A 268,203-nucleotide genomic window follows, 5' to 3' on the forward strand; every position below is an offset into this window, starting at 1 on the left:
AGCCCTCCCCTGGCAGGGAACGGGAGTGCAGGAAGTAGCCTGGGCCCTGCCTGCTCAGCCTCCCAGGCAGGGGGTGGTGTTGGGGGAGGACGAGGCTTTTGTACACAAAGCAGATGCGCCAGAAACTCATACTCCTCGGGCACAGACACTCCGGGGGAAATGCTGCCGATTTTACCCACTCATTCCTCTGAAAATAACTGCACTCACTACCTGCCAAGTTTCCGGAACAGAACAAGTGCTGAGGAATGGAGACCTGATGGAGAGATGGAGTTTGGGGCAATAGGAAGTCAACCACACTGCTCTGCCCAACTGCAGGTCCCTGACACAGAAGAAGGATTTGCGATGGACTCTATTATGTCAAATGTTTTTAACAGCAGTGATACTAATTGCTACTGTTTTTAAAAGCAGCTACTCTGTCCTGGCTCTATACTTTACAGACACGGTTCCGTTTAACTCTGCTGATACTGGTAGTGTCCCCATTTCTACAGATGAGTAAAGTGAGGCTCAGACAGGTTAAGTAACTGGTCCAAGGTCACACAGAATAAAATAGCAGAATCATGATTCAAAGCTAGACCTCTCTGACTTCTGAACTTGTCCCTTCTAAAGCTGCCTCTCAAACCATTCATTCACCTGTGTTTCTCAATAATGGATGGATGGATGGATGGATGGATGGATGGAAGAAGGAAGAAGAAAGGATAGAGATAGATAAGATAGAGATAGGTAAGTAGGTAGGTAGATAGGCAGGCTAGAGAAGGATGGATACACAGATAAATGATAGAGATGATAGACAGATAGATGGATAGATAGATAGATTCATACATACACAGATGGATGGGGGAAAGGAGAAAACTGAAAATAAATGTAAGACATATCTCTACCACTCTCCTAAATGAGGCAGCTGAAGTGCCTAGGGGTTGAATAAAACTTGCTCTAAGTCACATAGTCCGCTGAAATCAGAATTCATTGGTCTTGTATTCAAGGACTATGTGTTGAGGATTTACTATGTGTCAGGTACAACACTAGGCACTAGTGACAAGGCCTGCTCCCAAGGAGCCTAAAGTCTGGCAGAGTGGACAGAGTTAAACAAGCAATAACAGCAAAAGTGGGTCTCTGCTGCAATAGGGAGAATGTCTCTGGTGGTCCAGGAAGGCATTCTTGATGAGGAAGAGCTTAGCCTGATAGTTTCTGGAAGAACAAGTGATGGGGAAAGAGAGAGGGGCTAGAGACGGGGGTCAGCTGGAGCATCTACTAGTAGGACCAGTGGCAGCAGGGAAGACTCAGCAGCCAGACCACACAGGACTATAGGGGCCAGGCTTATGCCTTCGAACATGATCCTGACAGCATTGAATCCTTACTGGAGACTGCCAGTAGGGGGCTAACATGACCAGTTTGTGCTTAAGAAAGATTCCTCTGGGCATCTGGGTGGCTGCAGAGACCAGTTAGGAGGCTGCTGGAGTCGTCCAGGTGAGGCACAAAAGAGGCTTGGACAGGTTGGCAGCCCCAGAGATGGAAGGAAGTGGGCAACCTGGAAAATGTCTAGAGGAGAAGAATTGAAAGATTTGGTTGGATATGGGGTCAACGGTGACCTGATGTCCTAGACATCTGAGGACCTTCCTACTTTGAATGCAGTGTTCTGTTATTTGACCTTTTGGCCCTGATTTTTGGTTCAAAATCTATGATCCCCTTAAACAGTTATACGCACGTATCCCAACCCCTAGTTTGGTATTTATTTCTGTCCTATTGCCCACTTTTGTATGAGGGGACACCCTCCCTAGAGAGAGATTTTTTGAGCATGTGTGAAAGCAGTTCATCATGGGTATGGCCCCTCCATGATGACAGAAGACTGCCCCTTGCCCAAGATGTTCACATCCCAGTCCCCAGGACATGTACTTATGTTACCTTACCTGGCCAAGAGATTTAGCAAAAGTAGTTAAGTAAAGATCTTGAGATGTAGAGATTATCCTGGATTATCCAGGTGGACCCAGTGTAATGCAAGGGTCCTTATAAGAGGAAGGTGGGAAGGTTAGAAAAAAGAGAAATGATGGGGGAAGCAGAGGTCGGGCTGATGGACTGTGAAGGTGGAGAAGGGGGCAGGAGCCAGGGGGATGCAAGCAGGAAGCCTCCAGAAGCTGGGAAAGACCAGGAGACAGATTCTTCCCTGGAGCCTCCAGAAAGAATACAGCCCTGCTGACCCCCTGACTTTAACCTCCCTAAGACTCACGTTAGACTTCTGACAAGAACCGTGAAGTAATAAATTTGCGTTGTTTTAAGCCACTAAGTTTGTGCTAATTTGTTACAGCAGCCCTAGAAAAATAATACAATGGGTTTCCTGGCTTAAAATAAAACTTCATTTCACAAAATAGCAAATAAAAAGCTATTTCAGGTCTGCATTACATTCATGCAAGGGAGATGTAAAGAAGCAGCAGTGTGGGAGGAGATTCAGAAAGAAACAGAGATGCCATCACAAATAGAAACGAGAACAGTATACAATAGATACCTACTGTTGCGGGGGATTGAATTGTGTTCCCCCAAAAGAAGTATATTGAAGTCCTAACACCAGTACCTCAGAATGTGACCTTATTAGGAAATAGGGTCAATGACCCTAAGTCTCACTGGAGTAGGATGGGCCTCCAATCCAATAGGACTAGTGTCCCTATTGGAAGAGGGAAATTTGGACACAGGCCCACGTACTGGGAGAAGGCCATGTGATGACAAAGGCAGAGACTGGAGGTATACCGTTGCAAACCAAGGAAGGCCAAAGACCACCAGCCACCACCAGAAGCTAGGGAGAGTCAAGAAAAGATTGCTACAGGTTTCAGAGGGAGTGTGGCTCTGCAGACACCTTGATCTCAGACCTCCAGTCTCCAAAAACACATGGGAGATAACACATTTCGGTTGTTTTAAGCCACCCAGTTCATGGTCCTTTGTTAGGGCAGCCCTAGTAAACTGAAACACCCACTTTCATGAAGCCTTATCTACTGGATTTTTGGAATATTGTTACTAAATATGTTGCATTTCTATAGCTATAGGCATATATTTTTCAGGCCCCCCCAAAATCAAAGTTTACCATACTTTCAGGTTTCTGAAACTTCTTACTCTACTTACATTTAATATAGACCTTCTTTCTTTCTTTCTTTCTTTCTTTCTTTCTTTCTTTCCTTTCTTTCTCTTTCTTTCTTTCTTTCTTTTCTTTCTTCCTTCCTTTCCTTCCTTCCTTCACTTTCTCCTTTCCTTTTTCCTCTCTCTCTCTCTCCCCTTTCCTTTTACTACCAAAAGGCCACCCTTCAATTAGTGATGCATCTTATAATCAAGAGCATTTTAGAATCAAGAATATAAAATAAGTGGATATCCAGTAGACCTTAAGCAACATGAATGTAAGGATGCCTCTGGATCCCAGTACTTAGAGCAAACACTGGCAGGTGGCAATCTTGTTGGATAAATAACTGTGCATTGGAAGAGAGGCATGGAGGGAGGTCAGGGGGAATGGGGAGAGAGGGAGTCCGGACAGTTTCCAAAGGATTAAAAGGAATTGACATAAAGGCTGGATGAGGCCTCAAGCAGAAATATCTCCCACCTGTATGAAATACTGGTTTCTTCCCTGGGTCTCATTAAACTCTATGACTCTATAATTCTAAAAGACAATTTCCTATTGAGAATTCCATGTGTTTACATAAACTCCCTTTAAAGTTGGAGAAATCCTCTAGAGCCACATCAGTTTCTGAAGAACACTACCTGGAAGTTGGGGGAAATGACAAATCCCCCGGAGTTGGGAGAGGGGCTTGGGGCTGGGAACATAGCAGCTGGAACAGTCTCAGAGGTGCACAAATCCTGGGGAATATCCCTTGCGACGTGCCCAGCACAGGAGGCCATATGTGCAGATCAGTGGTCAGCTGAGTACCAGTAAGAGGCTTGGCTCTGTCCCTAGCCTAGCAGATTATGACACCCGTTGGGAGCTCAGGGTCTTCATGTGTACAAGAAGCGTTCAAGACCAAGTTCAAGAGTGACAACTGGGGCCATGCTGGGAAACTGGTCAAATGTGAGGCTGGTAGTCAGGGGTGGCAGTGGAAGAGTTAATGGCCCATGGCAGTTCTCAGTTGTGGGACACTTATGCCTCCCAGGGGACACTTAGAAATGTATGGAAACATTTTTTGGTTGCCACAGGTTGGGGAAGAGGTGTTACCAGCATCTAGTGGGTAGAGGCCAGGAGTGGTGTTGCTCAATATCCTACAATGCACAGAACAGCCCCTTTAGATGACAAGGAATCTGAACCAAGACGTCAAACGTGCCAAATTTGAATAACGCTGGTTTGCAGTCTACTAGCATTCAGATTTGTTTTATTAAAAAAAACAATAGTAGGTGGAGGGCGTAGGTAGAAAGATAAAACAGGTAGATGGATAGATGGATGGATGGATGGGTGGGTGGGTGGGTGGGTGGATGGATGGATGGATGGATGGATGGATAGACAGACAGACAGACAGACAGACAGACAGACAGACAGACAGACAGATAGATAGATAGATAGATAGATAGATAGATGGATAGAGAGAAAAACACAGATAACACCTGTGCCATCAGTCATCTGTTTGTAACTGGGACAGAGAAACTATCTCACATTCTACTTTGAGAACAAGCACATCCCAAGTAAGGTTACGAGACCTTGCACAGGGAAGTGGCGCTCACTTCCCAGGTTAACCCACAGCAAGGAGCTGCTGAGGATCAGGTCGGCCTGGTTAGATCATCAGCGCTGCCTCCACTTTGTGGGCTCATATCCATTTGCCCTGGTTCAATGTGGAAAGGACACAGGGTCAGGGAGCTGCCCAGAACAGTCCACAGCTGGGCAGTGAGTTGAGAAGGAGACACACTCCCTGACAGCTGCCCAACTTGAGTCAGGTCCCCCTTTTATGTGCCCCCACTCTTCTGCATAGCACTTTCCACAGTGTGATTCAGTAACAACTGGTATTATGATTTAAGGATTATCTTCCTCCTGCCACGCCATGCCATACCTTAAGTACCATGACACTGACACCTTGTGTGTCTTGCCCAGTGCAGCATCTCCACCGAACAGGTTGCTCATTAATTGTTTGTTGAGTGAATAAGTGACCATAGGTGATGACTGCATTATGGGAACCAGATCCCCATGAATATAGCTCTGACAAATGAGATGCCCAGAGGAGGGCTATAATCAAGGTTGCCTACCGGAATCTGGGTGGTCACATCACCACCCATGGGGGTCACCTTATCTTCTGTTTGCTTAGCTTCATCATCTGGTGCCTCAAAGCCAAGGGGCCCACTTGGGGTCTCTCCCGTTCCCAGCCATATCTAACCCAGGGAGGATTATGGAGAATGGTGCTTGAGAAAGCAAGTCGGAACACTCTGGGCCATGTGAAACTATGGTCTGAAAAAACACAGACGTTACTAAGACATGTGTGGACATGTTTGGCATCTTTATTCTTCTAAGTACCAATTACTCATCCTGGACCCAAATGGTGGCAAGTTTCCTTCCCAGGGGGACAGACACCAGAGGAGAGAGGTGGGGGGTGGTGAGGAGGGCACAGGATGGGAAGATTGGACGCCACCTTTGTGGGGAGAGGGAGAGTGGGGGGAGTGGCTACCCTGCAGGGCAGCCTCCTGCAAGGTTATCTGTAGCACAGGCTTGAAAGCGATGGGGCAATAAAAGCGAGTCATCGTCACCCAGCGAGAGCCAACTCAGCCGCCCGGGGGTCCGTGAAGCATGCCCCCGGATGCAAAGTTCCTCAAATGCTGGAATGAGTTTTGCCTGAATAAAGGGCATAAAAATGTCCGTGCCCATAAAGACTGGCTGCTGTGTATAGCCAGTGTGGCTGTCCCCGGCAGGGTGATTAGCTGACGGCCCCACCTGAAATGAGCCTCAGGCTGGAGACAGGCAGAGTCGTACCCTTTAGAGACATCTGTCCTCAGGCTCCTAACCCAGCTCCCTGGCTGCCTAGCTATATGACCTTGGGCAGGGATATCTCCTCTCTGATATTCATGTTCCACAGCCCTAAATGATCACTAAAGTGCTCTTCATACTCTGAGACTCACGCAACAGCTATGAATAGCTCTGGGTATTATTCTTCCCAGGGTTGATGTTTGCATTTTAACCAGTGTCTGCTCTCTCCAGTAGCCTACTGGTGAACGCTACAGATCCCAGAATCCATTTGTCCAGGTTCAAAGCCTGGCCTCATCAGCAATTAGCTCTGTGACTTCAGGTGGATCACTCAACCTCTCTGAGCCTTCATTTCTTCATGCAAAGGATAATATAACCAATGGAAGGGCAGGGAGTCTTCTCCCAAATCCCCATCTTTTGATTGGATTCTTCATGATCTAACATCTTTGGGCTGAGGCTTCTGGGCCCTAGTGTTTGGGGCAGAAGCCAGAGCATCATGATAACCAGGCCATTTGCTCTACAGATAACAGCTTGCAAAGGCCCTCAGCCAACATGCTTTCACTCTCTCATTACTCTGTGTTATTTTTCTTTGTATGCCTATTACCACCCAGAATTAACTACTTAGTTTATATTTATTTTTTTTATTCTTATGTTAATCCCCATACATTACATCATTAGTTCTAGATGAAGTGTTCCATGATTCATTGTTTGTGCATAACACCCAGTGCTCCATGCAGAATGTGCCCTCCTCAATACCCACCACCAGGCTAACCCATCCTCCCACCCCCCTTCCCTCTAGAACCCTCAGTTTGTTTTTCAGAGTCCATCGTCTCTCATGGTTCGTCCACCCCTCCGATTTCCCCCGCTTCATTCTTCCCCTCCCGCTACCTTCTTCTTCTTCTTTTTTTTTTCTTAACATATATTGCATTATTTTTAACTACTTAGTTTATTACTCATTTGCTATCCACCTTCCTGCACTGGATTTCAGCTCTATGAGATCATGGACTTACTGTAGTTCATGACTGTACTCCCAGCAACTAACATAACACCTGGCACATAGCAGGTGCTCAGTAAGCACCTGTCAGTGCATGAATGAAGGAATGAAGAATGAAAGAACGAATGAATTGCCATTCATCAGTTCCTTCTCACATCAACCTTCCGAAATTAAGTTTCTCTGTATCCCCACTTTGCAGATGAAGGAATGGAGCCTTGTGGGGTGGGAAGGACCCAAGGTCACCTGGCAGTGACTGACACCCAGATCTGCCTGACTCCAAATCCCACATGTCAGCCCCTCCCAGGAGGGTGTTTACACTCTAACAAGGAAGTTTTGGTGAAGGCAACAGCACAAAGAGGTTAAGGGCATGAGCTTTGAGGCTGCCAATCCCAGGTTCCATCTCAGCGCCATGGTAGACTCACTCGGTCAAGGGACTTAACCTGGGCCTCAGTCTCCCCATGTGCAACATGAGGGTAATACTGTTAATACGTTCTTCTTAAGGCTGAGATTATCAGGAAGATTCGGCCCATTGTGCACAGTGCACACAGTAGGTCCTCAATAAATGTTAGCTCTTTTCCGTTACTATTTATACTCTGACCTTGTGGAAAAGGCCCCGGGCTTTTCCACACCCCCCCTACACAAGCACATGTGATCCTGTTACAGCCCACACCACTCTGCTGTCCACATCCGGCTGTGCACTCCCGAGGCCAGGCCCCGGCCTCCGGCCTCCCCAGCCACCTCCTGCACCCACCCACATGCGTGTGGCATGCAAAGGCACCTGTGTTCCCATCAGGCCCACAGCCCGACTGCCAAAGCTGAATCAGGAGAGCAAGCCTCACTGCCCCTCGCTCCTTAATCCTTTGCAATCTGGCTTCCTCCCTGGGCCGCCCAGACATGCTCAAGCCAGAGCCATAATGCCTCCTGCTTGCCACATCCGGCATCTTTTCCAGGGTCCTTGTGTCTCCTGGGAACACTTAATTTTGATGATCACCACCTCACCACCACCTTATTCTAACTTCCTCCTCTCTCAGTTGCTCTGACCTTGCACACTCCACCACTTCTGTCCCTTCCTGTCTAGATTCACTCACTCCCACACTCTTCCACTCAATATATAATGAGGTCCTACCCTAAGCTGAACACTGCTGGGACATGGTAAGGAACAGGGCAGACCCTTAGAATAACATGCTCCTATGGTAGGAAACTGCATCAACATCACCTGGGATCAAATCTCAGCTCTGCCAACCTGCAAACTATGTGCCTTTGGGCAGCCTGCTTACCCTCTCTGGGCCTGTACTACACAGATGGAGGTTTCTGTGATTTTCCCTGCATAAACGACCACCCAGACCTGCACGTACACAGGCAGGCTAAGAATGTTGTTCATGAGACTCATGCTGCATGAATGACCTCAGGAGCCTGGTTGTTTGAAATATATTAGCTGGCATCCAGGTCAGAACTGGCCCTTCTGTTCTGGATGCCAAGAGCTATAAATCTTGCCTGGTTTTTATGCTTAGAGCCACAGGAAGCCTTTGGATGGGGGCTACAGGTCCTGGGCTGGCCCCCCAAATGGAATCCGGGAGGAGAGGCAGACACTCATAGCTCATATTCCTTGAAAATGTAGAAACATAATGTAGAAATACACCTCACTCCAAACTGCATGTAGGAAAACAAATGTTTAAGCTCAGTCCCCATCATTTGCCCTATAAATACGGCCCTTATGGGGATGGTCGGATGGAAGGCTCAGCGAGGGGAGGACGCTCTGCCCAGGCCTCTCACCTGGGACTCCAGCCCGGCTGTCTCCACAGGACTTCGCCCAGCTGATGAGGCTGGATGCTGTAAGTACCTGATTTGATGTAACTTTGCCTTATTCTCATTTATTGCCTACTATTACCTTCATCTATGTGAAGATTCCTTTCCTCTCTTGTCTCTATTAGATTTTTATAATATCAATAAAGTGTTTTTCCCTTTCGAAACAGAAAGTACAGCTGTTGTGAATCTTTTCTTTAGAACAGGGCCTCAATTACCTCCTCTGTAAAATGGGGATCAATTGTGGGATTTGCACGAATGCCTACAAAGTATTTAGCCTCGTGAGTTTCCATTGTTGTCTCACCTTAATCTGTTTTCTGTACAGCAGCCAGTGTGATTTTGAAACATAAATTAGGCTTTGGCAATTGCTCACCTAACCCCCCACCCCCACCCAAAGGCTTCCTGTGGCTCTAAGCATAAAACCCAGACTCCTCGCTACGGCTTTCATGGCCCTGGCGATCCTCTCAGCTCATGTTGGGCCACTCTTGCCTTGGTTCAGAAAATTCCAGCCACACAAACTCACTCCTCCATCAGGACTAATGCAGTGCCGTTCCCTCTGCTTGGAATGCTGAGCCCCGCCTTCCTGCCCCTCCACCCCCTGGGTCTCAGCTTCCATGCCACCTCCTCGGGGGCCTTCCCTGAGCACTAGGGGGCAGGCGCTGTTGTGTCCCATCCAGACCCCTGTCACCAGGCCCTGCAGGTACTGGCCACTCCTGGCTCACACCCATGCCCTCCTCCAGAGGCCTAGCCTTGGCCTCAGGGAGCTGCCTCACTTGGAAATGCTGCCAGGTAAGGCCCTCCCCATGCCAGTGACTGATGGGACATGTGGGACAGCAACCTCTTTGCCTCTGGGCAGGACCCCAGAGCTCTCATGAGAGCAGGTCAAAGCCAGATTTCTCCTGAAGCCGCATCTTCACGCAGCTCCTCCCCTGCCGTCCCTGGCTTCCCTCACTGTCCTTTCTCCTGAGAGCATCCCTCAATAAACCCCTTACATGGGGATCCCCATCTCAGTGTTTGCTTTTGGGGAGTCCAACTTAAGACAAGCTGGGTCTTGTTCTTTACTTTGGTTTCTTTCAGAGCACTTGCCTTCATTATTAACTGTACGAAAGGTTTGGTACATGTTTTCTGTCTGTCTGCCCCACTACAAGGCAAGAATCGCATCTGTTCAATCCATCACCTCATGCCCAAGGCCCGGCATGGGGCTTGCATGCAGTGGGTGCTGACAACTATTTCCTGGATTCAGGAAGTGGTGTGTCATGGGCCCCCGATAAATGTGTTTCTGAGGAAGGCTTCTCTGCTTTCTCCTCTCTCAGATGTCTTCTTGGTCCACTGCGTTTCCCCTTAGGTGCCCTGCCAGGATCTGAGCTCGGGGGGTCCATGGGAGGGTTCGCCAGCCACCCTTGGGAGAGGAGCTCTACCCCTGACTTCCCCAGCTCGGGCAGGAGCACCAGCTCTCCAGGACCAACACTGGAAGCCTGGCGGTCATTTCTGACTCACTCAGCCCACCCTCCCTGCAGCCAGTTGGTGGCCCGGACGTGTCCAAGCCAGCACGTCCTCACGGTCCTCTCCTCCACACTCCGTGCTCACAGCCTTCAGGCCAGCTCAAGCCCACTCACAAAAGCCCTGACAGTTCACAGAGCCACGGTCCAGTGCTTTGCCTTAGCCTAGCATTCGAAGCCCCCAGTGATAAATCCCCAAACCCACTCTTCCAGCCTTGTCTGTAATACTACTAGAGGTGAGAGTAATAGTGATAGTGATAGAAAAGGTTGACGGAGCTCTACCCTGCGGCAGGTGGGACCGCTCGCCCCCTGGAGCCCTGACAGCTCCTGCATCCCCCACAACCACTATTCCACAGATACGCGACGAGGAAATGACTGCAACGTGCTGGGCATGTTCTTTAGATGGTATGTAATCTGGAGGACAAGCCTATGGGCTGAGGACACGGAGGCTCAGATGCATGATCACTTCCTTCCAGCCGCTCAGCCAGAGCTGAGAGCCAGGGCCGACCACGCAGGGGGCTGGCCACCGAACCACTATGCTCCCAGCTGCAGCTTCCCTGCCCCTTGACTGCCGCAGAACTAGACTGCCCATTCCCTAGCTCACACTCTACCCCACATTCATTCCCATGCCTTCTAACCTTTGCTCAACCTGGACCTTTGCTTGGATGTCCTAAAGTTCCTGCATACTCAGACTCTTCATGGCCTCTCTTGAAAACATCACATCCATCAAGAATTCTTTCAGATCCATCCCCAGCCATTGTGTCTTCCATCAAATCCCCAATGGACTTCTACCCAATCCTTGTTCACAGATTCACACAGTCATTCAACAAACACTACCTGAGCACCATGCCAGGTGCTGGGCATAAAGAGATGCATCAGTCACAGTCCCCTGCATTCACGGGCCTCACAGTCAAGTTCAGAAGTCCATCCGACCATCCATCCAACCAGCCACCTATCTATCCTTTCGGTAAATACTGACTGAGCTCCTACTGTATGCTAGGCATTGTTCAGGTTGGGTGGACAGCAGTGACAAAAACAGTCACAGTGTTGGCTCTCACAGAGCTTACATTTTAGTGGGAGACACAGATGATAAATAATTACCCCTAATGTGTGCGGAGGGCTGACTAGCTTCCAGGCGCTCTTCTAAACACAGCACGCCCCACGCTGACTTAACCCTTACGACTATCTTATGCCATAGGTGTGATTATCTCCACTTCATAGACAAGGACTGAGGCTTGGCGCAATTCAGTACTGTGACCAAATCACGTCGCTTGTAAGTGCCAAGCAGACCAAGATCCTAATCCAGACCATCCAATCTATGCTCTCAACCAAGCTATCCTGTCTTCCTAGTAATTATCCAAATAAACAAGTAACATGTCAAATGGTGGGAAGTGCTCTGCATAGAAATAACATAAAGTAACATGAAGGAGACTGGTGAGGCCATGAGGGGCAGTCAGGGAAGGCCTCTCTGAGGAGGTGACATCTGAGCCAAGCTCTGACTCACAAGAAAGAGCAGACCTATGAACTGGTTTTTCAAACTTTGGGGTGCCTCAGAACCCCCTGGGAATATAAAAATACATAAATTTCTGAGCTTCACCCTGGATCTACTGTGTCAAAATCCAGTGGTGAAGGCTCTATTTTTTTTTTAACGAACCCTCAAGGACATTCCATAGTGACCCTTAGAAGCCATAGGTCAAGGAACAGATAGACAAATGGATGGACAGGAAGTCTTATAAATCAGTAAGTTGTGGGGCGCCTGGATGGCTCAGTTGGTTAAATGCCTGACTCTTGATTTCGGCTCAGGTCATGATCTCAGAGTCATGAGACTGAGCCCCGTGTTGAGCTCCACTCAGGGGGTAGTCTGCTTGAGATTCTCTCTCCCTCTCCCTCTGCCCCTCCCCCCGACCATGAGTTATCTCTAAAATAAATAAATTTATTTTAAAAAATAAATAAGTTGTAACGATGAATTCCAGAGTTATGTCCAAGGTGCTGAAAGCACAAAAGCCCTGCAATTCTCTCTTTCTGGGAAACCCAGGAAGGCATTAAGGAGGAGGGGACCTTTGAGCAACATCTTAAAGGGTGAGCAGTTAGCAAAGCGAAGAGAGGAAGGAAGAGGGCTCCAGACAGACAGTGCAGCCTGCACCAGAGGCCCTGGGCTGTGCCAAGAGAGGATCGCCAACAGGGAGCCATGACCACATTAGGAGCCAGCGAGGGGCACAGGGGGCAGACGGTGCAGGGAAAGTAACTGAGGCTGGAGTTGGGGTAGTGAGGGCCAGATGGGAAAGGGGGGTGGGGTCTCTGAGGAGGCTGGAGTTTGTCCTCAGGTCACCAGGAGGCACCACAGGCCAAGCTGGGGACCGGCTGGAGCTGCCCTTGGCTGGGAACTGGCCCTGAGTGGGGTTGGTAGTGAGGTGGCTGTAGCAGGAAAGAGTTTATAAAGAAATAAAAAGGCCTGAATGAGGGCCGTAAAGGTGATTTACAGCTCCCACACCATGTCTTTTGGCCTGCATTAGGATTAGTGTGTACATCTGTCACATCTCTGCACTAAACTGAGAGACTCAAGAACTAAAACCTCTATCATGTATTGGCTAAAGCAGGGGTCTCGACATTGGCACTAATGACACGTGAGGCTGCTGATTCTCCGTTGTGAGGGCTGTCCTGTGCCTTGTAAGATGTTCAGTAGCATCCCTGACATACCCACTAGATGCCAGCAGTAATCCCATCTCAACTAGTGACCAGCAAAAACGTCTCCAGACATGGCCGCCTGTCCCCCTGGGGACAAAGTTGCCGTCGGTTGAGAAGCTCTGGATTCAAGGGAAGGGCTGAGTGGTTCTACCCAATCTTGGCTCTGCCATTTCCCGGCTAGGCGTCTTGAGCGGACTGATGTCCCCATTTGACAGATGAGGAAACTGAAAGTCACCTCTCTGCGCCTCTGTTTCCTCCTCTATCAAGTAGGGACAATAAAGGATCAACATCAAAGTCACTGTAAGAATGAAATCCAGTGATTCACGGGAAGTGTGCACGTGGGGACCAGTGGCTGTCCCCAGCATTCTATCTTAAGGAAACGAGCACTTCGCCTCAGGCTGGACATACAGGAAACCCTTGACAAACGTGAGTCACTACACTCCCAACCCAAGAATTTCCTAAAGGTACATTCCAAGAAATACTAACCTTGAAAGGTATTTCTCCTAAAAAAGGTTTTCAGGCCAGAAAATGTGAGAGACCCCATTCCTTTTTGAGCCAACTAAGCGTGTTCGGTGAATAAAGGCTCTGAGAGGCCGATTTTAAGCTCTGGGAAGCCAGGGGCCAAGCCTAGCTCACTATAGTATCCCCGCCCCTTGAACAGTGCTGAACAAAAGGAGCACTCGAGGAGTGTGAGGTCAGTGAATATGTGAAATGAATTATCTACATGAATGAGCTTGTTCATTAAAGAAGCCAGCTTGGCTGTGCCTAAAGCAGTGTTCCCAAACTTTTTGGGTCAATCCACCATGGATATCCCCTACAACCAGGGCCCCTCAGACACACTTTGGAAAATGTGGCCCCTCCCCAGGATGGCGAGGCAAAGGTGAGAGACTACAAAGGCAGGGTGCCCGCAGTGCCGACTCCCGGCTTCTACGGTTCCCAAGAACTTCATGCCACCTAAAAGAAACTGAAAACATTTTTTTTTTTTTTAATTCATGAGAGACAGAGTGAGAGAGAAAGGCAGAGGGAGAAGCAGGCTCCCACGGAGCAGGGAGGCTGATGCGGGACTCGATCCCAGGACCCTGAGATCATGACCTGAGCCAAAGGCAGACGCTTAACCATCTGAGCCACCTAGGCGCCCAGAAACTGAAAACATTTTATTTTAGTTCCAAAATGAGCCCAGAGAGATTGAAAAGAAAATGCACTCTTAGGGACTCTTGACAAAAGGACTCCCTATTTTAAGAGACACGTGGCACTCCGTGCGCCATTTTGTGTGCAGTCAAGTGGCGAAGCAAGTGATATCACCCTCACTCCTCACATCCACGGAAGCATCTGTCACGGCAAAGGCCATAACTCCTACACCCCAGGAGACTGTTTTTTCCTCGTTGCATTCAATAGCAATTCTGTCCAATGGCACTTAGGACAAAGGTCAAGACAACTGCCAATTGCAAACTCAGTTCCAGGTTCTGATTTCTCAAGTGTATGCGTTTAGACAAATGCTCACCTTGTCTGTGGCCAAAATTTCCACCTGGATGAACAGTAAGCAAAATAAACCACTGTGGTAAATGTGCTCCAGAGGCACAAAGACTGTGCAATGGAAAAGGGGGAGAATCTTAGTTGAATTGAGAGCTGACATCTGCCCTGTGCTCACTGTATGTCAGACGGGGTTCAAGGTGCTTTATGGGCACAAGCTCAGCCAGTCCGCCCAGGAGCCCTACAAGGGTCGGGTCCTGGGCTCATTCCCATTTTACAGAAGAACCCACTGCAGCTCTGAGAATAAAGTGGGCCGAGTACACACAGTCAATGAGGCAGGACCTGGCACGTGGACCATAGTCAACACGACACTCTGCAGCCTCAGGAACTTGCAGGAACCGCAGATGCTATTTTTGTTTTAGTTTTAACATGCACTTATACCACTAATGCCTGGGTTAATTATCTGCTAGGAGTATGAAACGTGTGGGGAGAAAGTCCCCGTCTATCCCCAAGACATACTAGATGAAGTCCTTCAAGTAGCTCCACTCCCCTCCGACCTGGATGACCTTACAAGGGAAGGTGTGGTTACCATCCAGCAATAAGAGGTAGTTACCTAATCTATCCCTTACTGCCTTCTTTCTTGCTCCCAGTATGGTCCAAAAAGGTTTAAAACAAACAGAAAACGTCTGGGATGCCAGCTCAACTTGCACAATTTTAATGAATCAATTCCCAAAGACATTCAGAACAGTAACATCCCCACCTCACCCCCTGGCCTTCCCCCTACCCACCTAAAAAATTACTCGATCCCTTTATAAACATTGGCGTAGTAACACTACCCATAGGATCTCATTTAATCCCTGGCTTAATTGAAAGAGCAGAGCATAGTCCCCATTTTACAGATGAAGAGACTAAGGTTCAGAATGGTTGAATGCCTTGCCCAAAGTCACAACACCTACTAAAGGACGCAGGGAGGGTCCTAAACCAGGTCTCTGTTTTCAAAAACTCCAGGTCCTGTGGCCTTATGTAGTCTAAGGTAAATTCACCCCAAAAGCCCCGGGGAAGAAAACACTTTTTCTGGTCAAATGTCCTCACGAGGGCTGGAGAAGTTATAAATGTTATTGAACTTGAGGTTCTGCTTGCTGAGCACTGTGACCAATTACATAGTTTTGTCTCTGTTCTGAGCTACATCAGGCTTGGTGATGAGACTGGGAGGTCAGCAGAGAGAAGGTGATAGTAACTCTGCAGTGTAACTCCAGGAATCTTATCGGGGAAGACAGAGGCCAGATCATCGAACTTAATATGGGTGGGGCCCAGTGCTGAGGCCAACACCTGTAAAAATACATTAATAGTAACACTTCTGATATCTTTCCCATCAATGAGAATGCGGTTATGGGATGTGTAAAAAAATGTGATGTGTACCAAAAAAAAGTATTATCTTTCCCACATTAATACAGATCAAGTGGAGGGGCGCCTGGGTGGCTCAGTCGTTAAGCGTCTGCCTTCAGCTCAGGTCATGATCCCAGGGTCCTGGGATTGAGCCCCGCATCGGGCTCCCTGCTCCGCCGGGAAGCCTGCTTCTCCCTCTCCCACTCCTCCTGCTTGTGTTCCCTCTCTCACTGTGTCTCTCTCTGTCAAATAAATAAAATCTTTAAAAAAAAAAAATACAGATCAAGTGGAGACATTAAACCTCTCTGTGGGTTTCATTTCTTTTGGGTACAAACACATTTTGTCATATTCAAACACAAAATCTCTGAGGCTATTGCTTGCTTTTGAAAAACTAATAATGCATCAACTGCTACAAGCTGTTCCTTGCTCTGGTTGAAAATTTTCAAAAATCTCTAGGTGGACCATTTTTTCCAGGGCTTTTCCAAGGTTGTTGCTGTTTCCAGGGCACACATCCTAAACTGTAGGAGGGAGAGTGAGGTTGGGGAGGTGTCAGTGCCAGGACTTTCATCTGAATATCTGAACCTGAATCTAAAACTTATTTATTAATTCAACAAACTGTTTCTGAGCAACTGTTTTACGTAGAGAGCACTGCTCCTGACCCCAAGACTTGAGGCAGGGGAAGAAGAAGACCAGGTCTGCGTCCATGGAAGCTTATATCCTGGGGCAGTGGGGGGAGAGGGGACCGCAGGGTAAAAAATAAACAAACTCGCATCTGTAATGGGTAGAATTGTGTCCCCCTAAAAGATAAGCTCAAGTCCCAACACCCAGTACCTGTGAATATGACCTTCTTTGGAAATAAGGTCTTTGTTTATGTAAAGTTCAGATGAGGTCCTGCCGGTTTAGTGTGGGTGATAAACCCCATGGCTGGTGTCCTTATAAGAGGTGGGAAGTTGGGGCGCAGGTGCACAGGGGAGAAGGCCATGTGAAGACAGAGGCAGAGGATGGAGGGATGCATCTGGAAACCAAGGAATGCCGGCACTGCTGGCTGCCACCAGGGGCCAGGGAGGAGAGAAGCCAGGAAGGATGGTCCCCTGGAGCCTCCAGAGGGAGCATGGCCCAGCTGACACCTGATTTCACCCTCTGGCCTCTGGAACCATGAGAGAATAAACTTTCATTGTTTCAAGCCGCTCTGTTTGCCGTACTTTGTGACGTCAGCCCCAGGAAAGGAATACAACACCTAATGCGGTATGAAACAGTGACAAACGGTATGAAGAAAAATAAGCAGGAGAAGGGGATGAAGAGTAACCGGAGAGGAGACTAGCTCCAACACTGGAGCCAAGGGAGGCGAGAGTGCACAAAGATGGGATTGTCAGATCAGGGCCACGGGATGTAGACATTATCCGAGCTCTGGCTGCCATGACAAAATACCATAGACCCGATGGCTTAAAGACAGGCAGACATTCCTCACTCTCCTGGAAGCTGGAAGTACTAGATCAAAGGTGTCGGCGAGGTAAGTTTCATTCCAAGGCCTCTCCTCCTGACTTGGAGTAGGCCACCATCCCCTGGGCACTCACATGACCTCCCCTTTGTGCAGGTAGGTAACCTTAACTACTTCCTTACCCTAAATGCCGCCACACTGGGTGTTAGGGCGGGGCGTCAGCCACACATACATTCAGCCCATAACAGAGATATTACCCAAAAGCTGGCTCCACTAATAATGCAAAAGATACAGGTGCCCCAAGACCAGGTAAAGCCAACAGGAGTCTGGGGTTGCCAGCACAATTCCTCAGGCCCTTCCTTGGGCATTAAGACATGCCCAGCCCGGGATTTACATCCGTGGCCTCTAAGTGATGTGGGCAGGACTACAACTTCTCCATTTTATACTCCAATCACTATATGGTTGACACGGACATTTTCCACAAGTCCATTAATTCCAAGTTTGTTTATCATTCATAAATTCAACCAGCAAGGTGTAGCCTGCTAAAAGCATTCTATACCAAGAACAAGGACCAGGACAGGCGACACAGTGCCAGATGCAGTACAACAGGAAAATGAGGGACGTTCTGTCCAAAAATTATGGAAGAATTTCACAATGGTGACTACGGAACATTAAACCAAGTGCGGGGGTTCTAACCACAGAGCCTTGTGTGACTGATGAGGACCTGCCCTTATCTTTCCGTGGTGAATACCAGCAAGAGGAGCAAGGAGCTTGTTCACTAGGAGATCATCTGGCTTCCCCAGGTGAATGAGGGCAGAGGACAGACCAGCTGGAACCATTCTTTCCCAGGAGGCTCGCTGGGTGAGCCGGGATTGGACCACAGCCTTCTGAGGAGGAGAAGGGCAGAGATAGGACCCTGGGGCCTGTCAAACCAGGGGAAGGGCTACAGCTCTCTTTCTGTGGTATGGTGATGAGACCTCATTGGCAGGCTCCCAGCAAGGGAGTCACATGATCTGACATTTCTGAATGCCACTGTTGTTGTGAAGAATGAACAAAAAAGACACTCCTTGTGATCCTGAAAGTTTTAATCCGCGGAGCAATGGCCAGAACTGCCATTCCAATGTAACGGCCGGGAACAGAAAGGTTCTGTGTTAATGACCTGACTTTTGGATTATGCTTTTCCTCTCAGGGCTATCTGTGTAATGTCTGCCTCCCCTAGCCAACCGTCAGCTCCATGAAGAAAGACGTGTCTTGCACGTAACTGTCTCTAGTGCCCACCACTGTGTCTCATGCACACTAATGCTCAATAAATACTTGTTGAATGAATCAGTCCTTTTTTTTAATTTTTATTTTTTAAAGATTTATTTATTTATTGAGAAGGAGAGAGAATGATAGAGAGAGAGCATGAGAGGGAGGAGGGAGAAGCAGACTCCCTGCTGAGCAGGGAGCCCGATGTGGAACTCGATCCTGGGACTCCAGGATCATGACCTGAGCCGAAGGCAGTTGCTTAACCAACCAAGCCACCCAGGCACCCTGAATCAGTCCTTTTGAAGCCAAATGTGTTTGCTGTTGTCTTTTATTATTATTATTATTAATTGTGGTAAAATATACATAACATAAAATTTACTTTTTTAACCATTGTCTAGTGGCATGAAAGTACATTTACATTGTTGTCACTAGAAATTTTCAACAGCCTAAACTGAAAACTCTGTCTTCATTAAAAATAACTCCCATTATTCCTTCCCCTCTTGCCCCTGGTAATTACTGTCCTACATTCGTCTTTATGAATTTGGTTACTCTGAGTACCCCATATAAGTGGAAGCATACAATACTTGTCCTCTTGTGTCTGGCTTATTTGATCGGGCATAGTGTCTTCAAAGTTCATCCATGCTGTAACACATACCAGAATTTCCTTCCTTTTTAAGGCTAAATATTCATTGTATGCAAAGACCCCACCGTGATTCTTTTCTGTGTTTTTTTTTAATTAAGCTTTTTATTTTGAAAAAATTGAAAACCTCAGAAAATCGCAAAATATCAAAATGAAACCCATGTACCCTGCACTTCATGTTAGATTGGAAACAAATCTTTTTTTTTTAAGATTTTATTTATTTGTCAGAGAGAGAGAGAGCACAAGCAGGGGGAGCAGCAAAGGGAGAGGGAGAAGCAGTCTTCCCGCTGAGCAGGGAGCCTGATGCGGGACTCAGTCTTAGGACCCTGGGATCATGACTCAAGCCAAAGGCAGATGCTTAATTGACTGAGACACCCAGGCACCCCAGATTGGAAACAAATCTTAATAGCTTTTCTCAGTTACCCCGGATTCTACTGGGGGTGAAGAGCAGGTTGGTAAGAGGGAGGGGACTGAATGGTTATTTGAAAGCAAGAAAAAGTTTATGTTCTTGTATGGAATGAGGAATGGTAGGCTAATGGAGGCAGCATGGGGGGATGATACAATTTCTCTGAGCCTCACTTTCCTGGACTGTAGAATGAGAATAACTCGTAGAACCTAATTCACAGGATCACTGAGTGAACCAAGACGATGTGGGTGCTGGTCTTATCAGTGTCTAAGTACCCATAAGTGTTAGCCAAACTTATCACTAATTATGATTAGAGAAATCTTTCTATCTTCCACTCGGTTTCATTTGAGGGCTCAGAGGAATTGTAACTTTCCAAAGTCACAAGAGGCAGTCTGGGATTGGAGCACAGCTTCAGATGGTAGAAGGAGGCTGAGACATGAATGGTCTGCTTTGGGTCTTTCGACATACTCTCGGCATTTAACCAAGAAGGAGCTTTATTCTTTCCTAAACTCTGTGTCCTTAAATCATGTCTTGATGGGATTTGGACTGTCAAGCAGGACAAAAATGATACATTTATAAGACAGTGGTGCTAAATATGACATATTTTCTCTTCACAACAAGAGAATAGTCAAAATCAGTAAGTACTAATTCCCTCCTTCATATGAGCATGCATCCTGGAATTCTGAGCTTGTTTTTACCTAATCAACAACTCAGGAGATTCAAAAAGTCATCTGAGGCCACCAAGAGTGTAAAACATCTCTTGATATCCACATTAATTAATCAGACTCACCAAGAGTGGTTGACCAAATTAGATAGGATAAACAATTAAGCAAACTGAGTTTTCATACTGAGAAACCACAAAGCCAAAATTGCTTCCTCTGAAGACAATGATCCATACCCACCATTGGTACTCCTGATTAGTCCAAAACCAACTCAGAGCAATTAGCAAGCTGCAGCTGACATATTTGGGCTCTTCCATAAAGGAATGTAACATTTGCACGTACACCTTGCTTATAATTTTTAATCACTCGTTAGGATTATGTTAGATTAGCTGTATGATTCACAAGAGTCTGACTTGACACATCAAGTCTTTGTGCTAACTCAATTTTCTTAAGGAAATTTCCCCAAAGTGAAAATTACATAAAATTCTGAAACTGAAAGAAACTTCTTAAGATTAAAATTGACTTTTTGGAAACTGAAATTTTGGAAGTGAGAAAAAAGGTTTGCACCCTTAAAATTCTGATCCATATTGTCAAGTTGTCCTTCCTTCAGAGAGTCTTAGCCACTTTCAGTGACACCCACAGAGCATGAGCTTGTCCCCTTCACACAGACCCACACACCAGCTCTGGGCTCAGTACCACCTTTGCCACTGTGATCAGTAGAAAACAAAGGTATCTCATTTCTGAATGATGGGATAGTCTGGAGAAGAGAAATCAACCAAGTCTTCCCAAATTAGGATGTCACTTCTTGGAGGGACCAGAAGAACCTATCAACTGTCCATCAGCCATGTTCCTGTATCTGCCTTCCCAAAGGACCTAACCACTGACACCTGCCAACCACCCATCTCAGTTATACCTGGCAACAACCCTTGGAAACACCAGACCTTTCAAAAGGAGTGGAAGGCTTTGGGCCAAATGAGAGTCCCGTGTGTATAGGAGCCTGAGGACTGAACTACGTACAGGAGCCTTGGTTTTTGCTCTCTTGGGCATGCCATTTCACTTCTCTGGGATATATAATTCCAGGGACCATAGGTCATATGGTCCAATGAAATGGTTCAAATGAAATGAATTTCAGGGACGCCTTCGGCTCAGGTCATGATCCCAGGGTCCTGGGATGGAGTTCCACATCGGGCTCCTTGCTCAGTGAGGAGCCTGCTTCTCCCTCTCCCTCTGCTGCTCCCCCTGCTTGTGCTCTCTCTCTCTCTCTCTCTCTGATAGATAAATAAAAATCTTTTTAAAAAATGAAATGAATTTCAGAGACAACTCTGCAAATTTCCAGTTTTATAAAGGAAGAAACCAAAGCTCAGAGCACTTAAAGTTCATCTTTTCTTCACTCAACAGGTATTTGTTGAGTGACTAACATACTAAGTGGCAGGCATTGTGCTAGGAGGTTGGGACAGAGAGAGAAACTGACTTCACAAAGCTCACAGTCCAGCATTGCAAAAGGGGTGGGCCTTTACATAATTTGGGGTCAGGGACCACTTGGAAAATCTAATGAACCCTCTTCTCAACAAAAAATTAAATTAAGTAGTTGTACATGCACATACCCTCACATAAGCACAATTCAGCCTATGAATTCTGGTAGATGCACTGACTCCTGGGAGCCTATTCATGGATCCCCAATTTAAAAATCGCTCATTAACACGAAACACACTGTCATTGCACTAAGCTATTTTATTTTGAATCTTTACACCAACCCATCAAGTAGGGATTCATAGTCTCACTTTACAGAGGAAGAAACCAATACACAACAGAGTCAAAGAACATGCTCAGGTCACGATGCAAGCTGCTGTTACATTAGTTAGGTTCTTTGGGTGCAAGGAATAGAAAATTTGCTCTGGCAAGCTCCTGAAGAAAAGGAAAGAATGGAGAAGATATCAGGTAACTTGAAGAATCAAAAAGAAGGATGTGGAATTGGGCTCAAAACAACAGGAATCAGGGCAGCTCTACATTTTTCCCCCAATCTTTGAGAGAGAGCATGACGACATGCAAGTGAGGGGAGGGGCAGAGGGAGAGAGAATCTCAAGCAGACTGCGCTAAGTGCAGAACCTGATGGGGGTTTAATCCCATGACCCTGAGATCGTGACCTGAGCTGAAATCAGGAGTTGGACACTTAACTGACTGAGCCACCCAGGCGCCCCTGAAATTCCACCATTATTAATCGATTCCATTGGATGATCCATTGCTCTTTTTTAAAAGTGCCTCTTAAAATGCAAACCATCACAGTGAAAAAAATACATTCAAATCTTAAAATGTTTAATTTGCTTCAGTTTATCTTTTTTTTTTAAGATTATTTATTTATTTATTTATTTATTTATTTATTTATGGGAGAGAGAGACAGAGAGCACATGCAGGGAGGAGCAGAGGGAGAGGGACAAGCAGGCTCTGCACTCAAGGACGTGGGGCTCAATCCCAGGACCCTGAGATCATGACCTGAGCTGAAACCAAGAGTCAGATGCTTAACCCGAGTGGGATGCTCACCCAGGCACCCCATTATGCTTCAGTTTATCTTTTTTTTTTAATTTCATTTATTTATTTGAGATAGAAAGTGAAAGACAGAGAGAGAGAGAGCATGAGCAGGGGCAGAGGGAAAGGGAGAAGCAGGCTGCTCCCTGAGCAAGGAACCCAACATGGGGCTCAATCCCAGGACCCCAGGATCATGACCTGAGCCAAAGGCAGACACTTAATTGACTACACCACCTAGGCACCCCACTTCAGTTTATCTTTTAACACTGTCCTCAAAATTTAGAGCCCTGTGCCACCGACTAAGGCTCTGTCCTTAACCAAACTGTAGCCAGGTTCTTCTGAAACCTCCTCTCAACTGGGCCGCAACCTCTGGGTGTCCTTGCTCATCACTGCGTTGCCTGATCTGAGCAAAATCCTGTCAAATCAGTTTAGCCTGAATCCACATCTTCCACATTTGATCAAATTCCTCACCCACCACCTTCCCCAGGGGAGCTACATGCTCACCTTGGGCTGCCTTCAGCAAGAATCCCCTTAGGTCAGTTTAGCAAGAATTACCCTTTCTTCCACCCACTCCTTGCTTTAAATCCCCACATTTCATGCTGCCTTTTGAGTAGGGCCTAATCTCTCTCCCCTACTGCCAAGTCCCACTGCAGTGGTCCCTTGAATAAAGTCCTTGGGACTGTTCTTCAACAAGTGTCAGAATCATTGTTTTTTGCACCACGGAGCAGATTCCCCTGGGGTGGGTCCTGTGTGCATCTGTGGCCAGGGAATGGTCCTCACAAGGCTGTGTATTATGGGGAGGCAGATCTCTGAAAGGAAAGTGGAATGCATTGACTAAAAACAAAGTAGGGAGGCCAAAATTACCAACAAACTTACAGTAAAAAAGGCATGTGTAGAACCAGGATTTGGGAGTAAATCCAATGAGGGTATCTCTATCTTCCTTTCAAGATTCTCTAATTTGAATAGAAGTCAGGCTCATTGGTAATTAGTCTTTGTATCTAATTGATTCTTCTCTCCACCCTGAATTCGTAATTCAATTATCCTAATGATAGTCCAGAAATTTTGAGCCATCCCTGACCTATGAGCGCTCAGAAAGTAAATCTAAAGCCAAATGGATAGTTAGGCTGTGTCCCAGGCCTTGGATGAGTCATGAATGCGCAGATGTCATGGTAGGATGTAGTTCCGCCTTCCCAGCATCTATCCCTCTTTCTTCTGATAACAGCATCCTGACCTTCCCTGCTCTGAACTCAAGAGGGAATATAGGAACTAGGCAGAAATAATCAGCATTAGTCCCAGGACTGAGAATATTTGGCAAATTATTGGGAAGTGATTATTTTTTTTCCTGGGTTTGCTAGCCTGGAAGGCTGACTCAAGCTAATGGGTCTTTATTTCATCATTTAAGCACCTAGATCCAGCCATGCCTGAAGCTTTATGAACTTTTTAATTAGGTCATTTGATGTTGTGTGTATTCAGTGTGTGTGTGTATTCAGAGACAGCCCTGAATTAGTCATTTTAATATTAGGTTTATCACCTGGAAGCCTACATATTTATCTATTTATTTATTTTATATGAGCTTATGCATATATATGCATATATATACATATATATATACACACACACACATGTATATATACATATATATGTGTAGATAGGTGAAAATAAAGGTGTTTTACCATGTCTAATCATGTAGTGATACCAATGATTTTAGCATGTTAGTACAGGTATTTTGTTTTTTAAATTAGTCACATAATATAATATAGACACAGAATAGAAGGAGAAACACAAATCAGCAAACAGAAGGCCAGATCATTCTTCCTGTTCCATCCCTATTTCCAGGCTCCCTTTTCATAGGCACCCAGTATTATCAAAATACTGGGTTATCAAACATTCACAACGTTGAACCATGGAATAGACCACTGATTTTAAATAAACTAACAAAATTAAGTAACTAAGGACCTAAGATTTGAATGTATTTTTGTCACTGCGGTGGTTTGTATTTTAAGAGGCACCTTTAAAAAAGAGCAATGGATCATCCAATGGAATTGATTAATAATGGTGGAATTTCAGGGGCGCCTGGGTGGCTCAGTCAGTTAGGTGTCCAACTCCTGATTTCAGCTCAGGTCACGATCTCAGGGTCATGGGATTAAACCCCCATCAGGTTCTGCACTTAGCGCAGTCTGCTTGAGATTCTCTCTCCCTCTGCCCCTCCCCTCACTTGCATGTCGTCATGCTCTCTCTCAAATAAATAATTAAATAATGGTGGCATTTCAGGTATTTATCTAATGCAATGGACTGAATGTTTATGTCCCCCCGTCAAATTCGTATGTTGAGATCCTAACCCTCAATGTGACGGTGTTAGGAGGTGGGGCCTTTGGGAGGTGATTAGATCATGTGGGTGGAGCCCCCATGAATGGGATTAGCACCCTCATAAAAGAGACCCCAGAGGGCTCCCTTGCCCCTTCCACCATGGGAGGACATAGTGAGAAGATGCTGTCTGTGAACCAGCAAGGGGTTCTCACCAGACACTGCATCTGCCAGCACCTTGACCTCAAGCCTCCAGATCTGGGAGAAAGATGTTTGTTGTTTACATCACCCAGTCTGTGGCATCTTTGTTATAGAAGCCCCAACAGACAAAGATAGCTAATAAGGCTTTATTGAGCATCTACCATGTGCCAGACAAGATGCCATGATACAAGAATATGCCAGTGGTCTCTTCTCACAGGGAATTTGCAGACAACTTCAGGGAGCAGCTCAGTGTTCAGATGATGCTGTGAAAACATTCCCTGGACACCTAACTTCTGTGGGAGGGAGGCGCCACCAGGAGAAGCTTCCTCTAACCCCACATGTTATTTCTAGTCCTAGCACAGCATCTAGCACAGTGTTTGCTTGGTAAATATTAACTATGCAATGGAACGAGCCGATGCGAGCCTGAGTGTTGGGGGTGGTAGATCTGCCTCCTTTGGGGCTGCTCCTCCAGCTCCCCCTAAAGGGCACTCCATCAGGCCAGCCAGTGTTTTCTTCAGCCTCGGAGGGGCTGCCAATCTGCTCGCTTTGTTTACTCCGCTGTGGTCTCTCCCCCCGTCATTACTGTCTTATTGTCAGGGTTGTAGGCTTTGGACTACAAACAATTAGTCAGAGAGTTCTGCCCAGGATAAACAAACAGGGGATTGCTTTAGGGCCAAACTCTGGCCTGGAAGTGACAGTGTATGATTTTAAAGGCTTGAAGAGAGAAGGGTAGGTGAATTGGGTTGAGCTGGCTGCAGCTAACCCTAGAACAACTACAAAGGAAGGTGAGAAGGTAGAAACATGGGCCAGCAACCCCCTAATGATGTTGATCAAAGTTAATGAATTATGGTGAAAAGGCACCTCCATGGGCCAGGAGGACCCCGTGTGGATCCAACTGGCAGTACTCATAATGTCTGAGAACAAATCCCACACATTAAAAACGGCATCCTTGAGTATTGTCCGGCAGAGGGAATAGAGTTGTAGGCAGATCAGCCAAGACTCAAAGAGATGAAAAGGAGGGAACACTCATGGAATTGGACAGAAGCTTCAGGTGTGTAACTGTGTGTGTGTGTGTGTGTTCACTCACTGTGCCCTAAACAGGGCAGAATTCCCCATTAGGCACAGTGGTCACCATACCTAGGGCCTGTGATACTTTTAAGTATCATGTTTTCATTTTATTTTAAAATCAGAATAAAGAAATGAATGTGCCAATAATTATTCCAGCTTGGATTTCATCCACCTTTATACCAGCAGAGCTGCAAAATATGATCTTATATTTTTTTATGGAGGAAAGGGCCCATGACAGCAAAAGTGCCTGGAGCCCATAAAGTCCATAAAATGGCCATGGCCCGCCCTTCTAGAACAGCCTCACTCAATCACTCCATACTAATCATGATCGTCTGTTACCCTAATATTTGTTTCCTTCCCTGGCATCATCAGCTCCACCTCACAGATGAGGACATTGCTGCCCTGAAACAGACAGACCTGAGGTGACAGGGCAAGCTGGTGACAGAAGGAGTGGGAGAACCCAGGTCCCCACCTCCCGCTTCAAGCTCTAACACACTATGCAATCTGTCAGAGCTACAATACCTGTCAGAGACAGCCCTGAATACAAATCACTGGCGGGAGAAAGCGTGTCTACAAATCAAGAGTAACGGCTTATAGGGGATGCACCACCACCATTTCATCTCCCTAGTGATCAATGCAGCAACACTCCTGGGTCCTGCTCAGCCCCACAGTGGCTTCAAAACCCAGTGCTTATGAACCTCAGGATTCACTAGCACCCAGGAAACAATCTATCTTCCGGGAGATCTTAGAATCATAAACTATCATCAGGGAGCTGAATACCATGGCTCCACCAAGCTTGGAACCACCTTGCTGCCACCACGAGACAGCCTGAACCCAGGGGAGGAAGCACAATCAGCACTTAAGACCGTCATATGTGAATGGAATTACCCTTGCAGGCTCCACGATCCTGCACTGTCTCTCTTAGGGCCAGTCCAGCCAGCGTTGCTTGCTTCCAGTAAAGGGAGACATCACTAGTTCCTTCATTATGGGTTAGATGGTATGGTTGAGCTACATTTAGGGGCCAGGGTGTAGCTTAACAATAAACCGTCCCTTAATATATGGCAATCTGCTTATCCACTCAAGCTCTGCCTCTACATAAGAGCCGTGCTGGCCCTCACTGCCCAAGGGACCCATGACCACATCTCCCCATTGCACAATCACCGCAGAGCATGGATCACAGATTGGAAGGTGAGATGCCCCACACTATTTTAAACTCTCTCCTTCTTTTTCCCTCTCCCTCTCCTCCTTGAGTGAATATTGCTGAATTTACATATGTTCTTTGCATCGAGGATGTGACTTCATATTACTCAACAGAGCATGGTCTTTGGAGCAGTCACCTCTGGAGTCAAATCCCAACACTTCCACCTCCTAGGTGGGAAGCCTCAGAAAGGTGACTTTGCTCTGCCCTAAGCCTTAACTTCCTCATCTTTTAAGTGGGAATAATACTCTGGGTCCACAGGTTGCTATGAAGGTTAAAAATAACTTATGCTTTATTGTGTCCTTAGCAACAAAAGGGTATTGTGTCATAGCAAACTCCATCCCCCAGGCCAAATCCAGCTTGCAGCCTGTTTTTGTGAATAACATTTCAGTGGGACACAGCACATCTATTTATTTATATATTGTCTATGGCTACTTTCCTGCCACAATGGCAGAACTGAGTGTTTGCAACAGGAACTGCATGGCCCACAAAGACTAAAAGATTTACTAACCGGCTCTCTAAAGAAAATGTTTGCTGACCCCAGGCATAGTTCATTGCAATAATAATAATATTAAATAAATTAAACAAGGAGGTGGATCTAATACCTTAGCAGCCTATATAAGCAAACCAAAATCTAAGCCAGGCGATCAGAACCTGTCTGCTCAGCTGGGTACCTAACCCAAACTAAAGGTTCCTTGTTATTCCAAATAAGGAAGGTCACCCTACATTAACCAATCAGGGTTTGCCCAGGCTAACTTCCTTCTTCCTGTTTACCTCAGGCTATCAAAACCTGTTGCTTTGTCCCCTCTTCAGAGCTCCTTTCTGTTTTCTAGACTGGATGCTTTCCAATTCATGAATTCCTAAATAAAAATCAACTAGATTTGCGGCAACTGGGTGGCTCAGTCAGTTGGGCATCTGCCTTCAGCTCAGGTCATGATCTCTGGGACGGAGTCCCACATCAGGCTCCCCGATCAGCGGGGAATCTGTTTCTCCCTCTCCCCTTCCTCCCCCGCCCCACTTGTGTATGCTCTCTCTCTCTCAAATAAATAAAATCTTTAAATAAAAGTCAACTAGATCCAAAAATTAAGTGTCTATGGGATTTTATTTTAATGATAATAATTTTTAAATGTTTTCAGGTCCAAAAGAATGTAAAGATCTTTTCTAGAGGATCTAGTTGCTTTTGTAGAGGTTCAGAATGTCACCCCAAAATACACCACTTTGGCATACTGATTATTTTGAACTAAAGGTGTTTCAGAAACAGCCAGTACAAGAAAAATGCTCTGACCCTCCTATGTCCCCTGGAAAGCAGGAGCTAAATCACCCAAGTGATTTGGCTTTCTCCTATTAATCTGTATTACAGGGGACAGTGGGCAGAGAGGTGGGGGTGGGGGGGTTGTCTCAGCTAAGAACCTAGAAGGATAGAGGGAAAATATTTTTCTCCCCTACACTTTCTGCCAGAAAGTGGGGAAAGCAAGTGGAACCCCTCCTCTGCCTTTTTCAGCTCTCTCAGTGATTGGGTTCAAATCCTACCTCAGTCACTCATTTGGAAATATGGACCAGGATGCTCAGTCTCTGGCATGGCCTCCTTGTCTTGGGAGTTAACTCAAATTAGTCCCCTAAACCCCCAACCCACCTGGCAGAGTCCTCCCAATGAGCACTCAACTCCCCAAACCCCTGTGATGGCCTTCCCTGCCTTGGGCCAGTTTTCAGTGTTTATATTGCATCTGGCTCCCTAGAACAGACTTGGAGGGGACTTGGGAACCCTGGGGGAAGAGGCTGGGGGATGAAGAAAAGACGCCTCTTACCCAGTTTAAGGCAGAGCATCTATACAACAGTCAGACCTCCCAGGAGGCCAGGAGTGGTCTCCTCCCAGCACCTGGGCTTTATCATACTATAAGTGCATCTTTCTTTTTTCCTCCTTAAGTTGCATTATAAAAGACCTCCTGCTGTCATGGCTGGATAGAGGCTGACTCAAGGAACAGAGAGAGGGCTGGAGATGGAAATGAGGGGTGGAGCTTTCTGCCTCATTCTGTGTCACACAAATCCTGGCACATACAGTAGTGGCTGCCTTAACAGATTTGTACTTTGAACTAGTCATGGCGCTAAGAACCTTCATATAGTAGTCATCCCAGCTCTACTTTGAGATTAGCTCTATTCTTATTCTTTTTCTTATGAATGAGGCCAAAGTGGTTAAATGACATGTTTCTGATCACGGAGCTAAAGTGTAGACCCAGGATGGCTGAGGCCAAACCTTATACTCCAGTAAAGCATAAGTCTCCAAAAAACATTTTTTTTTAATAATTCTCATTCAAATAGATATTATGCATGTGTCCAAGTCTTATTTAACTTATTTATGAGGGAAGCAAAATAATGACAAGACTAATTCACTGTGAGAAATTGAAATGTTGTAAACACTTAAAAAAAAAGCTGAGATAGCATTTTTATTATCAAATTATACATAAAATTGGTTACTATCCTACAGGGCAATAAAACCATAACCTTTGGATGAATCATCTCTGTTAGAAAGAAAAGAAAAATAATCATACCTTATTAGCTCTATAAAATGATAAGATATCTGGGTACTAATCAGTTGTGCAAATAGAGTTGCATTCCCCAGGGCATCAGCTAAGCTTTAGGTAGGCTCTTTCAATGTTCTTGCAGGTTGTGATAATCTTTTTGCCTTACTTCCAAGTTTTAGATAGTTCTCCTTGGCAAATCTTAACCTCCATATTATTACTGTTGTTGTTGTTGTAGATGATAACGGGGCCCCGCTCCTTGATCCTCTCAATGAATCCCCAACTATCCCTGTGCCGGGGCTTTCCTGTGGTCCCATTTCTCTACTGATCCCAAGTCTGGTCAGGACCAAGATGTGGAACTTGTCCCCAGGCAATTATCAAGTCTGACACTTGGTCAGGAGCTGGGGACATGAACTTCCTTCCAGCTTTCAAGGATGTGACTCATAATGCAAGCAGACAACAGGGAAACATACGTACCAGAATCTTCATCTTCACCCTTTCTGCTTTGGCCACTCTTGTATTTTAAATGTCTTCTTCTCCCTGCCTGTCTCTATTAACCTCAGCTTCTATAGGAAAGTCAAATGCCTCCAAGGAAAGTCATTGCGTTCATAGGCAAATGAGCAGAAAATCTGCTACTGGCTAATTGGGAAATGTACCGTGAGCAAAAAGTCTTCTGTTCAAAGAGGCCCCTCTGTTCCTGCCCTTGTTTTCTGAGGAGGAAACTAAAGATGAAGTTGGGGAAGAAATTGCTTTTTTTCTCCCCTTGTTAAAGTTCACATTTTTTCCCTTGGAATTAACCTCCCCAGAATAATTTTAACTATCATTCATGTGATATGAATTTAAAACATTCATAACTTAATCATGATGTTGTGGGGTTGCCAAGCACAATGGCCAAGAATGAATTCTTGAGATGTTGAATGGTATACCTTAGTAAGTTTATTTAAGTAGCATCGGGGCAGGACCCGTGGGCAGAAAGGGCTGCACCTTTGCTGGTGGTTATATACTTTGTGCTTAAGAGGGAAGGGACGTGCAGGGAATATTAGATCATAAATGTCTTCTTCGAATTTCTACTCATAAAACTACCTTCACAAGATTTCTCTGGTGCTTATCATTCAGTTTGATATTAACTATCGGTGAGATCTACAAGCAGTTGTGAGACCTTTTAAGAGTGTAACACCCAGCATGTATTTGATCCTCACCAAAACTGCAGACTACTGGTCAGCCTTCTGGGCTAAAGGTGAACATTGTCTGCTTCTATTCCTCATCACTGGTGTTTCCTTTCATTCAGAAAATGGGCCTATGGACAGGGAAATAATATCTCATTATAATGCTCACAGTAAGGACAGATACTCGCCTGTGAATAAAAGAAACTCTAAACTACAATGGCTTATAAAAGCAAACATGAAAGTATATTTTTTCTTTCCCCCAAAAATACAAGCAGCTTTGGCAGTTCTGCTTTGAAAAGCTGTCGGGACCCCTGGAGCCTTTTTATGGTGTTTTCATCTCTAAGGTGTTATCCTTGTTCTCCTGGCCCAAAGTCCATATTCCAATCAGTAGAAAGGAGAAACAAATGACAAAAGGAAGAAACACAGCTTACTTTATAAGGCAAAACCTAGAAGCTATCCACCAGCACTTCCTCTCACAACCCACTGGACAAAATGTAGTCACATGGACACATCTTATCACAAGGGAGCCTGGGAAATGTAGTTTTTATTCTGGGAAGCCTGTCCAGCAATAACCTAGCAGACCTCTTAACAGAGAAGAGGCAAATGCCTTTTAGAGAAAAGCAGGCAGTTGGTGCCATGGCTAGGTAGCTGAGTATTTGACCATTTCCAGACCTGACTGATGATTCTGTTGCTTTGCCAGGGGCTTCTTTAAGAGAAATTTACCCAAGACAAAGTTGTTAAAATACTTGGAATTCTTTCCAGTGAATTATATAACAAGTGAAAAAAGTGAGTTCTTTTTATGGATGTGTGTGTGTGCATGTGTGTGTGTGTGTGTGTACATATATATTTATCTGCCCTGGAAATTTCTGAAAGGATACTCTGGAGACTGTTAAAAATGGTTAACTTTGGAGAGTGGAACAGGCTGTGAAGAGGAGGGAGGCTTTACATTTCATTTTATTCCCTCCCAGGCTGTTAAAGACACTTGCCATGTATATGGATTTCCTTTATAATAATGAGAACTAGTTAATAAAAATAAGTGAGCCTCTGGCTTTGATTCAGAAGCATACAATTTAAAGTTGGAAAAAGGGATTTAGAGGAAACTCAAGTCAAGATATACTATCAAATGGGGGGGAAAGCAGTTGAAGATTCGTTTGACTACTATGATCCTGTTTGGGTTTTTAAATTATATGTAGGATATAAATATACATATGTAGGTGTGAATATAGATAGACATAGCTACATAAAAAAAAGAGTAATGAATTGGAGGAGTACACATCAAATCATGAACTGTACTTATCTCTGAAGGTTAACGATGTAGAGGAATTTACTTCCTCTTTTATTTATGTTTGTAATAACTTTATTATTATATTGGCTCATATCTTAATAAGCAGAAATAAAACACCATAGATAAAAATGGAAAGATTCCAATGAGGTTTTTTTTTTTTTTTAATTCCTTCTACAACAGCTCTAGCATTCAGGCTCTCATTAAATAATTTCAATAAAAGAGAATTCATTCATTTATTACAGAGAAATGTATGAAATATGGGCCACCATGCTGGGCCCTCGGAATACAAAGATGAAATAAATCCAGAGGGGTCTTTGTTTTGGAGCCCCAAGGAGTCAAACAAGGGTAAGGATGAAAGAGGAGGTGGGCAAGGAGGAGGCAAGTCAAGAAAAGAACACCATTAGGGTGGGTCACGCCTATCTTTTCATGGTTGTATCCCACTTCCTAGACTAGGGGCTGGCCCCTGATAGGTGCTCAGTAAATATTTTCTGAACAAGTAAATATTTTTTTAATTTTTTGAACAGAGGAGGAAGAGATAGCAATTAATCTGATTTGTCAGATGGAAGGGTCATTCTGTCCTCAGTGTAAGGAAGAACCAGGGATAGGATAAAGGCAGGAGCAGTGATGGTCACTTGGTGGTGGGGGCCAGGGAATGCAGATCTGGATCTCTGAGAAAACGAATGGAAAAAAATAGAAGGGGTAACCTCTAATTCTCAGGCTGTCCTTTCTTTTGTGGCATCTTCCTTCTTGTGCCTTCCACTCATCGGTATTTTGCTACATAAATAAAGGTGTTATGCTGGTATGGTGATTAGAAAGTTAATGATAATTACAACTGCTTCCTTTGGTTCTCTTGCAATTAGACTAGATATTTCATTTGGTATATACATTTTATTCAATTATATTGAGCTAGCTTTGATGATGGAAAAATACAAAAGAGTTCACTGTTAATTATAACAGGATATTTACATAATTTCCAAGCAGTCCCAGATTTAGTTCATCCTTTTAGAGTGAACCTCAAAGGATGATTTTAAGTTTCCCTATAATTTTTTTTACTTCAGCAATCTCTTTACAGTGAAATTGTGTTGCCTTTATAATAATACTTTGTGGAAAAAAACTGATAAAAATAAAGCCACCATAGATTTCATTTCTTCTGTTCTAAGCACTCCAAAAGTTCTGGGGGCATTGGGTATCACCTGCAAAGGGGAAAAAAATAATTTTCCAGGCTGCTAAAATGAAAATGAGCACTTCCCCCTTCCTCTTGCCAGAACGTTTCCATGAAAAACCTAGCGGTTGTAAATCCTTTCTCTAACCTTTCATATGTCTGTAAATCTCTTTAAGGTAAATAAGCCTCTTGCCCGTTTTACAACCCAGAAATGTTCTTGCAAAGTTCTGGAATTCATCCCTTTTGAAATGTGAACTTCTGAGAAGGTAACAGCCCAGTCTCCCTGTCACTGTGGGTACCTTGTTCTGAGCTAGCACAGGAAGGAAGACAGGTTTTACTGCAAATTTTCAGCCCACTCAGGCAAGGACTCCCAGTGTCTTCATCTATCTGAATAAGAGAAAAACTCTTCAATCCCTCAACACACTGTCAAACTTGCACATACTCAGTGCCACTGGATATGGATGGGATTCTCTAGTCATCATCTAGGGGTTGGATCTTTCTGGCAAACCAGGCAAGATTTCCTACATCTGAACCGGGAACCAGCAGTCTTAAATTGTAGTCTCAGCTCCACCACTGATGAGAAGAGGGATCACCTCTCATCCCTCTTCTTCAATTTTATCCCCCATACGGGGAAGTGCTAAATCCTTTCCACTTAAATTACCATGAGATTCATTCAGCCTTAGCTGGGCAGTGCATCTGGTATCTTTTCCTCCCACTTAAAGGAGACTGTGGATTGATTCCTCAACCCAACATTAATATCCTACAAACCTTTGTCAAGAATTTGATTAATGTCTGCCCCAAAGTGCTACAGACAACCAGTACAAAAAGTACATGTTGGAATGCCCGGTCAGCTTGAACGAATGCTCCCCCTCTGGGTAATGAATGTCTTTTTGAGTACTCTGGGCAAAGAAGGGATTTATGACAAGTAAGATGATGGTTTTCCTTTCTTGTCCAAAACCCTAGATGGTAATTATTGGCCAAATGACTCAAAAAGAAAGACTGAATGGGTAGCATCACCCAGGTGATGCCTACAAAGCTAGTGTTGAGTGGGCTGGTTAATGCTGTAATAAATATTCATCATGTTTCTGGGAAATTCAATCTAGGAGAAATACAAATACAAAAAAAAAAAAAAAAAAAAAAAAACCAAACCCCACAGTTTTTTCATTTATCTCTTATCTCAGTTCAATGGTCTTTGTAAATAAAGAGCACAATTTGGTGAAATGAATAAATCTAATACAAAGAATGAGGTAAGATGTATCTTAACCAAACAGGTGCTCTGGAACAGGGACCAGATCAGGCCTTAGACGTCACTGCATGGTGATATTTGGAATGATATAAAAGAAACAGCAGGTCTATAAGATTCAGAGTTAATTAGCTTTGGTCAACATTTATACAGTCAACAAATATTTAATGAGCATGTATTATGTGCCAGACATGATGCTTGGTGCTGGAGCAAAACCAGACACGACTCCTATCCTCAAGGAGCTTACTGTCACAGAAGGGAGACAGACATTTATCAGACACCCAGACAAATGTTTCATCTCATATGTACTGAATGAAAGGGTCTCAGATAGGTGGTTTTAACCCAAACAGAGCAAGCAGAGGAGGCTTTCCTAATGAAATGATGCTTACCAAGGATGAGAGTTAGCCAAAAGCAGAGAGGAAGCAAGAGTGATTAAGTAGAGGACTGGCAGTGCCAAAGTCCCGGCCAGAGGGAGAGGGGCAAGTACACAGGACAGAAGGAGCTCATGCATGAGCAGGAAGGAGGACAAGGACAGCTGATTTGCATTTTAAAAGAACTCTCAAATGAGCTACCCAGCCCTGAAAAGACAGAGAGGAACCTTAAATGCATATTACCAAGGAAAGAAGTCAGACTGAAAAGGCTGAGGGGAAGGAAGGGATGAGTAGATGGAGCACAGAGGATTTTCAGGGCAGTGAAAGATACTGTGATGGTGGACACATGTCATTATGTATTTGTCCAAACCGAGAGAACATACAGCACTAAGAGTGAACCCAAATGCAAACTATGGACTCTGGGTGATAATGATGTGTCCATGTTGGTGTCAAAGGACATGAATTCCTGGCCTCTCAAGGGTCCTTCTAGCTAGACTAAGAATCAAATTGACATGAGATAGATTAACAGGAGAAAATAAAATTTAATAGCATAGGTACAGGGAATTCACACAGACATGGAAATTCCAAAGACAGTCAGCCAACATGAAGTATATATGTCATCCTGAACTAAGGGCAAAGGGTCAGGGGTCTGGGATTTCAGAAGAAGGGAATGTGTTTCACAGGGCGATGAGAGTATATGTTTAGTAGTGAGATGTTTGCCCTGTCATACAGATGAGCCAGATAAAATTTATTTCTGGTAATAACCCTTATTCTGAGAAGACCCCCAATTTAGATTCTTCTAGGTAGTTAAGGGAGAGGCAAAAGTTTCTCTTGAGGGGCACCTGGGTGGCGCAGTCAGATGGACATCCGACTCTTGGTTTCGGCTTGGGTCAGGATCTCAGGGTTGTGAGATCAAATCCCGGGTCGGGCTCTGTGCTCAGTGGGGAGTTGGCTTGAGATTCCCTCTCCTTCTGCCCCTCCTCACCGTGCTCACACACAATCTCTCTCTAAAAATAAATAGATAAATCCTAAAAAGAAAAAAAAGTTTCTCTTAAGCCCATAAGAACCCAATTGCCTTCAGCTCAAAATAATCCGTATGCCAGGGTGCCTGGATGGCTCAGTTGGTTAAGCGACTGCCTTCGGCTCAGGTCATGATCCTGGAGTCCAGGGATCAAGTCCCACATCGGGCTCCCTGCTCGGCGGGGAGCCTGCTTCTCCCTCTGACCCTCCCTTCTCTCATGCTCTCTCTCTCTCTCTCTCATTCTCTCTCTCAAATAAATAAATAAAATCTTAAAAAAAAAAAATAATCCGTATGCCAAAGTAGAACCCTGGGGGGAGGGGGGGACTGTCCTGAACTCCATAGGTTCATCAATTATAACAAATGTGCCATTCTGATTGGAGTGTTGATAATGTGGGAGGCTGTGCACGTGTGGGGGACAGGGAGCATATAGGAAATCTCTGTGTCTTCTGCTCCATTTTTCTGTGAAAATGTGGGAGGCTGTGCATGTGTGGGGGACAGGGAGCATATAGGAAATCTCTGTGTCTTCTGCTCCATTTTTCTGTGAACCTAAAACAGCTCTAAAAAAATAAGGTCTATTGGGGCGCCTGGGTGGCTCAGTCATTAAGCGTCTGCCTTCGGCTCAGGTCATGGTCCCAGGGTCCTGGGATCGAGCCCCGCATCGGGCTCCCTGCTCCACGGGAAGCCTGCTTCTCCCTTTCCCACTCCCCCGCTTGTGTTCCCTCTCTCACTGTGTCTCTCTCTGTCAAATAAATAAAATCTTAAAAAAAAAAAAAATAAGGTCTATTAAAAAAGAGAAAGACACCTCTAGCTTCACAATCAAGAATTGGACAGGTGAGAAATATATGCAAAATGAAAGTTAGAAGGGCGTCTACAACAATCCAGGCAATAAATGGTCATGTCTTAGACCAGGAAGGTGGAAATGAAGATGGAGAGAAGAGTACTGACTAAAGGAGATATATAGGAGATGAAATCAATAGGCCTGAGTGACGGACTGGATATGGAGGTTGGGTGGGGGGGGCAGGTGACATCAGCAATGGTGTGCAGGAGCCAATTCAGATGGTCTCACGAGAGCTGATGGTTACATTTCCAGAAATTCTGCAAGCTGATTGCTAAACAGCCACTATTAGAAGTTATTAAATTACAAAAATTACATCTCATGTGAGAAAACAAAAGTAATACTCAAAATTTATAACTTTCTAGTTATTTCACTACATTTTACTATTATCTACACTCCTGAGATTTGTTATGCCCACAGTAACTACAGCAGCAATGTGGTGGGAACATTGCATCATGGGTAGCTACTGCACATTTCTTCCCAATTCCAACTTCTGTGATACCACATCAGTAGCCTGAAACTAGCCAGATAAAACTAGCTACAGTGAAACTAGCTACAGTGGAGATATTTATGCCACAAAAGTTGGCAAAGGACACAAACCAAGGCTTTATTTTCCCTAAAGAGCAAGTTGTTGAACATTTACTAGCAAACCACTGGTGAGGGAATAAAACAGCAGTGAGGGTTTCTGCAAATCCTCAAGACAAAAGATCATGATAAAGTCTCTGTACCAGAAACAAGTTATTACTGTGAATTATGATTATTCTACCACCAAACATTTACCAAGCTCTTGCCATGTGTCAGTGTTGTGTTCACTGCTAAACATGGAGTCTCTGTTTGAGTCCTCATGGCAATCCTAGGAGAGCAGTGCTCTCAGTGTTCTCCACAGATGAGGAAACCCAGGCTCAGAAAGGTTAGGTGACTTGCCAGGGGCAACATGGCAAATAGGTAGCAGAGCTAGGACCAGAGCCCAAGTCTGTCCACCTGGAGTCCTGTTCTTCCTCTGAAGGGGATTAGAACCAAACTCGATTCTGAGACATCTTGAAAACAGATCTAGGGCTCCTTAATTCAAAGACAAGATGTGTTCTAGAGTCTTCTACTCCCCTCCCCATCTCTTTCTTTGTTCTATGTCTTTCTCTCTCCCTTCCTCCCTCCACTCCTTCTCCAACTCCCCCCATTTCTGTCTTTATGCCTCCATACCTTACAAAACAGCTTACAATTTCCTCATGGAGTAACTAAGAAATAAATGCAGACTATCATTCTTTTATTCAATTAATAACAAGTATTACAGCTATAAATTATCAATGCAAATAACACTGAAAACAACTACACATCACAGAGGGTCAAACTTACTTCTGCTTAAAAATTGACAAATGAATCACATTTTTCTCCACAAAATGTGCATCTCTGTGAAATTTATCCCAGGAAAATAGAACTTGGCAGAAATAATGGTCTCAAAATGAAATCAATAGTAAGTTGTAATCAGTATATGCAATGTGGGGGAAATAGTAGATTAAATAAAATTTGTTGTAAAACTTAAGTGGAAAACAATTCCCAAGCCACTAATTTCAGCAAAATAAAAAAATAAAAAGATTCAGGGAAAATTAAGAATAGCTTATTTGACCCATGTAGGTCACTGATAACAGAATTAAATTGGCTTAATAGAATTCACTTTAGATCATGCTTTCTCATTGACAATTCACCCATGTTGATACCCTTCTAATACAAACATTTGTATTCAAAATACCTTTGCATCACATTGGTGTGTGAGAGAGGGTAAAAACAGCTTCCAGCCCCTGAGGCCAGTTCTATGTTGACCATCCTTGCTTGTTTCTTAGTCTCTTTCATCCCTAAGTGTCCTGACTAACCCAGAAGACAATGGAGATCTTTGGGCTTCCTGTAGAGGTATGTTTCCACAGTCAATACTAAGTAGGAGTGGCAAACCATCCTAGAGTCTTGAGAATCAACTCTGGCCCATTACACTTCTGAAAGTTGAAGAAGAATAAAGATTCTGCCCTTATTTACAGTACCTGGCATATAGTAGCTGTTCAAAAATGTTAGAAGGATGGATGGTTGGATGGGCACATATATAGATTTACTGGGGGGAACAACAGGTCCTTAAAAATCCATTTTTTTTCTTCTCTCCTTGGCTTAACATATAGTTGTTTTTTGTTTTTTTTTTAAGATTTTTATTTATTTGACAGAGAGGGAGACAGCGAGAGAGGGAACACAAGCAGGGGGAACAAGAGAGGGAGAAGCAGGCTTTCCGCTGAGCAGGAAGCCTGATGTGGGGCTCGATCCCAGGAGCCTGGGATCAGGACCCGAGCTGAGGGCAGACGCTTAACAACTGAGCCACCCAGGTGCCCCTTGGCTTACCATATAGTTATAAAAGTTAAATATGGAGGTACCAAGACCATCCAATCTAACCAATAAAGTAGAGCTCCTAGAGATACTAATGATTAGGTTAGCTAAAATGTCTAGGCTGCTGACGCTTCACACACCAAGAGTATTTAAGGAAAAGTTTATTACTCATACAAGGGACTTCTGGGAAGAACAGGCTAGGCATAGGCAGCTCCAGACTGGCTAGAGGGAGGCAGAGAGAGCAAGTGGGACATCTGTAGTGGCTAAGGAGTGAGGCTGGGGGAAAAGTTCCTATGCACAGACTAGAGATTTGTGAAGTCTGAATTTCCTACCAGCATCAAAACAGGAAGGACACATGGGCTTTAATGGCCTGTCCAGATGTGGGCCAAAGGAGAAAGGGAGGGTGAGGTCAAAAGAAGAACATCAAGGCACCTGGATGGCTCAGTCAGTTGAGTGTCCAACTCTTGGTTTTGGCTCACATCACAATCTCAGGGTTGTGAGAGCAAGCCCCATGTCAGGCTCCATGCTCAGCTCAGAGTCTGCTTGAGATTCTCTCTCCCTCTCCCTCTGCCCCTCCCCCCACTCATACTCTTTTTCTAAAATAAATAAATAAATAAGTAAAATCTTTTTTGAAAATGCATATGCTATTTAAAAAAAGGAGAAGAACATCAAGAACTGGACTCTATATTGTAACCAAGGTCCAAGGGTGCAAAGAGCACCTGGAGTCCCAAACAGACCAGGTTCAGGCCCCCACTGCAGACAAAATCCAAAGGCAGAGAAACAAGTGGTGGTGAAACAAGGAATTTATTTCAGGGAGACCAACACCAGGATGACAAGTGTCTCCAAAGTGCTGAAAATACTTATAGGTTTATATAAGGAAAATGGGGGACAAAGGTCAGCGGGTACATGCGGGTGGGCAGTAAAGATCAGGTACCATTGTCTTTGGGTCAAACAGGGTCTTGCCAGCATCAGGGCAGTTGTTATTGCTAGAGGGGTAGTTTTAGTGCCCATCACGGATGCTTTGCCCACCAGTGTCTTGCATCTTGCCTGCGTTAAGAGAGAACCCATAAAGAAGAACTTAATCAATTAGAAAGTGCAGACTGATATCAAAGTGGAGGCAGCTTAAGTCCTTTTTCTTGTAACAATAACATATGCCCTAACCTATCACACCAGATATCATGAAGATAAAATGAGAAAATACAGGTAGCTTTGATCTTTTTATGAATTTTTTTTATTTCATATTTGTGTGTGACTTCATCATTACTAATAAAGCAACAGATTAAGGGTAACCAGATTTTTCTGTAAATGGTCAGATGGAAAATTTGTTAGGCTTTGTGAGCCATTCAGTCCCTGTTACAACTAGTCAGCTCTGCCCTTGTAGTCCAAAAGCCACCATGGATAATACCCAGCAAATGGGCATGGCTGTGTTCCTGTAGCTTGGAGGCAAAAGGAAGTTCTCAAATAGAGGGCTGAATGCTATGGCAGAAGGGAGGAGAGGAAGGGACAAAAGCAGGGAAGGAATGTGTTTTGGTTTGCAAAACCAATAGTTCCAGCCAAGGAGACGCCCAAGTAGGTATCACCTGATAGCACCTCATGTGAGCCAGTTTGAGCCAGCCTGGAGCTAACGGTCTGCACAGAAACCCCCTTGAGCTGAAAGTTACAGTTAGTTAGCTCATTACAATACTAAGATCTCTGGGTAGAGTTTTCTGCCATTTTTTGAACATGCGATATAGGCCCTAGCATGCTGACATGCTAAGCATGTGCCATTGAACCAAATATGTCTCTGCAAGCCCCCTTTACCCTGCCCCGTGATGCACTGAATAAGTTTCCTGTACTAATCCCAGGGGGAGACAGTACCTTGAGAGCTCTCTCCCTGTCTCCTGCCTTGTAACAAGTAATGTAAGTTCTTAGCTTTCATCACTTCCTTAGGTTTTGCTCAATTTGATATATGTGAAGTAGGGAACCTCTTGAGTTTTGTTACATTCCTGTAAAACTGAAGGGGTTCAGAACAAGTATCCCCAAAATGTGCCATTGTGGCAATGTGGACTATTTTGAGCTGAAGATGACCAAGACCCAGCAGTTTCAAGAAAAACTTTTACCTCTCCCTGCCTAAAAGAATTTACATAGAGGGCTGGTCCAGAAAGAGAACTGTCACCAGAGATAACTACAAAAAATATAGACTAGGTGTAGGTAAGTTGGGGGGAGCTCAGCAGGGGCCTGGAAATCAAAGTACTCTCCATACCCCACTGCTTCTATATAGCCTAGCAAACATATGTTTATCAAACATTTACTTTTTTTATCTTTCTGTGAATTATCTCTCTCTTCTTTGAACTCCCAGGCCCCAACCCCTTCGCCTCAACTCCAGATGGCATATAACCCTCAATTGCCTGACCATCTGTCTAGTCTTAAGGGACCCTAGAACTAAATTTTTCTCCTGTTAATTTGTACTATGTTAATTTAATTATTAGACCAGCCAAAGAACCAAGAAGGGCAGAAAAAAAAATGATTCCTTCCCAACAAAACTTGATTCAAAGACACCAAAATTTGAATGTCACATAATTTTCACATATCATGAAATATTCTTCTTCTTTTTATTTTTTCAACCCTAAAAAAATGTAAAAACTATTCATAGCTCATAGACCATACAAAAACAGATAACAGGGGGAGGAGCAAGATGGTGGAGGAGTAGGAGACCTAAATTTCGTCTGGTCCCAGGAATTCAGCTAGATAGGGATCAAACCATTCTGAACACCTACAAACTCAACAGGAGATCAAAGAAAAAAATAGCAACAACTCTCTGCACAGAAAAGCGACCACTTTCTGGAAGGTAGGACGTGCAGAGAAGTGAATCCGAGGCGAAATTCGGAAGATACACGGTGGGAGAGGGAGCCTCCGTCAGCTGCTACTGGCAAGTGATAGAGCTGTGGAGCACAAAATCGGAACTTTTAGAAGCTGCTCTGCTGAGGGACATCGCTCCAGTGGCTAAGCGGGGTGTGGAACCCTTGTGGGACAGTGTGGTCTCAGGACCCTCGGGGTCACAGAAAGACCAGGGGTGCCTGAGTGCGGCAGAGCTACCAGATACCTGAGCAGGGAAGCTGGCTGCAGAGACAGAGCCAAGGCGCAGGCTCTCAGCTCGGGGTTGCCATAAACCGTGATCCGCGGCACAGTCGGGCCACTGCTCCAGCAGGGACCCAAAAAGCAGCAGATCCGGGGAGACTCCCCTTACTCCCCCGGGAGGAGCGGCGCAGGAGTGCACCGCAGGGATCTGCTGGGTTTGGAGACTCCACACGGGGTCAGGTGCCAGAGATAGAGATGCTCGGTCACAGGTCGGGTGAGCAGGGAGTACGGCCGGAGACCAGGGAGACGGGAGTGATTGACTGCTTTTCTCTGGGGGCTCACTGAGGAGCGGGGCCCCGAGTTCTCGGCTCCTCTGGGGCAGAGATTGGGAGGCCGCCATTTGCACTCTCAGCCTCCAAAGCTGTAAGGAAAGCTTGCAGGGAACAAAAGCTCCCAAGAGCAAACCTGAGCAGATTACTTAGCCCAGACCGGCAAGGGTGGGGCAATTCCGCCTCCGGCAAAGACATTTGGGAACCACGGCAACAGGCCCCTCCCCCAGAAGATCAACGAGAACAGCCAGCCAGACCAAGTTTACTGACCAATGAGAACGAAAGAACTCCAGCGCTAGGGGAATAATGCACATAGAATTCATGGCTTTTTTACCATGATTCTTTAGTATTTCAAAGTTAATTTTTTTTTAAGATTTTATTTATTTATTTGAGACAGAGAGAATGAGAGAGAGAGAGCACATGAGAGGGGGGAGGGTCAGAGGGAGAAGCAGGCTCCCTGCCGAGCAGGGAGCCCGATGCAGGACTTGATCCAGGGACTCCAGGATCATGACCTGAGCCGAAAGCAGTCGCTTAACCAACTGAGCCACCCAGGTGCCCTCAAAGTTAATTTTTTTTTAACTTTGTTTTCTTTCTTTTTCTTTTTTTTGAATTTTTCTTTTTCCCTTTTTCAACCAACATCTTATAAATCCTTTTAAAAAATCTTTTTTATTTTTCATTTTTAGAGTCATTTCTATCCCTTCATAGTAGTTAACCTTATTTTTGGTATATATATATGTGTTGTTCTCTCTTAAAAATTTTGGGATATAGTTTCTTCTAACAGACCAAAATATACCCTAAATCTCTAGTGTATGGCTTTGTTCTAGTTTCCTGCCTGATCACATTCTCTCCCTTTTTTTAAATCCTCTTCTTTCTTTTTGCAACCAACTTCTTATCTTATCAGTTCCTTTTATAAAATCTTTTATAATTTTCATCTTTACAGTCATATTCCATCCCTTCATCATGTTAATCCTTATTTTTGTACATATATAAGTTTTTCTTTCTTTAAAATTTTGGGAGGCACTTTCTTCTAACAGACCAAAATACACCCAAAATCTAGTGTGTGGCACTGATCTATGCACCAGCCTGATCATATTTGATCATATTCTGTTTTTTTGTGTTTGTTTTTATCTTTTTCTTTTTTCTTTCCTTCCTTTTCTTTTCCCCACTTCAGGTCTCTTCTGATTTGTTTAGTGTATATTTTTCTGGGGACGTTGTTACCCTGTTAGCATTTTGTTCTCTCATTCATCTATTCTCCTTTGGACAAAATGACAAGTTGGAAAAAATCACCTCAAAAAAAGAACAAGAGGCAGTACCGACTGCCAGGGACCTGATCAATATGGACATTAGTAAGATGTCGGAACTAGAGTTCAGAATGATGATTTTAAAGATACTAGCTGGGCTTGAAAAAAGCATGGAAGATATTAGAGAAACCCTTTCTGGAGAAATAAAAGAACTAAAATCTAACCAAGTCGAAATCAAAAAGGCTATTAACAATCAAAGGCTATTACAATCAAAATGGAGGCTCTAACTGCTAGGATAAATAAGGCAGAAGAGAGAATTAGTGATATAGAAGACAAAATGATGGAAAATAAAGAAGCTGAGAAAAAGAGAGATAAGCAACTATCTCAGAATTCGAAGTGACACCATAAGACAAAATTATATTAGAATTGGGATCTCAGAAGAAGAAGAAAGAGAGAGAGGGGCAGAAAGTATATTGGAGCAAATTATGCAGAGAACTTCCCTAATTTGGGGAAGGAAACAGGCATCAAAATCCAGGAGGCACAGAGAATCCCCCTCAAAATTAGTAAAAATAGGTCAACACCCCAACACCTAATAGTAAAACTTACGAGTCTCAGAAACAAAGAGAAAATTCTGAAAGCAGCTCAGGAGAAGAGATATGTAGCCTACAATGGTAGAAACATTAGATTGGCAACAGACCTATCCACAGAGACCTGGCAGGCCAGAAAGGACTGGCAGGATATATTCAGAGCACTAAATGAGAAAAATATGCAGCCAAGAATACTATATCCAGCTAGGATGTCATTGAAAATAGAAGGAGAGGTAAAAAGCTTCCAGGATAAACAAAAACTAAAGGAATTTACAAACACGAAACCAGCCCTACAAGAAATATTGAAAGGGGTCCTCCAAGCAAAGAGAAAGCCTAAAAATAACATAGACCAGAAAGGAACACAGACAATATACAGTAATAGTCACCTTACAGGCAATACAATGGCACTAAATCCATATCTTTCAATAGTCACCCTGAATGTAAATGGGCTAAATGCCCCAATCAAAAGATACAGGCTATCAGATTGGATTAAAAAACAAGACCCATCGATATGCTGTCTGCAAGAGACTCATTTTAGACCCAAAGACACCCGCAGATTGAAAGTGAGGGGGTGGAAAACCATTTACCATGCTAATGGACACCAAAAGAAAGCTGGGTGGCAATCCTTATATCAGACAAATTAGATTTTAAACCAAAGACTATAATAAGAGATGAGGAAGGACACTATATCATACTAAAAGGGTCTATCCAACAAGAAGATCTAACAATTGTAAATATCTATGCCCCTAACATGGGAGCAGCCAATTATATAAGCCAATTAATAATAAAAGCCAAGAAACACATCAACAACAATACAATAATAGTGGGGGACTTTAATACCCCCCTCACTGAAATGGACAGATCATCTAAGCAAAAGATCAACAAGGAAATAAAGACCTTAAATGACACACTGGACCAAATGGACTTCACAGATATATTCAGAACATTCCATCCCAAAGCAACAGAATACACATTCTTCTCTAGTGCCCATGGAACATTCTCCAGAAGAGATCACATCCTAGGTCACAAATCAGGTCTCAACCAGTACCAAAAGATTGGGATCATCCCCTGCCTATTTTCAGACCACATGCTTTGAAACTAGAACTCAATCACAAGAGGAAAGTCGGAAAGAACTCAAATACATGGAGGCTAAAGAGCATCCTACTAAAGAATGAATGGGTCAACCAGGAAGTTAAAGAAGAATTTAAAAAATTCATGGAAACAAATGAAAATGAAAACACAACTGTTGAAAATCTTTGGGAGGCAGCAAAGGCAGTCCTAAGAGGAAAGTATATAGCAATACAAGCCTTTCTCAAGAAACAAGAAAGGTCTCAAATACACAAGCTAACCCTACACCGAAAGGAGCTGGAGAAAGAACAGCAAATAAAGCCTAAACCCAGCAGGAGAAGAGAAATAATAAAGATCAGAGCAGAAATCAATGAAATAGAAACCAAAAGAACAGTAGAACAGAACAACAAAACTAGGAGCTGGTTCTTTGAAAGAATTAACAAGATTGATAAACCCCTGGCCAGACTTATCAAAAAGAAAAGAGAAAGGACCCAAATAAGTGAAATCATAAATGAAAGAGGAGAGATCACAACCGACACCAAAGAAACACAAACAATTATTAGAACATATTATGAGCAACTATATGCCAGCAAATTAGATAACCTGGAAGAAACAGATGCATTCCTAGAGATGTATAAACTACCAAAACTGAACCAGGAAGAAATAGAAAACCTGAACAGACCTATAGCCACTAAGGAAATTGAAACAGTAATCAAAAATCTCCCAATAAACAAAAGCCCAGGGCCAGATAACTTCCCAGGGGAATTCTACCAAACATTTAAAAAAAATTAATACCTATTCTTCTGAAACTGTTCCAAAAAATAGAAATGGAAGCAAAACTTCCAAACTCGTTTTATGACGCCACCATTACCTTGATCCTAAAACCACACAAAGACCCGATCAAAAAGGAGAATTACAGACCAATATCCTTGATGAACATGGATGCAAAAATTCTCACCAAAATACTAGCCAATAGGATCCAACAGTACATTAAAAGGATTATTCACCAAGACCAAGTGGGATTTATCCCTGGGCTGCAAGTTTGGTTCAACATCCGCAAATCAATCAATGTGATACAATACATTAATAAAAGAAAGAGCAAGAACCATATGATCCTCTCAATAGATGCAGAAAAAGCATTTGACAAAGTACAGCATCCTTTCTTGATCAAAACTCTTCAGAGTACAGGGATAGAGGGTACATACCTCAATATCATAAAAGCCATCTATGAAAAGCCCACAGTGAATATCATTCTCAATAGGGAAAAACTGAGAGCTTTCCCTTAAGGTCAGGGACATGGCAGGGATGTCCACTGTCTTTCAACTGCTATTCAACATAGTATTAGAAGTCCTAGCCACAGCAATCAGACAACAAAAGAAATCAAAGGCATCTGAATTGGCAAAGAAGTCAAACTTTCACTCTCTGCAGATGATATGATACTTTATGTGGAAAACCCAAAAGACTCCACCCCAAAACTGCTAGAACTCACACACAAATTCAGTAAAGTAGCAGGATATAAAATCAATGCACAGAAATCAGTGGCCTTCCTATACACCAACAACAAGACAGAAGAAAGAGAAATTAAGGAGTCGATCCCATTTACAATTGCACCCAAAACCATAAGATACCTAGGAATAAATCTAACCAAAGAGGCAAAGAATCTGTACTCAGAAAACTAAAATACTCATGAAAGAAATGGAGGAAGACACAAAGAAATGGAAAAACGTTCCATGCTCATGGATTGGAAGAACAAATATTGTGAAGATATCAATGCTACCTAGAGCAATCTACACATTCAATGCAATCCCTGTCAAAATACCATCAATTTTTTTCAAAGAAATGGAACAAATAATCCAAAAATTTGTATGGAACCAGAAAAGACCCCAAATAGCCACAGGAATGTTGAAAAAGAAAAGCAAAGCTGGTGGCATCACAATTCTGGACTTCAAGCTCTATTACAAAGCTGTCATCATCAAGACAGTATGGTACTGGCACAAAAACAGACACATAGATCAATGGAACAGAATAGAGAGCCCAGAAATGGACCCTCAACTCTGTGGTCAACTAATCTTCGACAAAGCAGGAAAGAATGTCCAATGGAAAAAAGACAGTCTCGGGTGCTTGGGTGGCTCAGTTGGTTAAGCGACTGCCTTCGGCTCAGGTCATGATCCTGGAGTCCCGGGATCGAGTCCCGCATCGGGCTCCCTGCTTGGCAGGGAGTCTGCTTCTCCCTCTGACCCTCCTCCCTCTCATGCTCTCTGTCTCTCATTCTCTCTCTCTCAAATAAATAAATAAAATCTTAAAAAAAAAAAAAAAGAAAGAAAAAAGACAGTCTCTTCAACAAATGCTGTTGGGAAAATTGGACAGCCACATGCAGAAGAATGAAACTGGACCACTTCCTTACACCGCACACAAAAATAGATTCAAAGTGGTTGAAAGACCTAAATGTGAGACAGGAGTCCATCAAAATCCTAAAGGAGACACAGGCAGCAACCTCTTCGACCTCAGCCACAGCAACTTCTTCCTAGAAACATCACCAAAGGCAAGGGAAACAAGGGCCAAAATGAACTATTGGGACTTCATCAAGATAAGAAGCCTTTGCACAGCAAAAGAAACAGTCAAAAAAACCAAAAGACAACCGACAGAATGGGAGAAGATATTTGCAAATGACATATCAGATAAAGGGCTAGTATCCAAAATCTATAAAGAACTTCTTAAACTCAACACCCAAAGAACAAATGATCCAATCAAGAAATGGGCAGAAGACATGAACAGATATTTTCCCAAGGAAGATATCCAAATGGCCAACGGACACATGAAAAAGTGCTCAACATCGCTCGGCATCAGGGAAATCCAAGTCAAAACCTCAATGAGATACCACCTCACACCAGTCAGAATGGCTAAAATTAACAAGTCAGGAAATGACAGATGTTGGCGGGGATGCAGAGAAAGGGGAACCCTCCTACACTGTTGGTGGGAATGCAAGCTGGTGCACCCACTCTGGAAAACAGTATGGAGGTTCCTCAAAAAGTTGAAAATAGAGCTACCATACGATCCAGCAATTGCACTACTGGGTATTTACCCCAAAGATACAAATGTAGGGACCCGAAGGGGTACATGCACCCCAATGTTTATAGCAGCAATGTCCACAACAGCCAAACTATGGAAAGAGCCAAGATGTCCATCAACAGAGGAATGGATAAAGAAGATGTGGTATATATACACAATGTAATATTATGCAGCCATCAAAAGGAATGAAATCTTGCCATTTGCAATGACATGGATGGAAACGGAGAGTGTTATGCTGAGCGAAATAAGTCAATCAGAGAAAGACATGTACCATATGACCTCACTGATATGAGGAATTCTTAATCTCAGGAAACAAACTGAGGGTTGCTGGAGTGGTGGGGTTGGGAGGGATGGGGTGGCTGGGTGATAGACATTGGGGAGGGTATGTGCTATGGTGAGCACTGTGAATTGTGTAAGACTGTTGAATCACAGACCTGTACCTCTGAAACAAATAATACATTATATGTTAAAAAAAAAAAAGATAGCAGGAAGGGAAGAATGAAGGGGGGAAATCAGAGGGAGAGTCAAACCAGGAGAGCCTATGGACTCTGAGAAACAAACTGAGGGTTCTAGAGGGGAGGAGGGTGGGGGGATGGGTTAGCCTGGTGATGGGTATTAAAGAGGGCACATACTGCATGGAGCACTGGGTGTTATACGCAAACAATGAGTCATGGAACACTACATCAAAAACTAATGATGTAATGTATGATGATTAACATAATACAAAAAAGGTCAGCAAAAACACATAGCATTGTTGAAATCAACAACACAAGAAACAACAGGTGTTGGTGAGGATGTGGAGAAAAAGGAACCTTCTTGTACTGTTGGTGGGAATGCAAGCTGGTGCAGCCACTGTGGGAAATGATACAGAGGTTCCTCAAAAAGTTAAAAATAGAACTACCATACAATCCAACAATTGCACTACTAAGTATTCACCCAAGGAATACAAAAACACTCATTCAAAGGGATACATGCACCCCTATGTTTATAGTAGCATTATTTACAATAGCCAAGATATGGAAGCAGCCCAATTGTCCATCGATAAATGAGTGGATAAAGAAGGTGTGATAGATAGATAGATTATATATACACACACACACACAGTGGCATATTATTCAGCCATGAAAAAGAATGAAATCTTGCCATTTGCAACAACATGGATGGATCTAATGCTAAGTGAAATAAGTCAGTCAGAGAAAGACAAATACCACATGATTTCCCTCATATGTGGAATTTAAGAAACAAAATCAATGAGCAAAGGGAGGAGAAAGAGAGAGAGAGAGAGAGACAAATCAATAAACAGACTCTTAACTATAGAGAACTGATGGTTACCAGAGGGGAAGGGGTTGGGGGATGGGTGAAACAGGTGATGGGGATTAAGGAGCACACTAGTTGTGATGACCACAGGGTGATTTTTGAAAGTGTTAATCACTATATTGTACACCTGAAACTAACATAACACTGTATGTTAACTACCTGGAATTAAAATTAAAACTTTAGAAAAAGAAAGAAATGGATGGATGGATTATGAGAGCAAAGTATACAGCTGGTTTCAAATAAAAAAGAAGCTTTGTAATTAAAAATATATATATTCTCTCCTCCTCCACCATTTCCATTGAGGGAGTATATTTCCCAACTCCATTGATGCTAGACTTGGCTATATGACTTGCTTTGGACAACGAGATGTCAGCAAATATGATGGATGTAAATAAAGATACAAAACTGTGATTAATAATAAGAAATATGTATTTGTCCCCATTTCTGGCACAGAGCCCCTAAAACCCTTAGAATTTCCTAAGTGATAAAAGAAATAAAACTTTCTTTTTTTATTCATAACAAGCCCCTTCAACCACACCTGAGTTTATGTTAATAAGGTGAATTTCAGAAAGCCAAAAAGATGGGGGCTGGTTGCCAGAGGGATCAACCAGATCATAAAGTTAGAACTTTCACCCCCAACACCCTTAACCTCAAAGGAGGGGGAGGTTGAACCAATCACCAATGGTCAATGATTTAATCAATCATGCCTACAAAAGTAAGCCTCCATAAAAATCCTTGAAATATGGGGTTTGCAGAGCTTCTGAACTGGTGAACATGTGGAGATGTGACACGCCCATAGAAGGCATGGAAGCCACACCCCTCCCACATACCTTGCCCTATGCACCTCTTCCATCTGGTTATTCCTCAGTTATGTCCTTTTATGACAACCCGGTACTCTAGTAAGTAAATTCTTTTCCTGAGTTCTGTGAGCTGCTTTGGCAAACTAACTGAAGCCAAAGAGGAGTTAATGGGAACCTCTGATTTACGGCTGGTAAGTCAGACTAGCCAGTCAGCATAAGTAACAACTTGGACGTGTGACTGGTGTTTGTGGGGGCATGGGATGCGGGGGTGGGTTCCTTGTAGAACTGAAACTGTAGGGGCCAAGAGCAGGTCACACCAAGATGGGCCACTTTGGCATGCAGACTCTTTTGAGCTGAAGGCAATCAAGGCCCTAAGGACTCAAGAGAAATTTTTGCCCCTCACTTAACTACATAGAAGAATCTAAATTGGGGGTCTTTCCCAGAATAAAAGTTATTAACAGAGAAAATTTTATCTGAGTGATCCATCTGTATGGCAGAGCAAAGATCTCTCCTTATTGCCTTGGGAACTGCATTCCTTCCCACTGAAATCCCAGACCTCAACACCCTCTCTTTAGTTCAGGATGACATATATACCTCATTTTGCCTGTCTTTGGAATCTCCATGTCTGTGGATTCTCCACATGTAGGCTATTATATTTTATTTTCTCCTGTTATTCTATCTCATGTCACTTTGATTCTTAGTCTAGCTAGAAGGACCTAGAAGGGGACAGGAAATTCTTGTTCCCCACAAATCCTGAACCTGTGGGATTTAATGCTATCTCCAGGCAGATAGTGTCAGAATTGAGTTAAATTGTTGGACATCCCATCAAGGTGTGCTGAGAATTGGAGAACGGCTTGGTGGTACTGAGAAAACACCTCAGAAAAGGTCTGTAAGGCACTGGCACAGTTACACCATCACCTAAGAGTGCTTCTCATGGGTAGCTTTTGCCACTTGGCCTGGGCCCCAGAATGAACACACGTGAAGCAGACCTAAAAGTGTTAGCAAGAAGCCAGGTCCACCTAGACCAGCTCCACAGCCTGAAGCAGAACCACCCAATCAAGCTCACCAACCCCCAGCCAGACCTGCAGATGCCTGAGAAATAAATGCTTACTGTTGTATGCCACTGAGACTCTGAAACTGTTACTTGGCAGTTGCTGACTGATACAAGCAACACCATCATTTTACAAATATTATCTCTGCCATGCATTCATTTTATTATTAGGCATCACATAGATTGCTTTATCCTATTTAATCTTCACTTCAGGAGATGAGCGTTATTATTTCCCCATCTTATAAATCAGAAAACTGAGACTCAGAAGTTTCCAAGAGGCTTGAAGAACCAGGAAACAAACCCAGGTTTGTTTGGCTCCCAAGCTACTGTCTTTTCCATTATGGTTTCAAGTAACAGTAGTGCCACTCACTTGCTATCTAACATATTAACCTTTTTGAGGCTTTTTGCATCTGAAAAACCCAGGTAACAAAGATAATAAACTTCAAAGAGTTCCTTTGAGGACTAGTTAGAAAATGCCTATAAATCATTAATGTCATCACCTGGCACACAGTAAGTGATAAATGGAGCTGCTGTTGTTATGTTGAAATTATTATTAATAGTAACAGCGTTGTCTACAAGTGTTGTCTACACTGCTTCCTTTCCCCGCAATACCCTTCCTCCACATTCCTGAGTGGAATAACTCATTTCCTTTCAAGTTTCAACTCCCCTGAGCTCTCCTGGCCTCCTGGACTGACAACCTCACAACTCTTTATCACCACTGCCCTTGTTCGAGATTCTTTCTGACACCAACCAACTCTGACACCAACTGAGTGTCCAGCAACTCAACCCAATTCTGACACTAACTCCAGATCCCACGAGTTCAAAGGGCTCCACAAGACTACCTCCATTTCAGATGTTAGTCAGGAGCCCTAGGCTACCTGTACTTCAGACCCACTAGCTATCAGTCAGAGGTTCCCATGACTCCCTCCTCAGATTTGATAATTTGATAGATAGGCTCTGAGAACTCAGGAAAATACCTTACTTATGTTTACTAGTTTATTATAAAGGATACAACTCAGGAACAACCAAACGGAACAGATGCATAGGGCCAGGTATGGGAGAGGGGTGCACAGAGCGTCCATGCCTTCTCTGGGTGTGTCACCTTCCTGGCACCTGAAAGTGTTCACCAACCCAGAAGCTTCCTCAACCTCATTCTTCAAGAGATTTTATAGAGCTCACTCTCAGCTCTGCCTCCCCTTCCCAGAGTTTGGTGGGTGGGGTTGAAAGTTCCCATCTCTAACTGCTTGCTCTTTCGCAACCAGCCCCATCCTGAGGCTATCTAGGGACCCCATCCTAAGTCCCCTCATTAGCATAAACTCAGGTATGATGGTGAAGAGCTCCTTATCAATAAGAAGACATCCCTGTCATTCAGGAAATTCCAAGGGCTTTAGAAGCTCTGTGTCAGCAAGCAGGGACAAAAACCAAATATATTTCGTATTCTTCCACACCATGGGCTATTTGTTTCTCTTCCCCCTAGATTCTGAATGCCCACAGGATGAGTCTAGTTACTTTGAATGCCCACTGCTTGGCACATAGTTAGAATCAATACACAATTGCTGGTTTTATTAATCCTGCCATTATGGTTGTTCTTTTATTAGTAGTATAACGTCTACCTCATAGTTGCTTAGTTCTTTCAGTGACATGAGCTCTGTGAAGTTATTTAGTGGAGGATTTAATGAATATTTTTCAGTATCCTTTTCACAGAAGTCCAGAGAAGGCTACCTACTGTCTTGGCCAAGGTACCCTAACTCTTTAGAACAGAACTCAGATTTCTTGACTCTGGAGTACTGATTTCATCTCATCCTCAAAGGTACCCAAAAAATCTTTTAGCATATTGGCCACTGAGACAAAAGAATTTCCAACCCCAGAGACAGATCCCAACCCTGGCTTCCTGATTCTCTTTTTCTTTTTTTCTTTTTTAAGATTTTATTTATTTACTTTTTGCACGCATGTGCACACACACACGCACGCGAGAGAGAGAGAGAGAGAGTATAGGCAGGGGGGAGGTGCAGAGGGAGAAGCAGACTCCCTGCTGAGCAGGGAGCCTGATGCGGGACTTGATCCCAGGACCCGGGGATCATGACCTGAGCCGAAGGCACACGCTTCACCAACTGAGCCACCCAGGCACCCTCCCTCTTTCACATTATCTTCCCAGGTCATCCTTTCCCCAAGGCTGTATAAAATAGAATCAAATGGATGCCACCATACCCACTGCTTCGCTCCACCAGGGCCAGGAGCAGCCCAGCTGTCCGGCATCCACTGAAGACAGACAGTGGTCAGAATGCTATGCTTCTCCTTCCTCAAAAAAAAAAAAAAAAAAAAAAAGGAAAGAAAGACACCCAAGGTTGCAGAGAGACTTTACAGTGACTTTAAAGTTGCAAGAGTAACTTCACAGTGAAAAACCTGACAAACAGGGTCAGCATCAACAGTGATGAGTCACAATGGAATAAAAAATGGCACTGGGGCACCTGGCTGGCTCAGTCAGTAGAGCATAGGACTCCTGATCTCAGGGTTGTAAGTTCAAGCCCCATGTTGGAGGTGGAGATTACTTAAAAATAAAATCTTAAAGAAAAAAAATGAGGCTTTACCTCTATGGTCTTTCCCCCAAGAACCCATAACCCGTGTCTAATCATGAGAAAAGCATGAGACAAATCCCAATGGAGAGACATTCCACAAAATACCTGACCAGTACTTCTCAAAACTGTCACCAAAAACAAAGAGTCTGAGAAACTGTCACAGCCCAGAGGAGTCTAAAGAGATGTGAAAACTAAATATAATGTGGTATCTTGGATGGGTCCTGGAACAGAAAAGGGACACTAGGCAAAAACTAAGGAAATCTGCATAAAGTATGGACTCTAATTAATAATGATGCATCAATACTGGTTCATTAACTGAAACAAATGTGTTGCACTAATACAAGATAATGATGGGGAAAACTGAGTGCAGGGTATAGAGGCTGCTTTTAGACAACAGGCTTGAGCAATGGTCCACAGCAACTACCTGGCTAAATACACACAGGCTCATCAGGCGACCCACCTCAAAATATCCAGAAGCCCTAGCTGACCAGTGGGCTACTTACAACCAAGCACAGTTACCAAAACAGGGAGGATTCCATATATCGCCATACCTCCTCATCTTCCCCCTTTAAAAACAGTGCCTCCTTGCAGACAGCCTCCCCTCTGCACTCCTGCCCCCCACCTCCCCTGCAGTGTATTCAGTAAACTTCTCTCTCCTTCGATCTGCCTCAGGTGAGTCCTTTCACTGCCCACACCATGGCTTCCACCCCATTGTCACCCCACATTTGGGGATCCCCATCTGACTGAGAGACAGAAACCACACAGGGTATATGGGAACTGACTGTACTATCTTCACAATCTTTCTTTAAAGCTAAAACTATTCTTAAAATATTGTTTATTTTTTAAAAATGACCATTTTTAAAAATCTCTCCAAAGTATGATATCAATGTAAAATATTTCTTAAAATATTTACATCCGAGAAGGAACTTCAGAATAGACCACATGAATAAAATATAATAAAAGCTGCAGAGAAACTGATTTCTCTAGAGAGTAAGAAAATAATAGCCAGTCCCTATTCAACAATATGAGGAATCAAAGAACATGCCAAAGGAAGGGAAATTATTCCAATTGGTCTCCTCCTGCAGAAACCATAAATATAAAGATGAAATTGTGCTATGAATCTCTCTTTGCAAAAGGGAAGTGATCAATAGCTTACATGTAGTTTCACTGCCCTGCTGAGATGACATTGTTTCTAAACCGGGAAAAATGAGCTGCCAATGAGAAATCGTTCCAGTGACTAAGAAAGACATCGTCTTGGGAACTTCTAAATGGAGTCTGTTAGTCCCTGCGCAGAACAGTTGTTACATGTCAGTTCTTCTCCAGAAGATGGAGCTTTAGTCTAAAATATGGATGCAAGACAAGTTGGCAAACAGAGCCCAGAATGATAAAGTTCAAAGAAAATGCATAAAAATGCAGTCTATATCAAGAAGGGTTTCAAAAAGATTTTAAATCTCCTTGGAGATGAGTTCATTTGACCTGATTCTCCTACCCATTATAAACATCCATTGCTTCAACTGTTTTATCCAGGCGAAAATGAAAATTGCAGTGGGAGTCATAAAAATAATTATGTATCATCTTTTCCTACAGCATTTCTCTTCCCTGAAGTCTAAAGGCCCAATATTAACTTGTTGTGCACTTTGTATGTTGAAGGAGGGGACATTTCAGTTCACTGTCGTAGTAAATTTATGACACAGTTATGAATTTTCTCCAAAATATTCAGATGTAAAATTCATTTCTCATGCTTTATTCTAAAACAGATCAATCTGACCTGGCCTGCATCTCAGTCATATTTTTCTCATTTCTAGCCTCTACATACAACACCCTAGGGAAGAATTCTGATTGGCATATGTTATGGACTGAATGTTTATGTCCCCACAAAATTCATATGTTGAGATCCAACCCTAACAGATGGTATTAGGAGGTGGGGCATTTGGGAAATGATTGAGTCATAAGGGTGGAGACCTCGTAAATGAGATTAGTGCCCTTATCACAGAACCACAGGGGGCTCCCTTCTCTCTTCTGCCAAGTGAAGACACAACCATTTATGAATGAGGAAGCAGGCTCTCACCAGACCTAATATGCCAGCGTCTTAATCTTGGACTTCCCAGCCTCCAGAAGGATGAGAAATACTTTGTTTTCAAGCCACTCAGTCTTTGGTATTCCATTATAGCAACCTGAATGAAGTAAGACACGTATCTTGTTTCACTCACTCATTTCGACTCATCACAGTGGCCAGGGGGATGGTCCCAGGAGGAGCCAGGATGGCTCATGTGCCCAATCCTATGTGTAGCCAGCAATGTGGGATGATGTGACTGGCTACTGCCTACCTTCTTTGAGGCCAGGGAATCTGAACAAAATTATATTCTGTTAGTTGGGAAGAAGAGAGGGAAATAGATGTTTTTAGGCAATAAATAGTCCCCGCCATGCTCTATGTATTGGTTAGCAACTGCTGCACAACAAACTGCCCCAAAACTCACTGACTTAAAATAATAGGCATTAGAGTCTATATAGGTCAGCTGGGTGGTTCTGCTCATCTCAGCTGGGCTCACACATACATCCATGTTAGGTGCGCGTTAGGAAGGTGGCTCTGCTGATCTAGGCTGGGCTCTCACATGATGGGAGGTGGGCTGGCAACAGGCTGAGATGCCTTGACTCATTTCCCAACATGGCCTCCTTCTCTAGCAAGCTAACTTGGGCTTGTTCACATGACAGTCGGGGTTCCAAAAGAAAGAGTAATAGCTAAAAAGGCTCTCTTGAGACCTTGGTCCAAAACTGGCACACTCTCAAATCTGCTGCATTCCATTGGCCAAAGCAAGTCATCAGGCCAGCCCACACTGAAGGGCCAGGGATATGGGGATCCTGGGTGGCTCAGTCAGTTAAGCATCTGACTCTTGATTTCAGCTCAGGTCATGATCTCAGGGTCGTGAGACTGAGCCCCACATTGGGCTCCCTGCTCAGCAGGGAATCTGCTTCTCTCTCTCTCTCTCTCTCCCCCTCTGCCCCCCCACTCATGCTCTCACTCTCTCTCTCTCTCAAATAAATAAATAAATCTTTGTAGGGCCAGGGGCAGTACTCTGTCTCTTGATGGGAAGAGCAGCAAAGTTTCGTTGTAAGGCGGAGCTAGAGAATGAGATAAAGAATTATCGTTGTGCAATCAAGCCACATCATGTTTTCTTTCACATAATGTTTTTTATATAGAGTAAACTTTGAGCATGCTTGATCATATTTATAAGTGTAGATGGATCACAACTGAGTTAAAAGACTGATCACGCAAAAGGGAATTTCATTATCCTCACAACCACCCCCCCACCCCCCCCACACACATTTTATGTAATCATATCATTTGGAGGGGGTTTTACTGCATTTTCACACTGTATACACACAGTATATAAAGGTTGGCCATCAACTCTCCAAGGATCTAAGATAAAACCTGTTGATCAAGCAAAGCTAAGTTTATTGTGTCCACTGCAGTAAGGAAGAACATCATCTTGACAGGGTCTTGGTAGTATCTCAAAATGGAGAAATTAGTATCAGGGAGGAAAAACTTTTTCTCTATCCTCTTAAGTTTTGGGTTTTTTTCTAAGATTTTATTTATTTATTTGACAGAAAGCAAGAGAGCACAAGCAGGGAGAGTGGGAAAGGTAAAAACAGGCTCCATGCTGAGTAGGGGGCCCAATGCAGGGCTTGATCCCAGGACCTCGGGAGCATGACCCAAGCAGAAGGCAGACACTCAACCGACTGAGCCACCCAGGCACTCCTACCCTCTTAAGTTTTTTATATGGGGCCTGTGAATTAAACTAGCAAAACACAGCTTAACAGGGGAAAAATCACACATTTTATCAATATTTGCATGCATGAGAGTTCACAGAAAGAAGTGAAAACTCAAAAAAAGCTGTTAGACTCAGGAGCTTGTATACCCTTTTAACAAAGGAAAGAGGGTTTGGGCTCCAAGGGACAATAAAATATGGGGAAAGGACTAGGAAATATATGGAGAGAACTAATGCAGAAAAGAGTTATTTTAGTAGGATCTGTTCCTACAAATTCATCTTGCTGTAGACTTCCCATCTATAAAGATAAGGATTGCTTTACTCTCCCTGGTACTGGGTACTGAAGGGTACCTTCCTTAAAGAAACACTCATGCCCTGCTCTCAGTCAGCTTAGGAGAGGGTGGGAACTTTTCCTGCATTTGTTGATTCTTTTTTTTTTTTTTTTTTTTTTAAGTAATCTCTTGTGGGCTCAAACTCACAATCCCCAGATCAAGAGTTGCACACTCTACTGGCTGAGGCAGCCAGGTGCCCCCATTTGTTGATTCTTAATTGACTTGAGTGCAAAATAATCCTAACACCAAAGTGGCATATTTTGGGATGGCATATTCTTATACCCTTCATTAGCAAAGGGCATTCATAGGATTTTAGGGCCCAGGGTTGGGTGATTTTCATGTGGGTTTCATGAGGTAGGGAACCATAAAGGATTGGACACAGTTTATGATGGAACTGCTCTGGGTAGGTAGACCCAGTGATTCAAAAGATTTAAAGCAAATCTTGATGAGCCACCTATTTTCTCTGGTTCACAGTCTTATCTTCCAAGAGCAAGTATTTCCTGGAATCAACAACTGAATGTTTTATGTTTGGTCTCTGTATTATTTAATATAAGCATGGCAGAGTATTCCTGGTCCTAGTATGGTTTAATTCAAGGACAGGAAATTATGTCAGTTTCCGTTCTCATATACATTCAACCTGTTTCACTGAGCCTCTACTTTTCTTTAACTCCGGCTGTCTCTGGGTAAAATATCCCATGACCTTACTTCTTAAAAGCATGAAATGATTTTGAACTGCAAACAAAGTTTAAATTCAGGCAAAACAGTCAACAAAATACTGAAAAAGCTAGCTCAGTTCCAAGTAGGGAATTAGTTGAAAGGCCTGATTTCACTATTTTTGCAAACAGGACACAGACTCCCACACAACTTCTTTAAAAATCACTTCATCTTCAGAAAAGCCAATTTTCTCAACCAAGGTTCAGTACATTTTTACAGTAACACTGTAAAAAGCTCTGACACTGACAGATTCCAAAGAAAATGAGGCAAGATATAAAACTTAGAATACTACTCATTGAACATATGGCTAGACACTTTATTTAAAGGAAAAGACAAGGCATTCAGAAAGGCTATAATTAGAAGATGACTTCACGTACTGCTCACAAGAATAAGGAGCTTTCCTAGGACCCTGAACATTTGAGATAATGGCCTCTGACATTTTAAAAAATGGCCATATTTTACCAAGTCAATAAACATGAAAAGACACACTCTGTGAGCAGAAAACTGTAATATGACATACATTTTGTTGTCTATTGGCAGAGTAAGATGATGGACTGTATTTTCTTTGTTGCTATGACGATCATCTCCCTTTGTAGGATGGACAACTGCACCATGATTTGGTGAGGTCAGCCAATGCCAAGACAAGCTAAGCATGGTGGGAATCAGCCGTCTTTTGCTGATACAATCAAGAAGGCCTTCTATTCCCACCCAGCTCCACCATTCTGTTCTTCATGCAGCAATAAACCCAATCTTCAACATGATAAATCATCATCTACATAAGTCACACCCCTGTTTACCAAACCCATAAATGCTGTCTCCCTGGATTAGCCTAACTCCATAACCTGGCCCCTGGCTCTCTCACTAATTTTTACTTTGTGCCAGTCTCCCTTGAACCAGTTTCTCATCATTGGAAGGTTTTGTCTACCCCTGCACAGCTGTTCCTTCTGCTTGGAATGCTCTCCCCTCAGATCCCTGCATGGCTGACTTCTACTACGCACTCCAGTGCAGGAAATCTTGCCTTTACAGAAAGGCCTTCCCTGCCACCCTAGATACTATAAGTCTTCCCCCAGCCCTTGCCCCTTTCAAATCTCAGTTTTCCATTTGTTTTCATCATAATTACCCCAAATTATATTATGTATGTGTCCGTTCACTAATTTATTGTCCTTCTCTCCTAATAAAGCATGACTCCCATGAGAATGGGGATGCTGTCTATCCCCAGTGGCAGCCACATCTAAACTCAACAGATATTTGTTGAATAAAATGAGTGATAAAGGTCAAGCCAGCAGAGAAATTAATGGAGAAGGGAGAGATGAAGGAGAAAGGGTTATCTGATCACGTGATTTGAGCTGTGCCCGAACACAGTGCCTATAGGCTTTTCAATTACGTGAATCAAAAATTCTGTACTTATTGCTTCAGCCAGTCTGGCTTGTATTCCTGTCCTTTACCATTGAAAAATCACTCTAAACACATATTTTTGTTGTTGGTAGCAGTGGTATATCCTTCAATTTTAATATCTTTCTATAGATTTTGCTTTTGAAATGGCCGCTATTGAATTCCTATGTGCAAGCAAGTTTTTTGTCTGGTTATAAGGTCTTTTCACATTCTCCAGAACTGGCTATGGAGGAGGTCATAGCTATAGATTTTTATTAATTCTGATTTTCTCCACAGAGAAATACCTGTAGTCAGACACAGGTTGGGGTGGAGGGAGGAGGGCACTGTGGGGAGGGGAGAGAAATATGTGACCCTGTCAGCCATGAAAACTCATAAAGTAATACAGAATTGTTATAAAGTCCTTGGCTTTCCACATGACTCCAGACTTCAAAAACTTATTAGAAGGGGTCCCCAGTTTATGCCTTCTCAGTCCCCACTTCTCTCAAGTCCCTTTCCTTAAAGCTGCACGAGAATTCAGTTATTCTATTTAGGGGTAGATGCTCTGCACAGGGAAAATGGATAATGAACAGTCTTTGAGGATAAGAAATGTGGTTGGCCTTGGGTAGAAGGGAGTGGGACAATAAAAGTCCTTGAAAGAGGAACAAGGAGCCAAAAGGTATCACGTGTCTGTGGGAAAGAGAGAGATTATAGAAAAAGATAAGCAAAGCCTCTGAGCCTGGGTTGGGATAGAAAACAGGATCCCACCTCTTGGGCAGGGAAAGGAGGAGGTGGTGGGGTGGGTCTGCATGCCTGGGGAAGACCAACTTAAGAGAGAAGGGAAGAGGGGGATCAGGGGTCTGTAAACCATGTCTGCAGCTGCTTTTTGGACCTCAGGAGCAGGGATGTGTCCTTACTCCATCAGTTGGGAAACTGATGTAAAAGGCTTCAAAATTAACAACAAAACTAATCCATATAGGGCTTACTGTGTGCCAGGTACGATTCTCAGTGCTTTTCATACATTTATCCATTTAGCCCCATCAAAGACAACCCAGAGCTGGACAGTAAAGTGGCAAAAAACGATTTTACTCAGGAACTATTGCAACAGGGTGGAGAAGGCCTCAGTGGAAAACCTGGCTTGACTGCAAGGACAGGAAGTGGGAATTTGTAGCTCAGGAGCAGGGTGGAGGTTGGTGGGTGGAAATTTTCTAAGGGGGGACATTCTGGCTAAACTGACCTAACAGGATTCTTGCTGAAGGCAGGCCAGGGTGTCAAACACCAGCTGGGGGAGGGCAGGGATGAGGAATGTGGTTGGGTATCCAGGATGATCAGATATTGAGGGCAGGGATTCTGGGTCAACTGATTTACTTGACAGGCTTCTTGCTAAAATTAGAGGATGTGAAGAACACCAAAGTCCAAAATCGAGGCCTAGTTGCCAAGAGTCCAGATGAGCTTGGCTGAGGTTTGGTCAAGGAGAGAGTCTCTGTCAACCCTTCAAACAACTCTCTGAGATAGACAGTATTGTTCCTTCTACAAATGGGAACACTGGGGCATAGACAGGCCTGCTAGCCATGGATTCAGCATTCCGTGCTCAGCAGGGTACTTTACAGCAGGCATGGAGGGGGGCTGTTGATCTGCAGTGCGCAGGGCTAGTTTTGGCCAATCAGCAGTCCATGATCCTCCCCTTGTACCTCAGTGTCAGTGGTTTGGAAGATGACTACCTCCTTGAAGTATCACCCCAAGGCCTTCCGAAGTAAAATCCATATATTCCTCATTGCCTATTTTTCAAGTGAAGGGGATCTAGATATGTCACCCCAAGATACGTCACTTTGGCAAAAGAATTGAGCTGAAGGCATTTGTCTTCCTGAAATCCCTTATCTACCTAAAAGCAGATGCTTCCAAAAGAACTTCCTTGTCCTAAAAACCCTCTCAACCACACCCAGACTGACTATCCCATCTCCCATCTAATCTCTTTAGGGCCCCTTTATCTTCCAAGAGTCATTTGCTTTTCCATAAAAGCCCTTTCTCGCCCTTCCCTTTGCCCTACTGAGTTGGGCCTACAGACCCCAAATTCTAACTACCTCTTTGAACTATTCATCCGTGGGTACTCCCATGTGTCTGTGCCATGCATGTGCTAACAAACTTGCTAGCTTTTTCTCTTGGTTTTTGTTTGTTATTTTAGATTTTTCTCTTGTTAATCTGTCTTTTGTCAGTCTAATTCACAGGGCCCCAGCTGGATAATCTAAGATAGAGAGAGGGAAAAGGTTTTTTTCCTCCCTTATACAACTCAGACCATCTTAAACACACCCTCCATGTTTGGTGGAAATCACTCAGTTTTTACGCACAGTGAAGCAACAAGTATTTTTGGAAACTGGTTTTATCTACACAGATGAACACTCTCATGGCATGGCTACATTCCCTGATGTCTCACCTCTGGGGTTTGGAGCCTAGAGGTTTGAGAGAATAGATTATACTGGGTAATACAGATTATTTGAACCCCACGTGGTACCCAAATTTTATGATGCCTTTGCATTTTAAATTGTCTTAGCAGAACTGATCTGGAGAATCGACTCAGTTATTTACTGATGTCTAACAAGACACCCCCAAACTTAGTGGCTTAAAACAGCAATGAGTTATGATTTTTCACTTGATCTTAGCCAAGAGGCCGAGAAACAATGAGTTATGATTTTTCATGACTCCGTGAGATGACTGGGCATTTCTTTCGGCTGGCCTCACCCGGGGTCACTCGAGTGGCTGCGTTCAGCTGGAGGGTCAGCTGGGCTAGATGGCCATCATGGCCCCACTCATGTGTCTGCAGTCAGTGCTACTGTTACCCAAGGCACCTTCGTCTCCTCCCCCCCGGCCTCCGTCACCAGCAAGTCCCTAACAAGCTCCAAACAAGCCACAATAACCCACTTTTCTAGCCCTGCTTACAGGTGCTGCTTGTCACCAGAAACCAAGGCCAGATGCCAGAAACCACAGCTCCAAAGAAGCCCCCATGACTCCATTTTTGACCAGTTTGATCCAGTTCTGATGCTGCTAACCCTCCAGATGACCTTGCAATCCTTACTATCTAACTGTAATAACAAAAAAAACCACACCCCCACCAGCACCATGACAGATCCGATTGCACCCATTTGAGGGAAGAAAAGAGGTGGCACTCTGAAGCCCAGAAGCCTCCTCCCCTTTCCCTAGAAACCCCCCAAATCAGCTTACTTACCAAATCCTTCATTACCCTAACCCCATAAAACCCTGACCATGAGACTGAATTGCAGAGAAGGTACCTTTAAAGCACAACTCCCTTCTCCATTCTCGGCCCATTGAATAAATTACCTCCTTGCCATCAAATACTGTTTGGTTTCTTGGTGAACAGTATGAAGTGGGAGAAGAACACTCCACTTTGGTAACATAACCCCACCTTAGGCTCGGTGGGCTTCCTTACACGGTAGCCTCAGGGTAGCACTCCAAGAGAGCAAGGGCAGACCACAAGACCTCCTGAGGGCTGGGCTCCAAAGTGAACACAACATCCCTTCCATCACATTCTATTGTGATGGCCCATCACGGGCCAGTCCCCATTTGGGGGCAAGAGAAACAGACTCCACCTTTAGATGCAAAAAAGGTCCTGTTGTGCCGGAGTCCAGCTCCAGCCGGGGTGGGTCTCTCGTAGGAAAGGACGGCGTCGGCGAATGAGGAGACACAGACACAGGATCAGGTTGCAAGCATCTCCTCCTGACAGCCTCGGAGGAACTTTATTTATATGTTAGGATATTTTTGTTTTTCCATACTTTCGTCACATGTGATTATGTTTTTTTTTTACAATTGATTGAGATAATCTTAGATCATTTTTTGGATCACAGATATAGCCTTCTTTCATTTTTCCTTTGTAATGATTAACATGACCTTTATTGATTTCCGCTTACTGGCTTTTGCTAAAACTAAAAAACAGTACGCAAAGAGAAAGGTGCTAGACAGAGCGTGACCGTCTTGTTATTTTGTTCTATAGAAACTAATTCTTCATGGAATTAGTTTCTTTATGATTGCTTAGATAGGTGTAACTAAGATGAGTAGTCACTTTATCATGAAACCCCAGAAATATTCCCACAATTATAAAGATTGCCATAAACAAAATGAAAGAGAATAGCAGGAGCCAGCTGTGGAGCCTCCTGTTTTCAGGATCGTCCCCCATACTTGGACCTTGTCAAACAGCATGAGTAGCTTGGCTCGCGCCACTGTTGCAAATGTGCATATACACAGCAAGGGGAGGAACTATGGCAACCATTCTCATAAACCACTGCAAACCACTGCAAACCACACGTACACTTACATCATAGTGGACTTACTAACAGCAGGAACCAACAAAAGCAAAAGGGCTTTTCGGTCATAAAAAAGGATAAAATCTTGCCATTTGCAATAACATAGACGAACCTTGAGGGCATTATGCTAAGGAAAATAAGAAAGAGAAGACCAATTTCATAAGATCTCACTTATATGTGGAACCTACATGCAAAACCCCCCAAAACCAAGGACAGAGATACAGGGAACATCAGATTGGTGGTTGCCAGAGGTGGACAAGGGGGGTAAGTTGAGAAATGGGTGAAGCGGGTCAAAAGATGCAAACTTCCAGTTATAAAGTAAATAACTCCTCGGGGTGTGACGGGCAGCATGGTGACTACAGTTAACAGTGATGTGGGAAACAGAGGCAGAAGAAATATGATTAAATTTCCTTACTACCTACAGCCCATTGACAAGTCCTTGAAACAAGGCAGAGAGACATTCCTCTAGGAACTCAGCTGTCTCAATGTTAATTTAATACTTTGCTAAGGGCAAAAGGCAACATTAGCCCAACCCCCAGGATCCTGTAAGTCTACTTTAACACATAAAAATTCCTTTAGAAATTTCCTTTATCTCTAAACCCTCAAGATACATGTTGGCAATCATCCCCCAAGCATTTGACCCACCAATATTCATCTTAAGGGTCTCATGACTCAGGTTTTATTAGACGGTAATATATGACCTTTTCCCAAAAATAGCTAGCCCCCTCAAGGTCCTAGAAACCTTGCTTCCAAAATTCCTTAGAGACTTAGGCTATCCCTAACCCCCTCCCAACTTGAAGGTATATACTGGGCCACTCCTCATGACCCCAGGGCAGCTCTTTCGGCCCACCGGTCCCTGTGCTTTAATAAAACCACCTTTTTGACCAAAGACGTCTCAAGAATTCTTTCTTGGCTGTCGGCTTCGAACCCTAACGTCTTTCCTACATCAATAGCACTGCATTGCATGTTTGAAAATCACTAAAAAAGTAGATGTTAAAAGTTCTCATTGTAAGAAAAAATGATGTCAGGTGACTGGATGTTATCTACATTTATTGTGGTGGTCATTTCACAATGTATACAAATATCAAATTGTTATGTTACACACCTGAAATTAAGATAATGTTGTGTGTCAATTATATACAATTAAAAAAAACAAAACGGTGCTTTAATTTTTTGGACAATTTTAATCTTCTCAGCATTGTCCTCTTTCCATTCCCAGCCACTTCCCACATCCTGGCTTCCCGGATAAATGTACCATTGTGAAAATTAAAACCTGTTGAACACAGAACATATAAAATCTTTCCCCCTAAGAAACTCTATTTGCAGCATTTTTCAACTCCTAACAGTAAACAGATGTAACCACACACATCTGAATTTGAATCATAATTCCCTTGCCTCTCTGGCTTTCTTCTTGGCTTGTTTTTAGTGGTTTTCTTGTCATTACATCAATGTAATGACGGCATGTGTTAGGATCCTCTGAGTGGCAAGCAACAGAGATCCTTAAAAATAAGCAGAATGGGGACACCTGCCTGGCTTAGTTGGTAGAGCATGTGATTCTTGATCTCAGGGTCATGAGTTTGAGCCCCATGTCAGGGGCAGAGTTTACTTTAAAAAATAATAATAAAAAATAAGAAGAATGTATTGCCCCAAAAATTAGTAAACCCAGTGACAGAGCAAACTTTAGATGAGACCTGATAGAGTAGCTCAGCAAAGGTACCAATGATCTGGGTTTTTTTCAACTATCTTTTTTTAAAAAAAAATCATTTATTAAGTTGAGTTTTGCACCAAATAGCATTATGCTACAAAATTTATATGTATTTTCTTTTGAAACCTGTGTTGCATAATTTCTTTTTTTTTCCTGTTTATTTATTTATTTTTTTAGTAATCTCTATACCCAACATGGGGCTTGAACTCACAACCCTGAAATCAAGGGTCACGCTTTTCTGACTGAGCCAGCCAGGCGCCCCTCTTTTAAAGTATCTTTGTCTTCTCTAAAACTGGCTTCAAACTAAAGCTGTAGAGGCGTTCAGAACATGATACCCCAAAACATACAGCTGTAGGGATGGAATATTTTTCATTTTACCCTTCTAGATTCTTTGGATAGTCTAACAATAAAATGACATAAGGAAGATTAACAGAAGAAAAACAAATTTAAATTTGTATGCACAGGAGTCCCATTAAAAATATGAGATCCCGGGCGCCTGGGTGGCTCAGTTGGTTAAGCGACTGCCTTCGGCTCAGGTCATGATCCTGGAGTCCTGGGATCGAGTCCCACATTGGGCTCCCTGCTCGGCGGGGAGCCTGCTTCTCCCTCTGACCCTCCCCCATCTCGTGCTCTCTCTCTCTGTCTCATTCTCTCTCTCAAATAAATAAATAAAATCTTAAAAAAAAAAAAAATGAGACCCCAGGGGCACCTAGGTGGTGCAGTCAGTTAAGAGTCTGGCTCCTGGTTTTGGCTCAGGTTGTGGTCTCAGGGTCCTGAGATTAAGCCCCACTTCGGAGTCTGTTTGGGATTCTCTCTCTCTCCCTCTGCCCCTCCCCCTGTGCTCTCTCTCTAAGTAAATAAATAAATCTTTTTTAAAAAGTGAGACCCCAAAGCAGTCGGGCAGTTGAGGCTTATATGCCATCCTGAGCTAAGGAATGCAATAGGTGCCCGGGGCTTCAAAAGGGAGGAGAATGATTCACAGGAAGATAAGAAGAGCAGATGTTTGGTAATCAGGTAAGTTGGATAAAAATTTATCTCTGATAACAGCTCTCTTTCCGGGCCAGCCCCGCCCCCCCCAATCTAAATTCTTGTAGGCAACTAAGAAAGAGGTAAAAGTTTTTCTTGAGTCTGCTAGGTCTTGATTGCCTTCAGCTCAAGTAATCCACATGCCAAAGTGGCTCATTTGGAGGTGGCATATTTTACTTTCCTTCACCACTCTGTCATATTGATTGCCTTGAGCTGAAGGCAGTTGAGAAGCAGCAGATGCAGGAAGGGCTCTTTGACCTCTCCTTCTACCTAAAAGCAAGTCATAAAATTTTGCATAGGAAAGGTACCCTCTCTGCACCAGGAAGAGGAGAACATCCTTACCTCAAAGACAAGAAGTCAACACCAATGTGGATCTGTACAAACCAACCTGCTAACATCACCATTGTGTCTTCCATTAGTTTCCCCTAGTCATTTCCTAGTCATTGTCCCACACTTTACTGCCCCTAGCCCCAGCCCCTTTGTCTCTTGTTACATCTCCATAACTTACTGCTTCTTGTGAACTTTTGGGTCTAATGGCTTCTTGGGGTCTTTGTCTCTTGAAGACTCCCATGTACACATGAAAATATTACATAAAATGTGTATGCTTTTCTCTTATTAATCTTCCTTATGTGAATTTAATTCTTAGGTCCAGCTACAGAACCTAAGAGGGTAGAGGGAAGTTTTCCCTCCCCTACATCTGCCTCCCAGTGTGGTAACAAGATGGCTGCCAGGAGATCCAGGGCTACAAACTTCATCTCAATTCAAAGAAGCCTCTTTCCTTGCATTTTCTGGGAAAAAGGAAGAAAACTCTTTCCCAGAATTTGCCAGCAGCTAATTGCCTCTTGTAGGTCAATTCTGGTCACATGTACATATATTCTTAAGATAACCAAAAGTCCTGGGAAATGAAATGGTTTTTGATGATTGTGTTAAACTGGATGGGTACAACCCCCAAATTTGTAGGTGGGATCCATCTCACCTAATAAATTGGCTAATTTTGATCAAGGAAATCCAGTGGACTGATGCCAATGGGAAGGAATGGGTGCTGGGCAGCAAGCAACAAGGTTCAGTTATAATAGCTTAACTTTTATAATTGTGAAATTCTTTAGACTGAATCTCTGCCTTCTTAAACATATTGGGACAAAAAAATATTGGTAGAAAGCTTTGTAAAAGTACTCCTGTTCCTATCACATGTAAATGAGGGAGTAATGCTGTCCTTGTTTTACCATATATTGCCCCTCACTTCCTCGTAGAATATGCAAGTAATGAAACAAGTCTTTTTTTTTTTTCTTTTAAGTCATCAAATGACCCAGCTGGTCCTGTGTCCTTTTCCTCTGTTAAATCTGTTTTGATGCCATGTGGACACGCTCTTTTCACTGGTTTTCTTCTTAATTTATTTGGGGTAAACATCTCAGATCATCTCTCATTCGTAAGAAAGGTTAGATGGTATCTTCACTAGTCCTAGGATGCCAAGAATTCACGATGAAGGGGAGAAATGAGTGTATGGGCATTACTGAGAAAATAGGGGTAGGTGGCTGAACGCAGAGGCACCAGGACAGCCTGGAACAGTGTTTACTGGGGGAGATCATAGATTTGGGGCAGTGGCGGGTATGTGGCTCTTCTCCCCTCCAGTGCTCATTGACTTCTCAGAGCCAGATAGGAGTGCAGGAAATGAACCCTAGCCTCTGGACTTACCAGTTCTATGGCTGAGGATGCATTAGGCTCCCCTTGATATGTGACCTTGGGCTATGGTTTAAGTCTTGTGGATACAGCCCTTTGATAGGACATACCACCTCAGCCCAGTTTTACCACATCAGCATTCTGCCAGAATGTTTATTCTTTTCACTCTCAGCTTTAACCAGTTTCTGTAACCCAAACAGACTCTTTCCACAGGAAGCCAACTTCCTCCCTAGGAGGCTAGTCTATGAGGGAAGCAGTCTCCAGACAAGTTTATCCTTGCCTCTCAGTCCACCTGATTTCAAAGGATAGCTGCTATGTGTCATATTCCACTCCACCAGTGGACTTGTACCCGTACCCGTTGAACACATAAGGATTGCAAAGCTAGCATCTGGCTTTGCTGTAGAAGACACTGAAAAATGATTAGAAAGGCAAGTAGGAAAAGGAAGATCCTAACATCTGAGGTCCCCCCCAAAACCAGATCAAGGGATCCCAGAGTAGACAAGAGAAGAGGTTCTAGGCTGCTGATCAGCCATTCTACCTGTTTCTAGATATAGGAATCCAACTGCTCTACCTTGCTACCAGTGTTGAACTAAACATAATACAGTTTGGTCAGGATCCAGTCCACCCCTTGGCTGGCCAAGAACAGACAGTAAGAAACAATTCTGTCGTCAGATCCAGACGGGCTTGCTTGGACCTTAAGACTTGAGCCACTTCACTGGCTACTTGGTCTAGTGAGTGAGAGTTCCCATAGGGATCTCACCAGTTAATTAACACCCCCCCACCCCCACCAAACCCAGAAATGAAGCCCCACATGAAGTTGTAGTATCATGTACAAAAACCAGTTCCAGGCCTGAGGATGCTTGCAGATCCCAGGAGGGAATCCTAGAAAACTTGGGACTGGTCACCTCAGAGTGATGGAATGGTTGCCTCAGAGTGATGATCAGATGCACTAAAGGCAGCCTGGAGATGACTATCTGTCCAGATAGTTAGAACGGTCCTCAGATACATGTTCCATTCCAGGAAGTCAAACCATTCATGGTCACTGTCAGAGGTGTTTCTGCTGGTGGGTAAAAGCTCTGAGTGTAGTCCAATAAGACCGAATCTATAGCTGTGAGTGGGGAGTGTGCAGGCCTGGAAAGAAGACAAGGTGCTCTGAAGAACCCATTAGACCCTGGGACCGGGGTCCATTCTTGGTGTTTTCACTGGTAGGCACCGGGCAGGGTGGCTCAATGAAGTATGCCAAGGGGCCAGGACAGCTGGGAGCAGACCCCTGCCCAGTGGCCAACTCTCTCCCTCCATGTGTGGGTCCAGATTGATGTCCCACCTTGGAGACCAACATCCCTTCTCTCAAATAATCAATACAGTGAGTCTTCTCTCCAAGTGTGGATTAGGCTGTACACTCAGGTACACCAGACCAAGTGCTGAGCTTGTGTGTGGAGGCATGCCAAACAGAAATGGCTGCTTTTCACATACGAGAGCCCCAGTCTGGGCAACAAGATATACATTCTGTGACAAGTGAGGCCTGGGAGAACAGCAGATTCCTATCTCCCATTCAAGCTCAGGCTGGACAGGACACAGGTCACCGAGTGGAAACCGGCGTAGAACTGATGAGGGGAAAAAAACATTCTAAAGCCCTGGTATATAAAGGAAGCCATTTTAGATTTAGATTTCTTTCTAAGTCAGCATGACCGTGAACTTTGTTAAAAACAAAAGCCTGACTTACGCTTGGTCAAGCATGCATTATACATCTGCTTTACAAATGAGTAACCTAAGGGAAACATCTTGTCCTTCAGATATTGATCAATGCCCCTACTCCTTACATCCCATGACATTAAAACTGGTGATTCCTGCCTATATGTTAATCTATAATTTTTTGAACTTTTGTAAGAATGTACTCCTGACATACTGACTTATGGCTCTTTCTGTAAAAAGTATATATAGCCCCATAAAAAGTGTTCATTCTCTGGAGCACTTTCTTCTCTCTGAAGATCGTGTTTCGTGGGCAGCTATCCTATCTGGGCTCGAATAAAACTCTGTATTTTCTTTTCATATTAGAGTTCTTTCTGGTCAGTTAATGTCAACATTTCTTGGCGTACTCAGGAGGATATCACAGAAACCCACCTGAGGCCACCTGAGGTCCTCTGAAATCCGGCACGTGGTACCAGCATGGTTCCTATGTGCCCCTCCAGCTTCTCAGCAACCTTAGGGTAGATCAGTAAGTTCTCCTGATATCCAGACATCCTTATTTTAACTTGATGGTCTTGAGCTGTTTTTAGACTGATTTTGTTTGTACTGTTTTAGACTGATTTAGTTTGCATGATTTTCTAGCTAGGAAATTTAGGGGGGAGTAAAACTTGGGTTGGCTAATTCATATTTGGCTTTGATTTGGCAATAAAACTTCAAAGACTGGACAGTGCTGACTGGTCAGAAAATGAGAGACTGAATTATTCAGCTCCGAAGATAAAGGACACTTGCTCCTTCCAGCCAAAAGGTGTCTTCAGGTGACTGAGAACCTAGTGGAAGGGTCTGGGGTTATTCCTCAAGACAAGCAGTCCCATAGGGAATTCCATCTTCTTCACATAGTAAAGTTTGGCTCATCCAGAGATGCACACATAGGGATTCATCATTGGGTGCTCAGAGCCCCCATGGTGATTTTAGACTACCGGTGGGAGAAACCAAGATACCTAAGAGAGTGTTTCACACTCATAAACAGCATACTTGGATCCACTACATTTTTCTCCTCTCCCAAGAGAACCGTCCAGACTTTATACTAAAACTAAAACCAAAAGAAGACAGGGAATCATGCTTCCAAAGCCAAACATCTCCCAAACACACAACATCCACCCACAGAAGCCCCAGCAGATTTTACATATAACACATATGGAATTTCTACTTGCAAGTGTTTGACTGAATGGGAAAATTCAACAAAAGATAAACTAAGTGTTAGATGGCCAAAATGGCCAAAATTTGATTTACCAAAAATAGTTTTCTCGAAAGCACAAATGGAAACAAAGCCAGCTATAAAATTAAACAAATGGAATGGGAAGCTTATTTTAATTGGTATTTAAAACATAGCAATGATGTCTTCCTTACAGGAAACTAATTTTAAAACTTTCAGAATCCATTACTAAATTGAAGAAAACTTTGGAAACACCTGCCAGTAGCTCTTTCCCACCTTCACTCCACTCTGCTCCTTTATATCCCCTTCCTTTTTTTTTTTTTTTTAAGATTTTATTTATGTATTTGACAGAGAGAGAGCGAGCACAAGCAGAAAGAGCGGCAGGCAGGGGGAGAAGCAGGTTCTCAGCTGAGCAGGAAGCCTGACGTGGGACTTGATCCCAGGACCCTGAGATCATGACATGAGCTGAAGGCTGATGCTTAACAGACTGAGCCACCCAGGCACCCCCTTTATGTCCCCTTCTTTCTGAACTCTTCTATCCTGATGTACCTGCTTTACTTCCACCTCCTTTTCCAAAGGAAGAAGCCCCCAAACTCAAGGGATTAATATGGAGAGAGAGAGTGAGCACACAGGGGGAAGGGGCAGAGGGAGAGGGAGAGAGAGAACCCCAAGCAGACTGCCCACTGAACGTGGAGCTCTACACAGGGCTCGATCCCACAACTCAGGACCTGGAGATCACAACCTGAGCGGAAACTAGGAGTTGGACACTTAACCATCTAAGCCTTTACAAGACTTTACAAAAGAAAGAAAAGAGAAAAGCAGTTGAAAGTTACGAATTTACAATTACAAAAGCTTAATGGTCCCACTAAGATGCCTTTCCAAAATCCCAATCAAAGGCTTAAGAAGACCCTCTCTGCTACTATTGTAAAAAAAAAAAAAAAAAAAAAACCTGGGCATTTCAAGCAAGACTATTACACATTTAAATGGGACATCGAGAATAATAAAATAAAAAAGAATAGGTATGCTTCCAGGGAAACAAGAGGGCATTTCTCTTCCCCCTCACTAATACCTTAGGAGAAGTCAACATCACTACTGGAGGGGAAACCTCAAGGACCCTAACAGACACTGGGGCTACCTTATCTGTTCTCAGCCTTACCTCCCCTCATATTGCCCTCTTCCTGGAGTAAAACTTCAGTTCAATGGTAGGGGTTTCAAATCTGACAATTCGAGCATTTGAATCAGAACAAGTAATTTTCCAATTATGAAATATGATGAAATCATGTCTTTTTGTGGGCCAATTTTGTGCCAAATTGTCTTACAGGGTGAGATCTTTTAGAAACACATAATGCTCAAACATTTCTCAAAAAGGTGAAATGATTTCAGATTCAGAAGACACTGATGAAGACCACAATCTGGTTTCTGAAAACTTAATTATTACAAAACAAGTAGACCAAACCACCCAACAGGAAGATACCACTGATTATTACAAATCCACCCAAAATGATGGTCTTCTTCTCCTTCTGATAGTGGAAAAATTAAATCAGCAACTCCAATTAAGGTGACTTTTGATAACCCTAAACCATTACCTAATATTTGACAATATCCACTCAAATCAGAACAAAGTATCTCTGTAATACTCCTTGATTCATTTTGTAACAAGAGTACTTTTTATCATAATGCTACTACTATATGGTGTAATACTGGCTTTGCAATTCGAATTGCCTGATGCTAACAAAAATTATACTAATATTGATATTGATGACCAAATATTTTGGGAGATAGAAATACAACCACTACAAGATGTACTATCTATAGAAACTAACTGGCCAGAGAAATCATTACAGATAGTAACAGAAAATTTATTTACCATTTTAGCCAATCAGCTCAAACAGATCACAAAGCACAAATAACTAGATAAAGGAGACAAACAGATACTCAAACTAATTCAGAATCATCAAAATATCTGTAATGGATTTTTTGGATTCTTCTATTGTCTTTCTAATTCTGTACCTACTCCCCATTGGTTGCTTCAAATATTATTAGTTGGATTTTTATTACTATTTCTATATTTATGCTAGAAATGTGTTGCCAGGTAAACTGGGGAGATGTGACCAAAGGCTCTTGGTCCTGTCACAAGAAAGAATTCAAGGACAGTCACAACAAGGCAGAGGAGAGACACAGCAGGAAGGTATACTCTTGAGTTGTGAGAGCAGGCGAGCTCCAGAGTAAGGGAGAGAAAGCTATATGCCCTGGGGGTTGGGTTTCTATCTTTTACAGATAGTTGTTAAGTAGGGGGTGGGATATTCATTACTTAGGGTGAGGATTTCTTGGAAGCAGAGTTTAGTGCTTTTGCATTCCATATTTGGTTAGGGGTTTCCGGCCTCCTTTGTCAACCATCTTGGACCTGTCTGGTCTGATCCGGTTACTTGTGGTTTTGTTTTGGAGTGCTACCAGGACAGGCCTCTGACTTTCCCTGATAGCTGACCCTGACTTCTTTTTAGGCCTCCAGGCATCACTTGGGACCCTAATTGCCTCTACATATATTACAAAAAATGCAAAGGCAAGAAGTCACCACAAAGCATACATATAATGTTTGCATGACAATTCAATCTCACTGAAAAAATATACATCAATTGTAATATGCTATGAAAGACCACACTGTTGACCCCCCGACATAGACTCCTGGGCAACCTACATCGGGCCTAGCAGAGAAAGCAAGATAGAGTCACTCATGTCGAGTAGTGACTTAAGTCAAGCAATGATGCAAGTAACCAAGGGCATTGCAACTAAGACCAGATATTGTTGAAACCAAGGACACACTCAGAACTGATAAACCAAAAGAACCAAAGGAGGTCTGCAAAGCCCAGGACTGATTAAATTCCTTTAAAAAGGGATGATTTATGCAGCAAACTGTCAAACATTCTAGACACTGACCCTTTCACGTCTGACCACATCAGAAAGGCAACTGAAGGTTGTGCCCAGTTATCCCTATACATAATAGAGATCCTCTATTGCGGGACCATAATAAGCAGCAAGTGCCAACAGCCCACCCAGACCAACTGAGGCTTCATCTCAACCGCGTGCTCACAGACGGACTTGGAGTTTGGTTCGGTTAACTTCTTATCCCCCACCCCCCCACACACCCACCCCACCTCGTTCTATCTTATCTTCTTTGTTATGTGACTTGTCTTGCGCTTTGATTTGTACGATGTGTAAGAGGCCAAGTGAAAACACGCGGCGAAATGTCACTGAGTTTGGAATCCTGAACCTGCTTTATAATCATGTTAACCTTTCTGTATGACTGAATAAAGCGGATGTTGTGGAAAGATACATGTGTGTGCCTTCATAGATAGCATGCTCATGATACCTAGCATCAAGAGACATGATGCGACCAGGGCAGAAAAGCCATCATCCTGGCATCCAGGGACAAAATAATGATCATCAATGCTTTCTATCGAAAGATTTTTTGGGGATGTTATTTTTAAGTAATCTCTGCACCCAACATGGGGCTTGAACTTACAACCCTGAGATCACGAGTTGCATGCTCTACTGACTAAAGCCAGCCAGGTGCCCTCTATCAAAAGATTATTGATCAGAAAGGGGGAAATGATGAGAAAAAAACTTTCTAAAGGCCTCATATATAAGGGAAGCCATTTTAGATTTGTTTCTAAGTTGAGGGCATGACTGTATATAAACTTTGTTTAACAAAAAAACCTGATTTATGGCTGGTCAAGCAGGCATTGTGTATCTGCTTTGCAAATGAGTAGCCTAAGGGGAACATCCTGTCCTTCAGATATTGATCAATGCTCCTACTCCTTGCATTCCATGACGTTAAAACTGGTGATTCCTGCCTACATGTTAATCTATAATCTTTTTGAACTTTTACAAGAATGCACCTCTGACATATTGATTTATGGCTCTTTATGTAAAAAAAAAAACATATAACCCATAAAAAGTGTTCATTCTCTGGAGCACTTTCTTCCCTCTGAAGATCATATTTCGCAGGCAGCTGTCCTATCTGGGCTCAAATAAAACTGTATTTTCTTCTTATACTAGAGTTCTTTCCAGTCAATTTGCATCGATACATCCTAATGTGGATGGGGTGAGGAGGTTTAAGAGAGGAAAGAGTTTTCCTAGACCTTCTTAGAGCCTGTCTCTGGCTGGATCTAAAAATTTACTCAACACAGTGACAGCATACAAATTGATGTAAAGTCTGTTTTACATGACACGGGAGCCTTCATAGGGAAATGAGGACCCAAAGAAACAGACCTGAGCACCATTATCCTACATTTGGTAAAGAGTGGGCATCACGGAGAACCAGGACAGGTTAGGGAACAGGAGGAGAGTATAATAAACTGAGGGAAGATAAGGATGCTCTTTTCCTCCAGGTAGAAGGATGGCATCTCTCACAGGAAAATGTTATGGCCTGTTTCAGGGAAAAAGGGCAGGAGACAGAAGATCAGAGTGACTTTCCTGTTTCTGCCATTTTCTCAAACTCTTCCACCTTAAAATATTCAATACACAAAGGGGCCATATTTTGGGGGTAGCACGTCCTGAACTCCATCAGAGGCAATCACTTTCCTGGTCTTTATTAAGCAGAGAAAGTCTGATCACCTTACCCCGCTGTCCCTGCTCAGTTCTCGCCTTGGCCTCTACTTTCCCAAACCCTAATCAAGAAACTCACCTGAGGGGCGCCTGGGTGGCTCAGTTGGTTAAGCGACTGCCTTCAGCTCGGGTCATGATCCTGGAGTCCCTGGATCGAGTCTGCATCGGGCTCCCTGCTCAGCAGGGAGTCTGCTTCTCCCTCTGACCCTCCTCCCTCTCATGCTCTCTGTCTCTCATTCTCTCTGTCTCAAATAAATAAATAAAATCTTTAAAAAAAAAAAAAAAGAAAAGAAACTCACCTGAGGCAATTATTTGTGCAGAAAATTTGCTGAAGGGAGAACTGAGGAGGAAATCCTACATTTCCTCAGTGGGCCAGGAATCAACAATTATTGTCACAGTGACTGCTATTAATCCTGTTGTAAGACAAATCATAAGAAAATTGCCAGAACCTTTAAAAAAAAGGGGGGGAGGGGGCGCCTGGGTGGCTCAGTCGTTAAGAAAATTGCCAGAACCTATTTTATATGGTATATGGTTTTTTTTATATATATTTACAGAATACATGCATACAGAATACATTCCTGTAAAGTTTTTCTGAAAATACATAAATACATAGAATTAAAAGATAAAGTGTCTTTTCTTTTCCCCCCTCCTCCACCCGCAGTTCCTAACCCTCACCTCTACTTCCCCCTTCAGAAGAGACTCGGGACCCTTTTTATGTAGAGCAAGAAACAAAGGCCAAGGGCACCTGGGTGGCTCAGTCATTAAGCATCTGCCTTCGGCTCAGGTCATGATTTCAGGGTCCTGGGATCCAGCCCTGCATCAGGCTCCCTGCTCTGCGGGAAGCCTGCTTCTCCCTCTCCCGCTCCCCCTGCTTGTGTTCCCTCTCTCGCTATATCTGTGTCAAATAAATAAATAAAATCTTAAAAAAAAAAAAGAAAAGAAAAGAAACAAAGGCCAAAGTGGTCTGACAGGTTGCGAAGAATCATTTGGATTCCTGGGTCTTTTGCACCTCAAAGATGGTCTTTGCCCTCAAATCAAAGCCCTCAGGGCACTGAAGGCTGTGTCTGGTGTGAGGATTTTTATTTATTTATAAGGAACTTGACCTGAAAGTCAGACCGTGCTAGACACAAACCTCAACACCTTGACCAATGACTCGCAATCTGTGGTGGTGGGATGGGGAGGGGGTCTGGTTAGGATTTTAAGTTTGTACAGATGAATTGGGATGAATTTAAAGACAGTAAGGATGCCTCTTCCCTTCCCTTCTTTATTCTCTAACCCCGCTTCCCTCCCTTCTTTCTGGAAACCTTCTTCCTGGCCAATCTCTCATATTCCAGAGACTTCAATTACCACCTTCATGATGATGACCCCGAAGCTCTGCCCTGTAATCCGACCTTATAGCCAACAGTGATCCTGATCTGTTTTAGCAAGAGTGGCGCCACCATCTATCCTACCGTCCAAACAGAAGCCTGAGCGTCACTCCCATCACCCTCTTCCATGTCTCCCAATCAAATCAGCTGCCAAGCCCAGAGGCTTTTTCCTCCCTGATAGCTCTTACATCTGGAGCTTCCCATCCAGTGGGCCTGCACACTGGTATCCCCTGGACTGGGTGAGGGTTACTGATGGGGCAGTGGAGGTGACAGGCAGATTCCCAGGGCCAGTGGGGAAGGTGGCATCCATCTTGTTAGTTCAGATGGAAGAATGAACACTAGAGGTTGATGTGGGAAACAAAGGCAGAAGAAAAATGATTTAAATTTCCTTACTACCTTCAGCCCATTGACAAGTCCTTGAAATAGGCAGAGACATTCCACTAGGGACTCAATTGCCTCAATTTTAATACTTTGCTAAGTGCAAAGGCAACATTAGCCCAACCCCCAGGATCCTGTAAGTCTACTTTAACACATAAAAATTCCTTTAGAAATTTCCTTTATCTCTAAACCCTCAAGATACATGTTGGCAATCATCCCCCAAGCATTTGACCCACCAATATTCATCTTAAGGGTCTCATGACTCAGGTTTTATTAGACGGTAATATATGACCTTTTCCCAAAAATAGCTAGCCCCCTCAAGGTCCTAGAAACCTTGCTTCCAAAATTCCTTAGAGACTTAGGCTATCCCTAACCCCCTCCCAACTTGAAGGTATATACTGGGCCACTCCTCATGACCCCAGGGCAGCTCTTTCGGCCCACCGGTCCCTGTGCTTTAATAAAACCACCTTTTTGACCAAAGACGTCTCAAGAATTCTTTCTTGGCTGTCGGCTTCGAACCCTAACGTCTTTCCTACATCAAGGTCACATGTCCCCAGGCCCAACCAGACATGCCGAGAAACACATAGGCCTAGGCTCAAGTGAGGGGGTTGCTTGCTTATCGTTCAAAGGAACACATAGGAGGCATGCAACCCCACTAGCTTACAAGTGGTAAAGATATGATCACCAGATATACCTAATGAAATCTCTAAAATATGAAACAAAGATATTTTTCAGATTCCAAGTCTCTTGAGATGGAACAGAGCTCGTGGTCAGAGTTGAAGCCGTACTAGAAGTTACTGAGTAACATCCGAGAGCATGACCTCCTGGGCCTCCAATCAACAAGCGTCCACCTTCTCAGGAGACCCCTGCCCCAAATTTTGCCTTTAAAAACCTTCACTTGTGGGGCACCTGGCTGCCTTAGTCAGTAGAGCATGCAACTCTTGATCCCGGGGGTTGTAAGTTGGAGCCCCACGCTGGGTGGAGAGATTACTTAAAAATAAAATCTTAAAAAAAAAATTAAATAAATGAACGAATGAATAAATTAAAAACCCTCGCTTGCAGGTCATCAGGGAGTTTGGGACTTTTGAGCATTAGCTCCCTCTTCTCCTGGGTGGCACCACACCAATAAACAACCTACCTTTCTTCGCTGCAAAAGCTCGGTGTCTGTTCTCTACTGGCTTACTGTGCAATGGGTGGAGGAACCTTCCTTCACTTTCATTACAGTGACCTCAATCTGTGAGCTCTATCCCCCAAGTACCCCAAACATATGGGATAAATATTGTCATTTTTCTATGTGCTCTGCCACTTAAAAAGACGTGTCCTCTCTTCTCTCTCCACCGCTATCGTGACTGTGGTCCCCACCATGTGAGGGGACCACACCAGAGCCAGAGACCTTCCCCAGACCCTGATGGCCACAGGATTAAACTTCAAAGTCACAGGCCAGTAAATTTACCCACTAACCTTTCCTGCTCATCCCCTTTCTCTCCCTACACACTCTCTTTCCCTGCTTTCTAGGTGGGCCAAACTACAGGTCCATCAATCATCCCATAAGTGCAATTTCAAACTCCAAATCCAAAATAGTCGTAACAACTAAAAATTTTCTTTTCTTTTGCAGCAAATTCATTTGGTAGCAAAGCCTGACTTGAGGCTATTTATGGTCTTAATTGTCATATACAGTGTGCATATTTATGCGTTTTTCTACAGGTAAGTTGGTATTTTACAATCCCTCTGTTAAAAAGAACACCACAGGATGGAAATGCAGTCATTTATACTAGGGCATGTAACCAAAGTGGGGCTTAAGAACTAAACACTTGCTACCTCCCCTAGAAACGTAGTCATGACCAGTCAGTAAGGAATTTCCTGGTCAGAAACAATAAGGTAAATTTAAAAAGAAGAAGAAGAAGAAAGAAACAATAAAGTAATCTGTCACATGGGCACTCTCTATCTCCCAAAGAAAACTGAGGTAATCAACCTAAGACCCTTTTGTCCCTAAAAAAAAAAGTGACCTCCCCTGAAATAATCTTTTTTTTTTTTTCTGTTTATGACTTCCTTATCCTGCCTTTTAAAATCCTTCCTCTTCTGTAGCCCTTTGGAGCTCCCCTCTACTTGCAAGATGGGATCTGCTTGATTCAGGAACTGATTAATAAAGCCAATCAGATCCTTAAAATTTCAGTTGAATTTTTGTTAATACACACTAGGGATGTTATGAAAATATGGTGTAAGTACCATATCAAAAATTCCAAATCCTAAAATCAAAAATCCAGAATTCTGAAACACAGTTCACCTTAAGGATTTTGAGTACATGGGTGTGGGCCTGTACCAGATATTAGAACTGGTTGGGGCCCAGAATCCCCTTTTTATCTGGTTAACTGATCAGCTGCTATTGCTGCAGAACAAACCACCCTAAAGCTTAGTGGGTTGAAACAACAATCATTTCTTTAGCTCACACATCTGCAGTTTGGTCAGGTTTCAGCAGAGAGCTTGCCTCTGCTCTAGACAGCATCAGCTCGGGTGGCGGGCATGGGGACTGGGAGACCCATTTCCAGGATGGCAAGTGGGGCTGGTGGCTGGCTGGGAACTCAGCTGAGACTGAGGGGTGGGGGGGCCCTCAGCACCTTTCCACAGGAGCCTCTCCACCCAGCCTTCTCCACGGACTGCACTGCACAGGCTTCCTCACAGCATGGCAGTTGGGTTTTAAGAGAGAGTGTCTGAGGGACAGGAAGTAGAAGCTACTCATTTCCAAAGCTGTGCCCAGAAACTGGCCCAGCATCACTTCCACCATATTCTAGTGATCAAGGAATATACGGTATGTGCTGGCTGGCTGGTTTGCATACCCTGAGTGCCCCTGTTAATCACTGTCTTGCAAATGTGTGGATCCCGTCCTTCCTCTATATCCCCATGAAGCAGGATATATAGAAAAACATGTTGTTCAGCGTTCAAGGTCAGGGACTCCAGGGGTGGCCAACCTGGAGCGTCTTCTTTACAACAAAGAATGTCTGCATGGCAGGGCCTTGATCTCCTTGGAGCGCTGGTCATGCAAGGAGGAAGCGGCCACAGGTAGTTGCTGGGCCAGTTGCTGCACTATAAAATTTGCTGCGTGTAGACCCAGCAACGGATGTTGGGTCCAGTTTGCTGCTTCCGGACCCCCTTGTCCATAAGTACCCCCAATAAACCTCTGTCTCGATCACCATCTCCAGGACATTTCTTCGGTCTTGCTGAGTCCTCACCCACCCTTGGTTTAGTGTCTACAGGGGGTGCTTCAGAGGAGGAGGGTCACAGAATTTTGAAACCTTGCTTGAAATGGCCACACTACGCCTCCTCATTCTTCAATGAGCAGCTCCAATATCATCATGTCTGAGACATCGAACAGAGCACCCCTCCTTTGTATTTGCCTATAGTGTTCAGAGAATTTTCTTTTTTACATCAACTTTAATGAGGTATAACTTACATACAATAAAATTCCCCTATTGTAAGTCTACAGTTTGACGGGTTTGACAAATTGTATACAGCTGAGTAATCACTACCACAATCAAAATATAGAATATTTCCATTACCCTAAAAAGTCCTCTAGAGCCCTACAGATTTCTTAAAGAGCTCTCTTGAGGTTCTCCTTGCTGTTTGTTTGCTTGCTTGTTTGTTTCCGGTTAGGAAAGGGGGAAGTGAGTGTTAAAGAAAAACTGATTAGAAACGACTCTTCTGAATCACAGAAGTAGATGTAACCACGTATTTGTCAGCTACGGCTAACCACAAAGGTTTGGTAGTTCTGAACGTTGCTATACTTGGCCTCAATAAGGAAGTTGGGTAAAGTGAGCAAAGACAAATGAGCCCCACCTCTGCGGGCACAGCGCAAGTCAGATCTAATCTCTGCTTAAGGTACTCCGATGGTTTCCCATTGCCTTTAAAATAAAATCTACTCACCTTGTCCCCAATTATACCACTGTGATCTGGCCTGTAGGTCACATGGCCTTCTTCCGGGTCCTCTAAATGCACCACATTCCTACCCCTGGGCCTTTGCATTAGTTATTACCCCTTCTTGCCAATCAGATACCTCTTTGAATGTTACTTCCTCAGAAAGGCTGTCCCCAAATTCCTGATCTAAATACATTCCCTTGCATATCAAGATATAATATTGGGCGCCTGGGTGGCTCAGTTGGTTAAGTGACTGCCTTCGGCTCAGGTCATGATCCTGGAGTCCCTGGATCGAGTCCCGCATCGGGCTCCCTGCTCAGCAGGGAGTCTGCTTTGCCCTCTGACCCTATCCCCTCTCATGTGTTCTCTCTCTCTCATTCTCTCTCTCTCAAATAAATAAATAAAATCTTTTAAAAAATTTTTTTTAAAAATTAAAAAAAAAGATATAATATTAAACCAAAGACTCCATATTTGAACAGGGAATATAGAAAGATCTAGATTTCATATCTTCTATCTAAAGTGTTCCTCTACTGTGTGTTTTGGCTGTGAGCTCGTTATCTTAGGGATAAGGACCCCTGGTGGCACTCTATTAGTGAAACTGAACTTGTGACAGATCCTGTGATCATAGCATCGATCAGACTATGTTAAAATTATTGAGGGGCGCCTGGGTAGCTCAGATGGTTAAGCGTCTGCCATCGGCTCAGGTCATGACCTCAGGGTCCTGGGATCGAGCCCTGCCTCAGGCTCCCTGCTCAGAGGGAAGCCTGCTTCTCCCTCTGCCTCTGCCCCTCCCCCTGCTTGTGCTCTGTCTCTCTCTCTCTCTCAGATGAATAAATGAAATCTTTAAAAAAAATTACTGATTTACTTGTCCACCTTAACTTCAGAAATAACCTCGAGGACATGGACTGGGTCCTGCTCACTGCTACCAGGCATACCATAGATTGCTCATTAAATATGTGTTGAGTGACTGAAGGAATAAATGAATAAAAAACCTGTAATTCCAGATCTGTCCAGTACAGTGTGAGAAGCCACTGTCACTGGTTGAGACTTTGAGTTATGTCCTAACAAGAATATTTACAGTTCTCCTGGCCTCCTACTCTAGTTGCTACATGGTTATTTTATGCATCAGTTTGACTGGGCTGAGGATGCCCAGATAGCTGGTAAGATATTATATATATATTTTTTGTCTCCTAATAACCAATCTGTGGCCCCTTGTTCAGATATCTACACATACACAATACCACCAAGCTCCTTTGCAAAGTGGTTGTACCATTTTTGCATTCCCACTAGCAGTGTATAAGAATCCAGTTGCCGTATATCCTCACTAACACTTGGTATGGTGAGTCTTTCAAATTTTTGCCATTCTATAGGCAAAGTACAATGTACATCTGATCATGGTTTTATGTGGCATTTCCAATTGTGTTGAATGCTTTTACATGTTTTCATAGGTCATCCCTATGTATAGATGAAGTATAACAAGTTAATTTCAATCCAAAGACAAAAAACCCACAAAAGAACACAAACTTTTGAGAGAATAGGGAACTCTCATGCACTCTGAGTAGGAATGTAAAATAGTGCATCCACTATGGAAAACAGTACCGAGGTTCCTCAAAAAAACTAAAAACCAGAACTACCAGTTCTGGCCTCCTGAACTGTGAGAGAATAAATTTGTTGGTTAGCCACCCAGTTTGTGGTACTCATTAGGGCAGCTCTGGGAAACTAATCTACCAGCCAATGCAAACATGAGCAAGTGAGTGATTAGCTTTTGTTGCTGACATCACTGAGATGTTGGTGTCATGTTTTAAGTTCTTAAAAGTTAACGTGTACATTATAGGAAACTGAAAAACACAGGAAAGAAAGTGCACAAACCCCATCCACAATCGTAAGCACTTGAGACTCTGATGTGTCCTGTAGGTCCTACGTGTGTATACACAGAACTAAGCAAATGTTTTTATGTGGTTAAGATTATACAGTATATATCATGCATTTTCACACATCATGATCATGAATATTTACCAATACCAAGTCCAAAAGCCATGAGTATTTTGATAGCCAAGGGTATACTACACCAACTGAATCAGAAAAAAAAAGAAAGAGGGGAGACTGGGTGGCTCAGTTGGTTAAGCCTCCAACTCTTGATCTCAACTCAGGTCTTGATCTCAGGGTCATGAGTTCAAGCCCTGAATTGGGCTCCACTCTGGGCATGGAGCCTACTTTAAAAAGAAGTAAAAAGGGGGCGCCTGAGTGGCTCAGTTGGTTAAGCGACTGCCTTCGGCTCAGGTCATGATCCTGGAGTCCCAGGATCCAGTCCCGCATCGGGCTCCCTGCTCGGCAGGGAGTCTGTTTCTCCCTCTGACCCTCCCCCCTCTCATGCTCTCTCTCTGTCTCTCTCTCTCAAATAAATAAATAAATAAAAATCTTTAAAAAAAAAAAAAAGGAAGTAAAAAAGAAAGAATTACTGATTTTCTTGGTGTAATGGCTAATTTTACGTGTTAACTTGACCGGTAATAGGCTGCCCAGATTAAACATTATTTCTAGGTGTTTACAGAACCAATTCCAATCATTCAAACAATCAATCAGTCCTGGTTCTGTTCCTCTGGAGTAATACTACTACTAATAGTAGTAATTAGTAATTTCCTAATACACTTGGGAACAAAAATGTCATTTAAAAAAAAAAAGTCAACAGGCCTCTATTCTCCAAAAAAGACATACAGATGGCTAACAGACACATGTAAAGATGCTCATCATCATTTATCATCAGGGAAATGCAAATAAAAACTACAATTCGATATCACCTCACACCTGTCAGAATGGCTAAAATCAACAACACAAGAAACAACAGGTGTCGGGCGCCTGGGTGGCTCAGTTGGTTGAGCGACTGCCTTCGGCTCAGGTCATGATCCTGGAGTCCCAGGATCGAGTCCCGCATCGGGCTCCCTGCTTGGCGAGGAGCCTGCTTCTCCCTCTAACCCTCCTCCCTCTCATGTACTCTCTCTCTCTCGCTCTCTCAAATAAAGAAATAAATCTTAAAAAAAAAAAAAAAGAAAGAAACAACAGGTGTCGGTGAGGATGTGGAGAAAAAGGAACCTTCTTGCACTATTGGTGGGAGTGCAAACTGGTGCAGCTACTGTGGAAAACAGTATGGAGGGTCCTCAAAAAGTTAAAAATAGAGCTACCCTATGATCCAGCAATCGCACTCCTGGGTATTTAGCCAAAGAATACAAGGACACTCATTTAAAGGGATCCATGCACCCCTATGTTTATAGCAGCATTATTTACAATAGTCAAGATATAGAAGCATCCCAAGTGTCCATCGACTAATGAATAAAGAACATGTGGTATAAATATACAATGGAATATTATTCGGCCATAAAAAAGAATGAGATCTTGCCATTTGCAACAACATGGATGGAACTAGAAAGTATAATGCTAAGTGAAATAAGTCAGTCAGAAAAAGACAAATACCACATGATTTCACTCATATGTGGAATTTAAGAAACAAAACAAATGAGCAAAGGGGAAAAAGAGAGAGACAAAACAAGAAACAGACTCAACTATAGAGAACAAACTGAGGGTCACCAGAGGAGAGGTGGGTGGGGGTATGAGTGAAATAGGTGATGGGGATGAAGGAGCGCACTTGTTGTGATGAGCACTGAGAAATGTATGGAACCGTTGAATCACTATATTGTATTAAAATAAAAACTTTAAAAAATGGGAACAGGTCCCTAGGTAAGGATATTAACAGAATTACAATGAAAATACTGCATTCCCTATGCTCAATATTAAGTGAGATGTAAAGCAATAAAGTACAATGATTTTAAGGGAATTAATTATCAGATATTTTATTAAAGTATTATCAAGAAGGTATTTTTCTGTTGAATTAATTAACAGTATAGTCCTACATATAGCCAAAAGAGTTATACACATGTACTAATGTTATCATCAAAGTGTAAACATGATGAATCTATACGCCTACATCCCTCCCCGCCACTGACCTAATGTACAAGTCCTGGTAGTCACTGCCTAGAGGTGGCTCCACGATACCATGCCCAAGATGCTTCTTTTCTCTAATTATTTTTTAAAGATATTTACAAGTCTATTAATTCACTAGCTTTACTTTTTATCATACATTGTCACCTTGCGACATCCAAAAAGCTTCCAAGTTGCAAAATTAAGACTGAGCTTTGTCCCCAATAAATGCTGACACTTCATAAAAAATACACACACAGAATGATGGACATAATCCAGAACTGTCCTCCAGATGTGGAGACAGTAGCAAAGCGCCCCTCTATGCACCTTTCCTCTTCGCCCTCTTCCACCACTGCAATGACTCAAGTACAGAAACTCATCTAGCGCCAAGGGGTGGATTAACCCAAAATCCAACTTACTAATTCCATTTTTGTCACACACTTTCTTTGACATCTAGAAAGACGAGACACTGTAAAATTTGAACATGTTGATCCTTTACATACACTATGTACATGGCAAATTAAAATAGAATGCACAGAACACAAGAGGATGATGGTTCCTCTGGTCTAACTATAAGCAGACTAGCATCGAGCTCTTGGCACTTTCTTCTCTTCCCTCTTCCCTGAACCAGCACGAACACAATGTGTTCTGCTCAGAGAGGTAGTCTGACCGTTCCATTTCCAAAATACACCATTTCATGTGAATTTTAACAAAAGGATATTTATAAAATGTGTTATTTCACTACCTCTGCTTTTAACATACTTTATGTACTTTTAACCACCTAGAAAAGCTACTTGTTTCAAATAAGGACTTAAATTTGTCCACTGTGTACACAGTAGTATTGGATAAACTACACTCCTGTGGAGGGGCGCCTGGGTGGCTCAGTTGGTTAAGAGACTGCCTTCGGCTCAGGTCATGATCCTGGAGTCCCGGGATCGAGTCCCGCATCGGGCTCCCTGCTCGGCAGGGAGTCTGCTTCTCCCTCTCCCGCTCCCCCCTCTTGTGCTCTTTCTCTCTCTCACTCTCTCTCTCAAATAAATAAATAAAATCTTTAAAAAAAAAAAAACTACACTCCTGTGACAATGGTTATATCTGAAGGTGACTTCTGATTAGGAATGTTATGGTCTGGAACCTTTGATTCCTTTTCTCCAAAAACAACCCACCGAATGAGATGTGGTTTTACAATTTCACTCCCAAAATCATTTCAGAAGACAGTCTTTCTATGGACTCCTAACAACACAAAGTGAATAAAATGTGTTAGGTTACTAACTCTACTGTTGTCACTGTTGGGGAAACAGAATTACAAAATCTCCTCCCAACCCAGAAATCCTCTCCACAAAAGTTTTAGAGAAAGAAAAGAGCTTTTTTTTTTTTTCTGATTTTTTTTAAAGATTTTATTTATTTATTTGACAGAGAGAGACACAGCAAGAGAGGGAACACAAGCAGGGGGAGTGGGAGAGGGAGAAGCAGGCTTCCTGCCGAGCAGGGAGCCCGATGCGGGGACTGATGTGGGGCTCGATCCCAGGACCCTGGGATCATGACCTGAGCCAAAGGCAGACGCTTAACTGACTGAGCCACCCAGGCGCCCCAGAAAAGAGCTTTATGACTGAATAAGGATTAACCCTGACTGAATAAGAATTAACCCAGGATGTGATGCCCGTCACAGACAATCCACAGAGAGCCTGAAAAGACAGGAAGAAATCCTACTCTATCTTCCTGGCATTCCTTCTCACACGGAGCAAATACAACTCATGACTTATATGTTCTAAAGATAAAAGATAAGTAAGAGGACCTGACAGCACCATTTGTCACACATAGTCCATCCTAGATTCACCTGGTAATTGAGGTGGCCATCTGTGTGTGCTAATTGCTTTATCCAGAGGAAAAATAAACTTATTTTGAGCATTTATGACAGAAGGTAGCTTTGCAACTTGGTAGGCGCCCACTGAAGCTAGGCTCCTACCCTCCCACAGAAACTGGGAGATATGGTGTGAGATCATAGAAAATATATATATATACTGGTTTCTGCTCCCAGTTCCTGGTACAGAGCTCCTAAAACCTTTTTGTTTCTTAAGTGATAAGGACACTAGGAACATCTCTTGTTCTAAGATTTGTCTTTAACCCTGTCCTTGACCCAGAGCTCCTAAAACCCTTGTAAATTCCTAAATGACTCTGGGTGACCTCCTGGATGGCTCCTGCATGGGGTTTGGTCACCAGAAAGATGAAGCCAAGATCAGATGCTTGGAAGTCTCAGCCCTATCCCCTATCCTCAGAGAGGGAAGGGGGGTAGAAATGGAGTTAATTCTTGATCATGCCTATGTGAGGCAGCCTCCATGAGATCCCACTAGTGTAGAATTCGGGGAACTTCCAGTTTGGTGAACATATCCACTTACTGGGGGGATAAATGCAACCCAATTCCATGGAGGCAGAAGCCCCTGCTCTTGGGACCCTCCCAGATCTGGCCCTATGTGTTTCTTCACCTAGCTATTCATCTTTATCCTTTATTATATCCTTCAATAAACGGGTAAACAGAAGTACAGTAATCTCCCCTTATCTGCAGGATATATGGGTGCTTGAAACCCAGAGAGTACCGAACCTTAAATATACTATGCTTTTTCCTATACATACATACTTACTATAAAGTTTAATTTCTATATTGGGCACAGGAACAGATTAACAACAGTAACTAGTAATATCATAGGACAGTTTTACCAATAACAGTAATAAGTTATGTGAATGTGGTCTCTCTCTCACAATATCTTAATGCACTATACTCAGCCTTTTTCTAGTGATGATGTGAAAGGATAAAATGCCTACGTGAGGAAATGAGGTGAGGGGAATGGCTGTGGACACTGTGATGTCACCTTTGGCTATGACTGAGCTTCTGATGAACCCTCAGAAGAAGGATCATCTGCTTCCCTACAGGGGTTGACCATGGGTCACTGAAACTGCTGAAGACGAGGGGAGGATTACTGAAAATGCTTCCCTGAATTCTGTGAGCTATTCTGGCAAGTATTGGAACCCGAGGCGGAGGAGGTCACGGGAACCTCCAACTTGTGGCCAACTCACACAGAAGTCGTGAGTCACCTGGGGACCTAGCACTTGCAATTGGCATCTTAACTCCGGGGCGTCTCAGAGGACTGAACCCTTCACCATGGGATCTGATGCTAACTCCAGGTAGACAGTGTCAGAACAGAGTTGAATTGTAGGACACTCAACTGGTGTTGCAGAATTGCTTGGTGTGTGTGTGAGGGGGGGGACCCACAATTTGGTGACCAGAAGTGTCATAAATGAAGAGTTCTGTGTGAAAGTAAAGGAAAAGGATGTAGCGGGAGAGCTGGAAGGTTTTTTGATACATTGGGGCTACCGCTCTTGAAGGTTACATTTCAGAGATGGTTCCCAGGCCCTTGAGGAAGATATTCCTGGATGTACACACAGTACAGCAAACTTAAATGGAACATACACAACACACTGGGCAACGTGTAACATGAAATCTTCTAGTACATGCCAGCTAAACACCTCATGCAATTTCTTCTCTCCCACGACCTTCAACCCAATAAACAAGTACAAAGAGTCTACTGTTCACAGAGGTAGTTTAACAATCCCATTTGCGAAGATGATATTTCCCATCAATTTTTAAAAACTGTTTATTGTGGTAAAATATACATGACATAAAATTTACCACGTCTTAAAAAAAAGGCTGGGGGTGCCCAGATGACTCAGTCAGTGGAGCATGCAACTCTTGATCTCAGGGTCGTAAGTTTGAGCCCCACACTGGGTATATAGATTACTTAAAAATAAAATCTTTTAAAAAAAATTTACTGTGTAAACATTTTTAATTCTCCAGTCCAGTAGCCTAAGGTGAATTCACATTCTTGTGCAACCATCACCACCATCCATTTCCAGAACTTTTTACCATCCCAAACTGAAATGCTGTACCCACTAAGCAAGAATTCCCAGTAGCACACTCCCCTCAGCCCGATAACCTCCATTCTACCTTCTGTCTCTATGAATCTGATTATTTGAAGTACCTCATACAAGTAGAATCATCTAATATTCCCATCAATTTTTTTTTTAAAGATTTTATTTATTTATTCATTAGAGACCAAGAGAGAGAGGCAGAGGGAGAAGCAGGCTCCCAAGGAGCAGGGAGCCCAATGCGGGACTCGATCCCAGGACCCTGAGATCATGACCTGAGCCAAAGGCAGACGCTTAACCATCTGAGCCACCCAGGCGCCCCCCATCAATTTTTAAAAGCTACTTATGGGGGGGAAGCTATTTATAGGGGCCCCTGGGTGGCTCAGTTGGTGAAGCATCTGACTCTTGATTTTGGCTCAGGTCTTGATCTCAGGGCTGTGAGTTCAAGCCCTGAGTTGGGTCCCACACTGGGCATGGAGCCTACTTAAAAAATAAAATAGGGCGCCTGGGTGGCTCAGTTTTGGTTAAGCGACTGCCTTCGGCTCAGGTCATGATCCTGGAGTCCCAGGATCGAGTCCCGCATCGGGCTCCCTGCTCAGTGGGAAGCCTGCTTCTCCCTCTGACCCTCCCCCCTCTCATGTGCTCTCTCTCATTCTCTCTGTCTCAAATAAATAAACAAAATCTTTAAAATAAATAAATAAATAAATAAATAAAATAAATTTTGGGGTGCCTGGGTGGCTCAGTCGGTTAAGCATCTGCCTTTGGCTCAGGTCATGATTTCAGGGTCCTGGGATCAAGCCCTGCATTGAGATCCCTGCTCAGTGGGAAGCCTGCTTCTCCCTGTTCCTATGCAGCTCCCCCTGCTTGTGCACATTCTCTCTCTCTCAAATAAATAAATAAATCTTAAAAATAAAATAAATTTTTAAAAAATCTATTTATAAAATATTATTCTACTACTTCTAATTTTAGATAAAGCACTTCTAAACATCAGAAAGACTAGATACTTCAAATAAGAACTTAATTATACATGATATATACATAGTACTATTAAATAAAAGTGCACCCACATAGAAATGGTTACAACTGAGGTATCTTCTAAATACGACCATTTGGGCCTTGAACCTCCTGACTTCCTTCTCTCCACTTCAATCCAGTGGACAAGTACAAGGTTAGAGGTGGTTGAACGTATTCATATCCAAAAGTTATTTACAGAAGGTAGGCTTTCCTATAAATTTCAACACAAACTGTACAAAATGTGCTAATTTTACTAAGTCTACTTTGTCATACATTGGTAACCTCTTTACATCTGAAGACTAGATGGCACAAAATTAGGACACATTTGTCTATTATACATACTATGTAGACAGCAAAACAAGATGCATATGACATATAAAAAAAAGTTTTGTCTGAAACTATCCAAATATGGACACATTAGCATATTACTTTTCATATTTCTTTCCCTCCTCAAAACTATTAAACAAGTATAGACAGTAATATACTATTCACAGAGGTAGCTGGGCAATTAAATTTCTAAAAGACAATATTTCCTATGAATTTTAGCACAAAGATATTTACAGAGTGATATTTCACTACTTCTACTTTAAGCATATGGCATTGGACACTGCAAAACATCTACACAGACTAGCTGTTTCAAATAAGGATGACATTTGGCTACTATCTAGAGCAGTTCTGAGTAAAGCGCACACATATAACTACCTTTATAATCTGAAAGTATCTTCTAGGTTCTGACCTAGAGCCCTTTCTTTTTCTCCCTCTCCCCACCCACCCAGTTTATGGTAAATGCTAGATGGCTGGTTTGTGCAAGCACACCCTGGACGCCCCTGTCAATCACTGTCTTGAGAATGTAAGGATCCTGTGCTCTGTCTATATTCCCATCAAGCAGAATATGTAGAAGAACGTGTCATTCAGGGTTCAAGGTCAGGGGCTCTGGGGGTAGCCAACCCAGAGCATCTCCTTTGTAACAAAGAATGCCCAGATGGCAGGCCTTGATCTCACTGGAACGCTGGCCCTGGCCGTGCAGAGCGAAGAGGTTACAGATAACTTACGAGGCTAGTTGCTACACTATAAAATTTGCTGCAGGTAGATCCCAGCAGCATATGTTTTTTTCAGTCTGCCACCCTTAATTCCCTGTATGTAAGTTCCCCCTATAAACCTATGTCTTCATTGCTGTCTCCAGGTCACTTCTTAGGTCTTGCTGGGCCATCACCCACCCTTGACTTAGAGTCCACTGGAGTGTGGCTTTAAGTGGGCTATAATGCTCAAATTCTCAGCAGACAATCTTTCCTAGGAATTTTAACACAAAGCATACAAAATGCATTCGTCTAACATCTATACTCTTGTCATAAACTGCCAACCTCTTTAACATCCACAAAGACTAGATGCTGTAAATGAGGACTCGTTTGTCCATTATATGCACTGTTACATACACAGCAATGCAGAACATAATGTATGAACCAGAGGCATGATGGTTAATCTTGCCTGAGTATAAACAGACTTGCATGGAGGCTTTTACATTTGCTTCTCCTCTCTCCTCCACCAAACCAGTGCCACAAACACAATGTGTACTCAAGGAAGTGGTTTGGCCATTCCAAAATAAACAAGCAATATATCTTATTGTTAACCCTAACAAAAAAAGCCAGCCAGTTTTTCTTTGTTTGTTTGTTTTTTTACCAGCAAAACGGGTTTATTCAGGAATAGCAAAAAATTGCAATCCAGGACATGCAAGCTACAGCAAAACCATAGGCAAGTCTGACAAAACAGAGAGAGGAACTTTATTCTCTGGAGAAGAAAGGGCATTTGGGAGGGGTTGTTTTAAAAAAAGTCCATTGGAGAAGCAAGAGCTCAGGGTGAGGACACTTTCTCATTGGTTGAGTGGCTGTGGTAGTCTATTTCCTATAGGAGAAGCAATTATGTCTTTTCCTGTTGGGGCCTCTAACTGATGATTCTTTCCCGTTGACAATTCTTCCTGTAATCGACCTGGAGTGATACTGAAGCCAACATCCATCTTGTTAGTTCAGATGAAAGAATGAACACCAGAGGTTATATTGTCCCCAGGCATAGCTAGACTAGCCAAGGAATATGTAGGCCTAGCTTAATGAGGCAGGAATGCTTACTTAGGATTCAAAGGAACACGAAGGAATGCAACCCCCTAGCTTATGCATGTATCAGTAGTTAATCAGCACTACCCTAAAGATATGACCACATATAGCTAACGAAATCTCTAATCTAAAGAGCAAAGATATTTTTCAGATTCCAAGCCTCTTTTTCTAAAAACTTTTTTGTAATTTTGAGAGAGAAAGTGCAGGAGGGGTGGGAAGGGGCAGAGGGAGAGGGAGAGAATCTTAAGCAGGCTCTGCACTGAGTGTAGAGCACAACTCGGGGCTTCATCTCAAGATCCTGAGATCACGACCTGAGCTGAAATCAAGTGTCAGACGTTTGACTGAGCCACCCAAGTGCCCCCAAATTCCAAGCTTCTTGAGATGGAACAGACCTCTCCGTGACGAGATGAAGTGGCACCAGGAGTTACTAAGCAACATCTATTTACATGACTTCATGAGCTTCCAGTCAACGTGGGCCTCAAACTATGCCTTTAAAATCCTCACTTACAAACCATTAGGGAGTTCAGGGCTTTGAGCACTAAATCCCCATTCTTCTGGGTGGCGCCACACCAATAAATAGCTTTCCTTCACTGCCAAAACTCAGTGCGGTTTGGTTTTTTTATTGGCTTGTGGTGCATCAGGTGGATGAACCCTCCTTTTGTTCAGTTAGGGTATGAGCTCCCCTGTCTAGCTTCTTGCCTCCCTTTTAGTGAGGTTTCATTTTATCTTCATATTATAAATTTGAACCAAAAAATTTTACATAATGTATTACTGCACAAACTTTAGTCTTAACATGTATGAGGCACTTCTGGACATCTAGAAAGAAATTCCCAAAAAAAAAGTACTTAGCACTGGGCGCCTGGGTGGCTCAGTTGGTTAAGCGACTGCCTTCGGCTCAGGTCATGATCCTGGAGTCCCGGGATCGAGTCCCGCATCGGGCTCCCTGCTCGGCGGGGAGCCTGCTTCTCCCTCTCCCACTCCCCGTTTGTGTTCCCTCTCTCGCTGTGTCTTTCTCTGTCAAATAAATAAATAAAATCTTTAAAAAAAAAAAAGTACTTAGCACTGTCAACTGTATACAGCGAGGAATACACACAGAACAACAGCTTTTAGTGTGACATTGTTTCCTGAACACAGCCCGCCTGACATTAAAGTTTCTTCTCTTTCTCCTCGCGGCCTTTGGCTCCATGTCCTCTAACCAGGGAGTGAACACGGAGGCGTGTCCCACCTGCTGCCACTTCTAGAGGTGCTCTAACAAGGCCTAGAGCTATAAAGCGGGGGGAACGTGGAGAGCCGCTTTTTCCTATTTCAGGCCCGGGCCTTCTGTAAGCGGCCAGTAGACCCTCCCGAGGGCGGCGGCCTCCCCGTGGGCCCAGGGTGCTGCCTTCGTCTGCCACCTGACGCCACCACGGTTCCGACTGCTGTCGCCAGGCGCCCCTTCGCCTCCGGCCCGAAGCCTCTGCCCACGCTGGCCAGGAAGGGGTTCGTTTCGTGTGACTAGGACCAAGCCATCAGCCCAGGCCCGCTGGCCTGACCGAGGTGGCCGAGCTCGCGGCCCAGGCCCGCCCGCTCCAACCGTGCTGCGTTCCGTGTCTGCGTTCCCCTCCCCGCCACGCACCGCATCCCAAGGCGCCGCGGCCCGCGCGGCCCCCTCCGGACCAGCGGCCTGTGGGGCTGGGAGACGCTGCTGCGGCCCCGGGCCGAGGGGTGGAGGGTGGGCCGCCGCAGGCCCCGCGTCCCACCGCGCCGCGCGCCCAAAATGGCATCCTTACTGTTCCTTTTTTAACTGCAGCAGAGCAAACAACACTCGGCTGAAGTTGTTAGCATTAAATGACCTCGTCTTTCCACCGCACATTTTGGAGTTACTCTGAATCCGCAGGATCTGAGTCACTGCACTGGGGAAGTGAAGGGAAGTGAAACTGGCATCCACGTGGTCAGACCAGATGAAGGAATGAACACTAAAGGTCACTGTCCTCAGGCTCAGCAGGACCTGCCAAGGAACATGTAGGCCCTGAGTTCACCAGATGGGAATGCTTGCTTATTCAAAGGAACGTGCAGCAACGCAACCCCACTAGCTTAGGCTTGTATAAGTAGTTAGCTCACCCACTTTAATCAGTACTACCCTAAGATATAACCAGCCCATGCACCTAATGAAACCTTCTAAAGAACACAGATATTTTTCAGATTCCAAGTCTCTTGTGATGGAACAGATCTCCTTGTGACCAGATGAAATGGCACCAGAAGTTATTAAGTAATAGACTAACACGACTTCAGAAGCCTCCAATCAATAGCGTCTACCTTCTCAGGAGACCCCTGCCCCATATTATGCCCTTAAAAACTCTCACTTGCAAACCATGGGGGAGTTTGCGACTTCTGAGCATTCGCTTACATTCTCTTGGGTGGTACCACGCCAATAAATAACCTACCTTTCTTCACTGCAAGAGCTCAGTTGTCAATTTTTATTGGTGTACTGAGCAACATGGGGCCGTGGGGGGGCAGGGGGGGGTCTCATTTGGTTCAGTTACAGGAATGCTATTTGGCATTTGCTAACTTTTTCTAGATTTTGGATACTTTGGGTTTTTTTCTGTTACTTGCAAAACATCCCAACTGATAAAAATCTTTCTTCCTGGAACAACTTCCCTTTTAGAACAACTTCCCTTTTAGAGCAACTTCCCATGAACCCATCATTTGGCAATTACTGTCAAAATTGAATGTACAGATAGCATTTAACTGAACAATTTTTTCACTCCTAGGTCCTTAATTTCTAGAACTAAGAGGACAAGACTGAAAAGATATTTATTATAATAGAAAAAAAAGAGAGGGCACCATTTCATGTCCTCCAGTTAGTAATTGGTTAAGTAAATTATGTCAACACAATAGAACACAGTGCAGTTTTTAAGAAGAATGAGCTAGCTCTACACTGACATGGAAAGAGCTTCAAAACATATTCTGTCTTGATTGATAAATAAATGGTAAGATGAGCCCATTCATGCAATAATAAAAACTCTAAATTTGTATGTGTCTATGTATAGAAGTGCATGTAAATAGGAAAAAGTCTGGAAAGTCATGTTAGGAAGGTTAAAGTAGGGGTGTGGGTAAGTTCAGTTGTGAAGAAGGGATTTCAATGTTTTACTGTATAGAATGCTATATGGTTTGCATTTCATAAGGATGCATATGAATAATAACTGGGTACTTTTAAAAAATGAAAATCATATAATAGACTTGTGGTGGTTTTAAAATATGCCTAAAGGGTGCCTGGGTAGCACAGTTGGTTAAGCGTTCAACTCTTGATTTCAGCTCAGGTCATGATCTCACAGCTGTGAGATCAAGCCCTGTGTGGCTCCATGCTGGGTGTGGAGCTTGCTTGGGATTCTCTCTCTCCCTGTCCCTCAGCCCCTCCCCACACTCACTCACTCTCTCTCTCCCTAAAAGAAAAGAAGAAAAAAAAGGAGAGAGAAGGAAAGGAAAGGAAATATGCCTACAAATTCTAGAATATTCCATTTAAGAGGTAAAATTTAATTCCCCTCATGAATATCGGATGACCCAGGTTAACTTGTACTCTCCTGCATAGACCTGGAATCAACTACTTCTCCAAGAAGCTCTGGTTTCTTGCAGTGGGAAATTATAGAATGAACACTGGATTGACGTTCATTCTAGAATGCCACTAGACTGGTCATTGTTTCTTGGCTTTTCTGTGGGGAAATTTAGAAATACATTATTTCTTTTGTTTTCAAAAGAAAACATTATAAATTCACAGTGTCAAAAAAGCTATTTCGATGAAGGTGCTTTCATGATGTAGATGAATAGGCAGTTCCCCATTCTTTTTTCAATGGTATTTTTAAAGTTTAGTTGCTAAGGACACACCAACAATAATTTTTTCTTGTGGTAATGAATCTTCTATTTTAGTTGGAAAAACAGAAACAATTATCCTCTCTTTTTCTAATATAGTTACTTGTCTCTGAATCATTCAAATTAAATTGAGCTGTTGCATAACCAAAATTACTATCTTTTTTTGGTCTAGCTAAATATTTTTTTTTTAAGATTTTATTTATTTATTTGAGAGAGAGGATGAGAGGAGAGAGAGAGCACATGAGAGGGGGGAGGGTCAGAGGGAGAAGCAGACTCCCTGCTGAGCAGGGAGCCCAATGCGGGACTCGATCGCGGGACTCCAGGATCATGACCTGACCTGAAGGCAGTCGCTTAACCAACTGAGCCACCCAGGCGCCCTAGCTAAATATTTTTAAAATAATATTTTTGAGACAGAAAAGTAAAAAGAACAAAAGTATTCTATAATCCTGGCACTCTGAGGACTACTATTACTATTCTTAATAAAAATTATACATATACATAATAAACAGTACTTGTCAGAGTATTAACTACTTATGGATTGAAAGACTCAATACTGTTAAGATGTCAATTCCCCCATATTTGTCTATGTATTCAATACAATCAAAATCAAAATCACTGCAGTTTTGTTTTGTTTTGTTTTTACATAAAGTAACAGGTGGATTCTATAATGTTTATGGAAATGAGAAGGACCCAGAATAGGCAAAGGATTTTGTTTTGTTTTGTTTTTAAACGGAGGTAGCCTTTTTTTTTTTTTTAAGATTTTTATTTATTTATTTGACAGAGAGAGGCCCAGCGAGAGAGGAACACAAGCAGGGGGAGTGGGAGAAGCAGGCTTCCCGCGGAGGAGGGAGCCCAATGCGGGGCTCGATCCCAGGACCCTAGGATCATGACCTGAGTCGAAGGCAGATGCTTAACAACTGAGCCACCCAGGCGTCCCTAGGCAAACGATTTTGAATAAGAAGAACAAATTTGGAGGAGTTATACCCTCTAAATCTGAGGCCTATTATAAAGCCATAGTAATCAAAACCATGGAATATTTGCATAAGGATAAATATATAAATCAATAGAAACACATAGGGAATCCAGAAGTAGATCCATATACATATGCTCAATTGCATTTGATAAAGGTGCAGAGCAATTCAAAGAGGCAAAGAATAGTGTTTTCAACAAATGTTATTGAAACAAGAAAAAACAGTATGAACAAAAAAAATGACCCTTGATCCTAACCTCACACCATCTACAAAAATTAACAGAAAATTGATCTAAATCTAAATATAAAAGCTATAGCTATAAAATGTCTAAAGGAAAACATAGGAGTGTATCTTTGCAACCTTGATTGCCAGGGTTCAGCAAACTATGGACCACACACCAAATCTGACCCACTACCCATTTTTGTAAATAAAGTTTTATTGGGACCCAGTCAGGCTCATTCAATCATATACTGTCTATAGCTGCTTTCACATTACAATAGCCAACTTGAGCAGTTGTAACAGAGACCATATGACCCACAAAGCCTAAAATATTTGCTTTCTGGCCCTTAGAAAAAACTTTCGCTGACCTTTGAAGTTAAGCATATATTTATTATATGACCTAGCAGTTCCACTCCCAGGTAGGAAAAAAAAAAAACATATTCCCTGAAAGACTTGTACACAAATGTTCAGAGCAACTTTATTCATAATAGATAAAACTGGAAACAACCCAAATGCCCATCAGCAGGTAAATGGATAAACAACGTGCAGTTCTTCCATACAATAAATGCTATTCCCCATTAAAAGAGAAAAAAAAAAAAAACTACTAAATACACAGCAACACGGATGAATCTCAAAAACATTATGCTGAAAGATATAAAAGACTATATACCGTGTAATTCCATTTATATGAGGTTCTAGAATAGGAGCAACTAATAAATTTTTATTGAAAGCAAATCAGGGGTTTCTTGGGACTGGGGATCAGAGTTTGGGTGTGACTGCAAAGGGTACAAGGGAATTCTGGGGAGGAGAGTATTCTTGACCATGGTTAAGTTCCACATACATGTGCGTTTTTCTGGTTACATTTCTCAGAACTCACTGTAACTTAAAATGTATGTGTTTCATTTTATGCTATTTTTATATCCATAAAGTTGATTTTAAAAGTAAAAAAAAATTGTAAATGAATCAAACTTGAACTAATAGAAACAAATATTAAAGCAAAGTCTCACTTTAGTACAACACTTACAATCATCTGTGCAGAAATGGATTTCAGTTCTGAAGCCTACTTGTGATATAAGCACCTTGGAGATTAACCTTTGATCCCATTAAGTAAATGGTCAGGAATGTGCTGAGTTGGTTTGTGCTAGTTACCAACTGACAAGCGGAAAATAACATAAATGTTGTGGGGTTTGCTGTATAGATTTCTCATGAAACACACTGGAGATCAGAGACAGGAGAAGCAAATGGTAAACAGGCAAACATATAAGTCTTCTTTCTAGGGAGGGCCATAAAGGTATAAAGATTCTCCCAGATCAGGAGAGGGGAAAAGAAAAACCTGGCACAATCCTCATTCTAGTGGGGCCTTATCATCAATAGCCATACAACCAGGAGGAAGTCCAAGGAACCAACACTTGGTATCTTTGCCTGTTTGCATAGTTACCACCCTGTGGATGTTTCCATAAACTTTGTCATCAAAGACACCTTACATTCACGGGCGCCTGGGTGGCTCAGTTGCTTAAGCGACTGCCTTCAGCTCAGGTCATGATCCTGGAGTCCCGGGATCGAGTCCCGCATTGGGCTCCCTGCTTGGCAGGGAGTCTGCTTCTCTCTCTGACCCTCCTCCCTCTCATGCTCTCTGTCTCTCATTCTCTCGGTCTCAAATAAATAAATAAAATCTGTAAAAAAAAAAAAAAGACACCTTATATTCTGTAACACTATCTGTGGGCACCTTTTAATCCCATCACTCTCCCCAACTTTGATAGCCATATGTGGTGAATCCCCAAAAAACAAGAACTTTGACAGGAATGGAGTAATTTCAGAATTGGTAAGCTGAATGCATCCTAAACATATCTAAGCTAGTTCCATTTTAGTTGCTAAATGGATCAGCCTTTATCAAGATTAGACTCGAAATATGTATGCTTTGTTGTCTGTGAAGTCAGTAGGAAAGCATAAGAGTAGGACAATTCTAGGGCGCCTGGGTGGCTCAGTTGGTTAAGCGACTGCCTTCGGCTCAGGTCATGATCCTGGAGTCCCGGGATCGAGTCCCGCATCGGGCTCCTTGCTCGGCGGGGAGTCTGCTTCTCCCTCTGACTCTCCCCCCCCCTCTCATGTGCTCTCTCTCTCTCTCTCAAAAAAATAAATAAAATCTTAAAAAAAAAAAAAAAAAAAAGAGTAGGACAATTCTATAGTCCTAATACCCTTGCATTAATTCTATTTTCCATTCTCTATTTCATCGATTTCTGCTCCAATTGTTATTATTTCCTTCCTTCTGCTGCCTTTTGGTTTTAGTTTAGGAACTTCCTCTAGTTCCTTAAGGTGTAAAGTTTGGTTATTTATTTGAGATCTTTCTTCTCTTTTCATGTAGGCATTTAGATCTCTAGATTTTTCTCAGAGCCCTGTTTTTGCTGCATCCCATAAGTTTTGGTATATTGTGTTTTCATTTTTACTCATCTCAAAATATTTTTTGATTTCCTTTATGATTTCTTCTTTGGCCCACTGGTTGTTTAAGAAGATGTTGGTTAAGTTCCACATACATGTGCATTTTTCTGGTTTTCCTTCTGTTACAGATTTCTAGTTTTATTTCACTGTGGCCAGAGAAGATACTTTCGTGATTTCAATCTTTTCAAATGTTTCTGAGGCTTGTATTGTGGCCTAAAATCTGGTCTGTTCTGGAGAACTGTTCCACGTGCACTTGAGAATGTTTATTTTGCTGTTTTGGAATGGGATATCCTTCATAGGTCTGGATTAGGTCTGGTTGGTTCATACTGTTGCTCAAGCCCTCTGTTTCCTTACTGACCTTCTTTCAGTTGTTCTATCCATTGTTGAAAGTGGTATATTAAAGTCACCGATGATTGTTGCAGAATTGTCTATTTCTCCCTTCTATACTGCCCATTTTTGCTTCGTATATTTTTTAGCTCTGTTGTGAGGTGTGAGTATGTTTATGAGTGTTCTATCTTCTGGATGGATTGACCTTTTTATCAGTACATAATGTCCTTCTCTGTCTCTTGCAACAGTTTTTGACTACCAATCTATTTTGTCTGATATTATTATAGCCATCCCACTTCTTTTTCGGTTGCTGTTTGCCTGGAATATCCATTTTTATCTTTCTATTTTCAATCTACCTGTGTCTTTAGATCTCAGCTGAGTCCCTTAGATAGCATACAGTGGGATCATGGTTGTTGTTTTTTAATCTATTCTGTCAAACTAGCTCTGCTTTTTTTTTTAAGATTTTATTTATTTATTTAGAGAGAAAGCGGGGAGGGGCAAAGGGAGAGGAAAAGGGAGAGAGTCCCAAGCAGACTTCCTGCTGAGCACGGAGCCCAACTTGGGGCTCGATCCCATGACCTTGTGATCATGACCTGAGCTGAAACCAAGAGTCAGACGCTAGACTGACTGAGCCACCCAGGCACCCCAATCTGTCTCTACTTTTAAAGAGAGTTTAATCCATTTACATTTAAAGTAGTTACTGACAAGGAAAATCTTATTGCTCTCAATTTGCTATTTTTTTCTCTTTTCAATTTGCTATTTTTTCTTTTTTTTCTTGTTGTTCTTCAATATCTGTTTCCTTCTTCTGTGTTTACATGATTTTTTTATGGTGTGCCATTTTTATTCCTTTCTCATTTCCTTTTCTCTGAAAATGTTAAAAGTTATTTTCTTACTGGTTACCCTGGGGGGGATTATAATTAGACTCAAACCTATTATAATCTATTTTGTACTAATATCACCTTAACTTCAAGAGCATACAGAAACCTTGCTCTTGGGGCGCCTAGGTGGCTCAGTCAGTTGGGCATCTGCCTTCAGCTCAGGTCATGATCCCCTGGTGCTGGGATCGAGTCCTGCGTCGGGCTCCCTGCTCAGAGGCGAGTCTGCTTCTCCCCTGCTCATGCTCACTCTCTCTCTTCTCTCTCTCAAATAAATAAATAAAATATTTTTTTAAAAAAAAAAGGAACCTTGCTTTTATACAGCTCCTACCCTCCCCCTGTATGTTAACACAAATTTCATCTTTACACGTTGACTTTACCTAAAGTCAATTGATTCGTAGCTGTCATTAAATCTAACAATATATTCATAGCAACATCTAGAATAGTATTTGACCAAACAACTGGGCACACAGCCTTGCCAAGTTGACACATGAAATTTAACCATCACAATAATCGTACTAAAAAAAAAACTTCAAGATAATAAGAAATTGTCTAACTCCAGAGATGTTTTTCACAGTTGACAGTGCTGAGAATTATATATAATTCTGACTTCTTTTTTTTTTTTAAAGATTTACTTATTTATTTTAGAGAGAGAGTGACAGAGCAAGAGCATGCAAGAGTGGGGGCGGGCAGAGGGAAAAGAGAATCTCAAGCAGACTCCCCACTGAGTGTGGACCCTGACGTAGGGCTTGATCTCATAACCCTGAGATCATGATCTGACCTAAAATCACCAGTTGGACATTTAACCAACTGAGCCACCCAGGCGCCCCTATAATCTTGGCTTCTTATGTTGTACTTTGTGGCTGCTCAAACTCCCCAACAGACAAAGTAGCGACAACGTGCATGTCTTTTTTTAATCTTTTTTTTTTTTTTAATTAAGTAGGCTCTACACCCAACGTGGGGCTCAAACCCACAACCCAGAAACCAAGAGTTGCACGCTCCACCAATTGAAACAGCTAGGAGCCCCAGTGTGTATACGTTTTTAAGGTAGTAAAGTTGATGATAGGTTAGGAAAAAGGCAGAATAAACTGGTTTTTGGTAGTGCCCATTTGGTAATCATATGAATAGCCCTTTACAAAAAATAGTAATAAACATTTATTGAGCACCTACTGTGTGTTAAATGCTTTATTAAACACTTTACATGGATTTAATCCATGTAACTTAATCCATGCAATAATTCTAAGAGGTTACTTTTTTTTCTTTTTCTAAGAGGTTACTTTTTACTATGTTGTGTTATTGGTAATTTCCACTTTACAGATAAGGAAACTGAGGTATCGGTTAGGGTACAATCGTGAAAAGAGAAACCACTGCAGATATTTCAAGCATAATGTTATTTGGTACAGAGAACTAGGTGCTTAAAAGCCTTTGCAGGGGGGCGGGGAAGCCTTTGGAAGGGCGGAGGAGCTACTGTCACAATGGTTTTCATTTGTGCCATGGCTTCTGCAGTCCAAAAAGTAGGGAAGTTGCTGCTGCTGTCAGAAAAGTTCAGAAAAAACACTGTTGATTGTCACAGCTGCCTTATATCACTGGAGCAGGGACTGGCAGGGAAGAGAGCCAAAGCCCAAACAAAATACACAGAACAATAATTTATGTCTTTCTTCTACTTTCAATCTCAGGAAGTGCATCCTACTTGGCAAAATGTCAATGAATCCAGAACACTGGCCATAGGGCATCTGGGAAACATAGCTCCCAGGATTCCAGCCCTGCCTCTGGGATTGCTGAGAGGGGTATGAGAAAGAATGCTAGTATTCATTTTCTACTTTTTCCATAACCAATTACTACAAAGTTAGCAGCTTAAAACAACACGCAATTGTTGTGTCAGTTTTTTATAAGTCCCAAGCTCAGTGGACTCAGCCCGCAGAGCATGCAACTCTTGATCTCAGGGTCATGAGTTCAAGTCCCACGTTGGGCATAGAGCTTACTTTAAAAAAAAAAAAGGGGGGGGGGGGCGCCTGGGTGGCTCAGATGGTTAAGTGTCTGCCTTCAGCTCCGGTCATGGTCCCAGGGTCCTGGGATCGAGCCCCACATCGGGCTCCTGGCTTGGCCGGGAGTCTGCTTCTCCCTCTCCCTCTGCCTCTCCCACTGCTCATGCTCTCTCTCTCTCTCTGTATCTCTGTGTCTCAAATGAATAAATAAAATCTTTAAAAAAAAAAAAAAAAGCAGGCAAGATACACTATTACCCTAAATGGACATGACATTTCTGAAGTCTACTCACTGGAATTAAGTCCAAATTCTTATCTGACTCCAAATCACTTGCCTCCTACACCCTCTCTTTCTCTCAGCAACCCTATGTACACCCTTCAACCATATTAAAAATTATTTTCTGAAACAAAAAAACTTGTGCAAAGATTGGCATTGTTTTACATTTTTTGCCAATTTCCTTAGTGTTTGACTTCAGACCATTGGATTCGCTTATCTGTTTCTGCGTTTGACATGTTGCAATATCACAATGACACTTTTCCAGAAGTTTCTGGAAAATTCCAGTGGACACACCTGAGACCAACAGAATGAAAAAGGCAAATAATGTCTATTATAAAAATAGTATTGACTTCGCGGACACCCCCCTCCCCCTGCCAAAAAAAATCCCTGGACCAGATTTTGGGAACCCACTGGGTACCTTATTTTTCTTTTTTTTTAAGATTTATTTATTTATTTGAGAGAGCGAGAATGAGAGAGAGAGAGAGTACATGAGGGGGGCGGTCAGAGGGAGAAGCAGACTCCCCGCCGAGCAGGGAGCCCAAGGCGGGACTCGATCCCGGGACTCCAGGATCATGACGTGAGCCGAAGGCAGTTGCTTAACCAACTGAGCCACCCAGGCGCCCAGAAAACTATTCTTTTATCTTTGTACATACCATTTAGAAATGGGCCCCATGACTATCTTAATTACAGCTGGCATACACACTACAAAGTTAGGGATCAGTTAACTATATGATTCATTTTTCAGGTAGATTTATCATAGGTCTCCATTGTCATTGTTTAGACAACTATTATCTACAAAACAACAACTTGTCAACAGATGTTTTAAGGAGGATAAAATAAGGCCCAGCTGTATCATTCCACTTACCCATGCCATACATCTCTGTTTAATCATAATGAATTAATCAAAATGAAGTGCACATTCATTTTTGTGCAAGTAAATGGAACCTCTGAACCCTTCTTTTTTTTTTTTTTTAAAGATTTTATTTATTTATTTGAGAGAGAGAATGAGAGACAGAGAGCATGAGAGGGAGGAGGGTCAGAGGGAGAAGCAGACTCCCTGCCGAGCAGGGAGCCCGATGCGGGACTCGATCCAGGGACTCCAGGATCATGACCTGAGCTGAAGGCAGTCGCCCAACCAACTGAGCCACCCAGGCGCCCCCCATTGGGTACGGTATTGTGTTCATGACCCAGCTTTCTGGAATGTCTGGCCTTGTCTCGTTTCTCTTGCAGCCAGTAGCTATTATAAGACCGGTAGCTCTCCCCTCCGCGACTAGAAGAGCTTTACCACACAAATGACAGTTAAGTTCGTTCCCTGCCGTGAGCACAGAGAGGGCACTCGGAACTGACTGAACACACAGCAATCACATGAAGGGCCATTATGTGCCTCACGAAATCTGACGCAGCCTAAGGTGGCAGGATCCCAGGACAATTTAGAAGACTCAAGAAAACACAACTGGGCTCGGCCCACTCGCCTGGGTCGCAAAATTTAGGAGTCGTCCCAAAACTCCGTAATTCAGGTGAATGAGTTTTTAAAGGCAATATTCTGAAAATTCAAGTCGGTTTTTGTAAACAAAGTTTCCCTGGTCACGACTTTCGGAAAACTTTCCACCGCGTCGCGCGAGTCACTCAGAGCAACGGCCCAGCGCGCGGCGCGGACGACAGCCTGACAGAGAAGCAGCGGTGCGGCGAGCGAGCTCTCGGCACCCCGCAGCCGACTTCCACTTCCCGGCCGCTTATCCCCTCCCCCGCCCGGCCCACTCCAGCAGGGCGCCCCTGATTGGCTGGGCCGCCGCATGTTCGCGCTGCCATTGGCCGGGAGTCCGGGGGGCCGGGCGCGGGCAGACTTACCTCCACAGGTCCTCGCGGGAGCCTTACTGTGCGCGGCGGTTGCTGTTCGTTGAGCTTCTGTTGAGAGAAGCGGCCGGTGTGGCGCCGCCGGAGGTACGTTGGGGCCGGGCGAGAGCCCCGCGCGAGCGGCGGTTGGCCGAGTCGGCGGTTGCGCGGCGCCTCGCGTCTCTCTGAGGGCCGGCGCCGAAGCCCGGGGACGCCGCGCGAGTAGGGCGGTCGCGGTGACGGGGCCGACCGGGAGGCGCCCGCAGAGTGGCCCCGGGGCTCCGGCCGGGAGGACACCCGCGACGGGCGAGAGCACGCGTCCGCAGCGCTTCCCGAGGGGGCGGTGCGGGGAGCGGCGGCGGCGGCGTGCGCCTGGCGTGGGGGTCGCGGCTGCGGAGGGACACGGCGGCGGCTTCAGGGTTTTGTTCTTCCGAGTAAGTACGGGATCGGGGCCCGGCCGGACTACTTTTAGCGGCGCCGGGGCACCGCGGTCCCGCGCGGCGCTGGTTGGCTGGCTGAAGAAGCCGGGGGCCGGCGGGGCCGCACCGAGGCTTCCCAGGGGCGGGGAGGCTGTCGTCGAGAAGTGTCGTGGCGCGGGGGGCCCGGGGACAGGGGCCCCCTGAAGTCCCTCGGCCCAGGTCTGGGGGGCCGGCGCGCACACGCGTGCCGGACACCTGTTGGCGCTGAGCCGCGCTGGGGATGCTGTAGCCCGGTTGTCCTGGAGATGGCTTTTCCGCTGGCGCACAAGCTTGAAAATACGTGCATATCTACTTATCAGAGACCATTTTCTCCTTCCGGCCCCCACCTGACCGGCTTTCCCTCCCATTTTGGCAAAGTTGGAGGATGTGTTGGGTAGACAGAGGAAGCATTTAGTTTGCTTTTGTGTCTCTGACTCCAGTCCGACTGTTCTTGGAAAACTTGACTTCTTCAGCTTTGCCTGATACGGGGCCTGAAGATGAAGCTGCTGACGTGGCGAGCCGGCATCTGTTGTGGGATCCAGGACGAGCTAGCTTTCACTGCCCTGAAGACTTATGTGTGGTCAAGATCTAGAAGAAGTGTGCTCAGTAGCCCTTTAGAAGGAAGACGTTAGACCACTTTGTGTCCTGTCCACTTTAAACGGACTTCGGTTACTCCAGCCTGGGATTTCATACTCTTCCGGTGAGGATGTTGTCCTGTGTTTATTTGTAGCCAGGAAACGATCCGCGACATAGGTGTTTGCAAAAACACGGTGAAGAACAGTCAAGACCAAGATAACTTATGTCACAGGAGAGCTATTGAAAATGCAAAAATGAAGCCTCTGAATCAAGGTTTAATTACATCGAGTTCAGCTTTTGTGACGTATGCCTTCATAGTTTATCCTTCAGTTCGGTTTTTAGAGATGTTGAGTCTGACCCTAATCGAATTAATCTACTTAACTCTCAGTCTTATCTGCAGATTTGTACAGACCACATACTAAGATTGACTTCTGCCTCAACAGAAATGCATGAACAGTGTCGTATTGGAAATGATTTAGGTCTTTTAAGAACTGGTGTGTCTAGGTACATCTTGAATTTTCCGCAGTTTTCCTTATTGACTCTTGTACATCCCCTCAGTTTTCAGTCCACTATATTTCCTTGCTACTTAATATCTTGAATTCTGGTGTGAAAATACGGTGTGACCCTCACATCTTTGTGCATATCCTGTAATTCTATTTTAGTGGGTGTTTACAGATGTATTCCATTTCATGTAATCAAATTTTAAGTAATATATTGGGTAGTTGTTACAAATAAAATAAACTTTATAACTTTGAATGCGCAAGTGTTCTCATTGAGTGAGATTATATTAAATATAAAAAAGGACTATATCTTATTTCGTCTCATATTCTTGCATCATTTAAATACTCTGTTCTCTGAGCCATTTTTTTTTTAAGATTTTATTTATCAGAGAGAGAGCACGAGCAGGGGGAGGAGGAGGGAAAAAGGGGGAGGGACAAGCAGACTCCCCACCTAGCACTCAATCCCATGACCCTGAGATCATGACCTGAGCCAAAGTCAGACGCTTAACTGACTGAGCCACCCAGGCGCCCCTGTTCTCTGAGTCTTAAACCTTGACAGATACCTTTAAAATGCATTACTATAGACCCAGGTACCTAACTTCTCATCACTCTTCAGCTTTACCAATCTCATTAGGACAGAACGTTTGTAGTCAGGTAATATTTGGAGAGAAATAACTGACTTTTTGGGTAGGGGAGATAACAGATGTAGTTTGAATTTTTGAACTCCTGATTAAATTTCTTAGGATATAAGGGATGTTCATAGACAGATCTTACTACATTTAACCATTAATTGTGTAGATGCACTAAATGTATCTACTAAATGCGGTACCATTAATGTATCTCCGTGTCACAAGTGTGTATAATGGCAAAAGTTGCTGAGGCCTGTTTTGGTACTTTAAGGAAAGAATGACCCTTGTTGGCTTTCCAGAACTTAATCTTTCTAAGTTGAGTATACATTTAAGCAGCATTTTATAAAGCTATATGAAACTCCTCTTCCTGGGGGCGTAAAAATAAAGACACATCTCTGCTCTCAAAGCTCATGACTAAAAATATATGTTTGTAATGGGATATTCAGATAAGTTGTTTTCTTGGGGGAAGGCTTTTTTGAAGAGGTGATCTTTAAACATGACCTTGAAGGAGTTGGGAAAAAGGGGAAACATTGATAGATGACAGTTCTGATGAATTTGAAAACAGTGAAAGATAGGTTTATAGGAAATCAGTAGATAAAATTCAATAGCTTCACAAAAAACAAAATATAGGAAAGATAATACAATCATGATAGTCTGATTATGTAGAAAATACTTGCCTATAACAAGTATTGATTTAGCTACCAATGTGATTAAAAGGTGCATAGGGTGTAGAAAAGAACTAAATCTCATCTATCAGTATAGGAATTTGATAATGGTTAGAATTTGTAACAAGAAATAACTAGTGTGAACGTATTAAAAATACTGAGATATAAAAAAACAAATGGTTAAATTAGTTAAAATTGACTGTCACTGGGCGTTAAGGAGTGCTGACAGGCAACTACTTCATTTCATTATGAGCACTTTATACTGTTTCATTTTATGGTATTACATTGATAAAAGTTTTTAAAGTAAAAGCAAAATTGTACTAGCACTTAGAAGGTGGCTGATGCAGCTGGTCCATGGACCACACTTAGAGCAGTAAGGATTAGTTCATGCTCATTATGAGATTGTCAACTGGCACAAGTTGATCAAATTTTGTCATTTTGTTGACCATTATATACCCCTGAAGATAACCCTGTCTTTTCATAATTCCTTACCTGATTTGTACTTGTGATACAAGATTTCTTTGTGTCTTAAGATCCTGGGTTTAAATGCTGGCTCCGAACTGTGTTTCCTGGGACAAGCTATATAACCTAGCTCAGGTTGGTTGGTTTTCAAGTTTCACTTTTTAGTAAAGGGAAGGTAAAGATTTGGTTCAATGGATTTTTAAAAAATATAACAAGAGTTGCCATTTATTTAGTGCTTACATGTATTAAGATACTGTCTCAACAAGAAGCATTATGAGAGATTTCATAATGAAGAAAACCAGTCCATCACCAGGAATAGAGAAACTCAAATCAGTATCTACGTGAAGCTTCAAACTATATAAAGAAAAAAGCACAATGATTAAATAAAAAAATAGACAAACCTACAGTCAGTGTTTTTAATAATAGCTGGAAGATTGTGAACAGCACAACTAAAAAAATCTGAACTAGGTGGCATTTACGTATAATAACAACACACCCAACAGTCTTGGAAGACATGTTCTACTCAAGTATATGTGGAGATTTTGGAAAAATTGACCATGAAGCTAGCCTCAACAAATAAAAGATTGAAATCATTTTGGAGGATATTCTCTGATGACAGTGCAATTAAGCTAACTTTCAACAAAAATATAAATAGGGAATCCGCAATTGCCTGGAAATTAATCAGTGTTTTAAATAATCCACAGATCATAGAAGGAATTGTAATGGAGATTGGAAAATATTTTGAACCAAGTATTAAAATTGAGGTAGGGTTTATCAAAATGTGTAGAATCCAACTAAAGCAGAACTAGAGGAAAATTTTATAGCTTTAAATGCAAAGTGAGAAGGGGAAAGGAACTGAAAGTTAAAAATCTGAGTTTTCATCTCAAGCTAGAAAAAAAAAACAACAAATCAAGCCTGAAGAAAATGAAATTAAAATGCCAACAGGAAATGGTGAACACTATGTACAATAGAAAGTCAGAAAAGCTAAGTCAGTGCTTTGAAAATATTGATTAAATGGATAAGTTTCTAGTAAGAATGATGAAGAAAAAAGAACTGTCACTAATATCAGAATCAGAATAAAAAGAGCATTACACCAGGCTCAGTGAAGCCTGGCTGGCTACCAGGGCAAAGAAGGAGCAGTGGCAGAAACAACAGCTGACACAGTCCCTGTGCCAGGCAGCCATGGGCCAGAGTGACTTCAGCCTGCTGGACCACTGGGGCCAGGCTTGCTGCAAAACCAACCTCCAGGGCCAGTGGGTGTCAATATACTTCACTCACTGTCCTGACATCTGCCCAGATGCGCTAAGAAGCTGGTGCAGGAGGTAAGACAGCTGGAGGCTGAGGCTGACCGGAGCTCCACCACCTCCATCCATTTTTAAAAAAGAAAAGTACTACAGATCTTGCAAATGTTACAAATATAATTAGAGAATATAATGAACTTTATAAATTTGAAATTCTGTTGAAAGAGGAAAACAACTAAAGGTAAACAGATGTAGAAAATATGAATGATCTTGTGTCTATTTTTAAAAATTCAATTATAATTGAAAAGCTTTATCACTAAGTTAACTCCAAGCCCAGATGGCATTATGGTGAATTATTTCTAACATTTAAGGAAGAAGTAATACCATTTGCAAACACAAACTCTAAAGAAAATCAAAAAGGCTTTGCAGTGTTATGAGGCCACCATACATACTCTTGCTGTGAAAACATGATAAAGGAAAATTACACTCTTCTCTCTCATAATATTGATACAAGATTCCTAAGCAAAATGTTAGCAAACTTAATACAGAACATGGGAGAATATCTAGGAATAAGCTAGATAAAATATTTTAAAATATCAACATGATGCAAATTAATTGAAAAAATGAGATTATGTGATCCTCTAAATAGATATGAAAAGACATTTGATTAACTTGAAAACACATTCATAGTAAAATCTTAACTAGAAATGGAAGAGTAATTATTAAACCAATAAAGCATATCTCCAAAAATTATTACAAAAATCATATTTAGTGGTGATATAATGAAATACCACACCTTGTCCAAGTTTGGTAATAAGAGAAGCATGTGCACTAACAGCACACCTATTCACATCATACTGGAGGTTCTAAATGTAGGAAGACAAGAAAAGAAAAAAATAAGGATTAGCCAGAAAAAAATCATGACATTACCTACATAGAAAATTCAAACAAGTGAATCTAATGAATTGGGAGATGTGACCAATTAAAACACTGCTTCTATTTCTCTGTAATAGGCAGAAATGTGAAATTTCAAAGATGTTTTTACTCATTTGAGAGAGCAAGTGAGAGTTCGAGTAGGGAGGGTCAGAGGGAGAGGAAGAAGCAGACTCTGTGCTGAGCAGGAATCTCAGTGCAGTCCTTGATCCCAGGACCCCAGGATCATGACCTGAACCCAAAGCAGATGCTCAACCAACTGAGCCATCCAGGTACCCCATAAATGTGAAATTTTAAAATGCCACCTATAAAGCCTTTTAAGCTGATACCTAGGGCATTAAAGGAAGGAATACAGGAGCAAAAGATACGAGACATGTAAAATGTAGACAGATTGAACTATCAATAATGTAAAATTGAATGGATTAAACTATCTAGTCATATAGAGATTTTCAGACTGGAGGAGAAACAGCATCCAAGCATTTGCTGTCTACAGGAGATAACATCTTAGTTTGAAAGATACAAATATGTTGAAAGTGAAAGGATAGAAAAAGTTCTATCATACAAAGAGCAACTGTAAGAGTGGTTATACTGATTTCAGACAAAATAGACTTTAGAACAAAAATTTTACTAAAGATAAAGAGGGATGTTTTATAAGAAAAGGACTAGTCCCTCAGGAAGTTATAACAATTATATATACATATGTGTGTATGTATGTATTATATACACCTAAGAACAGCACCAAAATACATAAAACAAATATTGACAAGAATTGAAGGGAGAAATAGACAATTCAATAATAATGGTTGGTGACTTCAATACAGCACTTTCATAATGAATAGAAAACTAGGCAGGAGATCAATAGGACTTGAATAACACTACGAACCAAGTAGACCTTAGAGACCTCTTGTAAACAGTTGAAATAACAGCAGAAAACACATTCTCATGTATCTAGAACATTCTCCAGTATAGACATACGGAGCCATAAAACAAACCTCAGCAAACTTAAAAGGATTGAAATCAATGAAGTACACTCTGATTAGAGTGGAATGAAATTAGGATTCAGTGCCAAGAAGAAATTTGAGAAATTCACAACTGTATGGAAATCAAACAACTCCTAAATAACCTATGGGTCAAAGAACTCCTCAAGGAAAATTAGAAAATACTTTCAAATGAATGAAAATGACATAACATTCCAAAACTTTGAAGTGAAATCAAAGCAATTCTTCAAATGAAACTTGTAGTCAGGGAGCCAGGGTGGCTCAGTCAGTTGAACGTCCGACTCTTGGTTTCAGCTCAGGTCTTGATCTCAGGATCATGAGATCAGGGCCCCACATCAGGCTCCACATTCAGCAGGGAGTCTGCTTGAGATGCTCTTTCTCCCTCTCCCCCACTTGTGCTCACTCACTCTCTTGCTCTCTCTCTCAAATATATATATATATTTTAAAGGAAATTTGTAATGATGGACACCTATATTTTAAAAAAATGTCTCGGGGCACCTGGGTGATCAGTCGATTGAGTGTCCAACTCAGTCTCAGCTCTGGTATTGATCTCAGGGTTGTGAGTTAAAGCCCCACATTGGGCTCCATTATGGGTGTGGAGCCTTTTTTTTTTTCCTAAAGGCAAAAAAAATAAAAAAGATCTCAAGTCAATAACCTGACTTTTACTCTTAATACAAAAAGAAGAGCAAACTAGACCTAAGTCAGAAGAATGAAGGAAATAATAAAGATTACAGCAGAAAGTAATAAAATTAAGAAAGAAAAAATAGAGAAAATCAAGGAAACCAAAAGTTATTTTTCAAAAAGACCAAAATGACAAATCTTTACCTAGACTAAATATGAAAGAGACTCAAATAACTGAAATCAGGAATGAAAGAGGGAGCATTAGTACCGACTTCCAGAAGTTACAAAAAATGATGAGAATACTATAGAACAATTCGCTTCTATGCCAATCAATTAAATGGTTGAAATAGACAAATTCCTAAAGAGACCCAAATGAACAAAACTGACGCAAGAAGAAATAGAAAATCTGAACAGGCCTATAACAAGTACAGGGACTGAATTAGAACACAGAAAAGGTACTGCATGGAGCACTGGGTGTTATACAAAAACAATGGATCGTGGATCACCACATCAAAAACCAATGATGTATTGTATGGTGACTAACATAACATAATAAAATTTAAAAAAACACACACAGAAAAGGCCAGTATCAGATGGCTTTATTGTTGAATTCTACAAAACATATAAAAATACCAAATCTTTTCAAATTTTTTTAAGAAATAGAAGAGGAAGGAACAGTTCCCTAATCATTCTTTGAGGCCAGGAGGCCAGTATTCTTCTGATAACAAAGTCAGACAAAGACCTCACAAGAAAACTACAGAACAGTATCTCTTATGAATATAGATGGAAGAATCCTCAGCAAAATAGTAAAAATTCAACCCAGCAACCCAGAGAAAGGATTATACATCATGACCAAGTGCTATATATCCCAGGAATGCAAGGCTGGTTTCACATCCAAAAATATATTAATGTAATCTACATATCAATATAATGGAAAACAAAGCCATATGATTATGTTAATAGATGCTAAAATATTTTCTAACAACATACAATGCTCCTTTACAATAAAGCATTCAACAGAGTAGAGATAGTTGGGAAATGCCTTATCCTGATAAAGGGCATCTGAGAAAAATCCACAGCTAATGCCATATGGAATGGTTAAAGATTGAAGATTTTCCCCCTAAGTTAGACAAGACGAGGATGTCAACTTTTGCCACTTCTGTTATTGTACTGGAGTTTCTAGTCAGACTAGGCAAGAAAATGAAATAGAAAGCATCAAGACCAGAAAAGAAGAAATAAAACTACCAACATATGATAGGATCTTGTTTGTAGAAAAAACTAGAGCTAAAACTAGATATAAAAACAAGGTCAACAGTGGTGCAGGTGAGATCAATATACAGTATTCTGTTGTATTTCCATGTACTTAGAATGAATAATCCAAAAATGAAATTAAGAAAAATAGTTTCATTTATAGCAGTATCAAAAGGAAGTGCAAAACTCTAAAACCTACAATATACCTTTGAATGAAATTAAATACCTAAGTAAATGGAAAGACTATCATGTTCATGGATCAGAGTACTTGATAAAATTGAGGTTGCCGTACTCCCTAAATTGATCTATCTAGGTTCAACACAATCCCTATCAAAGTCCAATAGGCTTCTTTGCAGAAATTGTTAATCTGATCCTGAAATTCATATACATATTCAAGGAACTCAGAATAGTGCAAACAACCCTCAAAAACAAAGTTGAGGACTCATATCTTAAATTTAAAACTTAACAGAAAACTATAGTAGTTGAGACCTATATATCAGTGGGATAAAACTGAGAATCCTTAAATAAACCTTAAGATTTAAATTAATTGGTCTTGACAAGAATGCCATAACAATTCATTGGAGGAAAGAATGGCCTTTTCAAATGGTGCTGGAACAATAAGCAGCATCATTAACCATCAAGGAAATGCAAATCAAAATGACAATGAGGTACCACATTACTCTCACCAAGATGACTCTACTGGAAAAGAGATAATGAGTGTTGATGAAGAGATACTAAAACAAAATCCCTCATACACTACTGTTGTGAATGTAAATTGGTCCAGATGGTTTTGAAAACAGTCTTTTCCTCAGAAGATTAAATATGGAGTTACAGTATGATTCAGCAGTTCCATATAGACATATAACCAAGAGAAATGAAAACATGTCTGCACAGGAACTTACACATGAATGTTTATAGCAGATTTATTAATAATAGCCAATTTTGGCTTTGAAGCAGAATGTAAATATCCAAAATTATTGTTGAAAGTATATATAATATAAAAGTAAGGTAAAAATCTGGGATGTAAAGTTTGAATACTTTTTAAGTTTTGTTTTTTTAAGTAATCTCTATACCCGATGTGGGGCGCCAACTCATGACCCAGAGATCGAGTCACATGCTTTTCCAACTGAACTAGCCAGGCACCCCTTGAATAGTTTAAGATAATATATATTTAAATAATATTGTTTTACTCTTTAGTTCAATAGTTACTGAAACACTGGCTGAAATGCTTTTAGAAAACTTTTAATATACTAGAATCCATGGAATCATGAAGTATATGTAGACCTTATAAAATAAAAAGGACAGGGGCGCCTGGGTGGCTCAGTCGTTAAGCATCTGCCTTCGGCTCAGGTCATGATCTCAGGGTCCTGGGATTGAGCCCCACATCTGGCTCCCTGCTCTGCGGGAAGCCTGCTTCTCCCTCTCCCACTCCCCCTACTTGTGTTCCCTCTCTCGCTGTGTTTCTCTCTGTCAAATAAATAAATAAAATCTTTTAAAAAAATAAAAAGGACATTTACATGTTTGAGTATAATATGGAGATATCAAACAATAGAAAGTAAAATATAACAGCAAAAAGCTATGAAAATCAGAAGGCATAACACCAAGTGTAAGTTAAAGCTTTAGTGGCAATATTAAATGTAAATGGATTAAATTCTATTAAAAGATTCATTAGGCTAAAATATTTTCAATAAGTTTTACAAAACACATCTGAAACAAATTGATGGGACGTTCAGCAGGAGTTATATCATCAGATGAATGAAAGGTAACATTTTTAAAGTTCAAAATTAACAGGATACTCTCCAACAATTAATTATACACCTGAGGGCAAAATGAAATTAGATACCTTCCTCTCAGTATATTCTAAAATCAATTCTAGATGGATTTAGGACTTAAATAATGAAAGACAGATCTTTAAAACTTGAGAAAATATAGATGACTTCTCTTTCCTAACTTGTGCTGCTGGATAGTACCATGATTTTAAAGATCTGTGTGAAATGTTGCTTATTTGACAGCAAGGGAGCTGGTTGAAGAGAGAAGTTCTGATGATGGCAGGGATCCCCAATTAGACTGTCTTTTATTTTTATTCTCCCAATAATAAATTTCACTAAACCTCTCTACAGTATGTAAATTGTCATTTATCTTTTAGGCAGTTACCAGTACTTAACTTCCCTGAGCCTTTTAGTGGCAGTTTTACTTATTTTTCCCTAAGCATACTGATGCAGAGGTTTTCCAAGTGAAGTACCTCTCCATAGTGCACTGAGTTTTATAAGCTAACAAGTTGCACACTGTTATGACCAATTTTCTCATGTTTATAAACTTTAAAAATAATTCTCTCTAAAGACAAGTATCATATGATTTCACTGATATGAGGAATTCTTAATCTCAGGAAACAAACTGAGGGTTGCTGGAGTGGTTGGGGATGGGACGGATGGGATGGCTGGATGATGGACATTGGGGAGGGTATGTGCTATGGTGAGTGCTATGAATTGTGCAAGACTGATGAATCACAGACCTGTACCTCTGAAACAAATAATACATTGTATGTGTAAAAAAAGAAGAAGAAGAAGATAGTAGGAAGGGAAAAATGAAGGGGGGGACATCGGAGGGGGAGACGAACCATGAGAGACTATGGACTCTGAGAAACAAACTGAGGGTTTTAGAGGGAGAGGGATGGGGGGATGGGTTAGCCCAGTGATGGGTATTAAGGAGGGCACATATTGAATGGAGCGCTGGGTGTTATACACAAATGATGAATCATGGAACACTACATCAAAAATTAATGATGTAATGTATGGCGACTAACATAACATAATAAAATAAAATTTAAAAAAAATAATTCTCTCTGAGCAAGTATTCCTATTATATATTCACTCAGGTCTGCTTTTATATTACGTATTTTTATAATTGCACACCATGGTGCATGTCTGTGTCCTGAGGTAACTTAGATCATAAGGCTTCTATACCACCAGTAGGCCTCACTGTTTCACATATTACCTAGAGGTGGGGAAGGATTTCTCAAAGAGATTAAAGTTTAGCCATTAAAGAAAAAAAAAGAAATGTGTATTAAAATTAGGAAGATCCAAAGACAAACCACAAATGAGAGAACATACTTGTAACTCATAAAACAAATGATAGAGGATTGTTATTCATAATATATTAAGTTCTCTTAAAAAATAAATGAGAAAAGACAGACCAGTCAAAAACAAAATAAGCAAGATATAACCAGGAATTTTGCAGATAAGGAAATATGTATAGCCAATAAACACAGGAAGATGCTACTAATTAGGGAAATGCAAATTAAGACCGTGAGATATATATCCATATCCAAGTAGATTGGTAAAAATTAAATCTGGCAATACCAAAGGCTTGAGAGGATGTGGATAGTGGTAACTCATACATTGCCTGTAGGGGTGTATATTGGTATACCTGCTTTGGAAAATATTTTGACTATCTTGAAAATTTGAACATTTGTATATCTTATTGCTACCCAACAAATCCACTCAAAAAATATTTATAAACATGCACCTTGAAACAGTAGTTGTAGCAATAATGTTAGTAAGAAAAAGAAAACTGTAAATGACTCAGATATCCTTCACAGAGAACTAGATAAATAAGTTTTGTTATACTGACCCAATGGATCATTATGATGCCATTAAAATGTATGAATTACTGATGCACACAATTTCATGGATGAGTCTGGGGATATGCATGAAGAAACATGTTAGAAAACTATAGTCTGGGGTGCCTGGGTGGCTCAGTCGTTACGCGTCTGCCTTCGGCTCAGGTCATGATCTCAGGGCCCTGGGATCGAGCCCCACATCAGGCTCTCTGCTTGGCAGGAAGCCTGCTTCTCCCTCTCCCACTCCCCCTGTTGTGTTCCCTCTCTGGCTATCTCTCTCTCTGTCAAATAAGTTTTTTTTTTAAATCTTAAAAAAAAAAAAAAGAAAACTATAGAGTTTGCTCGAAAGTAAGTAGAATTAAACTGTATTGTTTACACATCACATTTATAATGAAACTAACCTAAAAAGTAATAGAAGTATAAACTCAAAATTTAGGATACAAAATTACCTTAGGCTGGGGAAGAGGGGGAAGAGGCATGGTGTGGGAAACCTTGGATAGATGCAAGTTACTGGTGGTATTTGGCTGAATGGTGGGTGGTTCAAAGATATTCAGTATTTTCATACATTGTCATACTTCATAATTAATGGACATTACATGTCATGTGTGCATCAAATGTAGAGGCATATTTACCCCAAAGTTTTCAGGGCTTTTCACTAGTTTGGGCCTTTTCTAAAGGCCCTGAGAAAGGACCATAGCAGTGTATTCACATGGTTGGTAGTTTCTGTAAGATTTATAAAATAGGATATTTCGACTATAATCATTTAAGACTACTGTCTCTCTTCGTCTTGATTTCTCCTTACCTTTGTGTCACCTGGGAGTAGAATAGCTTCAGGCAGTTTGTGATTGGGAATATACTTAGTGTGGGTTTAATAGGATACATTTGTGGTTCATAGTCACTTTTCAATGTAGGTAATTATTGCCTGTTGGCCTGATTGTGATGGTCTACAGTGCCAGGCCCCTGCAATATATGAGTGAAGAAGCCACGAATTGAAATTTATGAAGCCAGAAGGTAGTCAGGAAAAAATATTCCAATTACCTGATGTTTAAAAACATAAGTAGAGGATTTAGTTCTCATGGATTTCTAGTCAAAAGAACTTCTCTTTTTGTTAAAAAAATAATAGCATATTCAATTAAAAATTCGCTGTACATTTTTTTCTTTTTTGATAGGAATTCTGTCTTTAAAATAAGAATTTTTGTGTTTATAGGGCACATAGCTATAGCAGTACCAACAAAAAGTATGTCTTTACATGAAGCTGATTGTTTTATGCATCCTGATTATCAGTTAAAATTTAATCAACCATGCTAATGGGGCACCTGGGTGGTTTAGTTGGTTGAACATCCAACTCTTGATCTGGGCTCAGGTCTTGATCTCAGGGTCATGAGCTCAAGCCTTGCACTGAGCTCCACACTGCTGGGCATGGAGCATACTTAAAAAGAAAAAATTAATCAACCATGCTAGAAGAAAGATTTAGTTTGTTCATTCTCTCTATGGGAAATACTGTAAAAATTGTGTTCATGAAGAGGCAATCAAATATGTAGTCCTATAGGGAAAAACCTTATATTGAATCAGGCCCTTAATTAATGAAAGTATGCTATTTTTTTGGATTTTGTGATTTTTTTTTTTTAAATACATGACAGGTCTGTTTTTGTTTTTGGAGTTTTTGTTTGTTTGTTTTTTAAGTAGGCTCCATGCCCAGTGTGGAGCCCAATACGGGGCTTGAATACATGACTTTGAGAGCAAGTATCAATGCTTACCGGCTGAGTCACCCACGCACCCCTATACATGACAGACAGGTTTTTAAAATTTGAATTTGTTGTGATTTTTTTTTTCTTGTTCTAAATAAGTATTCACCTCAAACTTCAGTTCTCACAAATCCTGGAACTGTTCCTGATCAAATGATATGGTAAATTAAAAGGATATGGTAAAGGAAAGCTTCAAGTAAGGTATAGTGATAAATGAAAAAATTATTCAGGTAGCTTTGACTGGGTTATTTGTGCCTTCAAAAGTCCTAGATTCTGTCTTTTCAGTTTAGTAAGTTCTCCATACTTTGTTAGATAACTGGCCTATCATGCCCGTACATATATGTTTTTTCTTTTTTTGTTGTTTTTATTATGCCTTTGATTGCCTTGTAACTTCACAGTTATTTCGTTTAAACCATTTACCTACCTACAGTTTAGATCAGACTTGATATAGTGGGAGAGAAACACTAAAATATTTTTCTCTGCTATGTAGTGGATTTTTATTAAATTATGAAAAATAATTAAAAGCTAAATTGGCTTTCTTGTTTGAAGTAGCATCATGTTGTGTATCTTTAGCACTCATTTTATACTCCAAACTTTTGGGAATTACTCCTGCAGCACCATTTATTTTGGAAATTTGAACATTAGGAAAACTTCAAGATGGTGCCACTAGGTATAGAAAATGGAAAATTCTTTGCAAAACATTGAGTTTTGTTTTTATGAAAAAAAATACAATTTAATCTTTAGATTATATAAGGTATGGCCTGCTGGGATAATTGAAACCAGACTTCAGTGGTTATGGCAGTGAGGTGATACAAAAAGTGGCCAGATAAAATTAACAGGCTTAGTATCAAGTAGAGGCTTACTGGCAATATAAAGTTTGAATTTCTATAGTTTAGATTTATAGAAAAAAATTAAAATTACTTGTACATTTTCAGTGACAGATGAAAATGGATGTAATTTTCAAGAAAAATAATTATCTAAATCTCTAGAAATAGTCTGAACATTAATATTACAAATAAATAAGCTTCTGTCTATTAGAGAAGTGCATTTAAATATGGTATTTTAAATTCTAGGGTATAAAAGATGGCAAGTCCAGATAGAAGTAAGCGGAAGATACTAAAAGCCAAAAAAACAATGCCTGCAAGTTGCCGGAAGCAAGTAGAGATCCTGAATAAGTCAAAGAATGCTGAAGCACTGAAAACAGCAACTGGGAATAATGTGTCAAGTGGTAATCAGAATTCAAGTACTGGTGTCATAAATAGCAAATATGGACATTCTGAAAATGATGCTTCCTTATTGGACTCTAACAAAAATTCAGTATGCTCAGAGAAAAGTAAAGCATTTTCTCAGAATGTAATGAAACCACTAGAAATTGTTGATTCAGAAACAAGATTGGAATACATTGAAGAACAAGTTGTGTGCCCTTACCAAAAGCCAAGCAAAACAATAGAATCTTCCAGGAAACTCTTTACACAAGAGGCAAAAGATTCACAGAACACTTCTGAAAACCATACTGAATGTCAGACAGATATAACAAGATCCTATTTTGAACGACATGAAGAAGATTGTAATCTGAAATCCATTTGTTGTCCATCTAGTGTATTGAGTGGTATGGTTCAAATGCCAAAAACTACAGTAAACAATACCTTGGATGATAAGAGAATTGACAAGACAGTTTCTTATTTAGAAACAAACTCCAATTCTGAGTCATGTGATAAAAGACAAAGTGACATTTTAATTTTAAGTTCAGATACCCGTTTTCTGCCTGTTGATAAAATATCTAAGTTGGTGAATTCAGTCATTTCCAGTAACTGTGCTACTGACATTTTGAAAAGTGAAGAATCCTGTAGAACCTGTCATTCCAGCATTTCAAATTTTGAAAGTATAGACTCAACATGGCTGTCAGCACTTGACACTGATAGTAATAACAGTAAGTGTATACTTATGCATCTTTTGGAGAAATTAAAATAGTCATAGTCACTTTCCTTTTGGGGGATGTTTTTTAGCCTCAGAAACAGAAACCATAGAGTGTCTATAGCCGAGAAAAAAGTAAATGATGACATTAATCGTTTCAGAGTATCTTGTTTCTCAGCCATTTAGGGTGAGGAGGGGGAAATGGTATCCTCCATATCTGAAGGGAAGTAAATTCTGGCAAAGAAGGAATCAGTCGCTTTCCCTTGAGAGTACAAAAAAATCAAAAGGTGACTTATGGCAGTTGTTTGGTTTATTTCATCTACATCTCTTCTTATTTTGAAGTTTTCTTTATTAGATTAATAAGAAGGCTAGTTGAAAGAGTTTTTTTAATCATTAGTGAACTCATTTCTTTCCATAGAATTGACCTGGCTGATAGATAATAGGTATATATACACATAAACATACGTATGTGTATGCGTGGAGTGACAGAGAAACATCAAATAGTTAACCAATGAAATTCTAGAGTTATAAAATTATTAAAATAGCAAAAATAAATTTCATTTGAAGTAGGATTTTTTGTAAGTTAATGAAATATAAGAAAAACATTTTGTAGGATAAATTTTATTTGTGTTCTTGTCTAGACTACATAGTGATCATTTAATAAGATGGATTTAAAATTATTTAAAAATAACAGGATCACCTATTAAAAATATGTAGGACTGCCTAAGTAACTATATAAAAATAATGTAAGACCACTTAAGTAACTAGAGGATTGAAGTGCTATAATTTATTCAGTTCTTGTTGGTATTAAATAGGTATTAAGTGAAGTTGAAAGGAAAGTGTATCTGAGACCAGAATCCTACCTAAGAACCTAAGATAATCATTTTTTTAAGGTTAGTTTATCACAATTTTTTAGACAATTACATTTTCTAAAAAATGCTGCCTTGGTCACATTTTAGTTTTTCTATTTCCTTAGTCCCTGGATTAGAGAATTCCCTTGTTTCCTTCCTTAGAAGGAATATTTTTACTTCCTGATCTTTCCATTTCCCCAAGGCCATAATCAAAAGAAGAGGATGTTTTCAGAAAACAAAGAAAATGTTAAGCGCATGAAAACTTCAGAGCAAATTAATGAAAATATTTGTGTAGCTCTGGAAAAGCAAACAGCATTGCTGGAACAGGTAAAATATTGGGGCTTATATATTTGCTTCAGAAACTTCTGATTAGTAAAAAATGGTAAAAGTTAATTGATCTCCACGATGATTTAGTACAGAAGACTTTCACTTGGTGCAAAAGTTGTATATGAAAATGGAATCAACTGATGGAGATATTAGGGAAAGATAATTGTTTACATTACCAAAACATGTAGAGTAACCTAGAGAATCATGTGTAGGTAGAGTGCTGTAGTAGAAAGAGAATGGACTTTTTAGTCAATATTACCTTTAAATCTCTTAGAAAGTCAGACACTGTGTGACCTTAAGCTTTGCTGAATAATTCAATGTCTTTTGTTCTGGTCTTTGGGTTCTCTGATCTGCAGCTACAGCCGTTTGTATACCTTATCACAATTGACCCCTACTTCATAGACTCAGACAACCCAGAAGTCCATCATAAAGTTCTGCTGCATTCGGGTTTACTTGCCCTAATTACCAGGTTTACACAGATATGTTGGATTTTCTGATACTTTGTTTTATAGCATCATCAAATGCACATTTTGCTTTCATTTTGCCCCATTTTATTTCATTGTACTACAGTTTCCCATGTTTGATCAACTCTTGAGTTTAAGTGTAATGAACTTCAATTTTAATAGGTCCTGTAATGAGGACCTGTTTTAACCATCATGTTTTGCTATTTTACTACCACTAGAATTATTCAACTGAAAGTCATTATGTAGTAGATTAATGTCTGTCAACTATAATGGACCAAAATGTTTTAAGCCAAACTATCCTGCTGTTTCAGAAACAAAAACACTACTGTTTTCTAAAACAGACCATTATAATTATATAGTTACATATTATATGAATATGTATTCACATAATAAATAAATGGAAACCTTTTTGAAAGATTCATGCAGAACCAGCATGAAAGGTGAGTAGCAGTTTTTCCCTTTCTACTTTGTCTTTTCTTCCAGGAAGACCAAAGGAAACACTAATGAAAAAACATGTAAATATTCTGTTATTTGCAGGAAAGAGGTGGCAGAATTATGGTGAGCATAGATCTAGCTTAAGAAAAAAGTTTGGGATTCCAGTCTTATTCCCATTGATTAGTAGCTGAATTTAGAAATAAGTTCTGATAGGAACATATGAAGAAAAAATTTAATCTTTGAATATTTTGGTGTCGCTGGCATGGAAAAATCAGTTTTCATTCATTACTATTATGTGTCTCACAAAATACTTGGTCTGAGTTGACACAGAAAATGGTCCTTCCCAATGAGGTTTGAGGAATGCAGTTTATTTTGTTTTCTCAACCACCACCACCCCCCTCCCTGAAGTTTCTTGCACATTCTTCAGAGACGTCTTGGGTTTTAGCTAATTACTATCTTTTTACCTATCTCCAAATAGCTAGCTTTCCATCATTTGATATTTTAATTCCTGTGCAAACAGTTAACTCTCTAAATCACATCTATTTGGGGTTTTTTTTTAGTTTGAATCCCAGTGGAATAGGGCTAGCATTCTGACATTATTCTTCCCTGAGAGAGTCCCAGAGCTGTTGACTCTTCTTTTTTGAGATTTATATAAGGATCTTGGCCTTGTTGATTCCAATTAAATTACTGAAGTGGAGGAGTTTTTCTTCTAAAGTCCAAGTTATTCACTCTACCCACCATCTTAGAAAGTTGAAGCAGATTGAAAATATATAATTGCTAGTCTTTCTCCAATCTTTAGGCTACTTTTGCTGCCATCTGCAAATTGTACCTAGGATTTCCATCAGATAACGTAATTTGGGACACATTACCATCAGCAGAAGACATTTATGAGGTATTTGGTGGAGGTTATTGTGTCTTCCTTTTTTATGAGTAACATCGCCACTAAATGAGAAATGTCCAGTCTAACCAAGAGTAACAATCCGTGGATGGGCATTTAGTCCTTTTAAATAATCAAGTTTTAAGAGTTTGCCTCCATCTGAATCACCAAGAACACTTACTTGTTTAAATTGTGGTTTATTGAGCTCCCTCATAGCTGAAGACTGTTGTTTTAGGCTACTCTTTTCTCAAACTTACCTAATAAGAATTACTGGTGCCTGTTAATTAGACAGCTTTCCAGGCCTTTTTCCAGGAAATTCTCTTTGGTGAATCCAGGCTAGGGCCTAGGAATCTGTGATTTTAACAAATATCCCGTGTGTTACCAGGGAAGTTTCACAAACACTGTGTGATCTCCGCTTGTTAGCAAAACAGTATTTCCACATTCAGAACATTTAGAAAGTTTCTCCAAGATTCATCTGAGTTTGAGCTTTACATATTGACCCAGCCACTGAACTGGCAAGGCTGTAGTAATCCATAAAAACCACATATGGGTGGTTTTCACCTGTCAGTAAAAATAGTATGTTATTTTGAGCACTTACTAGCTGAATCAAATACTTAAAAGTTTGACAGTAAAAATGATAATCATGTCTAATGTTGAGAGATCACTGAAGAAATGTTAAGCATTATAGAAAAAAAATCAAGTAGATGATGTTGAAGAGCAAGAACAATTGGAAATGAGAAGGAAAAACCTTGGGAATAATCAAAATTGTTGAATAACCCTAATCATCCCAGTGATACCAGTATAAAAGAGTTTAACATAGAAGCTTTATGTTCCAATTTCAAACACCAAGAAGCAAGAATTTAGGGGAAAGATACAAATATTACTAATAAATACCTTGGGCGTATCATGACAGGTTTTGTTATTAAGAAACACCACCTACTCTGTTATGAAAGCAACTTACAGGAGGATGCAAATTCAGCAGAAAATTACAGTGGATATTTCTGAATATATGGCTGAGCAGAGCTATTCATATCAGTGGGCCTTGAGATTAATTATGCTCCCTGAGAATAGGCCCGTTTGTTTTCTAAAAAACAGCCAGATAATGAAATGCATTAATGTTTCATGTGATAGCTACTGTTAGAATAGCGTGCATTATGCCAAATAGCATTAGTCACTACCTAATTAGTCCTGACTTCTCTCCATTTTAACAATAGAAAGTCACCCCCTAAAAAACCTATGCAAGTAAAGTCGATGATCTTGCATATTTATTTCCTTTATATCAATTCACTGTTTTCTATTTTATGGAGCTCTTTCATATATTTACCTTTTATACCCTTATAAAAATCCAATTAGCATCACATGTTCAACACTGTATTACCTACCCATATGTGGGCAAAGAAGATGAAGCTGAGAGGTGTTGTGACTTCCCAAAGGTCCTATAGCTTTGTTAATGGCTGGGTCAAGGCTTGGACTTTCATAATTTGCTTCATATCCACTATAGACCAACCAACCATTTTCATTGGGCTCTGGCTTTCAGATAAGTGGAGTTCCTTTTTATGGAATACTTGGTTTCAGTTATGCTCATTAAAAAATATAAATGCAATATAGGCTTTTACCTTTCCTTTAATATGTATTATGGAATTCAGCTGAAACTGTAGGAAACAAAAATTAGCACTGGGAGAATAAATTTATGTTCTTACATACCCATATATTTAGATACTGGGTGTGTTTTGCTAAATTTGATATTCAAACTTCTGGTAATATTAGATACTGGGTGTGTTTCGCTAAATTTGATATTCAAACTTCTGGTAATATAAACATAAAAATGTGTATTTTATCAGTTACAATAAATCCAGAAAAGAACAAAGCTATTTTTAAGGAGTAGAAAATAAAATTGCTTTTAAATTTGAAACATGGGGTGTTCTGGTTTTTATTTTAAAATTCTAGGTCAAACATTTGATTCGACAGGAGATCTATAGTATAAATTACAAACTATTTGATAATAAGCTGAAAGAATTGACCGAACGCATTGGGAAGACACAGTGCAGGAATAAACATGAAGCAATAGCTGATGAACTCTTCGTAAGTTTCTGATTTCATTTGATTTCATTTGAAGTAGAATTTGGTAATATTTTACATATTAGGAAAGGAAAACAATAAAGGAGACCCAAATCTGATCCTTGACCACAAGCCTGGTGTACTATACCATAGTTAATAGAGTTTATTAGCAATACTGACCCTTATGAAATTGGAAATATTATTCTATGTTCTTCTGTTGTCATTGTTCTGTGTCAGTTGACAGGCTTAATATGTAGGCAGTTTCTTTTAATTCAAAATATATCCTGTATTAGAGCTTGTACAATGTGTTTGAAACTGTTTTGGGGTTTTTTTGTTCTACTTTTCTAGGGTTACTTGCTGATAGGTGCTTCCTACCAACATTAATTTTGTTATGACTCAAAAGTTTGATGTTATTATCTTCCATTCTTGTATGTCATACTGGCATCTTTGCTTATATAAAATAAAATACATTTATATGCTTATATAAAGTAAATCTTTGCTTATATAAAAATTTCTCATTTATTTGGATGGATGTCTAAGTCTTAAAAGACTCATTTGGCAGATACATAGTTTTCCCTCCATCTCTATATATTATTTAGTACTCTGGTTTTGTATTTGTTTTTCTCTCTTTCTTCTAGGCAAAAATATCAAAACTTCAAAGACGTATTAAAGCAGGATTGCACTCTCAAAAGAATTGCTTGGAACCAAATGTATTAACCAGTAATACAGCCTGTAAGGTTGGTATAAACACATATGAGTTTTAATTGCCTCATTGACCCACCATTATAGGTAGTTGGATTTTAAGATATGAAATATATTTCCAAACTAAGAAGGCTTTAAAGAAAAATTTATATTTAGAATGTTCCTGTGATGCTATCTCTGGAGAAAATACCTTTAGGTGGCCAAACATAAATGCCACTTGTATTTCTTACATCAAGTGATTAGAGAGGTGATTTGTGATCCCCACCATTTTATCAGGATAAAAAGTTTCAAACAGATACTACAGGAAAATTGACAAACTTTTACAGTGAACATTTGTATACACAGCACCTAAATTCTACCTTTACTATTTTAATATGTTTATTTTTGTCATATATCTGTCAATCTGTTCATCTCCTAAGCCATCTTTATATTTGGTGCATTCATAAATACTAATGTATTTTTTTGTATCAAAATATACTTTGTAGCATACACTTCCAAAATATTTCAGCAGGGGTATCATTAGAGTTTGGTATCTGTTTATATTTTTCATATAAAATTTAAATATAGTCTTCAGTATACATTCACTGAATTTTTTTCTTGTATCTTTATTTGCTTTGGTATCATATTTACGCTAGCTTCAGTAAATGAATTGGGAAGCATTCCCTCCCCTGTTTTCTGAAAGTCCGTGTAAGATTTTTTTACTTCCTTAAATGTTTGATAGAATCCATCTCTGAAGACTATCTGGGCAAGGAGCTTTCTTTGTAGGAAGACTTTTTCTTGAAATTCAATTCTTTAATAGGTAAGGGACAACTCGGATTTTTCTATTTCCTCTCATATCAGTTTTGTAAGTTACCTTCACAAGGAATGTGTCCCTTTTATCTAAGTTGTTGAATTTGTTGACATAAATTATTATTTTTGTTTACTATTCCAATCACTCTTTATTTTTTTATTTTTTTTATTTTTTAATTTTATTGTTATGTTAGTCACCATACAATACATCATTAGTTTTTGATGTGGTTATCCACAATCCATTGTTTTCATATAACACCCAGTGCTCCATGCAGTGTACGTGCCCTCCTTAATACCCATCACCAGGCTAACCAATCCCCCCCCCCCTAAAACCCAGTTTGTCTCTCAGAGTCCATAGTCTCTCATTGTTCATCTCTCCCTCCAATTCTGCCCTCCCCCCCATTTTTCCCTTCCTTCTCCTAGTGTCCTCTATGCTATTCCTTATGTTCCACAAATAAGTGAAACCATATGATAATGGACTTTCTCTGCTTGACTTATTTCGCTTAGCATAATCTCCTCCAGTCCCATCCATGTTGATGTAAAAGTTGGGTATTCATCTTTTCTGATGGCTGAGTAATATTCCACTGTATATATGGACCACATCTTCTTTATCCATTCATCTGTTGAAGGGCATCTCGGCTCTTTCCACGGTTTGGCTATTGTGAACATTGCTGCTAGGAACATTGGAGTGCATATGGCCCTTCTTTTCAGTACATCTGTGTCTTTGGGGTAAATACCCAGGAGTGCAATTGCTGGGTTATAGGGTAGCTCTATTTTTAAATTTTTGAGGCACCTCCACACTGTTTTCCAAAGTGGCTGTACCAACTTGCATTCCCACCAACAGTGTAAGAGGGTTCCCCTTTCTCCACAACCTCTCCAACATTTGCTTCTTTCCCTGTCCATTTTTGCCATTCTAACTGGTGTAAGGTGGTATCTCAGTGTGCTTTTGATTTGAATTTCCCTGATGGCTAATGATGATGAACATTTTTTCATGTGTCTGTTAGCCATTTGTATGTCTTCTGTGCAGAAGTGTCTGTTCATGTCTTTTGCCCATTTTTTGACTTGATTATTTGTTTTTTGGGTGTTGAGTTTGAGAAGTTCTTTATAGATCTTGGATACCAGCCCTTTATCTGTAGTGTCATTTGCAAATATCTTCTCCCATTCTGTGGGTTGCCTCTTTGTTTTGTTGACTGTTTCCTTTACTGTGCAGAAGCTTTTTATCTTGATGAAGTCCCAAAAGTTCATTTCTGCTTTTGTTTCACTAGCTTTTGAAGATGTATCTTTTTTTTTAAGATTTTATTTATTTATTTGAGAGAGAGAATGAGAGAGAGCACATGAGAGGGGGGAGGGGCAGAGGAAGAAGCGGACTCCCTGCTGAGCAGGGAGCCCGATGCGGGACTCAATCCTGGGACTCCAGGATCATGACCTGAGCCGAAGGCAGTCGCTTAACCAACTGAGCCACCCAGGCGCCCTGAAGATGTATCTTGAAAGAAGTTGCTGTGGCCAATGTCAAAGAGGTTGAAAGAAGTTGCTGTGGCCAATGTCAAAGAGGTTACTGCTTATGTTCTTCTCTAGGATTTTGATGGATTCCTGTCTCACATTGAGGTCTTTCATCCACTTTGAGTTTATCTTTGTGAATGGTGTTAGAGAATGGTCGAGTTTCATTCTTCTGCATGGGGCTGTCCAATTTTCCCAGCACCATTTATTGAAGAGACTGTCTTTTTTCCATTGCATGTTTTTTCCTGCTTTGTCAAAGATTATTTGACCATAGAGTTGAGGGTCCATATCTGGGTTCTCTATTCTGTTCCATTGGTCTATATCTCTGTTTTTGTGCCAGTACCATGCTGTCTTGGTGATCACTGCTTTGTAATATAGCTTGAAATCGGGCAACGTGATGCCCCCAGCTTTGTTTTTCTTTTTCAACATCTCCTTGGCGATTCGGGGTCTTTTTTGATTCCATACAAATTTTAGGATTGTTTGTTCCAGCACTTTGAAAAATGTCATTGGAATTTTGATCGGGATGGCATTGAAGGTATAGATTGCTCTGGGTAGAATAGACATTTTAACAATGTTTATTCTTCCGATCCATGAGCATGGAATATTTTTCCATCTTTTTGTGTCTCCTTCAATTTCTTTCATGAGTGTTTTGTAGTTCCTAGAGTATAGATCCTTTACCTCTTTGGTTAGGTTTATTCCGAGGTATCTTATGGTTTTTGGTGCTATTGTAAATGGAATCGTTTCTCTAAATTCTCTTTCTACAGTTGCGTTGTTAGTGTATAAGAAAGCAACTGATTTCTGTGCATTGATTTTGTATCCTGCCACATTACTGAATTGCTGGATGAGTTCCAGTAATTTGGGGGTGGGGTCTTTTGGGTTTTCCACATAAAGTATCATGTCGTCTGCGAAAAGAGAGAGTTTGACTTCTTCTTTGCCAATTTGAATACCTTTTCTTTCTTTTTGTTGTCTGATTGCTGTTGCTAGGACTTCTAGTACTATGTTGAACAATAGTGGCGAGAGTGGGCACCCTTGACGTGTTCCTGATCTTAAGGGAAAGGCTCTCAGCTTTTCCCCATTGAGGATGATATTCGCTGTGGGTTTTTCATAGATGGATTTTATGAGCTTGAGGAATGTTCCCTCTATCCCTATACTCTGAAGAGTTTTGATCAGGAAAGGATGTTGTATTTTGTCAAATGCTTTTTCTGCATCAATTGAGAGGACCATATGGTTCTTCTCCCTCCTCTTATTAATGTGTTCTATCAATTGATTGATTTGCAAATGTTGAACCACCTTGCATCCTGGGGATAAATCCCACTTGGTCGTGGTGGATGATCCGTATTGTTGGATCCTGTTAGCTAGGATTTTGTTGAGGATTTTGGAATCCATATTCATCAGGGATATAGGTCTGAAATTCTCCTTTTGGATGGGGTCTTTGCCTGGTTTGGGGATTAAGGTAATGATGGCCTCATAGAATGAGTTTGGAAGTTTTCCTTCTGTTTCTATTTTTTGAAACAGCCTCAGTAGAATAGGTATTATTTCTTCTTTGAGTGTTTGGTAGAATTCCCCAGGGAATCCATCAGGCCCTGGACTCTTGTTTTTTGGGAGGTTTTTGATCACTGCTTCAATCTCGTTACTGGATATTGGCCTATTCAGGTTGTCAGTTTCTTCCTGTTTCAGTCTTGGCAGCTTATAGGTTTCCAGGAAGGCCTCCATTTCATCCAGATTGCTCAGTTTATTGGCATATAGTTGTTGATAATAATTTCTAATAATTGTTTCTATTTCCTTGGTGTTAGTCGTGATCTCTCTCCTTTCATTCATAATTTTATTAATTTGGGTCCTTTCTCTATTCTTTTGGATAAGTCTGGCCAGTGGTTTATCGATCTTATTAATTCTTTCAAAGAACCAACTTCTAGTTTCGTTGATCTGATCTACTGTGTTTCTGGTTTCTAATTCATTGATCTCTGCTCTAATTTTAATTATATCTCTTCTAATGCGTGGCTTAGACGTCCTTTGCTGCTTTTTCTCTAGTTGTTTAAGGTGTAGACTTGGTGAATTCGGGATTTTTCTATTTTTTTGAGTGAGGCTTGGATGGCTATGTATTTCCCCCTTAGGACCGCCTTTGCAGTATCCCATAGGTTTTGGACCAATGTGTTTTCGTTCTCATTGATTTCCATGAATTGTTTAAGTTCTTCTTTGATTTCCTGGTTGACCCAAACATTCTTGAGCAGAGTGGTCTTTAGCTTCCAAATTTTTTCTTGTGATTGAGTTCCAGTTTTAGAGCATTGTGGTCTGAGAATATGCAGGGAATAATCTTAATCTTTTGATACCGGTTGAGACCTGATTTGTGACCCAGTATATGGTCTATTCTGGAGAAGGTTCCATGTGCGCTCGAGAAGAATGAGTATTCTGTTGTTTTAGGGTGGAATGTTCTGTAAATATCTATGAGGTCCATCTGGTCCAATGTATCATTCAAAGCTCTTGTTTCCTTGTTGATTTTCTGCTTAGATGATCTGTCCATTGCTGAGAGTGGAGTATTGAGGTCTCCTACAATTAACGTATTGTTATCAATATGACTCTTTATTTTGGTTAACAGTTGGCTTATGTAGATGGCTGCTCCCATGTTGGGGGCATAGATATTTACAATGGTTAGATCTTCTTGTTGGATAGACCCTTTAAGAATGATATAGTGTCCTTCTGTGTCTCTTATTACAGACTCTAGTTTAAAATCTAATTTGTCTGATATAAGAATTGCTACCCCAGCTTTCTTTTGAGGTCCGCTGGCATGGAAGATGGATCTCCATCCCTTCGCTTTCAGTCAGGATGTATCTTTAGGCTCAAAATGAGTCTCTTGTAGGCAGCATATGGATGGGTCCTGTCTTTTTATGTAATCTGCAACCCTGTGCCGTTTTATGGGAGCATTTAGGCCATTCACGTTGAGAGTGATTATTGAAAGATATGAATTAATTGTCATCATGTTGCCTGTGAAGACGTTGTTTTTATAGATTGTCCCTGTAAATTTCTGTTGTAGATCACTCTTGCAGTCTTTCTCCTTTTATAGAACTCCCCTTAATATTTCTTGCAGGGCCGGCTAAGTGGTCACATATTCTTTCAACTTCTGCCAGTCGTTGAAGCTCTGCATCTCTCCATCCATTCTAAATGAAAGCCTTGCCGGATAAAGTATTCTTGGCTGCATGTTCTTCTCATTTAGTACCCTGAATATGTCTTGCCAGGCCTTTCTGGCTTGCCAGGTCTCTGTGGATAGGTCTGACGTTATTCTGATGTTCCTCCCTCTGTACATAAGGAATCTCTTCCCCCTAACTGCCCTTAAGATGGTTTCCTTGGTTCTAAGATTTGCAAGTTTTACTATTACATGCCGGGGTGTTGGCCTGTTTTCCTTGATCTTAGGAGGGGTCCTCTCTGCCTCTAGGACGCGAATGTTTGTTTCATTCCCCAGATTAGGGAAGTTCTCAGCTACGACTTGCTCAAATACATCTTCTAGTCCTCTCTCTCTCTCTCCACTCCCTCCGGGATTCCAATTATTCTGACATTGGAATGCCTCATGGTGTCACTTATTTCTCTGATTCTATTTTCATGGATTCTGAGTTGTTTTTCCCTGGCCTCCTCTTTTCCCTTTTTATCTATTATACTGTCTTCCAGATCGCTTATTCTCTCTTCTGCCTCAGTTACCCTAGCTGTTAGATTATCTAGATTGGATTGGATCTCACTGATAGCATTTTTAAGTTCTGCCAATTCAGCTTTCATTTCTGCCCTTAGAGACTCTATGTTGCCATTAATTGATTTCTCCATTCTAGCCATTGTCTTCACAATTGCTAGCCTGAATTCCACCTCTGACATCTTGGTTATATCTGCATCCATTTGTAAATCTGCAGCATAAGTCATCATCTCTGAGTCTTTTCTGTTTTAGGGGCTCCTCCTCCTAGTCATTCTGTTGATGGGTGTTTGAGGGAATGTATAGAGTCCAAATTATTGACCAGAACCCAAGCAACATGCACCTGTTTTCTTGGGACCTTAGGGTTGCTGGCCTCTTGTTTTCCCAGCCTGTCTTCTGGGGGAGGGGCCTGCCGCGCTGTTACTCAGGCAACCCTGTTTGGGCGGAGTTGCCCTGCCCTCCTGTGGCGGGGGATGGGCTCAGCGGGAATCAGTCTTTGTGGCTTTTGTTCTCTGGCGGCTTTCCACGTCTCTTCCGCGAGTCAGAAGACACCGTTTCCAACCCTCTGCCTCAGAGCAGAGAGACCGCAGCGTGTTCTTCAGCGAGCTCTCCAGGCCACACCGTCTCTGTTTCTGTCCGTGCTGCTATAAACTGCAGCGTCCTGGGTTGTGCGCCCCTCCGCAGTGCCCCCAGTCCTGCCTCCAGGTCGGGGCACGTCTCTGCCCTTTGTGCTTCTAAAACCACCAGCCACCCCCAGTTCGTGCGCGCGATCCCACCGCCTGGGTTTCCACCCTGGGGGCTGCCCTAGTCCTTTCCCCGCCGCTACCAGTCTGCGAGTCTGTGCCCGTCCCCAGGGAGCGAGGCGTCGCTCACCAGCGGTGTAGGATCCCCACGGCCAGGCACCCTCCCGCTGCCGTTTATCCTCCGATATCTGCCCACGGAATCACGGCTCTCTGCTTGGTACCTCAAAGCCAACCACCTGCGATATTCTGTTTGTAGAGATCCAGATCTTCTTATATCTCAGGCTGGTTTCGTGGGTGCTCAGGGTGGTCTGGTAGATATCCAGCTCAATTCCGGGGACCAGTTGAAATAGGGTCCCCTACTCCTCCACCATCTTTTTGTTGTTGACATAAATTATTAACAAAATTTTCCTGTCCTTTTAGTATTTGTAGATCTGTAATGATATACTGTTTCATTTCTGAAACCAATAATCTGTGTTTTCTTTTTTCTTGATCAGTCTTGACTAGGGTTTTAAAAATCTTATTCTCTCCACCACGTCTCTTTTCTGTTTTTTATAATTTTCTTCCTTTTACTTATAGTGGATATAATTTATTCTTCTTTTTCCAGCTTCTTAAGAGAGAAAGAGCATTGGTTTTTAATCCTCTTTTCTACTAGAAAACATTTAAAGCTATGAATTTCCTTCTAAGCACTGCTTTTTCTAAGCATTTTCTAAGCATCTCAGTAATTAGACATTGCACTTGTTTTTTTTTTTTTAAGGATTTATTTATTTAGAGGGACCACTGAGTGGCTCAGTTGGTTAAGCGTCTGCCTTCGGCTCAGGTCATGATCCCTGGGATCATGATAGAGTTCGTTTTGGCGGGGAGCCTGCTTCTCCCTCCACTTGCTCTGCCTGCCGCTCCCCTGCTTGTGCTCTCTCTCTCTGACAAATAAATAAAATCTTTAGAAATTTTATCTAGAGAAAGTGCATGAGCATGTGCAAGTGCGGGGAGAGGCAGAGGGAAGACATCTCAAGCAGACTCCCCGGTGAACATGGAGCCCAGTTTGGGGCTCAGTCTTACAACCTATGAGATCATGATCTGAGCTGAAACCAAGAGCTGGACAGTTAACCAACTGAGCCACTCAGGCACCCCTAGACATTGCACTTCTGACTACAGAGATTATAATCTTTGATGTACTGTATTTTTTTTAAAAAGATTTTATTTATTTATTTGAGAGAGAGAGAGAGAATGAGAGACAGAGAGCATGAGAGGGAAGAGGATCAGAGGGAGAAGCAGACTCCCTGCCGAGCAGTGAGCCCGACGCGGGACTCGATCCCAGGACTCCAGGATCATGACCTGAGCCGAAGGCAATCGCCCAACCAACTGAGCCACCCAGGCGCCCCTGTAGTGTATTTTTTTTAAAAGATTTTATTTATTTATTTGAGAGAGAGAGACAGAGAGAGCTCAAGCAGGGGGAGGGGCAAGGGGAGAGGGAGAAGCAGACTCCTGCTGAGCTGGAAGCCCTACATGGGGCCCAATCCCAGGACCCTGGGATCATGACCTGAGTCAAAGGCAGATGCTTAATTGACTGAGCCACCCAGGTGCCCATTTGGTTTTCTTCAGTTGAAAATAATTTATAACTTCCTTTGTGGTATTGTTCTTTGACTCATGGGTTATTTAGAAGTGTATGTTTAATTTCCAAACATTTGAGACCTTTCTAAGTATCTTATTTTTATTGATACCTAATTTAACTTTATTTTGATCAGAGAACATACTGTGTAAAATTTCTGTCTTGAGAGTTATTGACACTTTATAGCCCAAGATATGCTTTTTCTTCCTTGGTGAATGTTCCATGTTGGATGTAATGTTGTATAAATGTCACTTTTGTGTTAATTTTGCCACAGTGGTTGATAGTGGTGAATAATGACCCCCAAAAGATAACCATGAATTAATCTCCAGAACCTGTGAGTATGTTACTTTATGTGTTAAAGGAAGCTCACAGATGGGGAGATTATCTTGGTGGGCTCAGTGTAATCACAAGGGTCCTTACAAAAAGGAGTCAGGAAGGTCAAAGACAGAAAGAGATGGGACAATGAAAGCAGAGGTTGGAATGATTGCACTGAAGATGGAGGAAGGGGCTATGAGCCAAGGAATTCTGGTAGCTTCTAGAAGCTAGAAAAAAGGAAACACTCCCTTGAAGCCTCCAGAAAGAATGCAGCCCTGCCAACGACGCTGATGCTTCAGTAATCCTTGTCCACAGCTGTCCCAAATGAGGGATGATGGTCCCACTGCTGTTTCAGGTGTGGGGTCCTAGGGTTTGGTCCCTGGCTGGGCTTTGCCAATACTGCTATGCAGCCGGTTAGGCCCACTGTTGCTCCAGTTGTCAGGTGGGGACCAGGATGACACTAATGCTGCAGTGAATATGGCTGCTGATTTTGCAGGTGTGGAGTGGAGGTTCAGTACCCCCTGCTCTACGTTTGGCGAGAAGGATGGGTCCCTGATATTTGTGGCACCTGTTGTGTAGGATATATGAATAATAAAAAGAAAACCGAGGGAACTCACTGTGCTTTCTCTCCGCAATCTCAAGATCCTCAGGCAGTCTGCTCTTTTCTTTCCACCGTTCAGAGGCATTTTATGATTATCTGTTGAATTATTTCCAGGGTTTTTCATTATGCTTAGATGGGAGTAGCAGGGATAAGTGAGCCACTTTGTCCTGGAACTGAAAGAATACCAAATATTTTTTGCTGTTGTTTTCCAATGTTATTTGAACCTATTTCTACATATAGAATCTGCAACCTTAATAACATTTCAGAAATCTGCCTTTGTGTACAGGCATCTTTGTTCACGTTTTCCACCAGAAAAGCTTATGAATTAGGCAATCAGTTTGACCCTTTTGTATTCTTTAATATACACATATTTTTTTTTTAAGATTTTTATTTATTTATTTGACAGAGAGAGACACAGCGAGAGAGAGAACACAAGCAGGGGGAGTGGAGGGGGGGAGAAGCAGGCTTCCTGCTGAGCAGGGAGCCCAATGTGGGGCTCGATCCCAGGCCCCTGGGATCATGACCTGAGCTGAAGGCAGACGCTTAATCATCTGAGCCACCCAGGCGCCCCTACACCTATATTTTAAATACTGCACATTCTCAACCAAAGCATGGACTAAGTGTTTCAACTTCCAAGTTTTAAACAAAACTCAACTGGAAGAACAAGTTGGAAATTTGATTTATTTCTGGTCTTCACTCATTATTAGGAGTATAATGAAAGTAAAAGTGTGCTTATTACAGTCTAGTGTTCCTGAGTTCCTAAAACATAGTCTAATAGGAATAAAATGTTGTCTTAGGTGTTTGTTTTTCCTTCCCACCCAAGCTAGGAAGTTGATTTGTACTATCATTATTTTTATTTCTTGAAGTATTTTTTAAAATTTATTTTGGCAAAGACACTCTAAACATTGTCATGAGATATTGAAATACATATAATTTAACATATGTTTTGCCCTATGTATTCAAGAATATTTTGAGAACATTTTCCAAGTGAAATTTTACCTATCAATTTTGTGTGAAAGAACACAAGTGGTAACACTCCCTTTAACTGCTTTTTCTTCACCCAATTAACAGATTACAAATTCAGAGACCATGAATTTGGATAAGAATCCAGAGTTAGTCAGTAGTCCAGATGAAGGAAAGACTTCTGTGAGCTCTGAACCTTCTAACCCTTCAGAAAAAGCAAGTGAAAAGCTTAATTTATCACGGGATCATGATGAGGCTGTTTCAGAAAGGTAGGCATTTCTACAAAAATGCATAAAGTTACCTAACTATATGCTTGTAAACATACTGTTTCTCAGTTAAGAATGAAACAGTGTAAAGGTTCATATTCATTCTTGTCTCTTATGAAGGAATGGAATTGGTTATCCAGAGCTTTTATCATTGTTGTTTTAACAGTACTAAATAGGGGTGCCTGGCTGGGTCAGTCCATAGAGCATGTGACTCTTTATCCACATTGGGGGTAGAGTTTACTTAAAAGAAAAAAAAACAACACAGTACTAAATAAAATTTTGAATTGGCTAGGGTATTGGGTTTTCCACTGTGGTGTGTTCCATCTTTATTATGGTAATCAGAGTGATCATTTGATCATTCTCATGGTTTGTGTTCTACACATGGAAAAGTCAAGGTCATATAAAACAGTGGCCTACAAAAGTTACAGAGAAGAGTAAGGCTAGGAAAGTTAAGAGTAGGAAAAACGTGCCTAAATGTATTCGATTCCTACAAGTTGAAAGCATTATCGTGAATCATGATAACTTCAAATTACAGTGAACAGGTTAACTTATTTGTCTAATTGAGTCAAAAAGCAGCCAAGACACCTAACCTCTGATCTAGTCTAAAAGATTCAGGGCAGGCAAGGAAGAAGTCATTTAGTTTAACAAAGAAATACGATTGGTGATTCCTGCCTGTATAAATGTTGGGGGAGGGGCATTTTAATAAATTATTTTCTTTGGCCTGGTGATTTGCAAGTTTTGGAGCTTTATAGTATTATTTATTTATTCTTAACATTAACTCTGTAAAATGTCATAAGGTTTTCCTTTTATATGTTATACTCCAGCTTTTAAAAAGAGAAAAATACATAACTAAAAATAAGGAATTAGTTGAAAAACACCACCCTTTCCCCACATGCATACTCAAGGGGGCCACAAAATGAAGGAGAAGCATTACAAATCTATACCATTTGCAGTAGATCCTTGGTTTGGGGGAATTTACATACAGTTTTGACTCTTCAGAAGAAACCCTAATATTGCATGATATTGAGTCCCGCATTTTAGTTTTGAACCAGGAAGCTGCTGTGAAGAAGGCATTTATTTAGTTTGTGAATGCAAGAGTCATATTTCAGTGAGTCTTTGTTGTTACCCCTCTTAATGTGTGTGCTGAAACTCATAAAGTGACAAAAAAGAAAAACAAAATTAGTGATAAAAGTGAAAAAGTGAAGACCCCATTAAGATAGCATTTTATAGACTACTAATATGTCAAATTTATCAGTGGCTTCTATCTATGATATGAACAATCCACTTTATGTTCTAAAATGAAGGAAGAACATGCAATTTATGAAACTTGTCCCAGGCAGCCATGCTAACAAGTGTATATAACTTGACCCTGATGGGTGGATTCAATGGTTTATTATTATTATTTTTAAAGATTTTATTTATTTATTTATTTGACAGAGACACAGGGAGAGAGGGAACACAAGCAGGGGGAGTGGGAGAGGGAGAAGCAGGCTTCCCGCAGAGCAGGGATCCCAATGCGGGCTCGATCCCAGGACCACCTGAGCCAAAGGCAGATGCTTAACGACTGAGCCACCCAGGCGCCCCAAGATTCAGTGGTTTAAAACACCAGTTTTAGAGGGGGGAAAGATGGTGGAGGAGTAGGGAACCCTATTTCAACTGGTCCCCGGAATTGAGCTGGATATCTACCAGACCACTCTGAGCGCCCACGAAACCAGCCTGAGATGTAAGAACATCTGGATCTCTACAAACAGAATATCGCAAGCGGTTGGTTTTGAGGTATCAAGCGGAGAGCCGTGATTCTGCGGGCAGATATCGGAGGATAAATGGCAGCGGGAGGGTGCCTGGCTGTGGGGATCCTGCACCGCTGGTGAGTGACAGCCTCGCGTGCTGCGGACAGGGCACAGACTCGCAGACCAGTAGCGTAGGGAAAGAACTTTAGGGCAGCCCCTGGGGTGGAAAACGAGACCGGCGGGGTCGCGCACACACAAACCGCAGCCCCCCAGACAGAAACCCGGAGCGACGGTCGCGCACACGCAAACTGCAGCCTCTGAGACGGAAACCCGGTGTGCCGTGTCCCGCCAGTGAACTGCAACCCCCCAGGGTGGGAACCCCCAGCGGCGGAGTCGCATGCGCGCGAACTGGGAGCCGCTGGCGGTTTTAGAAGCACAAAGGGCAGAGACGTGCCCCGACCTGGAGGCAGGACTGGGGGCACTGCGGAGGGGCGCACAACCCAGGACGCTGCAGTTTATAGCAGCACGGACAGAAACAGAGACGGTGTGGCCTGGAGAGCTCGCTGAAGAACACGCTGCGGTCTCTCTGCTCTGAGGCAGAGGGTTGGAAACGGTGTCTTCTGACTCGCGGAAGAGACGTGGAAAGCCGCCAGAGAACAAAAGCCACAAAGACTGATTCCCGCTGAGCCCATCCCCCGCCACAGGAGGGCAGGGCAACTCCGCCCAAACAGGGTTGCCTGAGTAACAGCGCGGCAGGCCCCTCCCCCAGAAGACAGGCTGGGAAAACAAGAGGCCAGCAACCCTAAGGTCCCAAGAAAACAGGTGCATGTTGCTTGGGTTCTGGTCAATAATTTGGACTCTATACATTCCCTCAAACACCCATCAACAGAATGACTAGGAGGAGGAGCCCCTAAAACAGAAAAGACTCAGAGATGATGACTTATGCTGCAGATTTACAAATGGATGCAGATATAACCAAGATGTCAGAGGTGGAATTCAGGCTAGCAATTGTGAAGACAATGGCTAGAATGGAGAAATCAATTAATGGCAACATAGAGTCTCTAAGGGCAGAAATGAAAGCTGAATTGGCAGAACTTAAAAATGCTATCAGTGAGATCCAATCCAATCTAGATAATCTAACAGCTAGGGTAACTGAGGCAGAAGAGAGAATAAGCGATCTGGAAGACAGTATAATAGATAAAAAGGGAAAAGAGGAGGCCAGGGAAAAACAACTCAGAATCCATGAAAATAGAATCAGAGAAATAAGTGACACCATGAGGCATTCCAATGTCAGAATAATTGGAATCCCGGAGGGAGTGGAGAGAGAGAGAGAGGACTAGAAGATGTATTTGAGCAAGTCGTAGCTGAGAACTTCCCTAATCTGGGGAATGAAACAAACATTCGCGTCCTAGAGGCAGAGAGGACCCCTCCTAAGATCAAGGAAAACAGGCCAACACCCCGGCATGTAATAGTAAAACTTGCAAATCTTAGAACCAAGGAAACCATCTTAAGGGCAGTTAGGGGGAAGAGATTCCTTATGTACAGAGGGAGGAACATCAGAATAACGTCAGACCTATCCACAGAGACCTGGCAAGCCAGAAAGGCCTGGCAAGACATATTCAGGGTACTAAATGAGAAGAACATGCAGCCAAGAATACTTTATCCGGCAAGGCTTTCATTTAGAATGGATGGAGAGATGCAGAGCTTCAACGACTGGCAGAAGTTGAAAGAATATGTGACCACTTAGCCGGCCCTGCAAGAAATATTAAGGGGAGTTCTATAAAAGGAGAAAGACTGCAAGAGTGATCTACAACAGAAATTTACAGGGACAATCTATAAAAACAACGTCTTCACAGGCAACATGATGACAATTAATTCATATCTTTCAATAATCACTCTCAACGTGAATGGCCTAAATGCTCCCATAAAACGGCACAGGGTTGCAGATTACATAAAAAGACAGGACCCATCCATATGCTGCCTACAAGAGACTCATTTTGAGCCTAAAGATACATCCTGACTGAAAGCGAAGGGATGGAGATCCATCTTCCATGCCAGCGGACCTCAAAAGAAAGCTGGGGTAGCAATTCTTATATCAGACAAATTAGATTTTAAACTAGAGTCTGTAATAAGAGACACAGAAGGACACTATATCATTCTTAAAGGGTCTATCCAACAAGAAGATCTAACCATTGTAAATATCTATGCCCCCAACATGGGAGCAGCCATCTACATAAGCCAACTGTTAACCAAAATAAAGAGTCATATTGATAACAATACGTTAATTGTAGGAGACCTCAATACTCCACTCTCAGCAATGGACAGATCATCTAAGCAGAAAATCAACAAGGAAACAAGAGCTTTGAATGATACATTGGACCAGATGGACCTCATAGATATTTACAGAACATTCCACCCTAAAACAACAGAATACTCATTCTTCTCGAGCGCACATGGAACCTTCTCCAGAATAGACCATATACTGGGTCACAAATCAGGTCTCAACCGGTATCAAAAGATTAAGATTATTCCCTGCATATTCTCAGACCACAATGCTCTAAAACTGGAACTCAATCACAAGAAAAAATTTGGAAGCTAAAGACCACTCTGCTCAAGAATGTTTGGGTCAACCAGGAAATCAAAGAAGAACTTAAACAATTCATGGAAATCAATGAGAACGAAAACACATTGGTCCAAAACCTATGGGATACTGCAAAGGCGGTCCTAAGGGGGAAATACATAGCCATCCAAGCCTCACTCAAAAAAATAGAAAAATCCCGAATTCACCAAGTCTACACCTTAAACAACTAGAGAAAAAGCAGCAAAGGACGTCTAAGCCACGCATTAGAAGAGATATAATTAAAATTAGAGCAGAGATCAATGAATTAGAAACCAGAAACACAGTAGATCAGATCAACGAAACTAGAAGTTGGTTCTTTGAAAGAATTAATAAGATCGATAAACCACTGGCCAGACTTATCCAAAAGAATAGAGAAAGGACCCAAATTAATAAAATTATGAATGAAAGGAGAGAGATCACGACTAACACCAAGGAAATAGAAACAATTATTAGAAATTATTATCAACAACTATATGCCAATAAACTGAGCAATCTGGATGAAATGGAGGCCTTCCTGGAAACCTATAAGCTGCCAAGACTGAAACAGGAAGAAACTGACAACCTGAATAGGCCAATATCCAGTAACGAGATTGAAGCAGTGATCAAAAACCTCCCAAAAAACAAGAGTCCAGGGCCTGATGGATTCCCTGGGGAATTCTACCAAACACTCAAAGAAGAAATAATACCTATTCTACTGAGGCTGTTTCAAAAAATAGAAACAGAAGGAAAACTTCCAAACTCATTCTATGAGGCCATCATTACCTTAATCCCCAAACCAGGCAAAGACCCCATCCAAAAGGAGAATTTCAGACCTATATCCCTGATGAATATGGATTCCAAAATCCTCAACAAAATCCTAGCTAACAGGATCCAACAATACGGATCATCCACCACGACCAAGTGGGATTTATCCCCAGGATGCAAGGTGGTTCAACATTTGCAAATCAATCAATTGATAGAACACATTAATAAGAGGAGGGAGAAGAACCATATGGTCCTCTCAATTGATGCAGAAAAAGCATTTGACAAAATACAACATCCTTTCCTGATCAAAACTCTTCAGAGTATAGGGATAGAGGGAACATTCCTCAAGCTCATAAAATCCATCTATGAAAAACCCACAGCGAATATCATCCTCAATGGGGAAAAGCTGAGAGCCTTTCCCTTAAGATCAGGAACACGTCAAGGGTGCCCACTCTCGCCACTATTGTTCAACATAGTACTAGAAGTCCTAGCAACAGCAATCAGACAACAAAAAGAAAGAAAAGGTATTCAAATTGGCAAAGAAGAAGTCAAACTCTCTCTTTTCGCAGACGACATGATACTTTATGTGGAAAACCCAAAAGACCCCACCCCCAAATTACTGGAACTCATCCAGCAATTCAGTAATGTGGCAGGATACAAAATCAATGCACAGAAATCAGTTGCTTTCTTATACACTAACAACGCAACTGTAGAAAGAGAATTTAGAGAAACGATTCCATTTACAATAGCACCAAAAACCATAAGATACCTCGGAATAAACCTAACCAAAGAGGTAAAGGATCTATACTCTAGGAACTACAAAACACTCATGAAAGAAATTGAAGGAGACACAAAAAGATGGAAAAATATTCCATGCTCATGGATCGGAAGAATAAACATTGTTAAAATGTCTATTCTACCCAGAGCAATCTATACCTTCAATGCCATCCCGATCAAAATTCCAATGACATTTTTCAAAGTGCTGGAACAAACAATCCTAAAATTTGTATGGAATCAAAAAAGACCCCGAATCGCCAAGGAGATGTTGAAAAAGAAAAACAAAGCTGGGGGCATCACGTTGCCCGATTTCAAGCTATATTACAAAGCAGTGATCACCAAGACAGCATGGTACTGGCACAAAAACAGAGATATAGACCAATGGAACAGAATAGAGAACCCAGATATGGACCCTCAACTCTATGGTCAAATAATCTTTGACAAAGCAGGAAAAAACATGCAATGGAAAAAAGACAGTCTCTTCAATAAATGGTGCTGGGAAAATTGGACAGCCCCATGCAGAAGAATGAAACTCGACCATTCTCTAACACCATTCACAAAGATAAACTCAAAGTGGATGAAAGACCTCAATGTGAGACAGGAATCCATCAAAATCCTAGAGGAGAACATAGGCAGTAACCTCTTTGACATCAGCCACAGCAGCTTCTTTCAAGATACATCTTCAAAAGCTAGTGAAACAAGAGCAGAAATGAACTTTTGGGACTTCATCAAGATAAAAAGCTTCTGCACAGTAAAGCAAACAGTCAACAAAACAAAGAGGCAACCCACAGAATGGGAGAAGATATTTGCAAATGACACTACAGATAAAGGGCTGGTATCCAAGATCTATAAAGAACTTCTCAAACTCAACACCCAAAAAACAAATAATCAAGTCAAAAAGTGGGCAGAAGATATGAAAAGACACTTCTGTGAAGAAGACATACAAATGGCTAACAGACACATGAAAAAATGTTCATCATCATTAGCCATCAGGGAAATCCAAATCAAAACCACACTGAGATACCACCTTACACCAGTTAGAATGGCAAAAAATGGACAGGGAAAGAAACAACAAATGTTGGAGAGTTGTGGAGAAAGGGGAACCCTCTTACACTGTTGGTGGGAATGCAAGTTGGTACAGCCACTTTGGAAAACAGTATGGAGGTGCCTCAAAAATTTAAAAATAGAGCTACCCTATGACCCAGCAATTGCACTACTGGGCGTTTACCCCAAAGACACAGATGTAGTGAAAAGAAGGGCCATATGCACCCCAATATTCATAGCAGCAATGTTCACAATAGCCAAACTGTGGAAAGAGCCGAGATGCCCTTCAACAGATGAATGGATAAAGAAGATGTGGTCCATATATACAGTGGAATATTACTCAGCCATCAGAAAAGATGAATACCCAACTTTTACATCAACATGGATGGGACTGGAGGAGATTATGCTAAGTGAAATAAGTCAAGCAGAGAAAGTCAATTATCATATGGTTTCACTTATTTGTGGAACATAAGGAATAACATGTAGGACATTAGGAGAAGGAAGGGAAAAATGGGGGGGGGGGGTAATTGGAGGGAGAGATGAACCATGAGAGACTATGGACCTGAGAAACAAACAGGGTTTTAGAGGGGAGCGGGGAGGGGGGATTGGTTAGCCCGGTGATGGGTATTAAGGAGGGCACGTACTGCATGGAGCACTGGGTGTTATATGAAAACAATGGATCGTGGATCTCTACATCAAAAACTAATGATGTAATGTATGGTGACTAACATAACATAATAAAATTAAAAAAAAAAAAAACACCAGTTTTAAACAAACTTCCAAAAAATAAAAAAAGAGGGAATATTTTTCGGTGTGTTTTATGAGAGTAGATACAAAAATCTCATATAAATGTGATATATTAAAATCAATTTTAACATTTTACAGAAATGGAAAATTATAGTCCATTTTTACCCATGAAATAGAGGCAGATATCCTAAACAAGATTCTAGTAAAGCCAAGTTCAATATAAAAGTTGAGTTTGTCTCAGGAATGCTGCTGGGTCAATAATAAAATACCAGTTAATGTAATTTGCCAGAACAAGAATCATTATTAACCACAATACAAGTAGGATTTGATAAAATAACCTGTTTATGATTAAAAACAAATTCTTTGCAAACTTGGAATAGGGACGTAACTTCTTAATCTGATAAAGAGTATCTACAAAAACCCTAAAACAGATCTGATGGCCAAATATTGGAAGTATTTCCCTTGAGATACAAAATAGAAGGATGCCTGCTCTCACCACTTTAACATTATACTGGATCTCTTGGCTAATGAAAGAAAATGAGGTCAATTTAGAAAGGATTGAAAAAGAAGGAAGAAATATTATTACTATTCTTGGATGATTGGGGTAGGTATATAATATAGGAAATCCAAAGTAACTTACAGATAAATTATTAGGATTAACAAGTTAACAAGATTGCCAATCTCAAACATATAAAAATTTATATTCTTGTATACCAGATATAAACAGGGAATTAAAAGATATTTTTAAAAGATATGATAACCATACAGTAGCACCAAACCTAGGAATACATTTAATAAGACATGTAATAGCTGAAGAAAATTATAAAACTTTGAGAGGTATTAAAGAAGAATTCAGTGGAAAATGAACTATGTTTATGGGTTGGACAATGCAGTATTTATGGAATGTTTTCACTTTTGTTCAAATTAATTTATAGAATGCAATTTCAATCAGTTTTCCAGTGTGTAATTTTGTGGAATTTGACAAGCTGATTTGATTCTAAAATGTGTATGTAAATACAGTGGATTAAGAGAGCAAGATATCCATCAACTGGAGAAACAAAGAGGAGGGAATTTGCCATCAGATGTCAGGACACTACAAACCGCAGAAATTTTAGAATAATGTGGTATTATTCAGTTCAAGTAATAGACAAATAGAGCAGTGTCACAGAGAATCCAGAAACCCATGCATATATGTATATGTGATATGTGATGGAGGTTGTATGTCACATCACTTGAGAAATGATTGACTTTTAGTAAATAGTGCAGTTACTTTGCTATTCATGTTGAGGAAAATATGAAAGACATTGGATCTGTATGTCAGACTGCACATAAAAATCAATCTCCTGTGGATTAAGGAACTCAATTATCTAAAGGAAAATTACAAAGCTTTTAGAAGGTAATATAGAACATCCTCATGAACTTAGGATAAGGAAGGATTTCTTAAGACACAAATACCTTCACGATAAAAAAAAAATTGATCTGTTTTACCATATTAAAATTAGAAACTTCTCTCAAGCCACTAATTTTAGTGAGAAGACAGGCCATCAAGTGGGAGAAGACATTTGAAGCACATAGAACCTCTAGGGACCTTTCCCTAGAGGATATATAGAAAGAGTATATAGAGAGTACTTCAAATCAATGAGTAAAAGCCAGATAATACAAAATAAAAATGGGCAAAAAACTTGTACATCTACTTCACAAAAGAGGAATTCCAAATGACCGATAATAAATATATGAAAAAGTGCTCATCTACATTAGTAATCAGGGAAATGCAAATTAAAGCCACAATGAGATACCTTTTCATATCAGGTAAAGTAAAACATTTTAAAATCTGACAATACCTGGTGTATTGGTGAGGTTTTGAAAAAAAGAGAATTGATTTTATTTAACATTTTTGTTGTTAGAAGAGTAAATTGGTATAATGCTTTAGAAAAAAAATGGCATTATCTAAAAATATTGAAGATCTGAATATCCTTTGACCTCACAGTCCCATCCTTTGATACATACCCTCTAAATGTTCAATAGGATATATGTAGAGGAATGTTTATTAGCATTTTCCATAATAGTCGAAAAATAGAAGGACAAAAAGCCCATCTACAGTTGAAAAGAATAAATTGCAGTAAATCCATACAGTGGAATTCTGTATATTAGTGGAAATGGAAGAACTGCAGTAACATGCAGCAGTACGAGTTACTCCCACAAAAACACTATGGAAAAGCAGGCTCAAATAGTAAGATTCCATTCAAATAAAGGTCAAAAATAGCCAGAAAAAAAAAAATTATGTAGGAAGTCAAGGGTAGATGGTAAATCTAAAGACTAAAACAAAGAAATTAGCACTACAAATGCTATTTATGGAGGAGATTTATGATATAGGATAGAGGCATATGGGTTTCTGAAGTGCTGGTCATATAAAATGTATTTACCTGAGTGGTGGCTACATGATTAATAATTATTTATTAAACTACATGTGTTTTTAATCCAATTCAAAAATAGTTATCTATTTATTAGAAAATTTAGTTTATGTTTAATGTAATCCTACTGAAATATGTGGGTTCATAACTACAGTCTTTCTACTTGTTTTCTTTTATCCCATCTGTTTTATGGGCCTTTTCCCCTATTTTGTCTGTGTATCTCTATTTTAGCTTTCTTTTGGATTAATCTTTTTTTTTTCTTTCCCCATTACCTTGTTAATTATACATCTTTTGTTTCTTTAGAAATTGTCCTAAAAATCATGATTTGGATTCTTGACTCTAATAATTAGAATCCAATATGAATTACTACTTTTACCATTTTGTAGGTAATGCTTGACCTTAGAACCTTATAATTCCATTTACCACTCCCCCTCCATCTTTTGTGTTTTCACACATTTTAATTTTACATTACAGTTGACCATCAAACAATGCAGCATTGACCCCACACACAGTCAAAAATTCACACATAACTTTTGACTCCCCCCAAATTTAACTATTAATAGTCTACTGTTGACTGGAAGCCTTACTGGTAACATAAGCAGTCAATTAAATATTTTGTATATGCTGTATATTGTACACTGTATTTTACAATAACGTAACCTAGAGAAAAGAAAATATTATTAAAAATCATGAGAAAATACACTAGAGTACTATACCTTATTTACTGAAGAAAATCCATGGGTAAGTGGACCTGTGCAGTTCAAACCCTTGTTGTTCAAGGTCAGCTCTATCTTAAATCTCACAAGATGATACCACTGTCTTGTTACAGTCATTATTCATTTAGAGTTATCCACATTATTTACCCCTCCTGTTGCTCTTCATTTCTTCCTGTATTTTCATCTTTCCACCTGGGAAAATTTTCCTTCTGCCTGAAGAACTTTGTTACTTCCTTTTCTAGTTTTGCTCAAGATAAATTCTGTCGGGGTTTTTTGGTCTGGAAATAATTCCATTTTGTCTTTATTTTTAAAGGATATTTTAACATGAGTATTGTATTGTAGGTGGGTATTTCCTTTCAGAACTTTCAAGATGTCATTACATGTCTTTTGATTTCTGTAATTTCTGTTGAAAAGTTAGCTTCAGTCTTATTGTGGCTTCTTTGAAGAAAATGTCTGTATTTCTGGTTTTAAGATCTACTTCTTTTTGGTTTTCATTAGAATACTGTCTGATGCTAGTTGTGGGGGCTTGGGTTTAGTGTTTGTTTTTTAAGGTAGCTTGATTGGAGCTCACAGTTTTTCATGAATCTGGTTTTATGTCTTCCATTATCTTTGGAAAATTCTTGGCCATTATCTCTTCAGATATTCCTTCAGCACCATTCCATCTCTTCTCCCCTTCAGTATTCCAATTACATGCTTCTTGTACATACCATCCTTCAGTCTGGATATTTTCTACTCACCTATTTTCCAGTTTATGAATCCTCTCTCCAGCTGGATCAAAGTGGCTGTTAAACCCATGTATCGAATTGTTAATTTCAGTTTGCTTAATTTTCAGTTCTCCCCTTTCCATTTTATTCTTTTTATTTATTTTTTTTTAGAGAGAAAGGGCGTGCACATGCATGAGCACAGTGGGGGAGGGACAAAGGGAGATGGGAAGAGGGAATCTTAAGCAGGCTCCACACCCAGCGCTGAGCCTGACACTGGGCTCGATCTCACAACCCTGAGATCATGACCTGAGCTGAAATCAAGAATCGGACTCTTAGCTGACTGAGCCACCCAGGCCGCCATTGTATTCTTTTCTATAGATAGAGATTCTCTGGTGAAATTCTTTATCTTGCTGTCCATGTGTTGAACATTTAAAAAAAATTTTTTTTTAAAGATTTTATTTATTTATTTATTGGAGAGCGAGCGAGAGAGAAACAGCATGAGAGAGGAGAGGGTCAGAGGGAGAAGCAGGCTCCCCGCTGAGCCGGGAGCCCGATGTGGGACTCGATCCCAGGACCCTGGGATCATGACCTGAGCCGAAGGCAGTCGCTTAACCAACTGAGCCACCCAGGCGCCCCATGTGTTGAACATTTTAATCACTGTTATTTTCTGATCCACTTCTTATGACCCTTGTGTCCAGGTCACTTTGAGCTCTGTTTCTATTTGCTATTTTTTAATCTTTGTCCTGTTTCTTATTATAACTGCTAATTTTTGTTTGAATCTTGGACATTGTGTATTGAAAATCGTAGAGATTCTAAATGGTGTTATCTTCCATCAGAGTAGATTCACCCTACGCTCTGGCAGGCAGCAGAGAGAGGGACATAGGCTCTGTTGATGGTTTTAAACTATAGGCACACATTCTTCGATATACTCTTCCTTTAAAAAAGTGGAGTCTAATTTTTGTCTTGGGCTATACTTAGTGACAGCAAATAGAATATGGCAAAAGTGGCAATATGTAACTAGATCATAAAAAGCATCATAGCTTCCTTTCTTTCTCTTGGATTGCTTGCTCTGAGGCAAGTTAACTACCATATTAACATGGCAACAAGCATAGTTTACTAGAGGACATCAAGCAGCCTGTGCAGAATCCCACATGGTGAGGCACCCTGCCAACAGCCATGTGAGTAAACCATTTTGGAAGCAGGACCTTCAGCCCTCGTTGAGCCTTCAGATGACTGCAGCTTCTGCCATCATCCTGAATGCAACCTCATGACAAATCCTGAGCCAAAACCCCTCAGCTATACTGCTCCATACTGCATTACCCACAGAAACTGAGATTATAACTGTTTATTCTTTAAGCCATTATGTTAAATAATATACTTCAATCTAATCAGGAATTGAGCAGAACTGAGGCTTATTTGCGGTCTTTATAAGAGTAGGTCTATTTTGATTTTTACTCCATCTTATGGCATAGCCCTCTAAGACTTCTACCAGAAACACTGGGGTGTTTCCTATGGCTCCCCCTCTGTTGCTGGTTGTATATTCCAATTTTTCCTCGATACAGTCCACTGTGATATCAACCACCTTCTGCTTGGCTTCTCAGTATTCCTGAGTGGTTTCGTTGACAGTTGCAGTGAGAGGGGCAAGTGTCTAGCCCACTTGTGTATACCCTCTTTCTCTCTGGGATCTCAGTTCCTTAAGTCGTGGCTTCTACCACAGCTTTCTGATGTCTTCAAACAGATATATATGTATCAAACAAATACATATATATAAAGTTAAATTTCTTAAGATTTTTTTAAATAGCTTCTCAAATTGTTCAAGTGTGGGGGTTCCATCATAGTAGAGTCCAAATAAACTCTACATAGCAGTTTATTTACTTCCTTATACATATAATTTATTTAAAATTTTTCAAAAAAATATTTAAGAAATAAAGGAACTTTAAAAAAGAAAGCAAAAACATGTTGTTTCCACTATTATTAAAACTCTAGAGAAAGCCAGGAGGTTTTATAATTGTTTTTTCTGTTAACCCCAAGTGTTAAAGGAATTAGTGCCACAACTAACTTTCTATGTCTGTAGTGTAATGGTTGGATGTAGAAGTTTAAACAATTTTCTTTTGAGAATGTGTAGGAAATGGGAAAGGCAGTAACAGCTGAGCTGAAGATGCTCATAGAAGAGAAGGCTACGGACCAGAACACGTTTGAATAAAAGGAACTTGCTTAAATAGGAAGAAAATGCCTCTATGTGCAATCATTTCCAAAGTGAAAAGGAAGCATCAAGGTGTAAGTCACCCAGGAACAGACTATTTCACCAATGTTGATTGAATGAAACGTGAATTATGTCTAAAACCTAAGTCTGGCATTGAACTTCATGTGAAGAACTATTTGTAGAGATCAAAGAGGGGAAAGCAGTTACCAGCCACAATATTTTAAGAAATTTCCTACAGTGTTGCATGTGCTCCTTCCTACTCATTCTTCATTAACATTAATTTAATCTTGTGAAGCTTCTCCCTCTTTTATAGATGAAGAAACCAAGGCAGAGGTTCTTGCCCCAAAACACTCAGCTAGTAAGTGGCCAAGCCACTAAAGCCACCAGTGGATTTAGACCCAGATTTAGACCCAGTTTGTCTCCAGAACACATGATCTTAAATTACTATATTATAACATTACCTGGAGAATTGTAATTACTAATTTTAGACACAAATTTTTCTCCAAGGTAAAATTAAAGTAGAAAACATAGGTTAGGTATATCCAGATGAACATGAAAATCAGCAGTGTCTTCAATTTCCCTCCCAATATGGTTCATTTAAAAAACAGCCATCATAGGGGCACTTGGGTGGCTCAGCTGGTTAAGCATCTGACTTGATTTTAGCTCAGGTCATGGTCTCAGGGTTGTGGGATCTAGCCCCCCCATCGGGCTCCAAGCTCAGCGGGGAGTCTGCTTGAGATTCTGTCCCTCTCCCTCTGCTCCCCCCACCCCCGCTTGTTCTCTCTCTCTAAAATAAATAAATAAATCTTAAAAAAAAAACAGCCATCGTTGGTAGCAGTCAGTGGAACAGTTTTATAAAAGTAATGTATCATTAAATACTCACAGAATTTCAATCTTTAGTTTGCAGATAGATTAATTTCTCAGGGTAAGTATTAATAATAAATATTAAAAATGAATAATAATTAATACACAAACAAGCCCCATATGTATACTATTTAAATAAAATTAATTAACGTAATGCCCAGTGAGAACTGCACAAACAAAAAGTGCATCACTTGGCAATTTTGGCAAAGTAAACCCATTTTGTAAATATCTCCCAGATCAAATCAGTGGCATCCAGTCTGCCTCATGCCTCACCCCTAGTCACTAATCCCACTCCTACCACACCGACCTAAGTAACCACTATCTGTGGGAAACAGAACGCCACAGCGACCACTGGTGCATGTTCGTTCAGATCCCAAGATCTCTGAGAAAACTCGAGATTGCAGGGTTAAAAACTCGAGATTGCAGGGTTAAAAATAACCTGAAAGGATCAGAGTGAAATGCCCTTGGGATGTGTGTGGTCTGTTCTAAAGTACGCAGCAGAAGATGTTTTGCAGATAGGAAGCCAGCTGTAAAAAGCACACTGTGCATTCCCTTCTTTGTTCTCTTATCCTGTGTTAAGGTCCAAGTACAATGGTGTTTACAATTAATTGATCACAGCCAGTTACAGATTTCTTTATTCCTTCTCCACTCCCATTGCTTCACTTGACTAACCCTGTGTATGTGGAAGAATGTGCCTTATTAAGCCCCTGCTGTAAATCATTATAGATCTATATCATTGTAGAAGGTATATTAGATTATGGAAAATAAACCTCGGGACCTCGGAGTGTTCGCTCGATGTCCCCTGTGCCTCGCTTTACTGTTGTCTCTTTTTCTCAGTTCCTTCGCTGCCCCAGGTCCACGACTCTCAGAGGTCAACAACTATCTTTTAACACCATAAGTTGTTTTTGTTTGGTTTTCACGTTTATATAAATGGAGTCATACTCAGTGAACTCTTTGGTGTCTTGCTTCTTTTGCCCAACATTATGTGTTGTGAGGTTCATCTATGCTGTTGCTTAGCGGCAATCGTTTCTTCATTCTTGTTGCTATATAGTGCTCATCACACGAATATACCTCAGTTTACTTATTCACAATGTTAATGGGCATCTGGGTTGTTTGCAGATTGGGGAAATTATTAGTGCTGCTTTGAACATTCCTTTTTATGTCTTTTGGTGAATGTACATACATTTCTGTTGGACATTTGCCTGTAAATGGAACTGGTAGGTCATAGAGTATATGTATTTTCAGGTTTAATAGATATTACCAAACACTTTACCAAGGAGGTCATACCAAAGCTACATTCCCATTAGGAAGTATAATGAGGTTTTTGTTCTTCCATATCCTTGCCATCACTTGATAATACCTGCCTTTTTTGCTTTAGCTACACTGGTATGTTTATAGCATCATGTCTTGGTTTTAATTTGTATTTCCTTCTAAAGTACTTAAGCACATTTTTATGTTAGTTAGCCATTTGGATACCTTTTATGAAGTTTCTCTTAAGACTTTTGCATGTTTTCCCTTTGAGTTGCCTGTCGTAAGCTTTTTGTTAGATATGTTTACTATAAATATCTTTTTCTACTCCAAGTCTTTCCACTTTTGTAATAGTGTCTTTATATGAATTGACTTCTTAATTTCATTGTAGCCTTCTTTCCATAGTTTCTACTTTTCTGATCAGCGTTCCATCTGGTTTTAACTATATCCATCTTTCCTCAATATTCTTAAAAGTATTAATCATAATTCTTTTAGTGTCCTTGTTTTGTAACCCCAGCATCTGGATCATCTATATAGCTGTTTCTGTTGTTTTTCTGTCAGTTTCTGGTCATTTGGTTCTGTCTTTTGGCACGCTTGATAATTTCTGAAAAATTGGTGAGGCTCTGGAATAATATCTTACTGTACACAAGGTTTGTTCTCTCTGGCTGAGTAGGACCTGGTCACCTAATCTACTCAGGGAATGGTATAAATTGAGGCTTGTTAATGTGGTAAGGTCCTTCTACCTCTGGCTGGTTCACTGTGGCTTTTAAGACATAGACCTCTGTGGATTCCCAGCTGAGAGCTTGGAGTGTTCACTAGGGTCCCTCCACCTTGGTGGGACCCAAATTATAATCTTCACTGCCTCAGCCCAGTGAGAAAGCCAAAAATTCCACTCTGCTTTTTAAAGTCTTTCTGCTAGCTTTCTTAAACTCCTAAATAACGCTATATTTGATGTACTATAGCAGCAAGGAGAAATACTTAAAATATTAGAAATATTGGGACACCTGGCTGGTCTCCTGGTTGGCTCAGTTGGAGGAGCATGCGACTCTTGATCTTGGAGTCATGAGTTCGAGCCCCACCTTGCGGGGGTAGAAATTACTTAAATACATAAACTTTTTAAAAACAAAAAATTAGAAATATTTTAGAAATGTTAAATGAAGAATTTTGGGATTGATAAGAGATTTTGACTCTAGTGTAGTGAACATCTGAAAAGAATTGCTATGGTTAAGCAACAAAATAAATATAGTTATCAATCTATGATGACTATTACTAGGAGAAAAAAATATATACAAAGTAAACTTTCTAAGTTTTGTTAGAGACCAAAAACAGAAGAATGAAATATTCTTGATCAAATTTAGATCTGAACATTTGTTTTTGTTTACTGAACTTAGAAAGAATGGCTGTTAGAATCTCTTATTGATAAATTTGGGAAAAATTACTGAATTAAATCTGTTCTAAAATGTGCGTGAAAACCAGTTGATTTCACAAAACTAAAATGAATGTGTAGGAAATGTCTGCTTCTTGAAGTATTAATTGCTACAGGAATTGTTCTTTTGTTGTCAACAAGCAGAAAACCAAACTAAAAAAGAAAAAGAATTGTGTGCAGACATTGTTCAACAGGGAGCAATCTCCCTGGGAGAGGGAAACAGGTGAAATGCACCCTACCATTGTTCAAGCTTACTGCCTGGAGGCATTTTGCAGGTAAAGGGCAGAGGCAGGAGGAGCCCAAACAGCCTCTAAGGTCTTGCTACATATACATCAGAGATTGGGGAATCTGAGTTGGCTAGAATTTGTGAGGCAGAACAATGAAGAAAGCAAATTGTGTAAAGATAGACCTCTGATGATCTGCAGAGGGAACTTCTTGAATCATTGGCTGAATGCAGATCTATGCATGCAAAGGATGAAACTACAAGAGGCTGGGGAAAGAACCATTGAAAAGAAGACCAAACATTTTTTGGATATTGTACAGGACTGGGAACATTTTGCTTTCCCACTGGCTATAATGAAAAAAACTTATAATATGGAACCACAGGTAGAGAGAGTCCTTATGTGGGTGTAGCTGTAGTGAGGCTGGCTTAGTCCTAGACTAAAAACTGCTGTGGTCCTACTTCCAAAAAGCTAAAAGGACACAAAGGATGGAAGTAATCCTGAGTAATTTAACTGTATGTCAGAATTGTCCTCCATTCTTTTTCTTTTCTTTTCTTTTTAAGATTTTATTTATTTATTTGACAGAGCACAAGCACGGGGAGCAATGGGCAGAGGGAGGGGGGAAAGCAGGCTCCCCACTGAGCATGGAGCCTGACTCAGGGCTTGATGCCAAGACCCTGAGATCATGACCTAAGCCGAAGGTAGACGCTTAACCAACTGAAACACCCAGGCGTCCATGGTCCAGCACTCTTTGAAAGAATGAAACATCCATCATTCAGCAGTGTAAATTCTACAATGTCTGACATCTAATCAAAAATTACCAGACATGCAAAGTAGCAAAAAATATAATTCATAGTAAGGAGAAAACTGAAATGCTAGAAACAGACCTAGAAACAATGTGTTTGATGGACAACAACATAAAACAGCTATTATCAATTTAGTGTTCATGTCCCAACAATATAAAGGAAAATGTGAAAATGGCAGATGTTAAAAAAAAAACCCAAGTTGAACTAGAAATGAAAAAGACAATAACTGAAGTATGAAAAGTACATTGATTAGGATTAACAACAAAATAGATAATTGTTGATTTTAAAAAGGACAGTGGAATAACAATAGCAACTGTTCAAAGGCATGGGGAGAAAAAAGACTAACAAAGAAGATGAACAGAGCATCAGAGACCTTTGGAACAGTATCAAGCAGTCTAATATATATATATCATTGAAGTTTCACCAGGCTAGGGGTGGCGGGGAGGGAGGAAAGATGTAACATCTAAAATTTTTCCAAATTTGGTGAAAATTCAAAGCCTATAAATATTTAAAAAAAAAAAATGGTTGAGAAGCATAAAGGAAAACCACATCATAATCAGATTGGTGAAAGCCAGTAGTGACAAGAAAATCTTAAAAGCAGCCAGAGAGAAAAGACTCATTACAAAGAAAGGAACAAAAAAGATCAGGAGACCTCTTGCTGTGCACTATGCAAACTAAAAGACATCTCTAAAGTTTTGAAATGCAGAAGACGTCTCTAAAATGTTGAAAGAAAAACTACCCATTAAAATTTCTACACTGTGTGAAAATATCTTTCAGGTATTAGGGGAAAACAGACATTTTCACACTAAAAAAAAAAGTTTGGGGAGTGTGGAGAATACATCAGCAGTGGATCTGCACTGCAGAAAATGTTGAAGCTTTACAGGCAGAAGGAAAATAAAATCAGATGGAAATTTGGATCTATGCAAAGGTGAAGAGATGAAGAGTACTGGATATTATAAATATGTGGGTAATATAAAATATTTTTCTGTGCTTCTATATAGGGCATATATGTGTGTATATATCATACTGTTCCTCTATATTATGTGGTATGTGTATATATATGTGTGTGTGTGTATAATATAAATTATACCATTTATGGTGTTTCTGTATACAGGCAACAAACAGTTGGAATTTAAAGTTTAAAATCAATACTATTTACAGTAATGTCAAAGAACATGATATACAAAGGGATAAGATTACCAAAATATCTGTAAGACCTAACTTCAGAACTACAAAGTAGATTTCAGATTTGTGATCTAGCACATAAGGAGTTATCACTCCATTCTAACAAGTAAAAAGCTCAATAAACTGGAAAAAATCAACACCTCTTCTTAGATCCATTAAAGAAGTATGGTCACAGAGCAAAATACTGCCCCCAAAATTGGAGCAACAAATGGGGAGAAATGGTAATCACAATATTTGGGAACTGGAGCAGAAACCCAGAAGCAGAAGCTTCCATGGGAACCAATGCCAGTTTAGGAAAATGTAAACTAATTGCTGAAGGCTCAGAATAGACAAATCAAGAGTTAAAAACTCCAGGGGGAGGCCCATAGTTTTGTGTTTTACCTCCAAGAGCTCTACCAGGTCCTGACAGTGAATGGAGAAAAATCCCTTCATGCTTGCAGCAGCCAGTTGGCAAAAGGAACCTTTTGAAATATACCAGACCACTCTGTTCTTAACAAGGACTGTCCTAGGGAGAAACTACTACTAGAACTTAACCTACCTGGGGGACTGCTCCCTCTAGCTTTCCATATGGAGGAAGTGAATACCCAACTATAGCTGCTCCAGCCATCTGTCCCACCTAAAGGGGGTGGGTGACTAAGAAGTGCTAGTGAAGTTCACACTCCAGGGGCATAGACTTACTTAAAAGACTGAGAGCTAATCATAGGATTAGTAGAACCACTGCATTACCAAAGGCCTGTTTATCATAGGTCCTTTTATCCAGGACATCAGGTCCACCATTCAACAAAAAATCACAAGACATACTAAAAGATAAGAAACATGATTTGAAGAGACTAAACAAGCATCAGAAGCAGAGTCAGCTATGACAGAAATGTTTAACTTGCCAGACCAGGAATTTTGAAAAACTATTTGCTAAGGGCTTCAGTGAAAAAAAGTAGAAAAAATGCAAAAACAGGTGAATAAATAAGCAGAGAAATGGAAATGCTTGAGATCAAAACTAACAATGAAGAATGACTTTGATGGACTTATTGGTAGATTAGATACCTCTGAGGAAAGGATCACTGAGCTTGAGAGTCTGACAATAGGAACTTCAAAACAGAAAAGTAAAGAGAAGAAAAGACAACAAACATATCCAAGAACATGGGACAAAGTACAAAGGGAATAACCTAAGCATAATGGGAGCACCAGAAGGGTAAGGGAGGGGGTGTGCAGAGAGAAAGGAACAAAAACAGTGTTTGAAGCCATAATGACTAAGAATTTCCCCCAAATTAACATTAAATACCAAGCTCAAAGAACACTAAGCAGGATAAATACCAAAAAACTACATTTAGGCATATAATATTTAAAATTCAGAAAATCAGAGATAAAATCTTGAAAGAAGCCAGAGGAAAAAACACCTTACCCAAAGTGGAGCAAAGATGAGAACTGCATCCAACGTCTCCTTAGAAACTATGCAAGCAAGAAGAGGGTGGAGTGAAATATTTTAAAGTATTGAGAGAACAAAACCACCAGCTTAAAATTCTGTACTCTGTGACACTGTCCTTCAAAAGTGAAGGAGAAATACAGACTTTCTCAGACAAACAAAAATTTAGGGTATTTGTTGCCTGTAGACCTGCCTTCTAAGAAGTGTTAAAAATTCTTCACAGAGAAGGAAAATAAGCCAGAAAATCAGATCTACAGACAAGATCTTTGAAGGAATGAGTGAAAGTAAAATAGAAATTTATTTCTCTTTTTAATTGATGTGACAGTTTGTTCAAAATAATAGCAACAGTGTATTTATGTGTGTGTGTGTGTGTGTATGTGTGTTTTAAATGAATAACAGCAATGATATAAGGAACAGGTAGGAGAAATTAGGAATATTTTGTTATTGTAAGGTAGTTCCACTACTTGTGAAGGAGTATAGTATTATTTGAAAGTGGACTTGAATTAGTTGTAAATATATATTGGAGACTTTAAGGGAACCACCTAAGAAAGAAGTATAATTGATAGGCTAAGAAAGGACAGAAAATAGAATCATATACAATGCAGTTTTATTCATAATTGCCAGAATGTGGACACAACCAAAATGTCCTTCAGTAGGTGAATGGATAAATAAATCATTACATTCAGACAATGGACGTTACTAAAAAAGAAATGAGCCTTCAAGCTATGAAAAAACACAGAGGAAACTTAAATGCATATTACTAAATGAAAGAAGTTAGTCTGAGAAGGCTATATACTGTATGATTCTAACTACATGACATACTAGAAAAGGTGAAACAATGAAGACAGTAAAAAGATCAAATACTGCCAGGGGCTAATGAGGAGGGATGAATAGGCAGAGCTCAGGGATTTTTAGGGCAGTGAAACTATTCTGTATGATACTATAATGATGGATATGTATCATTATATATTTGTCAAAATGCGTGGAATGTATACCAGTAAGAGTGAACTCTATCGTACTATGGACTTTGATCATGATAATGATGTGTCAGTGTAGGTTTATCCTTTGTAATAAGCATACCACTGTGCTATAGAATTTTGGTGGGGAGGCGTGGCTGGGGAGGTTGGTTAGAGACAGTAAGTATATGGGAAAATTCATTATTAATGTCACTTCACCCAAATCATTCTTTACATTTAATGCACTCTCAGTCAAAATCCTGGCAGCCTTTTTTGTAGAAAGTAACAAGCTGATTGAAAACTTACGTGAAATGCAAAAGACTTAGAAGATGAAAGCAGTGTTAGAAGAACAAAGTTGGAAGACAGACACTAAGTTTAAGACTTCTATAAAGTTATAGTAATTAAGACAATGGTGTTGTCTTAGGATAAACCTATAAATTGGTGGCCAGATTAGAGACTATTATATATTGTCCATTGGTTTTCAACAAAGAGGCCAAGGTAATTTATTGGAGAAAAGACAGTCAGCAGCTGTTGCAGGAATAGCCAGAGGGGAAAAGTGAACCTCCCCTCTTACTTCACACCATATACAAAAATAATTTGAAATGCATCATAGACCTAAGTACAAAAGCTAAAAATTAAAAACATCTGTAAGAAAGTGGTATAACTATGCATAGCAATTTTATGGGCTCATTGAAATTTGTGTCAAGATCTTAAAGATTCTGATTTAAATATCAAACTCATGAAAGTGGAGTCAGGGTCAAATGGGAGCAATAACCATAATGAGCATCATTTACCCTCTCTCTTAGTTTAGTAAATGTGTGGTCAATATTTCTACTATAGTGATATAATGTAGAATCGTGGCAGGACTAATTTTTTAATAGCCTTATTTGTCACAGTCCTATAGCTATTAAGAGTCAAAGTGTCTTACTGGGTTTTTTTCAGTTATACTTTTCATTTTCATCAAGGCAAGTATATGTACTTGCCTTGGTGACTTTTGTATATTTTGTACATTTATGTATATTGTATGCTTATAGGTTATATATTTGGATTCGTTGTAAATGGGTCTCTAGTAAGTTTTAAGGATCCATTATTGGACACTTTTGGTCATGTAACTGGCAACATATGGGTTTCTTGAGTATTTGGTGTTTTTTTTTTAAAAGATTTTATTTATTTATTAGAGAGCGAGCGAGAGAGAAACAGCATGAGAGAGGAGAGGGTCAGAGGGAGAAGGAGGCTCCCTGCTGAGCCGGGAGCCCGATGTGGGACTCGATCCCAGGACCCTGGGATCATGACCTGAGCCGAAGGCAGTCGCTTAACCAACTGAGCCACCCAGGCGCCCGAGTATTTGGTTTTATCTCCAGTTCCCCACCACAATTGTTAGATTAAAATGTGTCAGTTATGAAATGGTAAGTCAGAAGAATTCTAACCATTGACTGCATGTTTCAGCCTGATAATGCATGTTTAGTTTATTTTTGTTTTTAATTTTATCATTTTAGTAACAGTGATGATGTTACGTTGGTTTCTGTGGAAAGTCCTAATTTGACAACTCCAATTACATCAAATCCAACAGGTATCTTAAGTTGATTAAAATATGATCTATGAAATTAGAAAGCCTCAAATCAGTATTTGCTTAAAATAGAGAATTGAATATTATCTTTCATTAAAATAAAAATTTTAATTCTTCTTTCAAGTGTTTTAATTTATATGTAATTATATATTATAATTTAATAATATGATTAATATTATCTGAATAAATAAGTGATTCCTTCATATAATTGAGGTTTCTTTCTAACCTCGTGTTTATCAATTTATGGCCTTTTGTTTGTTTACTGTGTTTAATGGATTTGTAAGGTACAAAACTACTTAACCTTTCAAATATTTCATTATTTTTCTGTGTTTGCTCTGGCCTGTGTTGGTGGTAGTGATTTGGTTTTGTCTGTCTTTTTGTTTTGTCTTAAGATTTAAAGTTTGGCTATTCTTTAGCATCTTTGATTTTTTTTTAACTTTTGGTTTTTTGAGAATACTTTGTTCCTCTTTAGAGTTTCTGTCTTATGAAAAAATCTTTACCCTCAGATTTCTAATAAAGTTCCTCTCTCTTAAAATGGCTATCTTGTTGGCCTATTAAGTCCTCATTCAAAATTTCCCATTTCCTTTTCATGTTTTACTATTTTAGAGTATTTGCCTCTTGATTTCAGAAAGCTTTGCCTTCACTTACAGAGCCACTCGATTGCTCCCAGGGCTCAGACTGTTAAGATTGTGAATCAGATATTTACAAGGGATATTAAGCATTTATCTGAGGTTTTCTCCTGGTTCTAGATAGAATGCTCCTCAGTCATCTCCAGAGTCTGGGTTAGAGATACTGTGAATAAAGAATATGTACATTTCCAAGTCTGTTTCCTCAAATGCCATATCAATTTACAGATGCATTTTCAAAAAAGAGTTACTAATATAGTTGTAAAGTTACAGAAGGACAAAATCTTTTGAATCCAAATTAGATTTTTTTTTGTTTGAATTGGTTCCTTGGTCTTTGGAATAGGTAATGTCAATTGAATTACTTTTTTGTGATTATGTAATAAATGGTTAATGAGCATCCTCATTGTGTTTCAGCATTCATATGTTACAAAGTTCATAAATGTTTAATAGTTTACTAAATTTGTCAAATGTTGATATTTTAATAATTTTCTTCCAGATACTGGAAAAACTACATCAGGAAATTCTAACAATTCTAATAATTCACCTGGTGCTGAAACAGAAGTTACGGTAGGTAATAAATGTTGTCTCTGAATGTTGTTTATTTGAGTATGTTAGTTCTGTGAACTTTAGTGTCGCTACCTGGGGGGATGACTTAGTTTTGTCATTCATTCTTTGGGAGATTCTTTCTCTGTGAAATTAATGCCTGACTAGTTAGCATACCCAGGTTCCAGGCTAGCTTAAACATTAAAACAGTGACAAACCTATTTCACAACCATACTTATTTACCACACTAACTCAGATTTTGCTTAGTCATATTCTCAGAAACCATATAGTATTTCATGAGCTTCTCTCTCCTAATAGAGTTAAACGGTAAGGACTTAACAGAATATTCAGTCTCCAGCTTCTAAAAGGCAATTTAGAATCTGTGTTTTCTTTTTTTTAAATATTTTCTGCTATTGAGGCAAAATCTTAGTTTTTTAACAACTTTTCAGGCTGTAGAGAAGAAGAAATTTGATTCTGTGATTGATCTGACAAAAGAAGCCCTATCAAACTGCAGCACAGGTAAAAGATTTGTCTTTCCTTTTAAGAAAGAGGGAAGGTAGCAGTTCAGAAAGTATTTGACCCATTTATAAAGTTTTAGTGTGTTAGTGTGTGTGTGTGTATAGCTCTATGCAATTTTGTCATGTATAGATTCACGTAATGGTCACCACAATCAACTTGCACAACTATCCATGGGTGTTATATGATGATATAGTATGTGTCTTTCTGAGATTGACTTCTTTAACTTAGCATAATTCCCCCACAGGTCCTCAGAGTTGCATCAGTAGTATTGCTTTTTAGTGTTGAGTAGTATTCCATGGTGTCTATGTATAATAGTTTATGTGTTCACTCACTGAAAGATAGCTGGATTGTTTGGGGGCTATTATGAATCTCTTTTCTGGTACATACCTTTTTTCTTTATATCAATAGCACTGTGAGAGGGTACTAGGGCATAACATGAAAATGTAGAGGAAAGAACGACAACAGTGCCCTCTTTCTCAGATTTAAACAGGAAGAAGTAAAATATAGTCCTCTGGGGCTAGTCATCAGTTATAGAGTTTCACCTCTTAATAACTGCACTTGAATGTTTTTGATACTTTTTTTTTTAAGATTTTTATTTATTTATTTGAGAGAGAGAGAGAATGAGAGACAGAGAGCACGAGAGCGAAGAGGGCAGAAGGGGAAGCAGACCCCCCGCTGAGCAGGGAGCCCGAAGTGGGACTCGATCCTGGGACTCCAGGATCATGACCTGAGCCAAAGGCAGCCGCCTAACCAACTGAGCCACCCAGGCGCCCTGTTTTTGATACTCTTGATAAAATCTTGGAATATCACTTATTAGCATTAGAAAATTATGTAATATTTAAAAATGGAGAGTAGCATAGGAAATATATAGCCAGTTCCTTCTCCCCTTTCAACTGTGGATCCAGACAAAGGTTAGAACCATGGGAATCTCCAGGTACCTCATGATAGAATTAAAAAACCCTTCAGTTTCCAGTTTCATGATGAAAATTAGAAGTATAAATTTGAGGGGTGGGGCGCCTGGGTGGCTCAGTCAGTTAAGCGTCTGCCCACAGCTCGAGTCATGATCCCAGGGTCCTGGGATCGAGCCCTGCTTCCGGCTCCCTGCTCTGTGGGGAGCCTGCTTCTCCCTCTCTCTCTGCCTGCCACTTCCCCTGCTTGTGCTCTCTCTGTCAAATAAATACATAAAATCTTAAAAATATATATATAAATTTGAAAAATGATTTGGGAATCTATAATAATTAGTTACTTTTTAACTAAGATTATTAAATCATTTCTAAACTATAGGGTACAAGATTTAAGATACAGTAAAATAAAAGGTATGAATACAGATTCATCAGTGCTTTCAAAAATAAAGCAGACCTCTAAGTTGTGGGGGCCTTCAGTTTGAAATCTAGCAGTTGGGACGGATAGATCATGCTAATTCATGCTGCTGACTCATGATAATGTGAGTCTGTTCATCTTGTAGAGTGTCCAGTTCTGAATAAAGGTATAGTTTGTCAGGTCAAACCTGGACTGTTTCCCATATTCCCAGGCTTAATGAACGGTATCACCAGCTCACCCAGTTTCCCAAGCTAGACATGAGTCGCTTTTGACTCTTGGATCTGCCTCATTCCACTGTGTAGTCAGTTTTCAAGGCCATCAGTTCTGTCTCCTGAAAAGCTAACGCGTTCAATCCATATATTTCCTTATTTCAAAATTCCATCACCTTTAGCCTGCTCTACTGCCATAACTTAGTAACCAATGTTTCTACCCTAACTTACTGCTTCTAGTGAGTCTCCCAAGCTGCCACTAAAACACTACTTCCTGTATATAAACCTGGTTATGTTTTTGTTTTTAGGATAAAATCCAGACTCCTTAGAAAGATAGATAGAATCCTTACTGACTTAGACCCTGAAAACTTTTCTAGCTTATGTTCTACAAATCCCTTACCTGTGCCTTAATAGTTTCTCAATAGGTAATGCTTCTCCTCTCCTTACCACCTCTGCATGTGCAGTTCTCTTTGCTAGGAATGTTCTCCTCTCTCTGTCTCCGCAGGTGTGTCTGATGACCCCACCCTTCATTCTTTCATATTCACTTTAGACACTTAGGCTGGACTGTTCCTTTCAGGCTCCCCTTACCATTGGTATTTAGTGCACATCTGTATTGTAGCTATATTACATTGCTCTGTCATTGTTTCTTTACATATGTCTTCCTGAAAGGACTCAGTTCTTTTCAGTGTCAGCGGCTTTATTAATCTGTAAGTTTCCATCCTTTTAGCACAACGCTTAGCACATAGTATACTTTTTCCAAAAAATATTGAATTAATGCAGATTTTCCACTAACAAGTTTTAAAGGAAATATAAGTTTACATACTGTGAATGGGAGTGTAAATCTTTCTGGGAGACCTTTTGTCAACATCAAAAACTTTACAAATATGTAAGCCTTTGACCCCAAAATTCTTTGAATAGTTACCTAAAGAAATTAAAATTAAGTATATAGGGAAGTATAAAAATGTTCATTACAGTGCTGTGTGTGAAAAATAAAACTTTGGAAACCCTTAAATTTCTAGAAATAAAGGATCAATTGCACAAATTAGATTTATATGATACAGTAGTATTCAGCCATTAAAAATAGTGTTGTAGAAGTATGTGTGTTGATGTAAATGTGTTAGTAATGTAACGAGAAAAAAGTCATAAATGTATATGGAGAGAGTAGGATGGAGTAAAGGGCCCAGACTTAACTTTTCTGCCATGAACAACTACAAACTAAGTAAGATGTAATAAAAAAATTTTCAGATATTGCAGTATAGGACTACAGTCCCTGAGAGAAGGGAATGAATGAGATGAGCTGTACAGAGTGCCCAGCTTTCCTCCTAGACTGCGGTGCAGTAGAGGAACTCCCAAGCAGAGAATGGCTGTCTTGCTGAGGTGAGGAAACAGAGATTCATTCAGAGAGGTTGAGGCAACCGGAATGAAGGGAAAGAGTATAGTGTCAGAAGGAGGGAGCCACTCAGAGAAGGAGCTCCAGGAGGTTAGCATAGAGTCCTCTTCAGTTCTTGCTGAAGTATTAAGCCACACATGCATGGAGTAAAACCCCATAAATCTTGGCAAAGAATGACCAAGGAGCTTTATGCTCAGAGGTGGGAAATGTTTCAGTTCTGACCAGCTGTAGTGGCAGATTCTTACTGAACATCTGGGTATAAACTCATCTTAGAACAAAGGCAACTATAGCCTTACCCTAATAAAACCAAAAAACAAGCTTTGAAAGGATTGAGCTGAACTACATACAACTCGATAGCTTATCACACAGCCCACTGTGTTCTGTTAAAAGAAGAGAATGGAATTCAACACACAACCATTTAAAATTTATAATATCCATCATCCAATTTAAAAAAATCACTAGAGATACAGAGAACAAAAAATGGAATCCATAACCAGGAGAAAAATCAGTCAAGAGAAACAAACTTAGAAATGACAGAGATGACAGAATTAACAGACAAGGACTTTGAAAGAGCTGAAAGAAATATGCTCCAAAGGGCACCCAGCTGGTTCAGTCAGTAAAGCATGCAACTCTTGATCTTGAGGTTGTGAGTTCGAGCCCTGCATTGGGGGCAGAGATTACATAAATAAAATCTAAGAATTAAAAAAAAAAGAAATATGCTCAAAGATAAAAAGTGAACAGGAACAAAATAAGAGAAATAAAAGATACAAAATAGAACCAAATTTAAAAAAAGAAAATACTTAAAGTTCCATGGATGGAATATAATCAGCATATTAGACAATGAAGAAGGAAAACAAATTGGTAAACTGGAAGAAATAGTACCTGACCAAATAGTTTGGAAAGAAACTATCCAAATTAAAGAAGGATTTAAAGAGAAAAGGAAAAAGGCTGGAAAAAAGGAATCAGACTTTTAATGAACTGTGGGATAACATCAAGTGGTCCAACATACACATATGGTCAGAAGTCTTCTAAATTTAATGAAAAGTACAAACCTACATAATTAAGAACTTTAGTAAATTCCAAGCAGGATAAATACAAAGAAAACCGTAGCAAGGTACATCGTAATCCATTTCTGAAAGCCAGTAATAAAAAGAAAAATCTTAAAAGCAAACAGAAAACAAAACAAAACATTTTTTTCAAGAAAAAAATGTTTTCATACCCTAAAATATAGAGAAGAACAAAGAATTCAGTTTTCTCAATTGGAACGATATAAACCAAATGAAAGTCAAAAGACATCACTGAAAGTCTAGGGTAAAAAAAAAAAAATCCTTAACCTAAAATTCTATATCCACCAAGTATCTTTCAAAAGTGAAAGCAAAATTAAGACTTTTTCATATAAAACTTGCTGTCGGCAAACCTTCATTATCAAAAATAGAGGCACCTGGGTGGTACAGTTGGTTGAGCATCCAACTCTTGGCTTCAGCTCAAGTCATGATCTCAGGATCGTGAGATAAGCCCTACGTGGGGCTCCGCGCTTGGCACAAGTCTGCTTGAGATTCTCTATCCCTCTCCCTCTGCCCCTCCCACTCATGCTCTCTCTCTCTATAGAATAAATAAATCTTCAAAAAATAAAGGAAGTTCTTCAAGCAAAATGAACATGATATCAGATGGAAAGTGGGTCTACATGAAGGAATATAACACCATATTGTAGAGCTTATAACACATAGAAGTTAACATATGACAGCAGTGCTGCGTAAGATGATCAGGGGAATGGACATATGCTGTCGTGAGGGTCTCACATTATATGACTAGTATGTTATTTGAAGACAGACTAATAAGTTATAAAAGATACATATGGTAATGCCTAGAGCAATAATTTTTTTAAGTGGAAGTCTAGCTAATACTAGTGAAGATAAAATGGGGTTTTTTACATAATCCAAGAGAAGTCACAAGAAAATGCAAAGAACAAATGAGACTAATAGAGAACAAAAGACAAGACGGTAGATTTAAACTTTACCATATTGATAATTAGAATAAGCGGTCTAACATTAAAAAGCAGACATTGTTGGACTGGATAAAAAAAAAAAACAAGACCCACCTGCATGATAATTATATGATGCACTTTAAATATAAATATATGCATAGGTTAAAATTAAAAGGATGGAAGAAGACAACTAGGCAAAAGCATGCAAATACTAATCATGACAAAGCTGGAGTGACTGTTATCGTAAAAACACTTCAAAACAAGGAATATTACCAGAGATAAAGAAGACCGTTTCAAGTGGCCAACAGACACATGAAAAAATGTTCAGCATCACTCTAATACTAATCATGACAAAGCTGGAGTGACTGTGTTATTGTAAAAACACTTCAAAACAAGGAATATTACCAGAGATAAAGAAGACCGTTTCAAGTGGCCAACAGACACATGAAAAAATGCTCAGCATCACTCAGGATCAGGGGAGTACAAATCAAAACCACAGTGAGATACCATGTCACGCTGGTCAGAATAGCTAAAATTAACAAGTCAGGAAACAATAGATGTTGGTGAGGATGTAGAGAAAGGGTAACCCTCTTACACTGTTGATGGAAATGCAACCTGCTGCAGCCACTCTGGAAAAAAGTTAAAAATATAGCTACCCTACAACCCAGCAATTGCACTACAGGGTATTTATCCAAAGGAAACAAACATAGTGATTCGAAAGGGGCACGTGCCCACCAGTGTTCATAGCAGCAATGTCCACAATAGCCAAACTATGGAAAGAGCTCAGATATCTATCGACAGATGAATGGATAAAGAAGATGTGGTATATATATACAATGGAATATTACTCAGCCATCAGAAAGAATGAAATCTTGCCATTTGCAATGACATGGATGGAACTAGAGGGTATTATACTAAGTGAAATAAGTCAGTCAGAGAAAGACAAATACCATATGATTTCACTTTTATGTGGAATTTAAGAAATAAAAACATGAACATAGGAGAAGGGAAGGAAAAATAAAGTAAGAGGAAAATAGGGAGGCAAACCATAAGAGATGCTGAACTCTAGGAAACAAACTGAGGGTTGCTGGAGGGGAGGTGGGTGGGGGGAAGGGATAATTGGGTGATGGGCATTAAGGAGGGCACGTGATGTAATGAGCACTGGGTGTTATATACAACTGATGGATCACTAAATTCTACCTCTGAAATTAATTTTTTAAAAATTTCATAATGATAAAGTCATTTCATCAGGAAGATCCAAGGAAACCTACATGTGTATGCATGTAATTGTAAAATTTCAAAATTCCTGATGCAAAAACTGATAGGATGAAATGATAAATAGAAAAATAAACAATTATAATTGGAAGTTCTATCACTCCATTCTCAGTAATTCGTAGGGTATGCAGACAGAAACTCAAGTTATAAAACCTGAGCAACACTACCAACCCAACTTAACCTACTTGACATTTGTAGAGTGCTCAGTCCAAGCACAGTAGAGTACACATTCTCATTAAATGCATATGAAACAAGCAGTAAGATAGGTTGGGTTCTGGACTGCAAAACTAGAGAGAGAGAGAGAGAGAGAGAGAGAGAGAGAGAGAGAGTGTGTGTGTGTGTGTGTGTGTGTTTAGAGCACAAGCAAGCCAGTGGTGGGGAAGGGCAAAAGGAAAGGAAGAGAATTTTCAGCACAGATCCTGATGCAGGGCTTGATCTCAGGACCCTGAGATCTCTGATACAGCAGAATTAAATTAGTAATCAGTAACAGAAATAGCTGGAAAATCCCCAGGTATTTGGAGGCTAAACACATTTCTAAATGACCTATGAGCCAAAGCAATCAAAAGGGAAACTTAAAAATATTTTTCACTGAATAAAAATGGAAACACAGTAACATTTGAGGGATGTAGATAAAGCAGTGCTTAGAGGGAAATGACTAGCGTTATATGTTTATAGTAGAAAAAAACAAAAATCTAAAATTAACAATCTAAGCTTCTATCTTAAGATGCTAGGAAAAAAGAACAAATTAAACTCAAAGCAAGTAGATGACACTTTGCTATAGAAGATGTGGGGACGGCAGATAGGCACAAGAAAACATGATCCTCATCATCGTTGCTCACTAGGGAAATGAACACCATAATGAGACACCACAACATAGCTATCAGAATGGCTACAAATGAAAAGAACTGAAAATACACAAAGTGTTGGTAGGATGTGGAGAAAGCTGGAATTCTCATGCTTTGGTGGTAGGAATGTAAAATGGTAAAACCACTTTTGAAGTGGCTCAGCATTTCCTCAAAACATTAACTATACCCTTACCATAGGACACGGTCATTCCCGTCTTAGGTATTTACCCAAGAGAATTGAAAACCTGTATCTACATAGACTTCTACACCACTGTTTATGGCAACTTTATTCATAATGGCCCCAAACTGGAAACAGTACAAATGTCCATCAGCCAATAAATGGATAAATTGGTTGTGGCATATCTGTACCGCTAAATATTACTCAACAATAAACATGAACACAATATGGGGTGCCTGGCTGGCTCTAGCGGGGGAACATGTGGCTCTTGGTCTCGGGGTCATGAGTTCCAGCCCCACAATGGGCATGGTGCTTACTTTAGAAAAATGAACAGGGGCGCCTGGGTGGCTCAATCGGTTAAGTGTCTGCCTTCGGCTCAGGTCATGACCAGGGTCCTGGGATCGAGTCCCGCATTAGGCTCCCTGCTCAGCGAGGAGCCTGCTTCTCCCTCTCCCTCTGCCTGCCGCTCCCCCTGCTTGTACTCTGTCAAATAAATAAATAAAATCTTTAAAAAATAATAAAGAATGAACAAAATGTTTTTATGTGCAACAATATGGATGCATCTCAGAAACATTATGCTGGGCCAAAGAATTCTAAATACTGTATGATTTGATTTATATGAAATTCTAGAAAAGTCGAATCTAGTCTTTAGTGACAGTAGACCTGTGGTTTCACGGGGCCAGAGGTGAGAGAGATCCACCGAGGAGGGACACTGAAGGACTTGTGGGCTGATGAAAACATTCTGTATCTTGATTTTGGTGATGGTTTCACAGGGGTACATTTGTAGACAGATGAGGGTAAAAGCAGAGAGTGCTTATAAGGTGCTGGCGCTGAGGACACACAGGGTATAAACAGGAACTGGTTTGGGACCAAAGTCCTGTGTTGCCTCTTCTTATCATCCTCAAGTTGCATTTCTGTCTTTCCCTATTTTAAGGGCCAGCTGACTTACCACCTTGAGAGAAGCAGTGTTAGTTATAGGGGCTTCTGTTTGTTAGAATGTTTTGTGTGTCATTGACTGGAGGTTATCTGTGTCTGCTCTCCTGTGGTGATGAACCTGCCAGTTACGATCTCAAAGATCTAGCTCTAGTTAAGTAAACCAGTTGGAAAACCTGTTACAGACTCACTTAAAGTTAAAACCGGAAGATCATTACAACTCAAACAGGTTTTTTACCAGCAGTAAATAAACTGACTAATGAATTAACTTTGAAACACAATGCAGAATCTTGATTATCTTTGTGAGTCAGAAGAAAAATACAAATAAAAGAAATTTTGTTGGGGGAGATTCAGAATTATATTAAACAGTTATATCATTGCACACATAGTAGATCAAGATGGTTTTGATGCTTATTAGATGCATTCAGACTTGTGAAGTTTTTAGCTCCTTGGCCCTACTACTTTGCAACAGGAGGCCCCGTTTCTTACCACCGCCCCAGGTAGCCCCTCCCCAGTTGTTTTCAGACCATTCTTATACCTACTTAAACCCTCTTCCTCTCCCTTAGCCCACATTTTCTCTTTTTCCCTTTCCTTTCTTCCCCTCATCATCTCTCTCTCTTCCATTCTCCTGTTTGGCCCTCCTCCCTCCCCTCTCCCCTCTCCCTTACCACAGTCCACAATTTAAAGTTGACCCTCAACAACGTGGGGGTTACGGACACCAACCCCACATGCAGTTGAAAATCTGCATATAACTATTAATTCCCCCAAAACTTAACTACTAACAGCCAACTGTTGACCAGAAACCTTACCAATAACCTAAACAGTCCATTAACATCTATTTTGTATGTTATACGTATTTTATACTGTTTTCTTACAATAAAGTAAGCTAGAGAAAAAATGTTCTTAATGAGGAAGAAAAAATAGATTTACAGTACTATACCGCATTTAGTGAAAAACATCCATGTATAAGTGGACCCGCGCAGTTCAAGCCCGTGTTGTTCAAGGTCAGCTGGATATCTGATTGCCTTGAGGCTAACACACCCTCAGCCGCAGAGATTCCTTTAACCCCCAGACTGCCTGATATTTAGTTTGAATCCCCAGGACTTGCATGTGTCACATATTTATACTGGATTGTAAATGGCTCTGTGTTTGCAAACATCCTATTGACCTAAGAGAGCATAAGGCACCTCTAAGAACGCTGAGCAAGGATCCCTCTCCCGTGTATAATTTTTCCTAGTTCCAGGTGACATAATGACTTAAGTGTTTATCCTAAGAGGGCATGTTTGTCACATTGAAAGGAAATTCTCTATATTTGGTACCTTTGGGTCTTGAACTTTTTTTTTTTTTTTAATATTTTATTTATTTGACAGAGAGAGACACAGCGAGAGAGGGAACAAAGCAGGGGGAGTGGGAGAGGGAGAAGCAGGCTTCCCGCAGAGCAGGGAGCCCGATGCGGGGCTCGATCCCAGGACCCTGAGATCATGACCTGAGCAGAAGGCAGATGCTTAACGACTGAGCCACCCAGGCACCCCGAACTTTTTTCTTTTTAAGATTTTATTTATTTATTTTGACAGAGCGAGCACACAAGCAGAGGGAGGGGTAGAGAGGGAGGGAGAAGCAGGCTCCCGCTGAGCAAGGAAGGAGCCTGATACAGCACTTGATCCCAGGACCCTGGGATCATGACCTGAGCTGAAGGCAGACACTTCACGGACTGAGCCACCCAGGTGTCCTAGGTCTTGAACTTTTATCAAAAGTTTATCATCTTATTTTACAGTTTTATAATTTTAGTTTATATTTAATTACCACCTAAGATGTAAACTAGTTTTGCTTAAAGGCTATGGAATTGATTATTGCAGTTAAATTTTATTTCTCAAACCTGTGTTCACAGAAAGTTCAGCATCCTCTGTTGAGTCACCTACAAACGTTGCTTTGATCTCAAAAGAGACAACCCCAGTGGCACAAAATGCAGCCCAGGTATGGATCAGAAATGCCCTGTCAAAGGATATGCATTCTCAATTAAGTGGAAGTACCCATTGTACTTACACAGAAACATTGGGGTCACATTTCAGCTTGTACTTTTAAAAAATGTGGTATTGTGCATCTGCTTATTTATGGAATCAAAATAATTTAATTGACTTTCCCAGAAACTCTGGAGGTTAAATATATATATATTTTTTATCCAACAAAAGATTTTTAAGAGTAGTAGCCATTGTTGATGAAGGTGGAGGGAAATGGATGCTCTTGTACACTCACACTTTTCATGCAAATCAGCAAAATGTTTGGGGACACAATTTGGAAATGAGATGGAATATTTATCCAGAGTGTCTGGGACCTAATCCATTCTGGATTAGTGATATTCCAGAGTGTAGAAATCTTAATGCCAAAAGAAGCTTATGCTTAAAAAGACTGGATCCAGCCCCACATATTCCTGAAACATCCTTTTGTTCTTAAAATTTCGATAAATGGATCAAAGAACCGGAAGTTTATTTAGAACTGCAGTTGAGCACTTTAATCAAACCTGCCAGTCCAGCTTGCTAAACTTTATAAATGTCTTTCTAGGTTCTTGAGTCCTTCGAACACTTGCCACCTCTCCCAGAGCCACCACCACTACTACCTGAACTGGTAGACAAAATCCGAGATACACTTCCTCCCCAGAAGCCTGAACTCAAAGTGAAACGGGTGCTGAGACCCAGGGGCATTGCCCTGACTTGGAACATCACCAAAATCAATCCCAAGTGCGCTCCCGTGGAAAGCTATCACCTCTTCCTCTGCCATGAGAACCCTAACAATAAGTTGATTTGGAAGAAAATTGGAGAAATTAAAGCTTTGCCACTCCCAATGGCCTGTACTTTATCTCAATTTTTAGCTTCCAACAAATACTATTTTACTGTCCAATCAAAAGACATTTTTGGGCGATATGGACCATTTTGTGACATAAAATCTATCCCTGGGTTTTCTGAAAATCTTACCTAAAAGTCTTGAGTAATTCTATATTGTATGGCACTGTTTTTTTTCATATTTGAGTTGTTGGTTTACAATGTTCTCTAACACTGTTTGCCATCTTAAAGGGCCAGTTGAGATTGTGAACCCTTTGTATAGGGACAGTCCTCTTCCCTGTGTTCTAAGAGGCCTCTCGTTTCATGAATTTGTGATTTGCGTTCAGTAAGTACTCCAGCGGCTATGTTCTACAGCCTACACTCTGGCGGACCCGCGTCGCTGAGCAGCGCTGCGCACATGCCACTGCTGACTGGGGGCTGCTGCGCACTTCCATCCGGAGCCCTCGCGTGGAAGCCGCCACCGTTCCGTCTGCTGGCAATCCACGCTTGGTGGTCAGTGCAGGTCGGTGAAAAATCCGCTTTTTAGGAGGCAGGCTCATCCCGGGGGTGCATCTCACCAAGATCTTACGTAAATAAGTGTCTTCTCATTCTGTTCAAAATCTAAGGGCCATTAATTTGCCCGCTCCCTTATTTTTCTTTTTTGGCTATTCAGTTACTTGGGGAAAGAGTCTGGAGGTTTTCCCTAAATCTGTTTGTATATTTATATTTAGATATGTAATAAAATTAGTTAAACATTGTGTGCTATGTACACAAAACGTAGAGTCTCTCTTATAAAAGCATTATCCAACCCACTGTTTCTGCTCCAGAAAATGGAGTTGTCTGCCTTAGGCTTAAGGCTTTCATTTGTTGATTCTTTGGTGCTACTCTCTGTTCATCGCCCAGCTGCCATGGTTCCTCAGAGGAACCCTGAAGGACCCCGAGAGAGGAGTCCCGGGCACACCTGTCTGAGGGGCACAGAAGTGAAGCTGTGGCTAGCACAAGTCGCCCAAGAAGCTCAACGAGCGGGCACACTGGATAAGCGTGAGTCAGGGCCCAGTGCGATGCTGAGAAAACAAACGTAACTATTAGTGTGAAGAACAGTCTGCCCGCCAGAGGCGTTCTTTCCTGGTACGTGATGAATGTTCAGTCCTAGACGCTCTGAGATTTCAAAAATTGAATGAGGAATGGTTTTCTTTGGCATTTTATGAATGTCTTCACATCTTTGGTCATATATAAAGTTTTATTTTTCAGTCTCCTGTGTCTTTTTTTTTTTAAGATTTTATTTATTTGACAGAGAAAGACGCAGCGAGAGAGGGAACACAAGCAGGGGGAGTGGGAGAGGGAGAAGCAGGCTTCCAGCCGAGCAGGGAGCCCGATGCGGGGCTCGATCCCAGGACCCTGGGATCATGATCTGAGCCGAAGGCAGACGCTTAACAACTGAGCCACCCAGGCGCCCCTGTCTCCTGTGTCTTTACCTTCTAAAACATTACTACTGGAAAAGCCAGATTTGGAACTGAATTTGAGGAGATGAGCTGCCCTCTGTGAGACCCGGTTTCAGGCTCAGAGCAATGGTGAGCATCCTGCAGCACAGGACAGGGGCTTCATTTAGGGACCATTACACCCTTGGGGGGTTACGCAGACTAGACATTCATGTACAAGCCAAGCGAAGCCCAAAGGCTTGACACCATAAGCAAGATTTAGGTGTGCATCACCAAAGTGAAACTGCATCCCCAACCAGCACATCTTCTGGAATGTTGGTGGCTGCACAGGGCTTAAGCAAGAGCTTTCAAAATAACAGGAGGAGTGAGGAAGGCTGATAGTAAGCATCTTAGGGCTGGTGACTCAAGAAGCATTAATGTTTCTTGCCTTTTGGAAAGTGCAAGATTCTCAACTGTTATCCATGGCACCAGAAGAGACACAGCCTAAGGACAAGAAAGATCTAGTACACAGTACAGAGGGAAATGGATGCCCTGATTTTAGGCAGAAAGGGTGAAAGCAAAGAGATCTTCCTGTGCCTACTGTTTCTCAAGTGGCCTTCAGCTCAACACGATCCTTACGCCCGAGCAGCATATTTGGATTTCCTTCATGGATAGAAATACCAGGTAGTTGCATCTCTCCCCCGACAGAAATCTCCTACAAGGCCAAAAGATAGGAACTGATGGAATTGGATTTTAGGGCTGCATTATTGGCTTTTTTTTTTAATTCAATTTTACTCCACCCTCTGGATTTGTGGTAATGGGTAATATGTAAAAGTGTCAATCTCTGAATTTCTGTCACCTCAGCCTCTGTAAAGATTGCAGGAAGTTGATTCAATAAGGCTGATCTCAAGGGACACAGCTGTAGATGCTGTTACCAATCACTGGGGCAAGGACCCATGTCAAAGTTCTTTTCCTTTTTTCGATGGAGGGAAATAACGTCTGATCTGTGAAGATAATATTTCTATACTCAAGACTTACAGTTAAGACTATTTCCAACCCAATTCTATTCCCCTGGATTTGGGGGGAGTCTAGTGTGTGCAGTTGGACAGGTTGAATGGAATGGATTCAGGCAAGATAACACAAGAGGCAGAGGATACTTGATTTTTGCAATATAATAGAGTTTTAACTCTTTGGATGCAAGGGAATACTCAGTTTGGGGGAAGGAGCGATCTGTGCGACTGGTGTCCAGAGTGCCTTGAAGAAAGGGTACAGATACAGCACGGGGTGGAAGCCACACATGGGGGTAATTACTCAGGGTCATGGGGTATTTTCTGGCCTGTCTGCAAATGAACCTGATCATCACAGCTTGAGGTCAGCTCCCGTTGGGCAAACCATGCTTCTCTCTCCATGAAAAAGAAATTGTTCCAAGAGAGGGACACCCATCTCTTGCTCACAGATGGGGACCCACAAGTGGCAAGCAGAGATATTTGGGTAATTCAGCAGTAGGATATGGGACTTTGTTTCAGCCAAATGGGCTCTGTATAAAACCAGTTTGGTAAATTTATGGGCAGGGGTTATTCCTCTGAGCAAAACAGAGGCCAGGCATGGGTAGGCTGGGTTATAGCCCAAGACAGAGGAGAAATCCTTAGCAGTTGTGCCAAGAGGTTTATGACATGAAGCTCAGCCAACCCAAAATTGTTTTCACCAATTCATTAAATTTTCCCAGTGAAATATTCATGTATTCATTCATCAAGGAATTATTGAAAATCTGCCATATGCCAGACACCAGGCCAGGGGCTAACATGGAGAACAAGAATAGATACTGTACCAGGGCGCCTGCCTGGCTCAGTCAGTTGAGCGTCTGCCTTCGGCTCAGGTCATGGTCTCAGGGTCCTGGGATTGAGCCCTGCATCGGGCTCCCTGCTCAGCAGGGAGTCTGCTGCTCCCTCTCTCTTTCTGCCCCTCCTCTCAGCTCATGTTCCCTCCCTCTCTCTCGCTCGCTCTCGCTTGCCCTCACTCTCAAATAAATAATAAAATCTTTAAAAAAAAAAAAAAGTAGATACTGTCCCTGCCTTTTTGGAACTGACCTAAGGACATTAACAAGTAAAAAAAACACACAGGATTTTCAGAGAGCGACAATGTGATCCACGAGGAAACTGAGCAGGGAGATATGGTGGAGCATGATGATGAGGCTATGTGAGACAGGCCTGTCATGGAGAGCTTCTTGGAGGGGGAGGCACTTAGGCCTGAAGGATGAGAAGGGGCAAGACATAAGGATGTCAGCTGGAAGGGTTAGTGCCAGGTCAAGGGGTTTAACCCACACTCAAGAAAGTCCTCTAAAGGAACAGGATTTGGGTCTAAGAGGGGATCGCATGGGCCAATGAAATGCAGTGCATGATTCTTAGTGGATCCTGGATTTAGAAAAACAGCTCTAGAGGACATCATTTGGACAACTGGCAAAGTCCCAACTATAGACTATATAGATAATAGTTTTGTGTCCATGTTAAAGATGGACATTTAACTCCATGCCTTGATGTCTGCAATTAACAAATGGTTTAAAATATTTACACACACACAGGAAGGTCAAAGCAAATATGACCGCAATGTTAACAGCTGGTGAATCTAAGTGGAAAGTGTATGGCTGTCATGTTATTCTTGTAACATTTCTGTAGGTTGAAAATTTCAAAATAAAAAGTTGGGGGACAAAACAATGGATCATTGAATTCTTCCAGTCCATGGAGAGTCTGGAAATTCTGATTTAGCTGAGATCTGCAAAACAGGTAGAGCTCACCAGGTTAAGAGCACAGAGAAGAACATTTGCAAGAGGCAGGTGGTTCAGGATAGTTCAGGGAGGCCTACGGAGGTTGGCAGGAGCTAGACCGTGGACAGCCAACTGTAGAGGACCTCGGTCTCCTGCAGCACGGCCTTGCCTCCCTGCTATCGAGAGGGACAGTCTGTCTCTCCATCTCCTTGACTCTGGGCAGGTCTAGGACTGCTTTGACCAATGGAACACAGCAGAAGCGATACTAGGGCGCCTCTCGGAGCTGGCCTGGCAGCGTCTACGTCCTGCTTCTTGGAAGCCAGCCACTGTCTAAAAAGTGCAACGACCCCAAGATCACCTTGTTGCAAGAAGCCCATTCAGGAGACCTTTGAGGACAAGATGTCACATGGTGGCAGAGGGGAGGCCCATGAGTGAGGAAGCCATCTTTGAAGCAGACCCTGGGTTTCAAACGCCCCAGCTGAAGTCATGGGAATCAGACAAACAGTTCAGCTGAGCCCCACTCAAATTCCTGACCCATAGTACAGCAAAACAAAAGCTATCTAAGCCTCTAAATTTGGGGCTTGTTTATGAGGCAGCAGCAAGACCTGGGACAGTTAGACACTGGTAGTCCATGTTAGGAAGTTGGGTCGTTATTGTAGATAATGCTGCTATAAACACAGGGGTGCATGTATCCCTTTGAATTAGTGTTTGTATTTTGGGGGTAAATACCCAGTAGTGCGACTACTGGATCCTAGGTCATTCTATTTTTAACTTTTTTGAGGAACCTCCATACTATCGCAGTATTATTTACAATAGCCGAACTATGGAAACAGCCCAAGTGTCCATCGACTGATGAATGGATAAAGAAGAGGTGGTACAGATATATAGTGGAATATTATTCAGCCATAAAAAGGAATGGAATCTTGCCATTTGCAATGACATGGATGGAGCTACAGAGTAGAGTGCTAAGAGAAATAAATCATCCTGAGAAAGACAAATACCATATGATTTCACTCTCGTGCAATTTAAGAAACAAGTGAGCAAAGGGGGAAAAAAAAGAGACAAATCAAGAAACAGACTCTTCACTATAGAGAACAAACTGATGGTTACTGGAGGGGAGGGGGTGGTGGGATGGGTGATGGGGATGAAGAAGGACACTTGTGATGAGCACTGTGTGATGTACGGAACTGTTGAATCACTATATTGTACACCTGAAACTAATAAACATTGTATGTTAACTATACCAGAATTAAAATAAAAACTTAAAAAAGAAAAGCTGGGTCATTATCTTGGGAGTCATGGAGAGCCAATGAAGATTTCAATCAAGATGGTAATAGGATAAGACAAGGTTGAGGAGATCTCTCTGTTTGCCGTGTAGAAACTAAACTGGAGAATGGGTGAGGGTGGTGGGTAGACCAGGGAACCAGGGTGACTAATTACAAGTCTATTGCAATGGTCAGAACAAGAGGACAGCAGCTGGGCTGGGGTTGTGGAAGTGATGTCCAGGGGCAGGAGAATCAAGAATGCTTTCCAGGGAAACTTTGATGCATATACCAGGCAGACCTCAGGATCCAGTTACTCTGCCCTGAGGCCAGTAAGGAGGGCAGAATAAATGTGCACACAGTCCTTCCTCCAAGAAGAATAACTTGGCAGAGGAAGATGTCAAATGACCATGAAAGAAATCACTGGAATCATTCTCTTCTTTGGGGAGTATCTGATATAAAAAAAAGAACTTTTACCGGGCCAAACCAAATGTTTTGGTTCATAATTGAGATTTTAGTTGAATATAGAGATGTATCTATCCCAGGTCAAGAGCCAAATGTCGAGGGCATTGGCAGGTTTGCATTTCACCTCCTATATTCAAGGTCACAAATTTCTTCCCTAAAAGGCCGGAGCGAACGATTTGGAAAATTGGCCACCAGGTGGCAGTATGCCTCTTCCCCACCTTTCTGAAATTGACATTAAACCTTTTTGTCCTTTTCGTGTTGAAGCCAATTGTCACAACACTACAAAATAATATATTTGAAATATGGTACCAGTGTGGCAAGTTTTTTACCTAATATCTTAGATACATGGTCGTATCTACCTGAAATTAATATAACATTGTATGTTAACTATACCGGAATTAAAATAAAAACTTAAAAAAGAAAAGCTGGGTCACTGCCTCCCAGACCTCCACATTGATTCTGAAGGGGTTCAGAACAAGTCTCCCCAAAAATGCACCCCTTTGCCATGTCGATTATTTTGAGCTGAAGGCAATCCAGACCCAGCAGGCTCAAGAAAAACTTTTACCTCTTCCTTAAACTACCTAGAAGGATTTAGATAGGGGGCCTGGCCCAGAAAGAAAGCTATTTCCAAGAGATAGCTTTTTAATCTGAACGACCCATCTGTACAGCAAGTCAGACATCTAATTACCAAACATTTGCTCTTCTTGTCCTGTGAGTCACCCTCCTCCGTTTTGAAGCCCCAGGACCCTATCTCATTCCTTAGCTCAAGATGACATGTGAGCCTCAGTTGCCTGGGTTGTCCTTGGGTCTCCTTGTCTTTGTGGGGGTCCAGTATATACTCATTAAATTTGTTTTTCTCCTGTTCATCTGTCCTATGTTCATTTGATTATTGGGCCAGTCAAAAAAACAAAACAGAACAAGAACAAACCTAGAAGGACAGAGGAAAAATGCTTTCTTTCTGGCAATTTTCAATTGATTTCGATTTTGAACTTGATTCACAAATTATAACTGGAATTGTCACAGAAGTCAGTAGGCTTTTCAAAAGCCCTTCCCTGACCGTTCTCGATTTCAGAGCTTTAGTTCCACCTAGAAACGAAGCCCTTGCAGGTGGATTTTATCATCTTTCCTCCCCTCGTCCTTCTTCCACCCCCTTGTCACGTTAGCGTTGATTGACATAGATTAAAATCAATACTTTAAGCTGAATCCAACACAGGGGAAGAAGACTCATCTCGGTAAGATTCAAAAGCAACGTTCTCTATGTTGTCTGCCATGAAAATGTGAAGCTTTTCGGGTGGACTCAGTTGAATGTGGCAGATGAATTGCACAGCCTGACTCCCATTATCATCCCCACCTCAGCTCTGCCCCATTCCCACGACCAAAAAAAAGCAAAGCTTTCCAGAACTTTGCAGCAGCATGCAGATACAGATAATGAGAGAGACCTTCAGAGTTGTCAAGCAGAGCAGAACTTAAGGAGCAGGGGGATCTGAGAGAGAGAGACCTACAGTGGCTCACACAATTGTGGGGTCTATAAGGGAAGGCTCAGAAGGGGGCAAAGATAAGATGCACCTGCTTCAGGGAATAAACACCAACAGGATGTTTATTAATAACACCAACAGGCTCCTCGCGGAGCCTAGGAGGGTCTAAGAAAGAAAGTCTGGCTTGCGTTACATGCCACAGGACGCCTGATTGACCTGCCCATCAGATTGCCCACAGGGAGGGAGAGATGATTCTCCAAAAGGAATCTGGGGTATTGATACCAAAGCAAGGGGGACTACAAATTAGCCACCAAAAAAAAGCAATAAATATCCACATGGTTAATAGGTATGTTGACAATCAGCGGACCACGTGTAGAAGAGATTTTCTTTCTTTTTTTTTAATTTCTCAGTTTTGGTCAGACTACCCTGAAGTCCTGCCACCATCCTTCCATCCGAATCCCTGAGAGCTTGCTAAGATGGCAGATTCCCGGGCCCCAGGCCTTGGAGGGACGGACTCAAAAAGCCTAGGGTGCAGCCGAAGAATCTGCAGCTCAGCACACCCTCCCCACTACCCCCAGGGAATTCCAAGGTAGCGAGGCTGCAGATCCTTTAAGAAACCCTTTTCTCCCACCAGCAATTATAAAGACTTTTTCACATACAAGGATACAAACATTAGGCCAAACTGCGGGCGCCATCTGGCCAATCTCACATTTTGCCACATTTTGCCCCATCTTGCCCCCTGGGCCTCTCTGCCTCCCTTGCCAGAAAACCAGCCGAGCAAGATGAAGGCTGGAAGGTGAAGCTGAGTCATCATCCTTCAATAGATATTCTGGTTAGTGTCAACTCACCCAGGGGTGGGGAGGCCTTGCTACGCATATGGAGCAGGCAACTCTTTGGAGCTCCGAGGTCTGCGGTTCATGCCGAAGGCTCCAGATCCCTGCTTGGTGCTCCCAGCAGCCCGTGGCTCCCATTAATCCCCTGGGAAGCTTCCACTCCCCGGCGCCTCTCCTCCCAGAAGGTCCCATCTCCATGGTCAACTCAGCCACCACCTCCTCCAGGAAGCCCCTTCTGATTCATTCAGTCCGGCTCTTCGGGGGCTCTGCCCACTCTGGAGACTTCAGCACTTCTTTGAACCACCCAATTTTTTAATTGTGGTGAAAAATAAAACATAGGAGATCCACCTCCTTAAAGTTTTGAGTGTCCGCTATCCTTCACCATAAGCTTGCTGGTGTGCAGGAGATCTCTAGAACGTTTCAAAGCTGCATGAGCGGAAGTCTGTACCCCTGAACCCCAGGTCCCCCTCTCCCTTCCCCCCGCCCGGCTGCTGGCAACCCACATTCTACTTTTTGTTCCTCTGAGTCCTTGAGGTCAAGTGGTATCAGGTGGTAACAAACTAAAGGCCCATCAACGGTGCCCAACGGATAAAGAAAAGACAGTGTGTACGTGCAATGGGGTATAATTTGGGCGTAAAAAAAGAAGGCATCCGGGCACATGCTGCGCTATGGATGAACCTGGAGGACGTTATGCTAAGTGAAACAAGCCAGTCAAAGAAGGTCAAATACTCTACGATCCCGACTTACTGGATCGCACCTGTTACAACTTGGCCTGGAGACAGGTTTTCCACCCCGGGCTACCCGTTAGGATCACCTGGAGAACTTGAACAACTTCCACACCCAGGCTGCTCCCCAGACCAGTAAATGACCACCTCTGTGGGATCCGGGCTTCAGAAGCATCCCAGGGGGCTCTGGCACGTGGCAAGGGTAAGAACCCGGGATCCGGGGCCGGACAATCTAACTTCAAGCCTTGAATCAACCACGTACTGGGTAGGTGGCCTTGGCAATAATGAGATTAACAGCCCTCACTGAGCACCGGCTGTGTGCCCCCTGCAGTTGCTGCCGCTGCCAATCACATTTTATAGGAAGCAGAGGTCTAGAGAAATCCAGCAGTTGGCTGCCGGGCGCACAGCACCAAACTGCTGGGACCCGATTGGAACAGAGGCGGCCAGCTCAGCAGGGTCATCAGCCCTGGAGAGGCAGGTCTCCTTGGTCCCAGGGAGCTGCTTCCTCATGATCTGGATGTCACACCTTACTCTGAAAAGGGGGGGGGGGGGGGCTTTCAGGATCCTTTCTTCTGGACCAAAGTCCACCCATCCCAGGTTGCCGTGGGAGGACAGAGGATGACAAAGAAGAAGAAGGGAGGTGGCTGCTCTTCAGGCCGAGCTCTGGTCTCCAGCAGCTCCCTCAGCTGTCACCCCCTCCTGGACAAGGCAGCAGGCTGTCCTGGCAATGGAACTTCTCCTTCTGGAAAAAATGAAAAAAATCTGTTACTCAAGGTAACCCCACACCTCCTTTTGCTCGCGTGTGTCCAAGCCCCTGGTGAAATCAGGCTATCAACCTTCTACAAACACGGAGCAATTTCTTCCTGGTTCCTCTTGTCTCTGTTTGTTGCAGCTGATGATAAACACTGAGCAAATGTGCAGTTTCAGCTTGGGGACCAAGAACATCCTGTGCTGTTCTCCCATGGGTTCAGACATGCCAAGGGCCACAGTGCGACAGGCTGTTGTTGGCTTTGCCCTGTTCTCCTGCGAGGATATGAGCAGCGTGGGGCCAGCCACCCTCAGAATTTCCAGCAGTACCCTTGCAGCCTCCCAGAGGATCGCCCGTCACCGTATTTCCTGGATATAAAGCTCCATGGCTGTAGTTCCCATCTGAGGACAATTTTGCTTCCGCTCCCAGGAGACATACGGCAAGGTCTGGAGACCTTTTTCACTGCCACAGTTTGGTGTGTGGGGGAACCATCTACCGGCTTCTACTGGGTGGAAGCCAGGGATGCTGCTAAACATCTGATAAGTGTAAGACAGCCCCCGCAATGGATACTCATCTGGTCCCAAATGTCCGCTGTGCCAACGCTGAGAAACTTTGGTCTATACTAGGGAGCTCTTACAAGTACAGATTTTGAAAGAAAACATTCACAGGTACTTTTCATAACATAGTTATTTAAAGTGACTTCAGGGGCTCCTGGGTGGCTCAGTTGTTGGGCGCCTGCCTTCGGCTCAGGTCATGATGCCAGGGTCCTGGGATCGAGCCCCGCATCGGGCTCCCTGCTCAGCGGGAAGCCTGCTTCTCCCTCTCCCACTCCCCCTGCTTATGTTCCCTCTCTCGCTGTGTCTCTCTGTGTCAAATAAATAAATTTAAAAAAATAAAATAAAGTGACTTCAAAGTGGTTTTGCACCGGAAAGATATTCTTGTCTCATGTAAGAATAGTTAACTTCTATACTGACATCCAGGTGTAAGTGGCAAATCTGTCTCAATGCAGTAATATTCTACCAACTGAAAACAAGACTACAAAAATCACATGGCTAAAAATATGGAAAGAGCCCAGATGTCCATTGACAGAGGAATGGATAAAGAAGATGTGATATATATATATGTATATATATATACTAATGGAATACCACTCAGCTAGCAAAAAAATGAAATCTTGCCATTTGCAACGACGTGGATGGAACCAGAGGGTATTATGTTCAGCGAAATAAGACAATTATCATAGGATCTCACTCATATGTGGAATTTAAGAAACAGAGTTGCATAGGGGAGGGGAGGGAAAAATAAAACGACGAAATCAGAGAGGGAGACAAACCATAAGAGACTCTTAATCATAGGAAACAGACTGAGGGTTGCTGGAGGGGAGGGAGGTGGTGGGAAATGGTAACCGGATGATGGGCATTAAGGAGGGCACGTGATGGAATGAGCGCTGGGTGTTATATAAGACTGATGAATCACTGACCTCTACCTCTGAAACTACTAATACATTATCTATTAATTAATTGAATTTAAATTTTTAAAAAAATCACATGGCTAAAAATTAATAAATCGAGCTAATGAAAATCGGTACATAGCAATGTTCTGGTAGTATAAAGATATAACCGTACGGTAAGGAGCCATAACTCACATTAGCTTTGATCAGCTGTGTCGGATTTGGCTCAACTACAGGTCCAAGAATCTGTCTGCTCCTGGGGCTTTCTTGCTATGTTGTGTGGGCCACTCACCACTAGGAGGTGGGAGTAGTACCTGCTCTTCACTTTCTGGCCGCTGGGCCTCCCGAAGTCCGAAGTCGGTAAAGCAAATGCACTGGAAGCAGGATAATTTTGGGGATACATATTCTTTGGAGGGTGGAGGAGATACTCATCTACATGTTCTAGTGTTTACCTCCAAATGTAAAATTAAAACTCATCTGATTTATGGACCTAGGTCTGATCCCTAAAAAGGATGATCTGCAAACTTTGGGATCATCCGAAAAACCTGAAAGTCCTAAAATTCAGATACTGGCTCAGTTCGGATTTAACAGGTCTGGAATCTGCATTTTCACAAGTAGTCCCTAAATGGTGTGTGCTCTAGGTGGTTCCATTGCCCGCCCCCCCCCCCCCCAAACACACACACACCATTCTCCATTTTATGGCCCCAAACGGAAGTCTGTACTAACAGATTACATGAATGGCCTCAATGCTTTGCTCCTTCCTGCCCTCACCCTCTCTCCCCCATCCCCCGCAAGGTGACTGTATGGTCCTCTCACTGAAGGAAGGAGCTGGTTTCCCCTCCTTTGCACCCGGGTGAGATTTGTAACCTGCTTGGCCAATGCAAGGTGGCAGGAGTGGTATCCCAATTGCAAGCCTAAGAGAATGTATATGTTTCCCCTTGCTCTCCTGCATCTCTGCCATCACCATGGGTCTATACCCGAGCCAGTCTGATCCAGGACGAGAGAGCTACAGAGCAAGGTTGAGTGCCCCAGCCATCTCGCACAAGGCCAGTCTTCATCCGCCAAACCCAGGCTTGGCGCCAAGTCCAGCCAGGACCAGCAGAGCTGCCCAGCCCATCTCCAGCTGAGCCCAGACATATGAGCAACAAATACTTGTGGGTGTGTGTCTCTATGCGTTGTGGTCGTCTGTTAGGCAGTTGTAGCTAGCTCATCCACACCCGTCTTGCAAGGGGCCACCACCAATCAAAGGAGGTGGTTTTGGGGAGAACAGAGACCAAAGGAAATAGCTTTGCCTCCTTGCTGTACTTACCTGCTCTTCTTCTCGCTTTCCCACCAGTAAAAGGAGTGCACGGGTTGCCGTGAGAATCAAATGTAATGATACAATTCATGGGAAGATGCTCTGTAAACCAGAGTTCTGGGCATCTCTGTGAGCACTTAGCGTCCTCCCGCATGTGCGCTATCTCACTGAATCCCCACAACCCTTCGTAACAGCTGATCCTGCGGCCCTGTCCCTTCTGCCCTCAGCTCTCCTAATGCAGATCTTAGCGTCAACATCATGCCAGCAATGAGTCCTCACCTCCCTGAATTGCTGTCTTCCCGTCACCCTATTTCCTTCACGGGCTGTATCCCGATTTGTAATTTCATTTATCTTGCTTGTCGTCTGTTTCTCCTCACTACCATGAAAGCTCCGTGATTGCGAAGGACCTTTCTGTCTGGTCCATCCTTGTGTCTCCAGGCATACCCCAATGTGTGGTGCACAGATGGACCGAGCATTACCCCCATTTTGCAGATCAGGACACGAGGTCTGCAGCGTCTCGGTCGCTTGGCAAAGCCTCTCCACAACTAATTGCTGATTTGGATTAGAACCTGGGCCTGTCTGGTTCTGAGGCCCATGGGTCTTAGGTGGCCTGGCCATGGTTGGTCGCGGAAGGGTTTGGTTGGTCGCGGAAGTCCTGGGCCACGGCCTTGGGTGGGAGCAAGAAATGCAGCGATCAGAAAAGACAAATCAAAGCTCCTGCCTCACGGGCAATGAGTCAGAAACCTCAGCCCCTTAAAAAGCCAGACACGCTCTGTAATTAGCGCCCTCCAGACACCTGCCGGCCATCCGCCTGGGATTACGCAATGCCCGCCTGGGTCTCTGCCGTCCCAGAAGCTTGAGGGGAGATCGTGGTCAGAAGGGGTTGAGAGTATGGGGCGTGGCGGGCTTCCTTAGAGGCTGGAAGCCTCTGATCATACCAGGTGTGGCTACACCAACATACAGGGTTCTGATCTCCTGTTGGATTGGGATGTATCACGAGGCCAGCTTAAAAGAGCAGACTCAGGAAATCCCGATAGGGAGGAACCAAGTGCGTGTGTGAGTTCCCTTACACCAGCAAGGACACTGGTTTAGGGGTTTTTTTATATTGTCATTATGAGGCAAATACCCGCAGTGGTCCCCAGCTAATTTAGGTAGTACCTACAGTCACACCACATAGGGGGAGGTCACTGTCTTCTGATCAAGCAGCTATGGTCCCGATCCTATTTTAACACCTATCCATCTGTTCCGAGCCTCCTTTCTTCCTTGGGAAAGAGCAGTCCTCAAGCTCAAAACCTCCACCAGACAACAGTTTGTACTATATACTTAATAGCATTCTTGTTTTAAATCATACCTAGGTCACTTGGGACAACCGATGCTGATTTTCAACTTACCTGATACTTTCCTTTTGAATAAATGTATTTATGTAAAAAATAGTTGCTTTGACGAAAAATGTTCAGCAAATAATAGTGCAGGCCGTACATGCTTATTAGCAAAGAGCAGTGGGCAAGAAATGGGTCAGTAAAGCTTGGGAAGCACGGGTTTAGCTGTGGGTAAATAGGGAACCGGATTCTGATAGGATGTAGCAGGTATTTGCCATTGGGTTCGACCACCCAGCATTTGAATTTCCTTCCTCTGTTGGGGAATTCCCTTCCTTCTGAGTCTTGGTGGGTTGCAGACCTCACCTCCCATTACAGATGCTGAAAATGCCTGCTGACTGTTTTCCAGCCTCCCTTGCGGCGAGGGCGTGGTCACATGCCCCAGTCATCCCCCATCACAGAGATGCGCCATGCCAGGCTCTGCATCCGAAGGAGTGGGACAGCAGAGAGAGCTACCTTCCGGCTGAGCAATGGGCTGTGTGAGATCAAGTTCACAGCGCAAAGCACCATCTTGCGGTGCCCACAGTGGTCTCCTTGGAAAACCGTTCTCTGGAAGAATCTGAGGCAATCCACAGGGGCTTGGCTGCATACTTCCAAAGCCTGTGCTCTACCTGATTTCCTTTTTACGGAATTCCTGTTCTGTGTAAATCAGCCAGAGTCACTGTGGCGTGCAACTAAGAAGCTTGATGATACTACATGTGGGCACTAGAAGCAACAGACTCTCTACTGTGCAGAGCCGAGGGCAGTGAGGACTCTATTCCAGGCCGAGAAGTGGTGGCCCTTGCATTATTATTGCAAGACATCGGTTTTACGCCAAGGTTTGGCAAGCTCCTCTGTAAAGGGTCAGGTAGCAAATGTATCGGGCTTAGTGGCTAGTATGGTCTCTCTAGCAACCAACTCATCTCTGCCTTTGTTTTTTTGTTTTTAAGATTTCTCTTATTTATTTGAGAGAGAGCCAGCACGAGCTGGGGAAGGGGCAGAGGGAGAGGAGAAGCAGACTCCTTGCTGAGCAGGGAGCCTGAAGCTGGGCTCGATCCCAGGACCCTGGGATCATGACCTGAGCCGAAGGCAGATGCTTAACCGACTGAGCCACCCAGGCGCCTCTCATCTCTGCCTTTAAAAGCAGCCATGAACAATGAGTCATTTAGCGTGTGCGGCTGGGTGCCACTTATCATTTTGTCTACAAAATCAGGTGGTGGACTGGATCAGGCCCATGGACCAAATGTTTACCCCTGGTTTAAACTGTTATCTGCGTCACACCAACCATGTACCTATGGATGCTGTCGTATCAGGAAAAGTTGTAGAAACACACTGGGCTGGTGCCACGGTCAGTTTCCTAGAGTTTTCACGAAGCTCCTTCAAGAAAAAGTCAATCTTGAGCCAAAGGTGGCTCACCTAATGGCAAAAGTGGAAAAAAATACAGCTTTACTGAGATTCTTTCTGCCTGAAGCCCATAATCGAAACTGATGGTGAGTCTAGTGTTTCAGAGATTTGCAGGGATGGACGACTCAAATTCTAAGCCAGGAATTGGCCCACTTGGCCTGTAAAGGGCCAGACAGTAAAGAGTTTAGGTGTTACAGGCCATCTAAGGTCTTTGCTGCATTCTTCTTCATATTTTTTACAACTCTATAAAAACGAAAAAGCGTTCTTAGCTCTTGGGCCGTAAAAAAGCAGGCCTTTGGCCAGCGAGCCTGTTGTGTGCTAAGCCCTGCTCTAAACTACAGGTCAGGGGTGTGGAGGCAGAAAGCCGAGCAGAATGGATGAGATAGCTAGAAAAGAAAGGCCAGGTCCTAGCCTTTTTCACCAAAGGGCCACCAAGCCCAGGGACGTAGCTGGGATTATGACAGCTTAAAGCTATGGCCCCGAGAGACAGAGCCATGAGATGAAGAGACAGGAGTTCTCAAGCTCAAAGATTAGGCTCACCTCACAAAAAGACCATAAGGCAGAACCACCCAGCTATGCTGCTTCTAGAAACTTCGGCCACGGGGTGTTGATTCTCCTTCTGCTCATCCATTTTCCAAAGAGCATCACTTATTACAGATACCCTGTTCTTTTCCCCTGTTACATATTGGGTACGTTGGGAGTATATGACTTAGCTTTCCGTCATAGGTTGCCAGGCCATGAGGAGCCACATCTGGACCTGATAAAGAGGATAATCAATGTCACCAAATGACCCCCGAGCTGGAAGTACTAACTGGTTTTGGCTTCAGGCTGTGTACCTCTTAGGAAGGGGTTAGTTCATTTCATGAATATGTAAGAATCTTAAAAATTCTTATGGAGTTGCATGTGGATGTTGGGCAGCCCAGGGATGGACTGGGGCAGACGCTGTTGGTAGCCTCTTCTCTTCTCTTTTCTAAGAGTGTGCTTCCTAAGTATATCCCTCACTGAAGGAATCAGATGCCCAGCTAAGAGGTCAATGCTAAGCGTGGTAATTTTAATTACCTCTGCCAGTGTTTGGGTTAAGCATGAGAACTGGAAAACTCAGGCCAGGGACATCGGGAAGAGTTTGCCAAAGGGTTCTAGGAAAAGTCTCCTTGTTCCTAAAAACAGACACGCAAAAAGACAGTTCCCTTCTCGTTTGATTAGACCATGGGATGGCAAACGTTTTCTGTAACAGGGGCAGATAGTATTACGGGCTTTGCAGGCCATGCATGTTCTATGGGGACTCTGCCAATGAGACATGAAGGCCGGCAGCATAATATCTAGACAAGAGGGCATTGCCGCGTTCCAATAAAATCTTATTTATGGACACTGAAACTTGAATTTCACGTAATTTTCATGTGTCACCAAGTATTCCTCGTTTCACTTTTTTTTTTTTTTTCAATTGGGACTAAGGTAAGTCTAGACCAGGGCAGAGACTAAGTACCTAACACCTAGCACAAGGCTTATACCATAATACATACACAAATACTTGAATACTTATGACATCCTCATGATGAAGTGACCCCTTTACCATAAATATTAATGCATCATCATTAATGCAACATCAGAGTAGCTAGACATAAAGCATATTAACAGTTCCAAAAGGAGGGATACAGTAATAGAATCAGACTTCAGTACCCCACCGTCAGCAATGGATAGATCATCCAGGCAGAAAATCCATAAGGACACAATGGATTGGAACTAGACTTTAGACCAAGTGGACCAGACAGACATCTACAGACCATTCCCTCCAAGAGCAGCAGAATGCACATTCTTCTCAAGCACGCATGGAGCGTTCTCTGGGATGAATCAGGCTAGGCCACCAAGATTTGGTGAATGAATGAATGACTGGCTTTCTTCCAAATGGAAGAAATCTATAAAATTGAATTCTCTGGGGTGACCACCATCTACCTGCGATGTGGACCAAAAACCAAGCCAAACCAACCAACAAAAAACCCTAGAAACACAAAGAATACAGACAGTAACCCCTGGAGATTTTAGTTTGCAAATCCTATCTAGATGCAAGGGAATGCAGGTTCTCCAACAGATTGCTTTTACTACTTTTGGCATTCCTTAGGTAAAAATTCAATCTCTCTCTCTTCATCCATCCATCTATGTACCTACCTACTGACCTACCTACCTATGTATCTATCATCTCTTTCTTTCTGGCTGAATTTTTCATTTTTTCAGCAGAGTGTGCCATCAGGATAGTCCGATTTTCATCATCACCCAACCCTGTAAAGCAGAAGTCTTTATTAATCAAACTGGAGAACAGGGCTGGCTCTTAGAGTCTTCAGGAACCACTGCAAATAGAAAATGTGAGGCTGTTGGCTCCCACTAAGAATTTTAAGATGGCGCTAGCAGATCACTAACCAAGCATGGGGTCCTGAGCCCCTGCAGGTCATTCTTCCAGGAAGCTGGTTCCATGAGAGGCAGAGGGGGTTGGAGGCTGTCCTGTGATGAATTGTCAGACATCAGCTGCTCGCTGTAAAGACCGCACACGATTATCTTGATGAGAAATCACATGGCGCCCTGTCACTCGAAACGGTGGTTTCTCCTCTGGCTGTTGGCACGGTTGGAACACTAGAGTCTGTCGCTCTGGCCGATTTGGTTCCAAACTTTTATTTGTCACGTACAGTTTCACATTATATAAAATATAGCAAATAGACTACTTTAAAGGCACATGAAATAAAATGTATCTAACCACCCTAAAAATCACATTTTGTCCCCAAACCAAGATTCAAATTTAGCCTCTAGACCTTTGCCTCGCATTTCCCCAAAGCCACTGCCCCCCAGTACACAAAACTGTCTCACCTGCTATATTGTTAAGTAACTTTTCCACCATTAGCGACTTATTTCCCCGCCCAGGCAGATTTTCAACGAAGCCACAGCTTCTGGGGATCTTCTAGCTGCTGTGTTTAGTGTGTGTACCTACGGGCTCAAGGTCGGGGTTTCTTCATCATCGGTAAATACAGAGCGTCCAAGGACTCCGACGGGCACAGACACATAACCTACAGCAGAGAGAATGTCGGGGGGCGCCGCAGGGAACGTCCCCGATTCTCCCGTATTTAGGTCTGAATATACACATTCGCTCAGAGCAACAAATCAATCCTCCAAACTCATCTGAACAGAGACCCAAAGTAATTTTAATGCAAGTAACAAAACAAGTTAGTCTGTCTCCATCCATAGCCCCTCCACGCAAGAATTACAGTACTTTATATAAAAATGTTCTAATAGGCGCAAACTACAGTTCCTCCAAATACAGTTGTTACGAGTAACACGTTTGGTCCTAATATTTGCTTCTTGGATGTCTCAGCTAAGTTTCTGTGTTGGGGTTGTCCTTGAGTAACTGATAATAAGCACCAAGTGAGGGCTGGTTCTGCCTACAGGTAAGAAGTTTGGACAGTTTCCTCCCGGATGCAGGTCACACCATCGGGGAGGGGGGGTGCCTGGCACATGGTAAGCATTGAATAGTCTGTTGAAAATGAACGAATGAGTGAATGAGTGGATGGAGAGAAAACCGAATCCTGTCCTGGTATCTGTGGCGGCCCTACATCACTCAAACCAGACATCTTCCCAGCGCCACGGGACCCCGGCCAATGAAGGTCAGGTGCAGAAGCACGTACATAGCACCAGCGCGGAGACGGGGCGGGCAGGTCCCACACGCGGCCCCAGCACACGTCCCCAGCAGCGCGCTCGAAACACGGGAGGCTACAGACAGCGAGGTGCGGAGAGCTTTTCCACAGGCCCTTCCCGGGGCCACCTGCCTTGCCACACGCTCACAGTGCTTCCACCCCTGAGGGCAAACTGCCCACGGCATCCTGCAGGCCAGCCTCGGATGGCGGGAGCGCTCTTCACCCAGACCCTGGCAAAGCACGTTCCCCGAGGGGCAGTGCGCACGCTGAAGTTCGAGAGCCACGGCAATCTGGAAGCTTCTCACGGCTTCATTTGCAGTCAGGACCCCGGGCCCCTCCAGAGAAGTGTCCTCTGGGGGTAACCCAGACCACACCGCCAGTGAAGGAGTGGCATTTCGGCCCATCTCACTTTTGAACCCGTGGTTGCATTCTCCGCTGCCTTCCTCACGGTGTGTGATTACTTTTCCTAAGTTTTCCATCTGCCTCCCTCACGGGACGGTGAGCCCCAGAGGAGAGAGACTGTCCCCGCATGGCGTCCCCTGTGCTGGGCAGGCACCAAGCCCTCTGCAATTTATGCTGCTGAATGATTGGTGGGTGGGTCCGCTGAGGCTCTAAGAAATGGGGGTCAGCGGAGGCCGGCCAGCCTTAGAAGGCAGGGCGGGAGGAGAAGGGCCGGGCCTTCCCACTTAGAGGAGGAGGGAGGCAGCACCCCTAGGCTGTCTTGCTGTGGGGACGCGGGGCTTGGGCTGCTATTGGGAAGGCCCACCTGTGAGCAGCTGTGGGCAAGACGGGGAAGGCCGGGGGTGATGAAGCCAGCAGCAGCCAGCACCTCACCAGCTCGACACGACGAGATTTTTAATATTTATGAGGCAGCTCTGCTCACCTGGCCCCGGGGCCATGGTCCTCAGCCTCAGGGCACCTACGCGTCACCAAGGAGCTGGTCAGAACTGCAGGTGCCCAGGCCCCGTCTCTGAAGACTCTGACCCCGTGGGTCTAAGGAGGGCCCCTGTTACTACATTTGCTGGGGATCACATGCTGAGATTCTTTGCCTTAGGGTGAGCCTAAATCCGACCCCAGGTTAAAGATCACCTTCCCTAACAAGGGAAGCAAGCAAGTAACACTGTCAGCAAAGGTGGGTGGGACTTTCTGGACCCAGCCCATTGCAGGAAGGTCAGGGCTCTGGTCTGGATGTAGACACGACAGCAAGGGCAACCCCTGTTTCTCACATGGAACTTGGCTAAACATCTGAGGAGGCTTCACCCCTACCCCACCTCCAACCCTAACACAGAGAGAATGGGGAGGGGAGGCTAAGCTGGGGGGGGAGGGGCTTGGTGTGGCTCATACCTAGAAAGGATGCCCCCCGAGACCTGGCGTTCTTGGTCTCTTCTCACATCACATCACAACCCCACAGTTAAGAAACATCCCATTGAACGTTTTTGGATTTGGGCATTGCTGCATTTGGGGCTTTGTCTCTTGGAGACTTCAGATAGGCAGGAGTTCCGAATCCCAGCCTTCACAGTCTTTCTCTGATCTCAAGAATGCAAAAACTCTTCTCTCTCTATCTTTTTTTTTTTGGCTTTTAAAGGAAACAATATGTTTGCTAGAAAAACCACACACAAAAATATTGATTATATACAGAACGGTTATCTGAATGTGGATTTTGTACTGCAGCAAAAGCAACCTAGCTCCCGGGGTTCTATTTGCGCTTCCTCAAGATCAGGTACATGAGGCCGCTGACGAAGGTGAAGGCGAAGGCCACCCACGCCAGGATGAAGGAGTAGCCGTAGCTGCCATCCAGGGTAAGGGTGTACAATCCCAGGTTCTTCCTGTGAAGGTCTTCACGCCGGTCTGTATATATGGAAGCCGCGATCATGACACACAGGCCTGCCGAAAGCAAGCAAATAAATAAATCACAGACCATGTCACAGCGTGCACCACAGACCGAGGGTACCATGGCCAGAGGCGAAGACACACTTAAGCTCTGATTATTGGCGGGTATTGACTTTAGTCCATGGGAAAGATCACGGCTAATATTTCGTGGCAGGTCATGGCTGCCCACCCTGGACGGCTTCACTTCCCGCTTGTTGCTAGCTGAGCCCGATTCTGCTTGGGTGGCTGGATATCCTGCCCAGGGGCTAAGTCATAACTGGTCTAAGCCATGGGTCAGCCAGACAGAGAACAGTTTAGGGTCTGTGCACCACATACAATCTCTGTCCCAACTACTCAAGCATGGACGTAGCCATAGGCAATATGCAAATGAGCAAGCGGGGCTCCGTTCCAGTAAAATGCTATTTACAAAACAAGGCAGTGAACCAGATTCGGCCCGTGAACCGCCCCCCACCTCCAGGCAATCCTGTTCCTGTTTACTTATAACAGTTTATGGATCCACATGTGTCCCAGTTCTGGCCACAGAAAAATCCTTCAGTGAAAAATATTACTCCCTGGAAAGAGACAGATGGGGAGGGGAGGAAGCGTTTTTTGTTGCTGTGCTTTCCCTTGTTTATTGTTTCAGATACTGTGAGGTCAGGAGGAATTTCTGGAGCTGCAGCAGCCTTTTGGGGGCCGTGAGGAGGTCATCACTGACACTCTGAAGATGAAATCATCAAAGGATCAAGTGGAAGTTCTTGATGCCGCTGAGCTGCCAAATGAACAATGGCACCTTCCACCTTCCAGCTTTTTGTTGTATCAGAAAAGTAAAGGTCTTTGTGGTTGAAGTCATTGTTAATTGGATTTTCCTCTTACTTGAAGTCAAAAGCATCCTGAGTGAATCACCAACGGATGTTAGTGGCAGGATGGGGTCAAGTACCCTGATCTTCCTTGGGGACCCTGTGCCTCTTCCCTCCATACCAAGATAGCACATTCTTGACGGCAACTCCTACTTACCCTACAGATCCTGGCTCAGGCTTCATGTCTTCGGCACGCCTGCCCTGACCCTCTAACTAAATCCAGACTCTGAGGTAGAAAATGTCCCGCCGCACCATGGCGGCTGGCTTTCCTTTCCAAATCCTCACCCGCTGCGCTGCTCTTGGCTCCTACTCGCGGTGGCTGGGAAGGGAATGCTTATTCCAGGAACCCCAACCTTGTACTTACATGACATGAGCTGGATGATGGAGGTTAGCACGAACCTCTCTCCCTGCTTGAGGCAGAAGAGCTGGAGCACAAAGATCAGGAAGGCAATGCAGCAGAGAATGGTGGACAGGATCATGGTGGCCTGGACTGCCTGCATCGTGGCGTAATCTGTGGGGAGAGGGCGAGAGCGTGTGACTGAGGACCGCAGACCCCCAGGCCCCTCAGGGGGACACAGTGACAGGGAGAGGTCCAGAGTGGGGACGACAGGAGGCAGAAGTACGTTTGCATAGTATGAGCACAAGAACAGCCAAGGGGTCGTCCCAACATCCCCTCCCCTGCAGCGTCCATTTGAGCACTGGACCAGATGGTCCCCACCGTCCTTTTCTGGAAAATGGAGCAAGAACCACCTGCTCTGTCATTCTTTTCAGTCTGGGTATTGCCCCAAAAGGCATGGCTCCTGGTTGGGGATTTTTTTTTTTTTTCTTTAGAAGTACAAACCCTTAGGTTCCAACCTGGCAGATTCTGGTTCGGGAGGTCAGGATGGATGGGTCAGGATTAGGGGTCTCCAGAGGGACTCTTGGGGATTTGGGGCTCACGGGGCTCAGTGACCTTCAGAAAGTGCTCTGCGGACTACCTAATACCCCCTGAAAAGAAGACAGTTAGCCTTGTGACTACTCCTTAGGAAAAGAGAAAGCAAGGCTTCTCAGATTAGCCTTGGAGAGCGGGGCTCAGCAGCGGGAAGTCTCAGCAGAGAAATGAGCCAGTCTGGGATGGAGGGCGCTGCACGCGGGAAGGACAGAGCAGAAGCCACATGACGGAGGCATAGAGAAGGGGTCAAGTGCACAGACTGGAGCCCCCTGCATGGTTCTCAGTCTTCTCACCTGAGACTCCTCCCCACCGCATAGGCAGGGGAAGTACAAGGAATTCATTCAAGGATTTTGGGGGTGCTGCAAAAAGGGGGAGTCCCATGTAAGGGCTGAATGTTATCACCAGGACACAGCTAAGAGAGGTGCGGGGACAGTGGCCAAAGTTGCACAGGGAAACCTAAGAACGAAGCTTCTCCTTTTTCCCCAATTTTGCCTGAAACTGACCGGAGGGAAGTGTAATTCCTAAGTATTTCCTGAAATGCTTCGAGCAATGGATCCTGGTTCACCCTGGCTGCACGTGACGATCACCCACAGAGCACCTAGGCCCTCACCCATTCCTTATGTTGAGGAAAGAAGCCCGGCCCGCACACACACAAATACACATTGTACGACTCCATCTGTATTAAGTCCAAGAACAGACGGAAGGAGACTAGGGTGACAGAAGTCAGAAATGGTTGCCCTCAGGAAAGGGCTCACGGAACACGAGTGGAAATGGGTCCAGGGGAACTTTCTAGGGTGATAGGAAAGTTCTCTATCTTGCTTTGGATGGTAGTTACATGGCCGTGTATATAATTGTCAAAACTCTTTAAGCCGAGCCCTTAAGAAGTATGCAATTTCTTGTTTATAAATTATAGCTCCGTTAAAAACAAAAATCCAGCATGCTACACAGACAGGAAATAAATCAGAATCTCTGGTGTTGGAATCAGGCACGGGGGTGAACGGGGTAAGGTTCCCCAGGCAAGTCCAATGTGGGGCCAAGGTTGTAACCCTCTGGCTAAGAGTGGTGTTCCCCACATTTGCCCGATCTCAGAAATCACCTGGGGGCCTGTTAAAAATAGATTCCTAAAAAATAAAAAACAGACTCCTAGACCTCTCCCCCTGAGATTATGGCACAGTGGTTCTGGGGCGGGCACCAGGAACCTGTATTTTGAATACCCCCGGTGATGGTGCAAATATGGGTTGCTTCGGACCGCTTACATCTCCTTAAAATTCCTGTATCGAAATCCTAAGCCCCAACAGGATGGCAGTGGGACATGGGGCCTTTAGGGGGTGATCAGGTCATGAGGGCGAAGAACTCGTGAATGGGATGAGTGCCCGGATGAAGAGACACAGCAGCTGGATCTGCTCTCTGCCCTCCACCCTCTGAGGAGAAGGTGGCCGTGCACAAACCAGGATGAGAGGCCTCACAGGACACCAGATCTGCTGGCACCTGTGGGGCACAGAGGCTCTGCTGGGCCCAGAAACAGAGAAGGGAAGGGCACGCACCCCCAGCCCTTGGTTTCTGCACACCCCTCCTGTCTCCAGCTTGCACCGAGCACTCGGCCAGGCCCCTCCAGGTATGAAAGCAGAGAACAGGGGAGCCCTCAGCCTGAGCTAAGGTGTTCCGTATCAGCTCGGCACTCACCCTGAAAGTTCGCATCGATTTCTGTACAATTCGTGTTGTTGACACACACTCTCCAGACATCTGCAAAAAACTCTTCTCCTACCCACCAGGCCTGTAAACGCAAACAGGGAAGGGGCTCTTGGTTAACCATCAAAACACTGACTTCTACTCAGGCGCAAGGCACAGCGGTAAATCAATATTCGGGACCAGCGCTTCTCCAACTGCCATGTGCATGCGAGTCACCGGGGAGTCGGGTTAAAATGCAGATTCTGATTTGAGAGGTCTGGGGTGGGGCCTGGGATTCTGCATTTCCAACAGGCTCCCCCGGGAGACCCATGCTGCAGGGCAGCTGAAAAGTAAGACATGGGCCGGGGGGCCAGGCCCTCCCAGGGTGTAGGAGCGCGGATGAGGCTCAATGGGTGGTCACAAGTGTGCACCGTGGTATATCCACATGAACTATAGGGGCGATGTCAGGGGGGTCAGAGAGGCTGAAATCCAGGGGCAAGGCCTGGTACGGAGGGAATGATCAGAAAAAACTCTCCTGCTTTCAGTCCAATCGCATGCTTCCTCTCTGGGCTTCTGCAGCTCCCCACCCCCAGTGGGCCCTCCTTCTGCCTTCCTCCCCACCCAAAGACCTCCTATCTCCCCCTCCCATCCTCCAGCAACCGACGTTCACTGAACTCCCACCATGTGCTGGCTACATATAAAGTGCAATTCCTAACTCGCAAGGACACCCTCTGACTCCCTGACGGGCAAAACCAAGGCCTGTCCGTGTCTTCTCATAAGTGCACAACAACACAAGCACCCAGGGGTACCCCAAAGGATTAACGGGTGCTGGGCTGATGGCTTTTCTGCCCCTAATGTCTGTCTATCCCTTTCACCATGTCTGGGACCCTTTCAGGATCCCTTAGGGGTAATCGCAAGGCACAGAAAAAGGAGACCCTGAAAGAACACTCACTACCATATATTTCACCAAGCACGGGTCCTCTGGATAATGACAGGTCCAAATACCTGAAGCCACAGCATCAGTGTGATCTCTGCCCTGGCCACTCACTTTCGAGAACCTTCAGGAACCCAAACCGATCACTGCATTTACCTCCCTTACGGGATCTAGGGTCGGGAGTGGTTCGGATCCCAGCTCGGCCACTTATTGCCGCATAAAGTCCACAGGTGTCAAAACTGCCCTGAGGCCCAGTTCCCTCATCAGTAACCAGTGCCAGAAGAGGGACGATCTCGTAGTTTTGAGCTGAGGACCAAAGGAGATGATGCACATAAAAGGGCCTAGGCCCTGGCCAGAGGGAGCTCTCCCTAAGTGGCAGGTGTTGTGATGGTCTATGTTGTTACGGGATCATTAATCAACAGGAGTCCTAGATGTAGGAAGAGCTGGTGGCCACTCGTGAGGTGCACTTGGGGGCTTCTGGAGCAGTGTTTCTGACTCTAAATGCCTCTGAGGTTGAAATGATCAGGATTGAAACCAGGCCTTTGGATCAAGGTGTGGGCCATTGAGGACCTCTGGTACAAAGCTTCATTTCCTGCCAGGAGAGATATTAATCTATACCAGTAGGTCATTTATCAAATACATTCCTGCCATATGGCTGCAAACTGGATACTTAAGTAAAAAGTTCAGTTTTTCAGGGGAGCATGGGCCGTTGCTAGGGAGAGCATGGCGAGGTGACTATCAATTGGGTTCCTGATTTGTAAGAAGAAGGCAAAGGCAGGAGGGGCAGAGATCGCCTGGGATGGGTCACCTGGGGGATCTAGGGCAGTGGTCCTCAACTGAGGGTGGTTTTGCTCCCCCTCAGGACATTTGGCCATGTCCAAAGACATTTTTGGTTGTCATAAGTTGGAGTAGGAGTGCTTGCCATCTAGTGGGCAGGAACCAAAGATGCTGCTAAGCATCCTACAGTGCAAAGGATGGCCCCAGAGCAAAGCATGATCCAGCCCCAAATGGCACAGTGCTGAGGTTGAGAAATTTATCTAGAGGAGGGTTGAATCCAAGCAGCATCCTCAAAGAGCTTTCTACACCCAAGGTACCACACCAGGCTCTGTGGGGCAATCAGGGATGAGAGAAGCCAGGTCCCTGCACATCCAGACCTAACCATGGGGCACTCCAAACCTCCACACACAGGCCGAGTCCTTGGGCCTAACCCGAGATGTCTCCATAGGGAGGACAACCCAATATCCTAATCACCTTGGGGAAGTTCTCAATCCCGCTTCTATGGACTGCAGGATGCAGGGGTTGTGGGATAGTCAGAAGGAAAGGGGACTTACATTGTCAATGGTGGCGACGAACAGCAATGCAGCGGAGGTAATGTGGAAGACAATGATGAAAGCCAGGAGCACCAACATTTTCAGAGGGTGTGGTGGGGCGAGGGGTCACGCTTAAAGCCCAGAGAGAGATGCTAAAGGGGTCACAAGAGAGAAATACATTCGTCAATGGCAGAACAAAATTAAATGAAAAATGGGCAATATTTTTTTAAAGATTTATTTATTTGACAGAGAGAGACACAGCGAGAGAGGGAACACAAGCAGGGGGAGAGGGAGAGCGAGAAGCAGGCTTCCCACGGAGCAGGGAGCCCGATGCGGGGCTGGATCCTAGGACCCTGGGATCATGACCTGAGTCAAAGGCAGACGCTTAACGACTGAGCCACCCAGGCGCCCCCAAAACAGGCAATTTTTAGTGGGGTTTTAGAAAATCAAAAACCACAGCGCCTGGGTGGCTCAGCTGGTTAAGCATCTGACTCTTGATTTCTGCTCAGGTCATGGTCTCACCCTCAGTCATGCTCCACACTCAGCAGGGAGTCTGCTTGGGATTCTCTTGCTCTCCCTCTCTCTCTGCCCCTCCCTACACTTGCACTCTCTCTCTCACTAAATAAATAAAATCTTAAAAAAAAAAATCGAAAACTGCTCTTCTCATCATTCCTCCCCTGGAGAGACTTTACTGGACAAAATCTGGTGCGAGGAGCTGCTCCTTGTGGCATCCAGATGCCAAATATTCCTTGTGGAGGAGACAGGTGAGGACCAATTCAAATCCCGAATTCAGAAAAGCATCGCCCCTCTTCCGAGCGGCCCGCTGCATGCGGGCACCGGGGCGGGAAGGAACAGCTCTATATGTCCTAAAAGGCTGCTCCCAAGGCCCCACCCACCAGGCAATGGTGGCCATGCCCCGGGGGGGCTCACAGCCCGGGGTGGAGGTTGCTGGGAGCTCAGTCCTAGTATTCAGTATCCCAGCAATGGTGCCTAACAAAGCAAAATCAATCCCAACATGAAACTATTTCCTAATGATATGACCATTTGTCAAATTAATCCCCACTCAAACACCCCCTCTCTTGACATCTACCCCTATTTGAACAACACCTAACCACAAAATGAAGACACAACCAATGGCCGACAGTGGCTAGTTCATTTCCCTCTCCCGGGGCCTGGGAGGACTGCATTTCCCAGCCTCCCCTGTGGTGAGGGTGGAGCCTTGTGACTCATGCTGGGCAATGGCGGCCCACATCATTTCCGGGCTGAAGAGCAGGTGTGAGTTCTCCCATCACCCTCCCCTACGAAGTGGCTGGCATGGTGCAGCCACAATTCATGGGAGCCTCCCACTGTGGACAGATACTGTGATGGGCAAATTAAGCCTCTGGATGTTAAACCGCTGAGATTTGCGGGTAAATTTTTTTTACTATGGCTGGACAGTCTGAATAATATGCAATAGGAAGGGGCTGCAAAGTAAAATTGGAAATCTTGCAAAAGAACTGGGGTTGTGTCTGGTTTTTAAAAGTGACGCCGGAGAGCTCCTCAAAAGTTGCCAAAGGCATTCATACACAAGGGCTTGTCCTCTCTGACCATGCTTACTCTCACTCATGGGACTCATTATTATTCCCTCATGGGGACAGACGCTCATGGGCTCACACAGGGTGACCTCCATAAGACCCAGGACTCACTAATAACCAGCCAGGAGCCTCGGCTGCAGAGCTCAGCCTGGCCAGTCCCAGCTGTGATTCTGCACATCATCACTTAGAAGAATCCAATGAACCAGCTCAAAGATTCTTCCAACTCTTTTTGAAAGAACAAATGCTCCTTTACTTATGCCTGCATCATCTTTTTTTTTTTTAATTATTTATTAGAGAGAGAGCACAAGTGTGGGGAGAGGCAGAGGGAGAAAGAGACTCCCTGCTGAGCAGGGAGCCCCGATGTGGGGCTTGATCCTAGGGCCCTGAGATCATGATCTGAACTGAAGGCAGATGCTTAACCTACTGAGCCACCCAGGTGCCCCACACCTGCATCATTCTTAACTGTCATCATAGGCTGCCCCCAAACAGATACATTTCTGACCCTTGTAGAAAAGACAACCTAATCAGGCAGGGTCATAAACACCAGGGTGATAACAGACTTCATATGTTATCCAGGCCAGATGACACAAAAGCATATGGACACATAACTAAAACTTCCCAGAAGAGTGGGGGGAAAGGCTGTAACTCAGTTTTCTCCAAAGTTTGGAATTCAAATGCTATAGGGCATGATTTTGGTTGGAACACTGATTGATATGGCATTAAATAACACTGAACCACATGGTGAGAAAGTCCCCATTCTAATCCTTCCGAGTCCACCAAGGAAAAAGACCCAGTTTGGTGCCAGCCTGTCTCAAACACTTGCTGAGGAGAGGAGAGGAGAGGAGAGGAGAGGGGAGGGGAGGGGAGGGGAGGGGAGGGGAGGGGAGGGGAGGGGAGGGGAGGGGAGGGGAGGAGAGGAAGAAAGAAAACTTTAGGCAGGTCACAGTGTAGCTAGAATTTAACAATGTTGTTTAGATTTTATTACATTTATTTTTAAGGTTCTTTCTTTTTATAAGAAGTAATGCTATTTATAGACAAGTTTGAGGTTTTAAAAGTGAGTCATTTAAGAAAAATATTATGTAAATAAAAGGACGGGTGGCCTTCATTGTTAACAAAAATCCTGAGTGGTTCTCAAATGCCTCATGTCTGGGAGGCACTGCTTTAACACCTGGAAGTGAGTGCAGCTGGAATTCCAGACATTAGGAAGGCGCTCCTGCAGAGAAGAGAGTAAGTTTTTACAAGAGGTCTTGAGTCCAGTGTATGAGAAAGATCAAGGGGCATACAGATTGGTTTGAACTGGTAGATGTCCAGGAAAATTAGGGCAGGTAAATGCCAACTACCTAGTGCTGCCCCATGATGATGCCCGGATCTCCTGTAAAAACAAAATGGGGGTAAAAAGAACTTGTGTGCCTAGGACCTTGCTCGTGACCTCACCAGAGGCTTTGGAGAAAATTATTCATAAGTATAAGAGATCCCCTGAACCTTTAAGAGGGACCCTCTGCTCCTGCATCTTTACACCAATTGTCCCTTTAACCACTATCCCGGAGGCCACTCTCCTACTTCCTTTCCTTCAGGGAACCACTCTTCAGGTTTGCTGTGCGTCCTTCCAGAAATACCTGCTAGGTGGGAACACTTACTCCGCACTCCAGGTTTCCGTGTGGAGGGAACTGCACCAGAGTGACACTTCTAGCCTCATGCCCTGCCCCTCACTCACTCCTTCGCTCCTGATTGGAAGGGGCATTCAGCGTCCCCTCAGGATTGCTGGAGCTCAGATGTTAAGGGCGTGCTGCGCAGTGCTGTGCTCTTCCTCCTCCCTAGGCGGGGGAGCAGGAGAGTTTGCTCGCTGGGAACCCTGTTTCCATTTCCTGCGGGGGGTGGGGGGCGGTTTCCCCTGGGCTGGTGGGCGCAGGGTGTGGAGCGGAGAGCCTGTTCTCCAGCCTAGCTTCTCTCCCCACCAATACCCCTCCAGGATCATTCTCTTTCAGCCATTCCACCTCACTGCTGGAATGGCTGCCGGGTTGGTGTTGGGTTGTGTGGCTCATGCCACAGTCTACTCACTGGTTCCCCGCTGACGGCCATCGAGGTCCTTTCCGAACATTCTGCTACTTCAAACTACGCCGCCCGTGGCCATCCTTACATTTCTTTCTTTCTTTTTAAACATTTTATTTTTAACTATTCTCTACTCCCAAGATGGGGCTTGAACTCCTGAACCTGAGATGAGGCTCCCACGCTCCACCGACTGAGCCAGCCAGGCGCCCCCCAACACACACTTATTAATCTGCACACTTGCATCAGTGTATCTGAAGGGCAGATTCCTAGAAGTGGGGGTGCTGGGTCGAAGGATATGCACTTGTAGTTGATTTTGCTTTTACTTTTTTTTTTTTTTACTCAGTTTAGCTTACCGACACTTGGTGCTATGCCATCCTCCATCTTCAAAGGTGACCTACTGGACCAACTGGTGTGCATGGCCTGGGGCAGGGGGAGGTGGAGAAGCCTCCATGTCACTTTTTTGACTTATTGCCACCCATAGTTCCCCAGGAAGTGTAATCCTGGGCTCTACACACCAGCCTCTGCCATCTCCTGGGTCCTTCCCAGCAGAGCGCCCCTTCCCACGACACACACCCATCTTTCACCCCTGCACCCTCTGCGCACCCTCTCCGGAGACACTGAAGAACACACAGCCCCCTGGGCTGGGAGCTGCATGAACACTGACCCACCAAACCCAAGGTGGCACCGAATTTAACCTTGCCATTCACAGAGATTTATTTCCCCTCCCCAAAATGTCATACTGAATGCCTATCCCTCTTGCTTCCCCTTGTCTTTGTGGGCTTCAGGGCCCGGTCTCAGTTCCCTGGCACAGAGTTCCCTGGAGGACTCCCTTTTTGACACCCTTGGCTGGCTCTCCCTCGCACTATCTAAGTCTCAATTCCAACACCCCTTCCTCAGAGAGGCGCCCGGATCACCTGCTATGAAGCACCCAAGCCCCCCTCCCCATATGATCTATCCTGTCCCCCTGGCTTATTTCCTTCCGAGGACCTCACGGTCTCAAAATACCTCATTTGTTTCCATGCTTATTATCTATCTTCCCCTCTGTTCACTGCCGTGCCCAGTGCACAGAAAGCTATTTGCTATTGTTCATAGTTTTAAAAATGTGTAACTGTGACAGCTCTTGAGAAACTCAAAGCCCTGATCGTCCAGAGGCGGGAACTGAGACCACAGCAAAGCAGGAGCACGGTCAAGACGGGAGCGTGTCCTGGCCCCCACTCCAACGGCCCTTTCGACCTCACCGGGAGACCCCTCAGAGGATGGGAGACAGTCTCCCAATGTCAGCAAGCATTTCCCAATGGCCTCTGCCACGTGCCCCACAACCCACACCAGGCAGCGCCAGGCCCCGTGCGGTTCCTCGGGCGATTTCTTCAGGGGCCGAGCCAGCCCAGGTTCTGAAAGGCCACCTGGATTTGGGCGTTGACCTGTCTGAAGGCGGGAGGCTGCGCTTGGTGAGCTTTTCAAGCTCCTGTCTAGAAATCCAAGTCTTAAGACTTGCAGGACTTCTTTTTTAAAAGTACGTTTTGATCTACATAATACATGTGATGACAAAGAAAATAAAAACCCCCAAAGATAAAAGAACCAAAGGCATGTGATGAAAAACCAACCTCCCCACCCCCCCCCACCCCGGTCCGGGCAGTCACTTTTAACCCCTTCAGCTGTGCTTTTCCCCAGAATTCCCTATTTCCAGCCAACATTCCTACACTTCTCGATTCCTCTGCTGTAAACATTGACTTCTTTGCCACCATCGCCCCCCCGCTCCCCCCCACCCACTCCCTCCATCCCCGCACAGTCTCACCATCCTCAACGTGGATCACCGCCCTTAACATCATATGACCACATAACTGTTGTCAACTGCGGAGCAAAACAGGATGCTGTGATTGCTTTTTCTCTTCTTTGAAGAACACTTCTTGTCCTTGGCACTGCTAGCGGGGGCTCCATCTGCTGTCCACACATCTTTAGTTCTCTCCAGAATTTTATCATTCTGAGCCCTCAGTCAGGCCCCCTCTGCTCCCGGCCACTGCTGCTGCATTCTTCAGGGAGGACTAGCGAAGTCCCCTGACTGGGAGCAGGGCACGGCAATGCTGGCATGACCCCAAGACACAGAGGAGGTAAAGCAGGTCCCGGCGGGGCGGGGGGCACGGGTGCTCCGAGGGCTCACCCACATGACTCTCCACGATTAAAGGTGGAGCTGCAGTTTTACACGGCACGTCTTGTTTTGGACCTTCACGTCAACCATGTGAAGCTGGCCGGACAAGGTATCATTATGCCCACTTCACAGATGAAAAGACAGGCTCACCAAGGCATCAGGTGATTTGTCAAAGTTGGCAGAGATGGATTCCAACCCCCGCTTTTGCAACTCGGGCTCCGGGACATTTTCTGCTACCCTCCTTCCTGCTCACATGTTTAGGGCCTAATGAAAATCACACGGTGGCCCAGTTCGCATCAGGCGAGGGGACACGGGCAGGGTCTGTACCCTTTACCTTTGGTGGGCCTTCCCCCAAGCTCTGCAGCAGACGGGAGGGATCTGGGGAGGCAGCATCTCTCTGCACTGGCCCATGAGCTAAGGCTGGGATATGACCGGGCATATTAGAGGGGGCCTGATGGAGAACCGCACGTAGGTCTTCATTTGTCCTAAAAATAGCGTTTCCTGCATTTTTGATCCTGTTAGCTCACTGGCCCCAATGCTGAAGCCAGCATTGTCTTTATTGATCTACTTGGGAGATGGGTCTGGATTTTGGAGACAGCTTTTCCTTGATCACTTGATCAACGCAGCCCCTTTCCACCCGGAAACTCAGGTGGGTCTTGCAGACTCTCCAACTTGATTTAGGTGCAATGGAGGAACCACGGGAAAGTATCTTGAGATTGAAGGCCTACATGCTCTCCATTCTATAAAATACCCACAAAAATAATCACATAAAATAATAGGGAACCCAGGGCATTAGAACTTAAGATTCAAAAGAATTTTTTTTCCCCCAGGAAAAAGAATCAGTAACCGGCAGAGGAAGAACAGTGAATGGGTTTCTGAGAGCAAGCCCCCTCTGGGCATCAGACCTGGAGTCAGTGGGGGTGAGGCACCGGGAGGTGTCGGTGGGACTCTGGAAATTCTGCGCACAGAACGGAATATCTGCAGCTCAGGGAGTTTTAAGTTCTGACGGTGGATGGGAGGAGGGACAGCACTCCCTGAAATGTCCAGCCAGACCTCAGGTGACAAACAAGACACACCAAACATTGGCATCTCCTCGCTGGCTCTTAGATAGAGGTGCCGTCCTGCTTTACCTTGGCCCGATGTTTGCCTTGTGTGTGTGTGTGTATGTGCGTGCGTGCACACACTGCACGTCTAGTTCTGGGTGGGGAGAAACTCCTGCTGGTGACTCACCAGCCCTCCCTCCCCCAGGAGCGACACTTGGTTTGCTGCTGATGGTGGGACATCCCCATGAGGTCTCGCAGGTGAGAAAGAGGTTACGGGGCCTGCCTCAGGCAGAGCAAGGGTCCCCCCTCTCCTTCCCTCCGTAAAAACACAGCTCCCTGCTGCAGCCCCCGCCACTGTGGCTCAAAAGAAGGGGATCTGGCACTTGCTCGATTACGTGCTAGGGAACAAGAGAGCGAGCCGGCCAGCTTCCCGCGGGCAGAGCACACGCTGTTAAGACGGCCACGTGGCCCACCCGCTTCTATTCCCACTCTCGGGAGTTCTTCCTACAATTTAAACCACGGCCCATTCTCAGCCCGAGTTGGAGCCCGTTCCCAGAACTGGAAGCAGGAGGACAATCCTGAGCTGTGGAAGTTTTCAAAACAGACCTGAGATATCTGGCGTCTGGAGGTCCGGGGTCATTCCCTCGACCCAGAAGCACTCCACCCACAGCTCCGGCTCAAAAGGCCAGGTTTGAACCCTGGGGGAAGGCCACGCTGCCGGAGGGACTCCGAGGCCCGCTCCCAAGCTGGAGGTGCTCCCCCCGGGGCTGGCTGGCGGGAAGCCCAGCCCCTCCCACCACCCACAGAGCTTGGAGGGGCAGTGGCTTTGGCCTCCGTTTTCAGGAAGGCAGAGGTCAGCTCGGCCTCCTGCCCCGGGATCTGGAGACCAGCCATGCTGGAACATCCAGGCGTCCAAGATGCCCTCGGGCTGGCGGAAGCCCCTGTGCCCTGGGCGGCCCAGCTCTGCGTTCACTGTGGCTGGGGCTTCTGGGCATAGCGCCAACACTTGGCTCGCCACAGAAAGGGCAACAGGAGGGACAATGGGATCTAGTGGCACTCCGGGGCAGAGGCCCAGGATGATCCTGCCTGTGCAGCCCCGAGTCTTTCAGTCTATTGGAATAATCATGACCACAATGCACCGATGATAGCAGCCAACATTCAGTGCCTCCTAAGCTCTTACTCATTCCTCACAAAAACACTATGATGTAGGTGCTATAATTAGCCTCATTGAATAGGTGAAGAAAAGGCTCAGAGAGGTTAAGCAACTTCCCCAAGGTCACACAGCTAGCGAAGGCTGGATCTGGGATTTGAACCCAGGCAATCTGCCCACCCAAAATCTGAATTTCTTTTCCCTCCTGGGGTCCTATGCCTTTAAGATCTGATCAGATGGGTCCGAGTTCCTGCGGCCACAGGTAGCTCTGGATGCTGGCCAGCACTACATACCATTATTCTAGGACCCACAAAGTGAGACACAGGTCACCCACGAGTCCCCCAGGCTGAAAGCGCCTGTCTTCACTGCACGCAGGGTAAACACGTGTCATTGAGGTGACAGCCCCCCGTCAGAAGGATGGGCAAGGGCTATGATCCCCTTTGCAGGCTAAAAGTCAAACTTAGAGGATTTGCCCAGATCATCAAATTAGCAGGTGGCAGAAGCAGGCTCAAACTCCAGCCTTCTGCTCACTGTTTTAAAATGGAACTATTATTCACGCAACAAGCATGTATTGGGAGCCCACCACGTACCTGGTGGTGATACACAGATGAGTCAGGCAGGCCCGCGTCCCCTGGGAGCAGCCGGGTCCGTGAAGAACACGGGTGGCTACATAAGCAAACATGACATGAGGGCATGCATGCTGTGAGAACACAGAGGGAGGTGTGAGCAGCCCCGCAGGGGCATCAGAGGCTTCACGGAGGAAGTGACATCTGAGCTGGGTCTGGAAGGGGAGGGCGGGAGAACAGGCGGTTTGGCAGGAGAGCCAGGGGACGGGGCGTGCTCAGAGCACCGCAGTGCAAGTGTTGTGAGTAGGGTGTGTGCTGGGCAGGGCCTGGGGCTGGGCCAGACGCTTCATGGGCCTTGCTCATGGGCCTTGCTCGGAAGCTTGCACGTTGTCCCAGAGCCCGAGGGGAGGGGTAGGAGGCTTTTAAGGAGGAACATACTGAAACCTGCCTCTGGAAGAAACACATTCCACAGTCAGAAGATGGGTTAGAAGGGAGGCAAAGAGGGGGCACCCGAGTGGCTCAGTCACTGAGCGTCTGCCTTCAGCTCAGGTCATGATCCAGGGTCCTGGGATCGAGCCCCGCATCGGGTTCCTTGCTCAACAGGAAGCCTGCTTCCCCCTCTCCCACTCCCCCTGCTTGTATGCTTTCTCTCTGACAAATAAATAAATAAAATCTTAAAAAAAAGGGGGGGGCACCTGGGTGGCTCAGTTGGTTAAGCGACTGCCTTTGGCTCAGGTCATGATCCTGGAGTCCTGGGATCGAGTCCCACATCGGGCTCCCTGCTCGGCAGGGAGTCTGCTTCTCCCTCTGACCCTCCTCCCTCTCATGCTCTCTGTCTCTCATTCTCTCTCTCTCAAATAAATAAATAAAATCTTTAAAAAAAAAAAAAAAGGAAGGAAGAGGCAAAGGGGTAGATCCCTGGTGAGAAACAAGGGTCTGGACCGAGGCACCAACAGGCTGGTGAGCAGATAAGCGAGTGGGGGCTCTCCAGAAGTAGAATCACCAAGCCTGGCCCCAGGCTGGGGGATTGGGAGCCCCCAGCTTGAGCAGAGTGGACACTGCTTCCCCTGATGTGCGTGGGTCACTGTTGGAGGAGCATGTTTTCGGGGTGAGGGCAATGGCCCCCTGGGAGAGCCACATCTCTCCACAGTAACAATGTAACAATGTGGAAATGTGTCCAGGCAGTGGGAATACGGGCAGGAGAGAATAAGAGTGGCCAGCAGACCCCCGGGTCACGGGCGGCACACGGAGCCCCTGGCGGATATGCAATCCCACCGAGAAGAAGACTGGGGGGTGGGCACAGGATGGGGAGAAAACCCAGAGCGGACAGTGGGACGCAGAAGCAGAAGCAGAGAGGAGAGACCAGAGAAGGCGGCGTCGGGCAAACTTGCTGATGATGATCTCAGTGACGTGAACTGAAGCCTTTCTTTACTCTTCTCCCATAGCACCTGTCCTGGCCTGATGCTCTGCTGTCATTGTTTACCTGCGTGTTCTTGCTTCCCCTGCGACAGGGCCCTCGTATGGCGTGCAGATGGTACTCCCAGCAGTCAGAACAGTGCCCAGTTCGTAAACGGTGCCCAATAAATATGTGTCGAAGGGCCAGCTGAATGAGCCAGATTTCAAGGAGCTAGAGAGCTTAGAAACGCAGCTAGATGTTTCTTTCAAGTTTGGTAATGGAAGGAGAAAGAAATACTTATCAAGGGCCTAGAGCCTCTTCCCCAAGATAAAACCCCGGGCCTAGATGGTTTCACGGGTGAATTCTGCCAAACATTCAAGGTAGAATAATACCAAATCCATACAATAAACACCTCCATAAAATCGAAGAGTAGGGAGCCTCCCCCTCCCCCCCCGCCCACACCCACACACATGCTCTCATTCTATGAGGCCAGCATTATCCTGGTTCCAAAAGCAGGCAAGACATCACAAGAAAAGAAAAATGCAGACCAACGTCCCTCATGTTCACAAGCACAGAAGGTTTTAACAAAATTTTAGCAAATCGAACCCTCAAGAAGTAGAATGTAGGGGTGCCTGGGGGGGGCGCAGTCAGTTGAGTGTCTGACTCTGGTTTTGGCTCGAATGGTGATCTCGGGGTCGTGGGATGGAGCCCCGCATCATGCTCCACACTCAGCTCAGAGTCTGCTTGAGTTTCTCTCTCCCTCTCCCTCTGCCCCTCCCACTCAAGCTCTCTTAAATCTATTTCCCCACCCACTGAACCCTGGTTGCCCTCGTGATTTCTTCTATCTCGGTGCCAATGCTGAGCCGGGGCCTCAAGAGGCCTCACGCACTTCCTCTCTCTCTGTCCCTGCTCAGCTACCCCAAGAACAAGCCCAGCGTGGCTTGCTAGAGGGTAGGAGACTGCACGGAGCCCAGGTGAGCCTTTCCAGCAAAGACCATGCTGGACCAGCCAGCCCCCAGCTGACTCACCAGCTGACCCCAGACCCGTGAGAGAGCCCAGCTGAGCCCAGCCTGCATTGCCCACCCGCAGAATCATGAACTAAACAAGTGTTTTCTGTTTTAAGCCATTACGTTCCAGAATGGTTTGTTACACGGCAAGAGCTAAGTGGTACAGGGGAAATGGTGCTTTAACAGATTCCGTTCTCAAGGACAGAGAGCAGGCCTTACTCATCTTCATAGGCCCAGAGCCCAAGGCTCCTCAGCAAATTTTTGTTGAATGTCTGCTAGTTTGGGCAGCTTTTGCAGAAGAGCTAATAACCGCCATTCTGCCAATGACCAGGCCTGACCCCTCAATTGAAGATCTCACGGCTGGCTGCTGTCATCCAAGGAGCTCCTTGTAATTACACCACCCAGCAAACCCAGACCCCAGCCCAGAGAGGCTTGCTGGTGTCCTTGCAGGCACACATGTCAGCGTGGGGGTGAGGTGGATTTGGATTCAGTGGCTAGGGGTGAAGCAGGTGTCAGATGCAGGGTGTTACCCATCCTCACAGCCAATAGGCTGGGAACGTGTTCTCCTTCACAAAACACTTTGTATCAGTGCCTTTCAAGTAATCCCCAGCAGGTCAATGGCATTCACTAACACAGCCTTATCATCTTTCCTAAGTGACAGGAGATGTCCTTTCTATAAGTGCATTCTGCTGGCAAGTTAGGGACCAGGAATCACTTCCTACAACTTCGCCAGGCCAGACGAGCCTTAAACCATTAGAGGCTACTTCAGGCACCACCCCCGCCCGCTAGGCTTACGTCCGTCCCAAATCCATCACTCCTGTTCCTGCCTTCAGAATCTCAGGGGTATCCGCATACCACCCTTGCTCCTACTGGGTTCCTCAGAAAACCCAGAGTGGACAGTGGGACGCAGATGCAGAAGCAGAGAGGAGAGACCAGAGAAGGTGGCATCGGGCAAACTTGCTTATGACGATCTCAGTGACATGAACTAAAGTCTTTCTTTACTCTTCTCCCATAGCACCTGTCCTGGCCTGATGCTCTGCTGTCGTCGTTTACCTGCGTGTTCTCGCTTCTTTACATCTTTATAAAAGGAGACCCGGGATCAGGACTCACATGGAAAGTCAGCATCACCTGCCATTAATCGAGGGTGCTGGGAAAAAGAAATACAATGAAAACAAAACAACGTGATTAGATGCCCAGCTAGAAACAGCGGCCGCTGAGAGCTCATGACCAAGGCCAACTCTGTCTCTCCTTGCTGCAACAGGATGTCACATGTGTTTGGGAAGTATTAAAGATGCTGCCACATGGGGCGCCTGGGTGGCTCAGTCGTTAAGCGTCTGCCTTCGGCTCGGGTCATGATCCCAGGGTCCTGGGATCGAGCCCCGCATCGGGCTCCCTGCTCAGCAGGAAGCCTGCTTCTCCCTCTGACCCTCCCCCTGCTTGTGTTCCCTCTCTCGTTGTGTTTCTCTCTGTCAAATAAATAAATCTTTAAAAAAAAAAAAGATGCTGCCACAGAACTGAGACTTTCTCCCTGTAAGGTTGGAAGGGAACGCAAAAGGGAATGACTTTAAAGGGGTTCTATTTTATGTCATGCTGGGTATCTATCTTACCTAAAATAGCTGTGATCATCAGTTGTATGAGTCAACTTGGTTGAGCCACCGTATTTCTGTGAGGGTGTTCTTTAGAAGCGATTAACATTTAAATTGGTGGGCTTTGAGAAAAGTGGATTACCCTCCCTCGTGTGAGTGGCCCTCGTCCCATCAGGTGAAGGCGTGAAGAGAACAGAAAGGCTGACCTTCTCCAAGCAAGAAGGAATGCAGCCCGTGGATGGCCTTCAGACTCGAACTGCAGCATCAGCTCTTCCCCGGGTCTCCTGCCCACCAGCCCGCCCTGCAGACTTTGCACTCACCAGCCTCCATAACTAGGTAAAACAATTCCTTAAAATAAATCTCTCTCTACATACACACCTCCTGAACTGGTTCTGCTTCTTGGAAAACCCTGACCAACACAGCATCTCTCCACCAGGGTTCCCCACCCATACAGAGTCACTAACCTGAGAGCTGGCGGGTCACGCCCCTTAACTGGGGGGTCGGGGGGTGGGGTGGGGGAAAGACAGGAAGAAATTCCCTCCGTAAAACACTCAAGATCAGGGCAGACGCTGAGCCAGCTGGGGAGCCATTGCCATGAACTTGGAATTGCAGGGTACCATTTCTCCGCCAGGATGCCCGGTGAAGTTGGGGGGGGAGGATGGGCTGTGAAGGAAAGGCTATCCCCCAAATCCCTTGCCCTTTGGACTGGGGCACCTCTGATGATGTGGCGTCTGCAGCTATGACCCTGTTGAGCCATGGAAGTGGGAAAGCGACCCCACACAATGAGAATCGCGAACTCATGCTGTCTCAGCCGAAAGGCGCTGTGTGATCATGCAGAGCCACCCCTGCCCGAAGCCTCCGCCTGCATTATTTTCCCAGCACCCGGTTTCCATCTGTATGTGCCCCGGGACCGGGGACCTCACCGCTTCCTGACCCCGCATCTAATTATCGGGCCCTACATTTCAGAACAAGGGTTTCTAAGACTCTATTTGCCTGTCACCTTCTCAAGTACCACCGTGGGATTCTACTGCGTATCAGTCTTTAAATAAACCCGTTCTCTAACAGAAATACGCATATTTTTAAAAGAAATCTTTTGGCTCCCTGGAAGCGGAAAATCAGCATCATTGGCCATAAATAGAGACTGATTGTGAAAATAAACACCCCCTCCCCCAAAAAAGTCCACAAGTCCTGGCTCAGTGCTGTTGTCTGTCAAAGGGCTGAGCCGGAGACCCACTCTGTCTGGTTGAAGAAGGCAAACTAAGTCGGAAAGGCATGAAACATGTCAGCACCAGCTAACATTTGCCTGCGGTGGAATCAGAACCATTGAAAGAGAACTGAAAAGGGGACCAGTTTCTCAAAAAGTGGCTTAATGCCATTTAATGTTGTGTCCAGAGTCACCCAAAGTCACTCCAGCATCATGCAGAAAACAACACCTTTCATTGATTGCAGTTTTCCCTCGAGCAGCCCCCACCCAGGGGGCTGCAGAGCATGTGGCCCCCCCTTCCTTCCACACACGCCCCCCACCGCCCACTCCGCTGGACCAGCCAGTCCCAGAACCTTTGATGGGTCCTCACTTAGACCCAGAGGCCCCAGCCCCCAGGAACCTGCTCGAGAATCGATAGGAGCCTCACCAGCAGAAGCTTCCAAGGAGCAAGTGAGCTGGTGGGGACATGACAAGGGGCAGCCACTTGGCACAAGAGTCTGGCCGCTCTTCAAGCAACTACGGTTACCGTAGGACCCAGCAATTCCACTCCTAGGGATTTACCCAAGAGAAAGGAAAACACATGTCCAGATATGTACGGGAATGTTGATGGCAGCATTATTCTCAACGGCCAAGAGATGGAAACAGCCCATGTATCCCCCAACTCATGAATGGATAAACAAAATGCGGTCTGTCCATTCAGGAGAATATTCTTAGGCCATGAAAAGGAAGGAAGCCCTGACTCCTGCTATCACGTGGATGAGCCTTGAATATATTACCTGAGGGTAAAAAATCCAGACACGAAAGGCCACATAGCATATGATCCCACTTATAGGCAAGGTCCAGAATAGGCAGATCTGTAGAGATCGAATGCGCATTAGTGGCTGAGTTCACTGGGGGCTGGGATTCCAACATCTCTACCCTCTGACCCCACAAAGACTCCTAAGAGCCATCTGCGGCCCCTGACCTGGGAGTGAGGGTGAAGACTAGAAGATTCTCCAGTAAGAGGGCCTCCAGGCTCTCACTGTCCTCCTCCCAGCTGGGAAATCCCACCTGGCCTCCTGCTTTCGAGGTTGGCCTCCAGGCTTAGAGGACGGGCAGGCCCCTGGGTGCAGGGAAATGCATCTTCCAAGGCTCCTCAGCTCCTGCCTGGAACCTGCCATGAAAGCACCAGGGCCCCACATGGGAGAGGCTGGGCCAGGGCTCAGCCAGGCTCTGGGACACGGCTGGGTGGGTGTCCTGGGGTGAGGTCCAGCAGCCCAGGGGCTGGGAGCATGACTTTCCAGGTGTCTCCAGAGGGGTGAGGGGGTTCTCGAAATTCTCCGGAGCAGGGGAAGCCACATCATTAGCAGCCGATGCCTGTGGCATCTGGGGGATGGGTGGGCATACCACGGAGTAAAGGGCCTCCGGGTGCAAGGGCACCACTGCCTCATTCCTGCCCTGTGCGTGCACCACCTGTTCTCCACGTGGCCCCTGTCTGTACGACAACTAGCTTAAATCGGTTAGTCTTTAAATGGGGATTACTCCGGGGCGCCTGGGTGGCTCAGTTGGTTGGGCGACTGCCTTCGGCTCAGGTCATGATCCTGGAGTCCCGGGATCGAGCCCCGCATCGGGCTCCCTGCTCGGCGGGGAGCCTGCTTCTCCCTCTGACCCTCTTCCCTCTCATGTGCTCTCTCTCATTCTCGCTCTCTCAAATAAATAAATAAATCTTTAAAATAAAATAAAATAAAATAAATGGGAATTACTCCATAAAATGGAAATCAGTAACCCTTGCCAAGGGATTGACACTTTAGTAATCCACTTTAAAATAAATGTGAGCACACCCCAGTTTGTAACGTCCGCCTGTATGCTATAGAAACCATCTCCAGAGGCCCGCGGGCGTGCAGACCACACTCTGGGCGTGGCGGTGATGAAGCCGCTTTCAGGCTCTGGCCTAGAAGAATGTGACCCGTCCCACTGATATAAATGGATGCTGACTGTGACCCCCGGGCCTGACCCGGCTCCAGACAGAGTCAGCTGCAGGAGGGGAAGAGGGCAGCTGCCCATCCCCAGTTATCTTGCACACTCTCCCAAATCTCTCCCCTCCGTTCTCACCTCCTGCAGCCTCCAGCTGGCTCCTCACCCACCCGCCGGGGGCCTCCTTCTGGGACTCCTCCCCCGGGGCCGGCTGAAAAGCAGAGCCCAGGACACCAGGTGCCTCCCTCTCTCATGGGCCAGGGATTCACCGGGTACCTACTGCGCACTTAGCTCCACGCCGGATGCAGGAGGTGCCCTGGTGAACTCAACAGATGGGGATCCCTGCATCCACCAGCCCTTGCCTCCCTCAAGCAGGGGCCTGTCCTTCATGAGACAGGCTGGGGGGGTGGGAAGCTCATGCCCGGGACCCTCGGGGCCAAGAGGGCTGACTTTGGAGGAATAATGCTCGCCTCCCAGACACCCACCAGAGTATCTCTAACAAAGGAAGTTTCCTGGCTCAAAGGCAGGGATGATTTCAAGAAGAGGACGCAGAAGTCTGTTTTTACAATGAGGGACGTGACGGGCATACACCAAATGCAGTAGGGTCTCTGGGGTCCATGAGGCTTGGATTCAAACCCAAACACAGCCACTGGATGGTTTTAAGCAAAAATTCTAAGGCTCTGCTCTTCCATCTATAAACGGGAATAATAATAGTCCCTACCTCATAGGGTTGTTGTTCATTTTAAACGAGATAAAGAATATAAAGCCCGCAACCCAGGAAACTGCTCTGGGCCCTACAAATGCTATAAGAGCAGCAATGCTAATTATTATTCTTGCTCCTAACAACACCGGCAGAATCGAAGTCATTTTCTACTACCCTCAAATTCCAACCTAAAACACAGTTCCATACCTGGGTCCTTGTGTGTCTCTGAATGCTCTTCAAAGCTCCAGGCTCCCATCCCCCACGGAGTCCTGGACACCTTGCTGGGGTTCTCATCATGGTCCTGCCGAGGCCACTGTATCACTGTTGCCCCCTCTGCCGTTCACAGCACCCGGACAGGAAACCCATCACACCCACGAGGCATCCACAGTGGGATGCTCCAACGGGGTGCTCCGTGGGGGCTGGAGGGCACCTCCCGAGCTAAGTCCCCATTACTCCGGCCCCGGGTGACCGCCCAGCCCCCACTCCGCCCCTCTGTCCGCAGAGCCTCCAGCAGGCCACCCAGCTCCTAAAGCTCCCTGCCCCCAAACCTGCAGAACCCGAGCAGCTTGCCGAATTCAGGAAGACCATTTGCCTATTCTTGAACTTCGGGTACGGAGGTAGTTCATGAATCTGTTCTCTTCCTCCGTTCCCGGCTGCACACCCACAACCATCACTGCTTGGGCAAATCCTAGGGACTCTTCCCAGCCCATCTGCGGTCCTAGGGGCTTCAGGAAAGCCTCGCCGGCCGCACGACCATGGGCTTCCCTGAAACCACATCTCTCGACTGTGGTCCTGGCGCGGGCGCGCGCGTGCCCTGGACTCATCATCCCCTGGCCAGACAGCAGCCTCCTTTGAGGAGAGGGAGATCCCCCTCTGCCTGTAGCAGCTCACCGCACAGAGCTGCTAAATAACACCCATCAAGATGCAAGCAGGCTAGCTAGCCTCTCCCTCAGCCTTCCCTGGGTTCAAGCAAGCCACTTCTGTCTACATCTATATACCAACTCCTCCAATCCACAGAATGACGTCCAAGGTCATCCCAGCAGCACACTGACCCTCACTAAAGATGGTGAGACTCCCCGGGAAGCTGAGTGGCTACTCGGTCTTAAGATGAACACAGGGGCTCTTTGCAGAAGAGGAGCTTGGGTGGGGAGCTCACAGATGCTCCGGATCCCTCATGTTGTCAAAAGTGTGAACTGTGTCCATCCCATAAGTTCCGGTTATGCCAACTCCCAAATGTCAGTCACTCCAGGCCTAAGATTTTTGTTCCGGGTCACCTGTGCTTACTCACAAAATCCCTCAATTATTTAAAAAAGTGCTTTAAAGTTGGGGCGCCTGGGTGGCTCAGTCGGTTGGGCGTCCGACTCTTGATCTCAGCCCAGGTCTTGATCTCAGGGTTGTGAGTTCAAGCCCCTTGCTGGGCTCCAAGCTGGGCGTGAAGCGTACTTTAAAAAAAAAAAAAAAAGGATTAAAAAAAAAACTTTTAAAGTTGAAAGCATACACTTTAGTTTCACTCTACCCAATAGTATTGGTGAAATTATGGGTCTGGGTGCAGTTTATGTTTTTTTGAAATACCAACTGAGAAAAAGACATTAATTACTCTTTCCTGTTTTATGTTCAGCTGCAGAAACTTTTAAAATTATCTTGCGTGCTACCCATGACAACCCAATGTGGGACGCATTCATGAAAACAAGATTGATGAGACGACTTTGGGTCGTATTTATTCACTGCAAATTTTTTTAATTAATTTTTTTTTATTATTAAGGAAAGGCCAGTTGCCAGATAAGCTGGTGATCAGAAGTGTCAGAACAAGAAATCTTCAAAGTGCCTTCTCTATGGGGAAGCAGTCTGCACTGAAGGACTTAATTTGTCCATCCCTCCATTCTGGGCCATAGCTAGTTAATTCACACTTATATTTCTCAAGATCATCGTGATGCTGAACGTCACTCTGCGGGACCCTTCCTCCAGCTCTAGACCTAGGAATGCTAAGAAGCTTCTAGAAGCTGAGGTCATCCAACCTGTCCACAGAGGGTGGGAGTGCAGGCAATCTCTTCACCCTCAGTTCCCTTTTAGATCAACAGAAGCCCTGCTTCCCAAGGACGGTGAGGGCTGAAGGAATTCAATTATTCTGGTTAATGGCTACTCATTAGGCAGTGGAGATACCCATGTGAACAAAACCAACAGTGTCTTCAGATGGGAAGGAGGGAGGGGCTCATTTAGCCAATTCTCCTCCAGCCCCCCTCCTCCCTACATCCTGCCCCAGGATGGGCCAACATCCCCAGAGTCCGACAGCTGTGCCTCACAGTGACCCAGTGCCAAGTGGGAGTGACCCATGCCTAAGCATGGCTTCCTGCCCACCTTGCTCCCATCAGTACGTAAGCGTGGAAACCCAGCATCCTAGATGGATGACATGCCCTAAGGGGACCCTGACCCTGGGGACCTCGCCTGGAACCCCAATGACCACTCCTAAGCCACTGGGCTCCTGGGCAGTGAGTCCCTAGATCCAGATCTAGTCCTGGTTCTGCTGCCAACCTGCTGGGTGATGTTGGGTGAGTTAAACCCCACCCCCCCTGCCGCGTGTCCCTCATTGTCACACTGGGACTTTCTAAGGTTCTCATGCCCTTGAAATTCCCCAATCTTGGCCCATGGCTGCCCTGAATGCAGAGAGCTCTCACCCCCAGGCCTCACCCCAGGCCTTCACCCAAGGTCTGGCTGCCTGGAAGAGCCCAAGTGACTGGAACAGAGCTTCACTGGTTCTTCTGCGTCAGAGACAGCCCCCCCCCAGCCCCCACTCTGGGTATCGGGTTACTAGCCCAGCACTCTCTCGCTGGGTGGCAGCTCTGTCTCCGATATTTTTAGACACCCCCTTGGCCTGTCCCTAACGAAAGCCAGATGCATCTGAAGAGGAGTCCACTCTCTGCCCTCTTTGGGTAACTCCTGCACAAAGCCAGACTCCATCCCTCCTGGGGCAAGCAGGGGAGCCTCCTCTTCCTGCCACGCCCACCCCAACCCCTATTCCTTCCCTGGACAAGCTGAAGCCAACCTCCAAGACTCGGGCCTCCGTGGCCTGTGCAGAGGCCCCACCTGTCCACGGAGCCGGGCAGCAGCCACAAATTACAACACACACACACACACACACTATCTGCCCAAGGACAGTGGCTGGACTCTTCCTCCCAAACATGCCAACCAGCCAGCAATCCAACGCCATCCCATCTGTCCTGGAAAGGCATTTATATATTTTTGTCTCAACAACCTTCCCTCCCTGGTTGTGTCCGGCTGAGCCTACTACGACAAAGGGCTGGCCTCTGCTGGGCTCCCCATCCACCTCGAAGGTGGCAGAGAGGGACAAGAGAGTCCCCCGGGGATGAGAAATTGACCAGTGGAGTCAACTGATGAATCACCTGTTGCCACAAAATGGAGAGTCTGTACGCACACGCACGCGGTTTTAGCTCCTGCCTGGAATATTACATGCGAGGCAGAGAAAGGAAACCTAGGTGAAACTTTCACTTCCACTCCAGAAGAAAGGGCCTTATAAAATACCCGTGTGTGCGGGGCGGGGTGACCGAGCGGACATGCCCGGTATGTACAGTTACACCCTGGGGAGCCCTGCTTGCCTCTCCTGAGCCGTGCCATGCACCCGGGGCCACGCCAGCCAGACACGGTGCCACCTCTCCCCTGGGTGGGGCGGTCCAGTGGCCGCCCCAAAGCCTGGCCACCAGGCTGGCCACCTCCATGCCTTCCACCACAAACACCTGTTTAGGTGAATCTCAGTTTCCCCACTTTGGGGACAGAGGAGGCTCCAGGCTATGTGGCCTGCTCTCAGACTCTCACTCCCACTCCCCAATTCCTGGCAGGGGTGGAGGCGGCAGATCCCAAGTCCCTCAGTGGGAAAACAGGTTCGGCACCTTCCTGCCACCCCCATGCCCCTCCCTCGGCTGTGGGCTTGGCATCTGCCAAGGCCCCCGTGGGCATCTGGGCCCTGGTTTCTCCAGGAGGGTCTCTCCTGAATTCCAGGAAACCCACCAGGGCATTTCCAGGTGGATATGGAAAGGCTTGCGGTGGGGGGGGGGGGGGGGGGGGAGTCTGATGGGGATTCAAAGTCTGGCTCTTGGCACTTACTGGCTCAGTGAGCTTGAGAAACTGAATGTCTCTGGCCTGCCTCTCCCCACCTGCCACCTGGGAGCGGGGATGGAAGCAGCTGTGTGAGGCTTCCAGAAGGGGAGAGAGTGGGCGCAATGCATACTGCCAGGCACCCTGCAAATGTTCCATGAGCTTTGGTTCTCATCCTGGTCCTTTCCGGACTCCTGGAGAAACCCGAACTCCTCTCCCCTCCTTAGCCTCCTTACACTTTCTTATAGTGAGGCCAAATTCTGGGGACAGGTGACCTGCAGCAGTCAGCAGCCTCTGAGATTCCTTACTAATTCAGACGGAAGCAGAGAGGGGGCTGGAGCCTTTTTTTTTTTAATTGTGGTAAAATATACATAACCTACTATCCATCATTTAACCACCTATAATTGTAGATTTCACATACTTTAAATACATCCAAAATGTCATGTAACCATCATCACTATCTATACCCCAAATGTTTTCGCCCTCCCCAACAAAAACTCCAGACCCAGTAAGCAGTAACTGCCCACCCCCTGCCCCAGTCCCTGGTAACTTGTACTTTCTGCTTCTGTCCCTATGAATTTGCCCCTCCTAGGTAGCATTGGCAGGATCATACAGGATTTGGGCTGCAGGTTTCTCAAGCCCCTCACCCTTCCTCACCCCATCACTTTTCAGGCTGGTCTCTCCACCTGGTACACAGCCAAGGTAAAAGATCACTCCCCTGACCCCACCCCACCCCACCCCACATGCACATCTTTGGAGCCTGGGAGGAGGCAGTGCGCCTTTTCCCAAACCTGAAACTGGGCTGTCTGCCTTGTTCCAAAATCAGGTTTTGGGTTCTGTGGCCTGGACAGAGGGCTTTGCCCTGCAGGGTGTCCCTCCTATCCAGGTACCCTCGACTGGCCCCTGGTCATAATGTCCCCCTGTCAGCCCCAAGTTAGGGCCTCCTTTGGGTGTGTTTAGGACCCTGGAGAGTGTATAGTCCCTCTATACACGAGCTCTGGCCTCCCCTTTCTCTGGAATCCACGGGTGGGGTCCTCAAAGCCCCCCACCCCAACCAGAGTGGGGAGCGAGAAGCCTCATCCCAGCGGCGCCTCCAGGCTCCCCCACCACTCCAGATCTAAGGAAGTTGCTCCTCGTCGCTGGGGGGCGCAACGGAGCCGCCGCCGGGGTCGAGGAGGGGACCCACCGACCCTGGCCTGGGCGCAGCCCGTCCCTCCCGCTCGGTGAGGCGGGGGACGGTGCGCCGAGGCGCCCGAGACCTTCCTGCGACACGGGACGGCCCTGGACTCCGACAGCCCCGGGAGCGCAGTTGGCCAGGGTGAGGGGAGCCGCCCTGACTCCTCCCCAAACTTTTCCCGCCCGCCTCGGCGCAAAAGGCGCAGGAAGCAGTCCGGGGGTGGGGAGGTGGAATTCGGGGTCCGGGGTGAACTCGGCGCAGTGGGGCGGGGGGGGGGGGGAAGTCCGCGCCCTGGTCGTCTGGCTGAGGACCGGTGGGATTTCGGTACGGATGGGCCTCGGCCCCTCCCTGCTCGCCCCACCCAAGGCGAGGACCCCCCTCGGTCCCGTGGGTGCGGGAGCTCGCGGCCCGCTCCCCGGGCGCACGCTGCCCGCAGCCCCGCGACGTGGTCCCGCGACGTGGTCCCGCGCCCCGCGCGCGCCTCCCGGGGAGGGCGAGCCCCACTCACCGGGCGCTGGCGGCTGGACGGACGGACGGGCTGGGGCGCGAGGCGAGGCCGCCGGGCTGTTTTGAAGCTCTGGGCTGGGACTGCGCGCCCTCCCTCCTCCCTCGCGGTGGCGCGGAGCCTCCTCCCCGCGTCCCCTCCTTCCCGGATCCCGCCTCCCGGGCCGTGATGTCAGGGGCCGGGAGAGTGGAGTGGGAGGGACAGCGGCAGGCGGGAGGGGGACGCTGGCGGGAAAGGCCACAGCCCCGGGAGCGCCCCGGCCCCCCGGCCGCCTCCCCGCGCTCCCCCAGCCAAGTTTGGGGCGGAGTCTGTCCCTGGGTCGGGGGAAAAGGGAGAAAAGCGCCGCTCCTTCGAGCCAGGAGTCTCTCCCCCGCGCTCTCCCTGACGGGTTTCCACTCCCTCCCCTCCCCTGTCCCTCGGCTCCCCCTTTCTCCTCTTCCCCTCCTTCCCGTAAGGGTCAAGAACGAGGGTTCTGGAATCCGACTCCCTGCTTTAGAACCCCTTCTCTGGCGCTGTTCTTCAACTTCTTGCTCCTGTCCTTCCCGTTTCCCGCCTCAGTTTCCCCATCTGGAAACTGAGAGGACTCATGTGCTCTGGAGGTTCTTGGGGGGATGGGGGAGGAGGCCAGAGGGACCCAAGCCTCATCTGTGGAGTGGGGGGAGCAGTTAGTATGTGGAAAAATTGAAGAAATTCCAAAACAGGGCCACGGCGGGGGACAGTATAGTTTAAGCTTTTAATTTAACAGGTTAATGCTATTGGCATACACCCCAAAATACAAGGCAGGAGACTGTGCTACGGAAGAGAGAATTAGAAACACTTTTAGGAAATACTAATTTATTGTGCACTAGCTGGTGGGGCCAGAATGCCATGTTTAAATTGTCTGATGCAGGACACCTGGGCAGCTCAGTCAGTTAAGCATCTGCCTTCGGCTCAGGTGATGATCCCAGGGTCCTGGGATCAATCCCCACAAAAGGCTCCTTGCTCAGTGGGGAGCCTGCTTCTCCCTCTGCCTTCGGGTCCCCCTGCTTGTGCTCCCTCTCTCTCTCTCTCTCTCTCTCTCTCTCTCTCGCTGACAAATAAGTAAAATCTTTAAAAATAAATAAATAAAAAATAAATTGTCCCGTGCCTTTTTTCAGTCCTGCTGGGGAGCTCTGCAAGGGGAAAGCCTCCCTGGGTGGAAATTAGAGATCCTTATGATATTTGGGACCCCCTCTAAAGGGCCACCCCCCCCCCAAGATCCTGAGGTTCCCCAGCTGCTTCAGTGGCTGATCTGTTATCTCTCTTTGAATTCTGGAATTTAATGGCTGCTCAAGACCGCCATCCCCCAAGCAGGGGATTTTCTGTCGGGCTGGAGCAAGGACAGGAAGATGTTCATTTGAACTGAGACTCTGCCTTTAAAAGGGAAGGAGGTTGGGGTCTGGCTGCTGCAGAAGAGAGCCAGGTGGGTCCCCCCCCCCCACCAGCAGGGACAGTGGCACCTGCTGTCCCACGGCCAGTGGGAGGACAGAGGGCACTCAGAAGGCTCTCCCAGAATGGACAGCCCAGGGCAGGGGCTGGAACAGGTGGGTTTCTGCCCTTTGCGGAGTGTCTACTGTGTCCCATCACTTTGCAAACATCACCTTCGATATAACACAACAGCCCTGCAAAAGAAGTTGCCTTCATTTCATCCATGAAGAAACTGAAGGTCAGAGAAGCTACTGCTCAAGGGCCCCATGAGACACGTGGAGGGTGGATTTACACCCAGACCGACGGCAGCAAGCCCCACTCTTCTGTTCCCACCACGTCGCTATTTACCAAACGCTGACCACGGTCAAGCCATCATTCCTGCTCTATCGACATGCCACGTGAACTAGCATTCACTTAATTTTTTTCCTTTAAATCGACTCTGTTTATTTAACTATATTTATTTCAAGAGGAAGCCCTATAGCATCACAGGAAACAGGAAACCAGTGCCATTCACCAAAGAGAGAGGACAAACTTAACAGATACAAACACTACCCAAAATAACAAAAACAACAACAACAAAACAGTATACTCTAGCCAGATCCTGTTGCCTGAAAGAGTCTGTGAACCTGAGGTTCGGGATCTATCAGTCAGCCTGGGAGGTGTTAAGGACCCCCTAGCACAGGAGGAGACTCCCCTTGTCATCAGAATCATTGCAAGATCACCAGGAAAGGGAAACTGGCTCTCAATCTGTGATTCAAAGCTAGGCGGTGACTCCTCCCCATATTGTTATCACCTAAACCACCTGCCCTGTGCCTGCTGGTGGGGCGTGCCTCACCCTCGAAGAACCTGGCCAGACAGCAAAGAGCCTCTCCAGGATCCAGAGAAAGGAGTGGATCCATCGCTCCTCTCTATTGTTCCCAGAGCCACTCCAGAGCCCCAGCTCCCCTGACATTCACCTGCTGCCTGTGCCACCTTGTTTGGTTTCTTCAAATACAGTCCTATCACTCCAGTAAGACTTGAGGCAGAAACCTGCCTTTACCCACTTGTGTTTCCACTCCTGGTGTTTCCATAATAAGCTTGAAACCTCAATGTGGTGCAGGGAGGGGGACAGGGGAATAAGAGTGTGCTCAGTTGAGTTCTGGGTCCCAAATCTTTTCCCCCGATAGAGTACCTCCACAGCCCAGCCTCATGGCCAGCAGAGCATGCATTCCCCCTTGACCTTGAGCTAGACCATTGACAGGCTTTGGCCAATGGGATATTAGCAGACAGGACACACACGCAAAGGCTGGGAATGTGCTTGGGCAGTAGGGCTTGCCCTCTTGTGCTCTCGCCATTTCCATAAGCAGAATGTACCTCCAGGAGCCCACTGTTCCCAGAAAAATGAAAGACCTGGGGAGCACAGCTACCCTCGGTGACCTGCAGAACTTCCATCTGGGACGCAGAGCTGCTACAGCCAAGCTGCAGACACGTGAAGAACGAGGAATGCATGTTACTGTTGTGTGCACTGAGGCAACGTGGTTGGTCGTTTCATAGCAGTAACTGGGTGATGAAAGGCTGGGGGTGGGGGTCGGGTGGAGAAGAGAAGGTCGTTGAGAACTCTATCATCTCTTGTGTGTCCTTTCTGGCTGGCATGTTTTAAGCTTCTGCCAGTTGCTTATAACCTGCTTCTGCTGACTCTTTTCTGTTCTTACAAGGAATGACAAGGGGTTGCAGCAGGATAGGTAATGGAGAAGAACATGCGGGCTTTTGTCAAGAAGGATCGAGACCCAGAAGAAAATACCTAAATCCACAAAGTTAGGTTGGGAATGGATCAACTATAAATGTGATCTGACCATCGAAACCTGCTTTTGGTTGGTGGGCCCATTTAATCTTGACAGGTGGCAGGGGGTTCTCTAACTTCCAATGAATAAGTATTTCCTTTGAAAACAAACTGATGGACCATGTGATCTTGCCTCCCAGAGCTCACACCCTTGCATAATCCCCTCCCCTGGAGAGTGGGCAAGACACACAACTGGCTTTTCACAAATACAATAAGACAAACATGAGGGATGTCACTTCCATGAGTAGGTTAGAAGAATTGTGACTGAAGCACGGACCATGTTAGAGAGGGCCACCACAACGAAGAACCCAGTTAAGCCATGCCCAGATCCCTGACCCACAGAGACTGTGAGTTAATACATGTGTGTGGCTTTAGGCTCCTACGTTTTGGAGTAATTCGTCATGCCGGGATAGATAACTAACACGCTAAGAAAAGACTTAATATCCACTGCCTCGGATTTGGAGGGATGGGTTCTAGTTGTAATCTTTGTATCGGTCAGGATAGGCTGGGTGATGCCACAGTAACAAATGATCCCACGATCTCTGGCTTGCAACACAGGTATTGCTATATCTTGATTATATTATATGTCCGTTATGGGATGACTGTGACCACGTGTCTATATTGTTTTTACTTCAGGCTGCAGCTGATGGAGCAGCCTCTATAGGGACCAGTGCTGGTCTCAGGGAGATGGGAAGATAAGGGAACGAAGCACACGCTGGCTATTAAAACCATCTGCATGCTCACATTTCATGGGAAAAGCAAGTCACGAAGCCAAGCAGCAAAAAAAATCTCCCACTGGCCACATTATCCTGGCAAATCACTTTATCTCTCAGGGTCCAACTCTATCTTTGACCTTGGCTGACAGCTCTACATGCCTCTGGAGGTAGGAATGCAGTAAGCACGTCCAGAGAGCTCACAAGTGACATTTTTTCTTGACTCCTCTTCCAGATGTGAAGCAGGATCTTCAGACGAGGAAAATCCTCAGACCCAGGAAACATTCCAAGTATGAAGGTTATAGGCAACTACCGTTGGGTCAACCCCACCACCACCACCACCGCTGACCAGATGCCCTGCCATCAGCACTTCTAGGCATGGCTCAGCAGGCTGCCCATCTTGCCATAAGAGAGACAGCTGGGAAAGCCCCCGGTGCCTGTTCTATGGAGAAGCCAAGGAAGAATTCCTGGAGTGGGATCTGAGAACGACACTCTCTTGAGAGACCATTTCCTCCTTGTCGCCCACCTCCGCAGACCGGGTTGGGGGCGGGATGGAGACAATGGTTTCCAGCAGAGAAACAAGACCCCGTGTCCTCCAATTACAGCTTGGTGCTCTGGATCTCATTGCTCTTCCCCGTCATAAAACATCCCACAAGTCTAAGAGGGATTCACAGTACAAATATTGTCCGTTTGACTTCTGACAGAGAGATTTGACTATCACCGAAGTCGGAGGTCACAGAATTTCCAAACCCCTGGAGATAACGGCCCATAACCGCGTCACAATGGGCTTTCATGTTTTTTAAAGACACCACCTGTGTAATGAATGCAAATGTACGTCGAGCAGAACAAACCTATGGGGGTTGGGTCTGGGTTTTCCCCATAATGGAAATGTCTGGCCCTCAGCCCCAAAACATCTGGCTGCTTGACCGGAGGCCCCAGTTTTCATCAGGTTTGGCACCTGAGGGACAGAGCTTGGGAGCCCTCCCACATTTGAATTCCCCAAGATACAGTCAGAAAGAGTAACAGGAAGTGGAGGGGTGGTTTGCTCTCCACCGCCAGCATCATTACCACCCAAACATCTGGAGCCCAGGTAGGCCCGTGGGATGTTCTTGGCAAATCACAAAAGAAAGCCCTCTGGTGTCTCCCTGCATGGCAAGGCGGGGAGAGGCCCGCTTTCCTGGCCCATCTTCTACAAAGATGGGGGTCCAGTTTAACACTGAAAAGGCAAAGGAGAAGAAAAAAGTCCCTGCTATTAATAACGTCCCAGGGTGTACTCTGTTTTCCTAGGATCTTAAGCACGGTCATAAATATTATTCTTTCAGGCTACAAGAGCACCCTTGGTGCTTTTCTAAATATTTTTTTAAAAAAAACACAAAAACCTTTCCTTCTCTCCTTCCTGACAAACAATGGCTCACGGAAATAGTATTTTCCCAATCATTCACTTAAAGTATACACAAGGTGTGAATGTCCCATGTGCCAGACACCTCTTGAGGCCCTGGGAATACAGCATTGAACAAGCAGGTCAAAGAACCCTTGGTCTCATGGAACTTTCTAACCAATATTGATCCATTCTCTTCATTACCCTGCTTGACACGATACGAGTTTTATTTTGTATTTCTTCCTAAGATTCATGGATATCTTTGTGTGTGTGTGTATGTGTGTGTGTGTGTTGGGGGGGGTTGTCACTTAGGCTGTAAGCCCATGGAAACATCCCCTAAGCTGAGTGCCCCCTGGCCCCACCAGGCAACCCCAGTCTCAGGACTCAGGCGAGACTCCCCAAATCCTTATGAACTTCGGGTATGGGGAAGTAAGGATGTCTTCTGTTTCCAGGGGAAGACACACCACACACACACACACACACACACACACACACACACACCCCACCCATGGTGTCGTAGTCCCAAATTCAAAGAATGACAACTCAGGAGGGAGGCCTAGAAATTCTTATCCATTCCTCTGCTTCCAGGCAGGAAGATATGTGAACCATTCTGGGCCTTTGAGACTCTCGAACTTAAAGTCCTTACACCTGAACAGCTTGGGAATTCCCTCCGTATGTGGGATTCAAAATTTGTGGACACAGCCCGTTTCTATTTGCTCTTGTTAGTTCCTCCCCTGCAGGACATCCCCTGAGCGCTGGTGGCCCTGGGTAGGCAGCCTACACCTCCACACTCTGGCCTCTGCCTCCAGCAACCAACACAGAGTAGGGGCTCAGCAGAGAGGCTTTTCCCCCATAACACCGTTTACAATCTGTGATTATATTTTTTTACATTTTTGTTTATGGACATTCGCACTCATTGTCTTCATTCCCTAATAGAACGCAAGCTCCTTAAGAGCAGAGGCCGTATCTATTTTGCTCAAGGCTTTTTTGCCATCGTCTGACACACAGTGGAGGATAAATCAGGGTTTCTGTTGGTCTTCACAGCGCCTTTATGAAAATTTGAAAAAGTCGCCTCTTCCAAACCAATGATTTAGAAAAAAGCATCCTGTTGGTGCAGATAGCTTGGCACAAAGATGTCACCTTTACGCAAAGGAAAAACAAAGCCAAAAAATCCCCCTTTCTCCAAGCAGCCACAACCCCAAGACAGGCATGTGGCTGGGAGAACCTGCCTCTCAGTAGGAACTCTTGTGCCATGCCCAAACTATGTGACAAGAGGCACTGGAATCAATAAATATTTGATTAATAAATTAATAAAATTCCAATCCTTGGGGATAGGTGGTAGTTTTAAAATGTGTCTGCAAATTCTCTGACACTCAGCCCCATTGAGAGCTTGAGCTCACTGACTGGCATCCAGTCGACCAATAGAATATGGTAGAAGCGATTCCATATCACTTTCAAGGGTAGGTCACAAATAGCCATGCAGGATCTGCCTGGTTCTCTGGAGCCAGGTGCCGGAAGCACAATGATGAGCAGAAACAAGCAAAGCTCTGGTCCTTATGGAGCTTACAGCCTGTTGGGGTGGTTACCACTGGGATGGCCATATAACATATCATCCCAAGTAAGACACTTTTGAGAGTGAAGGGGTGCTGTTAATAATCGCAGTGGGACAATAATAATAAATTGATCAAAACTGTCCCAGGGAAACTGGGGTGCACAATCACCCTAACTATACTGAGCTAATGAACTAAGTAATCACTCAACTAAATGTGAACATGTTGGCGTGACAAGCCTGCTATGAAGGAAGAGGTAGACAGTGCTCTGAGAGCCTGCAGGAAGGGGATCTGACCCAGGCAGAGATATCATGGAGGGCTTCCTTGAGGAAGTGGTGCCAGCCCTTAGGCCTGAGATCTGAAGAGACCTAAGAGTTGGCTTGGCAAAAGGGAAGGGAGAGGACCCCAGGTGGAGGAAGCAGCAAGTTCAAAGGCACTGTGGTTGGGTAGGAGGATCTGAAAGAAGCCAGCGTGGCTAGAAAGGGGGAATCGAGATTGAGGTTATGGAAGGTGGTGGGGCCAAGGTAGGACTGGGGGCTTCAATCCAGCAGCAGTGGAGAGAGGTTGAGGGTCCCGTCCTCCCTGCTCTGTGGGAGGGAGATGGATGCTCATTTGTCACATCAAAGGAAGCAGTTATTCTAGTGGTGCCCACTCCTCTTTAAGCCTTCTGCGTTGGAGATTTGAGGTTACATGATATACTTTGTGGTCATAATCTGATGTGGCTCAAGAATTAGTATTGAATTTATAGAGTGCGCAGAACAGTGAAGTATTTTATGCATCTCCGTAAAGGGAACACCTGTTCTTGCTGCACAGAGGATGAAAATTAGAAATCAAACACCCTTTGTATTCCAAAATAGGGTCTCAAAATATTTTGAAATTTTCATTTAAATGGTTAGAGGAGGCTTGATACTGTTAGTTAAGCTATCTTCCAATACGCTATTTAATACAGCACCAAATCAATGATGCAAGTTCCCAGTGGGGAATGATCAACCAATAGCTCTGCTAGTAAATGAGCTATTTTTCTTCAGTACAGTTGCATGAAACATTTGAAAACAAGGAAAAGCAGTGACATGGTCTGCCTGACTGCTGTGTGGAGGTTAAGGGGAGGGGGCCAGCATGGACTCAGGCAGACAAATTACGAGGTGAGAAATAATAGGAACATGGAATGCAAGATTGCACTCACACTTTAAAATGGCACTGTGTTTGGGAGAATAACGCAAAGGGGACTCAGACGTCCCTCCAGGGAAATGTGTAAGGAAACTAACATCATAGAGAAGGCTGAAGAGTCTGGGGCTCAGATGAAACCTCTGAGTGTGCAGGACACGGTTTGGTCCATTGGAGTATTTGCTGGTGCAGATATGGGCTGCAAAGATGGGCTGGCCTCAGGGGACCAGTTGGCTTGATGCATAATAAGAAAGGGTTCACAAGGTAGCTTCTATGTGGGCTGTACTTTGATGGCGGGTTCACTGGCAAGAGGAGCATCAAAGGGGCAGGGTGGTTCCTAGGACACCTAGTTATGTATAAAGCCTGGTGTATTTACTCTACTCTCTGGCTTCCAAAGGGGTTTGAGGCAGCTTATGGGCTTATGATCAAAGATGCAACAATAGAGTTGACACAAAAGGAAATAGAAACTGTGTACACAGACTGAGGAGGAGGCAAATATATGAACCCAGAGACTCTGAAAGGCAAAAGCACATATGAATCATCCGGGAAGCCTATGAACCATGAAGATTCCTGGGCCCCACTTCCAAAGGCGCTGGGACAGGAGGTCTGGGGTGAAGTGTGTCTGCATATTTTGCAAGCTCTTTCCACACTCTCCAACTGCAAAGTGACTCTGAGACCAGTGGTGTGTGGACCACATTTTGAGAAACATTGTAGTAGTCCTTCAACCAAACATGGTCATAGTCACCAAGCATCCAATTTAACACCAGGCATGTGGTGAGTTGACATCTTGGCTGGTGGAGGGCCACCTTACCTTCCTGGGGTGGATGTGAGCCCCTGGGGAGCACCATCAGTTCACCTGAACTACCTCGTCTTGCAGCTGTACCTTTCTGTGTCCAGAGAGGGCTTTGGGTGTGTCCATGGGTGGGGTGGAGACCAGCTATTGTCACCACGGCAATGGAGAGCACCCACCTCTGGATCAGCCAGGCCAGGTGTATTAAGCTGGTGGTTGGGCATGGTGAGCTTTGCATTGAGAAGGGAGACAACCTGGTGAGGTAGGGGTTAATTTGTCCAGCCCTGGAACAGCCTATCACCTTGCTGGGAGAGACCCAAGGTGGAACCACCTTTGTTCAGGCCTCCAATGTACACTGGACACCTCTGAAAGCCCGGTGTGCCATTCTCAGCTAAGCCTCTGGAGCTTCATTAGTTCTGAGCTCCTTAAAATTTCTCCTACTTCTTTACTAATCCTTTTCTGGGCTTCAATAGCCCCTTCCATGCTTCTGAAACACTGGGAATCTCTCCTAGGGTGTTGAGCAACAAGAAAGGGGACAAGGGGTGGTAGGATGGGCAGACTTTACCTAGGACATTGCTACTTAAGGCATGATCCACAGACCAGCAGCATCCCATGAGAACCCTTGAAAAATGCAGACTCTCAGGCCCTACCCACGTACGGAATCAGAATCTGCATTTTAATAAACTCTCCAGGGGAATCACGTGTGCGTTAAAGTTTAGAAGCATTGCTATCCTTATTTATTCATCCAACAACTGCTTACTGAGGGCCTCCCAAGGGCCAGGCTCCATGCTAGGTGCTGAGAGATGAATAAAACACACAGGTGAATGAAAATGACATGGTCCCTGGCCCAGTGGAGGGTACAGTTTGGCAAGGGAGCCCTGAGATAAACAAGTGAAGAAACATATAAGTTGTGGCAACTGCTATTAAGGAAGTAAAGAAAGACCAGTGGTCAGAGGGACCAAAGAAAGGAAGGACACTCTGAAGAGCTGTCTTTTAAGCTTGGAAAGGTGACTGATCCTTGGAGAAGGAGTCAGAAGATTCTAGAATGGATGCCCGAGGCTTGTCCAGGGTCACTCAGTGAGTTGGAATCAGGTTGTGATCTCAGGGTTGTGGGATCAAGCCCTGTTTCAGACTCTGGACTCAGCACAGAGTCAGCTTGAGAGTATCTCTCTCCCTCTCCCTTTGTCCCTCCCCACCTCCGCCTCTCTAAAATAAATAAATAAAATCTTAAAAAAAAAAAAAATTCCAAGCAGATCAGTAAAGCCAAGCGTTGGCCTGAGGAGTCTCAAGATGCTCAGCCGTCATGCAAGAGTCTAGAGAGCTGGGCATTGCGAGCCCATGGGCTGTCATGGATCCAGGCTGGTCCTAACTGGTCAGGTTTACATGCCCCAAAGCAAGGAGCAAATACTCTGGTAGTCCAGGAGATGGTTTCAGGCAATACATGGGCACAGAATTAATACCATTAAATTATGGAGTAAGAATGCTATTCTCTTCCCAAGTCCTGTTCAGTCTCTCTGATGACCACAAGGAGAAAGACTCAGTTGGGTGTTAGGATGCCTTCAACACCTATGGATGGAGCTTGGCGGTTACATCCAGGCTCTGCACCTCCATGTGAGTCAGCTCAGGCCGCCATAGCCAAGTACCACAGATTGTGTTGCTTAAACAACAGAATTTGACTACCTCACGGTTCTGGAGGCTGGAAGATCAAGGTGTCAGCAGGGTTGGTGTTTTCTGAGGCCTCTCTCTTTGGCTTGTAGATGGCCATCTTTTTCCTGAGTCTTGACATCATCTTCCCTCTGTGTGTGTCTGTGTTTCCATCTCCTCTTAGGAGAACACCAGTCATATTGGATTAGGATCCACCCCACCAACCTCCTTTTAACTTTAACTAGCTTTCTAAAGAGACAGTCTTCAAATACAGTCACATTCTGAGGTACTGGGGGTGAGGATTATAACATATGAATTTGGGGGGGACCACAATCCAGCCCCTAACAACCTCCCTAGTTGTGTAACTTTCACAGATCTCTCAACCTCTCTGTGCCTCAGTTTACCTATCTGATAAAGGGGATTATGGTATCCACTTCATGGGGCTAATGAGCACAGACGAAATGCCTAAAACAGCACTTGGCACCAAGCCAGCCCACAAGCACAACAGTCATTATAATGCATGGCATATAGTAGGTGCACAGTAAAATTAGCTGTTGAATGACTGAAAGAATCCTATCCTCCTAAAGAAAGAGTGCTCAGGTCACAACTCAAAAGTTTGATTAGAAGAGGGAGAAGGTGGGGGGCAAAACAGGCAAAGGGGATTAAGAGGTACAAACTTCCAGTTATAAAATAAGTAAGTCTTGCGGATGTAACACACAGAACACAGTCAATAACACTGTAATAACTTCAGCAACAGATGGTAACTAGACTTACCATGGGTATCATTTCATAATGTATACAAATAGTGAAGCAAAATGGCATCCATCTCTAACAGCCTATGGTATGTCAATTATACTTCAATAAGAAATCGAAACAAAAACCATCAGCAAAAAAAGAAGTTTGGTTAGGTAAGAGCATCTAGGTAGAAATGAAAAATATTCTTTTGCTTTCACTACATTTTCTCCAGTACCCTTCCATTCACAGGTAGGGAGTCTGGTTTTCAATTTTTAGCAGTGATAAAAGTTTCTTTTTATTTTTTTAGAGAGAGCGAGAGCGGGGGAGGAAGGATAGGTGCAGAGGGAGAGGGAGGGAGAGAATCTTAAGCAGGCTCCACACTCAGCACAGAACCCGATGAAGGGCTCAAATCCCACGACCCTGAGATCATGACCTGAGCCGAAATCAAGAATCAGACACTTAAGTGACTGAGCCGCCCAGGCTCCCCAAAAGTTTCATTTTTAAGTAAGTCTATTTAAGTCAAAAATACAGTTGATTTTTTTTTTTTTTAAATGAAGCAAAATCAAGGGTCACCAAACTTTTTCTGGTAAGGGCCAGATGGTAAACATTTTCGGCCCTGGGATCCCAGACCTCACAGGGTCTGTGTCGCAGGCTCACAGCTCTGAAGCCCTGAAGCCAATCCTGGATGAGTGGGCGTGGCTGTGTCCTAATAAAACTAGTTACCCAAGCAGCCAGGGACTGAATTTGGCCCCCAGACAAAGTTTAACAAGCTCTGAAATGATTGCATAGGTCAGAGGTACAGAAATGGCAATGAGGTTGAAGGTGGCACTCAGAGGGCCGAATTCAGGGAAACTTGTTCTAGAATAAATCTAGGTAATCGGGAACAAGGACTCAGAGGAAGAGAGTGAATCTCGGGGCCTCTTCCCACACGCAGCCCCCAGACCTTTTCCTGGCACAGCCTTTTTGAGCCTGTCCTTGTGTCACGGGCATGCAGGATGTCACGGGATCCCCAAGGCAATGTTGTACGAAGCTTTACTGTCTCCCCACTTTCCTCTTGCCAGTTGTGTGAGTGCCCACCTATCCAATACACCCAGGGGTGGGTACTAGTGCTCCCAGGAGAGGTAGGAGCACCGAGGAAGCCCCCTTGGGCCAAACTCCTCCTGTCTTACCCCCACCCCACCCTGGGCTCTGCAGAGAATGTTCCTTTGGCTTCTCCTGTTGTCACTGATTAATATGTAAATATTCTTAGATGGGGGAACCTCATTAAGCCATTATCCCATTAGCTACAATCAGCCATTAACACGTTAGCTGGAGCCATCACCCAGGAGCTTTCCAAAGTGACAGGACAGATTACGGGAACTGGAAGAGTCCAGAAGGGTGGGGCCCATTGCTACGTTTCCCAGGCAAGGAAAGTAAAACCTGGCTAGGAGAAAAAGCAACAGTTATGGGAGCAAGACTGTCCTGAGTAGTGGTCCCTAAGCTACTCCTCTTTATGCTAATTTTATTGAGCTAGTATGGAGTGCTAAGCACTTTACAGGAGTCTCGCTCATGTAACCCTCAGACCACCATGAGGAAGTGGGCACTGTGATCCCCATTTTACAGACAAGGAACCCGAGGCTCACACAGGCTCATTAACTAGGTGATGGAGCCAAGATTCAAAGGTCTTTGTGGCCCCAAACACTCAACCCTTTTACTAGCCCCACTGAGGCTTCTCTCCTCACTGCCCCCGCCTTCATCAGCTTATCTCGAGCCCATCTCTATGCTCCAGGCCACTCCACTCCAGCCCAGAATGCTTCCTTCTTGCCTCCCCCACCCCATGAGACTCTCTTGGGAAGCCCTATTCAAGTGCTCTTAGCCTGGCACTTCCCTGGCTCCGGGAAGGATGCCAGGGAGACTCTGGTCTCTTGTGCTGATGATTCCACACCAGAGTCAGTGCTGAGGAGCTGGAGAGACACTAGGATACCACCTATCTTCCCAGCGTGCCTCTCCATCTCCAGGTTAGGGGTGTCACAGTTCACTGGCTGGCACCTCACCAGCCCACACCCCGCACTCACCCAACCAGTTGGACCACACCACCCACATGCCAGCCAGATCCATTTGGACGGCTGGATGGCAGGACCCAGCTTGCCTGCCCCCTTTCCTCCCATCCTCCCATCCTCCTGCCCTCCCACCCTCCCCGGTGTTCTAGGGCTCCTCCCCAAACCTGAGTGCTCTGTGCTTCTCACAAAGAAGAGATGCAAAGACTCCTTCCTGGAAGCTTGGGGAAAGGAGAAAGGGAGGCTTAAGGTCAGGGATTCCCTACCCCTGGGTGATTTGGCTCACGATTGTAGGAAGTGACCCCAAAGCCCAAGTAGGTCATTTGGAGGGAGGTGGGGCAGTCCTGCTTCCATGGGGAAGGAAGACCAGGTTCAGCGAGTCCTGATAATGGCCTCCTCTCCTCTCCCCGAGTGTCCACTTTCCCCTCTGGAAATAGGACAAAGAATTCCCTCATGAACTCTTTGAAGTATTCCCTGTGAGGATTCCCTGTGGTCAGACTTAACCCCATTGCCTCATTCATTCATTCAAACATTATTTCTGGAGCACCAACCATGGGCCAGGGGCTCGGCCAAGCTCAGGGAGGTAAGACACGCAGAGAAGGGCTCTCACGGGGGTTATGTCAAGTGAGGGAAGGCAGACAGAAAGAACCCAACAAATAAGTCAGCAAAAGAACCTGAGCTATTGTTGTGTGCCATAAAGTAAATATAGGGGCCTGGCTGGGTCATCTCAGAAGGGCTCTCTGAGGACGTCTCCGGTGAATGCTGAAGTGACAAAAGAAAGCCAGCATGGGAAGGAAGGTCTGGAATGGAACGTTCCCAGCAGACAGAACAGCAAGTGCAAATGCCCTGGGGTGAGGAGTTTGCCCCGTCCAAGGAATAAAAAAGTGCCAGGGTAGCCTGACTGTGGTGAGGGATGAGTGAAGGAGTGGGAAATGAGGTCAGAAGGCTAGGCAGGGATTTCTGAGGATTGCGAGCACAGCAGGGGGGCTCCATGGCTGCCCCACTGCACGCCTTGGGAGAAGTCTGGAAGTGGGCATTGCCTTCCTCCTTCCCTCCTATTTCCCCAAGCGGAAATTTCAACTTGGAGAGGGCATTTGATTGGCTTAGATTGGGTCATGTGGCCACCAGTGGTACCTTGTTGGATGGCCCCCTCCCTACCCCTGCCCCGGTTCTGCCAGTTCTGCATGGGATGGCCCAGGGGTAGTTCCCAGTGGAGAATGGGGTGCTGCTAGCAGAGGGAGGGGCCCGGCGCCATGCAAGCCGAAACTACAGGTGTGCACTCTACCCCACCTCCAAGTTCTGACCTAGACCTTCATGCCTTTCCCTACTGTCTGAGCCCCACTCACTGTCATCGCCCCTGCCCCCACCCTGGAGTCTGTGTGACACTTGTGGGTGACACTCATTTGTCACAAAATAGAGAGAAATGCCCATCTCCTTTGTACTTTGGGGTGGCAGGAAGCAGTTGGGGCTGCTGATCTACCCCATCGTGGGATTCTGCTTCTCCTTCTTTCAGGGTTTGCGAGAGAACCCCTTGTTCCCCCTACCCCCTGCCCTCTGCAGCCTTCTTATGACCGTGTGGGTGTGGCCCCAGAATAATGGGATGGATTTCTGCTGCCTGTGCCTCCAAGCCCACTCATTGGTCTGCATCCTACCTCCCGTTTCCCCACTGAGAGTACAGCACAGGGAGCTCGCTGTGCCTGGGTTTGACTGGCTGTGTGACCTTGGCCAGGTCACTAACCTCTCTTGTCTTCATTTTCTCATCTCTAAAATGTGAATACTACTACTTCGTAGTATCCAGCGACCTCACAGGGTGGTGGCAAGAGTAAGTGGGCTCACGTACATAAGCCCCTAGAACAACCCTTGGCACTTACTGCCTTTGGGAGGGTGGTGTGTGCATTTTACAAACCCCTACGGTACCTTGCCTGCACTGTGTGCTTCGAAACTCTGTCAACTTCTCTTGTTCCTTTACTCAGCCCCAACCCATGGAGCATTTGCCAGACCCAGGAACTCACAATGAAAGGCCAGACAAGGTCCCTGCCCTTGAGGAGTTTACTTTCTAGGGGAAGAGATAGACCATGAAGAAAAAAACCAAGTTAATGAATAAGACACTTTTAATAGTGATAAGTGTTGGGAAGAAATAAAGCAGAGTGACAGAGACAGTGGTGGGGGAGTATTTTAGGCAGGGTGATCTGGTCTGGGAAGGTCTCTCTGAAGGGTAACAGGTAGAACAGAAGAATGACCAGCCATGGGAAGAGTATTTCATGTAGAGGGAATAAATAGCAAGTTCCAAGGCCCTGGGGTAGGAAGGAGCTGAGTGAGGAAAAGGAGGCAGTTGTACGTGGGATAAGCAAGGGGGGAGGGGAGAAATCAGAGAGGCTGGGGCCACATGAGGCAGCTCTCTTGGGCTGTAGTAGGAGTTTGGATTTATCTTCTGGGCAGCAGGAAGCCCAGGAACAGGAAAACTCCTGTTTTCTCAAGGACACTAGCTGCCAGTGGGGGCGGGGGGGGGGGGAACAAATGGAAGGGGCAAGATGGGAAGGGGAGAGATCAGTGAGAGGAGAGATGGTGTGAATAGAGACCCACCCTTAGATCCCTACAGAGCATTGACACAGCCCACTGGGAGCATGGCCCTCCAGCCAGAAGCCTGGGCCTCATCTGCAAGGCCGCGTTATTCCAAGAGAGAAAGCTCCCTGCGCTCTTTCCCCCGGCAGCCAGCCGGAGCTGAGCATTCCTGCCTGGAACTCTCATGCAGGATCGGCCTATGGTCAGGTCAGTCAGTCCAGCCGCGGCCCCATCCTCTGCTCCTTCCCACCTCCGGGGAGTGCCCAGGGCAGAAATCCGGCCCTGCCCACCCTGCGCTGTGCTCTGATAACCTCCCCGAAGGGGAAGCCGGTTGTTTGGAAGGAAATGAGGCAGTGGTCACGCTGCAAATAGGGCTGGGACCTGTTTCCAGGGCTGAACTGGGAGCCTGAAGGCTGAGATCCCAGTGGAGAAATTGGGAGGTCTTCCCGGGGCTGTGGTGGTGGGATTCAGTGAGGCACCTGCCCCAACTGGCTTTCAAGGGGCTCAGAGCACTGCACTAAGCAAAGACGGATGTGATGGCTCTTAATCCTCAGTCCTGTGAAGTGGGCCCGGGAGAAAGATCATAATCCCATGGAGGGGTCCTTGGGGCTGACCCAGAATGCAGACTACCCCTCCCTGCCCCTGCCTCCTTCTTCAATCTGGCATTCTCTTGTCCCCATTCCACCGGGTGGGATGGGGAAAAGGACCGGATATAGGAATTACAATCCTATGACTGCACATTGGCAAGCCCAGGAGAGATTTTAAAGGGGACCCCACCTCCACCCAATTCACTGAGGCTCTGGGGTGGGGCCCAGGCACTGGTCTTTTAAAGAAAATCTCCACCCCCACCAAAAAAAAAAAAAAAAAATCTCCCCAGAGTAGCCTAAAGTGCAGCCAAAGTTGAGAACCTCTGTGTCAGAAAGTTTTGATTCTGCGCTTCTCAACACTGATGGAACAGCCCAATCTCTTCGGCGTTTTTTTTTTTTTTTTTAAATAAACCCACATCTGGGCCCCTCCCCGAACCCCTTAGGCCAGGATCCCTGAGCAAGGGACACTATATTTTTTTAAAGCTCCACCAGGTGATTCCAAAGAGCAGACAGAGTAGAGCATTTCTGATGGTCACATCTCACAGGTGTCCAGACAGGGAGACTGAGGCCCAAAGAAAGGTGACTGGCCCAAGGTCACACAGCCCACTAATGGCAAAGGCAGAGCTCAAAACCAAGACTCCAGCTTCCCAGGCTCGTTAGCACCCTGCGCCCTGATGGGGGAGGTCTCAGAGGACGCCCGTGTGACGCGCCTGGGACCAACGGCTTGCCCAGGTTGGCAGAATTGACAGAGCGGCCCCTAGGAACCCTCACCCTGGGGTAAGCCCTTCCTTTAGGTGTGGGAGAACCCGTTGACAATGGTGAGCTATGACCCCTGGGGGTCTGTCACTTCACTCGGCAATTTACTTTGAGTTCATTGAAGGAGACACTATCCAGGTGAGCCTAACCGAATCCCACGAGCCCTTTGAAAGCAAGAAGTCTCCCCTGGCCGGCGGCAGAAGGGGAGATCCGACTCAGGCAGGCCTTGGAGGACTCAGTTTGCCAGTGCTGGCTGGGGAAATGGGGCCAGGTGAGAAGGAGCAGAGCGTGCCCGCTGACAGCCAGCAAGGAGATGGGGACCGGACAGCCACCGCCAGGAATGGCATTCCAGAGCTTCCACATAAAAGGCGGCACCCTGAGTCCAGAGCCTTAAGGCCCAGAGTAGAGAACCTGGCCTTCTGACCTCTAGAACCAGCAGCCCATAAATGCATGTTGTTTCCTGCCTCAAAGTGTGTGGGAATTTGCTATGCCGCCCTAGAAACCCAAGACACTGGCTAAGGCTGAAGGAGGAGCTGTGGAGGCCTGCTGACCCCCAGCCCCCCAAACCAGGCTTTCCCCAACATACCGGGGAAGGAGGGAAGTTCCAAGGAGAGAGAATGAGGATGGAGTCAGAGACCTGTTGCCAGAGACCAGGCAGACGGAGCAGCCAAGGGGACGGGTACCAACAGGTGGGCATGGAGCACGGCCAGGGCCCCGCGCCAAGACACGCCACGGCGCCCCCATTCCCGCTGCTGGCCCTCCCCCAGGGGCAGCGCATCTCAGAACTCATGTGGGCGCCTGGCTCGGAGCAAGAGTGCTGTGGTCTGCTGGCAGGAGGGGATGGCATGGGCAGAGGTTTGGGACACCGGCCACGGACCAATACCATTCCAGAGACCCTACCCCATGCCTGGGGCGAGATCTGGGGCCCCTGGGAATGTATGCCCCCTAAAGGGCAGGATCTCACTTCCTCTCGCACTTGGGAGTTGGAGCAGCTGGGCACCCCCAGGGTGCGAGCAAGCGGACATCAAGTCCAACCTTGAACTTGGGCAGGGCAGAGCCCTGCATGAGACTCCTGTTTATCCTTCTTTCTTTCCCTGAGGGTTTCTAGAATGCCCTCCTGTGCCTTGTTAAGCTGTCTAAAACCCCGTTCCCCTGTGGGTAGCATATTGTCCCCCACTTCATATACTATACCCCCAAGCCCACCTGCCTGGGTTCCCCAGACGTCCACTGGCCCAGGCCTACTCCTCGCCCGTCAGTGAAGCTCTGGCAGGTCCCTCATGCCTCCTAGAGATCTGAGCTCAGAGACTAAAGGAAGGAGGGTGAGGCCAGGGGCCCTGACAGCTCCCAGAGCAAACATTTCTGCTCAGCGATCCCCAGAGCTTGGTGCTTACCTAGCCATTTTTGGTGAAGGACCAGTTTGCTTGTTTTGGGGGTCCGCGCATCACAAGCCAATTCCATACATACCAGAAAAACAATAAAACCTGCCACAGGCCTGCAAGTCGCACTGATAGCTAACAGCTTCCCAGATTTCTGAAGTTCTGGTGCTCGGCGCTTCGTGAAATGTGCAGACGGGCCACGCACTGTCTGGACACACAGACAATGATGGCATGAGTGGGTGGGTGCTGGCTGCTACAAGGCCCCAGACACCTGCCCAGAGGCTGGGGACAGCAGAGGCTGGGGAACCGGGGAGGGAAGGCCCTGAGGTTCACACAGGCTGTGACCCCCACAGGGAGGAGCCAGGCTGGGAACCAGGAGAAAACCCTGGGAGGCGGGGCTGGGGGAGGCAGCCTTGGGAGGGGAGGACTCCCCCCAACCCAGAATCTGGCTCCAGGGGAAGCTTCCGCAGGGGAGGGAGCAGAGTTGCCTGGCCAAGTGCTCTGTTGTCACAGTCCTTAAGCTTCTCCGGAGTTGTTTGTCAAGCACCTTCTCGCTCAGATTCCAGTCTGAGAGGAATGCATACTAACAACAGGAAAGCAGGGTTGGAGGCCTCCCAGCGTCTCTGGGCCCAGCCTGGGGACAGCTGGCTTCAGTCTGCTGGGCGTCGTCGGGTCCCCCTGGCAGGGTGGGGTGGCAATACGGTCTCTGCCCGGTGTGCACAGAGATGGCAGCTCAGATTGCCTGCCCTGCCCTGCCCTGGGCTCTCAGAGGAGAGGTGAGATGGAAACTCTCCCCACTCCTCCCAGAGGGGGCTGACCCCACACCCCACGGGCTGGCTGCCAGGGTTTCTGGACCAGGAGCTCAGGAATGCCTCTCCTCTCTCACATCTTGCACACAGTAGGCGCTCGGAGTGTTTGCCCAGGCCCCGCACTCTGCAGCCAGACTGGATGGAACCCGGCCCCGCCCGCGTCACCTCCTGAGCCTGGGCCCATGATGGCTGCATTGTTCCAATTCCTCCAGGTTTGGAATGTCTCTGTTTACCATCAATGTCAACCCGACTCCAGAAGATCCAGCTCCGAGAGGCCTGCTGGGGTCTGCGGGGGGGGGGGGGGGGGGGGGCATGGGGCGGGGCGATGGGAACAGGCCACACACGCAGCCCCAAGCCCCCTTCACAGTCTGCAATGTTGGAGTCCCCAACCCAGGCAAGGCCACTCTGGTCCTTGGAATGGAGCAGCCGGCTGGGAGTCGGCCGGCAGGAGCTCCGTGGGTCCTCGTTGTTCTCTGCCCAGGCTCCCAGCCCCTCTTCTCTCCTACCTTCTTCCTCAGCAGGAAGCACTGCTCCAAAGCACTGCCCTCTCCTTCTGCATCTTGGATCACACAGGTCTCCGCCTGACATGACCCCTCTCCACCTGCCCAGACCCTCCCATCTGTGTGAGATCTCAGCTCTTATCGCCAGCTGGATTGGAATCTGACCGCCGTGTTGCCTTGGGCAAGTTACCCAACCTCTCTGTGCTTCCATCTTCTCATCTGTAAAGTGGAGTGTCGGGAGCATTTCTCATATTCGTGGCAGCCTGTCACCTTCGAAGAACCTTCTGTCTCTGGGAAAGCGTCCTTGGTATGAGTCCACGCTCGCTAATGTGGAAGCAGATCTCAAATTTGCAGCCCCGTTGTATCTAGGACCAAGCGCTGGAGCAGAAAAGGATGCAGCCACATCAGACTTCCATGAGAACGGGAAGGGGGGTTAGTTCGGGCATCACCTTTGCTTTTGGTGAACTTGGTGGCAGAGGCAACCGGATCTTTGGGAATGGCTGCAGATGGGCTCGTGAGCTCTGGTGTTCAGGCAGTTGTGTGTTTGTTAAAGTGTCCCCCTGGTAAGTATTATGTGTAGCCGTGTACTACATAAACCCAGTTTGTCTCCCCAACCCTGAGTTCATAGAGCTACTTAATACTTTTTCAGGAAACCTTTTCTGGGGGCACCCCCGGGGTGGCTCAGTTGGTTAAGCGTCTGACTCTTGGTTTCAGCTCAGGTTGTGATTTCAGGGTCGTGGAATCGAGCACCGAGTCGGGCTCCACGCTCGGCGCAGAGTCTGCTGGAGATTCTCTCCCCCTCCCCCTCTGCCCCCCACCCCATGCACACGTGCACTCTCTCTCTCTAAAACAAATCGTAAAAAAAAAAAAGAAAGAAAAGAAAAAGAAAAACCTTTTTTGCTTAAATTAGCCAGAGTAGATTCTATTACTTGCAACCAAGACCTTAAATGAATTCATGGGGGCAATAATAATGTCCACCTCCTGGGGCGGTTGTGAGGATTAAGTACCCCCACAGTACTTGGTACTGTGTACAGGCCAGTTGAGCACTTTGAGTATCTCCCTTATATCTAGGGTATCCATCTTCACAGTTTGGGGACAGTGTGCTATGCCTATGTCCCAGAGCACACCTCCCTCACAGGTAGGGTGGTTTTCCCTGCCCCTGCCAAGAAGGCCAAGAACCCCGGGGCAGGGGGTACACATGTGACTCTATGCCGAAGAACCCCTTCTGAACCCAGCATTGAAATAAGACCTGTTTCCTGCAGAAGCGGGGGGGTCCTACAGTTGGGAGCAGCCCCTATCCGCATGGGGAGTTCAGTGGCAACTGAGAAGCACTGAGTTTCCTGACCCAGCGGCACGTCCCCAGCCCCAGAAACCACCATCTGCAGTAAGGGATCCCAGGTCCTAGCTAGGTAGGGACTCAGCCAGTCCTTGCGTGCAGTCCCCACACCCATGGTCACTTCTCTGGGGCAGCAAGCTTGCACCCATGGGGGGTTTAGTGGGGGGCATCTGCCTTGCATTCCCAGAACTAATATCCCCCAAACTTCTGCTCACAGGGAGCTGTCCCCACACAGCCATGCTGGGGCAGGGCTGGCCTCCCAGGCATCCTGAAATGACCCAGTAGTCATTGAAAGAACCGACGGAAACCCATGTCAGGGGCTATGCCCATAATGCTGCTTCTCCCCTTCTGCCTTTTTTATTCAGCAAAACAGGTCACCTTGAAAACCTCCCTTACCCTACACGAGGCGGTCCCCGTGCTGAGATGGACAGTGTCCCCCCCTAAATTCATGTCTACATGGAGCCTCACAATGTAACCTTATTAGGAAATAGGGTCTCAGAAATACAAATTAAAACCACGATGAGGGCGCCTGGGTGGCTCAGTTGGTTAAGCGACTGCCTTCGGCTCAGGTCATGATCCTGGAGTCCCGGGATCGAGTCCCGCATCGGGCTCCCTGCTCGGCAGGGAGCCTGCTTCTCCCTCTGACCCTTCCCCCTCTCATGTGCTGTCTCAAATAAATAAATAAAATCTTTAAAAAAAAAAAAAAACACGATGAGACACCACCTCCCACCTGTCAGAATGGCTAAAATTAACAACACAAGAAACAACAGGTGTTGGCTAGGATGTGGAGAAAGGGGAGCCCTCTTACACTGTTGTTGCGAATGCTAACTGGTGCAGCCACTGTGGAAAACAGCATGGACGTCCTCAGAAAGTTAAAAATAGAACTACCCTACAACCCAGGAATTGCACTACTAAGTATTTACCCAAAGGATACAAAAATCCGGATTCAAAGGGATACATACACTCCACCCTGATGCTTATTGCAGCATTATCTATAATAGCCGAATTTTGGAAAGAGCTCAAGTATCCATCAATAGATAAATGAATAAAGAAGAAGTGGCAGATACACCCAATGGAATATTACTCAGCAATTAAAAAGAGTGCAATCTGGCCATTTGCAGTGACGTGGATGGAGCTATGTGGATGGACGGTATTATGCTAAGCGAAATAAGTTAGTCAGACAAAGACAAATACCATGTGATTTCATTCATATGTGGAACTTAAGAAACAAAACAGATGAACATAGTGGACAGGGGAAAAAAAGAGGGAAGCAAACCATAAGAGACTCTAACTATAGAGAACAAACTGAAGGTTGATGGAGGGAGGTGGGTGGGGGATGGGCTAGATGGGGAATGAGGATTAAGGAGGGCACTTGTGATGAGTCCTGTGTGTTCTATGTGAGTGATGAATCACTAAATCCTACTCTTGAAATCAATATTACACTATATGTTAGCTAACTAGAATTTGAAACACAAAAGGAAACAGGATCTTTGCAGATGTCATTAGTTAGTAATTAAAAAGGGTTCATACTGGGGGCACCTGGATGGCTCAGTGTGTTAAGCATTTGACTTTTGATTTTAGCTCAGGTCATGATCTCAGGGTCAGACAACTGAGCCCCACATTGGGCTCTGCCCTGGGCGTGGAGCCTGCTTAAGCTTCTCCCTCTCCCTCTGCCCCCTGCCCCCCACCTCCAACTTGCTCTCATGTTCTCACTCAAAAAAAAAAAAAAAAGAGTTCACACTGGAAAGGGAATTTTGGACACACACAGGGAAGAAGGCCATGTGGTGGCGAGAGCAGATGGGGTCCATACGGTGCAGGCCAAGGGACGCCAAGGACAGCTAGCTGCCTGTAGAAGCTGGGAACAGACTCTCCCCAGAGCCTGGAGGAACCAGCTCTATCCACACCTTCATTTCTGACTCCCCCCCCAAGAATGAGAGAGAAAAACACACTGTTGCCTTTTTCAGCCACCCTGTTGTGATAGCTTGTTACAGCAGCCCTAGGAGACTCATACAGTTCTTTTTTTTTTTTTCTTTTTCTTTTTTTTTTTTTTTTTTTACTAATAGTTAGGAACAGCATGGAGGGGGCTAGGGGAGAGGGAGCTTGCTAGGGGTATCCTTCTGACGGGAGCTCTGCAGGTGCATGAAGACGAGTCGCCCATCCTTTCCTCCCCAGGATGTTCATAATTTAAAGATGGCTAGTATACAGTTAGGAAAGTTTGCATAAGGGATTTGGATTGGATTTGGATTCCCTCTGGGAAGGAAGGAATGGAGGTGCTGTCCAATAAAAATAAAACAACAGTCATGTATATAATTTTACATTTTTTGGTAACTGAGTTAAAAAATGGTGAGATTAAATTTAATAATATACTTTCTGTAACCTCATAGATCCTAAGTATTATCATTGCAGCGCGCAATTGAGATACAACATATCAACAAGATATTTTACATCTCTCTTTTTTTTTTCTTTTAACTAAGTCTTCAAATTCAACTAGCCATACTTCAGGCACTCAGTGGCCACCTCCGGCTTGTGGCCCACATATGGGACCCCACAGCCAGATTCCTTGTTGCAAATAAAGTGTATCTTGTCTGGCAGTGAATGGGACAATTCCTTTTCCATGCTTGTCTGTATGATCGCCCCAGTGCCCAGTGGGGCAGGCTAGTAAGTCGGACTGCTTATCTGCAAGCCTTGGTAAGTGCTCCCACACCAACCCTTTGGTTCATAAGAGGCGGTACACAGGTTCCTTCCCCTAAGACCCATCCCCCCACCAAGTCTGTTTCATCCAAACCTGCACAACAAGCAGGCAAACGGGTTCCACGCAGACCTGGCGCCTTCAGCTCCCTGTGGGAGGTAGGGCAGGTAGAGAGGGTGCAGAAGGGGAGGGGCTGAGGTGTCCTTCAGGCCCCAGAATGTGCAGGTATGTGAGCCTGGACTACATACCGTGGGAAGAAAAGCCCCACATATCATCTTGATGTTGGAAGACATTACACTGAGTAAGCTGGAGACGGATTTGTCCGTGGTCACTCAGGACCAAGGATAAAAACTGAGCCTTTGGACTCCCCTGTCCAGAGCTGTTTGCTAGCATGCCACCCAGTTATTCTGAGCACCCAGGGACTAAAGCAATGCTTCTGGGAGCATCATCCCAGGAATGCCAGTGAGGGAATCGCCCCTGTGTGGGGGACAGGGGAATGCTCATTAGAACATAGAGTCTTGGACCTCAGGCAACAGGGTTAAGGAAACTGCATTTTAACTACTTTCCAGAATGGTTTTTAGAGACACTGACATTTCACATAGGAAAATGCATAAATGTTCTATAATTTGCTGTGTAACCATGGGTGGGTTGTCTTTCTGGGACTCAGTTTCCCTGCATGTACAAGAAAGGTGTGGAAGTCGACTTCTAAAGGACTTTCTAACACTACTTTCTAGGGCTATGTTTACTGAGCGGGGATCCATCCATTCCACCCCTACTCCCACCCGGGGGGACAGCCAGCGTAGCCTGAGGGGTAAATGCACCCTTCCTACAGCCATCCCCCCTGAACAGCTGCCGCTGTGTGGGACTGTGGGCCCAGGGCGCCAACACTTCCCATTGTCCAAGAGGGAGCCTGGAGCCGGATTCTTCTGTAAATCTCTCGATTTAAAGATTGCATCTAGGGGCGCCTGGGTGGCTCAGTTGTTAGGCGTCTGCCTTCAGCTCAGGTCATGATCCCAGGGTCCTGGGATCGAGTCCCGCATCGGGCTCCCTGCTCCATGGGAAGCCTGCTTCTCCCTCTCCCACTCCCCCTGCTTGTGTTCCCTCTCTCGCTGTGTCTCTCTCTGTCAAATAAATAAATAAAAATCTTTAAAAAAAAATAAAGAAATAAAGATTGCATCTAATTTCTAAAAGTCAAAGCTTTGTGTCTAAAATTCAAAAAAACTGGAGAAGCCAGTTTGTGCCCTATCATTTTTATGAAGCATTTGGCCTGAAATTAATGGTATAACCATTTCCAAGCCATAGATAGGTAGTTTTCCTCATTTATACTCAGCAAAAGACTCCCTTCCTTACTGGAGCAGTTTAACCACTGACCCTGCGTCAGGGACCTAGCCGCTTTGGGCCTCTCTTTCCTCATCTGTAAAACAGAGATAAGAAAGGTCCCTACCTCACAGGGCTGCCATTAAGATGAAGTGAATTACCTTTGTGAAGTGTTCACAGAGTATACCCTTGGTAAATATTTGCTCTATTACTGTTATTAGTAGCCAAAGCAGCTTGGAGTGGGGACATTCTGTGTCACACACAAGGACGCGCCCAGTTTAGCCTACTCTGAGTCCCTGGCTTCTCCCCTCCCTCTGCAGGCTCAGCCAGTGGAGACCCTCCTGACCCCCCCACCAGCAGTGTGTGGGGAGCTCAGCAAGGCACATGTAGTCCTCGTAAAGAAAGAGATGACATGTTTGGGATGCAGCCTTCCCTGTCCCCAAAAGCTGTGTTTGCAAAGCTATTGTTGAAGACTAACGATAGGGATGCTGAACAGTTCAGGGTGGTCCTGGCTCAACAATGGGGGAGAGGGGCCCCTGGCTTCCCAGAGGAAGGGGAAGGGCTGTGATCGAGTCGAGAGGTGTGGCTGGGATGGAGAGCTGTCAGAGGTGGAGAGTGGAGGAGTGAGGTTCAGGCTCCGGGCCAGCCCACCTCCCCCACCCCAAGGTGAACACTGGTCAGTTTGTCGGTCCGCTCCCTTGCTGGACATCATTCAGTAACTCCTAGAGCTCTCAGGCGAAGTCCACATTCCTCAGCATTCAGGACTTTCTGGGGCTGCCCCCTCCTCTCTCTTGCCACTTGTGTCCTCTGGCTTTGAACATGATGCTGGAGCCTCCTTCATAAGACACCCTCTGTCACACACACCAGTTTGCACCTCCTGTTTCCTTCCTCTGCTCAGAAAGCTCTTCCCCAACCGGTCTCACCAGGCTGGGATTCCTGTCCTCCTTACAGCGCCTCCTCTGGGAAGCCTTCCTGACTCTCCCCACTGGGGTCAGTACTCTTCTATGATAAGGAGGCAATTTCTGTTCACTTGGCCATTTCCCCTGTCTCAGCTGCCAGCATCACGGTGGGGCAGGGTAGGGGGGTACTGTCAGGGTGGAGATGAAGAACACCGAAGGGGCGCTTTCTATTCCCTGCCCCTGAGTCTCCCCTTCCCCCACCCTCCCCCACTCCAACCTTGACTTTAAACAAAGATTATCTGAGGGTCTCTGCAGGGGAAAGAGGCTCTCCCTGCCTTCCAGGGGTGTTTTGAGCCTAACCGTGCTCCCCTCTCAAATTCGTCTGTGGAAGTCCTAGGCCCCAGCACCTCAGCCTGGGACCATATTTGGATACAGGGTCTTTGAAGGGCTGAGTAAGTTAAAATGAGGTCATGTGGGTGGGTCTTCATCCAAGGTGACTGGGGTCCTTACAGAAGAGGAGATTCGGACACAGGCACAGCGGGAAATAAGAGGATGCCACAGAAAGGAGCTGAGGAACCGATGAGTGGATGAATCACAGGATCCCTGGATTTAAGAACTGGAAAGGCTACTTGGTGTCCCCCTACCTGCTCCGGTGAATGAGGAGACTGAGGCCAAGAGGGGGTAAGGGACCTGCCCAAGGTCCCCTGGTAATGGGCAAGCAGAGACTCCAGGCTGAGCTCCGGTCACCCTGCTTCTTGTGGGTTTCGATATTAAGCAAAATTCACTGTGGCTCTCGGTTGCTCTGCTCCCCTCGGGCCAACTGGCGAATACTGGGGTTGGCCCTTCCATGATGACATGGGCCTCGGGCTTCGAGGAGGAAGCTGTCTGGCCGCTGGGGTACGGGACATGGTGTCCTGGCTTTGCATCTGCTAAGATATTCCCTCCAAGGGCCTCTCCAAGTGTCCAGGCAGCCAAGAACTTCCCCCACGTGGGAGCTCTGCCCAGGATCTGGGGCTGAGCAGATGGCAATGGGGGTGGGGGCTCCCTCTAGACACTGGGGGCAGGGAAGAAGGGGGACCTCATGGAGCTGACCTTGAGCTGCTCTAAGCCACAAGGACACAGAAGGCAGGCAGGGTCCCCTCCTTCCTCTGGCCAGCCGCTGCCCCCTGAGCCAACGCTATGTCATACTGGACTCCTATGCAGAAGAGATGGGTCCTGCTGTGCGGGAGGGAAGGGAGCCTTCTAGGTTCCGGTCAGCTGCCTGCCAGCATGCCCCAGGATCCCCTCTATGGCTAGGAGCTCAAGAAACCCACAAGTCCCCAGCTCTGCATCATCCTATGCCACCCCCACTTCCCTATCATGCATCCTCAGCTTGAAGCACTCTCAGGATGGGGAACTCACTACCAACAAAGCATTCTATCCCACTGCTGCAGAGTCCTAAATCAACGCCATGCAATGGAACTATAACGTGAGCACATTCATGTTGTTACAAGTAGTAAAAACAGGTGAAATTAATTTTAGTAATGTATTTCTTTTTTTAACCCAACATATCCAACACATGATCAGCCCATAAGCAACATTTAAAAAAATTTAGTGAGATGTTTTACATTCTATTTTTTGTTTTGTTTTGTTTTGTTTTTTAAGATTTTATTTATTTGACAGAGAGAAAGACAGCCAGAGAGGGAACACAAGCAGGGGGAGTGGGAGAGGGAGAAGCAGGCCTCCCACCAAGCAGGGAGCCGGATGTGGGGCTCGATCCCAGGACCCTGGGACCATGACCTGAGCCGAAGGCAGACGCTTAATGACTGAGCCACCCAGGTGCCCCTTGCCTATTGAGTCTTTTTTTTTTTTTTTTAAAGATTTTATTTATTTGCTTGAGAGAGAGAGAGAGACACAGCGAGAGAGGGAACACAAGCAGGGGGAGTGGGAGAGGGAGAAGCAGGCTTCCCGCCGAGCAGGGAGCCCGATGCGGGGCTCGATCCCAGGACCCTGGGATCCTGACCTGAGCCGAAGGCAGACGCTTAACGACTGAGCCACCCAGGCGCCCCTACATTCTATTTTTTGCACCGAGTCTTGGAAATCTGGTGTTTTATTTTACACTTAAGCCCTTCTCCACCGGGCTAGCTCTTTTGGTGCTCCAAGGTCACATGGGGCTGGCGCCTGTAGGACCGGACATGGACTTCTTTCTTAGGCCGCATTAAAATCTAACACGCTGCCGTTGGTTTTCTTTTTGTTCACTGTGCTTACAGACTGATCAGCTATTTGGTAACAATGAGTAACTACAAATAAACTGTTATGCTCTTAACTCCGTGCCAGCCAGTAAGCCAGATGCCTTATGTGAATTCCATTTAAAACCCACACAGCCCAATAGTGCCATTTTTCAAAGGAAGACATGGAACATCAAAAAGGTCACATAGTTAGCAAATGAAAAAGCCAGGACACGGCCCCAGGTCTGTGATCCATTCACTTAGTCGATAGCACCGTGCTGGCCAATATGGTAGCTGCCACGAACTATCACGGTGGAGCATCTGAAACGTGGCTGGCCCAAACTGAGGCATGCTGTAAACGTAATATACACACCAGATTTCCAAGACATGGTATCAAAAACCAATAAATAATTTTTATGTTGATAACATGCTGAAATGACACTATTTGGGTTAAGTAAAAGATGTCATTAAAATTGATTACACGTGTTTCTCTTTGTTGTTTTTTTTAAGTGGCTATTAGAAAATTTAGAATTTCCTATGCATCTGGCATTATATTTTATTGGACAACACCACTCTAACCTGTTTCCTTCTGGGCTAAATATTTTCCTTTCCTTTAACACTTCATGCCTGACATCATTTCTAATCCCTTCCCAGAGGTGCTCCTTTGGATCGGTGCTTCTTGCAGTGAACAATGGTCCGGCTGACCATTCTTCCATGATTTGCCTGTTCGTGTCCTGTCCGTGGGTTTGAGACTTCTTTGTAATTAGAGGCATTTACATCTATCTGTCCATTGCAATATTGCAAATATTTTTTCCCAATCATGATCAGCCTTTCGATTTTTTTCTGTGGTCTCTTTGGCTACATGGGTTTCTGTTTTTATGCACCCCATCTGTGCATAGTTTCCTTGGGGGGCTTCTGGATTGTCACAGAAATCCAGGGAAATCTAAGATTTTGCCCACTCCCAAATTTATCCAAAAGTATCCTGCATTTTCTTCTACTACATTCACTTCTCAATCCTTTTTTCTTTCATCCAACTGGAACTATTTCTGTTTGTGATATGAGGAAGGGATCTGACTTAATTTTCCCCTCATTGTGTAGCCAATTGTCCCATTTAGTGAATAATTCATCCTTCCTTCTCTTTATGAAATGCCATTTTAAAAAATCATCTTTGGGCTCTGTTTTCTCTCTGTTGGCAGGCAAGTCAGCAGCTCCAAATTTACATCTGACCAGCTCAACAAGCTCAGCAAACAGAGGTCTTCTCTAAGTAGTTCCAGCAAAAGTCCCAGGGCTGACTCTCAGTGGACACTTGACCCAACGTGGTGGCTGGGGATGAATTATGCTAACAGGCCACGTCTGATCTACTGTCTCCTGGAGCAGAGGGGTGAGGACACTTGAGAAAGTGGGGAAGGGGGCTGGTTCCTCAAAGGGAAATTGGGATGCTGGAGACAGAAGGAAGAATGGATGCTGGTCATCAAAAACATGCCTAACATAGTGTGGACTCTCCTAGCCTGTCACTGGGTGCCCCAGAGCCCCAGGTCTGTAACCATTTTGAGAGGAGGTCCTCAGGTCCCCTCTCTTCTAGCTGGGCTTCCCCCTCCAAGATCAGCTAGGGTTGTGTCTGCCCCAGAAATTCAGATCTGACTCCAGATGCCCCAAAGGGGGATCCCCCACCAGCCTGGAAAATCAGCCCAGTGGGATTGGTGGGGGGACTGTTTTGCCCACTCCTGCCCCAGGACCCGTGGCCAGGTCCCTTCTACCTGCCAAAGGGGGTGAAGCTTGGGGAGGGCAGGAAGAAGGAAGGGTGAAAGCAGGGCATGGCCACTGTGTACCAACAGAAAGGGGCTCCTTCCTGCCCATCCCTGAGAATGGTGCTGTCTGGGCTGGCTCAGGAAGTCGAGCTCCTGCAGGCAGGCTCCCCAGGATGCCTCTTTTGGCCTCCCTCCAAGGGCAAGGGCAACCCCTGGGCCACTAGGGAACAGCCTACGCTGACAATCCAGAGACCAAGCTCTTCTGCAGAGAGATTTTGCAACACAGGCCGGAATGGTGATCTTGGGGAGCAGAAGCTGTGTTTCTACATAGGGTGTCCCAGCCCTCAGTGCATCATGCCACAGAGGTGGGCACTGCAAGCCCTGCCCTCTAAGCCTACAGGGGAGCACTGCGTGATTCGAGGAGTCCTCAATGCAGGAGGCCAGAACCTAAATTCTCTTGGTAGCTCCCCATCTCCATCAACCTCTCCAAAGCAACCCCCTTCATAATAATAATGCACCGACCAGAACAACAGGAACTGAAAACGCCATATAAAATAAGAGAATAAAAGTCTCTTTAAAAAACTTTGCTCCACTGGATGACATGGAACATTATCAACTAAACAAAAGCAGGCTGCTGGCTACGCAGAGGGAGGGCACCCGGGGTTCAAAGCTCAGCATTGCCACTTGCTGGCAGCGGCCAGGCAGCTTGTTGGTGGCTTGTTAAACATTTCGTGCCTTTGTTGACTCCCCTTCAAAATGAGGCTGAGGACAGCCCCACCTCATAGGGTCATGTGAGGCTCTGCAAATCGGAATGACTGCCACCAATGACGTAGCTGCAGCACGGTGTTGGGTGACTGGAGCACCTGGGAAGGGACGTGGGTGGCAGCCACATTATAAGAGAGGGGAGGGAAAGCGTGGGAAGACTCCGTGAAGCAATGGAAAGTGGATTGAGATTAGCTGTAAATGTATACTGCAAAATCTCTAGGGCAGCCACTAAAAAAAGATTTTTTAAAAAGATTTATTTCAGAGAGAGAGAAAGAGCAGAGGGAGGAGGAGAGAGAGGGGGGGAGAGAGAACCAACCTCAAGCAAACTCCTTGCTGAGCACAGAGCCCCACAAGGGGGGCGGTGGCTCTATCCTACGACCCTGAGATCATGACCTGAGCCAAAATCAAGAGTCGGACAGTTAGCTGACTGAGCCACCCAGGTGCCCCTAAAAATATTTTTAAGAAAGTATAGTTGATACGCAAGAAGAGGAGGAAAAAAATGGAATCACATAAAACAATTAAAAACAGAGATGGCAGAAAAGAAGGGCAAGATTTTTTTTGAAAGAAGAATAAGTGCACTGAGTACTTTTGCAGACATGGAGATTAACCCAACCGTAATTGTATTAAATGTGAATGGTCTAAATATACCAGTGAGGAAACAGAGACCATCAGAGTAGATAAAAAACAACACCCAATCATATGTGGTCTACAAGAAACCCCTTTAAACACCAATGAATGGGGGTGGGAGGTGAGGAGCTGTGGAGCCAAGTTGCCCAGGACTGACCCAGCCACTTCCTCGACCTGGCTGAGACTCAATTTTCTCTGCTGTGAAATGGGGATAGGAGTGGTTCTGAATCATACAGAGGTGCTATAAGGACAAAATGAGTTAATTCATATAAAGCATTTAGGATGATGACTGGCACAGAGTAAGTGCTGTAAGACTGTAATGTCTTCAGCACCATCATTATTATTATCCAAGTGCAGTTTCAAGTTCTCCAGCTCGCACTTCCAACCAGCCTTTCACTGAAAAGCTTCCGCTAAACAGAAACTCTAGCGCCATCAGGTTCCTTGAGTTTTTTTTTTTTTTTAAGATTTTATTTATTTATTTGAGAGAGAGAATGAGAGAGAGCATGAGAGGGAAGAGGGTCAGAGGGAGAAGCAGACTCCCCACTGAGCAGGGAGCCTAATGCGGGACTCGATCCAGGGACTCGATCCAGGGACTCCAGGATCATGACCTGAGCCGAAAGCAGTCGCTTAACCAACTGAGCCACCCAGGTGCCCCAGGTTCCTTGAGTTTTAAAACTAGGATCAGCCACATAATTTTCAGGGTCCAGTGCAAAATGAAAATGTAGGGTCCCTGGTTCAAAATTAAGAATTTCAAGAAGGTGCACAGACAGAGCATTAAATCAAGCACAGGGCCCTTGTGAAATTCAGGGCCTAGTGAGGTTGCACAAACCAAAAGGGCAAAGTCAGAATCTAGGATGCCAACCACCTTGCCCTTCCCCCGCTGCTGGCCCAGCCTGCTCCTCCCCACCGGATCAGGAATACGGTGACCTCCTGACTGTGAGCATACCTCACCCCTCCAGACCCATGCAACCCCAGCCCAGACGAAACCCCAGCACCCCTTCCCAAAGCAATGTTTGGCTGCCTGCTTTCTTTTCAAATCCTGAAGCGACCCAGAATTTCCAAGGGGGCCTCTCCTTTCCAGACCCCCCAGAGCTGGGGACCAGGTTTGATAAGGGGAAGGACAGGGCTAAGACTGTTTCTGGGAGTCTTGCTCAGGGGTGGGCTGGGAACCCCTGGTCCACGGACTCCCCACCCTCCTCACCCACTCCAGGCGGTTGGGGTTGGCAGAGACTTCAGAGCTTTTTACCTCTGGGGGCCCTGTTTACCAGGTCTGGCAAGTTCAGGAGCTCTGCTCGCTCTGGTCCATCCCTACGTTGTCCCAAAGGTCACCACCCAGGGGCCCTTGCCTTTTGAAGCACTCTCAGAGCTGCAGGGGGATGCAGACCTGGAAGGGGGGGTGCCTACTGGTCCAGGCACTGGCGTAAGCAGCAACCCCGGGTGCCCAGCCTAAGGCGATTCCCAGCAAGTGTGGGCAGGAGGCAAACAAGCCTTTAGTGTCAGCCCGGCCCACCCAGCTCAGAAACACATCCCTTCAGTCCGGGTGGTGGGGGGGGGTCTGATAGTAACCCCTCCAGGCTCAGGGACTGCAGGGCGACCAGCCCCCAAAGCCTGCCCCCCTCCCACGCCCACCCCTGTTTTGCATACCCATCCCTCCCCTGCTGCACCAGCAGGGAGGGACTCCCTGCAGGACTGGGTGCCAGCCAGTTGGGTTTTGATCTGGAAGATACCATCCATCCCAGCCTGGGCAGGGCACTGGGAAAGCCTCTTGCTCGTCCGCCTCTTTCCATTCTCTGTCCCCTCAGAAATGAGCCTCACAGGCGTCCTGCCAAGCTCAAAATCCTGAAATGCACACAGCTGCCCTGTGGGTGCCCGCTGCAGGGTGGGAAGGCAGGACAGAGGAGAGCTGGGGTGGCGCTGGCTCCCCCTGCTGCATCCCTCCCTCCCCCTTACCCCTACATTTGTGCTTCAGGCGGAGAGGCCCCCATTCCAGGGCAGTGGTGATGTTTCCAGAACCCCAAATCGAGAGCTCTGTTGGGATGCATGAGCGCTTATGGGGAGACCGGCGGGCAGAGGGGGCGGTCTGACATCCAGGACGGGGCAGGAAAGCACTGCCCCGACTCAGAGCTTAACACTTGGCAGAGGTGAGGGCGAGGGAAGGGAGAGGAAGTGAGTGCAGGGCAGGAAATGAAGGGGCTGTCTCTGCCCAAGCAGCTACTGGATTGCAAGAGCGAACTTGTATCATCTCAGAACAGGGCCTAGCATTATAGGGGTGCCAAAAATGTGTACCTTAATGATCGCTACTATTATAATTGTTGCTACCCTGGCCTGTTTCCTCACTTCCCCACAGGTGTCAACAGTTCTTCTCCCTCCACCTCCCCCCACAATGCCTTCCCAGGGAAGGGGGTGGATTTAGCTACCTTGGGATGGCCTCCAGGACGCCTCTGGCCTCTATTGGGGGCTCAAAGCACAGGCAGGCTCCCTTCTGAAAACCTGCCTCTATCTCAGACCCCAGCTTGTGTTTATTCATTTCCTGTTCTCTCGCGCTCTCTCTCTCTCTCTGTCACACACACAGAGAGCTCAAATTCTCAGGGGGCCCCTCAACCACTTGGGACTCTCCTAGTGAGCTAGTCTTGTGTAGGCAGGGTAACAAGTACACTTGGAATTGAATTAAAGTTCATCGCTGGAACTAATTCCATTCATTCTGTAGCCATCCACTCATTTAACAAATATTTCTGGAGACCCATCACCTGCCAGATGCTGTGCTGGAGGTAGGCTTGCAAGAATAAAGAAAAAGATGGTGCCCGCCTCCTGGCACTGGGAGCTGAGCAGGGGTGCAGACAACGACCACCCACGGTGTTGGACAGAATCACCCAAGGGGCGCGAGAGACCGCACCGCGCCAGGTTCTGATGCCGGGACTGGGGAAGGGCCCGGGCACCTGCATTTTTAAAAAGTACTTCCCATGAGTCTCATTACTGTTCCCCCAAAGAACAAGAATTCTAAACAGAGCTAAGCCCTGGGAAGGGAAGGAAGCTGAGAGCACCCAGCGCACGGCAGGTAAGGCTGTCCTGGCGAGCCGACTGAGAGGTGGGTGCTGAAGCACAAGGCTGGTAACTGAGTGAAAGAGGGAACGGCATGTGCAAAGCCCCTATGGAGAAAGTGGGAGGCCAGTGGAGCACAGGAGGAAGGAGGAGCTGGAGAGGTGGAGCAGAGTGAAAGTTGGGGTGAGGCAGGTACCCCAGGACCACTGGGGAGCTCTGGAAAGGTTTTTGTGCAAGAGGGGCCGACTTGCTTGGTGTTTGAAGAATTTTTCTTTTAGCTGTTATACGTGCTGAACCCTACAGCCAGACTGGCAAAATCAGGCTTCCCTCGAATTCCCTCCTCCTGGGGGGCCCTGCAGAGGGAGGAGGGGGAGCCCAGGTAGCCTGGAGGCCAGCCTTGGCAGACAGGAAGCTTTGGACTTGGTTTTTGTTCCCACCATCAACACCCACCTCCGGGGGTGGGAGTGGGGGGGAAGGGGAAACTCTGGAGGGAGGAATTTGTTTTCCAGTCCTACTGCCAAGATCCACCCCTGGCCCCCTTGCCCCTCAGAAGCCAGTGCCAGGACCAGCCCCCCATCCCACCCACCTCCTCTGCCCCCCTGGGGTCACCTGCCAAGATGTTAACAGGGCGCAAGGGGGAAGGAACGCAGAAGAGCAGACACTCAGCCCTGCGGGGCACACTCCTCATCTGCGTACCTGCCTGACTGAGCCCCTTCGCCCATACCCTCCTGCCCTGCAGTGTGGCTGGCAGCCAGGAGCTGGGGGGTCTGCAGCCCCTCCTCAGTCCTGCAGAAGCTGGTGGGTAGGAGGAGGCAGCTGGGGAAGGTGGGCCATGCCCACGGGGAGTGGGCTGCCAAGGGCAGTTGGCACGGAGCAGGCCCGTGCCTCCTGTCCATTCAGACACAGGGGGTGTGTGGCATGGCTCATGGGGCGGGGCCACAGACTGGGCCTTAATTACATACAGCCATGAGGGGAGGGGGCCAAACCTCTGCCTTAATTCTTAATCTGTGCTCTCCCCACCCCACCCCCATAACGGAGGGAGGGGGGCGCCTCCACCTCCTCCCCAGTATCTTTACTCCTCTGATTAGATGTAAGATTCCTGGACCAGTTAGAGGGGGAGGGAGGGGAGGACTAACCCTCAGTGGGGTTTATGAGAAACCAGGACAAGGAGGCAAGGTGGGGATGCACCAGTTTCTGCATCCTTCCATTTCAAGGGTGATCACCCCCTCCAATCCCTTCCTGGGGGCCTCAACCCTCTCCCCCTCCTTCTGTCCCAGGGGCAGCAGTGAGGGCCCCCTCATCAAACTTACTCCCCCATTTGCTAAATCAGTGAGTCCTGTGCTAACAAGACCTCTGAAGTGAAGGTCCTGTCCCTGCCCGTCCCCCTCTGGAGCTCTCTAAGTGGTGGCAGGGGGTCCCTAACTGATACTGGGCAAGCAGGACCTGCTAGCCAGCCCTGATGTATGCCAGTCTCTGTAGCCCGCAATTCACAGACCTTTTCTCAAATAACCCCGGCTGAGCCCCTGTGAGTAAAGACAGTGACAACATTGTCCCCATTTTACAGATGTGGAAATCAAGTCTCAGGCTACTGAAGAGAGTTGCCCACAGTCACCCAGAGAGTGAGCTGGAGAGCCCAGATTTAAACCCAGGCAAAGGGGCTTTGGACCCCTTGCAGTGAGTGCTTTTAACCCTCATGCTGGCTCACAAAGAAGGCGGAAGACTCCCCCTCGCCTGTAGGGAAAAGGGAAGAGGGGTGACAGGAGACAGAAGCCCAGGGCACCTGGGCAGGTAACTGGGGGCAGGGCGGGGACCAGGTGAGGCAAGCCGGGAGCAAGGTGTCAGAAGGCCCTTGGTTCCTGCAAATGTGGACCCTGTCCTGGCAGGCCCCTGAGCCCCCAAGCCCCAGGGCCTCCTTACATTTATGTGTGTGCCTCGATTTATTACATAAAATGTCAAGATACTGTCTGAGTTTTCCATCAACATGTTTTCTTGTATCTAGTGGAAATGTTCCAGAGTCCACACAGACATTTACTTAGGAAAATGAGGTCAGAGGGAAGGAGTGGCCATAACTGATTCTCCTTCTCTCACTTTTTTAAAGCTGAGGTGAAATTCACATAGCCGAAAATTCCCCAAAGTGCACAATTCAGTGGCATTTAGTACATTCGCCATGTTGCACACCCAGCACCTCTGCTAGTTCCAAAACCTTTTCAACAGCTCCAAAGGAGGCCTGTACCCTTCGAGCAGTCACCCCCACCCCCCTCTTCCCAGGTCAGGAAGAGTGAGGCGAACCTAAGAGAGAGCACCTGCTTGCAGTCCTGCCCTTCTAGGGCATGAGGCTTCCCTGCCTGCTTCTCAGTTCCCCATCAGGATGACCCCTCATCAGGACAGGAGGCCACACACCCCTGGGGAAGGCCAATCCTCTGACTCATATCCTGGGCTGATGGGTCTCCCTCATCTTCTGAGACCGCCAACAGCCTGGCGGGGGGGGGGTGCGGGGGGGAGGGGGCAGACGTGCCTCCCCCCCTCCCCCACTGCCAGGCTCAAACCCACCAGGCATGTGGTGGTAGTGGGGTGGGGAGTAGGGGAGCTGGGCCGGCAGCCCCCTGGATGGCCCCATTCAGGCTATCCCGGGCTCTGCTCCTCATGGGTGCCCACACCCGTGCCTGCCCCCAGAGGAGCGCCAGGAATCCCAAGCAGCATAGTTGGGAGGGGAGGAGGGAAGGACCAGCTGTCTCTGGGACACCGAATTCCTTCCTCCCCGGAGCCTGTCTGCAGTCACATGGGACCCAGGAAGGTGCAGCAAAAGGCTTCAAGTCCAGCACCCAGCCCAACCTAGAGATCAAGAATGTTCTGTGTGTTTTTAGGGGAGGAATAGAAGGACTTCACACAGTTCCTTAGGAATTTTAATTGCATGCTTTGAACCTGCCCCTCCGCCCTCAGCCTTCGTGAGGGGACACTTGTCAAGAGCGCCGCGGGAACGACAGGAGCAAACAGCCAGGACTTTGTATGATGGTGACGCATTGACATTTCTGGGCAAGGCCAACAATGCAGCCGCCTACCTCCCAGCGCCTCGCTGCCTGCCGCTAGCTCTGTGTGTGTGGGGGGGGGGGGGATGGGGAGTGCCAGTGGGGAGCCACCTGGGGGCCAGTGTCAGCTCATCCTGTGTCCCTGTGGACGAGCGACCTAGCCACTCTGTGCCTCAGTTTCCTCTTCTGTAAAATGGGGACAGAAACTGCAGCTACTCCAAAGGATGAGTGTGGGATTACTTGGGATACAGGGTCGAGTACCTGGCATCCCATAAGCACTCAGAAGGTGATCTCCAAGCCTTATGATTTTTGCTATATGTCAGCAGAGGAGGAGAAATGCTCTTCCCCCAGGGCAGCTGCTGGGTGAGTAAGGCTGGGGGGACATTCTGTTCCTGTGGGCCTGGCCTTTGCCAGTGGCCTTGCCAGACCCATCCTGGACTCTCGGGCCCCCTTGGCATAGCTTTCCTTCACTGGGGAGGCTGTGGTCAGCGGTTCACGCCCTGACGTCACACAGCAGGGCTTAAACTGTCTCAGCCATTCACTCTCTGTGTGACTGTGGGCAAGTTTCTTAACCTCTCTGTGCCTCTATTTCCACGTCCATAAAATGACGTGTAATAGAACCCGTGTTCCGGGGCTCAGCAATGATTACATGGGACAGCACTCTGAAAAACTATCCGGCACAGAGCAGTACTCCATAAATGTGAGCCACTTTTGAAAAAATACTACTGAACACCCTTCGTGTGCAGGGTTATACTTAGTCTTAACGGTCACCTGTAAAAGGGTGTTTGGGTAACAACAATGGAAGAGGCTTACCGGGCCCATTTTATGGATGAGAAAACAGAATGGTGAAGCAGCTCTCCCAAGAACAGCACAGCTAATAGAGAGTGGAGTCCCCGTTAGAATCCAGATCTAACTTGAAAGCCCAGCTTTTAACCATGACATTATACCACCAACCCTTTTAAACAATGATTAAGGGCGCCTGGGTGGCTCAGTTGGTTAAACGACTGCCTTCGGCTCAGGTCATGATCCTAGAGTCCCTGGATCGAGTCCCGCATCGGGCTCCCTGCTTGGCGGGGAGCCTGCTTCTCCCTCTGACCCTCCCCACTCTCATGTGCTCTCTCTCATTCTTTCTCTCTCAAATAAATAAATAAAATCTTAAAAAAAAAAAAACAATGATTAAGAGGCCCCCTTCCACCCATGACAGAGAGTCCATGCTTTCAGGATTTGTCGAGAAAAATCTGCCACAACAGAAGGCCGGTATCAATTCAATAATGTGTTGGTTGAACACAGCAGCCTCCCACCAACACTTAAATCATTGTTTAAATGCTGTTTGAGATGTATTATGTATTATGTATTTTTTCTGCCCATGTCCTGATGCTCACATGGGCTCAAGGAGCTGCTCCTGCCAATGTTCCTGGCCTCCCTAGAGGTCCTCGTGGAGGGCACGCTGGGCACGGAGGACGGGCGAGGATAGGATCACCTGTGCTTAGTGAGCAGGACAGGTCTCGCTCACCTGTGGAGCCCCGGGTTTTACTAAAACCACAAGGAGAGGGACAGAGGATTACTCAATAGTAAAGAGGAACCAGCTATTGATGCCCGCAACATGGATGAATCTCAAAACAATTATGCGGAGTGCCAAAAAAGCAAAAAAAAAGAGGACACAGTGTATGATTCCATTTGCACAAAATTCTAGAAACCACAGCTAATCTCTAGTGATAGAAACAAATCAGTATGGCTCAGTCGGCTAAGCATCGACTCTTGACTGTGGCTCAGGTCACAATCTCAGGGTTGTGAGATCAAGCCCCTTGTCAGGCTCAGCACTGGGTGTAAAGCCTGCTTAAGACTCTCTCTCTCCCTCTGCCCCTCCCCCTGCTCACTAGAGAGCTCTCTCTCTCAAATAAATAAATCTTTTTTAAAAAACCCAACAAATCAGTAATCAGCCAGTTGAGGGGGGTATGACCAAGGTAGGGGGCACAGGAAACTTGTCAGGGTGATGGGTTCATTCACTGTCTTGGCTGTGGCTACGGTTTCTTGGGTGAATACATAATGTTAAAACTGATCACGTTGGGGCACCTGGGTGGCCCAGGTCATGGTCTCAGGGTCCTGGGATCGAGCCCTTGCCTGCCCCCATCTGGCTCTGCGCTCAGCAGGGAGTATGCTTCTCCCTCTCCTTCTGCCCTCCCCCTGCTCTCTCTCTTTCCCTCTCTCTCTCTCTCAAATAAATAAAATCTTAAAAAAAAAAAACTGATCATGTTGTCTTCCTTAAACACAGGCAGTCTGCAACTGGTCACAGCCTTCATTGAGGCTGGGCAAGACTGCACCAGGGAAGCCCCTGGGGGAATTCAGGGGTGAAGGGACGAGGTGTAGGATGGGCGAACAGACCTGGGGAGGGGCCTGGGTTGGAACAGGCGTTGGAGTGCTGCCCAGGCCGGCGGAGCAAAGGATGATCACTGTGGAGGAGTGGAGGACTGGAGGAGACAGAACCCAGGTTCAGGGAAGAGGAGTAGAAGGCGGCCTTGCAAATTCACTTTTGCAAGCAATGAGTATACACTCGACGCCCATTTTTTAAAATCTCACTTCACTCCTCAACGAAACACTATTGTTTCCCCCTGGGATGCTGATGGGTGATGGTGGTGCAGGGTCCCATGAAGGCAGGACTGGGCCTGGCGTAGTCCCTTCTGGGGCTGAGGTGCCTGGTATAGATGTTGGCATGTGCCAGGCACTCGGGGAATAAGTCACATGAATGTATGAATGGATGGATGGATGGATGGATGGATGGATGGATGGATGGATGGATGAATCAATCAATCAATCAATCAATCAATGAACAAATGAACAGAGACAACCTCATATCGAGTAAGGCAGCTTCCAAGGGCAGCCCGCCCATGCATCCCAACTCACAGCCACCTTCATTCCCAGACCAGATGGCACAACTCCTGTAGACTTTAAGGTCACCTTCAACACAGACAGAGCCAGTGTGACCCTTTAGCTCTCCTAACAGGACAAGAGAGTGGACTGAGACCCTTCAGCAGGGTTTCCAGTAGCAGTCCTGGGAGATCTGGAGAGAACGGAGAGGATAGGCACCCTCTAACTTGCTGTGTGACTGTAAGCAAGTCACCGTGCCTCTCTGGATGGGGCTTTCTCTTCTCAAAAACGAGGGGTTGAAAGTATCTTTCCTGAGGCCCTCATGAGCTCCATCCATTCATGCAAGAACTCCTTGTGATTCCGAAGCTTAAAACCAAAAAAGGGGCCTTTGGGATCATCTTTGTTAACCAGAAAATGAAAAATCCCCAGGACTTTTGCCCTTCCTAGAGCATTACTATTGAGGTTTTACTATACTTTTCCTGGACTCGGTTTTGCGGAATTACTGAAGCAGGACTGGGAAAGTGAATACACACAATAGCAGTCAAGTTTGTAAGTATCCTGGCCTCCTACAGCCCCAGTCTTTACATCTTAGACCCAGTGCTCCTTTTAACGCGCCCCAACTGGGAAGTAGACTGTAAGGAGAGTCACTTTTGGTGTCTGGTACAATAATAACTGATAAACAATGCACACAGAGGGGGAAGCATGGTGTCACAGGAAGTCAACAGGACAGGAGTCAGGCACCTTGGTCCCTACCCCAGATCAGCTTCCTCTGTAGTTTTGTGACCCATGCTTGAGGTCCCTTGTCTTTCTCTAGCCCCTGAGCCTCAATTTTGTAGGCTGGATCAAAGAGTTTTTCAGGGAGCCTCAACAAGGTAGAGGGATAAAATCAGCTACCTAAGTGGTCAGCAGGCAAGATATGGGGGTGAAGCAGGACTGGTGTGCAGCAATAGGGCGTCGTGGGGACTGTGGCAAAATCAATGCTGTGAGCTGAGTGTATCAGCTACAGGGGCGGGGAGGGAATGTGGGTGTGGGGTAGTTAGATAAGCCTATCTTTAAGAGAACCCCCCAAAAAATACATTGTAATGCAGAATTTGTTATTTAAATCTTGGTAATGAATTCAATACATTTTTGAAGGCTTTCAACAAATTGAGACTTAGGTCTCAGGCCCATCAGCCTTGTCAGTTCCTCCGTCTTCAATCCCATGTCCTTTCTTATGGCTTCTCACTTTATCTCCAAAGTCTGCTGGATTTCCAGCACATGTCAGGTCTTCTGAAAAATGCTAAAATTCTGGGTCAGGCCATGGAGGCTGGAAAAGGCTAGAAGTGTGAGTACATGCTTGCGCACATGCACGCGCACGTGCACACGCGCACACACACACACACACACACTCTGTTTAGGGAGGGGTGCGTTCCCTGGAGCCAGCTGGGCAGCATCCCTTCGGAGCGGGACAGGGAAAGCAAGTCAACTGGGAGATCCTCCAAGTTCTCCCAATTTGTTCTCAGGCCTGGCATGGAGCCAGCACTTGTCTCTGGGATTTCCGGTCTGGGCTGCACTGGGGAGACACCCTGTATGGCTGGTCAGCGTGCCAGCTACTGAGGGCCACTCTGGGATCCCACATCACTGGCCTCTTGGGTTGTAAACAACAGATGGACTGGAAGGCTTACCCTCCCCACATCCAAATCCAACTACCCTCCTCTTTTTCTCCTTAAACTCAGAAATGACCCACCAATCTAAGATGGATATATATGCATTCGTATATGTTTGTTTGGCCATTTATCATCCGCTCAATAGAGTATTTATGGGACACCCATTGTGTGCAAGGACTGAGGGTACAGAGGTGACCAAAATCTCAGGGCATCCCCATTCCCTCCACTTCACCTCCTGCCCCCATCACTTCTGACAGTTCACCCAAAGCGTCCTGGGCACCCAGCCTGGTAGTCCTTCTTTTTCCTCTTACTAAAAATTTTCTTACCAATGAGCACACCCAACATCACTCATCATTAGGGAAACACAGGCCAACAGTACAGTGAGATACCACCTCACACCCATGGAGACAGCTACTGTCAAAGGCCCAGAAGAGAACAAGTGTTAACCAGGACGTGGGGAAATGGGAACCCTTGGGGGGAATAGCATGGTGGTTGCTCAAAAGCTTCAAAATAGAATTACCATAGGACCTAGCAATTCCTCTTCTGGGTATACATCCCAAAGCATTGAAAGCTGGATCTCAAAGAGATACGAGTATGCCCATGTTCATTGTGCCATCATCCCAGCAGCTAAAACATGGAAGCAACCCAGCTGTCCACTGACAGAGGAATGCAGAAGCAAAATGTAGTAGATCCATACAGTGGTATACCATTCAACCTTAAAAAGGAAGGAAATTCTGACAGATGCTACAACATGGATGACCCTGGAGGACATGATGCTAAGAGAAATAAGCTGTCAAAAAAGACAAATACTGTAGGATTTCACGTGTATGATGTAGAGTAGTCCAAATCACAGAGGCAGAAAGGAGGAGGGTGGCAGTCAGGGGCTGGGGGGAGGGGGAGAGTGGTGAATTAGTGTGTAATGAGTATAGAGGTTCAGTTTTATAAAACGGTAAGAGTTATAGAGAGAGATGGTGGTAAAGGTTGCACAGCATTACGAATGTATCCAATACCCCCGAACTGTACATTTAAAAATGGTGGCGATGGTCAATTTTATGTGACTCAGATTTTATCACAATGAGAGATTAAAAAAAATTTTTTTTAACAATGAGCACACCCAGCACCCAGACCTTGGTTTCCCTTTTTAATTTTTTTTTTCTTTTTTTTCTTTCTTTTTTTATTTTATTTTATTTTATTTTATTTTATTTTATTTTCTAAAGATTTTATTTATTTATTTGAGAGAGAGAGTGAGAGAGAGAGAAAGCACAAGAGGGGGGAGCGGGAGAGGGAGAAGCAGGCTCCCTGCCGAGCAGGGAGCCCGATGCGGGACTCGATCCAGGGACTCCAGGATCATGACCTGAGCCGAAGGCAGTCGCTTAACCAACTGAGCCACCCAGGCGCCCATTTTTTTTTCTTTTTTTTAAAGATTTTATTTATTTATTCACAAGAGTCAGAGAGAGAGAGGAGAAGAAGCAGGCTCCCCACTGAGCAAGGAGCCTGACTCGAGGCTCCATCCCAGGACCCCGGGATCACAACCTGAGCTGAAAGCAGATGCTAACCGACTGAGCCCCCCAGGTGCCTCCAGTTTTTTTCTTTGAGTATAGCTAATGCATATTACCAGACCTTGGTTTCTAAATATTGTTCTCAAAAAAAAACCAACCTAAACCAAAAGACCCAACAACTAAAACAAAGAAACAAACAAAAACCAAAGCAGGGCTCCTTGGAGAAATGGCTAGTTCTAGGGATGGAGCAAGGAAAAGAAAAAATCAAGAGGCGCCTGGAGCATCTTGTAGGGTTGGAAAGTAAGGAAGTGCTCAAAAGACAGAAGGGTGGGGAGGGGCGGGTGTCAAAGGGTCACAGGAACCAACCTTAAAGAGCTCCCAATGGCCAAAGCCAGAACGATTGGAAGGACACAGTAAATAAGGTAGTATTAGATTATAACTCAAAGCCTAAAATAAATATCCATGAGTGCATGAATACAAATAAATGATAGAATAAATAAGGGTCAACGGACATACTTAGGGAAGAATTACAAATAATATATGTAAATACTCTCCCTCCAAGATGGGGGCCTTAATCCCCCTGCCCTTGATCGGGGCCTAGATTTAGTGACTTACTTCTAGAGCACGGAAAGGAAAAAGCAGGAACATAAGGTGCACCACCTTCCCCAAGGGATCGGTCACCATCACCAGGGTCATCGTCCACCATGGGGACGTCATCTCGGGGGTCTTTCCCCCCAAAACCGTAACCCCAGAATAATCATGAGAACATCAGACAAACCCCAATTCAGAGACATCTGACGAACACCTTCAAATCCCTACAAATACAGGTACTCTTCAAAACCGTCAAGGTCATGAAAAACAGGGGCCGCCTGAGAAACCGTCATCAAGGGAATTAACAACTAAATGCCACGAGCTACCCTGGCTCGGATCTTAGGACAGAAGAAGTCTGAACCACAAAACTCCTCCGGAGTTTGTTAACATTAACACACTGATGTTCATTTCTTAGTTTTGACAAACACACCAGAAAGACCCTTAGGGAAGATGACGACACCAGGGCAAGCCAGGCGAAGGGTACGCAGGAACTGCTTGTGTCCTCTTTGTAACTTTTCTATAAATCCCGAACTACTGCAAAATAAGGTCTATTTATAAAAGCACTTCCTCCCGATTAATAAAGGAACACATGTTCACTGCAGATAATTCATCCTATAAACAAGTAGCCAGCACTTGCTTACCATCGGCTGTGAGCGTGCCAGTGTATTTCAATACAATCTTTTTTTCTGTGCGCTTTTGACGCAACTGAGGATCAGTTAACATCACAATTTTGTCCTCTGGGCTTTCAGCCTTACGAGCACATTCCCTCAGCATTCAAGCATTTGGCACGGGTCTCGGAGCTACTCAGTATTCCATGACTCGGCTGGGCTGGGCTTTGCTTAGCTGCTCGCTCTGCTGCTGGACACGGCGTTCAGAGGTCTCTTACGATAAATGAACTCTAATGCACACAGCTGGGTCTGCATTTGGATAGTTCCCTAAAGACAGTCTTGAGAAAGACATTCCTAAGTGGAAGGGTGTGGATACTTTTAAGTCTCTTGACACATGTTGCCAATTTGCTTTCCAAACAGCGCGCTCCCCCAGCCAGCGGGATATTGAGCACACCTGCCTCCAAAGGGGTTTCTTTATTCTTCAGAACATCCCCACGCTCACATCTCTGTCTTCCATCCCCTAGATGCTGCTTCCCCTGGACTCTGCCTGCCCCTCTCTGTGCTCTCTGTGCCCCTTCGTCCTCTGCCTGCACTCCAGCAGCGCCCCTCTCTCTCACTCTCAGGATCTCCCCGCTGCCAGCCCATCTCCTCCCATCCTGACCCCCACGCGCCCCCTACAAGCTGCACTCTGAGGACTGTGGCTTCAGCCCCACGAACGTGCCTCCTGCACCTGTCTGTCCCTCTGCCTTAAATTCTA

The 268,203-nt window shown here is 44.6% G+C and overlaps 2 protein-coding genes across 5 annotated transcripts; one reads left to right on the top strand and one right to left on the bottom strand.

The window, feature by feature from the left end:
- Positions 1-106,324: 106,324 nt before the first annotated feature.
- On the top strand, positions 106,325-175,445 carry ATF7IP2 (activating transcription factor 7 interacting protein 2). The gene is made up of 11 exons (XM_064592536.1): positions 106,325-106,422; positions 121,086-121,942; positions 122,980-123,104; positions 126,828-126,962; positions 127,577-127,675; positions 137,933-138,093; positions 161,409-161,482; positions 162,602-162,672; positions 163,098-163,167; positions 173,190-173,275; positions 173,861-175,445. Exons 2-11 carry the CDS (start codon positions 121,096-121,098, stop codon positions 174,272-174,274), a joined length of 2,082 nt encoding a protein of 693 aa, XP_064448606.1. The 5' UTR covers positions 106,325-106,422; positions 121,086-121,095; the 3' UTR covers positions 174,275-175,445.
- A 17,028-nt stretch (positions 175,446-192,473) lies between these two features.
- EMP2 (epithelial membrane protein 2) lies at positions 192,474-222,888 on the bottom strand. 4 transcript variants are annotated; one of them, XM_064592537.1, is made up of 7 exons: positions 222,723-222,888; positions 215,051-215,128; positions 212,538-212,631; positions 200,575-200,705; positions 198,325-198,415; positions 196,075-196,221; positions 192,474-194,868 (listed from the first exon to the last, which is right to left on the bottom strand). In XM_064592537.1, exons 4-7 carry the CDS (start codon positions 200,650-200,652, stop codon positions 194,681-194,683), a joined length of 504 nt encoding a protein of 167 aa, XP_064448607.1. In that variant the 5' UTR covers positions 200,653-200,705; positions 212,538-212,631; positions 215,051-215,128; positions 222,723-222,888; the 3' UTR covers positions 192,474-194,680. The 4 variants fall into 4 exon arrangements, with proteins under 4 accessions (XP_064448607.1, XP_045730917.1, XP_064448608.1 ...); XM_045874961.3 differs by lacking the exon at positions 215,051-215,128; XM_064592538.1 differs by lacking the exon at positions 212,538-212,631.
- Positions 222,889-268,203: the final 45,315 nt, after the last annotated feature.

The sequence above is a fragment of the Mirounga angustirostris genome, unplaced genomic scaffold, assembly GCF_029215605.1.
Source record: "Mirounga angustirostris isolate CCGP_5_RB_7025 unplaced genomic scaffold, mMirAng1.0.hap1 SCAF_5, whole genome shotgun sequence".
In the NCBI taxonomy this organism is placed as follows: Eukaryota; Metazoa; Chordata; class Mammalia; order Carnivora; family Phocidae; genus Mirounga; species Mirounga angustirostris.

Bases quoted from the DNA above. Each gene is read 5' to 3' on its own strand.
- ATF7IP2 (XM_064592536.1), top strand. From the start codon at position 121,096: ATGGCAAGTCCAGATAGAAGTAAGCGGAAGATACTAAAAGCCAAAAAA. The intron at 161,483-162,601 runs GTATCTTAAGTT...ATTTTCTTCCAG, and splicing joins AATTACATCAAATCCAACAG to ATACTGGAAAAACTACATCA. The intron at 163,168-173,189 runs GTAAAAGATTTG...CTGTGTTCACAG, and splicing joins CCTATCAAACTGCAGCACAG to AAAGTTCAGCATCCTCTGTT.
- EMP2 (XM_045874961.3), bottom strand. From the start codon at position 200,652: ATGTTGGTGCTCCTGGCTTTCATCATTGTCTTCCACATTACCTCCGCT. The intron at 198,416-200,574 runs GTAAGTCCCCTT...TTGCGTTTACAG, and splicing joins TCGTCGCCACCATTGACAAT to GCCTGGTGGGTAGGAGAAGA. The intron at 196,222-198,324 runs GTGAGTGCCGAG...CTCTCCCCACAG, and splicing joins AATCGATGCGAACTTTCAGG to ATTACGCCACGATGCAGGCA.